Here is a 288,358-nt window from a genome sequence, read left to right as displayed (position 1 = left end):
CAGCTAATCTGGGCCCAGTTAACCCTCCTGTTATGTTCATTTGTCAGGAACAGCCATGGTGTTCCCGGGTCAATTTGACCCGGTACATGTTTAATTACCCAAAAGATGTCTGAAACCAAAAAAATCCTAACAAGCAGTGTGAATATTTAATTACTAACTCCATTACTAATTATTCTACCAATATTTAGTGCAATGGTGTTCTTTACCTGTAACAGGTAATGGTTCAATTAGGATAATTCACTCGTTTTTCATTTTAAAAAATGCATGTTCAAACTTTTTTTAATGTTTCACTACTTTATTACTTTTGAAATGCCAACATAAAAAACACAATAGTTTTACATGCATGCACTATGAACCAGAAATGTACTACTATCTACACAGCACACGAGTGACATGTCATCACACTGTGCTTTGTGCAAATGAATTTTGCACATTTCACACAGGTCATGTTTGTCTTGACATCGTCAGATGGCCTGCAGACCTGGCACCAGCCTTTCATCCACTGTGATATTAGGGCTTGGGTTGTAGAGTAGTGGACGTTGCTCTACCCACTTGTCCCACACTGTCCTAATAGCTGCCAGCTTGTCTCTCTGGTCTATCAGCCCTTGTCTCTCGATTATCAAATCGAATTACTCTGGAGAAAATATGAAAAGTCTCCATAGACATTGTGGCTCAAAATATAGCCCTGCCTGTCTCTGCATCCCACAGACCGGCTGTCAATTCATCCTTCGACTTATAGACCCCCTCCTTCCACTTCTCCCCCAAAACACGCCTCCCTTCTAGATTTGCCATTTCCAGAATGATTTTTTTTGTATTGAATCTGGCATGACCAGCTCAAAGGCTGGCTTGATGTCAGTCACACAACTCAGTGCCATCCTAGTGGGCCCTGGCACTGTCTTTATTATGTTTTCTGCAGACAGTTTTGCCTGACGCACATTTGTGGATGAAGACCACTGTATTTCACCATTTTTTTGACACGTATGTCTTGCTTGGAGGAATAGGAATAACAATTCCCTCATCTGGTTCAAAATCAGAATCACCAGAATCAGAATTTAGCTCAAGATAGTCATCGTCTTCAGACACATCCTCCTCTGTTTCACTGTCATGATCAATGATGACTTCCAGAGCCTCCTGGACTGTCATCCTTTTGCTTCAGCTGCTCATTTTGTAAAGGTCTGGTCTGCTTGACAGAGTGTAATGTTGGGTGTACTCCCATGCAGAGGATTTTATATTTTGCCCCTCCCCTGTTTAGTGTCCACTGAATGTGGGTATAGTTTACCCACGAGAACATAAATGGTTTCTATAAGGTAAAAGTCATAACATCTGCACCTCTGTGTGTGTGTGTGTGTGTGTGTGTGTGTGTGTGTGTGTGTGTGTGTGTGTGTGTGATTGGGGTGAAATATGTCTCACAGTTGCAAAGAAAGAAATACTCTGACATTTTTGACACCCTATTACCTCCAGTTTGACTGCTGGGTCATATTGACCCGAACAGTATCTATGTGATATAAACATGCAGGGGGTGGTTACAAATATGTGAGATGAACCATTTTCATATTATATGTTGATTACACAATTTAAGGCAAGCAGAAGAAGTTTGATGCTGAAAAAATACTTTTAACTATTTTTCCTAGATCTTCAAACCTTGAAACGGGTCAATTTGACCCGTAACATAATAGGAGGGTTAAGCTAACAGCATCTGGTAGAAAGAGCTCTCAGTGTGGTGCTCGCTCTACAATTTAGGAAGGGTCGTTGGGCTATAAGATGTCTTTGGGAGACCCAGCACAGAGAAGCATTTTAAAGCAATGGCTCCTAAAGTCACTCCACGCACATTTCTTTATGTTTTCTTTACTCTAGCACAATTGATTCAGCACAAGAGGAGCTTTTTTTTAACTAGTTAACAAGCCAAAGGCCGTGTGCTAGATGAGGAAAAGCATAGTGCTTAGTTTGGGGCTGTGATAGTGAAGGCCTCATTTTACAAGATGGCCCAAGTGATAAATAATTTTCATTTCTTACATATTCACTCAAGTTGAAATCAGATATGGGTAGAAAAGCTTAAAACCACACTTGAGTCAAAAGTATTGGTACTGCAGTATGAAATAATGACTCAAGTAGGAGAAAATGTAGCTACCATATGCATTATATTGCCAAAGTATTCACTCACCCATTTAAATCATTGAATGCAGGTGTTCCAATCACTTCTGTGGCCACATGTGTATAAAACCAAGCACCTAGGCCTGCAGACTGCTTCTACAAACATTAGTGAAAGAATGGGTCGCTCTCAGTAGCTCACTGAATTCCAGCATGGTACTGTGATAGGATGCCATGTGTGCAACAACTCCAGTCATGAAATTTCCTCACTACTAAATATTCCACAGTCAACTGACAGTGGTATTCTAACAAAGTGGAAGCAATTGGGAACGACAGCAACTCAGCCACGAAGTGGTAGGCCACAAAAAATGACAGAGCGGGGTCAGCGGATGCTGAGGTTGCCAACTTTCTGCAGAGTCAATTGCTATAGACCTCCAAACTTCATGTGGCCTTAGATTAGCTCAAGAACAGCATAGAGAGCTTCATGGAGTGGGTTTTCATGGCTGAGCAGCTGCATCCAAGCCTTACATCACCAAGCGCAACGCAAAACGTCGAATGCAGTGTTGTAAAGCGCCGCCACTGGACTCTAGAGCAGTGGAGATGTGTTCTCTGGAGTGATGAATCTGATGGACTAGTCTGGGTTTGGCAGTTGCCAGGAGAACTGTACTTGTCTGACTGCATTGTGCCAAGTGTAAAGTTTGGTGGAGAGCGTATTATGGTGTGGTTGTTTTTCAGGAGTTGGTTCCTTAGTTCCAGTGAAAGAAACTCTTAATGCTTCAGCAGACCAAGAGAGTTTAGACAATTTCATGCTCCCAACTTTGTGGGAACAGTTTGGGAATGGCTCCTTCCTGTTCCAACATGACTACGCACCAGTGCACAAAGCAAGGTCTATAAAGACATGGATGAGTGAGTTTGGTGTGGAAGAACTTGACTGGACTGCATAGAGTCCTGACTTCAACCCGACAGAACACCTTTGGAATGAAATAGAGTGGAGACTGCGAGCCAGGCCTTCTCATCCAACATTAGTGTCTGACCTCACAACCTAAACCTTGTGGAAAGCTTTACCAGAAGAGTTGAAGCTGTTATAGCTCTGCATATGAAAGGGTGGGCCGACATCATATTAAACCCTATGAATTAAGAATGCAATGTCACTCAAGTTTATATGCGTGTGAAGGCATATGATGAGCGAATACTTATGGCAGTCTAGTGTATATGTCCGGTCCAAAGACTCCTCAAGTATTGGAAACTCTAGTGGAAACTCTTACTACATTCAGAATCAGCATTTAAACTGTTTTTTATGGTGACCCTCCTCTTTTTTAAGGATCATTTTGAACATAAAAAAGCTACAAGTTAGAAGTTAGGTGAGAACAACAGCAAAGCAGAACCAACAAATAGAATGAAATCAAACACAAAAAAGAATTATGTAAAGGACAAAATTACAGGAAAACGTAAATTCCTAAGAAATGTAAATAAGTATAAGTAAAATAATGTACATAAATGGAAGTAAAATAATTTTGATAAAATTATTTGAGAAGTACCAAAGCAACTAGTACCAACATTGTGACTTGTGTACATGATTAATAAAAATGTAACTAGTTGTAATCGACTTCCGACTGTAACTAAATGGAATTTGTTTGTGTATTTTATTTGGTAATTTTCAAAGAAAAATGAAAATCTACATTTTAATGTCCCACATACATACATTCATATTAAGCCCGCTGTGCACCTCGTCTTAGTGCAATGTTAAATCTACTTTTTCTTAATTCATGTGTATAAATACTTAAAAGCTTTAAAGATCATTCAAAGTAATGACAATCATTGCATGCATAATATATATATTACTGAGCACATATGCAAATCCAGGCTACAAACATAGATATAGTTCAGGTGTTTTAGCCACAGCCACAGCTAATACATGGACCAATTTCAGCAAATAGCCTTGCGGTCTCAATAGACCAACACTGGCGGTAGAATGGGTTGTACTGAAGAGTTCAGTGACTTTTAACATGGCACTGTTATAGGATGCCACTTCTGCCACAAGTCAGTTTGTGAAACTTCAGAATTTCTGTCCTGCTAGATTTGCCACCGTCAACTGCAAGTACTATTATTGTGACATGGAAGCACCTAGGAGTAACAACAGCTTAGCCATGAAGCAGTAGACCATAAAATCTCAGGGCCTGCTAATTGCTGAAGTGCACAGTGCTTATGCTATGTTGAACTACTCACAAAAGAGTTCCAAATTGCCTCTTGAAGCAACATCAGCAAAAGAACTTGCACTAGGGGCTTTATAAAATGGGTTCCCATGATAGAATGAGCAGCTACATACCAAGATAAAGACCAAGATAAAAATTCACAATGCCAAGCATTGGGGGCATACTCTAAAGTCCGCCACCACTGGACACTGGAACAGTGGAACCGTATTCTGTGGAGTAACAAATAACACTTCTCTATCTGGCCATCTGATGGACAAGTCTGAGTTTGCCAGGAGAACTTTACCTGCCTGACTGCATTGTGCCAACTGTAATGTTTGGTGGAGGAAGGATAATGCTATGGAGTTGTTTTTCAAGGGTTGGCCTAGCCCCCTCAGTTCCAATGAAGGGAAATCTTAATGCTTCACCCTATCAAGACATTTTGGACAATTGTATGCTTCTAACTTTTTGGGAACAGTTTGGGGAAGGCCCTTTTCTGGTCCAACATGACTGTTACCCCACTGCACAAAGCAATGTCCATAAAGGAATGGTTGGGTGAGTTTGGTGTGTAAGAACCTGATTCCATATTAATGCTTATAGATTTAGAATGGGGTGTCATAAAAGTTACTGTAAGGGTCATGTGTGGGTGTTCCAATACTTTTGTCCATATAGTGTATAGATGAAGTATATAAATAAATTGGCCTAGCTGGGAAAATTTCCTTTTGCAAATCCAGGCGAGGCCAACACTTCTACAGATTATTTATATTTGTATAGGCCTGGAACTGGATTTGTAAAAGCAAATTGTTCCAGCTGGGTACACACCCTCCCGCTTGAGGAGGAAGCAGAGGAGGCGGTTCAATGACTGTGTTGTTGGAGCGCTGTGTGCTGCCCAGCATGACAGGACAGCCAATTAACAGGCATTAACATACTCAGTGGGGCATCCACTACTCACACAATGCAAAGGCCCTTAAAGCACAACAACAGGCCGGCAGTGTGTTTTCATTAGCTGGTCTTCCATTCCCTCTTAAAGACATGCAAAAAGGGATCTAATTAGGATGAGGTCTGAGTCACACAGACCCATACGTTACACTGCAGCCAATGTGAGCTCAGAGAGTGTGGTGCGAAGGAAGAGAGGAAACAGTCCACCTCATTTGTTTAATTTAGTTTCTCCAAACATTAGGGATATATATTATATGCCCAAAAGTTTGTAGATACCTGCTCATCCAACAGATCTTCTGAAATCAAAGGTATTATAAGGGAGTTTGTCCCTCTTTGCTGCAGTTACCTCCTCTATTCTTTCTGGGAAGCCTTTACACTAGATGTTGGAGCATTGCTCTTAATTGCATTCAGCCACAAGAGCATTAGTGATGTCATGTGCTGATGATGGATGAACAATTCTGGATCACAATCTACACTCTAACTCATCCTGAATGCAGTTCAACTGTTCTAAAGTTCAATAGTGGGCAGTTTACAACCCACTAGCCAACACTTAGTATTGGTCATGGTGACCTGTAGGCTCATGTGTGACATGCTTCAGTGTCCCATTCTATTGTCAATGCCTTTCTTTCAAGCTGTGAATACATAAGTGAAAGCCTGTAATCAGTTTACACAACTTTTCAAATTTCTGCATAAACCAATAAAAAAAATCTTTCAGGGTGGTTTGGTGTGAAATGGTTAACTTTAGAGAAACTTAACAACAGGGGTGGTGATAGGAACCATGTGTAGCAATGTCCATGTCTACACCACAAATATATATTATGTACTATCCAAAGTGACCGGTGAACCTACACATGCTTTCGGAGTTTTTAAATGTAAAGTTGACCATGGGACAAGTGGCAAGTTGAATAAAAAAAAGTTTAGCTTATAATATAAATAATTTATGTGAGGTAGCTTTTAGTCAGCATTAAAAGCTCCAGCCGTCTGGTTCCTATTACCACCACTGTTAACAGGTTTTATTTGGCAAGTTTCTATTTCATATCAAACAACTCTGAAAGATTTTGTTTACATTTTAACCATTTAATTATACAGACAGTACAATCGGTGGAATGTAGACTAATTCCCTAATGAGAAGGGTGTCTGGATACTTTTGAACATATAGTGTATCTCCATCACCATTCAACTCAATGAACACCTCATGCTGTTTAGTTAAAACCTCACGAGCTACAGGAATGTCAAATGAGGAAATTGTTCCAAAGCCTCATTAGCTGGAAAAGATTAAGTATTCCAAAGCTTTATTTTAATCAGATTCACAAAAAAAAGAAAGAAAGAAAAAGAAAAAAGAGACACACACTGTCACAGTGAATGCAGACCTCCTGCTATGTTCTCCAAAGCTGGATGTGTGAATGGGTCTTTCTTTAAAAATGTTATACCAATCTTGTGTCCTCATCTGTGGGCAGCCTAAATAATAGTTTAATTAACAAATAAACAAATGAGTGAATAAATGAATAAATGTAAACCGCATTTTATATTTTACTCTAATAAGTGGAGCAATTCATTATTTTTATTTTTTATTTTTATTTAATTATTTAATTAAATCAAACTTAGCTATAATACAGTAAAAATTCACTAACACTGTTATTCAAGTTTCAGGGCATGAGCATGGCATGACATATTAAATGTACTCATTGTGGAGCACTGTCCTGAATAAATAGCTGTTGCAGGAATAATTTCTCTCTTGTCCTGTTCAGTGCTCAGTTGTGTGCGCGTGCCAGGGCTGTTTATTGCTTCTCTGTGGCTGAACTGTGTGGGCAGTCAGTGCTTTGTTACCTGCCGTGAGCTGCCCACAGTCAGAAAGTAAGTCCAGCTTTATCCTATTAGTCATAGAAAGCCCTTTCACTTTCACATGGCAATGATCACAGGGACTTAATCTGCTGCTAAAGGAGGTTTCCTCCCACTCTACAAACTCCTTACAGCTCACTTACATGTACATACATACACGCTCACCTCACAGACAGTCCTCACACGCCTACTTACACAAATCGCCGACTCTATTGTATATCTCTGAATGGTCCAGGCAGGGAGCGAGTGAAACGAAGAGAAGAAAGAACCTGTATTGAGGGACTGTAGTGATACAGAGAGGAATTAAATCTTTTACAGGTACTGTAACTTTACTGCCCATTAGGTAAGTCCAACTACTAGATAATTACGTAACGTAAAATGATCATACAGTTTAAAACAATCAACAATTACACTGAAATTGAACAAACAAGTTCTAGAGTACCTCTGTGAAAGTATGTGTTACAAACTCCAAAATGTTGTGTAATAACACTATATGGCTAAAAGTATGTGGACACATGACAATTAAACATGAGCTTGTTGAACATACCAAAGCAATAGGAATTAATATAGAGTTGCCCCACTCTTTGAGGCTATAACAGCCTTTTGGAGTGTGTCTGTGTGAATTTCTTCCAACCATTTGTGAGGTCAGGCACTGTTGTTGGAAGGCCTGGCTCACAATTCACATTCCATGTATCTGAAAAGTGGACCATTATTCCTCCTCCACCAACTTTTCTATTACGACAATGCATCAGTGTTGGACAAAGTACACAAACCATGTACTTGAGTTAAAGTAGAGATACCCAAGGTAAAATATTACTCCAGTAAATGTAGAAACCTCCCTTTAGACCTCCACAAAGTACAAAACTTTTTGCCTTCAAATGTTCTTAAGCATCAAAAGTAAAAGTGCTAAAAGATTAATTATGACTCTAATGCCCGATTACTATTTTTGTAACAAGACTCGTGCTTCATTAACTTGTTTTAGGTGAAAATACTCTAGTCACGCTTGGTGAACCAGTTGTTTAATAAAACGACTGCATATGTGTACATATTTCTTTATTGTGGTCTATTTACACAAAGTTGGGTTAGCTCCATCATTTATGTGGAATAGACACTCCCAATATTTTACACTTCTGTACTGATGTTGAACTATATGCTTGCACTGGGTCGGTGTGTCCAACAGGCCAAAACAAACTCAAACTAAAGTGCTTGATGTGCCCTGATGGGTGTTCTTTCTTCACGCTTCTTTGTTTTGACATGTTACATTTTTTTTACACACACAAGCCAAAAGGAACACCAGATTTCACAAATGTAGTGGAATAAAAAGTAAGATATTAGACCCTGAAATGTAGTGACGTGAAAGTAAAAAGAAAGTCACCAAAAATGGAAATACATCAGTACAGATACACATAAAAAACTACTTAAGTACAGAAATGAATTACATTTACTTAAATTACCGTTCACCACTGCAATGCATAGCAGTAGGTAGTGTTCTCTTGGCATCCTCAACACGCTGATTCATTCATCAGACTGCCAGATAGTGAACTGCGATTTGGGTGAAAAACATTTAAAAAGTAGTGATGGCTGAATACTGAATATATCTTGTATTCAGCAACGTATTCTATAACAGTACCGTAGCCTATTCAGAATATGTTTTGGACTGCATATTGATAAGGCACAGGGAGATTACTTTACTGCTGTCATTTTTGTTGTTACTGGAAGTTTTCTTTAAGTAATTCTTCATTTAATATGTTTAATATGTTTTAATAGGAGTCCAGTACAACACCAATGCTAAGCTTATCACTTATCACTCCCCTACAGAGGAGATTTTAGTTTTATTATACCTCACAAGGGCTCAGTAAAGCTGAGATTAATAACTGGCTCTTTGGTTATTTATTAGTCTACAAAGGCTTTGTCAGGAACGTCAGTGTTTGTAAAAAAGCAGTTAGTTCCTCTTTAGAGACTATCTAATGAGCATCTTTGTCACATGCTGTGTACTGATTTTAAAATAGTTGATAAACAAGCATTGATAGTGTATTCTTGTAAAGATGGTATACATTTTTAAAATTTAGTCTGTAAGTATTCTCCTAAACGTGTGTTCTGCATACTGACTTCACAAAATGCAACATGGACTGACTACGGTTATTAGATGCTTCCATTTCACAAAAATAGCACTTACAGTTCACTGGAGCAGATACAGCAGTTCACAAACTGACTTATAGCAAAGGTAACATGACAGTGCCACGCTTAAAGTCAATGAACTCTTCAGTATGATCCATTCTACCTCCTGAGTTTGTCGATGTAGACTGCGTGACTATGTGCTTGATTTTATACTCCTATTAGCAATGGGTGTAGTACATTGTACTCATACACTTGCACAACGAAATTGAAGTACAAACCCCTGCTCTCTGTGCAAAGAAAAAGCAGAAAGAGAAAAATAAAATCATTTAAATACTATACCAATTTACACTCAACAAAACATAAACAAAAGAAAAACAATTGCACATGACCCATCAAACTTTGAATTCACACTCAGTAGTTAGATGAAGTGGCCACATACTAATTATATCAATAATGTGGGACAGTCAGCCACAATCAGTCAACCATCATCAATAAAGAGGGGAGGCAAGGGAAAAAACACACCATCACACTGCTCCAGGTATAAAGCTGCAGCCTATTTATAGTACTGAATTAGTAGGTTGACCTTTAAGTTACAGGCAGCCAGTTAGTAAAGGGCCCCACACATACTGATCAAGCCCATTCAGTAGAGAGAATCCCAGCAAACACACAACACTGTCACAACGTCGCCTACGTTTTTACAACAGAAGGCCTTATGATTAGTGCTTTATGATAAGGCAGTGCTGTTTGTATAGTCTGAACAAACATGCAGTATTATTGGCAACTTACCCACATTCCATAAGGAAAAGTGTGAGGAGGCTAGAAGGTTGTGACAACTTAATAACAACGTTATAGCAATAGAACGCCAGAGATAGCGTGTTATCCCGAATTATACAACAGATAGTTCTGGCCCCGCAAGCTCATTGGTTGAGAAACGTTCTAACTCCGCTCTTATTTCGCCATTACGTCATGAGTTTTTCACAAAAACTGTATCACTCCGCTGAGACACCGTTGCTAAGCAACGACTTTGATAGGCGCTCTCTATATTTGAACGTTTTTACTTCTTAATTTGCCACAAACAGAAAACTGACACTTTGAACATCACATTTGACCAACAGCCGATTTGGTCCGACTCTGAAGATGAGACTACGCTGAATCCCCAAACTGTCAGCCGGTCTGTGTGAGGAGCTGGAGAGCTAACTGCGGCTGCGCAACGAGTGAGCGGAGCTCAACAAGCTGCTTGTTAAGGAACAGTAATTTGGCGGAAGGAACTGCGAACATTAAAACATATCGAATGACACTTTCACGGCCCGATTCATTTGTTTGTTATTTTAATTATGTAACTGTTATCAGTATAAAAGCTGTAGAAGGTGAGTGCCGTAAATAATCACAGTCGTGATGTTATTTCGCGATAACACTCTCCCTCTCCTGTTCTGTTGCTTAAATGACATGGTCGCAGACACGAGGCCAAGGCGAGGCATTATTCGCGATAAAACACGACCTCAGGTGTTCTATCGCTTTTATACAACAGTTAAATAAAGAAAGAAATACATAAAAAATACAGTGAATTAATATGTTTTAATGTTCACAGCTCCCTCCGCCAAATTATAGTTCTTTAAAGAGCAGCTTGTTGCTACGAGTAACGAGCCCCGCCCACTCGCTGCGCAGCCGGCAGTTCGATCTCCAGCTCCTCCCACTAAACTCCCAAACTGTCATCACCACTGAGCAGCTTTTCAGTCGGCAGCTGTGACAGAAGATCCTAAATAACCTGAAATTAGCCAGAAATGAACCGAATACTATTCGCCAAACGTGTAGTCTCGTGACTCTGACCTAATCGGACTGAGCCATAAAACTGCCGCAGTATCAGGTTTAGCTCAATTTTTGCTAGATCGCTATTAATGTTGTTTCGTTCCAGCCAGTCTGTAAAGCGTCTTACAGCCCATTTTGTTTGGCGAGTGGTATTCGGTTAATTTCGGGCTAATCCAGGTTGTTTAGGCTGATTTCACTCTGTAACCTGGAGCTAGGGCAGTCAAATTGAGTAACTTCTATGATCTGTCTATATGAACTTTTTTTAAACGTTAACGTTATGCACTGGACAAACTGAAGCACTGAAGAAATTCACTTGATTCAAATACATAATGTCCTCATGAATGACTAAATATGTTAAAGCAACACTATTTTGTATTTCCATTTACTTTCACACCAGTTATACTGGTGTAACGACAGACAGCTTTATGTAACCTACAGAGAGAAAAAGCAACAGATCACTTTTTATGTAATTCTAATACAGTAAGGATATTTTATGTAGTGGTTTTTCTAGCAGTGCTCTGGTTACACCCCTGTTAATACCTTGAACCAGTGTCATTTACCTTGAAATGGGTTTCCATGGCCAAGCAGCTGCACACAGGCCTAAGATCACTATGCACAAGTCTCATAACATAAAATATTACCCAAAATAATTACCTAGCACTTGGGGGTTTGTAATCTCACAAGTACCTCGTCAATCTCAAGAATTTAAGGGGCTGTAAATGAAAATGTTACCATAATTTTAAAATTCTTTATTTCTTTATGATCCAGACACTCTTTCTGTTAGTGAATTTGTCTACTTTAAGATGCAGCATTGCTAATACATGTGTTAATTGTGCTCTAAAGCGCTTTAGAAAAGCTCTGGAAAATAGAATGAAATGTACATAAGCCTAAATTCCCAAGCATTGGGGCAGTGGAACTGCTTTCTCTGGAATGATGGCACTCCATCCAATACGTTTGGGATGAGCTGGAGTGGAGTTTGTGATTCACAACTAATCATCCTGACCTGACCTAATGTTCAAGGCTGAAAACAATCAAATTCTCATAGCAGTGTTTCAACATCTAGTATAAAGCCTTCCCAGAGAAGTAGGGGTTTTAACCGTAGCAAAAGGTGACTAATTCTTCATCAATACCGTCGATTTCAGAAGGAATGATGAGCAGGTGTCTACTGGACATACAGTGTATGATGATATAATAAAAGCACTTGGTGCTTCATTATACACTGTACATGACATAGTTCTGAATTATATTGCATGTTGAGCTTGTAGAAGTCCCTCAGGTCAGCAGACTGGAAAAGTTGCGAGTGTTACGGAGTTCTCAGTTTGAAGGTTATTCACAAAGGACTTCCAGGCCCATCACAATGAAGAGTATCCAACGGAGAGATGTAAATTAGCCAGGTGACAGTGGGGCTGTTATTAACCTCTACCTGCTAGCCCTCTATGTCACTTTTCACAATGAAGACACATGGATACCCTGGCAGGTTTCCAACAATGTTCACAGAATGTCATTTATGGTGTTGAAGTTAGAGCAGAATAAAATAAGCAAGCTGTTACTGGAGTATATGAGAAAGGAATGTCGCTTAGATTTTGCGCAAGAAAAAGGTGCACATGCTGCGTCTGGGCTGTAAAGGTCAGGTGTGCACAACCAGCAGAAAGTGTAAGAGAACTTACACAGCAGGATAACAACAAGTATCAGGAGGTGTAAATACTGATTTCATTTCTTAACAGGTTTCTATACAGAAGAGACACAAACCTCTTGGGACCGCATAAGTACATCTCTAGTCTGAAGAATGCTGCTTTGCTTCATTTTCCTTTCAAATAAGAGGTTCAGTGATGTTGCAGTGTGGATTCTGAAAAAGGTCCTGTTTTTTTGAAAAAATGCAAAGTTAATCTTCTTTTTAAATACTATGACTGACAACGATTTGAGATCCTTGCAATCATCATTAAGCACATTCTTCATACTGCAGCAATAAACAAGCTGGCAGCATTCCTTAAAAGGGAATTTCCACTTTTTTGCAAAAACAGTCTGATGTATAACATTATCTTCTAAATAATCAGAACTGTTTACAGCAGTGATAGGAACCAGACATTTGAAGAGTTTAAAACCTCTAAAAGTGGCATCACAGAAAATTAGTACACACTGCATAATATGAAAGATATACTTTTACAATAGTTTTGGTATAAAAACATCCTTTGTTTAGATCAATTCATGGTGGAGAAGTACATGCAGGGCATCAAAACAGTCTCAAAAGAAAAGATACTTTAACAGATTTAGCACTACTTTATCATGATTAACATTACAAATGGAAACTCAGCAGGCACGTGCAGGTTTATTGATCATTTTGTGTAGACATTTAAGATTTAGACATCATGATCCCAGGTTCTTATCACCAGAAAAGAAATCTGAGTCAGTAAATGTCTCTGCAATGCAGCAGTTCACATCAGACCACTCTGGATAAAGTCTGTAAAAATGTTGAAAAAACTGTGGATTTCCCCTTTAATACGTCAGCTGGTTAGAATGAGTATCTAAATGATACATTTAAGTAGGCAGAGTACAAAACATGAACATTTCTAAGCATTAGTGAAGGCTTTTAGCACTGTGAGCCACATTTTGGATTTTATTACACAATCCATTTTACACTGAAACAGCATTTAAGCCGACACACGGCAAAACTCAAGATGACCAGAGTTAACAAACTGCAACCAATTAAGGTTGTAAGACTCACATGTTTCAGAAACAAAATAAACAATGTAATCTATAATTAAAACACAGGGAAGTGAGCAATCTTTTCCATTTATTTTTTTACAAACAACATTCACAACAGAAGTCACATCTATATAAATTACTACAGCAAACACAATACACTTTAAATATAGCTCTGCATTTTTTCCCATGTAACCTTAAAAAATAAAAACTGTCCTAACTCAGATTTCCTCTTAACATGTGTTGCAGTCAGGTGCATTAAAATACAGTGAAACCATTCCAGACCTCTAGTTCCACTCCCTTTGGCATGCTGTCCCCTGCTGGTCATCAGTATACATTGCAGAAACAAATGGGCAAATTCAGATGAAAGTGGCCGCATTCCTGACCAGGAACAAGCTACAGTTATTGACCCCTCTTTTTTTCCAGTATGCAACTAATCATTAATAAATTAGTATCAGTGCCTTTTCAGATTTCTCCCCTAAAATTAAGACTAAAATGAACACAACATAGTTGCTGCCATCTTGGGCTCTCTTCCCACTATGATGAAATGATTAGATTTCTATATATCACAGCTTTTCTCATCCCTTTTTTCACATTCAGAGAAGCAGACAAGACTCCTTCACAAACTCAAAACAGGACTGAACACAAGACGCACTCCATCGCTCTGCTGTATAAGGTCACTCAACCCACACAACTTAATATACAGTACAGGCCCTCATCATACTTTGTCACCTTTAACTCACATGATACACAGGATTCTAAACAATGCCACAAACAGCTTGCTTAAAGAAAGAGACTGGAAACAAAACAGAGGTATTAGTTACAGAGAGTGGAGGGAAAGGACATGGCTAAGGCCAATGTACTGCAGGTCACATCACAGAGATGAGCTATAGAATACAATATCCTCTCAGCTAGACTGGCAACACAGCTTATCCAAGCACTTTTCTATCAAACTTTACAACATTGCTAAATGATTAGAGCCCCCAGTGATGGAAGAAACTTCCTCTTGGGGCCTTGGTGCTAATCTAGGGATAAATATAATGTTCAACAGAAATATTATAACACACACTGTGAGGGTAGCTTCAGATAATAATAGAGGTGGTTTCCATATGCAGAGTGGAGCGTACAATAACATCATGACGTAGCCAACATTTTGGTATGTTACCAAAGGACATTTTGGCCCCACAGACCAAGCCTCAAGATGGGCAAAGCCTCAGCTCAAGTGAACAGTAGGCAACTAGCGTGCTACCAAAGTTAGCTGGCTAGCTAAAATGTTGAGGTAGCTCGAATAAATGAACTGTTTCAGAGAAAGTATTCTTCACAAAAAAAAAATGCTTAAAATTGCTCTTTCAGTGTGTGTCAAATGTGGCTGGGGTGTAGCTAACCTTAACCCTTTTATGTTGAAGGAGAAATCTACTCTAGCTATCAAGGTTGGTGAAAACCTTAGCGAGCTACCTTACAAACATTTTCATTAGGTAGCCTTAGCCAGCTCACTAGCTAGTTGGCCACTCAATTAAGGAGTTGGTGTAGTGTAGTGGGTAACACCTCTGCCTTCTATGCTGTAGACTACCTGTGTAAAATGATCAAATTGTAAGTCGCTCTATATAAGAGCATCAGCCAAAATGCCATAAATGTTCTAAAGCTAAGGCTTTTCTCATCCTAGTGCTTGATCTATGGCTGCAGCTGAATACTACCTATGTAAACTCCTACCAGTACTGCCTACAGTCAATCAATCAGCCAGATTGATACAAGCACCCCTTGGGTCATCCAAGAGGAAAAATTATCTGCTTGACTGCTACCCTGCACAACAAGACTAAAGCCTCTAGATTAAACTCAGTTTTACTCAGCAGTTCTCACTGTGCAGAACTTGCTCAACATTCCAGAACCCCTACCATGTTTGCTATTGAGCTGATATTGACACAGTCTGAGCTTTGATATTGACATTAAGGTTGAATCTATCTGGCTGTGCAGTATGGATTTAACAGAACTCTGTGAGTGAGACTCTGCATGTGCACGGTGTAGCCTGGTGCTGGGGGGCTGTGTAGCTGGTTGAGTACATGTGAGGACACACTAATCACATGCAGTCACTCACAGTGCTAGAAGGCTGAGCTGGGGATATATGAGAGTCTTTCAGGGCATTACTGCAGCAGAAGCAAAAGACGGAACACACACACAAAAAGGTGACAACAACCACCTTTTGGAGGACAGCAAGAAAAAAAAAAAAAAACACAAAGGGGTGACTCACTGAATCTTTCCTTTACCTTTATCTCACTGAACTAAACTCTGACCAAACATCCCCTGACATTGCTGAAACCAAGCATCATACACGCAATTAAAACAATAAAACCAAACTGAACACAAAGAGAAATGAAACAAAAAAGGTGAAGTCTTTTGGTAAGGAAAGGATTCATTAGCAGGACGCTGCTCCAGCGTTTATGTTCTTAGTGGTTTTTCCTCAGTTATGTCCTGGGTTGCTCTGGGTTACTTGCTGCTCCCCTGGCTGCCTGGCTCCTGCCTTTTCCAAAATAACAAAAAAAAAAACTCCTGCTCCACTTTCGTCCTCAGAGTTAGTAGGTACCACACTGTAGATCATATTCAGATGTTTTCTCTTCTTGCCCAGTAGTCTGGAACTTGCCCCCTCTACACAGAGATCTTCTTTCCAGCTCTATAGGCAAAGAATTGCTGCCTGAATCCCAAAGTGCAGAGTGTCAACTAAATTTTACAGAGGGAAAGGCAGGGAATGGGACTTAAAGGGTTTTTCCCATTAAAATAAAGGCTGTTTGGCAGCACATTCACACGCGCACACACACACACACACACACCCCACAGAGGCAGGATTTGAGGATACACAGCTGATAAGCTTGTAAGGTGTAGAGGGTTGAAGAGGCCTTCTTGTGAAAACAAATCCAGGAGTGCAGAGATTGGCAGAAGGCTTTGTGATGCAGGGCACTGCTAATTTTGACAAAATGCATAGATCAGAATGTCACTGACACAAGCATGCATACAACTTCTGTGTCTAGCTCTGGACTGGATGAGTCAAGCCAAAGACAAGACACAGCTGAGTGGAGAGTGATATTGCAGATTCAGTATTGTTTCAATATTTTTTGTGAAGTCCAACACCACTTAGTTTTATATCCTCCAAGTTGTACCCTAGGTATATAAATCGGCCCAGAAATGCCCAGCTAAATAAATCGATAAGTAAGCTTATGCTAGAACAACAGAAAACACTTCACAGCTTCAATCCAGAGCAGAGTGCGGAAAAAAAAAACAAAAAAAAAACACACAAACAAACAAACAAACAAAAAAACACTGAGATCCTGACCAAAGTGAGCAGCTCTCTCCAGCAGAGTGGACCGTGGAGAGGAACTCCCAAAGTTTTCCTTTAGTACCATGCCACAGGGCTGGTGTAGTTAAATGACTTCAGAATGACCATCCACTGCCCGCGGCTCTGAAATGCGCAAGTCTGAAATCCAGATCTGATCAAAGAAAGATCTACTGAGGAGGGTGTAAGCATGTGTAGGGGTGTTCTCAAGGGGTGGGCAGAGGAAAGAGGTTAATGACCACAGAACACAGTCTAAGGCAGCCACTGAGAGGAGGAGCTTTAGATGGACAAGATTGTGTGTATGTCTGAGTCTGTCTAAGGCTCTCAGCACTCCAGGGGCAGCAAGAAGCAGCGTCTACAGTCCACAGCTTTGGGGCTGGGCGGCTGAGCCCTCTTCCTCCTCAATTCCTCTCGACCCAGAGCCCCACTCAGCCTGGCATAGGCAGTCTTATACTTCTTATCAAAAGCAGCTGGTATGCACAACAACAGAGAAACACACACACTATAGTAATGACCCAAACATATTATATACTAAAATCATTCTGTGTGCAGAACTTGGGTTGTGTTGGACATCAGTCTACTTACCAACATGGTCTTTGCCCATAGCAGCCAGAGTGAGAAACAAGAATTCCCTGTACAAACTCCTATGAACAGGAAAGGTAAATCAACCATAGGGGTGAGCAACACAGCAAAAATTTAACATTTTAATAGACACAATATGCATTATGACAGTCTTCTGAGGTTTTATATGTTGGAACAGAAGAAAAAGAACCAGCACGTAACAAGTGCTACATTTAAAAACTGTTGTCAAAAATTATGAATATATAAATTTTTAATCAGTACTATGTTGCACTACTTTAGGTTAAATGTGACCTATTATGATCTCTTTGTAATAAAACATGCAGCTGTTCAGGGTTCTTTAAGCACTGACAATATCCACAATATGCTTAGAAAAGCAAATTGTGAAGGAAAGTGACATAATTTATCATGATGATAAACATCTTCATGTTATCATCATAAAACCTCTAGTCAAAGAGTGCTTTCTGTGCAACAGGTCCTTGTAAAGGTCTTATCTGAACTTTCTGACCATCTCCTTCCCATGGCTAAAAACTAAAATTAATATTTTGATACATCAGCCTATGGATAGCCAATTACGATGACTGTATAAGCAAACTTATTTCAATTGTTACTTAAAATTCTTAAACTTCATTAGAGTACATATTTTGTGTTATTGACTTAGAGGAGTTATGACAGAGCATTCTATAGCAGCTGTACTGTATACTAGGCCCTTATATGTACCAATCTGAAGCCCTGTTCCTCACCTCTGTATCCGGGGAGTACCAGGTTGCTTGGCAACAGTGTCCAGGAAGAGCGTGATGGCCTTGTGTACCTCGTTCATACCAACCCAGCGCAGGACTTCCTCCAAAAAGCTCAGAGTGAAGGGGTGGTTGTGCCTGCGCCAGCTGTAATTACGCATCTGTACGCCACCTAGATGGGAGAGGGTGGCAAAGCAAGGAAAAGAAGCTGTCAAAAATTGTTGCACTGAAGAGTTAGTCTTATATTTTTGTATCTTTAATCAGTTTGTGAACTAACTTCTTAACAAGTGTCTATTCAAAGACTTAGTGCTTAAATGATACTTGGAGGCAACAAAAAAAATATACAAATGTTCTTACTGTGTATTCTCCAGAGCACATAGAGAGGGGGCCAGTGATCCGTATCAGGTGTCAACGTGTCCCACAATAACTTCACCCTTACTGAAGTGTTCTCTGAACTCTGAGACACATTCAAACAGACACATATATCTGTTACAGGATTCTCATAACTTACTTTCGGAGCATTTTTATGCGGATCATTACAGTTTTATGCAAATGCTAGAACACCACCAGTCAAAATACATGTTTTGTTGATTTTCTTAGTGAAATTAACACATTATCTACAGGGAACGAACTCAAATACAGCATTTTCCTGCAAATTTTAGAGGATAATCTCTATTTACTGATTACATTCTGGAGTATAACATATTAAGGGGGGGGGGCATAAAATGTAAAATGTATTATAACTTTTTCACAGGGCATATTTTATGTTTCCCTAATATGTTGAATTCAACAAGTAAACTGTAATTGTGCATTAACATTTTCAGAAGTGTGTTCTCTGTAAAAAAAATGTGTTAACTTATTTACACATACAAAATCAACACATAAATTGACTAGGGGTGTCCAAACTTATGACTGCACCAATATAACAGTCTATGTAAGTGTGCACATAAGTATGAATGTTACCTGTGAAAACTGTGAGGCTAATGGTGACACCCGCACCAGCTGCACCAGGTTGCTGGGAAGGCCGAGGCGAGTGAAGTACCACACTAGGTTCCAGAAGAGGATGGAGTGGCTGTCCAGCAACTGGACCTGAGAGAGAACGCTTTCTCCCTCATTCTCCAACAGACTCTCTAGCTCCTTACGCAACACCAGAGGGCTCAGGTATGCAACCGTCACCTGAGGGGTCCCACCCAGGGATGAGCTCTACCCATACAAAAACCATACACAAGCATTTACAAAGGCACATCAGTGACAGTGACACCTGCACACTCTCAGTCAAAGGTAAACTAATAGTTAAAGAAGACAGCAGATGAAGTCTTACCAGAGTATTACTGCTGCTCTCAGAGTATGTGCTGGTCTCTGAACTGGAGTCATGCTCATTCACTCCATTATGCAGGTGCTGCAGGAAGACATCAGGACCACCAGGGGGCCGCATTGCACTCTCCACCTCATCCTCCAAGTTCAAGTTACTACGTTCCAGACTGCTCACAGAAATACATGGCAGCACACAGACATAAGGGCCAATATATTCAGAAGCACTAGGCTTCACCACCATCATTCTAGGACCAGTTCTGAAACGTCCAACCTCGACCAGTTTCAGTAATGACCCTCCTCTAGTTTAAAAATAGTTTGGTCATTGCCCGTGAATGAGTATTAACTTAAAAGGTGCCCAAATTATACACCTATTATTGGATTATTCTGTCATCATCAAGCTGTCTTACAGTTTGAGCATGCTATCTCAGATGCTAACTTAGAGAATGCTTTCTTGGTTGTATAAAGAAATGCACAGGAGAAGCTGCTTAACTTGTGTTGTAGATCCCAAACTGAAACTGGGCACTTCAAACTGAATGTTCATTTGACAAAGCAGAGACAAACAAATTTCTAAGTAACTCTACAGTCAAGGTAAGGAACAACTATGTTTTCCTGCTGGCTCATCTTTGACATTTTAGTCTCTACAAATAGCTCAGTAAATGTAATGATCGTATTTTGAATTCTGAAGCAACACCAGTTCCAAATTGGAGCTTGTGTGCACAAGAGTTACCTGCTGATGGGCACCAGGTCACAGATCTCTGCATTAAGCAGAGGCACAAAGGAAGCTGAGCAGAAGGGGCAGCTGGTATTAAGGTTGGAGTCATCTGAAGTCCAGCCAGCCATTATCTCCTCATCATACACTAGTGAGTTACAGCTCCGACATAGACTACAGCTCGACATCACCACCTATGCAGGGAGAACATTCATACAAAACCTTCATAAACAAACACGAAACCACTGTAATACTATTACTGAGTATACTATGACAAAAATAGTTGTAAAATTGTATTTGAACAAACTTTTAGCATTCAATTTGATTAGACTATTCAATTTAGTTTGAATGTTGCAACCCTGAGTGGCCAAAAATGAACCTTGCCAATATGTCAAAACTGGTGACAGTCGAGGGTATCTGAGTTCAGTGGTATGATTCAGAACTCTCACTGTCAAAACAAGGGAAGAAGACACAGAGAGAGAGAGAGGGGGGGGGGGGGTTTCATAAGAGCTAGGATTTCCTTCTGCGTAAAACAGATTACCTCAAGCCCCGCCCCTTCCTGGGCAGAATCCCATGACTTCCTGAGCGAAAAAGTTGAATTTGGGGGCTCTGTTAGGTCAATGTCACTCCCCACAGATAATGAGCTCTGGAGAAAGGGAGACAGATAAACACAGGTTTGCCTCTTAATGTTGAAGTTCCTGAAAACTGCTTGAAAGCTCCACACTGCAAAAACCATTACACACTGCTGGCTGGCATTTTTACAAGCCAATTTTTCTACTTCAACATGTTTTTAACCAAATTGACACAGCTTGCTCCTCACCTCAGAGGTGGCATTGTAGAGTCGCTCTTTGGCCTTCAACAGACTTTCAGCCACCTGTGCTTTGCGGGACTGCCTCTGTTCTGCTTTGCGCGAATGGCCATTAGCGCCATGTCGTCGGTCGTCCATGCTGGCTGCACGGCGTCCTGAGGCCCGGTGGCGTGTGGGAGTGAGCAGCTGCTGCAATTTACCGGCCAGCCCACGGCTTGGAGATGACACGTTATTGTAGTTCTCATCCACCGTCTTCCGGTTCAGTGTTTCCCGCTGCTCTGCAGGCCTGGTGGATGATTGGACCAAGGAAGGCCAAGAGAAGAGAAAACGGAAGAAAAATACATGACAACTGATGTAATGTAATATATGGAATATATTGCAACATACATTACCTCAGACTACAACGCAACAAAATGCCTAGAGTATTTATAAAGACAAAACTATTAGAAACAGACCTACCCATGCTCTGCCCACACATGTATTCTTGTAGAATTGGATAAGCTTTACAGAACACTGACAAAATAGTTATAGTTAGTTATTCACATTGGAATGCTACAATGTTAGTCAATACATAATACTGACTTTTCATTTACAAAAATGCTAAGAGCTGGTTTGTGTCATTGTAATAAATCAGAATCATGAATTTCCCAACAACTTTAACATAATCTATCGTAACAGTATAACCTTTCCCACACACACACACACACACACACCTAAATTTACACATCTTGACAAATATTGAATATTCCAACTTCAATGTACAATCACTAATTATGTTAAATGTTATTTCTGCCAACATTCTGAAAAGCTTGTCCAACCCATACCAGCTGCAACACATTTGTATGGGGACCATGGAAGGTCAATTTATTGTTTGTGTATAATTCTGTAATGTGTATAATTACAGAATAATACGTTCTCAGAACTTCTGTAAACATTCTATACACCAGATTCTGAACACTACTTAAATTCCCACTGTCTCCTAATCTGTGCGTACCTGCTATCTCTCTCAGTTGGCTGGCATCGGCAGTCTGTCTCTGGCTCAGCACACTCCTTGTAGAAGTTGGATAGGCAGACATCACTGCGGCGCACCAGGGTACGTTCAGTGGGGGGCAGTGGAGAGGGTGTGGCGGTATCTCGGCGGTAAACAGGAGGCTTTCGAGAAGCAGGGTCATCAATACCTGCACTCTGCAGCATTGCTTGTCTAGAGAACTTAGACTCTATGGTAGGGGAAAAAGGAAAACAACAGCAGAGAGAAAGAGCATGCTGAGCAACTTTTAGGCTCTGCTTCATTCCTAATGACCACTGAATTAATTACAGTGCACAGTAAACAGATAGAAACCTTATATCAATAAAACATATGACATCCAGCACTTGATTACTATTTTTTTCCTTAGATCTGTTTGTGCTGGTTGCTGGTTTCTCTCACTACAGAGCCATACAATGTAACTTTGGCAGCATGAGTTTCTTCCGTATCATGATCCTAAGGCTTTGTCTACTGTGGCATCAGATTCACCTTAATGTCTTAATGTCTTAATGACTTAAAGTGATACTTTTTTGATCCCACAACCAGGGAAAATCAACCTCCGCATTTAACCCATCCTTGAAGTGAAACACCACATACACACTAGTGAACACACACACTAGGGGGCAGTGAGCACACTTGCCTAGAGCGGTGGGCAGCCCTAACCACGGCGCCCGGGGAGCAGTTGGGGGTTAGGTGTCTTGCTCAAGGACACCTCAGTCATGGAATGTCGGCCCTGGGGATCGAACCGGCAACCTTCCGGTCACAGGGCCAGATCCCTAACCTCCAGCCCACGACTGCCCCCTTTTTGAATATAATTCTGCTTTTTTGAGCATCACATACATCTACACACTAAAGAGAAACTATTCTTTTCAACTCTTACTCTGTCTTGTGGAGAGGCTACCTGGCTGAGCATTATGAAACCTTCAACAGCTCAATTAGATCTAGAACACCAGAGACCACAGCGGACAAGGCAGTTATAACCTGAAAAGCATGGCTTCCTTTGTGGTTTGCTCTAAAGAGGTTAGGGCATATGTTATACCCTGTACTGCTGTACTAAGTATGAAATGCACATGACACAGATGACACCTTGATTAGCATGTATGATAACATCAAAGTGCGCTTGGGACACACAGAGAACTCCCTCTTCTCTCAGTTATTGATTGCACTGCGCTCTTTACTGCAGTCTGAAAACCTGGCAGGGAGAACACCATGATATCTTGCTTCAGAGAACTCTGAGAACTCCAGGATAGCTTGCTTCACACAGTAGGCTGCTTCACCCACTGTTGTGGAAGGCGTTAGTCTTCTCTGGTTCAGGGCTGCTGCCAAATGTTAAGTTTGGATACATCTACATGTTCTTGTTACACTAACCATGAAGATGCTCTGCATTCAAGTTCAATGACTATGTTAACTATCCACACTGGCACAGCTGTTTAAGACTAAGAAATTTGAATCCTGGCAATAGCACAATCAAGGAAAGCTATTTATTGGCAAACATTTTTGCAAGTACTTATATTTTTTGTAAACCATGAGTCATTCGTCAATAACTCATTCATATAGTTTCTAAATATCTCAACCTGTACAGGAACTCAAGGAGCATCCATGTGCTTTACACTGCCTCTGGCAGCTATATGGAATTCATAGACACCACAATTACAAATCCAATTTCATTTACTATATTATATGAAAACTTCTAAGAAGCATTATTTATAAAATCTAAAAGCAATTATTATTTGCCTTTTACTTACTGTCAGCTCGCATACTGCTCAGACTGTTGCTCTTAGTGAGTGGACCAGTCAATGATTCATGGCTTGAGCTTTCACTCAAACCACTCCAGCTGGTCTGGCGAATAAGAGCGGAGTGGGGACGGAGATTACAGTTGGAGTCACCTGTAGTACAAAGAGTTACTGGATGCACAGCAATAACAGCTATACTACATATTTTGACATAAGCCGTGTCTCAAAGCCTAGCATGCAGTCGAGAAAGACCGTATTTCTTGGCCATCACTGAAGCCTGTGCCATTTTCTAATATCCTTCAAATACAATCATGAAAAACCATAGGACTCAACTGGTATAACCATTGAGACCTTCACTTGTGCAATGCAACACCATTTGGAAATGAAATTTAAATTAATTTGAATTTAATATTGCTGCATTACTTATATCAGTAAGCTGTGATGTGTCAGTACAGACTTCAAATGTGTGTAAGCAAGCACAAGAAGAGGAGTCTTCATGTACCAGAGCTAGCAATTTCTTTCCTCTCTTGGCTGCACTCTTCAGTTTGAGACACAACTATAATTTACATATATATTTACAACTATAATATACATAATTTAGCATGCAAACCTTGTCTGGAGCTAACAGAGTCACTCTTTTGTCTGTGTTTTATCGGCTGCCTGAAGTGTGCCACAGCCAACAGAACATTGCGAAGCTTGGCCCAGCGAAGACGGCCTCCTTGATTGGTGGACGGCCACTTGCTCTCCAGCACAGCCTGCAAATACAAGGTAGCGAATAGGTAAATGAGAGAAATGAGACACACACAAGCACAGGTCACAAATTTTATTATGTATTTTGCACTTTCATCTCAAACATATTTAATCAATTTCATCACTTGTAGAGTTTAAGCATAACTGGAATTTCAGTGGTATTCTTCTCTTTTGGCCACATACCTTATTATAGTATCCATATGTGATGGTGTTAGGAGTGATTCCAGCTTTCTTCATCTCCAGCAGAACCCTGACAGCAAGCACAGGCTGTCCGTACTGCCCACACAGCTGCATCAGGATCCGATAACACACCTACAACACACAACCAGCACTGCATGAGCGCAAGCAAAACTAACATGATATTTCACTCTACAGGTGTAGCATTCCGAGTTAGATTACTGTTTGGCTTTGCAGATTTGTTTGCAGAAGAACTACCATAATGGAGTCCCGTGGAAACTGGGAAGAAAGCTGGGAAAGAAAAATCAGCATAATGCAGAACCATATTCTAAGTTAACATATTCTTTCTTTGTGAAAAATGTTTAACAAAAAAAAAAAAAAAAACTTATAGAGACAGTCAATGTTGTTAATGTTAAACTGTAAAAGGATACGTCTTGATGCTGTAAAACACAACGGTGGAATGTAGAAAATTAAACAGGCACGTTTGTGTACTTTACCGTGACTTTCCCTGAGACATAACAGACAGATCAGGTGGACTATGTGGTTTGTCTTTTAGGAGAATAAGGTCTCACCTCGTCCGGGAGCACCACTTTGCGCGTCTCCATATGCTTGAGCACCTCATAGGCTGTGTGCAGGGCGCGTACCTTGTTGCTCTCGGCCCGCACAAATGTGGGCAAGTAAATGAACCACAGTCCATAACAGTGGCCCAGTAGGCACTTGGACCACATGTCTGGTACTGAGGAGTACTTCTGAGCCCGCTTTTGCGCCAGCTTGATTTCCTGTACAGCAACAAAAGACATGGAAATTATACTCAGTTATTGTAGTAGAAAGCAGGTTAAAGTGCACACGCATGCAGAACCCTACTGAGAAAAAGGGAAGTGCAAGTTAATACATTGTTAAAATAGCCACATGTGAAGTGTAAGTAGGCAGCAATTGCAAATCTGTTTTTTGTCATTCGCCTTAAGTAGCATGTTTCTAGAAGCTTGTATAAAACATACTATTTTTCTGTTGCAACTGACGCAAAAACAAACATATCATGGAAACTTTCTGCTTTGCTGGATGTGTCGCACCACTTTTGGGATAAAATGGCTATTAGCTTTAAAAGCACGTTCAAAATCTTCAGAAAAGAGAGGCCAACTTAGCTTATTATAGCAGCTTGAAATTGTATTATAAAATGGTTATTCTACAAATTACATAAAATTAAGTAAAAATTAAGTAGTCCAAATTAGCAACACAGTTTATGGTCATTTCGATACAAACAGGCCAAAAAAAAGCAAAAACATATCAGTTTTGAATGTCCTTATTCATGTACTAATAATGAAAGGATTTTTCTGTAGCAGTAACTGACAGCCTAGAATATTTTCTCTATATTTTTTATTAGCTTTCAAGCTTACATCTTTCATGTTAATGTTGGGGATCTGGAAACCTTTCTGAAATGACTTTTCTGGAATTCAATAATTGCATGCAATGTATGGAAGATTATTTAATGTCAGTTTTGCTTCAAGCTCCTTCCCTGAGCGGATGAATCTGATGATTGCAAGCATGTTGAAAAAACATTCAAAAAGTTAAAACTTGAAAAAGGATGTAAGTGAACTATCTACAACTGTCATCATAGCTTCATGAGTATAATGCTGTCTTTGCCAGTGAGACATTAAGTGTGCCCTTCTTTCTGAACCGGTACGAGTGGCGTTAATACATAAGTGCAGTACACAGTGCAGGTTTAACATCCTTTCAGTGTGCACATAAACCAGGACATTCTAAGTTCAGTGCTTATTAAACACCCTTATACAGAGCAAATTGGTGGCAGGATGCAGATTTAGCTAATTATTGAAACAGCAGTGATGTTTCTGCCTGGATTAAAAAAAAAAAAATTGGCAGAGCGTCAGATCTGATCTTACAGGTGACATGTACCTGTTTAGTGCGACGAGGGGCGGGGCTGTTGGGGGCACTTCCCTTAGCTGGGGTGCGGAGCTGGTCTTGCGGCCGGTCAAACAACTCCAGCTGCAGGATAGGAAACGTCTCATAGCTACACACAGAGACAAGAGCGCGCACACAGAGGTAAGCTTGATATGACATTACACACAGTTTAAAACAACTCAAGACAAACTCCATGTGGCATCAGTAACAGTTGGAGCTTGTGTGTAGCAGGGATCACCTATAGAGAGCAGGGCACTCTGAGCCATCGGGTTCCTGAGGTTCCTCTGGTGGCATTATAAAGACTGTGTGCTCTCCACTGTGAGCTTCATCAAGATCGATCAGCCTTACCTCCTCTGGCTTCTCCACATCCACCTACAGAGAGAAAGAGAAAGAGAAAGAGAAAGAGAAAGAGAAAGAGAGAGAGAGAGAGAGAGAATAAAAAAAAAAAGACAGAAAGTGCACTATTAGCTCTGCTTTACAAAAATGTCTACAGAAAAAAGTAGAAAAAATACAAATCAGAAAAATTAACATCCCTCTTACCTTCTGAACACACTCGTCAAAGAACTCCAGGCATGCGTGCCTGTCACTGACAAAGGAGCACTCCTCTATGAACTGTGTGAACATCTGTGTCTTGGTGAGGTGCGAGTAAAACTTCTGCTGTGTCCGCTCTCGTGACTTCAGGAAACCTGATCACAATAGAAGCATCAGAAATTTACTTAGGAATATTATTGTGACTCATTCCTCTAGATAGCTTCTTATCCTAAACAGGAGAGACAACATATTACAATAACACTGCTGAGTGGCTATTAAACATGATGAATCTTTAAGGCATTTTAGAGTTTTCCACAAGAAAGGCAGCACAAAGAAAAAACTTACTAAATATGCCACTGACAAAACAATTCACAACAATGAACACCATACTGCAATAGCCTTTAGGAATGAGGTGTCAGACTCCAGCCCTTAATGCTACAATGCTGTAATTTAACAAATCACATTAAACTTATCAGCTAATTACTAAGTCCTTCATGGTTGTAATTGGGTGTAACAGAGCAAAGTAAACACTAAATTAGCTTTGTGCAAACTGCATGTATAAATTCAAACACTTGCCTCAGGCTTGGTTATAAAGTTTATGACATTGTATGACATGCTGTTATCCATAAAAATAAACAAGATTATGGAAAACAATTTGGTTTGCAAAAGGACGTTTTTAGTTGTGTCACTCAAGAACGGACTTGTATTTCTTGTTTTACTGTATGAACAGAAATCTAGATAACCTCTTGTTTAAGCCTAAATAAATAAATAAATAAATAAAAACAAAAGCACAATTTGTTTGCGCAAAATAAAATTATGAAATACAAATAGCTAACATCATAGGCATATTAGGAAAAAAGTCAGCGTTCCCTAAACAGTTTTCTTCTATTCCAGGGTTAGCAACCCAAACATTAAGAAGAGCCATTTTATCCATTCAACATAAATCTAACCACCTTGAGAGCCACAACATTTTATGCATTTCATGTTCCTCTTACCATCTTGGCTGTAAATATGTCTTAGTATGTACTAATGCCCTAGTTTAGGTTCAAAATATAATATTGTTAGACTTTTTACAAGGCTGAAGTCAGCGTCTTATTCGCCCAATTCCTGTTTGAATTTTGCCAGAATGCAACAGCTGCACCGTTTCAGGTAGAACAAAACTATTTGAATGAGAAGCTGACATCAGCTTTGGAGTTTTGTTTTTTACTCTTCTCAAGTTTGACAGTTTTCAGTGTAGATCAAATGTATCAGGAAACCAGTTGGAGTGCTTATAAATGCAAATAAGTCAATTTGTCTCCAAGTAATACACGTTCGTCTTAGTTCTTTCTCTTTGCCTTTCTGTTAGCTACTAGCTAGGCTAGACTCTTGCTTGCGTTGATGTGACTAGCAGTCTGTGCGTCAAGCTTCAGGATTAAAAGTTTGTAAATGAGCAGTTTTAGGGTACGTCAACTGCAGTGTGTAGGACCATTTATTCTTAAAACTATGTTAGAATGACCAGCAGAGCTTTAAAGGAGCCCATATCCATTACTGCTTCACACATTTTACACACAAACGATTGAGAATAATCACCCAGGTTAAAGCAGGCTAGCAGTTAACAACAGAATAATGCAAGTGTTTGCATATTGTAACTGGCTAATGATTGATACATCACTTGCTCTACTCATTCCAGAAACTCAATCAAAATAATAAAAAAATATTTTTAATCATGAAAAACTAAAATAGGGTTTTATTTTAATTTGATTTTCTTGCCAAACTTAACGTTTTAACAGGCTGACACTGATACACAATTGGGAAGGGAAAACCAGCTCTGGAGGGTACCTTGCAGGTTAAAGAGGGAGCTGCAGTCGGTGGTTCTGTCAGAGGGAGCCTGAGTAATAGGCAGGAGGAAGGAGCGGTAGCCTTTCAGCAGGCAGCTCATGAAGCGCAGGAAGGCCTCCTGGATCTCCAGCTCCAGCTGCTTCTGACGCCCATAGATCAAATCATAATCTGTCAGCAAGAACTCCAGAGTTGCCTCCTCTTGACCAGGGGTACAGACTGTGAAGTAAAAGTTTAAAGCCACCTGACATGTGAGTGGTCCACCCTGTTCTCTTCTCTCAGATTTGCAATCTGGTGTAATTCATACCGATTTGCGCTACAGCTTTCCTTTCTTACTCACTTTTTTCCAGAGTTTTGTGCAGGTTGCTGAGGGAGTTGAGCAGAATTTTCCCATGTTTCCTGGGTAGAGATCTCCATGACAAGGGCTTCTTATCTTCCGATCTAAAGATGGCCATGTTTGTGTTATTTGATTATGATTGGAAGTTCTTTCACAAGTTGTCCACATTTGCTAAACTGAACTGTTGCTGTGATAATTGCATTTTGCTTGCAACTGCAGTGGCCCTGCTTCTGTGTCATTGTGCCACAGTCAGCAAACACCTGCAGCACTGAGCACATTGGGCTGTTTGTGTCATCAGTTGCCAGGGCAACAACAGGCAGTAAAACTCACTGGAAAATGGTGTTGGTGTCAAGGTCCACACACACCACATCTGAGGGGGGGTCATACAGGTCAAAGTAGCTGGAGTGAACACCCACAATGAAGGGCATGGGGGCACACAGCACATCCGCCAACCGCAGAGGACACAGCGGGATGTACGGACAGTGCCAACGCAGCGGAAACGTCATCTGAAAGAGGGGGTGAAAGAGGAAGGGGGTGAGAGAGGTAAAGAAACAGACACTGAAGGAAGAGCTGTTGGCATTGGCAGGTATCAAATCAGCCAAAACTAAACTACTGGCAGCACATATTAAGTAGCACTAGTTATGTTTTAACTGTGGTACTCAGACTGAACAGAGAGAAAGAATGAGGAATAGGGTAGGGAAGGAAAGTTTCTGACCGACACCAGGGCCTCGCTGACTGATGTGAGCACATCCGGCCTCAGGGAGTGCAGCAGCAGCTTGTGCTCGGTGAGTACAGCCAGCAGAAGAGCGCATGCATTCTCTGCGCCCAGATTCTGCAGCAGCTTCACAAAGCTGGCACCACTGCAGCCAAACAACAAACACAGGGCATTTTACTTAACACTATAACAGCTTAAGGTATTTATTGCTTTATCATGAGATTGCTACTATCTTTAAAGCTTAGATAATAATGTAAGCCTAGTCAAATGATTATCATCTGCTGAACTATCATGAAAAAGAATATCATTGTCAAATCAGTTACGAAAGTATTACATGCGAGCATTTTAGAGCTTTACTCCATACCGTACATTTTCACTAAAGGTAATGTAATAGCCAGTCGATAAAGCTTTCGATATAATAATTTACAATGATAACTGCATTTTTAACATTTGGATGGAAGCCAATATGTTGCCAACTTGGCATGCTGGCACCCTTCTTTTGGACTAATTCTTTGCCAGTCGGAAAATCTATTTTATAATATTTCCATGTTGCACAAAGTATGCATGTTAACAATTAATTAGTCAGTGATGTGTTTGTATAGCCTACAGAGAACAGGAGTATGATAACTTGCACAATATCAGAACAAATTCATATCAATTACCAGCAAAAGACTCCTATTTATCATCAATTTAGTGTCTACTGTTTACTTTTCGTGGCATAATTTTGCATTTTCCATTTTGCCAATAAATACAAGGAAGGCTTTTTAAAGACTGAATGCATTTTCCAGTTTTAGCTTTTCATACATTTTAACAGGTTTATATATCTAGTTTCAACATACTTTGACACTCACTGCAAATTCCTAACCAGTTTGCATACCTTATCATTTCATCTCATCACCTTAGGATATCAGGTCAACAAATACAATTAAAGAACCTTTACCTACTATGTAATTAAAAGATTTTAAAGGATAATTTATGAGCCACTCATGAAAGAAAGCATCATGGGCAGTCCAGGCCTACAATCAGACTACACAAATCCAGTCAACATCACTTGGGGTCAATTCTTTGTCCAATTCTAAGTCCAGTCCAGTTGCCTACCAGTCCTGGGACTTGTCATGTTCAGTGAACTCAACTTCTCAACTCAAGTTCCAGAATTCTCATCCAGATGGTCACTGTTCACACAGCTCTAGCAAAGCAGTACGCAGAGACAGAGCTCTGATAAACATCTATGGACCAGCGCCCAAAACTTTTCAGTCTGAACATGAAGCACAGACACGCAAGGCTGAAACAGAGCCAGGTTTACCTCAGGGGTAGGGGTGAGGACACTGGCTGGCACAGCAGAAGGTTGTCGTATGGAGACAGCTGTCAAAAGAAGAAAACATTTAAAAAGCTCAGCCTGACCCACCACCAGCTCAGCTGCCCCACCTAATCAAAAAGACGCCCACCTTCACCAGGCTTTAACTAATTACTTACTCATGAATTAGAGAAGCGAATAATTAATTTCGACTAAACTGAATGGAACAGACAGGTGATTTTGTGATTGGAGCCAAATGTATTAGGATCAGTTATAGTGATTATGGCAATTGTGGCAGTTTTCTGATGATTATCTCACACTAGAGCCCTTGTAGAACCCTCTTTTACACTGTTACTTGACTTTGTGGCCTTTAAGCAGTGACTCCTGTGGAGGAAGTGGAGTAGTTAGTGATGTCCACACACATTTATAACTCCAGAAACACAATAAAATAAAAGAGTGCACCATAGATAACATACTGGTTTACATGTTGATTAATTATATAGTGTACGTATATATTATATATATAGAGTTCCAGTTTAAATCCTAATGAAGGAAGAAGCGCACTGGTCTCACCTGCACCAGTATGCGTGGGCGCTGAGGGGAAGGGAAGGGCACGTTGTGCATGAAGCTGGATATATGCCTGCAAAGAGAGCAATATAAACTTTTGTTAGGCCTCTTTTGTAAGACTTTTGTAAAACCAGCTGATGATGTATCTCCCAGTGTGTAGACTGCCACGTGTGATAACTACTTACATTACTCTGAAAAAGTTAGAGGCCACAATTTATTTATTGCATTTCATGTTATTTATTGTCAGGTACAAGTTAATTTTTTTTAAATCATTTGGAAAAAAAAAAAACGAGAAAACATATACACAGAAAAAAATGACACAGAAGCCTCAACAGCTAAACATTATAGCCAGTTTTGGGAATCAATGTGAGAATCATCTAGTGATGTATTATCCCAGCTGAGGTCTCAAAAAGGCAGCTTTAAATGTGACCAGCTACGCACACATACCCAAGTCAACACACTCTGAATAAGTACCACTTACTTTTCAATAGGCAGCACATGAGGTCCAGAGATGGAGTACCGATAAACGAATGTGAGGAACTTCTGGAAGACCGTGAAGAAAGGCCAGTGTGAAAGCACACACACGCTCTTCTTCACCTGTACTGTACGGTTAGTGATGGGCCGACGGTCAACTACGCTGACCAATCCCAGTCGTACCTGCTGCCTCTCAGACAGAGCCTCCCGTGGGTATGCCTCATAAAACTGTATAGCAGCTCCATACACCTGAAAGAGAGTAAAAACACACAGCAGATCAGATGTGATCAAATCACATCAGCTCAAAGCACAGAAGACCAGATGAGGGCAAATAAGGTAGTGCAACATTTCTGTAGAATAAGAATAAGAACAAGATTTCAGAAGTATGTCTATGTCATGTTCTACGTCATGCTATCCTGATATACGGTGCCATGAAAAAGTATTTGCCCCCTTCTTATGGCTCCATTTTTGCATATCTGCCACACTTAATTATACAGATCTTCAAACAAAACCTGAAAACAGAGTGAACACAAAAGTTACTGCTATTTCATGTATTGAAAGGACAAAAGAGATCTATACATAACTGGATTGTAATTAAACTGCCCCCACATAATAAACCAATTAATTAATAGTTGATAATTATATACAAATTAAGCTAGACACACCCAGGCTTTATTATTGCCTGCTCTGTTGAATGAAAACATGACTTAAAAACAAAAGTGCTACATAACGTTCATATGACTCGTGTAGACAGACTGCAAGACAGGAAGCATTGGGCCAGATTGCTTCTATTGATTCATTGGACCAGAAATGAAGAAACTGTTCCATTGTTTGTTTGCTCTCTAATACGGTGCTGACAAGTGCAAAATGAGAAGAGATGGCAGGTAGCACAATGGTTCAGCTGATAAATCAAATAACAGTTAAGAGAGAACCACATAAGAGAAGAGTGTGGGGAAAGGTGAAACAGAGAGAAACTTTTCTTTTCAGTTCTAGGTAGAGAAGGTGTAACAGTGTGTGAGAGATTAATTGTCAATGCAGGCTGACCTTGTCTCCAGAAGCACTTGTGAGAACAAAAGTGGAAAAGACAGGCAGCTGGTACTTGGTGTTAAGTGGCCAACTCTCCACCGTGACGCCCATAGGTAGGCAGAAGACCGGGACAGAGTCTGGCAAAGGAAACGACTCCAGATCCTCCTCAGGATAGCGGCTGATCAAACCTGAGAATCCAACGCACAACCACACAGCTCAACAAAGCATCCACGTGATAATATACTGTCAATACCTGCCAAAGAGAGTTCAACTGGCCTCAGAAGACTTCCATGGAAAATACAGGTCAAATGAAATGCAAACAGTTCCAGGGCTGTTATCTAGTCTTATTTCCGTATTTTTCACCTCTGTCCACCTGAGCTCACGAGTATTTTGGTTAAAACCATGACCACAGCAGGCAAGGAGGAAGAGGAAGTTTCACTCACCTGCTTCATACACCAGGGCGTTGGCTTTGGCTACAGCACGCTTATAGCAGAGGTACAGCGCCGGGCCCCACTAAAAAACACAGACACACCTTTCACTGTCAACTGTTTTCCAAATGAAAACAAACAAATACAAGAAAGACTAAACCACAGAAAAACAAAAGCAGGAAGAGGTTCAGAGAGGTAACTAGAAAAGAAGAGCAGAAGAAAACATGAGAAAGAAAAAGAGACAGACATAAAGAAAGAAAGAAAGAAAGAAAGAAAGAAAGAAAGAAAGAAAGAAAGAAAGAAGAACAATTTAAAAACAAGACAGGGAGAGCAGAAGAAAAAGTGAAAGTATGTAATTAAAGCAAAGAGAAAATGAGAAATGGGAAAACAAAGCAAAGAAAGATAAAATGCAAGCAATCAAACATAACAGCAAGTAAGAATGAAAAAAAAGACCCGTTTGGGAAAACGGGTAACAAAGTAAGTGAGTGAGTGAGCAAAAGTGAATGAGTGAATGAGCAGTACCATGCTGGTGTTGAGGTTCTTATCCACTCTGCAGAAGGTGTGTGGGGCCACCTCGCCCTTGCTGGGCATCAGCAGAGAGATGTCGGTGACGCCCAGTGTATTGAGGGCCTGCGAGTCGGGGGCTCGACGGTACATGAGGAAGGTCCGGTGGGTGGTGGGTCCTCCTGAGCTCAGGCTGGCCGAGCGGCTGTACGGTGTCGTCTCCATCACCAGCCAACCCTGCTTCACCAGCTCTTTACCCTCATACAGAACACTGCAGCACAGGACAGGGGAGCACTTTTATTACAGAACTCTATACACTTCTCATAATCAATCTCATAATGTAAGATTTAAATGAAGATTATTAAACCATGTGTTTAAGAGGGCTTTTAAATAGGAATGCACTGGTTTGAGAATGCCAATACATCAACATGTTTGAAGTGTAGAAGTTGGGACTAGATGCACTTGGATTAAATATCAGTTATCAGTTTCAGTCAAATCTAATAATCTGTTTGATGCTCTTAATTTTTTAAGCAATTATCTGCTGGTACCAATACGATATACCAATATGAATGCAGATATCATAGTGCATTCCCTTCTTTCAAATGAAGCAAATTTAGGGGCATTGCTATTCAACCAATTGCAACATTGCAATTACAATGTCTATACGCAACAATTGCAAAGTTTTTGGATGTCATTTGAGTATGTTGGTATCTGAACTCATCTTTGTATCCCATTTTCTTAATAGGGCATACAAAATAAGGCATGGGCAGTTTGGGGTGGTTTGTTTTTGTTTTTAGATTTTCAAATCCCTTTTTTTTACTGAATGTCCAACTGAGAACTACAGAGAATGTCTAGACAAACAGCTGATAGCTCATTTCACATGGAAACATCCAAACAAAGCCATATATTGTTGTTGTCGATGAAATCAAATGAACTCAATGTTAAAGCTCCTTCATGCTTTGCGGTGTCATCATAAGACAAACTTTTTTTCTCATTAGGATAACAATAGTATTTGTTTGAAAATGCAGATATGCTAATAGGAAAAAACTGTTCAAAAGCTTTTCCCTATATTGATATTGTGAGATGCCTGTGTGTGGGAGCATCTGAGTGAAGGGCCTTCTGTCTCCTACCCTAGCTCTAGAATGGGTGGTTTATCGTAGCCTCTGCGGTAGCACAAGTACATGTGTGGGTTGTTGATGAGGCCAGCACTGAGTTCGGCCGAGTGGCCACCCTGTGTCTTCTCGATGCATGTGAAGCCTTCGGGCACCTCCTCGCCGAGGCCACGGGCGATGACGGCCAGGTCAGTGACGGGCTCCACTGCACGCCCACCTCTCTGCTGACACTCTTCATCTGGAGCAGAGTCACCCGCCAGCCCCGCCACCACGAAATAATCCACCAACTGAGGACATCTCTCCTCAGTCATACCGCCTATCTACCCACCACTGACAGAGATAGAGACACAGAGAGACAGAGAGAAGCAAAGTGAATTAAATTGTGATGAACCACTATAAGGGCAGACTGGGTTAAGGGTGTAACAATTTCAATAAAGTAACAAAAAAATCTAATTAATAAACATTAGAAAGTTAAAATTGCCTCTGTTTTAAAGGAAAAAAAATCTAATTTATGCAACTGTCCACTTACCCCAGATGTAGTCAAATCAGCCAAAGCATGCTTCATGTCCAAATTATGCTTCTTTAGTTTAGTGCTGGAGCTACAATTTAAATGTTGCTAACATACACTAGAGATCACCTATCTTTTCTGCAAGTACATCCCCAAAATGTCTCTCAACCCACTTTGCGCAGATCAGCTGTGTGGCTTACGACACAGTATGACACTGTAAAATATAACATTTTACAAAACTTCATATAACGAAATGCTGTGAGCGACCACTTCAGAGAACATGGTTTATAAACAATGTTAGCCTCACAGCTACAGCACTAGACTAAAGAAGCAAAATTTGGACACCAGGCACGGCTGATCGACTACATCTGGCGTAAATCAAAAAAATTGCTTGATTTGTCATGAAACCAGTCCTTTAATAAATACTGTATGAGCTTCAGTATTTCCACTTACCGACAAAATCAATGTGTGATTAAAGCAAAGTGGCGAGTAAAAATAGTGCTGCTGGTGTGTCAGTATACCAGTAAAAAGCTTGTTACATAATCTTCTATCAGCATGTGTATGGGCATGTGTATAGGGGCTGGAATAAAAACAGTCAGCTTTTTCTCAGTCTTGTTCCTCTCTCTCTGACTGATGGCTGCCGGCTGGCCTGAAGTTCATCCTGCACGCTTCCTACAACCCATCCACATATCCTGTTATGCAGCCGATGAGCCTGTAATTGCCAACCATTTTCTGCCATTTACTCAAATGAATCCCGTCACGTTCCAGGGCAAAGACACAGAACTAAGGTTATTAATGTAGTGTTCACTAGACTTCACTAGACCATCAAAATTACTCAAAGAAGTACGGCCAGTTATTATAAACCCTATCTCAACTATTGTAAACTCATCCCTTAGTCTGGGCCATGTACCCAAAGCTTTTAAACTTGCTGTTATCAAACCTCTGATCAAGAAACCAAATCTTGATGTCACCGTTTTGTCCAATTACAGGCCTGTTTCTAACTTACCGTTTATATCTAAGATCTTAGAAAAAGCTGTGGCCCAACAACTTAGTTCATATCTACACAAGAACCATATATATGAAAAATTTCAGTCTGGATTCAGGCCACACCATAGCACTGAGACGGCTCTAGTTAAGATAACTAATGATCTTCTTCTTGCCTCTGATCAAGGTTACATATCTCTCTTAGTGCTACTTGACCTTAGCGCGGCTTTTGATACAATAGACCACAATATTCTCCTAGAAAGGTTAGAAAACATGGTTGGAGTCACAGGGACGGCCCTATCATGGTTCGGATCTTACCTATCAGAACGTTATCAGTTCGTTAGGGTAAACAATTTATCTTCCACTTATTCAAAAGTGAGATTTGGAATTCCGCAGGGGTCTATATTAGGACCATTACTATTTACACTATACATGTTACCGTTAGGCACAGTTATAAGTAATCATGGCGTAAACTTTCATTGTTATGCAGACGATACTCAACTGTACATATCAGCCAAGCCTGATGACCAACACAGGTTAAAGAAAATGGAGGACTGTGTAAAAGACGTGAAAGGCTGGATGTCACGCAACTTCCTCCTATTAAACAGTAACAAAACAGAGGTTCTCCTTCTGGGTCCAAAATTAGCAAGAAGTAAATCACCAGATTTAATCTTAAATATCGCCGACTTTCCAGCCGCACCTGGACTAGCAGCAAAAAATCTCGGCGTTATAATAGATTCAGATTTATCATTCGATCAACACATAGGCAGCATCACTAGGACAGCTTTTCTACATCTTCGCAACATTGCCAAGATCAGAAATGCCCTGTCCCTGCGTGATGCAGAAACACTAGTACATGCCTTTATTACTTCTAGGCTAGACTACTGTAATGCGCTACTGTCAGGATGTACGAGCAGGAATTTAAACAAACTCCAACTAGTCCAAAACGCCGCAGCTAGGGTCCTCACTAAAACTAGAAAATTTGAACATATCAGTCCAGTGCTATCATCACTTCATTGGCTACCTATTAAATTCCGTATTGATTATAAAATCATTTTACTGACTTATAAAGCCCTACATGGTCTTGCCCCTGAATACCTGCAAGACCTTATTTCTCATTATGAGCCATCACGACCACTCAGATCCCAGAGCGCTGGCTTATTAATAGTTCCTAGAATTCAGAAGGTTTCATCTGGGGGAAGAGCTTTTTCTTATAAAGCCCCCAAACTCTGGAATGATCTTCCAGAAACTGTTCGGGACTCAGACACAGTCTCAATCTTTAAGACTAGGCTGAAAACACACTTGTTCAGTTTAGCTTTTGGTAGGTAATGTTCCCCCCTAGATAAAGGCAGCAGATCCAGGGGTCCATGGACACAGGGAATTATAGTAAACTGAGACGCTGGTGCTGTCGTCCCGCTGCTCGCACGCGGTCACTCAAGTTTGTGGACGGTGGAGTGGAGGGATGCCGAACTGTTTCAGAGTGCTGCCGTGTCTGTGTGTCCTTCCGGTTCTCTCCTTTTAGTTAAGCTGTCATAGTCAGATCTGCCGGGGTCATTAGCCACACTCTGTAAATGTTTACATTCCCTGTTCATGTACAAACGGATAGAACAAAACTAATCCCATGTACCTGCTTTTTTTCTGAGTATACAACCGCCCACATGTCCGGCTGGACACTGAAGGACGACTGACTGCCGAGCCCCCCTGCTACCCGCTTCAGACCAGCTGCCCATGCCTCAGCTACCACCAACCACCTTGGATGAGCTGCCCACCCTACCCTGATGTTCTCATAGACTCCTAGATATTCCTAATATCAATATTACTGCTGATAATATTAGTAGTATAATCACTTGTAGGTAGTTTGACCAGAGGAGGATGGGTCCCCCCTGGTGAGCCTGGTTCCTCCCAAGGTTTCTTCCTCAGTTCTGAGGGAGTTTTTCCTTGCCACTGTTGCCCCTGGCTTGCCCACTGGGGGGTTTCTGTACAGTCTGTACATTCTTTCAGTCCTGTGGAAACTTTGTCTTTTCTGAAATCCTGTAAAGATGCTTTGTGACAACATCCGTTGTAAAAAGCGCTATACAAATAAATTTGATTTGATTTGATTAGACTAAACCAAAGGTATTAACAGATACAGAAACACTATAGCACAATCTTCTCTGCCTAACAAAGTTCTGATCAGTCTGACTAGAAATCTTAATTTTGAATAAAAGCAAAAAAGGAAGAACTACAAAAAAAAAAAAACAGATGACAGACCACCCCCCCCCCAGGCAAAAAAAAAAAAAAAATCCAAACCAAAAAAGGAGAAATGACAATTCATAAATATCCATCCCTCTTGTTAAGCAGTTCATTGAACCTCTTCTTGCTGCCTTTTTTAACAACTACTTTGAAATGAATTACTTTTTTGTTCATTGCTCAAATTAATCCAGGTTAGTTAGAGTGTGGCTACTTTGCTTGATGCAAATTTTTACAGTCAGTAATTTGTTTTCCTGATTTAAGACACTCCAATGTTTCTCATCTAGTGTGTTTTGCGTTGTTGTTCTGCTGAAAGACCATCAGTCCTGAACAGACTGCTTTTGAGCAGCAAGAACATGCATTCACATAACATGATACTACCACCAACAAATTTTACAGTGGGGAGAGTGTTAACTGGTGTTGCTGATTATGTGCTACACATACTGCTTAGTATTCAAGTAAAAAAGTTAGTCTGATCAGTCCACAAGACTTTCTGCCACACCTCTGCAAATTCATTCTCCAAGTTGTTTGAGGGTAAAGACATTTTTTGAATGGACTGAAATCAGCTCTGAGGTATATTCAGTCCATTTGAGGTTTTATAGGCTTCCCCACATTTGTGCTTCCCCTTTTCACTTTTTTTTTCCACAATTTTTGTTTGTTTTAAAGGTGAGCTCTACCACACTACTGTACCTCACAAAAAGACCTTTAAGAATTATTTGGAAACAGCTGATCTACCAGTTTCCTGCAGAGATGCTGACCATCAACAAATTAAGTAAGTGGTAAGTTAAATACACTGAGAAGTGTATTATAATTGCAAAGGATTTGAAAACATTAATCCTTTCTAAAATTTCACAAATATGTGGTCAAATGTTTTGGTCTTTTTCTTTTGATTTGATATGATGTAAATTGTTTTGTAAAAAGATAATATTTACCACCTCTAAAAGAAAAATATGAAAATAGTTTCTGTGACTGAGGAATGCAAGTTGTTAGCGACATTAGACTCAGAGTTCCAGTGAATGACACTGGCAATAAACTGTCAATTTGATTTTTCCCCTCAAACCACTGCTTTACATCAGAGAGGAAGCAAACATGCTAACCTGCTTTCTACTGACGAACTCCAAAACACTCACTTACTGACTTACACACTCATGCACACTGTAACCAGCATCATTCTAACGGACACATGAATGAGGGAATCTGTGTCAGAGAAGAGATTTGCAAGCAACACAGCACGATAGCCACATCACCAAAGAGAAATATTTGCAACACTTGATTAATATCGGGTAAACCAGAGGTCCACGTGAGAAAAGCGGTAAAACACAATGTGACAAATGAGGCAAAAGAGAAAAATAGAATGAGCCTCGGTCACAGAGCTACATCACACACACAGCCTCTGTTCAGCTGCTTCTTTCAAGAAAGAAAACAACATGCATAGGTTTTTTCACTGTAATAAAGTCATATTTTATTACATGGTAGATTTAACTGTAAAGAATAAAGTTTGGGACGTTTGTCCAAGTCAATACTGAATCACTGAGCATTACAAGTTCAGCAGAGTGAGCAGACTGAAACAAACTTCTTGCTGTAAGTATGAATAAAAGGTTTCACATACAGGCTTCTTCCTGTCAAGACCACACAACGAACACAACTGAACACCAGAACTACATATGATCGGAAACAGTGTAACTTAATGGGTATGGGTATGACACACAGCAGCTTAGGTGAGTGAACTGAATAATCACGTATTCCTTCATATCAACCAATCATTACTGGATGGTGAAAAAAGACAATTTTGAATGGACTTCAAAATGTCAACTTAATCTTGATCTTAATCTGGAGAAATCCCAGCTTTCTCCTACCTAAAGCAGACACAGACCATGTTGCTGCTCCTATTTCTCTATTATTTAGGTGAGAGATGTAAGATAATTCATGAGAAGAAGGAAGGCAGAACAGCTCTCTGGAGACTTCTCATAGAATCACACATGATCCATGGTATGGCAGTGATTTAATGCCTGATTTTACGCTTATCTTAACCCCAAATATATCCATAACCACAGCCCTCACCCTCATCCCTGTCACATTCAGTTGAGGGCAATAAGGCAAAAACAATGATGCAATAACACATTACGCGAAGATATTTTTACATGACCTCATATGTATTGAGCTAGTTATATGTAAATAAACAAATAAATAAATACATAAAAACTGTACTTCTATAATAAAAGTGCAATAATTAAAAAAAAAATCTATATACAAAGTGATAAAGAACAGAAGACAAACAACTGGTAATTAACAATGACACAACCCAACTTTTTCTTTTCTAAGACAGAAACCTTAAGTATCAGCTGAAGCCAAACCTACTCCAATCTTTTTTCTAAATTAAATGAGACATTTTTAATTGGAATAATTCAGTTAAGATGAGCATCTACAAGTAGGCTGTAATCCTCATACTACCCAAACACTCTACTACCACAGGAGGAAAGTTACTATTTATTTCTGTAAGGTTACAGCTGCAGAAAAACAATTAAAATGCAGAGATGTCTGAATAGAAATCCAGCCTCCTAAATATTCTGCTCCTCCAAAGTACATTAAATACATCATCAAATATCAGTCAAATGTAAACATTTGTCCACTTGTGATTTTTAAAGCAGTTATCTGCCAATATGTACATGATTCTAATATCACCGTACATCACTAATAGATATCTGTACCAGATCAGTACCATCTACCCTGGCAATAAATAATTAGGAAAAAATCAATTTGTCTATATGATGATCGCAGGTGTTCAGTGTTCTAAGTTGACTGACTATATCCACAATGAACTGAGAAAAGTACATCATGTAATTTATCATGATAATCTTAACATATCCCGCAACATAGTACCCACCAATACTCCCAATCTAAATTACTTTAACCCCTTAAATTCCCAGGCTTACTGCATGTTAAAGCTTGTTATTCAGTAACTACATGCAAAGTGACGGATATTTTCTTTTCAGGACTGAGGAATGGAAGCCTCAGCCTGCTGGCAGACTTGGCCGTTTAAGGGATTAAAGAATTGTAAAATACAATTCCTTAAAATAAGAACAGTGAAGGTGGTTATCAATGGAAGTGATGGCTGCATGATTAGCTACAGTGTAAACTTCAGCACTGCTGGAATATTCATGTTCCACTCTGCTCTCAACTCAACATTTACACTACGCTGCCCAACTTCCTTTCTCATTAGAACAGAAAGGTTGCATGGCAACAAGCTGAGAACCAGAGCATGTGAGTGTATGAGAGTGTGTGTGCAGCTCAGAGCCGCTGCAGGCAGGGACAGAGATGACATAATTAGAGTACCCGCGATAACAAAAGCAAGAGAGGATCCTACAATGAGGCCACAGACAGATAAACTTTCATACAGCATGTGCAGACAGAAGAACACTCTAAACCACCACAAGCCAAAGTTAAGGACCGTACAACTCCAGGCCAGCAGAGTATAAATTTAAAGAACTCTAGAAGTTCTGATTTCTCCACAATGAGAGGAGAAACTACATATGTATTTGCAAAAATTGGCAATAACATTCAGTTTCTCTCATTTGCTTACAAATCATCTCTCAATCTCATCTTCAGAATAGCTGAATCAAATCTCAAAGCACAAATAAATACATTTTTACCTCCAACAGCACCCAAAATTCTTTGCCTAGGTTTCAAAGAACAAATAAGCTACTACAGCAATGCTCTAAATACACCTAAAACCTCTAGCAGAATGATCAATTATAAACAACAAAACAAGGTCTAGAATCGTTCCTAAAATAACACATGTAACATGCATGCATGCCTCACCTAAAAAGCTTTATTGGCACTTACTCCGATTATGCCAGTATAACACGAATGATCATTTATTAAGTCAGGAAATCAAATGCGAAATAACCATGATTAGTATTCTCCTCAAAAAAACTGGGAACCTATCTATAAAAAGGATATGACTCATCCATGTAGATGCAAATGAAAGCTGGTATTTTGCACTTTCACCTCCAAGTCACAGTTTCAAATCCAATGTGCTTAAGCAAAACAAGTAAATCATGTTGCCACCATCCAGTTCCTGCACTACGTATTGAACTGTTACATGGGCTCAGAATTTCAGGCGAACTTAACTCTGCATTGCACAAATGCGGTTTAAGAATATGAAACAGGTCTGAAACACGTTCTGAGTAGAGATAGGACCAATCTGATACTGGATTTCTGTTCAGGCATCAGTCATGCCTGCAGCACACATCTGTTTAACCAGCACAGCTGCATTTCCAGAACAATCTCATTTATGTTCGGTACAACAAATGTGGTATTAATGGAGGATAACACATCAGACATTTAAAAGATTAATGTTGCTCCATCAAAACTGCAAAAATGACAATATCACTATTTTCCAGCACCAATACAGATATCAGTACTAGAAAATAAAAAGTGATAGTGTGACATTTTTGCAGTTTTGATAGAGCAACATTCATCTTACCTGCAAATGGCTAATGGACCAAAAATGACCCAATAATATGTAAACCTTCATATGTCTGCACAGGGTTAACAGAAATGCTGAGAGAGCATGCAATGGCGGGGAAAGTAACACACAGGAAACCAGGAGTAGCACAGCACACACCCACAGCTGCTAAAAGGCTGCATCTGTAAACCCACAAGCTACACAGTTCATCATGTGAAGATGAGACAACTTCTGATATGAGGTTTTCTCTTTGTAAACTAGCCTTTATATGGAGTTATCTCTAAGTAAAAGGTCACATTCCTCCCCTTCCCTCTTGTACATTCTTTGTCTCCGGTGTGTTTTTTAACAACTGACTATGTCTGAGAGACAAGTTCTTCCACTTGGAGCTCCCGGTGTGAGAAGCTGATAAGAACTAATCATAAGGCAGTCCCAACAGAGCTCTCACTGTTCAGGTCCTTCAGATATTACTGTGTCCAAATACCACACCTGTGGTAGAGGGGCTTCTGCTTTTATGCTACACATGCCTGTGTGCATCCCTGAACACCCCCAATACATTTTGCTCTCAGTTATGACCAATGCTAACCAGCACTAGGCAATCTAAAATCAACACTACACAGCTTCTGAATCACACCTATGTTACACAACACACAGGGAGTGTAACAATGTGTCATGACTATGATACAGCAACACAAAACTGTAACATCTAATGCAACTGCACTGCTTGAAGACCAAAGTGTGCCATAATCAACAGCTCACTGCAGGTAGCCTTCCAGCTCTAGTGATGTAAGTTCTGCAACATAGTCTTATTTCTTCTTCATTCAAATTTTGTTCAAATATCAAGAGAATATCAAATCTTGAACTTAATATTGTGAAATAAATTATTAAATGTGAGTGAGAACCTTTTTACAGCCTCTCAGAGGCCACTGAGCTGGCAGAAAAAAATCAACTTGTCTGATAATTTTATTAATATAATAAAATACAATAGCTGTATGCAGCAGAATTAATCAATCAAATACTGACATTTTAGCCCAGAGCCAACCATTTTAAAATAAATATGTAATCATCATTAAATTTTGCTTTGAAACACTGGCCAAATTTAAACTTCTGTTCGATGCTGATATTTTTGTTAAAGCAAATATCTGCCAGTAACGATATGATTTCAATATACATTATACAATACATATGTATTGTATAATATACACTCACTGGCCACTTCAGTGTTCAGTGTTCAATTGCTTGTTAACACAAATAGCTAATCAGCCAATCACATGGCCGCAACTCAATGCATTTATGCATGTAGAGGTGGTCAAGACAACTTGCTGAAGTGCAAACCGAGCATCAGAATGGGGAAGAAAGGTGATTTAAGTGACTTTGAACGTGGTATGGTTGTTGGTGCCAGACGGGCTGGTCTGAGTATTTCAGAAACTGCTGATCTACTGGGATTTTCATGCACAACCATCTGTAGGGTTTAAAGAGAATGGTCAGAAAAAGAGAAAATATCCAGTGAGCGGTCAGTTGTGTGGACGAAATTGCCTTGTTGATGTGAGAGGTCAGAGAATGGGCAGACTGGTTTGAGATGACAGAAAGCCAACAGTAACTCAAATAACCAAGCAGAATATCTGAGGAATGGTTCCTTGAAAGTATGCCACGAAGAATTAAGGCAGTTCTGAAGGCAAAAGGGGGTCCAACCTTTTACTAGTACCTAATAAAGTGGCTGGTGAGTGTATATACATCATGCATTGTACATCCCTAGTTTTCACCAGACTGCATCAACACTGAATATACTCAGCATTTGTATCCATATACAAAATACATGTGTGACATATGCATAACCCCATGCCCGGTCAGTGAGCAAGTGAGAGAGAGAGCAAGAGTAAGAGAGTGAGAGAACGAGAGAGAAACAGTGGAAAGGAGGGAAAGACAGAGAGAGCGAGAGAGAGCAAGAGAGGAACAGCGAAAAAGAGTGTATAAGATGAGTAACTCTCAGTTGAGGACAATTTGAGGTGGCTGTGGCTATTCATTCATTCTCATTGCTGCTTGTTTATCTAAGGGTGATGAGAAGCCAACAGCAGCTACAGAGGAACTATTCACACTCTCACACACACACACACACACACACACACACACAGTGAGTGAGTGAGTGAGTGAGTGAGTGAGTGAGTGAGTGAGTGAGTGAGTGAGTGAGTGAGTGAGTGAGTGAGTGAGTGAGAGAGTGAGTGAGTGAGTGAGTGAGTGAGTGAGTGAGTGAGTGAGTGAGAGAGTGAGTGAGAGACAGAGACAGAGACAGAGACAGAGACAGAGAGAGAGAGAGAGAGAGAGAGAGAGAGAAAATGTGGAAACTGAGACTGGATCTACCGGAGTTAACATTACAAATGCAACAGTTGTTTGTTTATTTATTTATTTTTTTGTACAGTTACAAATGCAGTAGAATTAATCAAATACTGACATTTTAGCCCAATTTTAAAATATGTAAATAAGTAATCAAATTTGGCTTTGAAACACTGAATATACTCAGCATTTCTATACATATACAAACTACACATGTGACATATGCATAACCCCATGCCTGGTCAGAGAGCAAGTGAGAGTGAAGAGAACAAGAGAGCGAGAGAACAAGAGCAAGAGAACAAGAGCGAGAGAGAAACAGCAGAAAGGAGGGAAAGACAAAGAAAGCGAGAGAGGGAGAGAAAGAGAGCGAGAAAGAGAGAGTGAGAGAGCGAGAAAGAAACAGTGAAAAAGAGGGAAAGACAGAGAGAGAAACAGTGGGGGAGAGGGAGAGCGCGAGAGAGAGGGAGAAAGAGAGAGAGAGAGAGAGAGCGTGCGAGCGAGAGAGCGCGAGAGAGAGGGAGAAAGAGAGAGAGAGAGCGTGCGAGCGAGAGAGCAACAGTGGGAAGGAGGGAAAGACAGAGAGAGAAACAGCGGGGAGAGGGAGAGAGAGCAAGAGTGCAAGAGAGCGAGAGCGTGCGAGAGCAAGAGTGCAAGAGTGAGCGAGAGTGAGAGAGAAACAGAGGAAAGGAGGCAAAGACAGCGAGAGCAACAGTGGAAGAGAGAGAAAGATGGAGAGAGAGAAACAGCGGGGAGAGGGAGAGAGAGGGAGAGAGAGCGCGAGTGCGAGAGCGCGAGAGAGCGAGCGAAGGAGAGAGAGAGAGAGAGCAAGAGAGAGAGAGCGAGAGTGTGAGAGAGAGAGCGCGAGAGAGAGAGACGCCCTGGGCAGCACTGAGACACCCACGTCAATGCTGCTGTGTCATGACAATACCCCTCTTCTCCTCACAGGCACACAGCCTCCCAATGTCTCCCTGTGGTACAGAGTGATGATCAGTCACCAGTGGACGTAGCCTACATCTATACAGTAAGAAAACACTCTTCCATAAAGGACAAAGAACAGACCCAGGCTGATACAACAGGCTCTACTGACAGAGACAGCATAGAACATTACAGCATCAGCAGTCACTTTTCACCACCTTCATCTTTTAACAATACTACAGTCTGCCTCATCTGCTCATCACAAAGCTGCAGTAACAGCTGTGTTGGCTTCAAGGCAAAGGTTCATAATAACTAAAGCTGCTATCAATTATTTTCTATAGTTTATTATAGATCTATCAATTATTTTTGACTAAGAAACAAATATTTATGCCTTTTGCTGTTTCCACCCACAATCATTCAAATTTTCATCTATTTTATCTTGCAATAGAAACAGAAGCAACATCACCTCATGCACTTCCTGTCGTCTACTGCACATGAATGACCATGCTTATTATCACTTAAATATTACAGAGCAAGGTTTCCTCTGGCTATAGGGTTAAAGTATTACCAGGACAATAATTTACCAATAACAAATGAAACAGTCAAAAACAAGACAGAGAGTAATCTGTGAAATGGAGAGACAAACATTCAATAAAGCAAAAGCTGAAGGATCTACACATATAATCTAGTATATTTTATTGCTGTCAGAATAAAACCTTGTATCTCCATTTTTGTTGTTTTTCAGTTTTTGACAGGATTTAAAAATACCTGCTGCTCTTTACATTCTATGTAAATTTCATGACAAATGAACCAAAAGAAACAGCCCAAAATTACTTGGAGAAAAACTCATTCCATTGACTTACATTAGAAGTACCATTGGTTTTTTGCTTCTCCTGTAATGTTACCATTTTGGAGAGGTTTTGGTCCAACGACAGCGATATGTTACATTGTGTTAGTATGTAACCATGTGAGTAACCACATGGCAGATAAAGGATGGGTGTTATAAGAAAGCGTGTGTGTGTGTGTGTGTGTGTGTGTGTGTGTGTGTGAGAGAATGTTTTTGGTTGGCCACGTGCTGGGGCCTTTTGACTCTGTAAACACAGGGGTATAGCAGAGAGGGCCTGCTTCAAACAGGCATCTCTATTTAAAGCCTGTTCAGAAATACACCACTCAGTTACATAGGAAACAGCAGAGAGAACTAGTCACTCACAGCTCTCCTGCTTAGGCTTAAGATTTCCATAAATATATTCCATATTAATGAATCAGTAGTGACTAGTTGGGATTTTGCATGTTGGTAATACAAATTTTACTTGTATTTTACATTTTACAGTAATAAACAGAACCTGATATACACTTTTGGAAACTTTTAAAACTAAGTCCTCTTAAAGGCTTCGGTTAACCTAAAATAACTAACAGATTACTCATTATTGCTCCTAAAATGATTAGAATACCAATAGTGACAGCCCTTGTTATGCAAGATAGAATGCATTATTGAGGAAGAGAGCATAAAGCCTCTTTCAGGAATGGCAGTAGCCTACTAAGCCAGTTTCTGGTCAGACTTCAACATTATCACAGCACCGTCACTCCACGAGTTCACGGGCTCATGCAAAAAAAAAAAAGCATAGTACAAGAAAAGCTGTATAATTAAATGCAATAATGCAATAGAAAAGTTTGATGTGTCAACAAGTGTTAGAATATATCTGAGCAATAAAAGACACTAAACCAGCAGATGTTTCCTGAGCTAGAAGGTGAAATGATTTAGAAGTGCTTTCCCAGGCTCTTCAGCACTCTCAGGCCAAGAAACGAAAGCATGACCTACAGAGTACTGCACAAGGCGCTTGCTCTCAGTCAGAAACCAATCTGGACATTTGTGTAACGTTCAGAAATACACAGCATGAGACAGAATACAAACAGGGCAAACCAAATTGAGAAACAGTTCTGCAGGAGAGTCAGCAGGCCCTAAGCCTATAATAGTTATTATATAACTACCTGTTGGAATTATTTTTGCTGATTGTACAACCCCAATTCCAATGAATTTGGGATGTTGTGTAAAACATAAATAAAAACAGAATACAATGATTTGCATATTCAATTGAATACACTACAAAGACAAGATATTTAATATTCAAACAGACAAACTTTAATGTTTTTTGCAAATATTCACTCATTTTGAATTTGATGCCTGCAACACGTTCCAAAGAAGTTGGGACAGGGGCAACAAAAGACTGGGAAAGTTGAGGAATTCTCAAAAAAATGCCTGGTTGGAACATTCCACAGGTGAACAGGTTAATTGGAAACAGGTGAGTGTCATGATTGGGTATAAAGGGAGCATCCCTGAAAGGCTCAGTCATTCACAAGCAAGGATGGGGCGAGGTTCACCACTTTGTGAACAACTGCGTGAGCAAATAGTCCAACAGTTTAAGAACAACGTTTCTCAACATGCAATTGCAAGGAATTTAGGGATTTCATCATCTACAGTCCATAATATCATCAAAAGATTCAGAGAATCTTGAGAAATCTCTGCAAGTAAGCGGCAAGGAAGAAAACCAACATTGAATGCCTGTGACCTTCGATCCCTCAGGCGGCACTGCATTAAAAACCGACATCATTCTGTAATGGATATTACCACATGGGCCCAGGGACCTAAATCGAGCTCATCTGAAATGGACTGACGCAAAGTGGAAAAGTGTCCTGTGGTCTGACGAGTCCACATTTCAAATTGTTTTTGGAAATCATGGACGTCGTGTCCTCCAGGCCAAAAAGGAAAAGGACTGTCCGGATTGTTATCAGCACAAAGTTCAAAAGCCAGCATCTCTGATGGTATGGGGGTGTGTTTGTGCCCATGGCATGGGTAACTTGCACATCTGTGATGGCACCATTACTGCTGAAAGGTACATACAGGTTTTGGAGCAACATATGCTGCCATCCAAGCAACGTCTTTTTCAGGGACGTCCTGCTTATTTCAGCAAGACAATGCCAAGCCACATTATGCACGTGTTACAACAGCGTGGCTTCATAGTAAAAGAGTGCGGGTACTAGACTGGTCTGCCTGCAGTCCAGACCTGTCACCCATTGAAAATGTGTGGTGCATTATGAAGCGCAAAATACAACGGAGACCCCGGACTGTTGAGCAATGGAAGTTGTACATCAAGCAAGAACGGCAAAAAATTCCACCTACAAAGCTTCAACAATTAGTGTCCTCAGTTCCCAAACGCTTATTGAGTGTTGTTAAAAGGAAAGGTGATGTAACACAGTGGTAAACATGCCCCTGTCCCAACTTCTTTGGAACGTGTTGCAGGCATCAAATTCAAAATGAGTGAATATTTGGTCTTTTAGTTTATCTGTTTGAAATCTGGTTGAAAAGGATTTGCAAATCATTGTATTCTGTTTTACACAATGTCCCAACTTTATTGGAATTGGGGTTGTAATTAGTTTGGTCAGTTTTCACAATTACATGCTTGCGTTACAACAACAGAACCTGAATTGTGTTTTTATGAGATACAAAAATATAAAGGAAAAGAAAGTAGAAAACACATGAGAAATATCACTGAGCTCACGAAAACAAAATTTTAACTTTTGACGGATGCTATAACTTTTAGAAGGCAGTAGTAAGTGGTGAATTTGCTCATTTGAGCTTAAGCTGAGTCTGTTGTCAGTTACAAATGATTCAGTATTGACAACTGGGAAGCAAGATCATTTAACTTGAGCTCTTCAGGCTTATACTTTAATAGTTGCATACAATGAACAAAAGAATACAAATTGTTAATTGAAGTTATTTACATGCCAATTAATCGTCAGCTAATATTTCACAATCATGACCGGCTTAACAGGCCACAGTTTTCCACCTCTGACAAATGAATACTGAATAGGAGCCTAAATGCATCTGCTTCACTGGGTAACGTATACAGCATGGTTCTCAGATCAGGAAGTTACCACATATTTAGCCTTACATCAGTGCTGTGTGGTGTTACGTACTAAATGGCTTTATTTCCCCCTCCAAACGTCTCACTATTCATATTCAATACCTACAAATGTACATATACTCTCAAAAAAAAAAAAAAAAAGGTACTAAACTACCATGTTCCACAGTAATTACATATTTTTAAAATGCACTGACTGTAACTTTTCTTGATCCTTGTCTTTTCACATTTTTGTTCCATTTTAAAATACTTTATAAAAAGGTACACAGTTGGTACAGGGTCAGACTTTAAAAGAGACCAAGTAAACAAACCTATATTTTGCCATTTCACATATTCATTACCTGTCACCGAATATTCGTAAAACATGAAGTCTCTGGTATTGTGACGCAGTTTCCTTTCAAAAAACAAAAAAAGTGTGTGACTCAACAGGCTGTTGGGATTTTCTTCCTATTTCTATGTCACAGCAAAGTTGAACGATAACTTCACAGCCATAGCCAAGCAGCCCCGCCTTCGTCGCCATAGCCAAGCAGCCCCGCCTTCGCCGCCATAGCCAAGCAGCCCCGCCTTCGTCGCCATAGCCAAGCAGCCCCGCCTTCGTCGCCATAGCCAAGCAGCCCCGCCTTCGTCGCCATAGCCAACCTGCCCCACCTTCACCGCCATAGCCAACCAGCCCCACCTTCACCGCCATAGCCAACCAACCCCACCTTCACTGCCATAATCAACCAACCCTGCCTTCACTGACATACCTGCCCCACCCAGCCTTCGTCATCACAGGCAATAAACTGATTCCCAGCATGATAATTTACCTCACATGCCTTCTGTCCAGTCACACCCACCACAGAGTTGACCAATGAGTCTTCTCCTTTAAATACAGAAATCACCAGAAGTACATTAAACTGAGAAAAAAACACTCAGAAAAAAAAGGAATGAAGCTGTCACTGGGACAGTACCCCTCCTGTCACCAGGGTGGTACCCTCAAGCGTGCATCTCAATACCTTTAATCAAGGAACATAACTGCACCAGAATCCATTGAAATTATTTTTTTTGACTCCACACACCCTGTCTCGTCACCAGGCTTTTAAGTTTATTGTTTTTAAAAATTAGATTTATAAATATGTACTTTTCACCTGGAAAAAACTTTAAGGTGCACAGATAGACCTTAAAACTGCTGTTGAACCTTGTAAGAGAACATTTTCATTGTTTGTACCTTGATGAATGAAATGTGTACAGCACAGAATCTTTATTTCCAACAACGAAAAAGAGTAAAAATGTCCTCTTTAAGATCGGTGTTGTACTTTTGAGGGTACAATTACATCGTTTGTACATCTGTTAACAAAATGAACCTTCATTCCTGACACAGCAGAAAGGTCAAAATTCATTTAATTTTGTCTCACTGAATGAATAAATCATGAAATGCTTCTGCTTAAACCAGCATGACCTGATTCTATACATTCTAATCAAACTAGCCTTTATTTTCAGATGACACCATGTATTTTTACAATTCGAGAAACTGCACCACCCCCCACCGCCACCCCCAGGTATTTTCCCAAGCTGTTAGCCAAAACACTTGTGTCCTTCAACCACAACTGAATCAATATTTAAAGTCACCACAGTCTCCGATCGAAAAAGGGAATAAAGTGCATCAACTAGAGGAGCAGAGAATGGTGCTGACAAAGAGCTGACAAAAAGTGAGAGCAAAAAAAAGACAAAAAGAGGAAGCGAAGAGAGGAGGAAAGAGCGAATAGGAGAGAGCAAAAAGAGTGAGGGAAAGAGAGTAAGTTTATTTTAAGCCGTCTCCAGGATTGATTTACCACTGAACTAGTCAGCATTCCTAAGATTGATTCAGTGCAGGCCCAGGGACGACACATTTTAGAGCACATCTTCCAAACTACAGAATAAACACAGAAAATATTCTCAAGAGTGATTATTAGTCAGGGTTAGTGCTGCTAAAGACCAGATAACATTTTTACTTGGTTGAGTTGACTATAATGTCTACTAATTGCAGAAAGGAGCAATCTGTTAAGCCTGGCATGCGCTGACAGAATTATTACGGCCGATCTTAAGACCAATTCACTCCTGCTGACAATCACAAAAGGTGTTACAGTTTCAGGCCGGTCACAGACGATTATCTTCCCAGATTTCCCTGCGGTGTGAAGTGTGTTTAATCCAATCCTGCCAGCCACTCATATTCCAGTATTGGCTGGCCCTGATTTTGAATCATAAATGTTAAATGTTCAATATTTACCCCTCAACATTGATGAGTGTAGAGCAAATGCCGACTGTCTCATATGAAACCCAATGTTCACCTCATACATGAAAGGCTGAGAACAATTGAGAGCAGAGCTCAGCGGACAGCTGAGCATAAGAAGAAGATCAAACTTAATTTATATTTTTTTAACAAAGTTATACGAACAAAGTAGCATTTTCATTTGCACAACGCACACAAGAACTGCAGGTTTGTTCATGTCAAATCCTGTGAGCTCCCATGTGGGTTGGGACTGGATCATGAGCATAATCTGAGTGTGATATTTTATTCTGAGTTTTGATAAAGATTTCTGAGGAAAAATTGGTGAAATCTGTCATTAAGTCTAGTGCAGAGCAGTATGACAATCATTACTGTGATAAATTATGTCACAGTATGTTATGATATTGTGGATGTCATTAGTACTTCAAGTTCTCAACTGCATGTTTGATAACAAAATGAGCATCTTTAGTCCTGTTCAATCAGATTTACTGCAATGCAGTGTGTGAAAAAAAAAATCACTGTATTCATAGTTTCAGATTATTTAGTATTTTTTTTAATGTGGAATTACTTTATCTGTTCCAACTCATCAGATGTCAGAAAAAATTATTGTAACATACTGAACCATGAAAACTTCCTGAAGTGTTGTGATATTACATTTTTGCAGTATCCCTCAGACAGATTTCTGCAGTAATGTCTGTTGAGCAATATACCTGCAAATTTAGATGTTCATTGAAGCACATTTTGTTACATTACAATTAAAAAATTAAACCAAAACTGAGCAGTTTATAGCCAAAACCAAATAAAACATATACTAAGCTTGATGTAAGTTTTGCAGTCTCATATACAGACAGAGGGAAAACAGGCTCAGCTAATCCACAGAGCTCTACCCACACATAGTAAACATAAACAATCTATTTGCCTCTGAAAAACATTTAAAATTAAGTATATCTTGCTCCTTAGCAACCAATGCTGTCTTACAGTTTTACTGTGCATTGCAAAATGTTATTAATTATCTTTTGACTTTGGTTTTATCTGCATAACACAGGACATACGTGACACGAGCAAGCAACAATTTAATTTGTTAATTTTATTTAGAATCAGTGAACTTTGGAGAAGTACTGGGGCCCTGCTGGAGCCCGATAACCCAATTGCTGTGTAGATATCTTTACATGTGGCCAACACAGGACTAACAACCAGCACATATTCATCTATGATCCTGAGTATGCACCTGGACATCATGGGCTTACACGCTGTGACCGCTCACACCGCTGCTAGGTTTTCGAGTTCTTTTGTGACGAAGCTTGACTTCCTCTAAAGGGTTTATGGCTGAATATGTCTTGATGTTTTATTTCCTCTCTTTCTCTTTTTTAGGTCTATCTAAGCGGTTTCAACAGTAAAGCTGAAGAGTCAGTTCCTCAAACTGACATAAGCTGTGTAAAAGTAGAATTTCCTTCAGAAGGAAGCACTCGACTGTGTCTCCACAACATGACAGACAACATGACCAGCTTAAGACCTAGACCTGTGGGGTCACGCTTGAATCTAGAAGAGTATAACTTTGATTGGTCTGGCTGTGGTGCTTGTGTTGTGCCATGAACTAGGTACCGCTAGATAAATAAGCCAGACGCCCTAATATATGAGGGGGTCACAATAAAGGCTTAGGAGTTTACACTGATTGTGAAACTTCTCTTCTGTTAGCTGGTAACACAGGCTATTGCACAAACCAAGGAATGACGGTATTAGATGACATACTTTTTCCTTAAACAATGCATTCAGAAATGGCATCTAAGCTGGGTGTTCTGAAAACATTACTGAACCCTCTCAGTTAGAAATGCTGATTGCCCCTGTAATACAAGTGGGTTTTCATTCCTCTGAGAAATACACAAACATGAGATGACATGTCCTGATGCAACTATGAGAAAATCTCAGATAGTGGAATGATATCATGATAACTTATACAGATGTGTCTACCTATAAATGTCTGAAACATCAAAAGTATGCAGGACTACTAAAGCCATTCATGCATTGAGGAAAAAAAATTAAATGAGGCATAATGACAATGTCTTCATTTGGCTTTTTGTTTTCTGTTTGGCACCTAATTTTGCTCCGGTACTGTCACAGCTATACAAAACTAGGCATACAATGACTATTATTTCATACTGTACTGCACTACATTCAAGCAAACAGAAGCCGTTAGACCTTTTCTTTAACAAAACAGTTAATCTGAGTTCTTTAACCTTACTAACATGGCCTAAAATGTAACATTTTGGTTGTTAAATAGATTATAGTATTCAATGTCCTCTAGTAGCATCTTCTGCAAATTTTCACAGCAATCTGAGATTCACATTTTTGTACCATGAAATGAGCTTTTTGCAGCATAAGTGTTTTTCAATTTCTTTGTGCAAAAGTCACAGAATTCACTTCACAGACAGGCGGCTGCAGTACAGCTCCTTTTAAAGCATGTAAACAGCTCACAGCAATAGCCAAACACAGCCGCCAACAAAGCAGGGTTAGTTTTAACAGTGTCGAAGCCTCTCAGCGGAAACAGTGAGGGAAGTTTTTATCCCTTCCTAAATAAATCCAGCTTCTTTTTTGTAAGTTTGTATAAATAAAGAGTAATCATAAACATACTCCAGAGGACATAAATAAAATAGTATTATAAAATATTATTATTGTGCTGATGCTCTTCTACTTCATGGTCATAAATACATCTGCCATGTTTGTCACACTGTCTTTTCACTATATATATATATATATATATATATATTTTAATAAAAACATTACGTATGTAGTTTGGAAAGCTTGCCTGGTTCAAACAATATATAACACAGGATCGCATTAAATGCGTTTTGCTACAATTCACTAATTTAGCAACTGTTACTCTACAGGAAAAGCAGCTCTTCTTTTGGATGAACTGTTTATAAACTGTAGGTGCTGGCTTATATCTTTATTTACAGCACAGATGTATAGATATCTTTATATAAGTAATCAATGTTGCTCAAAAAACAAAATGTACCAGGTTCTACTGCTCTTCCCAACTGACAATATCCACAATATGCTTGGAAAACATACTGTGGCATGATTTATCACAGTAACAGCTTAATATTGCCGCATCACCCACCTTCAGCCTGTAGCATGAAGCACTATCAGCACAGATCCAGTCAAAGGATCACTTACTGGTATGATGGTTTATGGCAATGCGAAGTGCAAACAAGACTGGAAGAAAATCCTGGACTGATGCTGAGGGAAGGAAGGTCATGTGTTTTGGAAGCCACACTAGGGGTGGGCGACACGGCAAAAACATAATACAACGATACTTCCAGACATTTTCACAATACACATCAGGATATTTTGTTTTTATGAGATTTACTAAGTTGGAATAGACAAAATAGAACATGTAGTGTGACATAATTATAATAAAAATAATAACAACAACAATAACACAGGCTCAACGCTAATTATGTTCACGTTGTAATGAAACATTTAGCCGTTCGGTGACGAGATCACCACACACTCAGAAAAACGTACTGAGACATAATTCATCACGATAACGAGAAAACATCGTCATATCGCCCAGACCAGATCCCCACACATCAGCGATACACAGTGAACTCACGGCTCAGTGAAAGTACCGTTTAGCTGCAGTTATGTTAGCACATTTTAGAAGAGTGAGCACAGCTGTCCAGAGCAGCTGTGCTAGCTAACTAGCCGACTAAGCTCGCAGACCAACTCCGACGGCTGAGCTTCACACAGCGCGTCCGTTAACATTAACGTTAGCTAACCGACTAGCAAACACCAGTTAGCCCGTTAGCCGGTCATCCGCACAAGCAGCGGTTTAGCGCCGACACACGGCGTTCAAGAAATGACGAACTGTGTTTTTTATCTAATCCAAACAACTGTAGCCTTTCACTATAAATCACACCGAACACCAGAGCACTGGCAAACGTTTTTAATACCAAGTTAGCCGGCAGTGCTAGCCCATTCTGTCTCAGCTAACGTTCATAACGCAGACACGAGAGGAGGAGGTGACTTCTCTCACTGCTAGGCAGGCAAAACACAAACATATTACTGCTATTTGGCTCGGGAAGCAAACACGTACCACTCGACTTGTGCAGGCAACTCAGACAACGCAGTGTAAGTGACATCTCTGGGCAGATTTAGGTCGTGTTGAAGGCATGCACGTCCATTCCGGGGCTCCTGAACAGACCACAACACAACACGGCGGAGAGGAGAGGTCGACTTCTGCTGCTGCGGGATGAGTGACAGAGGGTAAGCGAAAAAACGTGCTGGTTTCACTTTTCTTTAGAAGGCTCAAGCCAAGGAACACGGCCTTGTTTCTCTTAATGATCTGTTAGAGGATCTTCCAGCTATAGCCATCGCGGAGTAGAGGAATAATAATAATAAAACCCAAACACACGCACAGCAGGTCGTAGTTGGTAAAGAGCCGCTGCTTTCTGGCCAGCCGGGGGAGGAGCAGCTGGAAATGCGACACTGACTACTGCCGGCGGGGCGTGAGAATCAGCTTCAACCCCACTCCCCTTAGATACAACACATACAATGCACGCACAGACAGAAGGCTTGGGGGTGGTGGCTTCTAAAATTTGGTAAAGACGTCCGAAGATGTCCTATATGTCCAAAAATCTATAGACATTTGCTCTTCCAAAGTCCAGGGGTCTTTATAGGGTGCGCCTTTACTGCAGTTTACTAGCAGCTTCTACTCTACAGAAAAAGCTTTACCCTACATGTTGGAACACTGCTGTGAGGTTTTGTTTGCATTCAGCCACAAGAGCGTTAGTGAGGTCAGCAACTGATGTTAGATGACTAGTTCTGGACAAGAATGGATTACCAACTAGGCCTCTGATGGCCAGAGGCCACAGGAGGCTTTAGACAAAGACAAATCAAGGTGGCCCAAATACCCCAATACTCAGGATACTCCATCCATTGTACATTAGCTAAACAACAAATGATAAATATTTTAAATGTTCTCTGTTGTCAGGTCCCTCAGATTTTATGGAATTTATGGGATACTGGCATTACCCTTTAATGAAAATGTTTGAATGAGTCCATTTGTCTTGAAAGAATATAAATCATTATTGAAGACTTACACAGAAAACACAAACTAATGCAGTAGACATAACAGGTTATCACACATTAATTAGGCAAAATATATTTAAAAACATATGTTAGTGTTGGAGTGCAGAGGGCTTTCAAACACTCTTATGTCTATGGGCCTCACCAGACCATGATCCATCCCTGGTTCTAGATCACAAAAGCCACTCCAATTCATGGCAAAGGTATTCAGTGGTGTTCCACCACTCCACAGCCAAATGCTAAGGGACTTCATATCCTTACAGCTGATGCCTGGCACTGAGCACAGTGACCTTAGTCTCATGTGCTCCAGAGAGTCCCATTCTATTAGAAGTGTTTTCCTATGAGTATAATACAAGCTGTGAGCATGCAACTGAACATCTGTGTACACAAAGGGTGCACCTTGAAGTAGCTGGATTCACTATTTAGAAAAGGTGTCTGGATACTTTTGGGCATACAGTGGACGAGATGTAGACTGTTATCTGCAGATTATTGTTGGAAGAATGGCTCTTTTCCAACGTCAATACAGAGCTAGCGTTTAGTACAGTTAACATGAAAACAAGAATGCAATTAACAAAAGGCCTTTTTATTCCCCACCACAGAAGGAGTCTATGGAAATAGACATTATGCAAAAGAATGATTTCAATGACTCTCTTGCACACATTCAATTAAATTCTTTATTTTTCTTTTTTTGTAAAATATCGTGAGGATACAGTCTTAAAAATATTCTGTTAGAAGCACCTATGGTTTAGGTGTATTATTTACAACATTATGGATTCCCTGGTTATCAAAATAAAGAAAATTAAGAGTAAAGATTGTAAATGACTTAAAAAGCAGACATTTTCTTTCTTTTTCTTTCCATATTGACCCTAGAAATAAAGGTAAGACTACAAAACAATTGCAAGATCAAGCACATAATGACACAGAAAACGGAATAGAGAACATTTTTAATCTCGTCCATAAACATGGCAAAATGTCTTCAGACCTCTGGTTTAGCTCTTATTAGCTGTTCAACAGCTACCCCTTTCTGGCAGAGAACAGAACTGCACTTTAATGACCCTTGCAGTGGGTTTTCATTTAATACATTGATGGCAAGTCCAAGTCTCATTCTGCAGTGCAGTTAGAGGTCAAAAGCGTGCATATAACCGTTACACATGCATTTGCAACATAAGAAAATAATTTCTTTTTTTGTTTTTTAAAAAAGTTTTTTTTCCTTTCTATGTTTCATGAAAATAGCTCCCACAGTTGTGATCTAAAATCTTTCCAAACTTTGTGTAGTCTCAAGTAGAAACTAATCCATAATTTTCAAACTCTGAAAATACTCAGTCAGTATCACTCAGTAACAAACAAAGCCTTTGCTGCTTCAACTGAGGCCACTGCATAACATCCTTTTTCCAACTCACTTTCTAATCACAGCTTTCCTTGATATCTCCCAACCCAGTCCTCTGGGACTAAAAAACTATGCATGCAAAATCTGGAGGTGAGACTGCAGGTGGAATAAGGCAGGGACTGAAACAGAACAGACATATGGAGCTTGAGTGTTGGGTTAGGAGTCATAGCTCTGATTACACCACATGCAGTAACCTTGAAACCGTGCGATTATGTAGTAAACAGATCTCATGAGAGGCTCTTGATGGCTAGGGAACCTCTCAGAATCATACAAAATGCAAATTCATAACAAAGTGGGTAAAATTAAAATGGCATCACCTGTAGCAGCGACCTGCGCCGGTTTTAACAAGCATACTTCATGAATTCTGGAGCGGTCTCCACATATCCCTGACTTTTGGTCTCTTATAAGAGAGCACATTAAGATTGTCTGATCTACATATTTAAGATGAACTAGGACACTGTGTTACAGGGGCAATCTAGCCCGAGTCCAAAAACACACACCTCCATGCTGAATAGCAATTCAAGCAGAGTATACCACCATAAATACCAGCATCAACATCATACTTTCAATAAATATATAGATGGGCAATGTTGCTTTATATTAATCTCACAATAAACACTTGAGAACATTGTTGCAGTATCATAATATTTAGCTTTCCTGAAATTTGAATTCTACCAAACAATTGGTAAAATAAATTAACAAAACAAGAGTCTGGCATGATGGGCTGACACTCAATCAGGCACTTTATCCAGTTAATATATATATACTGATGGTGATTGTTTACAGGCTCTTTTTAAAGATTTAAGCAATTTTTTTGAGTTCTCTAAAAGGTAGTGATTATATCCAAAATGGAGGGGAAAAAAAACAAAAAAAAACAAACAAACAAACAAACAAAAAAACAGGAAAGCCTACTGTGATCACAATATCACATTGCTCATCCCTCGGTATAGTATAGGGTTTCAGACGCAGTACTAGTCTCAGTCTAGTAAGCAATAAAAAGGTATAGTGAAGCAAGCAAGAAACATAGTCTGGGGAGCACTTAGGCAACTACTCACTCCAGCAGCCATCAGTTACACTCCTGGGTCTAGAACACACAAGACTCAACTCATCAGCTAAATGCAAATTTTAGTCAGTTTAAGCAAGGAAACTCTCTTGTGCTGGACTCCAAACCCTCCAGGAACTGTTGGCCCTGTCCTATACTAATATCCACAATCAGCTTTCCAAACCCTGACAAGCACCACAGCATTCCCTATACCATCAATGCAGCAAATCTTGATTAAAATTGCATTATCTGATTACCTGAATTTAATCAAATGATTTTGAAGAAAAAAAAAAAAAAAAACCCCACAAGCTTAAAACAAGTAAGATTGCAGTCCCAGAGGAATGGAAAGGAAACCTATCTTGAGTACCTGCAGTATTTTTAAGCAAAGTTATAGAAATGTAAATTAGTGCAAGCATAAGGCTACTTTACGTAAAGACACTGCATACATAACAAGATGGCAGATGACCCGTATAGGACTTTTGCGCACATCACTATGCTTTCAGCCCAACACAGCTGGTGTTAAAGATGACCTAGAATGTAAAAGTATTATGCAAATTACAGGATCTGGCCCTACAGCACGTGCCTGAAGTGTAGCTGCTATTCTTAACTCTGATTTGCCCCCACATAATGCCACTAAAAAGGTAAATGCTAAAAACTTCCTTTAAGCACAGGAACACTGCACAAATTAGATTAGATTAAGTGGCCCTTATTATTCCCACAACGGGGGAATTTCACCTCTGCATTTAACCCAGCCATGAAGTGAAACACCACATACACTCTAGTGAGCACACTTGCCCAGAGTGGTGTGCAGCCCTATCCGCAGCGCCCAGAGAGCAGTTGGGGGTTAGGTGCTTTGCTCAGAGCTCAGTCATGTACTGTCGGCTCTGGGAATCAAACCTGCGACCTTCCTGCCAACTAAAAGCAGACAGTGACTCAACATGCTAAGAGTTTTCAATCATGCAAAAAAAAAAAGACACTGATACACACTGTAGCTTGTTCAAAATGCAGCTGCTAGGACAAAAACTAAGAAATACCTTTATATCTGTGCTAGTATCATTACAGTGACTAAATGTTTCAGTCTGGGTTGATCTTAAATTTCTTCTATTGCATTTTCAAAGCAACACTCAATTTTTGCACAAAACATTTTTCGTCTTCCTTTCACTGTTTTTATATGACTGGTTTTGTCAACTGGAGTTGAATGAACTAATGAAGGTACTATTTCTATACTATAAACCTATGCAAAGTGAATTTCTGCTCCTTAGTCACTCTAGAATTTCACAGTGCATTTAAAATCTAATTATGATTTGTAAACCATGTGAAAGGCTCAGAAAAAGATGTGTGCAAAAGACATGAAGTATCACTTGACGGTTCTGTGGTCTAGCACCTTTACACATTTCCGAATGTACCGACAGGATATGTTACCAGTTGGTCCCAAGCAAGTGCAGCCTTACTGAATGTTATAAAAGCCAACCAGCAGTATTTTGTTTCTATGTAATCCAAATGTATTTTAGATGTCAGGCACTTATATAGCCTTGGATGATTTTATTGCAGAAATTCATCTGATTTATATGGCATCTGCACACTGTTCAAGTCTGTTTTAACAATTGCATGCATTGTAATCTTTTTGTCTGTGTTGTTTTTCTTGATCTGCTTGTCTTTTTGGTCATGCTGGTACACAATTTAGTTTGAAATGTATAAAAGTGCTAGATAAACAGTTATTACTGCCAAAACAATACTGGGAACTACATCACTACAAATGCACGGGCCTTTAAAAAGGTACCACGGTGATGCGCACAGTACTTTTATCCTTTCCCCATCTACCTGTTTTTTTTTCATAATTACAGTAAAACAAAAGGCTTCCTGCAGCGGACATTCCGGCATTTCTTCGACATGTTTATGCTTCTATTTCACATGGAAAATTTATAGCCAATGTAAGTGCAGTTAGTAACAAGCAAATAGCAGTGAAGGGATGCTGAACACTGCAACTATACAAATTTTTCTAAAAATATCAACGATGGTTTAAAAAACAAAACAAACAAAAAAAAAACAACACCTAATAAAAATGTGAAGCAAACAACACTGACACAGAAGGCAAATAGACAAAGCAGACTCAAATATCCTGTGGCTTCAACAAATAAAACTCAACCTGCTGAATGACAACGCTTTGGTGCATTCCATCAGAAATAGGCTTCTCTTCCTTAATTTATAGACTTATTATACGAATACATTTATATACACGTACATCTAGATTTAATCTGTTAAAAAATAAACTTCATAGTACACACTATTTGTTACATAAAATATGTAGTCCTTTGAATATGGCCTTGTTCAGGAGTGGGCATGTGCAAAGGCAGGCAGGGGGAGCAGTAAGAGATGCATATCACAGTGACGGAAAAAATCTGACTGCATTCTCTGGCTCCAAACACACACATTCCACCAGACATAAGCAAACCACACGAGGGACAGTCATTAGAACACTAACACATCAACATGTGTCCATTTGGATGCAGATCACCCTTCTGAGAAATCAGTTCATGCAACTGCAATGCAACAGCATATGCTGTGTTATACTAGCAGGGCTGCAGCTTTCAGTTCAGTTAGGGAAGGAGGGGGGCACACGGGAGATAAATTCAGCTCAGCCGGACACAAAAGACAGCAGCACTGACACAAACTGCTATTATAAACTGCCACCGTCACATCACGTCCACAAAACACAGGCTTTATGCTTCATATGAAGCATAAACAACAAAAAAAATCTGGGGGTATTCTCAGACAAATCTCATCTTGAGTAAATATATGTTTGTCTCTGAGCAAAAATGCAATCTTTTTCTAGACACTTGGGTGCAATGAGAGTCTGTTACTAAATCAAAGCCACTTTTGGGGCTTTGCAGCTTTACAGCATAATCAAAGCCTTGTTATGTAACAAGGCAAATTTAAATTGATGGTGAGGCCATGAAAAATAGACAACCATCTCACTGAACAACCATGTTTCAGTTTGGAATTAATAAATACTCTTTTAGTACAAAGCATAAGCTTCACGATCAGTGGTGTACAGTGACATGGTCAAGTTGGTCATATTCATTTTTGGCGATTCCTCTTCAGTGAGTGCACTGAGAAACTTGGCCTGTTTTCCAGGATCCTCACTTGGGAGAGCGTAACAAATACAAAAAAGGAGCATCTCCTATCACAGATTTTCAAGTTGAATATCCTTCCCAGCGAGCCGGTATCACATGCTTGACGCCAGTGTGAGAGTCATGTAATCTGAAGTGCATCTGTTAACATGCAGAAAGGATTTAGACAAGCTAATGCCTACATTTACTTGCATCACAAGAGAAATCTCAGTAAGTGCCTGGCGCATAGAGAATAAACAGCTGGACCAACAGTTTTTCAAGAAACATTTGGTCCCATTCAGGAATCGGTTCAACAGTTTCAAGCCTACAGATGGTGGAGACTGAAAAAATTCCACTGGAATGCCTTAAAGACGGTACTCCTTTCTCAGACATGCTACGGGGTTTCGTGCTATGTTTCTTTCTGTTTCCTCCTGAATACCACAGCTTCCACTCATCCTATTCCCCCCGCTTCTTCTCCATTTTTCCTTCCCCTCGTTCACTTGAGTCTGTCAGAACGAAAGGAGTCTTCCACAGCAGGATCAGCCAGCAGGTCTCCATCGGTAAGCATGCCAAGCCCATCCAGAGCCAGCGGGTCCATCCTGAGAGGGTCATCTGAACAGAATGGGTCCATCTCAAAACCTGGCACCCCAGATAAAGCGCTGGTGATCTCCTTGGACAGACCAGGAGGAGAGTCACCTGCAGAATAGACAGAGTAACCAAAACTCTGAATTAAAACATTATATCCATAGTCATTTTTAAACCATTAGTATACCAAAGTGAGTTAAATATTCACAAAAGGCTGATTTTAATGATCTGTTTATATGAGTATTAAAATGAGTTTGAACATTTTATGAAATCATTACATGTTTTATTTACTGATCAGAATAATCTAAAATGAATACATTTAACCAGATTCATCAGAGTGAATACAGAACATGAACTGGGGCAGGGGGTAGATGGGGAAGAAAATAGTCAAACTACAATAGCTCCTTACATATAATTGCGTACAAATTTCGTATGTATAATTAAGGAATGCTGTAAAACAATTTCAAGTATTTTAATCAGTCTACAAGAATCAAACTGGGTGTCTCAATCACAATACAAATGACACAAACTAGTCCTATCAATACTGACAGGATGAATTCCTTAACTTGCGTAAATGCATAAATCAGTCTCAAACAGTATACTCCTGCTGTTATATACTCGGGCCTTGTGCTCAGTGAAGCCTGATTTTTACCTCTTGCATGACTACAGATGACTGCATACTTTCTAGGGAATGCAGCTTAAGAGACTGCACACTTTTGTTAGCCGAGGGTGATAAATGGCCTCATTTAAACAGAGCTGACTGGATTATACAGAAGAAAGCCTAGAGTGTGCAGTCCTACAGTTTCTATTCTCATCCAATTTAGATTTTAGAAGCTTGAGCTTCGTATATGTGTGCACTAATATGCATACAGGGGTGCTCATGTGCATCTCATTTCATATAAAGGATTATTTCTTGTAGCTTATAGATCATATGCAAAAAGATCCAGCAACAATACAGCCAGTGTGCAGGCACGATTTATTCTAAGAGTCTAGGCACTATATAACAATAGTCTTCTCTTCTTAGGTCCTACATCTGTTTAGTCACAGTGACAACTTGTTAGGACTGAGTTGAGGACAGAAGCTATTTCAGAACTCCAGATAAGAAAACAGTATTACAGAAGCATCCTAACTGGACCAAATTTTCTAAACACTGTTTTAACTGTCTGTTTCTATAATTTTATACAAGCACGACAGTTCGTTACTAGCATAATAATGTTAGTGCAGTCAGGTAAGGTGTTTGGGATACTAAAACTGAAACTAGAAAGCAGACAGACTCAAACAGCATGAAGCGCTGTCACAATATTCTTAACTTAAAGTTTATCAAGTTTAGTTTTGTTTGACTTTTTTTTATAACTTCAGCTGGCTGTCTGGTCTACTAACTTGATTATTTTGATTGTGTTCAAGTTTCAGGTGTGTGCATACGATCGGTTTCAAGGTAAAAGACAAGACAGTTGACTGCGGAATTCGACTGAGTGGGATAAAATTTCTCAACGTCAAATAAGATGCTGTAACATTCTTAAAGTAAGATTTGCTTCTGTAAAATAAAGAAAAAAAAATAATTATCTAGATCCATCAGATCTTAAAACAAAAGATAGGAGGTTTCTGTAATACAGCCCCTGAATTATGAAAAATAGTCTAAAGGTGCCAAGATGGCTGCATATTCTTCAACAACACACAAATTTAATTGCTATTGTCCACAAATACCTTATATAATTACTGAACTTATGTAAACTGGTTCACACAAAATGACCAATCATACTAACTTCAGACAAAACATTCCTGAACCAGCATGCGCACACACATCACACTTACCAGTCAATATGATGTTCGGGACAGGGTGTCGTCCACTGCCATAGTTCTGGTTTTGATTGGGGTTGAGGAACTGTTGCTCTGCAGACTCCAGCAAGTCTAGCACCCCTTGATGGCTAGAGAATGAGCTGTCCTGGCCCTTACCAACGGTGCCAGAGCCCAGATTGTGGTTAAAAGACAAACCCTCTACCTGAGAGTCAATACTGAACTATAATATGAAAAAAATACACAAAGGTGAATGTAAATGAATGAATGTAACAAGGAGGAAGAAAACATAAGTACATGTATAAAAGACAAATTAATAAATAAGTTATATAAAAATGTCACACAACTTCTAGTACAGTACAAGTTGTCTTACCTGCTGAGAAAAGTTCTGATTTTGTCTGCCAGTGAGCTGTAGGCCCAGGTATGGATCATCCAGCAGAGAGTTCAATAACAAAGACTCCTGCAACAGCATAGAGAGACTTATTTTGGATTTAAAGCACAAAATTTTCTTTTTCCCCCCAGAAGTAACTATCACTAAATCTTCCTACTAGCTTGGCTTCCCCCATCACATGATGACACCAGGCAGCTGCTACTGAAACTTCACTGGACAGTTGAACACTAACTGCCAATTCTGTTACATCAACAAACAGTCACCAGCATTGGCTATCATAATGCTGAGTGATGGGGAAGGGGGGCCATCCTACCCACCCAGCAAGAGTGAAGCCAAATACACTCACTTGGCCTCCCAGACACAGTTGGGCTGTGGCATTGCCAGGGATCAAAATCACTACCACTACATGATCTAGGGCCAACACTTAGATGCATCTACGCCACAAAGATTTTCAAACCTACAAAAAGAGCACATTGCTATAACCTCAACCAAAGTTCATAACGTTTAATGAGTCTTTATCCAGAATTTTACAATTCTCAGAACATGAAAACTCTAGCAATTCTAGAAATACAGATTTTATATAATTTAGGCACTGATCCAATCAAGTCCTTTTTATTTTAGCTTGTGAATGTTTTTGATCTAAATCAGTCTACACATGCTGTACGCCAGAGAGCTGAAGTTGTAAAATAATAATCAAATCATGACAGTGTTGACAGGGACTATTCAAATGCCTTTCTTTAGTTTAGCTATAAACAGATTTTACTACACACAAAAGTAATGTAGTATACTTAAGGATTACCTCAGTGCTCCTCTCAAATGCATTCCACACAGGGGAGGACTCAAAAGAGGCTATGATCTCATCCACTGATTTAAAAGATAATTTGGACAACAGGTCAGAAGAGCTATCTGTAGCCCCAAGTGAGAGGTGGGGTGATGGACTTAAACCCTGAAGTTCAAACACATTCTAACTAAAGTATCTCATTGAGACGTAACACCACATAACAGTGCAAAGACACAATCTTATTTTAGGCCCAAGTGAACTTAAATCTGACTACATCCTTCTTTTAGATTGTGGATGGAAAATTAAGCCCTCTCTTTCTTAACTGTAATTATGACAGTCTTCCGTCTCATGCACAATCAGAACTCAAGCAGGAACCAGAATACTTTGCATGGTAGTGGAACATTTGCCTTCCCTGCAAAGATACAGAGTGCAGTGATATGAAAGTCACTAAGTGAGACACGTTTCTAACTCAAGCGTAAGCTCCAAAGCTGAAACAAAGCAACTGAAAATTACACACCATTTTAGAATTTGCATTGCACTATGAATACAATGCTGTATACCTGTGTTATTATAATGCAGAAGTGTTTTACTATTCATATAGATACTATTCTTGTACTATACAACTGGCCTCCATTATATTATATTATATTATATTATATTATATAGCTATAATTAGCTAGATCAGGCATTTTACATTTGGGCTGGAACTTAATTTTGCAGGAAGAGGGTCTTCAAATTTGGACCTAGAAGGTCATTTCCAGTTATGTATTTTGTATGTGCTGGTAGTTAATTCAAACTGCTGATGTAACTGATTGGCCATCTAGTTTCAGACCAACCAATTAATGCAAAATCCAGGAATGGAAACTGAAGACCTCTGAAGGAACTTGGAAATTGAATGTCCAGATTTCAGACCTCTGCGTTAGATAATACCCTCTAGATCAGGGATGCAAATCGAGAACACTTTGGTAATTTTTCTGCTAAGTCACATCTGATTCAATTGATCCTGTTGCTTCCCAGGTTTCACTAAAGACTTTGAAAAGGAAAACTAACAAACTAGGATGGACATTAGCCCTCTAGGAGAAGAGCTGGGCACTCTTACCCTAGATCTTTTCTATCTAGTTGCACAACACAGGCTTCTAAGTGTATGAGAGAAGTCACTCACATTGTAAAGCCCAAGATCACTGGCAAGAGACTGGCTGATCTGTTGGAGCTGAGGGAGACTCTGGTTCTGCTGCTCTTGCTGTGCAGACTGCTCATCCACCTGGCTGGGGGCTGGTGTCTGCGTGTCTGGCTCCTGGATACTCTGCGAGTTCACTGGCCCCTGCGTATCTACGGCACTGCTGTGATTCTGGTTCTGTTGCGGCTGTGGCTGAAGGTGGGAGCCCTGCCTCTGAAGCTGCTGCTGCAACTGAAAGTTCTGAGATTTGCGCAGGTTCTGCATGTTTTGCATGTGCAGTTGCATGGCCTGCGATGACACCTGGGTCTGCGGGCAATGCGCGTGGCGCTGTGGTGGCTGGCCTGGTTGTTGCTGCTGTGGCTGTAATTGTTGGTGCTGGCCTGTTGGCAGTGCTGACTGTGGCGAGGAGCAGCCTTTTTGGACATCAGTGCCCTGGGCCTGCTGTGACTGACTGTAGGAGTACTGTGGTAATCTTTGGTCCATCAACAGCTTACTGGTATCCAAAGGAACACCCTGGTCAACAGCAAAAGAAGAATTTTCAGCCTTGTGAGAGATTACAGCCTTGGCTCAGGAGATGCACTGCATCTATAAATCTGAATCCTAAATAAGGAAAAATTACCAAATCTCTCTTTACAAACGTCTAAGATTACAATACATAGCAGGACTCTCCGCCAGTACAGGAGGCTTGGTTACCTGTGTGATGGCAGACAGCGTGGTGGAGATGGTGGGGGAGAACTGTTTGGAGAGGTGCCTGCGGGACTCTGGGCCAATGGGCAGATTTAGTGGTGAAAGCTGGGTTCGTCTCCGGGGGGAGGTGCTCAGTTGTGGCTGTAACTGGCCATGTAAGAGGGAAGGGTACGAACTCAAACAGGAGCCTGACCCACCCACAGCACTAGGTGCTGACTGAAGGGACTGTCCACTTAGGGAAGAGTTACTCAAAGAGGACTGCAAGGACTGGTTGCTGAGGGATGACTGCAAAGAAGGGGAGGAGCTAAGGGAGGACTGCAGGGAGGGATTGCTAAGTGATGACTGTAGGGAGGTGGAGCTAAGGGAGTTGGGGAAAGAGTGGCTGCTCAGAGATGACTGGATATTTGGGTTGCTAAGTGACGACTGAAGGGAAGGATTACTGAGTGTGCCCTGTAAAGAGGCCAGGAGACCTGGAGATAGAAAGGAAAAAAAGAGAGAAGAAAATGTGTGTAATTTTTTTAAAAAACAAAAAATAACCACTATGAGATGCAAGCTGATTACAAAAACCCATAATAAAGAGAGAATCATTCCAAATGTTGAATGGTGAAGGGAACCTATGAAGTGTGCGACTGGTGTTTAAACCATAATGCTTTGAAATGGCAAGTGAGGATGCTGCATCCTGTGTGGTAAGCAAAAATTGCTGTATGGAGATAAGACTAGCTGCTACTTCCGATTACATGTACACCCACTCCCTCCCTCTCTGACAAAATGCTCTGATGTGGCCTGCACCTCACTACAGTTTATTTCTGTGTACTCCTATGTATGAAACTAGCTACAAGTGTAATTATCTAACTTTTCTTCTTGTCACTTCAAATGTTTTATAGTGTTCATCAGACCTTTGATTCTGAAACTATTTTTGCTTTTCAACTCCCACACACCTGGAGAGTGGAAGGCGTTGGTGGTATTGATTCCGAGTTGAGTGAGAGTGGAGGCCAGGTTGCCAGTGCTGTTGCCTCCGCTGAGGGAGGGATAGCCAGGCTCATCTGGGTCGAGTGGTGTTGGTAGTGGGGAGGGAAAGTGCAGACTAGACAAATCAGGTAGGGAACCCCCAGTATTCATAGCAGACGGGACATGAGGGGCACTGGACTGCTGGTCTGGTGAGGGGAAAATGCTAATATATGTATATACATATATTTATATATGTATACACACACATGAGAGAGAGAGAGAGAGAGAGAGAGAGAGAGAGAGAGAGAGAGATGCATTAGCATTAAGATAAAGAGAGCTAGAGGTTGAAAGACATGTCAATCAAAACTGACTTCAAACATTTAACTTCTTCTGTAGGCAGACTATTTGAACTTACGTGATTCCAGGGACTTCACAAGATTTTGGTCGTGAGGACAGCATGGGTAACTAAAGTAAAAAAATACAATTGACAAATGTCATATAATCACCTTTTACACACACACACACAAAAAAAATCATCAAGAACTTTGTGTATATAAATGTGTGATAAAACAGTGTGTGATAGTTAAATTATACAGAACAAGAATTTGCTCAGAGTAGTCAAAATACATTAGGACACTGAGGGAGCAATAATAGTAGTAAGTAAATAAAAAGAAAAATGAGAGCAATAATATTAGAAAATAAATTAAAAACAAAAACCACAAAACAAGAAGATATCCAAGAATACCTTTTTAGCGTCCCACGGTTTCAGGAGTTTTCCTTCATCTAACACATTCTCCTCTATGGGAGGAACTGGGTATGGGAACACTATAAGAAAGAATGAAAGAAAGAAAGAAAGAAAGAAAGAAAAAGAAAGAGAAAGAAAGAAAGAAAGAAAGAAAGAAAAAGAAAGAGAAAGAAAGAAAGAAAGAAAGAAAGAAAGAAAGAAAAAGAAAGAGAAAGAAAGAAAGAAAGAAAGAAAGAAAAAGAAAGAGAAAGAAAGAGAATAAAAGAGAAAGAAAGAAAGAGAGAAAGAGAAAGAAAGAGAAAGAAAGAAAGAAAGAAAGAAAGAAAGAAAGAAAGAAAAAGAAAGAAAGAAGTCAGCTTCACTCCGCATGTGAGCCTTTACTGTTCTGTTTACATTACAAACAAATACAATGTATTTATGACTGTTGAGCTGCAAAGGGATGAGTGACTTACTCCTTCGTCCCTCACTCTCTGTCAAACCTACAAATTGGAAAGAATAAAAAAGGTGTCCAAAATCAGAAAAATCTACACACTGCAGTATCTGAAAATCGCTCCTATTATTTACCATCCTGGAATAAAATAACAAGGATTGTGTTTGTCCCTGGAGAGAAAGATACCCACCACTGCGCCGCCCCTGAGGGTTTAGGTTGTGTCCTGCACTGAAGGGATCTCCAGTGGGGGGATTCATCACACTGGTGTGCAGTGCAGAGTCTGAGTTCGTTCTAAAGAGTTGAGAGAGACAGAGAGACATAGAGCAAAGGGTCATTGTTTGAGGTACATTGGTCCAAGATTGCACTGGCTGTCAATCCAGTCCTCAGGGATCCCAAAACAGTCCACTTTTTTTGTTTTTTTGTTTAAGTGATACTGACAGGTACAAACTTCATTTCAACTTACTTTCAATTTGTCATTTGCTTCAAAAAATAAAAAAATACTTAAAATACATGAGAACTAAATTATCATTTTTGTTGTAATGTAGTGTTTTCTGTTCGGTTACGTTTCACAACTAGTCAAAACAATCCATGTAAAGTTTGTAAGCTGGGATGCTTCGACATTGTAAATGTCAGTTTACGTTGGACTTTAAGTCCACGTTCATAGTGTTGCCTAGCAGTCTATTACGTAATCGTTATCCGACTTGTTTTAATTGTTTGAATTACAGTTACCAATGCATTAAATCACACAATCCTTAGCAGCAGTGCTATGTGTAAGACATTGTTTTAACACAGAGAACCAGTATCAAGGAAGCATGGCGTCATTAACTTCATTAAGGAAAACATCATCTAGATCTTACAGTACAGTGATTTTGGAAAATACTGCAATATTGAATTTTATTAGTGAAACAGAAGTCTACAATCAGAAAATGAAGACTACAAAAGGTCCAAAAAAAAAAAAAAAAAAAAAAAAAAAAAGTCTGTTGATACTTCTTCCTGTGGGCAAGAAAGTAGTGTTGTCCTCAGTTCAGGTATGACGACTTAAAATGACAAAATTAATTAAATATCACTTAAAACACCGCTTCTCTCTTAAGCTATGCTCATACAGCAGGTTAAAGTAGCTCAAATATGATTTTCTCCACCTATATCACATTTTTTGTTAGTTCACAGTATATTTTAAACGTGACAAATATATAAAAGTAGTCTGAACAGATCACGCTCCTGAACTGGCCTGCAAGCACAAAAGAACAGTGCTTCACTTGGCATGATTATCCAAAGGATACAAACAATGGAGTCATCGGTAACGGCCACGCACGGAGGTTTCGATTTCATCTTCACCAGTATCACTGGAGTTAGTAAGAAGTTCCTACAGCTGACAGCTGGGCTCATCACCCAGAACATGTTAGAGCTCACTTTAAAAGGCCTTTTATTCGCCCACAGCCTTTTCTTTGGTTCGCAACCTTGGCTTCTTTAAACTTTACCTGTAGACTTTTAAGTTTTCTTTAATGCCACAGCCTCGTTCTCCATTCACCACATTAGGCCATTTCTTTTACAAACTCTTTAAACACTGAGCAGCTGTGATGTGTCTTCTAATTTTGTTTGTACAGAAACATTAGCCCAAACATTTGAGGTTGTTTGGATTTCAGTACCACGTATGAAAGTGTCCCAAATCGCAATTGAAATTGTCAGATTCAATGTGTTTTTTGCTGTTCATGCTGGCACTAAGATATCAGATCTGTCGCATATAAAGAAAAAGATCGGATTTGAGCTACTTTTAGCTGCTGCGTGAACAAATCCTTAGAAAAAGGGATGTGACTTAACCAACATATTTACATATCTGTCCTAGGGTGCAATACGAAAACAACTCAGTGTTCACAGTCATCAGTGAGGGCAAGCATAAAAGCATAAACAGCTGACAGGTGTTCTTGAACAATAGCTTACCTTGCACACCACACTACTCAGCCTACTCACCACACTACTTTTGCCTCAGACAATTTTAGAAGAAAGAAAAAAAAAAAAAAAGACCAGATCATCAGAAGATGATCCAGAAGAGACAGAGAGGAGAAAGTAAAAGAGAAAAAGAAAGACAAAACAAGAAAGAAAAGCAAAGCAAGCAGGAAAGAAATACAGAAAGTGAGTGAAAGAGAAAGAAAAACAAAACCAAAACAACAACAACAACAACAACAACAACAACAACAACAACAACAAAAAAAAAATAGTATTACATAGACACGAGTGATAGGGAACGACCGAGAGAGGTGAATTCACCTGTTGAGTGCTGTGGTGGGAAGACGGAACAACGGGTTCTTGTCCATGGAGAAATTACTGGACCAGTTCCTTTGTGATTGACAGAAAAATGCCCATTATTTCCAGAACCATGAGGAAAAAAATGGAGGCTTGCGAAAGAACCGAAAGCAGCCCAAGAGACAATCAGAAAGAGGGACACTGACGATATTCAGCACATGGGGCTTTTCTCTATATGGGGCTAGGGATCAGCCTTGTGACCCCAGTCCAGGAGAAAGGGGGCTAACTGATGAAAAATGTAAAAATAATTTAGAGAAGAACATTGTACCATTACCCCAAAGGGCCACTGAAATATATTTCCAACATGCAGCATACCATGTGCCTCTGTGATTACATCACCACTTTATATTGTGTATGCGCATGCCTAGGTAGGATTTATAGAGCTGTTGATCAGAGTGTGAGGACTCTGCTGACACAACGGAACATGTCTGCTGCTTACTGCTGATTCCTCCATTCTCAAGCTGATCAATCGATGGCCAAGACTGCCAAAAAAGCAGCCTCCCCATGAACTGCTGAAGCGTTGCAGCTGCTACTCCAAGAAAACAACAATTAGTCAAATAGAAACTGATTAAGTTTTACCTGAAGAAGTGATTCTTTTAGCATTTTAAAAGTCCTTTTAAAAGTCAGTATCCCACTCACTGAAGGCGAGTTTGTTCCGTTTAGTAGAGCCAGAAGAGGGAGATTTTGGAACAGAACAAAAGTGGAAATGAAGATCCCCCAAGTTTGATAAATGAGAAAAGCAGAGAAGTTGCCACAGTCAAAGGATAAGATAAAAAAAGAAGGTAAATCTGCCCAAAAGGCCTGTAAAGCAACAGAAGACAAAGCTCTGGAAGAGAGCTCACTGAAGCAGCGCCTTCGGGTTAGTCCTGTCAGTGCCAGTGTTAGTTTGCCATGAACCAAACATCAGCCGTCACACACATCTATAAGTTAACAAGTTAACATTCAACAAGACAGACAGACAGCGGAGTTAAGACGTATAGCACAGAGGGTCCCAGACTGAGACCTGTTACGGCTCTTTAGTATTCATTACCTTCTCCAGCTGGGGTCAGGAGGTGGCGAGAGGTACGCAGAGCTGCAATGAGAGCTGTCCATCTGAGGTCGGTGATTAAGGACAACTGCAGTACCAACCCCCTTTTCTCCCCAACAAAACCAGCACCTCTTATATTTTACACTTCTATACTGTTTTAGGCCAGGACTGTGCAGACATTTTGCAGGGAAACTTCCTTTAATTTGCAGTTTGGCAGACACTATTATCCAGAGGGAGAATCTAATCATGTTTTAGAGGAAAGCAAACAATGTCAGTGATTCTTTACTAAGACAGATGAAACTGTCTTTTTCTGTTAGCACAGTACTGCTGAAATTTGGTCTTTTTATCTCAGTGATACAGAGAAACTTGTTCTTGCATTTGCTACAAGCAGCTGCTTACATCACAGAATGTCCATCTTTTCATGTACCAACACATGATTTTAGATTTGCAGATCGAAGCCTTCTGCAAATACCTTCTGGAATATGTAGAAAGCCATGGTGCTCAATTCCACAGTCCAGTTCAGAGCACACTTTTAGGAAACCTCTGAAATTGTTTATTTTTAACTTGGTTTTAATTTAAAATTCTACATCTCTTGTGGTATTTATCTTTTTAATCTGAATAATCATTGTCTTATTTGATTTTAATACTCATGGTTCCTTTATTACCATTACTTCAATTAATACTTAGAGTTCTTCTATTACTGTTTAGCTTTATTACCTGTCTGTAAAGCATTGAGCTGCCACCAGCATAAACAAGTGGTCTATAAATAAAATACTACTGGTATTATTATTATTATTAGACTAATTACTATAGACAAGAGAGTTAGAATTCTCTCTGAGAGAACATAATCTTTCATTAAAAGTGAAATCTCCACAGGCAGTTATTACTGATTCAGAAAATGGAGGCCCTAAGACTGATGGAGGTCTTGTTGATCTTAACCTAAATAGTCTGCTCAGACATAAATGAAGCATCTGATTTATACTGCAAGATAAGCTGGTGAAAACTATTAGGATTTTGACGGTTTCATTCTGACTGGCTATATGCACATCAGTATGACGAACTACCATGGGTAGAAACCCAAGTAGTTGCCCGCTCTGCACACTGCAACTGAGCTTTTCAGAAAGATATAGTTGTGTGAATTTCATGATATAACATCTTTAAAATGTTTTTCCAACATATTTCCTGTTCAATAGCACTAAATAGCCTTTAACTATGATATCCTAGTGAGTTTCCTGTGGATTTCCTTTTTAGAGGCACCATGTTTCCTGTGGATTTGCTTTTTTAGAGGCACCATTTTAAAATTCGCCTGCCTTTTCACCACACCAAAACAGTGGTCTTCAGTGGGATGTTTTGCATACCAGGCCAGTAAGCATAGACAGTTCTTGGCCACATTAAAAGACAAAATGCACCAAAATCTGACAAAAGGTAGAAGTCGCTTATGAGACTTATAGAACAAACTGACCCACTACCTCTAATCCTGGGGCAAGGCTGAGCTGAACAATGGTGCAGGTATATAAAACAATTATGATATATGTGCTGACCAAGAGGGCCCTCATACAGTCCCAGGCCATAAAAGGCAGGGGCTTGAGCTCCCTGGCATCTATCTTTGTACCTGTTGTTGGTTGCACATGGGGTTACACAACCAAAACTACATCAAATAGCAGAGGACAAAGACTTAACTGCAACATAATTTTTTAAAGTCTTGCTAAGGAGCTTATTATTAGGAAACTGCAGCTCCTACCTGTGCAAAAATAATTCAACTGAGTAAAAGAACACAATGTAATTAAATATGAGTAAATGTAATTATAATTAATGTAAGGATACTTGTCTCCTGTATGGTCGGCTAGGGGAGATGAAGCGTCTTTCTCTGTGGACTCTCTCCACCAGGCCATGGTGCCGTGTAGATCGACTCGAGTCAAGGTTAGAGTGGAATGGGCCCTAAAAGGACATACACATAGTATATAAAGGTTAGGGTCTCTGGAAACAAATGAACTTGCACACAAACATATGTATACATGCTCATGCATGAGCACATATAATGGGCTATTGCATGACTGATGCAATTCTGTAAAGTAGACCTTTAATACAGTTTCATTTGCCCACCAAGTTTTCAAAATATAAAAAACTAAATCAGGACTATAGCATCAACTGCAAAACAAACAAATGCAGAACAGAATTACAGAGAACAAAAATGTAGTTTCTGTACTTTAAATGCATGAAGGATGCTTGGAAGTGGAAGCCTGTCTATTTAGCTTTGTCTTAAATGATAATTTGCAACCAAATTTAGCAGTGGTAAAACACCAAGCCCAGGAAAAATACTGGGTGAAAATACACCACAGTTCTGATGGTTAAAGGAATGGGGCAATGCTAAAAGTAATGCTAAAAGAGAATAATGGAAAAAAAAAAAAAAAAAAAAAAATAAATAAATAAATAAATAAATAAATAAATAAATAAATAAATCACACTAACTCTCTCCTTACATATAGCATATAGCAAATGGAGCAAACTGTCTTGGAGCTTTCAAGGACTTGATAGCCAGTGGTAAATCAATAGCAGAAGTGCAAAGACATACTGTGCATACCCTATATTGCCAAAAGTATTCACTCCCCCATCCAAATCACTGAATTCAGGTGTTCCAATCACTTCCATGACCACAGGTGTATAAAACCAATCACCTAGGCATGCAGCCTGCTTCTACAAACATTTGTGAAAGAATGGGTCTCTCTCAGGAGCTCAGGGAATTCCAGCATGATACTGTGATAGGATGCCACCTGTGCAACACATCCAGTCGTGAAATTTCCTTGCTACTAAAAATTCCAACTGTTAGTGATATTATAACAAACTGGAAGTGGTTGGGAACAAAGTGGTTGTCAGCCACAAAGTGGGAGGCCACATAAAATGACAGAGCGGGGTCAGCGGATGCTGAGGTACATGCGCAGAGATCGCCAACAGAGTCAATCGCTACAGACCTCCAAACTTTATGTGGCCTTCAGATTAGCTCAAGAACAGTATACCAAGAGATTTTGGACAATTTCATGCTCCCAACTTTGTGGGAACAGTTTGGGGATGGCCCCCTCCTGTTCCAACATGACTGTGCACCAGTGCACAAAGCAAGGTCCATAAAGACATGGATGAGTGAGTTTGGTGTGGAAGAAATTGACTGGTCTGCACAGAGTCGTCCTGACCTCAACCCACACCTTTGGGATAAATTAGAGTGGAGACTGCAAGCCAGGCCTTCTCGTCCAACGTCAGTGTCTGACCTCACAAATGCGCTTATGGAAGAATGGTTAAAAATTCTCATAAACATACTCCTAAACCCTGTGAAAAGGCTTCCCAGAAGAGTTGAAGCTGTTATAGCTGCAAAGGGTGGGCCAACATCAAATTAAACCCTATGGATTAAGAATGGGATGTCACTCAATTTCATGCAGATGAGCAAATACTTTTGGCAATAGAGTGTATGTTCATAGAGACAGGTTGTTTTTGACATCCATCACTTAGAAGCATTAAGTTCCTGTATATTGTTCAATTGGATGCAATTTGAACGGATTATTCGACCCTTGCCACTCTAATGCTAAAACTACTAGTGAAACTAAATTAAAACAAAGCTGTTAAACTAATTACCCTGTTTTTAATGTCAAGCCACGAGGTTCCTAACTGTGCTCCTGGAGAGTTTAGTTCCTCCAAAAACATGCAGAAGCTACTGAATACCTTGATTAGCTGGCCCAGGTTTGCTACAATAGAGCTGGGTGTCGGAGAACTAGGCTACAAAACTAAGGTCCAAAATAAACAAACAATCTAGTTAAAAAAAAAAATAAATAATAATAATAATAATAATAATAATAATAATAATAATAATAATATTATTATTATTATAATGGAGAGTCTAGTAGAACAAAACATGCCACAAATGTGTCTAACATTGATAAATATGTTGAAAATAAAGAGAGGAAAAAATGTTATTGTAAGGCATGTAAACAGACAGGTTCATGATGCATATGCTAAAAGTAGCATACATTTATCATATACATGCATGATACATGCTAAACTGAATTCTCCACCAATAATAAGGTATTGTGATGCTGCTGAACCACGTAATTAAATAATTCCACAAGTAAAACAGCAGAACTATCATGGTTCATGTTACAAATTAAGCTGCATTTCATACAGCTTGCCATCTTCCTCTGCTTTGCCGCACTTTCCACAGGAAAACGATTATACACAAATCTCTTACAGCTGACGTCTTTCTAAACTGGTGTCCCTTGCATGTGTGGAACTGTATAACCACCTATTCAGGTTTAATAAACATTTACCATGCCTTGTTTGCTTAAACACAAACAGTTAAAGTTCACATCCAAATTTTTTGGTTTCAATATTTGATCTATCTACAGTGGCTGGTTCAATAGAAAACTAGCAGGTCCAGCTTAAAATGTTTGATGACGTACGCAATGACATACCTGAAGGTCGTGGGCGTTCCTGCCGATCTGATTGACGTTTGGTAGAGAGCCACCATAGTAAGGCCCCTGCGTTCTAGCCAGCCGCACCTTTTGAGCTTGAATCTGCAGAAGAAGAAATATTAAAGAAGAATAGTATTATCTTCACTAGTATACCATAATACCGACACATTGTGATACTACAGTTTTTTTGCAATGTTTTTAATGAGGAGCACTATATCTACAATATAAATGTCCATAAACTTGCATACCTCATTACTTTATAAAATGCATCATACTAAATATCATCTGATAGCATTAAATGTAAAAGATAGTGATATTTCACCAGTACTGGACAATACTAATATGCAAATGCTCTACAGTTTAAGTGCCTTATTTCATCCTTTGTCCCTTTTCACTGCTAGGCAGCATTGCACACACAATATTTTGCTTCTTCCTCCTACCCTAGGTGTTTTTCTGTGATGTAATGATTATAGCATGATGAGGTTTCAGTGAATGTGCCCTTAACGTACCAGGGCAATACACCTGGCTCTAAGATTCAGTTGGTAAAGACAATGACTAGCTGTGTTACGATTAGGCAAAGATGTCTACAGAAATGGTGTAGAATCTTAGTGACAACAGGGGTTTATGGCTATGATGCTTACAGAATAATTCACTCTTAACCGAATGACATATTTTAAGCTAGATTTCTTCCTTTGTACTGCCTAGTCTTTAAAACCTTACTGCTTTACAAAAACCTAAAGAACACGATAAACACACATATGCACACAAAAAGTAGTGTCCAACGGCTATACAATGTTTTTAGTGCTCCAAATATTTGTTCGTCAGATTAGAGGCAAATCCCAGAATTACAGCATGCAGAAAGACAACATGGCATACCGCCACCTTATTTCTTTTTAAATGTTCCAGAAAGAGTGTACATTTATTTGTACTGCAATCGCTATCCGTCATCTCCAGCAGGCTGCAATGAGCACTATTGTACTAGTGCTGTTCCTCCGCCTCACTGTTCTAACCCACTCCAAATATTACAAACAAGCTTTTGTTTTCATAGCCCAGACCAACTGCAATTCACATTCCACAGCTTTCAAAGGCTTAAATTATGAGCATAAATGACAGTGACAATATTGTTTTGTGGTGGAGCCAACAGGACACTGCACCAATGTTTACTAATCAAATGAAATGAGAATAAAAAAAAAGTGCTACCCAAATGCAAGGCCACATGAGATACACCACACTCAAGGACAGCTCAGACAGATTGTGGCGCCTAATCAATGTGTTCTCATGTCAAATTAGCAACTATAACATGGAGCATCGTTACAGTCATGTCTTAAGTTGACGAAATCCCAGTCCCAGGCAGGTTTTTCTTTGTTGCTAACCTGCTATAGACAAATTTGATAAAATAAATCAGACATGATTTACAGATTATTTCTGAAAGTACAGAATACACAGACTGACATTAATTACATCCCTTAGAGCTCAAACGCAAGCCCCCGGGGCCACATCAGGCCCGCTACACAATCCTATCCAGTCTGCAAAAATATTTTAATTTTGTAGTTGTTGTTAGTATTAGCTTGTGCAGACCGTGCAGGGCTTTCCCTGCTTGCAGCTTGTAAGCTGATCGACTCTTATTTGAAGGAGAGGACTTTCACCTGTAAATATATGCCGTTGCTCAATTTTATTTTATTGAAAAGCAGGACTTTCCCTGTAAATAGATGTCATGTTCAATGTTACAAGCTTTCCCATTTATATTTCAACCAGTCAGGCCAGAGGACTAAGAGGGCCACTTTAAAAGCTTCAGTTTACATTTCTTAAAGCAGTTCATGGTGGACTTAACTTCATTTACTTTGTGGACTTTCTCATATTTGCTGCCAGAATATGATGATGTATTGAAATCAATTCTTTCACATACAATATTTGTGCAATGTTTTAAATGCCACTTACTGCCACACCCAAAGCATAACAGATCCACTATGTGCTATGCCTAAAAGTTGTCAAGTTGTTTTTTTTCACCAAACGCTCCTCCTTCTTTTCTCCAAACATACTTTTGGTGGTTGTAGCCAAAAAGTTTCATTTTTACTTTTCAAAAATGCCTCTGGCTTCTTTAGATCTTGTTCTGCAGACTGCGGACAACACTTTTGTATGGAGGTCAAAAGCAAGGTCTTCTAATGGCTGAATGCAGCTCATATTTGTGCAAGTAAAACTACAAAGTAGAATGGTGCTCCACCACTCCTGTGTCTGTCTGACAAGCTGTCAAACGGGACAGACAATATAGCAACATTAACAGTACTTTAATAAATTTTATCAAAATATTCTTTTCTGAATATAGATAGCTACATCAGATTTAAAGCAGCATTTTTCAAAAAAGTATAATATATAATTAATGCACAGTGTCTGTTTGGTCTCATAAAAAAAAAAAAAACAAGAAAAATGCATGATGTTCTATTTTTGCCATATCGCTGAGCCCTGCGGTCAACACACAGGTCCAAATGGTCAACACACTACTTTACACACAACATTATCAATCAGGACAGAGTCAGACCAGAGCTGCATTGAACTGTTTGCGGTAGCACAGATGGTAAGTGAAATTATCATGCTCATACCTGAGCAGTGGATTTCTGTATGACACACACTAATTGCGAACAAAAGCTTTAGTATTTCTCTCCTTCAAAAAGGTATTAAGTTTGTTTTAAGAGATTACTCATTAAATAAAAACCATACACTCCTTTTTAACTATGTATAATCCAGTTGTGCCAGTCAGTACAGACATTGTACACAGCATAGACATTGAAATAATACCATAGATAAAAAAAAAAAATTACAAAATGCATTTAAAAACAAACGAGAGAGAGGAAACAAAAAGATTTAGGTATATTTTAGCTGACGTCTTGCAGGACGGTGGAACCTGGATCAAACCATTATATTCACACCCTCAGGCCAACAGCACTAACCACATCCTCTACCTCAAAAAAAAAAAAATCTCACTCTCCCTTCACATTCAAATTCATCAAGAGTTTAAGTTAATAATCTTACACAGCAAGAATTCTCAATTTCAATGTCAGGGCACATGTTTACAATTACCATGTTTATTCTTTTACACAGAAAAGTGTCAAACAATCATAAAACTGTTCCATTGCAATACTTACTAGTTTTTATTACAAGTTTTTTTTTAAGTGTAATGTTAATCTGTGTTGTAAATATGTCGTGATATGCTGTCAGGCTTTACAACACTGTGTAGCAGCGCAAGATAGATCTATTTTCCCCACTCGTTGTCATACTTGCTAAACTGATAAAGCAGTGCAGCAGCTCTTCAGGCACAGAATGACTCATGAAACATGAATGAAAGCTTAAAGGATTGTGCTGTGACTACTATCAGTTTCTCACCAAATTAGATTATTATTTTATTGGCTGTTCACACTATCTTTTAAATGTGATCTGTATGCGACATAAGTCTGAACAGATCGCACTCCTGAACCGATAATGAGACCGCAAACGCAAAAGAACAATGCTTCACATGTTGTGCTCAGCCAGAGGTAAACAATCATGACGACTAGCGAACACTTGTCGAACCCAGAGCTTTCAGTTGTGTCTTCGCCAGCATCACAGGAGCGATTATGAAGTTCTAATGGTTGACAGCTGGACTCATCAGCCAGAATGTGTTCAAAATTTCCATAAAAAGGGCCCGGTATTCGGTTATGGCCACTTCTTTGGTTCATGTCCTCAGATTCTTTAAACTGTTCTCTGACGCTGCAGCCTCGGTCTCCTCTGGCTGTACTCGACCGTTTCATTTGAAACCCAGAGCGGCTGCAATCAGTCTCTTCTAATTTTTGTACAGAAACATCAGTATATGTAAATTATGACGAATATTGAGTTGGACTGATGTAAAAGTCACGTGAAATCCAATCCGGCTGTTCAGACTCTGCTCGCACTGCTGCAGATCGGATACGTACCAGATTTCAGTACCACATATGAAAGCGTCTCAAATCAGAAAATGTAAGATTCAGTGCATTTTTTTTGCTGTTCACACTGAAACACAAATGACACATTTGTGTCACATATGAAGAAAAAGATTGGATCTGGGACACTTTTACCTGCTGTGTAAACGCAGCCTAACAGTCGCCTTTAGACTACTTCACATCTTTAGCTGTTTCATTATCAAAACAAATAAGCCATTCTCTGACAAAAAGCAAAACTTCTGATCAGAAAACACATTTATTCCCTATTTTACACCATAAAAAGAATCAAATTAATTATAACCAGATCTATGTATGCCAGTTACACCATCAAGAAGACAAGTTGAGCAAAAATAACAGTAGCCTATGCCTACACAGTTCAAAATGTGTAACTTATCAGATGATACCAAGTTCATGACCTAACACTGGCAGCTGCAAACAGGAGTGCTGCATAATACTGCTAAAACTATGACAAAAACAATAGTCATGAAGGCCTGCTCAGCTAAGATTCATGATGAGCGTGACATCTCAGTTACATTCAGTGCTGAGATGCAACCACAACATTTTTTTCTAATACTGATATTAAAACTTTATACCAGCTCGTACCGACACTGATGCATTTTCTTTAAAAATACTTAAGATGACTATCTAAAAGCACTATGCTCAAGCTGTTTAAAACACTAATGAACATGACTCACAAAAAACTTTTAGCTAAATCAATTACGCTCTTTCACACAAATGAAAAATCACTTACAGCACACAAGCAAAATTATAATTCTAAAACTGACTAGTTCAATACTTAGCTGGGCACTAATTCGTATGATAAGTTATGTGTGGCTACTGTTATGTGATCTACTTTTCTTTGTTTTATGTCATGTGAACAACAAGCAATTCTTTGATATTTTAAGGGCGGACTTATTACAGAATCATTTTTATGAATTATTTTATGTTTTACACCGATATCCAAACCAGTGGTTGTGGTTCCTTTTTTTTTTGCTGTATTTGTCTAATACTGGGAATCGGACTTCAACCATCTTCAACATCTAATAACGCAGTAGTTGAGTTCTTTTCGTAACTCAAGTCTTTTGTACCCTTCAAGTAATGCACTATAAAATGTGTGTGTTAAGTCTAGACAATCTAATGCCTAGCAACAAAATACATCAAAAAAAATATACATATACTCACACACCACATATATACATACACACAGTTATATTTAAGGGGTGGGAATCTCTAGGCACCTCACAATATGATTCGATTACAATTCAGAGGGCTACGATGCAATTATCCACGCATCTTTTTTTCTATACAGGATTTTTTTTCCACTGTGCAACAACTTTGTACTTTTAAAGCAAAGTATTTGTTATAGTCCATAATGAATTTACTTTCAATATCTTGTTTTAATAAAACAAATGGAAGTGGTTTGGCAAGTTAATTGGAAAGCTCTCATTCACTGCTCTTGTTTAGAGCACGAGACTCTGCTGCCACTCATCTGCGATGAAATGCGCATGTATAGTGAAATAAGATCCAGTGGTAATGGATGTCCACACATCACATTACAGCCCTACCCATTTAATTCAGTGATTTTTCAGTTTTGGTCTCGTTGTAGAGAGTGGGGGGACTGTTGTGTCTGTAAATCATGTTGGACACAGGATGCTGTATCTGGGCTCCAAAGTGGGCAGCATAGCACGAAAGCCCTGGTTCTCAACGACATAGAACAGACCAAAATCCTTGGCAATAAAAGTTGCTACAGAGTTTGTAATTCACTTTCAATTTGGGTGGAAGCTTTAACGTCGCTTGCTTGAACATTTGGAGATGAACAGACTTGCGTGCATTTATAAGCAGCACAGTTGGTTTCCTGATATGTTAAATCTGCAACAAGAAACTGTGAAACACTGAAAAGTGAAGGCTTCTCTTTCAAATTTTCCTGTTCCACCTTAAATGGTGCCACAAATTAAATTATGTGTGGGTGTATATATATATATATATATATATATATATATATATATATATATCTCATCTTCTGCTTGTCCGGGGTTCAGGTCGCGGAGGCAGCATCCTAAGCAATGAGGCCCAGACCTCCCTTTCCCCAGCCACTTCCACTAGCTCTCTGGGGAGTGCCTCGGAATCCCCCCCAGGCCAGCTGGGCGATATAGTCACACTAGCCTGTCCTGGGTGTTCCCCGGGGTCTCCCGAGAAAGGCGTCCACGTTAGGCGTCCTAATCAGATGCCCGAACCACCTCAGCTGGCTCCTCTCGACGTGAAGAAGCAGCGGCTCTACTCCAAGTCCCTCCCGGATGACCGAACTTCTCACCCTATCTCTAAGGGAGAGTCCAAACACCCTGCGGAGGAAACTCATTTCGGCCGCTTGTATTCGCAATCTCGTTCTTTTGGTCATTACCCAAAGCTCATGACCATAGGTGAGGATGGGAACGTACATCGACCGGTAAATCGAGAGCCTTGCCTTATGGCTCAGCTCTTTCTTTACCACAACAGACCGGTAAAAAGTCTGCATCACTGCTGACCCAGCACCAATCCGCCTGTCAATCTCTCGCTCCCTTTTACAATCACTCGTGAACAAGACCCCGAGATACTTTAACTCCTCCACTTGAGGCAAGAGCTCATCCCTGACCCAGAGAGGGCTCTCCACCCTTTTCCGCCTGAGAACCATGGCCTTGGATTTGGAGGTACTTACTCTGTAGCCTCTTCACACTTGGCTACAAACCGATCCAGCGAAAGCTGAAGTTCACAGCCTGATGTCCCCAATAGGACCACATCATGTGCAAACAGCAGCGATGTGACCTTGAGGTCACCAAACCGGACACCCTCCATCACCTAACTGCGCCTAGAAATTCTATCCATAAAATATTATATATGTGTGTGTGTGTGTGTGTGTGTGTGTCATTCCATACAGATGATTAGATTTGACTGATATTTCAAACCAATATTTGATGATGTATTAAATTTACTCTGACAGAACACAAAAATCAGATGATGCTGGGCAACTGTGTTAACATATCTGCTCCTACTGAATAATGCAGAATCTGTTATAATATAAATTATAAGTTATATTCCCCTGTAATCCTAATCCAGAAAGATGTAGTGCCAGTTTCTACATTTTATAAATTTTATGTACACAAAAAGAAGAAGAAGCAGCACATAGCACATTCAACACATGTAGCTGTTTTACATTTAACAAGGCTTTACAATATAACTAAGGCTTTACTAAAAATAAAAATAAAAAAAAGTAAAATTACAGGCAAAAACGAATATATAATAATATAATAAATAACAAAAGTGAAATAAAAATTTTGTGCATTCTAAGTTTTAATAAAAGCTAAATTAAAAAGATCTATGTACTTTTTAAAGGTAACAAGTTCCACTGTTTTAAAAAATAATAGCAGAAAGAGGCCTCTCCACTTTGGCTGGAATTTATGCAGGGTATTTGTGGAAGACCATAGGGAGCACTACAGCACTTCATAGGAAACTTTAAAATATTATTGCCTTCTGGCAAAAGAAAAATTGCCTGTCCAAATTAATTGATCTATTTTAAGATATTAAGAAAGATATCAAGATTTAAGATATCAAGAAAGTCTGTTATTCAGTGCTTAATTTACTTTCTCTCACAGGCATAAAATGCTGCATTTCAAGACATGTTTATTATTTAATAGTTACTGGAACTGTAACATGTGAACCCAGTCCACAATACTCAAGACCAAGAGCCATGAAAGAACTGCTCAACTGAACTACTGCAGACAGCCTACTTTCAACTTTCAAATATGGAAACTGTCCCCAACAACAACAGCAGCAGCAGCACTAATAATAATAATAATAATAATAATTTTGTAAATCTGTTTATCAATTACTATTTTTTTTGACACCCCCCACACCGTGTGGAAAGTCAAACCATTTACTGATGCACTATTAAGTCAAAACGTGTTTAAATGGCTGCCCCATATATATGCACCAAATAAATAGGTGATTTAATAGCCAACTTCATCTTCCTACAATATACAATGCCTGACTAACTGAGAGAAAGGCAGGGACATGAACTACTTTTCAGAAGCTTTACTGACACATCTACAGACACTGTTCACAGCAGTTAACTGTCAAGTGAGGATGAAGGTTCCTAGTTCAGTGCACAGCTACTGACACCTTTCACGAGTCAAAATTTGGTGATTTAGTGATTACAACACTAACAGGCAAGTTTCAGTAACCAGCCAGACTCCACTATTAACCCACCATCTGTCACAGTCTCATCGAGGTGTATTGCTGCTTTTAACCTGACTGGATGCAGTGACAGAAAATCGCTACACTTCTGCAGTGAAACTGTGTTTGGAGCAGGGGAGACACAGATAAGGGAAAGGAGATCCTCAAATGATCAGTTACAGTAACCGGACATCTGCAAGGGGGACGATTACATAATTAGAGATGTGGCCAGCACTGGGCATCTGCTTATCACTGCACTACACCTCCTACCTGGAGGGTCTTGAGCTCATTAAATGATAACTACCACAGGAGGAAGGGCTTGCCTGAAACTCCAGCACAGAATAAGACCCAAGATCACTACGGTTTACAACCCAGGAAAACCTAAACACTGCATTGTACCAGTCCTTAAAACTGGATGGAAAGATCCTTTTTACTGAATCTAAAGTAAGTTAAGGGAAGTCAATCAAATCATAGTGTTTACATAAAACACCTGTAAATGAACATTTTGACCATGTCAGAATACCAACAATCCCACAGAGCTTACTTTAAAACTCACATAGGCAGGGAAGTAGAGAGAGTTCACAGCTCTTTATACGAATGCCCACACGAAACTGGGAGACTTTGTCCACGTTTTAACCACCAAACGTATGAAAGGAAAACATAATCTTAACTCGGGTCCCGGAGGAGGTTGGGTGCCGTAGTTCCGACAGCTTGCTAGCAACCAAGGCAAAAGACGAAGATAAACACACAATCTTAAACTGCTGCTACAGCTCTAAGCAGCGCTTGTACGCATCTAACTGGGCTGATAGGTCAGATTTGCTTATCTTTTCCGGTAAGCGGTTAGTCAAGCATTGAGTGGTCGGCTGAAGAGGCAGCTAGTTAGCTAGCAAGCTCGCCTGCAACTTCACGTCTAATGTTTGTTAACTAGCGTAATTATCCAGTTAGCACGGTTGTGTAAATATTGTAGTTAGCCTAACGTTTCAAATCAAACGAGCCACCAGCAAAAACAGTTCAGTCCAGCTAGGTCCTTTATGTATGTGCTAAAAACGCGGGCACTCAAAACTGAAGTATGAGCTTAGACTTCACTGAGTGACAACAGCAGCAAGACAGCTAGCAGATGCTGTTAGCTAGACAGCCAACCTGCTAATGTTAGCTTCCTGTTCTTCTGTAGGCATTAACGCTAGCTAGATACTTGTGTGGCATTTTTTTAAATGAGTTTGTTAATTATTACTATGAGAACTTTAGATTGTAACTGTTCGTCTGTAAAAAAACAAACAAAAAAAAAACAGTCGTGATATGTAGCCATCTAGCGTTAGCTTAGCTAACTTGACTAGCAACCGTATCACCCAATACTCTTATTAGCCACTGGCTAGCTAACCCACCTACTTAGCGAACATGCTAGCGTTAGTATCTCTCTGAAAGTGCGAGTTTCTCGGGGCTACCACAAAACAACTTTTCTTTCTACTAGCACAGAGAGCGAATGTTGAATTGCCCAAATCATTAGAATATAACAAAATAACTACTAAAATAGCATTTTTCTTCAGTTCATTCTCACAGCTCTCTCTGCGAATGACAGGCCTTTACTACGAGGCACTCATCCCCGTTTCCCTCCGCACTTACCCGTGTCGAGGTAATGTCCATCATAACCTCCTGAAATGCAGCTGTCTCCTCGGCCTGACGCTGAGTATGCAGAGCTATTTTCTCGCTGAACTTACGTGGGTTGGAGGCCCCGGATCCAGGACCGGCGCTGGGTCCTGGTCCGGGTCCGCAACCTCCAGCACCCGCGGCGGACATCTTCTACAACCCGACGACTTCAACATACAAGCCGTGCCGAAATTATCTGCCTAGCAGAGGGAGGGCTGAGAGGGAGTGGAAAAACTAGTGAGAGCCATCTAGGGGCGTGTTCAAACCTGTTTCACTAAAGGATGCTCACAATACCCACTTCTCGGTTCATGTTGCTGGAAGCTGGTCATGGTGGGAAAAAAATCGTACAAACTATTAAAAGTTTATATTGGTTACTGAAAACGTCTGATAAGTCACTAATGTTATGGTGTGTTTTCTTGGGGCAGTCCTGGGCTGGAGGTTAGGGTGCTGGCCCTGTGACTGGAAGGTTGCCGGTTCGATCCCCAGTACTGACAGTTCTTTGAGCAAGACACCTACCCCCCAATTGCTCCCCGGGCGCCGTGGATAGTGGATCCGGGCAAGTGTGCTCACTGCCCCCTAGTGTGTGTGTATTCACTCATGGATGGGTTAAATGTGGAGGTGGAATTTACCCGGTTGTGGGAATTAAAAAAAGTATCACTTAATGGGTTGATATCACAGCGTAAATGATTCTAATGGTTTACCAGGTGTTCTGGGTCTGATCCCAGACGCAATTGATGGCTTCCTTCCCTCAAATGTAACCATTAAGCCAATTCCCATTAGATAGCAAAATCACCAGGTTGTAATCCCAATGGTTTTAATGGTTGCTTATCAGCAAGAGGGAAATTAGGAAGCACCTAATTTTTAGCATTAGCATTAGTTTAGCTCCACCCCTACACATCAGAACAGAGGTCAATTATTTGGATCAGTCTTAAAATCACAGTGCGTATATCAGTCTTAAAAGCACTGACCAGTCTAATTAAATCTAATTAAGTCTAATTAGGGATAAGAGAAGTTGGAAGATGGTCAAAAATTTATTTAAACTGTTTCTGGTGCATAAACCAAAGAAACATTGTAAAAGAACCTCATATAAATTACAAGAAGAATGTAGCATTTGGCCCCTAATAACTAATACAACTCATGGCAAAAACATCAGTGCTGAATTTCAGATCACTGTAACTCCTTTGAGCCACACACATTGCAGAAGCACAAAGCCTGGATAAAGACTTCTGGAGTTGTCGAAACCTGTTATCTTGACAATGGTAAAGAAAAATGTATTTGTTTTATGAGCATATGAATATATTTGGAGTAATGAAACTTGTGAATGAGTTATATTGGTGATAATCACATTTTTGTGCTTGTTTTCATTTTGGGATTTTTCTTCAAAGACAGGTATGCACAGCTGTAGACAGCATAAGGGCAGGGGTGCCCAAACTTATTCACAAAGGGCCAGTGTGGCTGCAGGTTTTCATTCCAACAAAGCAGAAGCACATCTGATCAACTGTTAAAGGCTGAGACCAGTTGATCAGACAAGTGGAATCGAGTGTGCTTCAGCCAGTTTGGAATGAAAACCTGGAGCCACAGTGGGCCTTTGTGGATAAGAGTGGACATCCCAGGCATAGGAGTATACCACTGAGATATTCCAGACTCTTGAGGTCGGACAAATCATTGGGCAGAATTCTGTGCATATGTTTGTCTGCAGTAACATTGTTTCGCTTGATACCCTTGTGCCAGTGTGACATACAGTAACATGCCACTAGCATGCTGGTGTGGACGTTCTCAGTTGTGCTGAATGGTGGTCCCTTTCTGATGTTGGACATTATAGAGAGTGGCTGACAAATTGTACCGCAACAGATGGGTTACAGTCAGCAAGAGCAAGCTTCAAAGTTATGATCAAAAAACCTCCAATGGCAGATTTCTTGTACATAGACCCACCTGTTGCTGAGGAGATGCTTCACCTGATCAGTGATACATTGAAAGTTTTTCAGGTGATATCTGAGGTTCGTACAGTCATTAAGGCCCAAGGCAAGTCCCTATATAACAGTTACACTTTGTATTAGACAAATATAACCTCCAGTGTTTTCTTTAACTGTGAAACTGATGCCTTCAAGGTAGTTTAATTCCAAGTAGTTTTGGACCATTTCAGTTAGTTCATTCATCATTAAGTATTTGAAAATATAAAGGACAAAAAAATGGATGTGCATGGTTTTGATTAAACATAGCTAGATTGCTAACACCTGCTCATTTAACAAACCTAAGTGGACTAGAATCGCAGCTTAGCTGCATGAAGGAAAGCAGTCCACAGATGGAGGAAATGAAACATGCTGTTGCACAGGAACACATTTAGTTGTTAGAGAGGGAATAACACATGGAAAGTTTATTTTTGGCCACAGCTATTTTTAATACAATATTTATTTTCCTGATAAACAATTAAAGCAATGTCAGGTTTGTTTTTGCAGGACTGTTTTGAGCACGGTCACGAATAACTACTATTATTCTGTCTGGCACAATAAATTGTAAACACTGGCAAATATTTATTCCAGTCCAAAAGGTCTATTATTTATTCAGCATAGTGGGACAAACCTCTGCCACAGCTGCTTCACCTTTGAACTTTCTCACACTCAGATGGTGCTGCTTCACTTTCTAGGATAAGGATTTACATCTGATGACAATTTCAGAGTCTGAAACTGAGCGCTTTGCAGTGGCAAGGTTCAAAGTGTAGGTTTGTTTGCAAATTTATAAAATGTTGTTTTTCTCCTGTAAGAAATAGAGGGACGTAAAGGACAAAAATACCCTTAACAAGAATTATTTCGCTGTCAATAGTGATGGGAATTCCGGCGCTTTTGAGAGAGCCGGTTCTTTTGGCTCGGATTACTAAAAAGAGCCGACTCTTTCGGCTCCCAAGTGGCTCCTCAGATGTTTTGTTGCTTAAATTAATTTATTACCAAATTATGTGTAAAATAATTTTCTAATGTAAAAACATACATTAAATCAAATGTTAATTATTTATATGGCTTTATTTAAATATTGCATTGATGGATGAACAGTTCGCAAATGCCTGTGCAGGTTGTCTCCCGAGAGAACTTTGCGGGAGACTCTCCTTCCCTCCTGTCCGTGTGCTCACTGAGCTGTGTGTGTGTTTGTAACCCTTCCCCTCCCCGCTCAGTGAAGACTCACAGACGCCACCACACACCATTCACTCTTTAATAGAAGAAAAAAAACAGGAGCCGGATCCCGTCGTTCGGTTCAAAGAGCCGGTTCTTAGGGCCGGATCGTTCGCGACCGACACATCGCTAACTGTCAGTCATGAACACTGGCTCCTTTATGTAAATGCTGCACTGAAAAAAGAGCTAACATTTCCAAATCAACACAGATCGGAATCATTAGCTAAACTCGCCATTCATCAGCAGCTCACTAGTGAACGGCTTTTAGGGTACTCTGGTAACTTTGCTAATGTGAGCTGAATCCTAACCACGTGTAATGTCAGAACATTGCTGTGAGGATTTGATTGCGTTCAGCCACAGAAGGATTAGTGAAGTGAGGTACTGATGTTGGATCATTAGGTTTAGATCACAACCGCCACTCCAGCTCATATTGAATGGTGTTCTGTCACTACAGACAATGCAGTTCCACTGCTCTACAGCGCAGTGCTGGGGACTTCATACCTCTCAAGCTGGCGTTTGGCATGGTGATCTCGGGATAACGTACGGCTGCGTCAGAGCTCCCCATTCCAGTGACGCTGCTTTTCTGTGGAGATAGTACAAGCTGACGCCTGTGCCAGCAATGGGTGAGACTTAAAGTAGCTCAGTTGACTAATTAGAGGGGACATCTTCACACTTTTGGACATATTTGTGTATCATTCTTATTGTCGATGTGCATTTTTTGGATTAAGCTCAAATATTACGTTGACCAATAATAACAAATTAATCTAGTCCGAATTTCGAATAGTCAGAACTGAATTTAACGAGCACGAAGGGGTTAACTGACCAAGGCCTGGTAGCAAGACATTGCTAAAGTTTTCCAGTACTTATTACATTATATGCCAACTACGACGGAAGAGGTAAACTTCTGAAAAAATCCTTTCTTTATAGCCTAAAATGAGGCATTCTCCAGCCTCAGTAACCGTGTGCTTGTATGACTTCTGTTTGTTTTACATGCCGCCATTACGCTAATACTGGGACCATGTTGTTTTTTTAAAGAGACGAGGCTTTATGGAGCAATCTTGGGAGTCCGAGCTTGACAAATGTGCGCAAGAAGCTCAAGGTTTGTCAGACAAAAATGGAGTCTCCTGGTGTTTAGAAATGCTCTCATCAACAGCAGAGTTTTTTCTCATTCTAGTGATTCAGTGGAGCTGGTCGTTGTCACCCATGTTGTGGATGCCATCACTTTTTTGGGCTCAGGTAATGCTTATATCAAGCTTTTTCTTCGAATTTCTCCGTTCCACCTTAAATGGTGCTGCAGTTACATTCAGACAAACAAAGGTGGAAATTTGAGATTAAGAAGCTGATGAAAATGAAGATAACAAGTGAAGAAATTATCTTTTTTGAATGTATAGCACGGTATAATGCCATTTATTTCATTTATATCGCTCTTCAGAATGTGAGTGAGGATAAAAACAACTGAAAACATGGATACAGTCGTCTTAGAAATATGCCTTACTGCAGCTAGGTTGACATGACGGCCAAACACACAGAAGGTAGTTTAAAAGATAAGTCGGACAAATGGGACAGAAAACTCCACGCCGCACTTGGCTGGTCTCTGTCTTTTCACTGTGGTGCAGTTTTATGGGGCATGCTACTCAGAGGACAGATGCTGGTACAGGTGCAAAGTGCAACAGCAGGTAGACACAAGGTGAGCAGATGCGCAAATGATGAAATTTGGGCTCTCCAGTCTGGTGTTTCTCAATAGTGGTTTCTTTTTTACTTGTTACATGTTCTGGGCATAATATTTTTAGTACAGTAGAGATAACTGTGTTACTGATAAATTCTAGTTTTAAACTGCAGAAAGTGCATGTTTGCTACAAGAAAGTGTTCTTTTGTTTGTGTGCTGTTCTTATTTCTCTTATTTAGTTTCATGTTTCATATATTGATTATGGGAATGCAGAGGTTGTAGGCAGATCTGACTTAGTTGAACTTCACAAAAGCTTACAGTGTTCTGCGCTTGCCAAAAAAATACAAGTTCTGGGGTTCATCTGCCAAGTGAGCAGGATTCTCCACATTATTTACAGGTAACTATAAAACACTGCAGGCATCCAAGAAAATCAGTATAGTGACTTTTCCTATACTGATCTCCTGCAGAGGCCAGCTGCAAAAAGTGAGCATACATCTGGAGTCACATGAGCACAATGACCATTTTTGTGTTTTTGGTCTTATTCTTCAGCACATTGAATTTGAAATGAAAATGACTGGTTAAAGTACAAAATGTCACTTGTAGACTATTGGGAGGACTCCATATGAATCACAGTCCTGTTTATGTACTAATTGGTAATCAGGCAGTAATTAGTTATTAAATGTAACTTTTATTTATTACTTGATTTCAAATACTTTGAAATCAATGGCTGCCTGAAATCTTTGCCCCATTGAAATCTCTGGACATACAGCCATTTTCAGTTCCTGTTCTGCTTTGGGCTTTTTGCACTCAGTCTTCAGTAAGTGAAATGCATGCTCAGAGGGATTCAGCTCAGGTGACTGACTTGACCAGTCAACAACCATTCACTTTTTGTCTGTAAAGAAATTTATTGTTGCTTTTGCAGAGTTTTTGAATGTCAGTAACTGTGTTAACATTGTCATAGTGTGACTGTAGTTAAGCACAACTGAAATTTGGCTGATACTGACTGTTGGTATCTGTTATTGATAAACAAAAAGGTGAAAAGGTTCAGATTTTTTTCTACCCATGTCCATTATATTAAGCATTTTGTCAGAGGTAGACATCTTCAGATATTTAATTATGGGTGGAAAAGGAATACTGTTATATTTAAATAGCTGGAAACTCATACCTGTATAAAGTTGTGTGTCATGAAAGGGATGCGTGCTGTTGAAAAGTCTGACTATGCTGGAGAGAATAGAAATGGGACTGTAAATGGACTAGACTTTTAAAAAAAATCATGCAAGTGTCTTGGTTTGGTCAAATTTTCTTAAGCTAAATTAGAGCTTAGTTGTGTTATTGTGAACATTATTAGGCACAATAAGGAATTGTGTGTCCAATGATTTTTGAGGCTTATGTTTCAGTTGCTTTAAAGATTCATTCTGCTATGACCCTCAACTCTCACTTCATCAGTAAGACAATTGTGCCAGTTCCAGTTCTGTGATATTGTGGTATACTTTTGATCATGAGCAGTTCCTTTCTTTCTCTACATTTTCCTCTTAACAGCACTCTGGTGCAGGTTAATCTGCACTTCATTTGTCATATGACTTTGTCCCAGAGCCCTGCACACTTAGTTTTAATTTACTTTGTAGCCAATTGTAAATGACCTTTTTGTTCCTAAAGACTTACCAGTTGCATTTTGTAGTGAACTGTCTGAGATAGTGCTGTTGTATTTTGTTCTTGAAATGTTCAGTGGCTTCCATCATCCACCACTGGTGTATCCTGCTGTTTTTGCTTTCTAACAAAATACCAAACAACTGATGAAGTTCATGTTTTTTACTGTGCCTCAAATCAATTAATTCTGATCTTTTAGCCTCATAATGGTCTGCTTCAATGCCACTAACCCTTCTTTGATCCTCATATTCTGAGATCAAGAATGAAATGCCATATTTAGAATGAATTGTTTCCTATAGTTAAATGTCTTGTGTATGAAATACTCATGAAATGACATACAGCTGACCAAAGGTCAATTAATCAGGCCAGTTGTCTAATTATGTTTGGTCTCCTAAAATGGGATGATTGTATAAAACCAATTCACCACATATGGAAATGCATACACTTGAATTGAAGCAGACAGTCTGACCTTTAACTTAATGTCTCATTTCAAATTTAGTGCAGTAGACACCGTTGTCATTGTCGAAATACCCCACATTGTTGATATTATGTATTCAAATGTTATACTCCACGAGAAGTCCTTCCTTCAGAATCTGATGTATGGAAAGAAGTTACGGATAAACAAGAAGTCTGTGTGCTTCGATGGAACTATCCTGGTCCAGGCTTTTCAGGGCAGTCATGATAGTGGTGAAGAGGTGTTGAAGTTTAAGTTTGCTAAAGTGAATTTACCAGGCAACATAGAGAGCCCCTTTCCAGGTAAGGCCCTCACAAAGCAGACTGGACAGTGGTCCTCCAGGGGACCTCAGGTAGACGGTGACAACCCTGGCTCTTTAGGATGTATGCCCGAAGTTGCGACCAGCTTTCACCAACCAAAAGCCTCAGGGCCTGATGTAAGAGAGATCATCTTATTTCACAACAAAATATATACATAATTCATAGTAATCCTGAGATGTATGATAGTGTTGTTTTTTTGCTCTGTATGTTGTGTAAAGGTACAGAAAGTGATGCTGATTTCTGTCTGGGAGGGTCCTGATCATGATTTAAGCATTCAGGCTTGATGTATTGTCTTAGGGAGCAGAGCACCAGCGCAACCTCAGTGGCTTCAAACGGAGAGAGAGGTGGTAAATGAGAACTGGCCAAGCAATGCAGAGATGGTGGTCCAGCAGCTGTGTAATCAGGTCACAGAGCAGATGCTGAATGAAGCTAAATCAGAGCTACAGGTGATCAGTCATTCTCATCTCTCCTGTCAGTAGTTTCACCTCATCCCTAATGAATTATACTCGCTCAGCATGCCATGAAATACCATTTCACCCACCATGCAATGTATGTCAATTGTGGTTTGAGCTGTTGGTGTTTTTCTGTCACATTGGTTTGTTTGCTGACCTTTGCTTACCTCTACAGATTTGTTCCAAATACTTAAATTAGCATCATTACTATTATTAGCTTTCTCCTGGTCCACTATGTGTGGTTTTGAGCTACTTTTTTCTGCTGTGCTATTTTTTTACTTTGTAGATACTGAAAGAGGAAGTGACGAAGAAAGCAAAAGAAACAGAGAAATTTGAAGAGAAGAATGCCTTCCAGAAACTTGCAGATCCCCTAGAATATGAACTATTGAAAGGAGGCCAGACTGGAACTCCAGGTTAGAATGTGCTAGTTTGGTTAGAAGAAAGCCAGCACTATAACATCAGTCCTCTACTAATCATTAATCTTTTTTTTTTTTTTTTTTTTTAATCAGGCCAGTGGTTTTCAGCTTCCCTATACTTATTAAGAACTGAAAATCTTTTAAACAACTGAAAATAGAAAACAATTTATCAGTAAACATGTAGGTAAAGCACATTTCTGTGGAATATATTTATAAATCAGTCACACACAAACATATGCCTATACTGTTAGTTCAGCATACCGTAGAGAGTACTGTAGCATTTGTGTTATATAGGCCTGAAAGTTTGAAATATGTTACTCTTCGCAGAATTCAACACTTGCGCTATGGCTTCCATTACAGGTTATTTTCTTAGTACAGGGTATTTGTTGTCCATGGTAACTGACAATATGATATAGATGCAGCAGCTTGATTTTGTTTTAAAAGTGTTATTTTTTTATCTTCTGAAAGTTTTGTATTATGTTCAGATATTTAACATGTATGCATACAATGTACGATGTTTGATGTTTTCTCTTATTTTAGAAAGTGGGTGAGCTGTATCAGCAGAAAGAAAAGAGTGTGGAGGTTCACTTTGAGTCAGTAGTAGGTGATTGGTTCTCTCAACTGGCTCAGAAAGTAGAAGCAGTGAGAAAAAATAGGTAAGCCTTGAATGTTGTAACTGTAACGTAATAGTATTTTGTTCTGAAATGGAAATTACTCCTACGTAAGTTGTTATACACAGGCTTTTTAGTGCAGTGTAGTCAGAAAATTACAATAAAATGTCCAACAGAAGCAACTTTTAGTCCAAGACCCATGGGATGTTGTATCATATACCTGATTCTAAAGTTCTGACCCCTACGTGATGGCTTTTATGCTAGACAGTACTGCTGTGGATCGCTTTTGGGAGTCCACCACAGTGGTGATGAACAACTGAATTATTACACCGTTTACATCAGACAAACTTGATGTGGCATGGGAGGACTACAAACAAGCTTTAGAGAAGCTTGGAGCCTGTCAAACACTGAGTAATGGTTATTATGGCCACAGATGTTTTTTGCCTTAGCTAATCTAATCTTTCACTTCCTAAAGTGGACAGCATGTACTAGAGGATCTAAAGAGATACCTAGTCATTTTAAAAGCAACATGTGCTATTGCAGGATGTCCTAAAACGTCTTCCTTTGTCTGAAATTTTATTATTTTTTATGATTAAATAATAAAAAATGATTAAATATTGTCGTGGTAGAAATTTATAGATACAGTTATGTACAGTTTATTTTTATTCTCCACATTATGTCACACATGTTGATATGAGTGTGAATGAATAGTGTTTTTATAATATGATATATTGTCTCTGCAAATGTGGTCAAATGAAAGTCTTAAAGTATGGAAGGTATCCTGTGGGTGACTAATGACACTCTGTTTTAAACTATTTAACTGTGAGGGAATCAGAAAATATATTTTATGTAATGTGGAGAACATAATAATAACAATAAACGTGGTAGATTTATGGGTTAATAGTATGTATGTATGAATGCGTGTTTGTTTTGTCAGAAGGGGGAGCTGGAGGACCTGGTGAAGAGCAGGAATCAGTCTCCTGGTTTTCTCATATCTATCATAAATGACTTCCTTCTGGAGGTGGACAGTCTTTCAATTAGTCAGTGCCTGGAGAGTCTGAAGGTGTGCAGGTGGAAGTATAGTCATTGGTTTTTGGTTACTAATTAGGTACAAGCATTATAATATGGCTTAAAGAAGTACAGTTAAATAAATGTTTGTACACGTGCATGCAAACAAATGTATATGTGAATAAATGACTGGATATCTTCAGAGTATTGTATGTCAAATTTGTGTGAATGTGATATCTCCTGTACAGTATGATATTGTTTCTGGTAGAGCACTGTCATTACTCTACCTGTCTGTCTTGTTTTAATAGGAAGCTCATCATTGACGGCATTGTTCACTGATGACAGCAATGAGTCAGTGTCAGTGGAGGATGTTGAGGTTCAGGCTTTTGAGAAATTTTGTGAGTGGAAGAATCAAAAACATCAGAACTCTAAAAGTGTCCAACAGGCAACAGATAAGGCCCTCTGTGCTCTGAGTGACTGGGCAGCCAATGCCTGCAAGGTATACATTAGTACTTTATTTAAAGAAATATTGACTATCTAATTCAGTTGATTTACATCAATTATCATCTGTTTTTTGAGTTTCTGTATTTGCCACATCGAAGTATTATTTGTTGTTTTTTTTCTGGCCTTCATATTCATTATCTCATACAATCCCTTTTCCAAAATACCTGGCACAGTGTGCAAAATGTAAATAAACACAGAATGCAGTGATGTGCAAATTAATAAAACCCTATATTTAGGATAATTGGCAACAGGTCAGCATGCTAGATTGGGCCTAAAACAAGTAGTGATGGGCAGATCCACATTTTTCAATTCTGATCAGATTCCACTGACAGTGATTCAGATTTTTTTTTCTTTTTTGTGGTGCTCATGATTCTGAGTTCAGTCAGTGTACAATGAGACTTATGAGAGACACTGGACTCGCATCTGAGGTCCGTATATCAGTTGTGAAGCTCATGGCTTTAACATCTAGCTAGCTGTGTTACTAACTGTGATTACACTTGGTTGTACAGTTTGGGTATAGCAGTCTCTGAATCTCTGAAATGTATTTTCTGAATAGGAGATTATGCCTGGGCTCTTAAGTGCTCCATCAGGCTGTGAAATCTGGAATTTTCCACTATAGATAGTGGTTGCTTATCAAGTATAATGAAGTTCAGCAACTTCTTTGTGATCCATTTATGCTTTGGGTTATGTGCTGGAAGTTTATCGTGTTTCTGGAAAGTATGAGTGAGAGTCGCTGCCGGCATGTCTGTCTGTTGGCATGAACTCCTGGTACTTTTTCATGCAAAACCTGACCTTTAAATTGGTTATACTGTGCAATTCAGCCATGCTTCCACCCCTTGCCACGCTGACTTTACAAACACTACAAGCAGCGGTCTTCCTTTTCAGCGTTACCAGACTAAAATATCTCACAACAAATGACATTTTAGTCTAACCAACAGCTAATGTTATTTGCTCACTCAGTTACAGAATGAAGTTGCTGTGGGTTCATGGTAAGATGTGGACTGGACAGTGACATGTATATTATATTATGTTATAATATAATACAGTGGGTTCCTGGTCCAGCGCAAGCTGCGGACTGGAAAATGGACTGGTAAGTAGATTGGTCCTCTCCATCCGATATCCGTTGAGTGAAGTGATGTCAATGTTGGACTGATACCAATATAGGATGGGATCAGTCCCATCTCTGAAAGCAAACTTCCCAGTGAGGTTGAGTCTTTTGGGAGTAAAGATGGGCAAGGGTTCACCAACACTTCAAGAATAACATTTCTCAACATAAAATAGCAAAGAGAACATATGCCATCCAGTCAGCGTTTTTTTTTCAGGGAAGGCCTTGCTTCCCTTTCCCTTGCTTCCAGCATAAATATAGGTTTAAATGACTTGCATATCACTGCATTCTGTTTTTATTTACATCATGCACAGCGTATCAACATTTTGTAAACGGAGTTTTATATGAATAACTATTTGTCTGTAGTTTTCTGTTTGATAGAGAAGAGTGGCGTGGCGTGAACCTGCAGGCTGTTGCCAAGGGTTTGGACGACATTCTGAAGCAGGCTGAGTCCAATGTGTGTGAGGAGTTGAATATTCATCTCTTTGAGTGTCAGTCTTTTTAATATCCTCACTTCACACTTTTCAGACTTCTCAATAAGGATTGTGTACTGGATGTTCTGTCCTAAATGTGGATCTGCCCATCACTACTTGTTTTAGGCCCAATCTAGCATTCCTTTGTAATTGACGCCTGCCTGAATTGGAACTCACAGATGTCACGTTTAAGCTTATTGCAAGATCTTATATTCTTTAGTAAGTGAAGTCTGCTCAGAAGTTGGCATGGCTAGTAAAGAGCTTTTTTCATTTGTGCCCTGAAAAACTTAATAGTTGCTTTAGTGCTAAGCTTCTACTGTGAGTATCTGTGTTTTTGAGAATTTTTATAGGATCTTAGCAAATGCTTAAGTACACTTTATAATTCATGGTGCTGCTCTCATCACTAAGAAGTGTAGCTTAGATCATGAGCAGTTTCTGTTGTTCACACTTTTCTCCATGCATGTACCTAAACTTTTAATGTTCTGTTTTGATATTTATTTTTTAATCCTTCAGTCTAATGATGATGACCTGACCTGTGGGTATTGACACTTTTTTGGTAAGTAATTAAAATATATATATATAATTTTTTTTTTTTTTCTTTATTTTTTTTCCTTTTTCTTTTCTTCTACAAGACCTAGTCAGCTTAGGTTGCCTGTTCACCTATCCAAGCAACAAGTAAATGTGCAAGCCAATCACAGTTTAGTTTGAGTTTGGAATGTAAAATGGTCTTGACCAGTGTTTGCCTTTTAAACTGTAAAATTTCATACTTTTTGTTCCACCCTAACAATATTGTACATTTCATGATGTGGATTGTTACTACTTTTTTCCTACCTTTACTGCCTTTGTTGTTTTCACCGAATTAACCAAATACAGATTCTGATGTAAGTTTAGAAGTTTTGATCATGTTGGATATGCTTATCAATTAAAATATATGCTCATGTGTTGACAGAGTTCTGAGGGGCTCTTAATGTAGAGCTTGGACAGAGACATATTTGATGCTGACCCGATGAGGGAGCTGAGTGGTTGGAGGCCTTTGGTCTGCACTGAACTCCAGGGCCAGAAGGTGGTGCTCAAGGTAATAAGTTGGTGCACAGGTTGAAGCTTGTTGGCTGCAATCAGGAGAATAAAAAAGCAGGAATGCCTTATTATAGTGATGATGGTAACAGAATGTTTCAAGAAGTACTGAAATAACATTGAGTATGAATACACATTTTACAAAATTACTTTCCTTTTTGCACACTTTTGCCAAGCCATTATTTACTTTAACCAATTGTTAAAATATAACTGTATTGCAGATGGCTGTCATTTTAAGGAATCAGATTGTCTTGGACCCATGTTCACTTCATTTGTTTGTTGTAAGGCTACTCTGTGGATGAGGGGTCAAAGGTGAGGATACAACTCAGTATCGCAGAGCTCAGAGTCAGAATTGTTTACTGTCGTGCCTCTGCTGGGCCTGTTTTTTGCCAAGGTGCTCTCTGTTCATAGTATCCACTCTTTCTGTATTGACTTGTTTGCTACTGAGAGATAAGTGCTTCATGTATAGAATAGAATAGATTTCAACTTTATTGTCATTGCGTATGTCGCAAGTACAAAGCAACGAAATGCAGTTTGCATCCATCCAGAAGTGCTTAGCAGAAATATAAATGTATGTTACAAATGTACAGTAAGCATAGTATATACAGGTTAAAAATATGAGGGGGTATAGACATGAAGGGGGTTATACAGGTTATAAACAAGAATGTACAGGTTATAAATATGAAGGGGTATAAAGTACTATGAACTATGAATAAATATGAAGGGGTATAAAGTATTATGAACAGGTTATAAATATGAAGAGGGATAAGTATGTACTTATGAACAGGTAGAGTATTTACACAGTATATACAATAATGGGCAGTATATACAACAGATGTAAGTGCCGGTAAGTGGTGTTGAGTGGTGTTTAAGTCTGTGTGTTATTGGTGTGTGTTAGGGTACAGTCCATTGTTATTTGTTTAGATATCAGGAGGCAGAGTTCAGGAGTGTGACAGCTGTTGGAAAGAAGCTGTTCCGGTACCTGGTGGTCTTAGTCCGGAGGCTCCTGTAGCGCCTCCCAGAGGGCAGGAGGGTGAAGAGTCTGTGTGCTGGGTGACTGGGTTCTTTGATGATTTTCCCAGCCCTCTTCAGACACCGCTTCCTGTAGATGTCCTCTATGGCAGGAAGTGGTGCACCGATGATGCGCTGGGCAGTTTTCACCACCCTTTGCAGCGCCTTCCGGTCTGAGGCAGAGCAGCACTTGTACCATACTGTGATGCAGTTGGTCAGGATGCTCTCAATGGTGCAGCAATAAAAGTTCACCAGGATGTCTGAGGACAGGTGGTTCATCCTCAGACTCCTCAGAAAGAAGAGGCGATGGTGAGCCTTCTTTACCAGCTTGGAGCAGCTGGTCGTCCAGGTGAGATCCTTGGAGATGTGGACACCAAGGAACTTGAAGCTGTTCACACGCTCCACTGCCGTCCCCTTGATGTGGATGTGGGTCAGCATTCCTTCTGAAGTCCACAATGAGCTCCTTAGTTTTCTCAGCATTGAGCAGAAGGTTGTTTGTGTCGCACCACTCAGCCAGACGATCCACCTCCTCCCTATAGGCTGTCTCATCGTTGTTTTTGATGAGGCCAATCACTGTGATGTCATCTGCAAACTTAATGATGGTATTGGAACCATTGACAGGCTTGCAGTCATGGGTGAAGAGGGAGTAGAGGAAGGGACTCCTCACACAGCCTTGTGGTACACCGGTGTTTATGGTGATGGTGGATGAGCAGTGGTTGTCCAACTGGACATGTTGGGGTCGGTTGGTCAGGAAGTCCAGTAACCAGTTGCACATGAGGGAACTAATGCCCAAGTCTGCGAGTTTTGTGATGAGTTTTGAGGGGATGACTGTGTTGAATGCTGAACTGAAGTCTACGAACCGCATCCTGACGGAGGTATTTTTATTGTCCAGGTGTGAGAGGACAGAGTGCAGTGCTATGGAGACCGCATCCTCTGTGCTCCTATTCTGGCGGTATGCAAATTGGTGGGCGTCCAGGGTGTGGGGGAGGCAGGATTTGAGCTGTGCTAGGACCAGTCGCTTAAAGCACTTTGTGATGCTGGGGGTGAGGGCTACCGGGCGGTAGTCATTCAATCGTGATCGTTTGGAATTTTTGGGTATCGGGACGATGGAGGTGGTTTTGAAGCAGCTTGGTACCACAGCACGGGCCAAGGACAGGTTGAATATGTCCGTCAGCACTCCTGCCAGCTCTCCAGAACATGCTCTGAGAACACGTCCAGGGATGCCATCAGGACCCGCAGCCTTGTGGACTTTAATCCTGTGTATGCAGCACAGTACAAAATGACAGTTATAAAAAAAAAAAAACCTCACCCACACCACTATGATGGTAACGATTTACCACAAATTCCTTCCTTTGAAAAAAAAATAGTTCCAAATACTTTTTCAATAAAAGTTCACTTAAGCATTTGCTGGCAGAATTCACTGTCCAATGGCTTCTGTTGTCAGGGTATTTTGAGTCAACAGCAGGGACGTGGGAAGTGGGTGGTGGTGGGATTGTTTAATTGCATTTGCTTAAAAATGGCACTTTAAAATAGTTTAAGCAGAGCAAAGACGCTTATGTGCTTTTTGTAGGTGTTTTTGTGTGTGTGTGTGTGTGTGTGTGTATATGTGTGTGTATGTATACACACACACACACACACACACACACACATATATATATATATATATATATATATATATATATATATATATATATATATATATATATATATATATATATATATATATATATATATACGTATAAGTTTATGCTTAGTGTGTGCAGAGCTGTCATTAATTAATCCGAATATGTGTTTGTCGGAATCCTCTAGCATACATTGTGGTGCCTTACTTCTCTATTGGGAGCCGTAGGGCTATGCAGAAAATCAACCCATTGTTGCCCTGTAATTGTTCTGTTCATTTATGTGAATGTTGATTATTAAAAAAAGAGCTCAAAATAACTTGTGTTTTTTTCTTTGTGATGCCTGTTTAGGAAATTGGGAAGGTGATGAGAGGCGTACTTGTGGGACTAAAGAGTCTGCATCACTCATGCCTCCCTGAACCCCAATAATGTGTTTGTCCTTACCCGAGAGCGTGGCACTGTAGGGGATTATAACTTTACAAAGACACCAGTAAGTAACATTCATGTCTGTTTCCCTATTTGAACCTCAAACACTTGCAGCGAATAAACTGAGCAAATGAATTTTAAAATGACTTAATCTGGGGTGCTCTAGTCCAGTGATGTACTACCCAGAAGAGTTTAGTTCCAACACACCTGGCTCTGATGATGACACTTCTGAAAGCTTTGATCGGGATTAGGTGTAGTAGATTAGGGATGGAACTAAACTTTCCAGGGTGGTGTATCTCCAGAACTGGACTTTAGCATCCAAGTTTTAAGTGTACAATCAGAAATCATAATGCATTTTCAGCATGCTTTCCATGATGTGTTTTGAGTGAAAGATGGTATTAGTAAGTATGTATATATGTATGTATATCTATTGATTTTTCATTTACATTTTCAAAGTGATATCTGTGAATTACATCTTAAACTGTGGAGTTCAGCAATTCACAGATAGTGTGAACAGATAGCTAAAGAAAAAGAGCAATTATCGCTAAGGTTATTTTTAAAAAAAAGGCAAATAATCTGGGAACGTTTTCAATCACACTTGTGTATCGCTGATGTCGGAAGAAAATCTCCATGCATATTGCCCTTTACATTTGTTTGTAAAAATAGCTAAACCTTATCCAATTATGTTACTAAGCTCTAAGCTGTATCAGTTTCTGTTAATCAGAAGCATTTCTGTTAAATCAGTAGCAGACTACTTAAAAAAACAAAACAAAAAAAAAACACAACAGTTGAACGTTTGGCAGCTGGTATTATCACAGTGTTTATATATGTTAGCTATCTAACTATGTACAATTGCACATCTTAAAAATATAAATCATTTTGTAAACATAGTTTTCAAAATAAATAAATAATAAAAAATAAAAATAAAAAAAAATCCATCCATTCGTCCTGGAAAGCTATTCACACATACCGCTTGTCTAGTGAACCAGCACATTAAAATGTTTAAACTCGTTAAATAATGATACAGTCTGAAGAGCTATTACATTCATCTACATATTTATTATTTCACTTTTTTACTATCATGAATTACTTAAGCTCAAAATCAGTGACAGATTTAAACAAAGGGGTCAGGATGCGGCAATATACACTATATCTCCAGAAGTATTCACTTGTCTGCCTTCAAAAGCATATGAAATTGAGTGACATCCCATTCTTAATCCTTAGGGTTTAATATGTCAGCCCACCCTTTGCTGCTATAACAGCTTCAACTCTGCTGGGAAGGCTTTCCACAGGGTTTAGGAGTGCGTTTATGGGAATTTTTGACCATGCTTCCAGAAGCGCATTTGTGAGGTCAGACACTGATGTTGGACGAAAAGGCCTGGCTTGCAGTCTGTGCTCTAATTCATCCCATAGTTGTTCTATCGGGTTGAGGTCCAAGTTCTTCCACACCAAACTAGCTCATCCATGTCTTTATGGATCTTGCTTTGTACATTGGTGTGCAGTCATGTTGGAACAGGAAGGGGCCATCCCCAAACTGTTCCCACAAATTTGGGAGCATGAAATTGTCCAAAATCTGTTGGTCTGCTGAAGCATTAGGAGTTCCTTTCACTGGAACTAAGGGGCTGAGCCCAACTCCTGACAAACAACCCCACACCATAATCCCCCCTCCACCAAACTTTACACTTGGCACAATGCAGTCAGACAAGTACCGTTCTCTTGGCAACCGCCAAACCCAGACTCGTCCATCAGATTGCCAGGCGGAGAAACGTGATTCGTCACTCCAGAGAACACGTCTCCGCTGCTCTAGAGTCCAGTGGTGGTGCTTTACACCACTGCATTCAACGCTTTGCATTGTGCTTGGTGATGTAAGGCTTGGATGCAGCTACTCGGCCATGGAAACCCATTCCATGAAGCTCTCTATGCTGTTCTTGAGCTAATCTTAAGGCCACGTGAAGTTTGGAGGTCTGTAGCGATTGACTCTGCAGAAAGTTGGTGACCTCTGCGCACTATGCGCCTCAGCATCCGCTGACCCCGCTCTGTCATTTTACTGTGGCCATGGAAGTGATTGGAACACCTGAATTCGGTTATTTGGTTGGGTGACTTCCAACAACGTAGTGTATAACACAAGCTTGTAACATATGTGGAATTGGGCACCGCATCATCAGAAAAACTTTCTTAATGTGAAATACATGATATAAATAACTTGCCCAAAAATTGAGGTCTCATTTTCCACATAAACTTTGACTGCTCTTTAATTATTGATGACCAGAGACAGCTCATCTATGTAAGCACAGCTTAATTAAAAAAAAGTCAAAATTTTTGTTTCATAATTATAACCTATGCATAACGTTTTGTTCTGTCCTTTTCTATGTTAAATATGCTTTAATATTTTCCCACTTTGTGTCTGTTATAGTGTGTAGTACCCATACTTAACCACCAGTCTATACTTAACTGCCTGGTTTCTCTGCAGTGGAACTCCAAGAAAGCTATCTAAACCCTTTAACTCTAATTGTTTTCATCCAGCAAATCAAAATCTTTTAACAAATGAAATCCAATATGAATACAAGTTATCCAGTTGCACCACAAAGTGCTGGGTTTATCACAACTAACATTACAGCTCAGTTTTGCATATTTACATTTACATTTACAGCATTTAGCAGACGCTCTTATCCAGAGCGACTTACAAGAAGTGCTTTGTCAATCTAGAGAAAGTATCTTTGCTAGTTACCAATAGCTTAGAGAAAAAGACAGTCCTGAGCTCAGATACTGCTAGAAACAAAATGTCACTGCAGACACCAAGAGAAAAAGAAACTGAGTTGAACGCAGAACTCTGTGCCATTCAATACAATAACAATAAGATACAATACAATAAGTAAAATAAGTGCAGCTTATAGTTCAATGCTCATTTAAGTGCTGTGTAAAGAGATGAGTCTTCAGTCTACGTTTGAAGACAGCAAGACTCTGCTGTTCGGACAGCCAGTGGGAGTTCATTCCACCACCTGGGTGCCAGTACAGAGAACATTCTCGACGCTCGTCTTCCGTGCACCTTGAAGGATGGCGGGTCAAGCCAAGCTGTACTCGAAGCTCGAAGGGCTCGTGGTACAGTTCGAGATTTTACCATTGCCATCAAGTAGGTAGGGGCTAGTCCATTTTTGGCTTTGTAGGCCAGCGTTAGGGTTTTAAATCTGATGCGTGCAGCTACAGGAAGCCAGTGAAGGGAGCGCAGCAATGGGGTGACGTGGCTGAACTTGGGCAGATTGAAGACGAGTCGTGCTGCCGCATTCTGGATGAGTTGCAGAGGCTTGATGGTATGCATGAGAAGACCAGCCAAGAGTGAGTTGTAGTAGTCAAGCCTTGAGATGACCAGAGACTGCACTGGCACCTGGGTGGCCTCTCGGGTGAGGAAGGGTTGGATCCTCCGGATGTTGTACAGTAGATACCTGCATGACCGAGTCAAGTTCGTGATGTGAGTCGAGAACGATAACTGGCCATCCAGGGTCACACCAAGACTTCTTGCCTCTGCAGATGGAACAATCCGAGAGTTCTCAAATGAGATAGCAAGATCATGAGGACCTGTAGTCGCAGGGATGAATATCAGCTCAGTCTTGCTGGGATTGAGCTTCAGGTGGTGGGCTGCCATCCATGTAGAGATGTCAGACAGGCATGCCGAGATGCGACTGGAAACCTGTGTGTCAGAGGGAGAGAAAGAAAACATTAGTTGAGTGTCATCAGCATAACAGTGGTAAGAGAAGCCATGAGAAGATATTACATCACCAAGAGAGCTAGTGTAAAGAGAAAAGAGAAGAGGACCCAGGACCGAGCCTTGGGGGACGCCAGTGGAGAGCCTGCACGGAGAGGATGTGAACCCTCTCCATGTTACCTGATAAGAGCGATCCTCCATATTAAATGTGATTTTTCTCAACCATCACTAGGAGGTTGTGGCATAAAAACGTAGGCTTAATATAATTACATAATCTCCATTGTTAAGACTGTTCAGCTATGGATTCCAGCATATGTTTCTCCATGCGTGTTTTTTTTTTTTTTTTTTAAGGAGCAGAGAGCTGCGGACAGTGACATCATGGCTGGCTCCATCAGTTTGGTGGCCCGAGAGTTAAGGTGGGGTCAGCTGCCCTCCCCAGCCAGTGACATGTACGCTTTTGGAGGCCTCATTCTCTGGGTAGGATGGTGCAAACTATCTGCTGCTTTTTATTCTTCACCTTCTTGGTTAACTTACCTGTTTTTTTGTTTATTATTGCAAGTTTACTTACATGTGTGAATGAAAAATCCTGTTTTTGTTTGCAGCTTTATCCTCCAGACTTCATTGGAGCTGAGGAGAATGAGCAACAAGCCCCAGAGTTTACAGGATTGCAGCTGGTAGGTGAATATGTTCTCAAGACAATTTTTCCCCCCCCATAGAGAGCTTTCATTTGCTCATAAGTCATGAAATGTGCCTCTGATAGGATGACAAACTCCAGTGCCTACTCTCAAAGCTGCTGGTATGTTCTGGAATATTGTCTGCTCTTGAAGCCCTGGATGGTGAATACTTCCTCTCACTTGAATGCTAAAAATGATAGTACCCCAGAAAGAAAGGTTTTCATTTTGGTAACATTTTGTGTTCGTTTTAATTGTTTATGGTGCTGTTCAAGAACAAAAAGCAAATTGAAGAAAAAAAGCAAGCAGTTGTTCATAACTTGTTCTATGTATTTATGGTTCCTATAGATAAAATAAGATCTTCAGGTGAGATAATTTGGTTGTGTTATAGTGTGTTAATAGGTCTTTCACATGAGCAGAAAATTTGTTTACTTTGGAGTTAATGTGAGATTTCACCTTGTTCTTTTATGTGTCGGCTTAACATAGCAGGCTGTTATTTTCACTCTCTTGAAAATCTGCTGTTTAGAAATTGTTCCAGTTAGAAAATTGTCACCATTACATTGGATTGTTTCACATTTCACCTCATTTAAAGGCCATTTCGGTTTACATCAGATGAATCAGGTTCATTTCTGTTGATTCAAAAAATTACACATTTTACATTTTTTATTTCCAAATGCAGATGTTCTGCCAAATGGACACAATAGCCTTGATTCACTTGGTTAAAGGTAAATAAGACATGCGTATAGTTCTTTATTTCACTACCAACTGTCGCATTCAGAAGCGCATAATTTCAGGACATGGATTCAGTGGCTTCTGTCAGACCTTTAAAAACCGTGAAAGAGTTCTAAAAAGATTACAAATGGTCATGAAAATAACCGAGGCTGTTAAACATAAATTAGTCAGGACTTGTCAGTGTATAGCCCCAGCAGTAGGTTTGTGTCACATTTCACAAAGCATGGGAGATCAGTGCTTAAAGTATTAACAGTTCCTTGTTCCTTTTAATCCTATTTTTTTTCTAAATCACAGTAAATGGAGACAACCAGTGCTCTGATTATTAAACAGGCTGCAAGCACAGGCCTGAAGAGTCTTCATATGGGTTGAAGGGCTCTATAGCTGTTTACTGATTTTGTTTTTTTTTTTTTCCCTCTTAGTCTGCTTCTTTTTTGCCCTGAGTCTTTTTTGGTACCCTTTTTGCCATCAAGACAGCAACAGCAGCCTCAGAAAGCAAAATAAAAACCTTCAATTAAGACCAGCTGCCTTGTGACTGCAAATGCATGTAGCAGAACAGACTAGTCTAATAAACCGTTGAGCAGTAGTTTTTTCGTATTCTGAATGTGCTCCTTTTTTATAAGCAGTTCACTTGATACAGATGAGCATACTTTCAGATGAAAGCTGACATCCTGTGCTTTATTGCAGATGAAGAAGCCAATAAGTGTTAATAACTAAATACATTTGGAGCTCACTGATGTACGCTTTTAAGTCATGGATTGAGAGTGTACTTTTGTGACATGTACGCTGAAAGAGAGAGTGCACTTGCCAGGTTTTTGTGAAAATATGGGAAAAGATGATTTATCTCTTGCACTTCTTGCACTTCTACTAAGCTCTGGTCTTACATAGACACATTCCCTGACTTACTGTAATTGGAGCCTTCTTCTAAATTCTAAAACAGTTTGTAGCATAAAAAGCTAGCCCTTGCTGTGTGGACTGGCTGTGGTCTCTTTATGCGCCTGTGTGTGCACGTGTGGGTGCCACCATCTACTTTCAGCAGAAAATGCAGCAGTTCAGTCTTTTGAGAGGGTTGTTTGAAAATCCAGCAACACTTCTGTAGCCAACATGAGTTTTGTTGGGAAACAAATCAACACATCCACATCTGCGAAGATGCAGACCAAGTATTGCTGCCTGTTTCTGACCCGATTCTTGACCAGAGATTAAATTGTTTTTCAGCTGTTCGGTCCCCCCAGAAACCATCATCAAAATTTCTAATACATATTCTATCAGTTCTGTTGTTCAGATTTTGAATACTTATTGTGTCCCAGGGACATGGAGGAACTCTCTTTAATAAACAACGGGTCAGTGTGAAACGTAATATCTCACAAATGGAAATGTCAGACGGTGGATGTGTCTACATAGAAAATGCTTGAAGGGAATGCAGATTAAAGGATCTGTGTATGCTTTTCATTTTCCTTTGACACGAAAATCAGTATCTAAACCTTCATTAAAATGACAAAACATGACAAATGTTCCACCTCTTCTCTACAAGACATATTTCATTCTGGTTGTGATTGAAAGCATGCAATTTTGTAAAGAGGAAGGGAACTATCTGTCTTTTGATTACAGTACATGATAAAATCATGTTTATTTACCAGTAATGGGCCTCATGCGCTATGGGTTGGTTTTCCAAATAGGGATTAAGCCTTTTCCTTTCAATAGAGCTCTTAGTGCCTGTCTAGGAAACTGACCCTTAATATTCCAGGCTTATCTGTTTCTTCTGATATTGAGGATATTAAAATGGAGTTTGCCCCCTTTTCTGCAGTAACAACCTCAACTCTTCTGGAAAGGTTTTGCACTAGTTGTTGGAATATTACAGTGAAGATTTGATTGTATTAATCCACAAGAGCATTAGTGAGGTCAGATACTGATGTTGGATGATTGATTCTGGATCACAAACTCCATTCCAGCTCCTCCCAACACCTCAATCTGGGCTCAATCACTCCAGAAAATGCAGTTCCACAGCCCAGTGTTGAGAGTTTTATACTCCTTTATCTGACACTTAGCGTTTAGGCAGTTTTTTTATACAAATTGTTTGAATTGATTGCCAACAGAAGTGTTCAATTGCACAATATGTGCACCTTAAAGTAGCTGAAATCTTTAATTAAAGGGGCTGTCTGGGTAGTTTGGACATTGTTTATCTTACCCGAGAGTGGACAAATTAAGGAAAGTGCTGCACGGATAAGAGGATTTCAACTGGCAAATTGAGCACAATGAAGGCAGCTAAATCAATGACTGACCTTAAACCTATACATGAGTTTTCAAAGTAGCAACTCAGAGGTTCAAGGAGGAAAAAGAGATCACCAATAGACTGAGTTGCCAGTTTATTAGGTATTAGGTAGGTGCATTTTGCATAGTTTTGGTCTTCCCCGTTCCTCAGTGGATAGATCGCATTATAGGACCACTATTGAACAGATATTATTTGGGCCATTAGTGAGCCATTATCTGCACAGCAGTGATATCAATAGTAGTGGGCATGATAACTTGGGTACCTAGACACACCTCGCTTGTTGGGTTGGGTCTAGGCTTAAGCATTAAATCAGCTGGGCCTAAAATATTGCACAATAACAAGAACATAACGCATCTCAAACTTGTTTGTTATTTTCTGTTGCAAGTTCATTCTTGCAAGGGGATACATCAGGATGTTTCTTTCCCATAACACCAACAAAAGCTGGACGTCATAAGTTTCACAAAGCTGGAATTTATGGCTGGGTTGTGTCTCGAAACTGGTTAGATGGAAGAGCAGTGGACAAAGACAACCTGATGCAATTGTAAAAGATAATATGGTTGGATGAATCATCTATGCTGTTTTGTTTTCTACATGGAGATGTGTTAGTCTTGAGAAATCCAAAAGATACCTACACCACACCATTGTCATCGCTTGTGGATCCATGATGGTGTGGGTGTTGAGCGCTATGGTTGTTCTGTTTGGTAGGTAAAACATTTGAGCCCCCCCCCCCCCCCCCTTTTTTTTTTTTTTTTTTTTTTTTTTTAGAGGACCATTTCCACCCTACCTACTGTTTAAGCCAGGGATGACAGATGGTGATGATCACATACAGACTGCTGTACAAATGCAAGAATGGTTGTTTGAACACTATGCTCCAGTCAAAAGGAAAAAATTTCATCTTTGCTCTGTAGCTCCAGCAATATGAATTGTGAATAGAGCAGGATACAGACATCTCAGCCCCTAAGCTCACTCTCAAAAGAAAAAAAAGTAAAATGCTTGATTGACACGGTTCCTCTGTAATGGTGTTAAAGTGCTCTGTGTGTGCAGTATAAAAACTCTCGGAATGAGCTCCATCTGCCAGAACTGCTGAGGCTGCGCTGCGAAACTCTGCATCAATCTCAGTCATCACTGAAAGATGTGAGTATATTAACTGAGTGGTGTATATATTTTTAATTCCTGCCAAAGTACAACCTTCATTAAGGATAAACTTGGTCATTTTTTTATTATTATTATTATTATTATTATTATTATTGTGTGTGTGTGTGTGTGTGTGTGTGTGTGTGTGTGTGTGTGTGTGTGTGTGTGTGTGTGTGTATGTACACACACACACACACACACACACACACACACACACACACACATATATATATATATATATATATATATATATATATATATATATATATATATATATATATATATATATATATATATATATATAATTTTATTTTACTTTTGTTGCAAATATCTTTTGTAATCATTATGGCTCTGTATACCATTTTTCCATCAGTGAGTCATCAGATGATCTGTTTAGATGTTCTAATTAACCTGTTTCGTTTGAGCCCTGATTGTGTTTGGCTCTGTCCTCCAGATGCAGACTCATGTGGTGATGTCTCTTGGGATTGCACTGCTGATGTTAACTGCTGGCAGTGCATATCCAATGAAACCAGTCAGTCCTGGGGAGAATGTACCTGCTGAAGAGCTGGCTAAATATTATTCTGCCCTGCGACACTACATCAACCTCATCACACGGCAAAGGTAAAATGTTTTATTTGATCAAACGCATGATTAAAAAGTAATACAAATAACTTTGTTCTTCAAAGCAACTAGGTGTACAAAAGTGATTGTAAAAGTGAAAACTGATGTGTAATTTGTTGTGAATGCAGTTGTACTTAAAAAAAAAAAAAAAAAGATGGTTCTTGGAGTGTTTATGGTTCTGCACAGAGCCACTGTCTTTACTAAAAACCCTTAAAGGACCATGTGCATGCTTAAGGAGTTCATTGCATAGTGAAGTCATAAAATATGTGGTATATAATTCTATGTAGATCCTTTTTAAAAAAGGCTCTATATAGCACTAAAATGGATCTTTTATTGTTATGACGTCAAGCTTTTTTCAGACGGCTGTTGTAACACATACTTTAGGCTACTGGATATTTGACTCTCCACGGCTTGAGATTGCTCAGCACAATCTCTGACTGGTCTAACCTCTCAGGTATGGGAAAAGATCTGCCCCCCCTGCTCTGTTCTCTGATCTTCTACTGACTGAGAGCACTGAGAGTATCCCACGGCTGTGGTATGGAGAACCTACTGATGAAAGCAGAATCAGGTTTGGTTAAGTTCACTCATACTAATACTCTGCTTTCTATGCTGTAAACTGCGCAGTATATAGTTGTATCTTTTCTAGGTGCCTCTGCATGCAATTTCTGTTTCAAATCTTCTTCAGACTTCTCCAGAGGTTGTGAGCCTCAGTCACCTCTTTATTCATTTATTCATTCTCTCTCTCTCCATCTAGACATGATGATTTTAAGATGTGGTGATCTAAGTGCTTGTCATTCATCAAACAAGAAATCCACCACTACAAAGACTGAAGAACCAACAAGAAGACTGCACAAAACAGCCTTGTGTCCTTGAGCCTAGAATGGACACTATATGTTCAACATTAATTTTAGTGATTAATCAATTGTATAGCCAATTAAGAGTTGTATACACAATTAATTAAATGCTGAATAATATTTTGGTCACGCATTTGACTCCTCTTAGAAATCAGTTAAATGGCCTCAACATTCTACATTAAACTTTGTCCTTTATCTGAAAGGATGTCTAAAGGGGTATTCATCATAGTGCTGTATAATGTGTGTAAGAAATGTTCGATAAGCAGATGTCTGCAAACGTTTAGACATAACATATAGAGTCAGTTTCCTGGACCTGAGATAAGCCTAGTCCTACATTATATTTTCAGGGCTTTAAATTTCCTTACAATGGGGAATCTTTATTTACAATGCTGGACCAAGCTTAATCCCTTTCGGGGAAACAGGCCCATAGACTATATCAAGCTAACTCGTCATTTCAGCAAGACCATGAATTAGGGCTGAGAGTTGGTCTCAAAAAGAATCGATTCATCGATTCCATCATTCAGATAGTAAAGATTCAGATTTCAGATATGTAATATTGCAATGTTACTCTTTATTTTACTAAATGACTTTCATTACGTCTCGTCTTTTGTAACCACGATTATTGTGTGGATTTGACTCTTGGAGTTGACTCATCGATACCCGTCACTTGGAATCGGAGTCGACTCCAATATTTCTGGAATCTAACAGCCCTGCCGCAAATGTGTGTCTGTGTCGCTGCTGTTTGAAGGACTCGGAAAAAGTATGTTTGTCGCCCTCTTCTGGCGTCTGGCTATCGTCCATGCTGACTGTTTTCCTGGCCACAGACATCACAGAAAGACTTTCAATGATCACAAAAGCACACAAAACCATATTTATCCCGAATCGTTAGAACTAAAATGTTTACAACCAGACAAAGTCAGGGTAGCGCGTTATAGATATGTGCCGTATGAAAACAGGATGTAGCTAATGCCGTTATGTGACCCAGATACACAAACACACCATGTGACAAGATTGTGTTAATGACTTCGAAGATACCGCTCTCATAAAATAAATAAGTCCAATAATGTTACTGAAATCACTAGAGTGGGACACCTAACAGCCTAAATTAAGACCATAATCTAATTTTGTTCTCAGTTTGACTGCTGAGAGCCGCTTTTTATTGCCTTATTGTGGAGACTACACACACTCCTCGGCTCCTCCTCACACATGGATGGGTGTAGTGTGAGTGGATTAGGCGGAGAAAAGTCGCCTGTGTGAGGGAACCGAGCCTCCTCCTCCGTGGGTGAAGGGGAGTGTCCTTGCTCGGTCATTGAGCCGAGTCGTCACTGATCGGGGCCAGGCTAAAGCTTTGACTGACAGCAGAGGATGAGCGCTTTCTCCAGGCTACTGTGAGACCTGTGGGGCAGGGGTGGGGGGGTTTGAGCCCATTTTACCGGGACAGGACCACACGGGGATACTGGGTAAGTCGTTTTGTTCATTTTTGTGTATGCTTGTGCTTCGCTCACGTTTTATATTCCTCAGAATGACCCTCCGCCGTGGGCCTACACGTGGCCGTGTTTCTCTCGGGCTAGGCATTTACAGGCTACTTTGGATTACAAGCGCTAACCAGCTGAATCCAGTTACGTTAGCAGGCTGGCTAATAATAACCAGCTGATACTGGCTGGCTGAATTGGCTCGTTCTGGCTAGCTGTGACAAGCAGTCTCTTTCAATCACTGACAAGTTAGAAACCCAACGAGGAACGCACGGTGGCACGAAAGAGCAGCCGATGATAAAGTAGTTCAGACGAACTTTCCTTTTTTAATAAGGACAGCGCGCCGCGAAGCTAACCCTGTTCACGCTTCCCATGCCTTTCACACGGGGGACACGCGAGCTAACCAGCGTTAGCTGCACGGCGTCTCTGAAGTTGAATGGAAAGCGAAACATGGCGCGCATGTGCCGCTGCTCGTGTTTTAACGATGTAGAGGGAGTGTCCGTTTTAACCACCATCCGCCAAGTTATATTAGCGTCTGTAAGTTACGGTGAAGCCCCGGATTTAGAGGACAGCGCGTGGTCCCGGGGGACGACGACAGCGTGTGTCCGCGAAACGGCCACAGGTTGTGACTCGCTGTAGACTCAATGAACTTACGTAACGTAAAGTAGTAGCTACGGTATGAAGCTCAAGTTAGTCTCACAGTTGCCCACTTTCTATTTGAAGCCTTTAATTTCCAGTTCCACCTTAAATGGGGCAGCAGTGCCACTCCGGCGACTGTACAGCTGCCACAATGAAATTGCTGCGCCATTTAATGTGGAACAGTAGAGTAGCAATTAGATTTTAGCATTTTTCAGGAGAGGAGTGCAAGTTACATTTGGCTGAAATCCTCCAAACGTTAAACACAAACAAACAAACAAAACACCACTCCAGAGTTACGCGAAGTGTGTCTGGTTCCAGCTTGTCGCAGCTTGTACACCGCACCCCTACACTCTGGGCCTTTTGTGCCGGAGGCATCATACACCCTTGAAAGAAGTTCTACTGCTTATTAAAGGGAATGGTTCTATTTAAACCATGAGTTCTGTCCAGAACCATTTCGTGTTTAAATGATGCACGATGAAAAGACTGATGGAGAATGTATAGAACCTTTTTTTTTTTTATCTGGTTCTATAAACAACCTTTGTCACCATAAAGGGTTCCTCTATTGTCATGTCAGGCTTATAACAATAGAACAGGAGGGCACATCTCTGGTCCTGGAGGGCTGGTGTCCAGCGCAGCTTGGAGGTTTACCTACTCACACATCTGCTAAACCTGGTAATGATGAGATGAGTGAAATCATGTGTTTGAGCAGGTAGATCACCAAACTGTGCTGGACACCAGCCCTCCAGTACCGGAGTTGTCATAGATCTATTTTCAAAAAAGAATCGTATACAACACATTCATCAATCTGAAGAACCTTTTCACTGTTCAAGCCATTTAAGCACCGTTTAAGATGATTATATAGAACACATGGTTCTAAATAGACCCATTGCCTTTACTAAAGAATGTTTGAAGTACCATCATTTTTATGAGTATAGAGGAGTTTAGGTCTCATTTAATCACACCATGCTCTTTATAATAAGATATGGGTTGTAACTAGTAATATTTGCAGTCCAATCCAGTGCTGAGCAGAATTATGAGGTTATAGTATACTGCACATTGTGACTTGGAGGATTTATCGGCTGTTTGACACCTAGCTAGACTGCAGCGTTGCTTCATCACTTGCACTCTTGACCTTGCAATGACTTGTAATAGGATTTAACTTCCTTCGTCATGCTCAGTTTGTTCTTTACCTGCTTGTCTAGTTCACGCTGCACACCTGACCTCCTTAAGCCCTTCGCTGCAGGAGCCGTAGTAAGAGAGGGAGTACAGTGACGGCAATTAGAACAACACCTTATGCTGAGGTAGCATGACTATGTTCTGTAGAAGTCAAAAGGGAGTCATTTTTTGAACGACTGTTTAGCATGGAATGCAGCAATACAGCTCCTTCACATGTGAAACATGGTCTGATTCAGCTGATGTGTAGTGTGTAATAATGTGAGATGAAGAATGCATTGTACTTTTTGTGAATCATGTTTTTCAGACTTTGAATCATACAGTGAATCAAGTGTTTCACTGCTTGAAGAATAGTGTGTGTGTGTGTGTGTGTGTGTGTATATATAATTATATAAAATCAGGCATAACATTATGACTACCTTTTTGTTTTTACGCTCACTATCCATTTATATATTCACTATATAGGTGCACTTTGTAGTTCTACAATTACAGATTGTAGTCCATGTGTTTCTCTACATACTTTATTAGCCCCCCTTCACCCTGTTCTTTAGTGGTCAGCACCCCATGGACCATTACAGAGCAGGTACAATTTGGGTCGTGTATCATTCTCAGTCCTGCAGTAACGCTCATGTGGTGTTAGTGTGTGTTGTGCTGGTACAAGTGTATCAGACACAGCAGTGCTGCAGGAGTTTTTAAACACTATGTCCACTTACTGTCCTCTCTATTAGACACGCATGCCTTGTCAGTCTGCCTTGTAGATGTAAAGTCAGAGATGGTAGCTCATCTGTTGCTGCACAGTTTGTATTGGTCATCTTCTAGTCGTTCATCTGTGGTCACAGGGTGCTATATTTTGGTTGGTGGATGATTCTCAGTCCAGCAGTGACACTGAGGTGCTTGGAACTCCAGCACTGCTCACTCCACATCCACTCAGACCAGCACAAAACATACTAACACACCACCATCTCATCACGTGTGTGTGTGTACACGCGCACACACACACACACACACACACACACACACACACACACACACACACAAGGTGTTGTAAGGTTCTATGGTTCCATGGACTCCAGGTGAGATGAGAGAATTCTAAAAAAAAAAAAAAAGAAGTGAAACCTCAGTAGGGTTAAGAATCAAAATGGGTCGTGATGCCAAGAGTTGAACAAAGAATGCATCTCTCCCTTCCTCTCATTCATAAAGTCTTTAAGCATGCTTTGTCAGTTCTGCACAATAAATGAATGTCACACATTTTGAAGCCTCTGCCTTGAGCACGAGTTCAAATTTAATCAAAATGTTCAAAATTGTCTTTCATGTTTCTACCATCACTTTGGTCTTATGACCGAGGTTTTTCTTTCCTTAAGCCTCAGCACTAACTGAGCTGTTTGTGAAGGCACAGAGTCTGGTTTAAATGTTGTTCTTATTTGCCTGGGGTGAGGCTTTGATTTGTTTGCTTAAATGAATGCAGCATTCAGAACAATGGAGAGTTCGCTAGCCAGTTCACATCATGGGGTGCTAGAAGATGAGATCTGACACATTTTATTTAAAAACGCAGTTATCTTAGTTGTTAAGACATTGTCTGTGACGCTTACTGCTATGCAGTAGCACTGTACAACTAGGTTGCAGAATTCTGCCAAATGTTCTTATCATACAGAACATATGCAGTCAAAGAAAAGGTGACAGAAATGTGTGGGAAGTGAGAATTAGTTTCAGGTATTTAAGGAAAGAGTTTGTCTAAGAATGTGGCACAATAAAGCCAGGAGTTACAAATCCTTCTTTTAATTTTTGCGCAAAATTTAGGGGGTACACTTAAAGCCCTGAGATGCTCTGTGATGGTTTATATAATATGCCTGAAGGACTTGTCTCCAGGGCATCTCATCTTGATACAGAGGAATGATTAGTTATGTGTAAACATATGAAATTCATTCCGTAGGACACCATAATTGTAGTATTGTAACTCCAAACTTGTTGCCTGTAAAACGTGGGATTGTTGAATAATTCAAATTCTTCTTCTGTTTGATCCATGCAAGTGAAAAAATCTTTCTTGTATTAATAGTAGTAGTAATGATAATATGCCTATTTGTGGATCTGTGAAAGTGCACTTTCTGATCTAGAGGTTTTGTTTCTGTCCAGTTCAGGTGCACTGGTCTCTTTCTGATTGAAGACCTGCAAAGGTTTTGTCTAAACTGTGAGCTTGACCTGTGCTGTAGGAATAATGACTGTTGCCAATGCCAAGAGTGGTACAGGTAAGCAATTGAAGAAGAGGTATAATGCCAGGAGTGCACCAATATGGGAATTATGGTCCGATGCCAAAATCCAATATTTCTTATGTGTGTACCTTCTGGTATCTGTGCCAATGCATGAAATTCACATTAAAATGAATGAAATTCAGACATTTTAGCACAGGAAACCAGCATTACCCAAACTTCTAAAAAATGTATATCATCAGATACCAGTAAAAAATTTTAATCCAAGCAAAACATCTGTTGATGCTGATACCAATATGATTCCAATATCATTGTGCATCCCTGTAAAATGATTCATGAATCTATTATAGGCCTGTATGACCCAGGCAAGATCTTAAAGAATTCAATTCAGTGACATTATTGTACATGGGTGAGTTTTCATATTGATGTTTTATCCCAGAATTACACCTGAAATATAGAGCACATGAGATGGACTAAGCCATCCTTCCAACCCAGAGTGATAACAGCCAGTCAAGGGCATCTAATAAAGGATGAAGTGTGACAAAAATTAGAATTAACATGCTGTTCCCTATTTACCCCAAATTTAGTCAGTCTGCCAAGACTTGATGTCTGAAGTTTTATTTTCTTGGTTTTGCATTGGATCTGTACCAAACAGGACAGCAGATGTCTTGGCTGATCAGTTATGTCTGGGGTAAGGGGAATTGTGCGAATTAAAATTTTTTGCCAAACTATGACTCAGACAGAATTGAGCAAAGCACATGAGTCAACAGAGGGAGGAGACAAGTAATCAAACCCTTCTGTTCTTGTTATCTAACAAACTACCTGTGTATTGACTTTGAACTTAAATATGAACAAAATATGTATTCATCAACAAAAATGTTAAACTGAGGGGGGGGTATTAGTGCTGTGTTGCAAAGCTGTGGTAGCAATTACACCTTTGAGACGTCAATTTTAAGTAATTCACTTTTTGCAGTACTATGTTTCAGTTTTGGCCCATTCCTCTCTATCCTTATTTCTCCAAGGTTATCAGGGACGCAATGATGGACTCGCAATTTCAAAACTAAACACAATTTGTCAGTTTCTGGTATTCAAGGAAGGGCCAAGCAAGCACCTTTGCTTCTTAGAAACCAGCCTTGACTTGGCTGCATGTCCATCAAATGTCCATTGTCTCTTCAGCTTGAGTTTCTTGGCCAGTGAGATTAAGTTCTCTAATATGTTCTGTTACATCACTTCACTTCTGTGACATGTGGTACCGTTTGCAGAAAAGTGGTCCTGTCGTGATGCCCCCATCTTCATACTTCACTGTGGGCACTGTTTTTCCTTAAACTTGTTCTTGAGAAAGGTCCAAAGATGATGTCCACATCAGATTCATGACTTGTTTTTATACCTCCGAATTGTTTGTCTTTGTGTTCTGTTGAGTGTGTTTAGATTCGGTTCTTACGTAAGAACAAATCCCGAATATGAAAATACTGGTGAATGTCAGAATCTTCGTGAAAATTGCGTCTGTGGGTTTTAAGAAGAAATTTCGTCTCAAGAACATTTGGTGAATGAAGCCCGTTGTTCTCAAAGAGTTTTGTTTTGATTTGCTTGTGTGCAAATTTTATATGTTCATGTCTGCCTTCCTTTTTAGCAGTAGTTTTGCTAGGGGTTTAAGAAGATAAAAACAGTGCAGTTGCTTATTGTTTGTGTAATTGTTGTTTCTCCTGCTTTCAGTTTGATCAACTCTTTTTCAAGAACTGCTGGCTTCACTCTTACCTTTCTTATTATTAGTCTGAGAGTAGGTTGTGAAATCTTGGCCGAAGCACCTGTCTGGAGGCAATTAGTTGTGATTCCATGAACATTTCAATTGCACATTATTAAACCAGTTGTATTGGCAGGAATGTTTAAGGTCTTTAAGTTCGGTAGCCTTTTCCCTTCAAGTGTTCTTTAATAATGTTGCCCCTGAAAACTTCAGGAAGCTCCTTAGCCTTCAGCATGATTGCTACTTGTTGCGTAAAATCTTCCCAGCGGCTTTGTACACCAGGTGCAGTATAAATGTCCTGAACCAAAAATGTCTGAATGCAGTGCTCTTCTTCAAGCTCAGACAGCTGTCTTAGAGTGTAGCTTGAAAGACATGTTGACTGACTGCATGTTACGGTGGAAGCACAAGTTAACCCTCACCCTCCTGGGTTGGTTCCTATCTCATGATGTTGGAGACTGGGGTAGTGGGTGGGAACAGGCATTGGGACTAACACAGAACAAAAAACTGGAGAAAAATCATGAATATGAATGGTGAATATTGATTAGTGAGTATTTTTAGAACTACTACAGGATTCAAATGCTCAAGGATATGTGCTGATGAAAAGGAGGCTGGAAGAGAGTTTACAGGTTGCGAGTGTGAACCCTTGTCATTCTGAGTTTCTGCTTTCCGAACTGAAATAGTGTGTTGTGTTATTGTAGGATTTCTTGCCTTGCTGTGTGACAGGTCTCTGTGTGGGCGTTCTTCATCATGGAAATGGTTACTGTTAGCTGTATGGTAATGAAGTCACTTCGTGATGAATCGGCCCATTTTGAGCCACTCGGGTTGTTTGTCATGGCTTGAGTGTTTTTTGGCGCGTTAGTATTGATTCACTGTTTTCCTCTCAATTAGTGGGAAACGTAGATTGAGTGGTGTGGTATGAAATGTTGCTGTCTTTTAATGTGGTTATGGGATTTGGACAAGTTTTTTCTTCTGTGGTGAAGAAAAGCGCACACGTCTTGATCTACAGGTGTTGTGCTCTACAGGGTGTGAAATGTTCAAGGAGATAATTTGAAGATCACTGAGTAAGGGTTGCATAATGCAACTAGAATGTTTCATTTAATTCTTAAAGCTGATGGCATTCTTGAAATGACTTATTTTTTTCCTCAGGCTTTGCATAAGGACGATTGGTTTCCAGTTATTTATCATTGACTTCATCAAGCATTTTTTTTCTGTAGTATTTTTAGGGTGATACAACTAATATTTCAGTGGTGGATAATGTCTGTTGTGAACTTTTTGGTCTGCAATGGGAGATCCAGCTCTTTGAAACCTATCTGTAGATTGTTAGATTTGTATTGTATTTTGTCATGGTAATGCTGAACGTATACATATGTGAGTTTACCCACATTTAATAACAAGAAAACTAAAAGGATTGTCTGTATTTCTTATTCTTAATATGTCTTTAGATGGATATATTTCTTAACTCAGTTACACAGTGGTCATGGCAGCACAGATTCATCTTGCTGTCCTCTAGTCTCACTGTGACCATTATCTATGCTAATGTAGGGGGGATGATGTAGCATTTTTGTAAACTAAACAAAAGTAATAAAAACATTATTTGATACTAAATAACTAGAATGCCTTGACTACGGTGGCACTTCATATCAGCATCCAAAGACAAAACATTATGGTGGAATACATCGTTTCACTCTCATTGAAAACTGTGTTGTCTCTTCCAGCTATGCAGCAAGTGTTGGATAACCTGAAAGAGCTGCCCCCCTCCACTGGAGCCAAAGACATTGACCTCATCTTCCTTCGAGGAATCATGGAGAGCCCCATTGTTCGTTCACTTGCCAAGGTATCCAAAGCATTGTCTGTGTATACAGTGGGGCAAAAAAGTATTTAGTCAGCCACTGATTGTGCAAGTTCTCCTGCTTAGAAAGATGAGAGAGGTCTGTAATTTTCATCATAGAAATTACCAAGTCTTTTGGTCTGATGTCACCCCTTCCTTCAGGCTCATGAGCGGCTGGAGGATGTGAAGCTGGAGGCAGTGCGGAAAAACAATGTAGAGCTGGTCACTGAGATTCTGTCGGACATCAGTGTTTTGGCTGACCGTAATGACAGCGCAGCAGAGCTGTCGAAGATTCTCAAAGAGCCTCACTTCCAGGTAAACACCTCCTGCTATGATAAAAATATACAGTGTGTGGAGTGATATTGGGAATCACTATCAAGGGAAGGCATCTCTACAGCTCATTAGCAAAGTGCTATTTGTAGTCTTAAAGGACACATATTGTGCATTCTATGTGGATTTTGTAATTGTTGCTGTCCTACAGTAATTCATTTTTTCTTGACCACATGCCGACCTTTATCCCTCAGAATTAAACAGGATTTTTTTTAACTGCCTTTACATCTGATATCGTAGATCCTGTATTTTGTCTCATTCAAAAGGCAGTGCAGACTGAAATGTTTAGACTTTAACAGTGTTTACATTGAACATATAACTCATTTTGTTTCAAAAAAAGAGAGAAAATGAGGTCTTCCCTAATTACCATAGAGCCAATCAGTGACTTTCTCCTCGTCCAACCCACTAGGCCTCCTGTGTATGTATGTAGAGCGGTATATGACTGGCAGCTACTGTAGTTTACTCCTATAGCCCTCTGAGCCTCTTGCTAATGGGTCTCTGATGCAAGCAGAGTGGCTGCCATGGTGAGATTGTTTGTTGTGAATTTAACAACTGATTAATTATTTTATTCTGTTTATATGATGTTATCTTACTTTCTCTGTTTTCAGTCCTTAATGGAGGCTCATGATAAAGTTGCTGCTAAATCTTATGAAACACCTCCGTCTGCGGCAAACAACACTAATGCGAGCAGTGCTTCCCTCATGCCTGCAGACACTGTGCGCATGATTAGCATCCAGAAGAAAGCGGGAGAGCCATTGGTGAGGGAGCTCATTTAATCGTTTAAGCTCTGACAGGACTTGATAGGACGTTTTGTATTGCCTTGGGACTAAAATCTGATCTACTCTCTGTCTGCTTTAGTTTAAATGCATTTACTCCTAAATGAAATAAACCAAGTAAAAATTATACAGCATTTTCTACAGTCACCCTATCTTAGGACACCAAAAGTGCATAGACGGACATAGTGTTCATTTAAGGAAGTCATGTTTTAATACTTCATGCATGTATTGAACAAGAGGCACAGATGCTGGTAGATACTGCATGTTTTTCCTGCTGATGCACTACTTGGTGTGCACTGTGGCAGTTTGTCTTAACCTAAAATTGTGGCATGTTGGCATGTTGTATCTCTTCAGACTCACTGTTCCTCTGTAGTAGTGTTCTGTCAGATTTGTCTTTGCTCTATTTTGTATGTATGATTATACACGATTCATACTTTGCTTCCAGTGATTGTTCTTTTATTCTTATTGTCATAGTCCAACATCAAACACAGACTGCAACATCAAAACCCTGTTCCCTTGTAAAAAAAAAAAAAAAAAAAATCTTCGAAGTGAGCTGTCTAAATATGTTTAGAGTCCTAAAATTGCACTGGAGCAGTTGGATGTCCTTTAGTACCTAGTGAAAGAAGTGCCTTCCAGGCAGTGTTGAATTTATGAGGTGTGGATGTGACTCCAGTTAGGACATTATTGCTATGTGCACATGTCTGTGTGTGTGCATGAATGCAAGCAAGGAATCTAAGCTTCAGAATGTTTGGTCTGTTTTAGGGCGTGACATTCCGAGTGGAAAATGGTGACCTGGTCATTGCTCGTATTCTCCATGGCAGCATGATTGACAGGCAGGGTATGCTGCACACGGGCGACATCATCCGAGAAATGAATGGTCGAGAGGTGGGCGGAGACCCCAAAGTGCTGCAGCAAATGCTCAAAGATGCCAGTGGCAGCATCACCCTCAAGATCTTACCCAGCTACAGAGACACACCCCCTCCAGCAAAGGTGAGTAAAGGAGGAAGACCAGCCAGATGCACTGCTGTTATTTAAAGTGATTGTGAGGCAAAAATCAAATTGGCAAGTTTTTCCAATTTCCAAGTTAAATGTAGTAATTTCATACAAATACATGAAAGGGCTGGCAAAATTCAGGCCTAACAAAGGCTGCTACTAATACTTTTATCTATACAGTGTGCAAGAGATGCAAATTTTGGCAAATTCTTTATCAGTAACTGAGCATTATTAACTGGCAATGAATCATTAACTTATAAAGCTAAAATCAATGATGTGGCACATCAGAACATCAGTCGTAATCCTGATGGTTCTAGCTCTGAAATCAGACTTACCAAACCACATTCAAAGCCATTGTGAAATGCTTGATAAATGCAGAGTGCACACATAAATGGAAGACATTTTTAAAATAATTTTTTATTTATATTTTCACTCTTATGACAAACATGTTACTTTGCTTGACTGTATGCATAATTCTGTGTAACTGTAGAAATTTGTGTGAATGTGCATGCACAGTATTGATTTGACAGTACAACAAATGCCAAGTAAACACAGCTAGCAAGTAAGATGGCTAATCAGTCAATTTAACCACGTTAGGCTTGTATTTTATTAGTTTCCAACAATGAACAAAAAAGCAGTTGCTAATTGTAGTTATTTATTTCACAATTAATTGTCAGCTAAAATTTCATGACCCTTAATGGGCTGGCTATTTATGCTTTCATTACTTATTAGATTAATTTGCTTTGTAACTTCAGTGCAAAACTAATCAAGCGAACATCAAACATACGTGAACAACTTCATTTGTGGCCAAAAGACATTTATTTTTATATTTTTCCTTGCCAAATAATACCTTTTCATTTCCGCTTTATATACTTGCCTGAACAAGAAACGTCCCACATAAAAGTATGATTTTTGCTAGTTCCATCTCTGCAAAGGTTGCTCCAGCTGGAGAAGGGACTCAGACTGAGAGTTAGCACTGAAATTCTGAAGCAATTATACACAGCTCAAAAAAATAAAGGGAACACTTAAACAACACAATATAACTCCAAGTAAATCAAACTTCTGTGAAATCAAACTGTCCACTTAGGAAGCAACACTGATTGACAATCAATTTCACAGCTGTTGTGCAAATGGAATAGACAACAGGTGGACATTATTGGCAATTAACAAGACACACTCAATAAAGGAGTGGTTCTGCAGGTGGGGACCACAGACCACTTCTCAGTACCTTTCTGCTTTCTGGCTGATGTTTTGGTCACTTTTGAATGTTGGTGGTGCTTTCACACTCGTGATAGCATGAGACGGACTCTACAACCCACACAAGTGGCTCAGGTAGTGTAGCTCATCCAGGATGGCACATCAATGCAAGCTGTGGCAAGGTTTGCTGTGTCTGTCAGCGTAGTGTCCAGAGGCTGGAGGCGCTAACAGGAGACAGGCCAGTACACCAGGAGATGTGGAGGAGGCCGTAGGAGGGCAACAACCCAGCAGCAGGACCGCTACCTCCGTCTTTGTGCAAGGAGGAACAGGAGGAGCACTGCCAGAGCCCTGCAACATCCTTCAGCATGACCGGTTTGGCAGTGGGTCAGTAATGGTGTGGGGTGGCATTTCTTTGGAGGGCCGCACAGCCCTCCATGTGCTCGCCAGAGGTAGCCTGACTGCCATTAGGTACCGAGATGAGATCCTCAGACCCCTTGTGAGACCATATGCTGGTGCGGTTGGCCCTGGGTTCCTCCTAATGCAGGACAATGCTAGACCTCATGTGGCTGGAGTGTGTCAGCAGTTCCTGCAAGATGAAGGCATCGAAGCTATGGACTGGCCCGCCCGTTCCCCAGACCTGAATCCGATTGAGCACATCTGGGACATCATGTCTCGCTCCAACCACCAACGCCACGTTGCACCACAGACTGTCCAGGAGTTGGCGGATGCTGTAGTCCAGGTCTGGGAGGAGATCCCTCAGGAGACCATCCGCCACCTCATCAGGAGCATGCCCAGGCGTTGTAGGGAGGTCATACAGGCACGTGGAGGCCACACACAATACTGAGCCTCGTTTTGACTTGTTTTAAGGACATCACATCAAAGTTGGATCAGCGTGTCGTGTGTTTTTCCACTTTAATTTTGTGTGTGACTCCAAATCCAGGCCTCCATTGGTTAATAAATTTGATTTCCATTGATTTTTGTGTGATTTTGTTGTCAGCACATTCAACTTTGTACAGAACAAAGTATTCAATGAGAATATTTCATTCATTCAGATCTAGGATGTGTTATTTGAGTGTTCCCTTTATTTTTTTGAGCAGTGTAGTTTCTGCCCAAAGTACAAAATGTGTCCCATCTGCAGTTTAGAGTAATTCCTTCTCTGCAGTGTGTTGGCATTAGAGAGGGAGAGGACCTAAAGATTGAAAGCTTATCTTAACTGTTACACATGAGTGTACATCTGTGATTTTTGACCACAGTCCAGTCTTCTGCCAGATTTGGCTGTGTTCTCCTTAGTTGGCTGTGAAGTGGATGCAGTAGTGAAGTAGTGGGCTGCTCCTTCCTGTCACTAAGGAGGAAGAGAGGCTTGCCCTCAGGGTGACTCAGAATGCCACCGGACTGAAACTGAGCCTGCCGAGCCCTATTAATAACACGTTCTGTGCTATCTAGGGCAGGTTGGAGGAGAGAGCTAGAGAGAGGGACATGGACGGACACATGCACGCACACACACACATATACACACACACTTATATATACATGCACACACTCTCTCTAAGGAGTCTGGTGAGAGACTGAAATAGGCTAACTGAGGCCTGTAATTTTCTTGTAGAAAAATGCTCTTTAAGTGTTTGGTCTAAATCTGTATAAAACATGCAAATGCATTCTTTCTGAATGTTTCTGCATGTGATAGTCAAACCTGTATGACACACACACACACACATACACACACATACAGTTCAGTGATGGGAAGCACCACCAGAATAGTCACAAACAGGAGAACTGTACTTTAACATAAGAGAGTTAGTAGAGTGATTTTCTCATACTTAAGTGCACTTTGCTCTATTTCACTGTGTTTGCAGAACAGGCAAGGTCTGTATGTTGACAGTACACACAGCATCAGGGGCCGAGATTAGAAAGCCTATAAATATTTCTTGTGAAAACATGCTATGCATTTTGTGTTAACATGGACATCTGCAGCTTAGCACAAGGCTATGTGATGTACAAAGTAGTTTCTGTGGAGACTGGGTTAAAATTCCTGTGATATTTCCCTTAATGTTTTCTAGAATTAATTTGTGATTCTTTTTGTAGGCTATTCCTGTCTCAGTCAAATGCATTAGATATTTTATTTTATGCTGTCTGATAAAGAAGGTCAGTAATGAGTTAAATTGAATTAAATTAACAAAAACTAGTGCTTGAATTGTCTTAAAATCAGCATAAAATTTTCTTTAGCCTTAACACACATGACAGATTTGATAAAATGAAATCTTTGATGGGAATTATACAACCCCTCACCATAAACACGCCCACTCACACAGACCATCTGCTCCATAAACAAAGACAGCTTGTGCAGATGTTAGCCAATAGTCTTTTCAGCCTCGGTCATCTTTCAGACTTCATTCTGTGATTGTGTCTTTGTATTTCATGTTTCGTTATTTTTAAGATTTTATCTACTTCAGGTATTTCATACTTGCTCTAAAATAAAAAAAAAGTTGTTTCTAATGCCTTTTCTTCTTCAGGTGTATTTGAGACCTCATTTCAACTATAACCCTGACACAGACAATCTAATCCCATGTAAAGAGGCTGGACTGGCCTTCTCTAAAGGAGAGATTCTGCACATAGTGAACAGGGAGGACCCCAACTGGTGGCAGGTTGGTAGTACAACTCAATTTCTGAACCTTTTTGTTTATATTTACATCTTTTGAAGCTTCTTGTGAACTACCTTATGTCACTTAAAGATTTGTGATTACATAATCATATAAAAATGGTGCAACTGATTTGTTTAGTAGTAAATAACCAAAATATAGTATATATATTTTATAGTATTTTTTTATAGTAAATTTACAAACCATAAACACTTCCAGAATTGCTTTCTTTTTTTTTTAAATAAAATATTAGCATAGTTAAGTTGAAACTCATTGCCTTGGTGTTCAGGCTAATGTAGTGCTGTTTGTCCCTTAGGCATGTAGTGTTGTTGGTGGCAAGACTGGACTCATCCCAAGCCAGTATTTGGAAGAAAAGAGGAAAGCATTTGTACGAAGAGACCAGGATGGATCTGGTACAGTATGAATGCAGCTTCTATGTGCACCTTTAAAACTAAAATAATCTCTTAAAAATAATATCTAAAGTGCTGTGATAAACGCACAAGGCAGTGTGAATTTGACCAGGTGATCTTTATGTCTGTGAAGACATGGACTTACTATCAAATGATGTATGTGTTTTTCAGGAATTCTCTGTGGGACAATAACTGGAAAAAGAAAAAAAAAGAAAATGATGTACCTGACAGCAAAGAATGCAGGTTAGGGCAACCTGGACATTTCTTCATATATCTTATGAAAACACTGGGAAAAGTGTGCTTTAGAATACCAAAGCCCACACATTCACTTCTACATGCTCATATTTTCTTTCTGTCTTTTATTTACTCCTCTCTTGCCCCTTCCTTTCTGCTCTCATTTACTCCCTCTCCCTCCTTCAGAATTTGACCGGCATGAACTACAGATCTATGAGGAGGTAGCCCGGATGCCTCCATTCCAGAGGAAGACGTTGGTTCTGATAGGTGCTCAGGGGGTGGGACGCAGAAGTCTGAAGAACAGGCTGATTGTGCTGAACCCTTTACGCTTTGGCACCACTGTACCCTGTGAGTTCATTACCTCTGGGTGGATTAAACACTCCTCCAAGTGCTTGCTGGTCAAACTGGTCAAAATGAAACAGTTATTGTCCTAAAAATCTGGTTGGCTGAGCCGTGATCCAAGTCTGTATAATATATAATGCTATATTAGTACAATATATAATATTAATTTATAAATATAATAGTAAAATACTCATTTTACAGACAGTTATGACTGCACACATCATCTACAAATTTTGTTCCAAAATTAAAGTTCAATGAATGTGGTGAAAGTACTGTAATGTGCAACTTCTTACTGGCTTTTTACTTCATGCATAGCCACAAAGTACTACCTTTTAGACTTTGCAGTGCTGTAGTCTTCAAGTGAAATTGTGGTGAAATATTAAACCCTCATTTGTCTCTATTGCTCTCTTCGTCAACTCAGTCACGTCTCGACGCCCACGTGAAGAGGAGAAGGATGGTCAGTCGTATTGCTTTGTGTCCAGAGCTGAGATGGAGGCGGACATTAAGGCCGGCCGCTACCTTGAGCATGGAGAGTATGATGGAAACTTGTACGGTACCAAAATCGACTCCATCCATGAGGTCGTACGCACAGGACGCACCTGCATTCTGGATGTCAACCCACAGGTGAGGAGAGCATGCATGTTTTTGTGCATTGAGTGGTTATTATATGCAGTCAAAATGAACTTTTAATTTATTTATTTATTTGCTACATCTCATTAAAACTATATTTCTTTGTCTCCATTTGAGATGAGAGTTTATGATGGATGGGTCAGTATGCTGTGATAAAGATCTATACTCAGTGCTTACTGGAAAGGGTTTGTAATGAAGATGATTTGTGAATTCCTGGCACTGCATAGGTAATTAAAATCTGGCTTCTACATCCAAATAGTGTATTAAATGTTAGAAAGGGAGACTGGCAGCTTTGACTGAATATAAATGGCTTCCTATTTGACATATAATGCAATATTTGGGTGTACAAGCTATTAATTCATGATCCGTTTGAGATTCAGCAACTGTCTTCCATGTGGTTCTAAAAGCCAACGTCATATAAAGTGCCAGACCGGATTAATCAGCTAGGTCAAGCAGGTCTTTCCTGCTGACAGATAATATTGCCGTAATAAATAGTCGTGACATTTCCCTCCTGAATGTGTGCCTCAGGCACTGAAGGTGCTGAGAACGGCGGAATTCATGCCATTTGTGGTCTTCATCGCTGCTCCTGAGCTGGACACACTAAGGGCCATGCACAAAGCTGTGGTGGATGCAGGGATCACCACTAAACTACTCACGGTCAGTCTCATCTCTTCCTCCTCTGAATATTGTTCTCCAGCCAAGACACAAGAAACCACTTACAGTCAAAACAATTAATTATTAAAGGTCACCCATTCTTTTATTCTAAAAGAAACAGACTAATATTTGCCTCTCTGTCTTTTAGGAAACAGACTTAAAGAAAACAGTGGACGAAAGTGCCAGGATCAAACGGGCATATAGCCATTACTTTGACTTTACAATAGTGAATGATAATCTAGATAAGGCTTTTGAGAAACTGCAGGCTGCTGTGGAGCAGTTGTGCTCAGAGCCTCAATGGGTACCTGTTAACTGGGTTTACTGAACAGTGCAGCGGACCATGGGTTCCAACATCACTGTCATCATCCTCATTCTCATCATCGCTGGTGTCATGGACCACGGCAGGACTGACAGTGGCCAGGGTGGCTCACCATGGCCCTGAGGTCCAAACCTGCTATGCAAAGCTGCACCAACCATGAGAAACAGAAGGGAAGTGTACTTATTTATTGATTTTTAGAAAAAAAAAAAACTTTCTACCAGCAGAACACATCTTAAGACAAACTATTTCTTATGTTACTATCCAAACTATATATTTCCAGGGTGTTCCAAGTAGTTTTGTATATATAAGGAGAAGCTGAAGCAAAATTCATTGTTGCGATTTCTTGAGAAAACTCTTGGTACTGGATTGCTTTAGTGCTGCTCTCATCTCATTGATCTCTGTTGTATCACAACCTCGTTTTTTTAAAAAAAACAAAACTTTTTTTTTTGGTGTTCATTTAAAAATACTAGCTATTCTTTACTTACATTGTGTGAACATTTTATGATGATTGGACCAACAGAAATGGTCCAAAATGAGTGGGAATAAAATTTTGTTACATTAAAGTCAAGTGAACTTTTTTCCCTTTTTCCTTTAAAGTTACCAGAGGTCTTGTTACCACAGTGACAGTAAACATGCTGCTCACAGACACAACTACAACATAAGGAAGAATGTAATTTGTTCTGCTTTTGGCTTTTTGTGGTGAGATAAGTAGAAAATGATTTGACCCACTGTTTCATTGTTCTAAGGTATAACAAGCCCCATAGATTTTACTCATGTTGTATCATTAGCACTAATCAGCTTGGCACTGTACAGTGTCTGTTCATTTAGTGCAGTTTTGGGTGGGTGGGGTCACCATACTGAGAGGAACACAGTATTCATCTCTGCCACTTCAGAGGCATGCAAAATGTAAGCTGTTAACACTTTCAACTTCCACTGCTGTCACAATGATCATCTTTAGTAAATACTGCTTTTGGGAGAAGTGACATAAGGTTCATCATTGAATTAGAGCTGTTTTTTTTAAATTTATTATTATTTTTAACAAGAACTGACTTACCTTGTACTCTTTGCTGTGTTTGGATGTCCATATGGCACATTCACACCATCCCTGTACTCCTTGTGGCAGTAAGGAGTGATTCTGCCCTGATAGTCTGAAACTGTTCATCTTCCACCCTTTATTTGACCCACCCAAGAGGTGCAGTTATTCACATAATTGCTCACATTTAAAGATCTCATATTGAATGTTTTTGATACCGGTTTTGACATGAAGCCCAAAGAATTATTTTTTCTTGTACTGATAACAAAATATAATGAGAAGCTCCCTTAACTGTGGTCTGTTGAGCTACCCAAAATCTCATATGTAAAAGTAAATAACTGGGAGTAACACCCATTTTAGGAAGATGAACCTAACAATTAAGATGAAACCGTGTCAGACTATTATGGTAGGAACAGTGTGCTGTAGTGATTCAGCTATTGAATATGATAATTGGTAATTTATTACTGTTCAGTGTTGAATCTTTGACTGAGGTTCTCAAACTAAATTCCTGTTGGGCCACAGCACTGCAGTATTTAATAACCTCTCAACTGCAGTGCACCCTTTTAAGCTCCTGTTCATTATCTTTGGAGTTGAACAGAGTTGTGTTAAAAGGAAAATACTAAACTACAATGTAGCAGAGATTGAGAATCCTGTGTTTGTTGCTTTTCTGTCTCTGTTATGTACACTTACGCATATTTTACAATAACAAACCTGTGTTTTTGACATTAACTGTTCATTAAATTAATTTGATTTTTTTTTTTTGTAACTCTCATCACATGTAGGCTAAATGGCCAATGTTACAAACCATACTTTTTGTGTAACCCCAAAAATTGGGGCTAGCACTACAGAGGTGTGTGTGTCTAAATCTGTCTACATCTGTCCACACACATACAGCCAGGGAAAACAGTGATTCACTAAAAGGACATGCTGGACTGACATCTGACATCTATATATATTTTTTTTTAATTCATTTTGAGTTTTTTTTTTTTCCCAGTCAAATTTTGTTTAGCCATTTTTCTCTTTTGATCAAAGGCATAGATTTTTATTTATTTATTTATTTAAACAAACAAACCATTTTTGGCCCAGGCATTTTGGTGTAGCCCTAAGGCAAGGATAAATTTTCTGCCTGCAAACTTTAAACTGACACACTTCTTATAAAAATATTGCAGTAGAGCACATCTCTTGAGCAGGAAGTTCTCTTAATAATAATAATAATTATAATAAAAATTTACAATTCAGTGTTAAGGAAAGTGTGGACTTGTAATGTTTACTGTAGAAATGCATAATAACACAATAATAAACAAAGCATTATTTAACTAGTAAAAGTTTCTTACAGTATAAAATTCAGTATATAAATTCCATTACAAAACCTTCAGATTACAAATTAGCAACTGGATTTTAGTTATTGGCTGTCTTACATTTTATCAATCCTTGTGAAATGACTTGTTAAATCTATTTTTTGGGGAAAAGGTAAGCTTATGGGTCTATTTTAAAGCATTCACATTTACAGAGATTTGTTGTTGGTAATGTGATGTGCATTTTCCAACAGTCACCCAGTCAGACGGGGGTCACTAAAGAGGCCAGACCACAGATAGCAATGCACAGGATGAGAAGAACATGTCCCTGATGGCTGCCGATCTCCGCACAGACTGTGTCTTCCTCTTTACACAGTGTGATGTTGGAGGAGCCAAAGAGCTCTTTGACTTTGCTGTATGTATCCTCTTCAGCTAACACTGCCAGGCTGCTGTCCTTTAGGGAACACTTCCGGTTTTCTACTACATTCTGCACCTGTGTTATAATATAAAGTAACACAGCCATTAAATAGTAAATCTAAATAAAATGAAGAGATCTTCACAAAAAATTATACTGGTTCTAGAAGAGAGACAGTGCTCACCAGGGAGTGCAGTGCCTGTATGGAGGAGGGTGAGGAGCAGGACTCGAGCGCTGACAGAGTGGAATCGGTCATCTCTAGAAGAAACCAATTCTTTATATAACTTGTATTTTATTATGACGACTGCAACTTTACAGGATATGACAAAAAAAGAGCAAACCATACTTTCATAGCATCCGTGTGTGTGTGGGTTTTATATATATATATATATATATATATATATATATATATATATATATATATATATATATATATATATATATATATATATATATATATAAATATATAAATAAATAAACAAACACACACACAGTACTGTGTGAAAGTTTTAGGCATCTAAGCAAATTTTTAAACTACCATGGCAGTGAGTTTATCACAATATACACTGCTCAAAAAAATAAAGGGAACACTCAAATAACACATCCTAGATCTGAATGAATGAAATATTCTCATTGAATACTTTGTTCTGTACAAAGTTGAATGTGCTGACAACAAAATCACACAAAAATCAATGGAAATCAAATTTATTAACCAATGGAGGCCTGGATTTGGAGTCACACACAAAATTAAAGTGGAAAAACACACTACATGCTGATCCAACTTTGATGTAATGTCCTTAAAACAAGTCAAAATGAGGCTCAGTATTGTGTGTGGCCTCCACGTGCCTGTATGACCTCCCTACAACACCTGGGCATGCTCCTGATGAGGTGGCGGATGGTCTCCTGAGGGATCTCCTCCCAGACCTGGACTAAAGCATCCGCCAACTCCTGGACAGTCTGTGGTGCAATGTAGTGTTGGTGGATGGAACGAAACATGATGTCCCAGATGTGCTCAATCGGATTCAGGTCTGGGGAACGAGCGGGCCAGTCCATAGCTTCAATGCCTTCATCTTGCAGGAACTGCTGACACACTCCAGCCACATGAGGTCTAGCATTGTCCTGCATTAGGAGGAACCCAGGGCCAACCGCACCAGCATATGGTCTCACAAGGGGTCTGAGGATCTCATCTCGGTACCTAATGACAGTCAGGCTACCTCTGGTGAGCACATGGAGGGCTGTGCGGCCCTCCAAAGAAATGCCACCCCACACCATTACTGACCCACTGCCAAACCGGTCATGCTGAAGGATGTTGCAGGCAGCAGATCGCTCTCCACGGCGTCTCCAGACTCTATCACGTCTATCACGTGCTCAGTGTGAACCTGCTTTCATCTGTGAAGAGCACAGGGCGCCAGTGGTGAATTTGCCAATCCTGGTGTTCTCTGGCAAATGCCAAGTATCGGGTTGTTGGGCTGTGAGCACAACCCCCATCTGTGGACGTCGGGCCCTCATACCATCCTCATGGAGTCGGTTTCTAACCGTTTGTGGCCTGCTGGAGGTCATTTTGCAGGGCTCTGGCAGTGCTCCTCCTGTTCCTCCTTGCACAAAGGCGGAGGTAGCGGTCCTGCTGCTGGGTTGTTGCCCTCCTACGGCCTCCTCCACGTCTCCTGGTGTACTGGCCTGTCTCCTGGTAGCACCTCCAGCCTCTGGACACTACGCTGACAGACACAGCAAACCTTGCCACAGCTCGCATTGATGTGCCATCCTGGATGAGGTGCACTACCTGAGCCACTTGTGTGGGTTGTAGAGTCCGTCTCATGCTACCACGAGTGTGAAAGCACCACCAACATTCAAATGTGACCAAAACATCAGCCAGAAAGCAAAGGTACTGAGAAGTAGTCTGTGGTCCCCACCTGCAGAGCCACTCCTTTATTGAGTGTGTCTTGCTAATTGCCAATAATTTCCACCTCTTGTCTATTCCATTTGCACAACAGCTGTGAAATTGATTGTCAATCAGTGTTGCTTCCTAAGTGGACAGTTTGATTTCACAGAAGTTTGATTTACTTGGAGTTATATTGTGTTGTTTACGTGTTCCCTTTATTTTTTTGAGCAGTGTACATTAGAATGAAGTCATATTCACAATTCACATAAACATAAAAACAATAAAAAGTAAAAAGAATTTCTTGGGTCCATATTTTTCCTTGACACCTTCACAGCCACCACAGAGACTTGTTAATATCAATTACATAATGAGCATAATTTAATGAAGCACTGGATTGGGATATAACGCAAATATATAATACAAGCATTGGGACTGTATTCAGAATACAGAAATTGTGTATTCAGCTCATATTATATTTAGAAAATACAGTAGTCAGAGTACTTTCTAAAGTTTTGACTATTTTTGTGGAATATTTTATATTAAACACTACATCCTTTTAAAGGTTGTTCATTGACTAGTTTAAAATCTGTGCACGGCCTGCAGCAAATATGCTTGTTAGATGGAATCTAAAGAGGAGCTCAACAAATGGCTTCTTTACAAACTATGAAATGTTAAAGCATAAGTTGACTTGATAAAGACTGATCTGATCCTCAGTAGTGATGAGCTAAGCTTTGGTGTTGGTGAGGTTACATGCATCAGTAACTGAAAATCACATAGCCACCCACTTTATAATTAAACTTGCTCATTTTCTGAATTGTTACTAAATAATATTTATGAATATACACTCACCATTCATCAAACATTTAAATCATTCCATGAAGAAAAAACTACTAAGCAGTAACAGCGAGGAATAGTGTGAATAATGGGTAAAATTGAAAACAGCAAACTTTTTGCCCATGAGCTTTGTTGATATTGTAAATGTAGTCTAAATATATGCTAAATGCATTATTTTTTGTGTTGTAATAGAATACATTAATGTCCTAAATGTATTCACTAATCAGCCATCACAACTTTTTCAAAGTACAGGGTGTTCCCAAAAGATTCATCCGATATCAAAATGATTTATTTCACTTGCAAATCATTACAGAACAATGCCGTAAATTGTAAATTATTTAAATGAGCATAAAGTTTATTATGTAATTTTACAAGTGCGCAATATGAAGCTCCTCCAGCTGTAGGGACAGCATCAACGCCATAGTCAAATTCACCCCATACTCGATTGAGCATGTCGAATGTCACTACTCACAGCTCTTTCAATGCAATTTCGGACATCATCCAGTGCTGTGGAACCATTGGCGAATGCTCTGAGCTGCTGGAGGCTCACTGTTGTTGAAAATCACGTTGCACAGTTATGACGGATTCACTCCTATTGAAGTAGAGAACGCAAAACGCTTTCTGCTCAGGGGCTCATCTCCTTGCTGACTGAAGGGAGCCATCTTCCGGTGACAGTCAGAAACTCCATGACCCCCTCTTTCAGTTGGTATGTGATTGGTTTCTAGGTGCCTCACTGTTGTAAAAATATGGTGCTTTGAAATCGAATGAATCTTTTTGAATCACCCTGTATTCTGCACAACTCTGAATATTACATATATGAAAGACCACTGTTGATGCACTGCTTCACTTCCTGTCCCCACCATAGTTTTCTTAGGTATTTTGTAGTCCTGATTTAGCAGCGCAGCAGATGGGAAAAGAAACAGAAACTGTTCACACGAGTCTGTGATGACCATGGTAAATATTCTGCTCTACAGTGGAAAAAAAAAGGCTTATAGTTTACTGGCACAATTTCTTTTTACTTGCTCCATACTCACCCTCTAAGGCACTTGTGATGACATGGGTGGCAGTGAGGGCAGAGGGCTCGAGCTGTTCTTCAGAAGAAGTGCTTTTCAGGGGAGCCTGATCTGCACCTTTACTGCCCTGCAGCAGCTCTATCGTGGTCTGCACGGCTGCCTTCAGAGAGGCAGCATTGTCCAAGGTGTTGAGGTCAGGCTTCTTACCACTATACAAATCCTCTAACTGTGGGAACATGACATAAACCCATCACATACATAAGGAATTCATAGGCTGTTCATATGTTAATGTCATGATAACAGCTGTTTCATCGTAGCTACACTTTAAGGGAAATTAAGGGACTTCAACTGCAGTGTGCACCCTTAATTTAACTAAGGTTTATTACATACTTTTTAATCAAGAACCACATGGACTACAGCACAAACTGGCTTATTCTTAGGTTATACAAGTGTGGAATAAAACTTTGGACCCACTGGTCAGTCCAGGTCATTTAAGGAGTTAACATAGTTCTGTAAAAAACTCAAGCCAATAAAGCAACAGTTTGTGAGGTTTGGGGATTTGAAGATCTTGATCTTGGTTGTTGGGGTTCAGTAAATTTCCTACTATTGTCATCATATCTTCATCAGTATAATGTTGATTTTGCATTTGAGACCTAAACATTGAGCCAAACCTTCTTTCTGAGGCTCTGTGTGTGATGTTAATACATAAAGACGTATGACACGGTCCAAAAAAATGTCCATAAAATGGAACGACACCTCTGATTTTTACAACCCAATGAAGTTGGGACGTTGTGTAAAACAAATAAAAACAAATCCTTTTCAACCTACAATCCTTTGCAAATCCTTTTCAACCTATATTCAATTGAATACTCTACAAAGACAAGATATTTAATGTTCAAACGGATAAACTTTATTGTTTTTTGCAAATATTATCTCATTTTGAATTTGATGCCTGCAACATGCTCCAAAGAAGTTGGGTCAGGGGCAAGAAAAGACTAGGAAGTTTGAGGAATGCTCAAAAAACACCTGTTTGGAACATTCCACAGGTGAACATGTCAATTGGAAACAGGTGAGTGTCATGATTGGCTATAAAGGGAGCATCCCTGAAAGGCTCAGTCATTCACAAGCAAGGAGGGGGCGAGGTTCACCACTTTGTGAACAACATTGTTGAGAACAATGTTTCTCAATGTGCAATTGCAAGGAATTTAGGGATTTCATCATCTACAGTCCATAATATCATCAAAAGATTCAGAGAATCTGGAGAAAACTCTGCAAACAAGGCAGAAAACCAACGGTGAATGCCCGTGACCTTCGATCCATCAGGTAGCACTGCACTAAAAACCGACATCATTCTGTAACGGATATTACCACATGGGCTCAGGAACACTTCAGAAAACCATTGTCAGTGAACACAGTTCGTCTCTCCATCTACAAGTGCAAGTTAAAACTCTGCCATGCAAAGCAAAAGCCATATATCAACAACACCCAGAAACGCCGCCGGCTTCTCTGGGCCCGAGCTCATCTGAGATGGACTGACACAAAGTGGAAAAGTGTCCTGTGGTCTGACGAGTCCTCATTTCAAACTGTTTTTGGAAATCGTGGATGTCGTGTCCTCCAGGCCAAAGAGGAAAAGGACTGTCCGGATTGTTATCAGCGCAAAGTTCAAAAGCCAGCATCTCTGATGGTGTGGGGGTGTGTTAGTGCCCATGGCAGGGATAACTTGCACATCTGTGAAGCCATCATTAATGCTGAAAGGTACATACAGGTTTTGGAGCAACATATGCTGCCATCCAAGCAACGCCTTTTTCAGGGATGTCCCTGCTTATTTCAGCAAGACAATGCCAAGCCACATTATGCACGTGTTACAACAGAGTGGCTTCGTAGTGAAAGAATGCGGGTACTAGACTGGCCTGCCTGCAGTCCAGATCTGTCTCCCATTGAAAATGTGTGGCGCATTATGAAGCACAAAATACGACAATGGAGACCCGGACTGTTGAGCAATGGAAGTTGTACATCAAGCAAGAACGGCAAAAAATTCCACCTACAAAGCTTCAACAATTAGTGTCCTCAGTTCCCAAACATTATTGAGTGTTGTTAAAAGGAAAGGTGATGTAACACAGTGGTAAACATGCCCCTGTCCCAACTTCTTTGGAACATGTTCCAGGCGTCAAATTCAAAATGAGAGAATATTTGAAAAAAACAATAAAATTTATCCATTTGAACATTAAATATCTTGTCTTTGTAGTGTATTCAATTGAATACAGGTTGAAAAGGATTCGCAAATCATCGTATTCTGTTTTTATTTGTTTTACACAACGTCCCAACTTCACTGGAATTGGGGTTGTACTATTTCAGACTCACAGCAGCACATGCACACTGTATGCTAGGGTTTTTTTTTGTTTGTTTGTTTTTGGCTTTTTTTTGTGACTCAGTAATGGTACTTATTTCAAAACATGCATAATTAAATATTCCTCTTTGATTAGCATAAAAATGCCCTATTTTTACTTACTGCAAGGTCCAGTGCACTGATGGCTGTTTTGTCCTTCAGGAGGAGAGTTAGCTGTTGGAAGAGGCTCGAGCGCATGCTGGCAGGAAGCCCTGACAGTAAGGTAAACTGGGACTGCAGTTTATCCAACTCTGAGAGAGGAAGAGAGAGAGAGAAAGAGAGAAAGCCACTGCTAGTGTTTCTTGTATCAGCTGAATGTAGGATTTAAATGGTTTGAATAGAGAAGGCTGCCCTAACAGTTTCATTTGGCTTTTTACTGTAGGAAGGCTCTTAAAAAGCTTTGTAGTGGGAGGCTATAAAATAGTGATTTAATATGCACCAGTACATTTTGCCCATTAGGCATGGTAGAATAAAACTAGCCAGAACTAAATCACAAGACTGCATTATTCTGGTTAAAGTGATAATCGCAGTCACCTTAATTATTGTGGTAATAAACTGTAACAGTTTTTAGGACAGTCTGGCACACACTGTATAATAGGAACAAATCTGTACAACACGTGGCATCCATGTGCGGAGGCAGTACTTCTGGGCCTTTGTACGGTGTGCTCTGAGCAAATGTAGTGAAAATACCTCTGATTTGTTAAACTACTCACTGAGCAAAAAGTGCTATTCGTAACTGCTGTGACTGTGATAAAACTGGAATGCTGCTAAATTAAATGTGCTCTTCACAGAACTGCAGAGCTCAACATTGTGATGCTCATATGGGATTAATTATACAGCCTTGTTTACGAGTAACTCTCCATACCATAGCTCTCCATAACTCTCATCTCCCCAATCCAGCTCTTACCTCTCTGCAGCTGCTTGTTTGGTGGTTCAGGTGGTGTTGCATAGACCTTGTTCTCACATGTCTTCTCTGACCCGTCAACCACAAAGCCACCATATGTGTCTGGCAGCAGGCACAGCTCTGTGGACACAAGGCTGCAGTGGTCAGACCAAAACTGTGCACTTTACTGCATTTAGGTTTTTCTAAAGGTCTGAATACAGAGTAAATGGTGTACCACCATACATGGAATTGACTGAAGTGCAAACTAATTTGTCATTCTAACATGTATCTTTGTCGTAATTGTAATCAAACTGCCATGGTATGACATTAGCATGAAATTTATCTTTTTATGTCTGTTCCAAAATTTCTATTCAGTACTCTGCAGTTTGACTTTAAATGTAACCGAGCAAAAACACATTACCAAAATGACCTGTGGACTTCACGTTGAGATCAATCACACAATAAGCGAGGGCCGTCTTGGCAGGGATTTCTACTGAAACATTACTGTCAGACTGGTGGCTGCCATTCTTCACAGACACCTGTAGACAAATCAAAAAAAGGAGACTAAAAGTCTACAGGTAAGACCATGCATTATAAATGAGTCTAGAATAAAAAAGTAGTTTAGAATTATAACTAAAATGTTATATACGACAGAGCAGAATATAAATTGTTGATGCAAATACAGTTCTTTGAACATAAAACAAATGTGTCAAAGTATTTGCCCATTCTCCCATAAAAAGGATAAACTATTTTCTTCAAGGAATCATTTCTTCAGGAGGATTGCATTAATAACAATGCAGTGATCCTACACCACTCCTCCAGGCTGACCTCTTCACGTCTTAGGTTCTCTGTAACCTCTGGCTTTGTTTCTGGGCTCCTATACATCTTCCTTAATGTATATAGTGAACAAATATATAGAGATGTAATGTATATAGAGAACAAAAAGCCAGACATAAACTCAGCAAATATTTCAGTCTTTTACTATAATCATGAAGCAGCTCTATTAGCCCCTTTTTTAAAGACCCAAACAAGTTATCCTCACCTGTATAAATTCTTCTGGGGCCTTCTTAAAGTGACAGAACAACAACTAGGGGATACACTCAGTTGTATAGATAGAAAACAAATATATCCAAAATCATTTTAAAGTACAACACAATGATCAAAGCATTTTCTTAGTCAAAACATTTTCTTAGTCAAAACATTTTCTTAGTCAATGTAATGATGACAATGGTCTCCCTACTGAATTTATTACAGATATTAATTACAGCAATGCTATGGGGTCCACTATGGACCCTGATTATGCTAATCTTTACTTGGGTTATTATGAGGAAAAATATGTTTTCTAAAACAGTCCTTTTTTATTATAAAATATTACTCTGTTCAAAAGATATACTGATTATCACTGTGTCCTTTACAGAGGTACACAGAAGGACTCTTCGCACTGTACATGAACTGTGTGTGTGTGTCTGTGTATGTGTATGTGATGTGATTTTGTTGTCGGCACATTCAACTTTATACAGAACAAAGTATTCAATGAGAATATTTCATTCATTTCATTGAGTGTTCCCTTTATTTTTGAGCAGTGTGTATAATATATATATATATATATACACACACACACGCACATTGTGTGCACACAACTCAGTGGCCACTTTATTAGGTATACTAATATGCTAGTAAAAGGTTGGACCCCCTTTTGCCTTCAGAACTGCCTTAATTCCTCGTGGCATACTTTCAACAACTTGTTGGAAACATTCCTCAGATATTCTGCTTGGTTATTTGGTTACTGTTGCCTTTATATCACCATGAAACAGTCTGCCCATTCTCCTCTGACCTCTCACATTAACAGGGCATTTCCATCCACACAACTGCCGCTCACGGGATATTTTCTCTTTTTCTGACCATTCTCTGTAAACCCTAGAGATGGCTGTGCGTGAAAATCCCAGTAGATCAGCAGTTTCTGAAATACTCAGACCAGCCCGTCTGGCACCAACAACCATGCAACATTCAAAGTCACTTAAATCTTCTTTCTTTCCCGTTCTGTTGCTTGGTTTGCACTTCAGCAAGTTGACTCGACCACCTCTACATGCCTAAATGCATTGAGCTGCAGCCATGTGATTGGCTGATTAGCTATCTGTGTTAACAAGCAATTGAACAGGTGTACATAAAAAAGTGGCCGGTGAATGTATATATACACACATATATGCACACACACACAGACGCATCATATACATATACAGAGGCACATATATAAGCAAAAAAACTGGAATAAAGACAGTGATGACCTAAGGAAATTAACCTGTTGTCCTATCTTAGTGCACATTACAGTGGAAGTACTCTATATACTTATATACATATATTTGTTTTCTATCTATGCAACTGAGTATTTCCTCTAGTTGTTGTACTTTAAGAAGGCCCCAGCAGAATCCACACAGGTGAGGATAATTTGTTTGGGTCCTTTAAAAAAACAGGAGTAGGTAGACAGAGTTGCGTCATAAGCACTGATTATAGCAAGAGGCTGAAATGTTTGCTCAGTTTGTGTCTGGCTTTATTTAATGGAATAAATGGAATAAATATACAATATAGACTTGTCTTGTTTTTTTTAGTGTGCAGGCAATAAATTTTCCATTCCAGTTTTGGTTCCCAGAGTAGTGGCTATAGTAGAAACAGAACAGTGGCCCATTTTATGGGTAATCAGGCTGACACAGTTAAGTCTTTTTTTAATTACATTGAACTGTATTTCGTGATGGGCTCCAGCACCCCCCCCCCCCCCCCCCTCAGTATCTCTGACCTGAATCTTCTTGGGTAAAGGGAGCCCCAGAAAGGCTCCGCAGGTGCCCCCCTCCTGCAGCTCTTCAGTAATGGTGCAGACCTGTGTGGTCACGATGCGCTCCTTCACCAACGTGAACACCTCCCGCCGCTTCTCACGCGTCTGTTGGACCAGAGAGTGCTGCATGTCCAGAACTCTACATAAGAGACTCGAAAAGATCAGGAACCTGGTCATATTTGTTTTCTAACTGAAAAAGAGAAGCTACCTATTGGATCATTTTGACAAATGCCTTGTACACATAACAACAGTTATATATTTAACATGTCCAGTCATAAACCCAGTGAGTCGGCCTTGAACTCTTTGAACTACTTGAACTCTTTATATTAAGATGACTACTCCTACTGCTCCTACTACTACTACTCCTACTGCTCCTACTACTTCTACTACTACTACTCCCACTGCTCCTACTACTACTCCTACTGCTCCTACTACTACTACTACTACTACTACTACTACTACTACTGCTCCTACTACTACTCCTACTGCTCCTACTACTACTACTACTACTACTACTACTACTACTCCTACTGCTCCTGCTACTACTACTATTCCTACTACTACTATTAATAATAATAATTGTTTATTGTGATTGTTATTAATAATAAATTATTCATTGAGTTCTGGTGCTATTTCCTTAAAATATCCCTTTTGTGGATGATAAATGTTAGTAAGGTATGGACAGTTAGGTGGAGCCTTGTCTGAAGCATTTCATTGTTCGAAAGTCTGAAGTGTCAAAGTCTGAAGTCTGAAGCATACTTTGTTGCTTTATAACTTGAGGGCATGTGTTTCTCTTAGCGTCATTTAGCTTATTGCTTGAATAAAAAACTGGTCCTATTAGTAAAGTCAGTTGCTGCTGACAGACATAGTAGGGGATATATATCTGTGACTTTTCTTCAGAGCTGAACCACTTATCACCTTTGGTTAATTTGGTCACATTTAGTTCATTTAATTTGGGTACGTAAACAGACTGATATAAAACAGTTTGCATATTGTGTGTCCAGCTGTGAAACCAAAGTCAGATATGTAGTGCATATATATTTTTATTTTTGTCCTCTTTTTGTATGTTATCTGGTACGCTGAGGTCTGATCTTACCAGCACTGGAGATCACAGCCCTGTAGAACACACCATGACATTTAGGTTTTGCCAGCTGAGTTATGAATGTGGAAGAAGTACAGCGGTGGCCCTTTATAGTTAATCGGAATAGTAAGAGTGTTGGGCTCTCATTTAGTTTTTTGAGGTCATTTTAGTTTTTGATGATCATGATAAGCTGCTATGTACCTCATAAGCTGAAGAACTAGTAAGGGGAGAGATTTAGTGGTGATGACTGTGCACAGAAATCAGGGGTTTGTCCGAGTAACAGCCCCAGCACTGTACGCCATTCCAAAGAAGCATTTGATCAAGATAAATTACTATGCTGAAAAAAGTGATGCACTGAATTTACCTGATTCATATTTCCACATTTTCCACATTAATTAAATCAACAGCAACACAATTTGTCTTTGTTTCATTGTTGTAAATAGCAATGTTCTATAACAATCTTATAAAGAACAGGTTTCAGCCAATCCTGACTATCTGAAGAATGTACAGGCAGAGGTCTGATAAAACGGTCACCAAAGCAACCTATACAGCATTCTGGTTTGAGAGGGTCACCTAGTACAGAGCTGTGGGTTTGAGAAAAGCAGAACAGGAGGGCCTTTTTAGGGGTAATCAGGAAGTCATGCTTAAGTGGTTAGTGTTAGATTCAAAACACTCACCATACCTGTGATTCAGACACTACATTACATTAACTTATTTCAGTTAAAACACTAACAGTGCATTTACAAAATATTTAGAAAACTGCAAAAAATCAGATTTTGACAATATTGCATTCAGGACCTTTACATGCACTTCTAAAATAAGCTGGAAAATTCCAGGTCTACATGAGCCAGTCAAGAATCAGATCTTTTTTTCTAAATATATAACACATGCATCTCAACCAATGCAAAAGCTAGAAATATTTACTGGCAACTATGTATTTGAGAGTTTTTATGGTTGAAAGTTGCACATAATACTGCCACTCTTCAAGCTTGTCTTGAGTATGTGATTGTTTCTGCACATGTACAGATGTAGAAAAATTAAGAGTATTCATGCACTGAATAACCCAAATTTTGGGATAAAATCCAGCTGTCTTTATCGGATTTAAAGAAAGATGTTGTACGATTTTATAATATGTTGCTTACAGAACCATAAGTGCTAAAATCAAGAAAATGATCATATGATTATTGTGCATGTAAATACATTCACAGTGCATAAGTGCAACACTACCTCAGTACTTTTTTTTAAAGCACCCATAACAATATTATAATGTTATAACAAGCCATTTTAGCTTTTAATCCACAGTTTCTTTAAGTTGAGCAAGTCAAAATGGTAATAAGTAAAAGTTTCAATTTGGCCTATTATGTTGTTATTAAAATAGATTTTAGAATATTTAATATGTGCTAAGTCAAATTTCAGAAGTACAAATGGCATTTTGTCATGTTAAATTCTAAGTATTACTTGCTCGAATTGGCTTCAGACTGATGACAATTTAATTAAATTTCTTACATGTAAGAGCAGAAACTTTATATTTGAATAATTAATTTTAACTTGCAAAAAAAAAAAACATTTTCACTAGTTGGAAATGGATATGAACATAGAGTCCAGCAACGTATTTTAGGGTGAGGACTCTAAACTCTTCACTATCCTGTTTATTGCAGAAACAGCGATGTGGAAAAAAACAAGAATGCCTAAATTTTTAGTGCTGGGGGACAAAGTGCAATGGTGGCAAAACAATATCCAAAGAAGGTGAGTAGATTTTAAATTGAGTTTAAAAATGTAAATTTAAAAATCTATTTTAAAAAATTAAAATTTAACAATATACAGTTGTAAAAGAAAAGAAAAAATTTATATATATATATATATATATATATATATATATATATATATATATATATATATATATATATATATATATACACGTGGACAAAATTGTTGGTACCCCTCGATTAATGAAAGAAAAACCCACAATAGTAACAAGAATAACTTTAATTTGACAAAAGTAATAATACATAAAAATTCTATGAATATGAACAAATGAAAGTCAGATATTGCTTTTCAAACATGCTTCAACAGTGAATGCTCCAGTTGTCTCAGGTTTGAAGGGTGCCTTTTCCAGACGGCATGTTTCAGCTCCTTCCAAAGATGCTCAATAGGATTTAGGTCAGGGCTCATAGAAGGCCACTTCAGAATAGTCCAGTGTTTTCCTCTTAGCCATTCTTGGGTGTTTTTAGATGTGTGTTTTGGGTCATTATCCTGTTGCAAGGCCCATGACCTGCGACTGAGACCAAGCTTTCTGACACTAGGCAGCACATTTCTCTCTAGAATTCCTTGATAGTCTTGAGATTTCATTGTACCCTGCACAGATTCAAGACACCCTGTGCCAGATGCAGCAAAGCAGCCCCAGAACATAACAGAGCCTTCTCCATGTTTCACAGTAGGGACAGTGTTCTTTTCTTGATATGCTTCATTTTCCCGTCTATGAACATAGAGCTGATGTGCCTTGCCAAAAAGTTCCATTTTTGTCTCATCTGTCCATAGGACATTCTCCCAGAAGCTTTGTGGCTTGTCAACATGTAGTTTGGCAAATTCCAGTCTGGCTTTTTTATGTTTTGTTTTCAACAATGGTGTCCTCCTTGGCTCAAACATCGACGGATGGTACGATCTGACACTGATGTTCCTTGAGCTTGAAGTTCACTTTTAATCTCTTTAGAAGTTGTTCTTGGCTCTTTTGTTACCATTCGTATTATCTGTCTTTTTGATTTGTCATCAATTTTCCTCCTGCGTCCACGTCCAGGGAGGTTGGCTACAGTCCCATGGATCTTAAATTTCTGAATAATATATGCAGCTGTAGTCACAGGAACATCAAGCTGCTTGCAGATGTTCTTATAACCTTTACCTTTAACATGCTTGTCTATAATTTTCTTTCTAATGTCCTGAAACAACTCTTTCCTTTGCTTCCTCTGGTCCATATTGAGTGTGGTACACACCTTGTCACCAAACAGTACAGTGACTACCTGTAGCCCTATATATAGGCCCACTGACTGATTACAAGATTGTAGACACCTGTGATGCTAATTAGTGAACACACCTTGATTTAACGTGTCCGTTTGGTCACATTTTTCAGGGGTACCATCATTTCTGTCCAGGCCTGTTTCATGAGTTTATTTTTTTAATAATTCTGTTGAAGCATGTTTGAAAAGCAATATCTGACTTTCATTTGTTCATTTTCATAGAATTTTTATTTATTATTACTTTTGTCAAATTAAAGTTATTTTTGTTACTATTGTGGGTTTTTCTTTCATTAATCGAGGGGTACCAACAATTTTGTCCACGTGTGTATATATATGTACATTTCTTTGTCTTTCATTGGGTGAGGGGGTTCACTGGGTGAGGGGATCGCTTTTTCAGCACATTCAGGACTTTTGCACACTCTCAAACATTTTCAGGCCTTCACATTTCTGATTTAGCTCACAACAAAAATAGCTGGAATATTCTGCCAGCAAATGCAGTCTCACTTCCACTTCCACTTCCACATTGCCCCTCTTTATGTGGCCCAATGGCAGTTTAAGGATATACAAGGATAAACCTAGACAAAGATCTCCACAATGCCCCTTGTCTAACAGGAGTTTTCACCCGTCAACAATAGCCCTCATTTACTTACCTGTCTTTAGATTCATCTAGCAGTTTTCGCACATCCACTTCCTGCTTCTTGAGGTTTCCAAATGAGGAGGCTAGTTTGGATGAACCTTTTCCTGCCACGTTTATGTTACTCGAACCGAAGCCTGCTTCTGCGCCTCCAGTGGTGGTATTTTCTAATGTGCTGTTGTACTTCAGAAAATCAGTCTCGATTATACCTGTTGTGAAAAAAAAAGACACGCTACACTTTAAGCACTGACACTGTTGCACTGTAGCATTCACATGAATTAATTTATGACTTAATTATTAATGACGATACGCTACTTTGTGAGAACAAATCCAACTGTGCAGTGACCTGTGATTTTAGCTCAAATCTGCTCTGTACCTGGATCTATGTCCTTTTCTCCCAGCAGAAGATCACTGAGGGTGAAGTCTGTTGGCAGGTACTTGGGTCGCTGCCAGAACCAGAATCTCTTATGCTTGATGACCAAAGACAGAACAGTGAGGTTGTCCAACTCATTCAGACGGGACACGGGGATCAGACAGCCGTCAGGGTCAATCTCAGACACAAATTTACTGGTTGCTTTGGCAAACATTTTCCTTATGTAGAACGCTGATTGTAGATGCAACCAAAATATAGGACCTGAATTAATAACAACAATAATAATAATTTTAGTAGTTATAGCGTATATATAAACATAAGCATTCAAAGTTTTGAAATCATTTTTTTAAGTTCATAACAGCATCATGTTTGTAGTCCATTTTAACTAATACAATAGTTTGACACTAAAATGTATTTCATACATTTCATACATTTTACTCAATATCCAAGACTATAATGAGAAATAGCATACTGTAATGATCTATTTATAGATATTTCTTGATAAGTTATCTGCTTGAGATTTGATTACCACATTTCAAACACAAAGAATTCTGGATATTAATTGTTATTATTATATTATTGCATTGAGGAATGAACTACTGCTCATCACTGTGAACATCCAAAATGTCTTCATTTTCAGTTTCCCATTAATCTGTTTTTGTTTTAATTTAGCATCATACTAGAATCATTTCATACTTTTGATTTGTAATTCTGAACACTACTGCAAACACCCACTCAATACACTCAGTACACTCACACAAAAATGCCAAACATTAAGACTTATGAATATTCAAAAACTATCATAATACTTCTACTGTTTTCAGATATGCAACATACTTTTGTCCACTTTTATACAGAACAGTTTATAACAATGCAGTACTTAACAATGCAGTATTGTTTGTGGTAAGTACGTAATGATTAAGCATGCAGAATGCCTGATTCTAATTAGTGTGGAACATGTTTCGATTTCTTGTCAACTACTTGATATTTGTAACCTCAGTATAAAACTAAACAATCAAATTTCAGACACTAGATGTGACAAGGTTGATTGTTTACCTTTGGAGTAAGGTTCAAATGACCAGTTACTGAGATAAAGCAGTCAACCAAGAGTCCAAGACCAAGCAGATCAACATGAGTACTGTCTGGATAAACTACAAGCAGGTATATGCCTCAAAGCCACACCAATGGATACCCAAATGACTTAAATGCCTAGCACTGTAAAAGATCAATGCAACAGTAAGAGCCTTTATTAAAAATACTGTGGGCCACTAGAAGCCAGTTTATAGACAGTAACACATTAAGTGTGGTCTATACCAAGATGATGCTGATCTGCAATGGCCTGATAATCACTAAGAGTGGATGTGGATGCATGTTTAGAGTGGCCATCAGCTACTATTATCTCCAAGTACCTCCAGCTGGAAAGAGTCAAGACCGCCATTCTGAATGATTCCTGAAACACCAGAGTGTGTCCAAGAAATGCCCCACACACCACAGAGAGTGGTGGAAACAGAAATGTTAAGGTCCTGTTGCAGATAGCAAACTAACTCACTGAAGTGATTAGAGATTAGAAAACAGCAGTGGTGATAGACACTGATGAAGTACCAGGGACTGAAAGAGGAACCACAAAAAATATGGAAGATTAACCAGGGCAGTTCCATTGAGTACTGGAGTACTCCTGACTATAACTCCTAAACTGAAAGAGTGGCTGAAACAGGTATCAAGAATGACAACATTGATCTCAGTCCAGAAGAAGAAAGAGCTGTGAACAGCAGATGTGCTGCACTGTACTCTCAAACTCACAGTAATAATAATAATTCCCTATAAAACATCCACACACTCATGGGCTAAAGTCAGTGACTACGTTCCTACAAAAAGTACAAATGCACAATGTTATCAGAATCAAATCGGCTTCAGCAGAGTAAAAATATCAACAGATATTTTGTATTATTTGACCAATATTTCAAACTGATATTTGATGACTCAAAACCAGAATGTTTAGATGATGCAGAGCTACTGTTAGGTCTGGGCAATATGACAATATTTTATTTTTATTGTGATGTTATGTCACAAATTATGTTTATGTTAAAGCAGTTTTTCTGTCGGGCACGGCGGAGAATATGATGTGAAGCGACATGGTGCATGTGAGTCTCACAGAAAAAGAGCACAACAACAAGAAACCAAATCCATGCAATCGTTTTTCATTAAACCAAATGACCCCCAGCTTGATAAAAAAATATTTCTTGATAAAAAATTTTGTTTATCAAAAGCTGAAGGAAGATAATGCTGGCATTATTAAGGCTAACTGTATGGCACATATTGTGCATAATTGTGCAAAATATGCTGGAGACAGACTGGACATAGACATTGAATGTACAAATAACAAGATTTACAGTCACTTCTCATCATCTGCAAAGTGCACTGAAGAACTGAAATCATCGTTTGAATTTGTGGATCAAGACTCTCATGCTGTACTGAGGTATGTACCTACAAGATGGCTAAGTATATGGCCTGCTGTCTCAAGGCTTCATGTCAGCTGGCCTGCAGTTTCTGTCACTAGGAGAGGAACATTGTCCAAAGGTGCTATGGAAAAGAATCAACACAGTGATGGTCACCGTCTTGAGTTACAGACCTATCTGTCCTTCTTCCATAATGCACTCAAGATATTCCATGATGTTATTTTGCTGTTGGAGGGGGGCAGTATGACTGTCTGTGAGTTATATGACATTCTCTCCACTCTTCGGACAAAACTCCGGCAGCGACAGGCAGATTCCTTTTTTGGAGTTGAGACCAGCGCACTTCTCCAACAGTTTCCAGACTGTGAAGCAACAACAGTCAAGCAGGACTTCTCTAATTTCTACAGGACTTCACTAAGCTACCTTGAAAAATGGTATGACTTCTCAGACAGCAACTTTCACAAGCATGTGGCAGTGTTAGGACTTAAGAGTGAATTCACATTCTCCCACCTCTGTGATGTGGGGGAGATCCTCCAGATGAGGGATAAACTAAACATGGATGAACTCTATGAAGAGTACTGTGTGACTTTGTCACGCCAGCAGGAGGTTAAGAGAGAACAGTTCCTGTTGTGGAGAAGTGGTCAACATTGCTCCAAGCCACAAACACACCAAATTTGACTGTACTTGGATCCTTTGTCTTTAGCATCCCTGTGACAAATGCACATGTGGAAAGAGTTTTTCCTCTGATGACTGCAGCATGGACTGACCTACGAAACCGGTGCTCTGTGGATCTTATCAAGAGTGAGATTCAAGTCAAGAACAACTTTGGATATAGCTGCATGGAGTTCTACAGCTATGCATTGAAAGAGAAAACCCTACTGGAAGCAGAACGGTCAGACAAAAAGTATAAATTCAAGAAGAAGAACAATTAAGGTAAGATGAACATTCTTTGTGTAAAAAAATTTAATATATATTTGTGGTCATCTTGCTACACTAGATTTTAATATTTGCTTGGCTTGCTGCTACCCATGTGTTTCAGAAAGGTGATATCCATGGTGCTGGGGATGGAATGGATGCACTTGGCCTGCTACCATCTAGATTGTGTTGACACATAGGCAAAATATGTGTGTGTTTGGTTTTTCTTTTTTTTTATCCCAGATGGCCATTCTTATCAAAAAATTTGTTTAATCTTCTTATCAAAAAGATTTTGGTTTACCTTATTTGCACTGAAATAGTTCAACTTTTTATAGGTTAGGCCTAATATTTTGCACTGAAATTGTTAAAACATTGTATAAGTTAGGCCTAATATTTTGCATATTTTGCGGGGGGTTGAAAGGCAAGAATAAATGTTTCTTGGTAAATTAGATAGACATTATATCTTAAGCTTAAAGTTATTACGTCTGTCCCACATTTTGTCTGCCTGGAGGTGGTCACCCTAGTTCTATAGGAAACGCTACTGAGAACAATTAAGCCAGTTCCCATTAGGAAGAAATGACAGCAGGTTTTATTCTGACTGGATCTAATGGTCTCTTTCTCAGCGGTGGTCGTGTGGTGTACCTGATGGTGTGACAGTGTGTTATAAATATATGTATAACGCATATAAAACCTTGGTAAACGCAATGATCAGTCCAGTCACAGCATCACTACTGTGTTTGCTGCTGACGATGACTGTAAACACAACCTACAACAACAGACCCAGACGAAGGCTGCTGATTTGATATGCGGTACAAAGAAGTTGAGATTGTGGCAGATGGAGTTCACACTCCAGAAACCCTTTCTGTTATGAATTAAGTTGGACAGATAAACCGGTTTTTCTCCGTTCTGCGGGCCTGTTTGTTCCTATGAGCGCAGCGGAAACAACAAAAGCCGCACAGCGTGAGCAGCGCACACTCGCACGCACACCGCCTGTGGAAGACGAGCTTTCTCTTTTTTGGCGGCTCTCTAAAGCGAAAGAAGCAGAAGAGTCTCGGAGACTTTCCTGCTGAACCACAGCGGAGAAGAACAGTGGCTTACCGTCTCTTTGTCTATTTCAAAGGTCAGATTACACTGAGTCCGTCTGTCCGCCCTGCCTGCAGTCTGACGCCTCACTCGCTCCTTTACCGCTCTTATCTCTCTCCCTCTCTCTCTCTCTCTCTCTCTCTCTCGGGGAAGACCCTGCAGACCACACCTCCAGCAGGGGCAGGTCCAACTCCTGTATCACTGGGCTGGTGTTAGTGTGTCACCAGCCCACATTATCTGAGCAAGGACCCTCTGCAGTAGACCCCCGACTGCCCGTCTGACCACGTTGTACCTTTATAATTCTTCTCCAAAATGGACGGAGCTGTTTTGAGCTTTTATCGTGTAGAACCTCTGTTACTGTACTCATCACTCAGGGTGGATGGTGGAGCTGGAGAAATAGAGAATTTCTAGTAAAAGGCTTGTACCTTGGAAAAGTGGGAAATTTCCTCCCCCCTTTTTAAGCTAAAAAAGACGTACTCTATACACTCGCCTGCCATTTTATTAGGTATACTTGCTAGTAAAACGTTGGACCACCTTTTGCCTTCAGAACCGCCTTAATTCTTCATGGCATAATTTCAACAAGGGGTTGGAACCATTCCTCAGAGATTTTGGTTGGTTATTTGAGTTACTGCTGCCTTTGTACCATCTCGAACCAGTCTGCCCATTCTCTGATCTCTCACATCAACAAGGCATTTTCATCCACACAACTGACCGCTCACTGGATAGTTTCTTTATATATATATATATATATATATATATATATATATATATATATATACACACGCACACACACACACACACACACACATTTTCTAAGATGCTTCTCTCTCAGGGTGCTGGAGCCTAACCCAGCGGTCATTGGGCAGAAGGCAGGATACACCCTGGACAGGTCGCCAGTCCATCGCAGGGCATATATATAAAGGTTCGTGTAAAATAAATTATTTCTTTTTTAGGGGGGTGGGGGTGGTGGAATACAGTAATCTGCACAAACATCATAAGTAGACCTCAGGTAATAGGTAAGTAATCAAGTAAGTAAGTAAACAAGAAAAATCTGAGATTCATATGACAGTTCTTTATATTCATTTCTATAAACTATTCTTCAGCAGTGTGAAAGTGGATTGAGAAATTCTGTAAATTTATACAGTACATGGGGAATTGTGATGGTGCTGACTGGCTATGGCATGAATCATAACAGGAAACTCAAACAGACTTCCTTATGTGACATACCGTTACAGTTGTATACAAATGTTTGGTCACCCCTGGCCAAACGACATACTTTGTTGATTTTTTAAATTAAAAGTAAACACAAACTGTGGAGCAAATAAAAAAAATTACTGAAAAAGTCAATTCATAGTTTCGTTATATTAACTTAAAAATAGAAAATATATATTAATGGCATGTGCAAAACGTTGGACACCCTATTAAGTTAGTACTTGGTCACACCTCCTTTGGCAAATATCACAGCTTGCCCATACTTTTTGTAGCCATCTGAGTCTTTATATTCTTCTTTTATGTATTTTCACTCACTCTCCCTTGCAGAACACTTGAAAGTCTGTGCTACTCTCAGAATGTCTTGCTCACACAGCATGTTTAAGATCTACTTAAATTTTAAGTGATGTTCAACTTTAGTGATGTTACAAAAGCTTTAGCTTTCATTTGAGGTAGCACAGAGTGTATTTTTAGGTATGTTTTGGATCATTGTCCTGTTGTAGATGCCATCTTCTTTTCAGTGTCAGTTTCTTGACTGTGTCACATTTGCTTCCAAAATGTTCTGATATTTGGGGGAATCCATTCTTCCATCTAACGGTGCAATGTTTCTTATGTCACTGGCTGTCACATAAGCCCAAAGTATAATAAATACACTGCCATGTTTAAAAATTATCAAGGTGTACCAAAGAGTCCATAGCACTTGTTTCCCACAGCAAGATTTCAATGATTATTCAATTTACAGTATTTAACAGTGACATGTAAATGAAAGTACTTCATTAATGTATTGATTTTTTGTCTCAGAAACAGTCTTGAAACTATTAATCATAAGAATTTAGATCAAAGTATGAAATACTAGCCAGCACATAAACTCCTAGTCTTACCATTCATAATGCATTTCATGTTGTTGCTGACCCATGTGTTGTCTTTACATTCACTTTAGACTAAAGCAGTGAGCATCACTTTAATGGGTGAAATGAGCATCACATCACAAAGAGTGAAAGAACGCAAGGGTAGTCATGGAGATGATCATTTATTGAAGGAGAGAGGAATCTCATCAGCGGTCAACACACAATGACCCCCACCCCTCCAACCCCTTTCATCCACAGCAAGTGCGGACACTTTTTCGGGGCGAACCGGACACAGATTACAGGTCAAACTGTGTGTGAAAAGCTGAGCACACTCAGCTAGACTCACAAGTGCAGTGTGGTGAGTAGGCAGTCCATCTGTGAGTTTGAAACAAGGCTCTCAGAGACTCATAAAATACACCCCTAAATGCTGCCAAGACTGTGATACAACATGTTGGTGATACATTATTAAAGGTTAATAACAAAAACAGACTAAAATTGAATATGTGTGACCATAAGGCATTAGACAGGTGTGGAATTCAGACTCTAACATGTACCTCTTAAATTACATGAGAGTTTTCCATACCATCTCTTTCAAGAGGTAGACAATGTAACTTTGATCAGACAACAGCACAACACATAATTTATGTGCATGCACAAGTTCTTTTCTTTTTTGGGCTGAACTCATTAACATTTACAGTCTGCAGTACAATTCTGCACCACAAGAGGACACTATGCAACAATATTTCGGTCAATATTTTTGTGCTACTAGTTGCACACAGCAATGATAAGAGATGATTAACTGGGTCGTGTTTGCATAATTTCTAGACATTCAATGGATATGTCTGCATAAAGACACTACAAAAAATATTATAAGCATATTAAGGCATATGGAATATTAAATAAGGAAGGATGCTTAAATGTAGCGAAGTGTCTTCTACTTCCAGTGAAGTTTCTCCTCTGTGCGATTGCCTTGGGCAAAGTTGTCTCTCTGCCAGTGTAAGTCCTCACCTCTCACTGCGAGATGTGTTTTTCTTCATTCAGAAAGTAGGTCAGAGAACAGAAGAGCAGGCAGTGGTCAGAAGAAGCCTGCTGATGAGTGCTGATCTAGCTCACCACAACACTGGACAGTCCAGATTAGCAAATCCTGGATCTTTCCGCAAGTCCCAGTAAGTGCTGTTGCTGACCCACGTGTCATCTTTAGATTTCCTGTAAACAACACAGTGAGAAATAATTGACTTAGCAGTTAAAGTACGTTGATGCACTAATTACCATTACATGTTTGCTTTGTTCCTTTTTACTTGTGTTTTCAGATATACTTTTAAACGTACGCAGTTACATACATTTTCAACTTCTCTAGTTCCTCTAGCCTTGATGACCCATCTCCACCACTCGTCACACATTCGTATTTTTAAATATCTAAAACAGGAGTGCCCAGACCTTTTGTCTTGGGGCCAAAGTGTTATGTTTTTTGTATGAAGAGGACTGAAAAGCCTAAAAAATTAGGAAGGTTTTTAATTGAGTTTGAAACCTTCCTCACATAAGAACTTAGTAAGCTGCATGTAGTATAAAACAAGTCTTATGTAAAAGTTTTAGCCTCCCAGTTACTGTTTATTTGCTGAATTTAACATAGGATTGCATTCTTTTGTTGGAGTATTCAGTCTTTTTTTAAGGGATGGATCTCCTTCAAACATATTCAAAACAGTCATCAAGTGTCAGTGTATGACACATACATCTGAGCACTTCTGTTTGACTGCCAGTGTTTATACATATAAAATAACACAAATGAAACTATTTAAGCAGATATCAGATGCAAATAAACTGTCAAACATGTCAAAAAGTTTATCCAGCTTTTGTTGTAAAATCATTGGTACTTATAGGAAGTTTGTTCCTCCTTTGCTGCAGTAACAGTATCTACTCTTCTGGGATAGCATTACATTAGATGTTTAAACATTGCTATAAGATTTGACAGCATTCAGCCACAAGAGTATTAGCAAGGTCAGGTCAGGCTGACTATTTCTGGATCACAAACATCACTAACCCATCCCAGGAGCTCCAGCACTCTGTAGAGCCTTTTCTTAAGAGAAACATTGTTTATCCAAGGGTATACAGACAGCCATTCTAACTAAGGAATTCTGTTACTTTAAGGTGCACCCATTGTTGACATAGGCTTTCAACTGCAGACACAAAGCTTGCATAATCACCATAGAAAACTATTGCTAACAGAATCAGACACTCTGGTGCAGTTGCATGTGAACTGAATGTCATCATTCCCAATGTCAAGTGTCAACTAGTAGGATTTAATGCCCCTAGCATTGGACTATGGGGAAGTGGAACTGCATACTCCAGAGTTTCCTGGAGTGATGGTAAATTGCTGTGAGGATTTGATTACATTCAGCCACCAGAGCATTAGTAAGATCAGGTACTGGTGATGGATGATTAGTTCTGGATCACAAACTCCAATCCATCCTAAACGTTTTGGATTGAGCACCTCTCTGGAGAAGACACGCCTATGGTAGACATGTGGTGTATCTCATGAGAAAACAAAATTATCTGAGCATCTAAATGTAACAGATGCATCAATCTCTGGGCCTTTTATGCAGACTTTTATCCCATCAGTTATTTGCCAAGGCCATTAGAGTATTAGAGTAAGGAAAACATTACATCACTAAATTCTGCAGAGGTGTGGCCTTCAGCACTGGGCCTGACATTCCTGTTTTATGCTAATATAAAGACAGTCAGTGTGTAGCAGTATTTCAGAAGAAGATAATATGACTGATATGTAGTGGTACACACTGGAAGAACCGCGGCTGATGTGCTATGTTGTTCTCTTCAAGGACTCTGCGTCTGTCTCTCTGTAGCTGTTCAATCCTCTGCTTCTGTGCTTCTGCAGCCTCGACATTCCCCTCCTCCAGTAACCTACACACACACACACACACACACACAGACAAAATTATGGGTATATGACATCATCCTTTCATCCTTGCATGAAGTTTATGTAGTGATGTCATCTTTTGGCTGCCTGCAGGTCATGTAAGAAGCCATTGGCTGTGACAACTTGATGTCAGGAAAGAAGCAGCACCACAGGCTTCAGGCAGGGTCTGATTTCTTAAGGAGATGACGGCCCTTAGTGAGCCAAAATAATCTAAACGCTTAATCAATCTTCAGCACTACTATATACATATACATATACATACATACATACACACACACTATTTTCATATATATATATATATATATATATATATATATATATATATATATATATACACACAACTCCAATGAAGTTGGGACGTTGTGTAAAATATAAATAAAAACAGAATACGATGATTTGCAAATCCTTTTCAACCTATATTCAATTGAATACTATACAAACATAAGATATTTAATGTTCAAACAGATAAACTTTATTGTTTTTTGCAAATATTCACTCATTTTGAATTTGATGCCTGCAACACGTTCCAAAGAATTTGGGACAGGGGCAACAAAAGACTGGGAAAGTTGAGGAATGCTCAGAAAACCCCTGTTTGGAACATTCCACAGGTGAACAGGTTAATTGGAAACAAGTGAGTGTCATAATGAGGTATAAAGGGAGCATCCCTGAAAGGCTCAGTCGTTTACAAGCAAGGATGGGTCGAGGTTCAAGAACGAGGTTTAAGAACAATATTTCTCAATGTGCAATTGCAAGGAATTTAGGGATTTCATCCCTAATCTCTGCAAGTAAGCAGCAAGGCAGAAAACCAACACTGAATGCCTGTGACCTTCGATCCCTCAGGCGGCACTGCATTAAAAACCGACATCTTTCTGTAACGGATATTACGACATGGGCTCAGGAACACTTCAGAAAACCACTGTCAGTAAACACAGTTCGTCGCTCCATCTAAGTGCAAGTTAAAACTCTGCCATGCAAAGCAAAAGCCATATATCAACAACACCCAGAAACGCCGCCGGCTTCTCTGAGCCTGAGCTCATCTGAGATGGACTGACACAAAGTGGAAAAGTGTCCTGTGGTCTGACGAGTCCACATTTCATATTGTTTTTGGAAATTATGGACGTCATGTCCTCCGGGCCAAAGAGGAAAAGAACTGTCCGGATTGTTTCAGCGCAAAGTTCAAAAGCCAGCATCTCTGATGGTATGGTGGTGTGTTAGTGCCCATGGCATGGGTAACTTACACATCTGTGAAGGCGCCATTAATGCTGAAAGGTACACATATGCTGCAGAGCAACATATGCTGCCATCCAAGCAACATCTTTTTCAGGGATGTCCCTGCTTATTTCAGCAAGACAATGTCAAGCCACATTATGCACGTGTTACAACAGCGTGGGTTCATAGTAAAAGAGTGCAGGTATTAGACTGGCCTGCCTGCAGTCCAGATCTGTCTCCCATTGAAAATGTGTGGTGCATTATAAAGCGCAAAATATGACAATGTGACCCTGGACTGTTGAGCAACAAGAATGGGAAAGAATTCCACCTACAAAGCTTCAACAATTAGTGTCCTCAGTTCCAAGGAAAGGTTATGTAACAAAGTGGTAAACATGCCCCTGTCCCAACTTCTTTGGAACATGTTACAGGCATCAAATTCAAAATGAGAGAATATTTGCAAAAAACAATGAAGTTTATCCATTTGATCATTAAAAATCTTGTCTTTGTAGTGTATTCAATTGAATATAGGTTGAAACGGATTTGCAAATCATCGTATTCTGTTTTTATTTATGTTTTACACAACGTCCCAACTTCATTGGAATTGGGGTTGTATATATATATATATATATGTACACATATACATATATACACACACACACACACACACTCACCGGCCACTTTATTAGGTACAATTGTTCAATTGCTTGTTAACACAAATAGCTAATCAGCCAATCACATGTCCGCAACTCAATGCATTTAGGCATGTAGAGGTGGTTATGTCAACTTGCTGAAGTGCAAACCGAGCATCAGAATGGTGAAGAAAGGTGATTTAAGTGACTTTGAATGTTGCATGGTTGTTGGTGCCAGACGGGCTGGTCTGAGTATTTCAGAAACTGCTGATCTACTGGGATTTTCACACACAGCCATCTCTAGAGTTTAGAGAGAATGGTCAGAAAAAGAGAAAATATCCCGTGAGCGGTCAGTTGTGTGGATGAAAATGCCTTGTTGATATGAGAGGTCAGAGAATGGGCAGACTGGTTCAAGATGATAGAAAGGCAACAGTAACTCAAATAACCAAGCAGAATCTCTGAGGAATGGTTCCAACACCTTGTTAAAATTATGCCACGAAGAATTAAGGCAGAAGGCAAAAGGGGGTTCAACCTTTTACTAGCAGTGTGTATCTAGTAAAGTGGCCGGTGAGTGTGTGTGTGTGTATATATATTTCAATTTCAAAAATAAAATAAAAATAAAAACATGACTAAAACACAAATAAAGAATATATTTAAAAGAAAAGAAATTAAACATCACATTAGAAATCTAATTAAAAACTGAGTTAAAAGTAAGTCAGGTCTTTTTTGGGGGTCCAGTTAAGAGACCATTACAGCAATCAATCCTGCTAGAAATAAAAGCATGTAAGAGTTTCTCCAGGTCCAGTTTAGTCAGAAAATCTCTAATCTTGTTGATCTTCTTGGCAAATGAATACATACTATATCTACACTATACAGCACTGTGGGAAAGCATTTGACCCCTCCTGATTTCCATTACTATTGCACAGTTGTCACACTAAACGGTTACAGATCCTTATACAAAATGTCATATAATACAAGGAGAACATGAGAAAACACACAACCACTGTTCATTCACCAATGTTCCAAGATTTCTCCATTTTGAGATAATGGAGTGGCAGAGCCTTTGAAATGTAACCCTTTTCCAGACTGACATATTTTTTTTTTTCCTGTATGAATTTATTTTGACTGCGGTGTATTGTGCTGCTTGTGGTGACCTTTTAGCCTACTGTACATTGCTGTAAAGGTTCTGTTTAGGTCTGGCAGTAATCAAGCCGGAGTGTGTCTAGTTTATTTTGTTAATTGTTTGATTGAGTTACTAAGGATGCAATTACTTTTTCACACCCAGCCAGTTGGGCTTAGATCATTTTTTTCTTTTAAATATCTTAATACTGTATTTTGTGTTTATCTCTGTCTTATCTTAACTGACTGAAACAATTAAGTGTGAAAAACACAAAAACAGACAAAATCAACTACTTTCTGTATATGTATTATTTCTCATTTTAAATTGATCTGTTATAGAATGAGAATACTGTATGTATATTGATTTGACAAAACTGACATAAGATTAGTCAACTCATGTCTAGACCTTTTTTACTTGTTTTAAGCCATTTTATCTAGAGCAATTGTCTTATTCTATTAGTTGATAGATTGTATCTTCTTGTGATAAGATATAATACTTAAAATAAGTAGCATTACCTGATATTACAATAAGACGAATTAATAAAAGACAGTAAAAATGTCTAGAATATGTCTTCAAATATTTTTACAACAATGACAAAATGATAAATATTAGATTTCATTTTTATAGTGTAATGTGCTAGTGCACATATGACATCATTGTATACACAACTAAAAACAGAAAAAAACATACAGAGAGAACATACAACTTATAATGTGGGACTGTAGCCCCAGCACCAGCTTGCAAGCCATTTACGCTCTGCTGAGATCTGAGTTATACACTGAACGAGATTCCACCAGCACTGAAATTCCCAAATAGCTCTTGATTACTAATGAGCTGTGTTCTGCATTCTCACAAGCACATAAGTGCATGTGGTATTCATGCGCTGCTACTCTGACATTTAGATATCCTCCTAATTTAAAAGTTTAGTGTGTTTATTATGCACTTCACTGCAAAAACTGATATCCTCTCAGATGAACTCATCTTCAGTCTATTGAAAAACTCATATTTGTCTCTATGAGAGTGTTAGAGGAATACTGCAAGACTATTCAACCTATTTCTAGGGCTGTTCAATCTCATTTGCAAAGTGTGGCTGCTGGCTTATGTTCCAATCAAGCAGGAGGGCACCTGATTCCACTCGTTTAATCAGGTGGTCTCTGTCTCCAATCACATGATCACACGTGCTCCTGCTACTGAAGCCACTCCAGCCCTTTGTGGACAAGACAAGACATTTTTACCTATTTTATGTCAAGTAATATTCTCTCATTCCACTGGATGACCAGTTTGCATGTTTCAAGCATTGTTGCTTCAAAACAAGTAAAAATGTCTACAAATAGGTAGAATAATCTGTAATATTTTTACAACTTCAACATGAGAAATATATTTTCTACATGTCTATATTTTCTACCTTATTTTTCAACCACAAGATCAAAAAGTCCTGTAATTCTAGAATTAAATTTTTGTTTTTTTGCTATTTAGTAGTATGTAAGTAGTATGATTTTTAACAAATTGGTAATCACAATATAGCCAAAAGCATGCAGGTGCATTGTTATTCTAGGCTTTATAATCTTTGTCCAACTAACTGCATTAAAACATTAATTCTACCCTAACTCCACACTTTAATAACACTCACGTGAGCTCCGGTTATATAGTTTCCATTATTTCCATATTGAAATAAGATTGTGATTTTTAATTTTAATAAATTAAAATAAACTGTACTTGTGTATTAAAATGTGCAGAGGTGAGTTCTCAGAGGATGTGTGCTTATTTTCACCAACAAAATCAACAAAACGTAATTGGGTTGCCCGAATTTAAGTATGTAACTACAATAACCACACAGGCAGGTACAGATGTAGTGCTTTACCTCTGATCGAGACGAAATCTGGTGTCTGTGGGGGGCAGTAGTGGTTTGGTCTGCGGGTCCAGTTCATTCAGCTCAAGAGCAAACTTAGTGAAGCCATAGTACTGCTCAAAGTCTGGAGGCATTAGATCTACACAAACACACCACAGCTCATTACACACTCCACAAACACATGCTTCTCTTAAAGAGCCCGTATTTTACACTTTCTTTTATTTTGTTTTTCATCTACCAAAAAAAGCTACAAACGGTCTGCAGTAATGATACTCCTTAACTTCAATCAAGGTGAATGGACAGCACTAAAGTGCTGTATCCTGAATGAGCCACACGTAAATGTGTTACGTGACATCACAACCATGCATTTAGAAATTTTACAGCATCTTACACCAAAGCTGTGGGCATAGATGAGTGAGATAGGTGGAATGAGTGAGAGAGCAAGGGAGCTAAAGAGAGACAGACAGAGAAAGGAAGGGGGAACGAGACAGAGAGAGAGTGAGGCTGAAATCTTACTGGTTCTCCAGATGCATGTAGTGGAGGGTGGGTTGCCACAGTATATTCCCTCGTGCCACTTCCCAAAAAGCTTGTGAATGACTTTCCCCTTGTGGTCAGTTACTGCTCCCTCCACTTCGTTCACACTGGAGTTCCAGTATTTGGCCTGCAGTGCACACAGACAGACATCAGTGCTGTACTGACATCAGCTAAATGTAGCCCTGCAAGATGAATGGACACGTCTGCATATTTGTAAAGCAAGTGTCCATTCTGCACTGGACAAGTGTCATGTAAGCAACCAAAGACAGACCCCTAAAGAGAAAGGTTAGAGGATGTAATAAAGCATCTTTTTATAAGGAAGACAGCCAAACTGCAGTATGCATTATAGAGAGTAAATGATTTGATTCAATTTGATACTTTAGTGGACAATTCAATACACCATGACATCTCAAATTTCACCAGGATTCGGTAATTTATTTTGGTAAAGAGTGCATACTTTATTCAATGCTGCTCTACTAAAATAAAAAATTCCAAAATCAACTATTTTAGGGGCCCTATTATACATTTTTCTTGTATTTATTTTTCTTCCAAAGTTCACTTATGATGGTTACAAGGATTTATGTATCATAACTGTTATCATTTGTGTAACTGTAAATAATTTCTACGTGACCATTTTCAAATCTTCTTTTATTCATTTTTTATCTGAATTAAACAAGCTGTTTTTTGTTACTGTGCCTTCAAGACTGATTAAATGTAAATGTTCTGATTGGGTGGAAACACCTTATAACTTCAGTGTGAATGGGTGGGCATTTAGGTGCATATATGAAAATATACAGATTTTTGTGTCATGACAAAACCATGAATTGATAAGAGTCTGTTTTTGCAGCTTAGTTTCCACATATGGACTGCATAGACCACGGAGTTAGTGGTACATGTTGAAACTACGCTAGAGTTCTTTTAAAAAAATGCTCCCTGTAAATCGCCACTTTCAGATCGACGCATCACGATGTCCAGTGTGCATTCCTGCTCTCCAGCAGATGGCGCAGTTGAGATAAGAATGAGTCATCGGACGGAATTGGGGCGGCAGCTAACGGGCCCTACGCAGAGGAACTGTAATCAATCACCTCTTTTCTCTCCTTTTCTCCCTCTATATATCTCTCTCTCCCTTCCTCTCAGTCTATTTGTCTCCTCTCTCTAGCAGAGTGACCCATAAGTCTTTAAAGGCTGTGGGAATTCTTTGGAGCCCTTTCAGCATCAAAGTTAATTCTCCATTCTCCTACAAGTTCTACCACACAGCTCCATCACTGTCAAAAAGAATGTGGTGTCTCCGTGGGGTAGGTGAGTGAGTGTGAAACACACACACACACACACACACACACACACACACACACACACACACACACACACACACACACACACAGCTTTAATGAATCAGAGACTCACAGCACAACTGCTGCACAACATACATGGTAACAAGCCTGAGAAGATAATATTTTCAGACACATCTGTTTGGCCAGATGTTCAGATCATGATGCTGATGACAGGTTCCTGAACTCCACCTTCATAATGATAGTGTTACATTGACAGTCATCATAAAATCATCAATAAAAATATCAAAAAATTAATAGTTTGACTACCAGTGATTCAGATTACATTTAAATGTCACCTAATTTAAGTTTTTAGTCTGGATCTCTGTGTAATGCATTGTTCTCATGCTGGCCTCCTGATACAACACAAGCACCTCTATTTTGCCAGATTAAAATCATTTAAGGTAATAGAAGATGTAATATAAGTAATATAAGTGATTATTATGCCAGTTTGTTGTGGGTGCTTATTGGTGTGAAGAGCAGATGTGGCTCACCTTAATGAAAGTGACTTTACACTGACAGATATCACTGCTGGAGTTCTTAATGGAGATTTCACCGTAGTGCTCAATCCAGCGCTGCCCACTCAGGATGTTGTGAATGCACGATGTCACTTTGTTCCACTCATAGTGGTCTCCCAGGCTGTGGGAGAAGGACAGAAACTAAGGCTGTGCGGGTGTACATATTCACCTTTAGATCTATCGATCTGAGGTTGTGCATTATTTTGTAGTCAGAGACATCCAAATAAGGAACTCCTGAGTGTTTCTGGGAAGGATTAATGACGTTTTTGTAAATCGCAGTCATGTCATAAAAAATATTTCAAAGCTGATACTTATTGTCTTATAATGCAGAGGAATCTGTGACATTCATTGAAAAATGTACACAGGATTTTTTTTTTTTTGAGTTTCAGGATGCAACAGTAGTGATTTTCAAAAATGATATTCAGTTTTCCCATAGAGAAAAACAGGTTACACCCACAGCTCTTACTTAGGCATCATAATCAACTTCAAAATGACAGCACACTGTCAGAGGACTATGGGTCAGACCCATATGGATACAACCAAGAGGTGTAAATCTTTAAATCTCTGACCTCACAATGATTCAATTCAATTATGATTCTTTACCCAATGATTCAGTGCATCGAGAAATCACCATAATTTGATTCATGATACAGAATTATTTTTGAAAACTGCATAAATGACATGAATATTGTCACTATCAGAACAAAATCTTCTAAGTTTTTGTGTTCATTTTTTACATCATTTGAAAATACAAGCTGTCCTTTACGTTGCGTCAAAATATGACTATGAATGGAGCAATGAAAATATCCAATTATATGAAGAAAAAAAATTAGTATTAACACAAAGTGAAGTTTTTTTTTTCTTCTGACAAGTTACCACTTAGGAGATATGACATTTTGTCTAACAGCAACAATGTACAAATCACGAATGCAAAAGTATTAAATTATTGTTTTGAATTAATTATTCTTTTGCATAGTTAGTCATGATGAATTTTTTGCACATTTTATTCTAGTTACAGTCATATGCAAAATTTTGGGCATTCCTGGTCAATTTGCATTTTTTATTGATTTTATTGAGATATATATACTTTAACAGTACATCTAGATCAGCGACTAGTGGAACTAGTGGAAAACAGTTCTACAAAGCAGAGTTGAGAAAGCAGGATATGTGCAAGCAAAAGACAGACAGTGTCAGATGACTCACCCCGGGAGAACCACATGAGTGGTGCCAACAGGAACAATCTCCATGGACTTCCCCCAGAACTTGTTTTTCCACCTGACATCTAAAGCCATCACACAAACACTCTGGTCACTCTGAGGAAAAACGACCACCCACAGCAAGAATGACAACTCCTAAACAAATCTACTCATAACTGACATGTTACCTTGCCAGAAGACGAAGTTTTTAGACTCAGCATGACATGCAGAGATAGGGGGATGATGGCTGACCTAGAGAGCGAGAGCGAGAGCGAGAGAGAGAGAGAGAGAGAGAGAGAGAGAGAGAGAAAATGATGACTATGATGACAGCTGAGAGTTACATAAGTACATATGTATACAAGCAAACCCATTCAGAGCATACAAACAGAAAGAGTATCCACACCTCTTCACAGCCTCCTACCTGCTCTGCAACGAAGCGGAATCCTTTGTCAGGCCGATCGCACTCGTATGTCTCCCCCAGCACAGGGTTAAAGGGTTTCCCTCCTGCTCTGTAGTAACTGGAGGCATAGCCTGACACCGCAAATGTCGCAATGTACACCTACACATTTAGAAAACAATAAACTCTGGGATCCTGGGCAAATTAAAGTGGTCCAGCTCTAATGCCAGAAAATCACTATACATTTTCTTGATCAAGTGTGATAATTGTGGAGTGTTAATTAAGACCTGAAACTACACCTGAACAGAGTACTCAAAAGTAAAGTCACTGTAGAATGAACTCAATATGCCATTAATAAGATGCAACTGTCCTTTTGCTGCCCAAAGTGAAATCATATTGACCCTTCTTTATCTAATGTTTTGTTTGCAATCCATTCTGACACTGTAACCCATTAAAATCTGTCTTGGCCATGTAATTGGAACACATGCATGTCCATATTGGCCATACTATGCTGTATCAGCTACTGTGTTTTCTACCACTGCTTAAAAGAAGCATGACCCTGCCTTTAGTGTTTGATGCACTGCAATAGTTTCTGAGTGAGCGTGCGCACATAGAACAGAATTATTATCACTAATGGCTTATTTTTTCCCTAAGACACCCCATAAAATATGAATGAAATTCAAAGTATATTTCCTTTTCATTTTTTTAAAATGCCCAAATCTTATACCAGGTACTGGTATTGGACCACTGTCAGCAGAAAACGCTGGGCTGGATATTGAAAGGAAGGAAAGGACTGTGTCTTGTAACAAATCTATCCTGAAAGAGTACTCACTCACATTGTGTGATGTGATGTTGTTAGCTGTTCCTTTGAGGTAATAGAGTTTTTGCCTAGTTTGAACATGATAATCCACTTTTAGATGCTCATCTGAAGAGCTATCAAAATAGCTCATTTTGAAGCTTAATAGTTTTTAGGAGAAAAATACCAGGTTGTAATCAGTTAATGCTCAAGGTTCCAATTTTTTGTTGGGTTACATTCTTTACATGTCAATATACACTACAGTGCAAATGTCTTAGGCAGACAAAAAAGCTGTTTAAAGGGCCTGTATCCTGAAAAAAACAAAACAAAAACATTTTCCCCAGTTTTTTAATGAAAAGATGTTAAAATACTAAACACTGCCGAAGTTTCAAAATGTACCAGTCATTCCCCAGATCATAAAGTCCATATATGAAAACTAAGCACAAAAAACAGCACATTTTGAATTTTGTGATGTCATGGAAAACAACTCATTAACACATATCTGTCTATTCAGCTTGTAGCAGTTTAGCCTTGCCCATTCTCGCTGGAATTATACGTGTTTCAACCCAGAAAGGCTATTTACACATATCATGCAAAATAATAATAGTAAAAATAATCTGCTTCATTCTAGGGCATAAAAAGAGTTTGAAATATCATCATGTAAAAGGGATTTTCTAATGATTTTGACAGATAACACAAGACAAACATTATCTGGATATCAAGAAAAAACATAAAAGAATACAGCTGGAAGTGTACACATTTGGTTCCTGACTTCATGATGCATTCCAGTCCTTGCATGGAATTGGTCAATTCCATCATCAGCAGCTGATTTAATTTAATTAAGGATTGATTAGATAAACTAGGTAGTCGATGGTAACTGCACACACTGGACATCCTCCTTCGCTTTAAAAATGGTTATGCCAACACACAGAGAACAACCACAATGGATTATTTATTTGTATATTTGTATTTATCTTAATGTTCGTTTTTATATTCTCAGTGGCCAAAATACTATATGTGTGCCAACAACATTGAGAAATCACATTACTAAAGGCAAAGAGCAGATTAAAACTTGAATAACTATAATCAGACATTAAAATGTTTATACTTTCAACCCTTTAAAATTCCAGGCTTTTTACATACGAAGGCTTATTATTCAGTAACTACAGAGAACTTCGGTGCAAACTGGCTGAGCCATTGTAAGATTATAGAAGTGTGCAGTAAAACTTTGGGCCCACTGATGAGCCCTGGCCATCTAAGGGGGTTAACAAGTCCTTGGCCAATCTTCCAATTTAGCTCACGAGCAATGATGCAATGTACATCTGTACATCAGTCATGCAAAAGTAAAACCACATCAGTATCAGGTATCATGCAGCACCACTACTACACTTTATGGGTGGTTGGAGTGAATGCTGACCTTACAGGCTTTAGTGGTGAGATGAGATCAGCTTGCGAAGATGAATTTCCGAAGATGATGGTAAATAATGCAGTTAGACTTAGCTCTCACCCTTCCTGAAAATGTTGAAACTTGAGGAGGGTGAAGCCAAATTGCTCTTGCCATAAAGATCATTATAAAGCCATCAGCACTTGTTAAGGATGAGGGACAATTCCATCTGCTCTTCGCCAAGCCATTATATATCACAGCAAGTTCTCTACTGTCTCTCTCTCTCTCTCTCTCTCTCTCTCTCTCTCTCTCTCTCTCACTCTAATGATTCTTGGGAGCACCCTAATGCAGGTCTATAACAAAGAGTCTGACTGGGGTCAGTCTGAACACTCATCTAATGGAGCACTGCTATGGCGGGAGAGAGGTAAATCACTCGGGTCCATTCACTGAGCAGTGAGTGGAGCACTCCACACCTTTCCTAATGTTGACTTAGACAATCAGCTTTCCATTACAGCTCTGCTGAGGTCTGTCATAGTTTTTATAAGACTCTTTCTCAAGTTTGCTACATCTGAGGTCCAAAGAAACAAAACTACTGGTTACACATCACTGAACATGAATGACTTAAGTAAAGCCAATTTTTATATAAATTTGTCTGCTCATCCTTGGCATGTAATACTAGGGAGAGAATCCATCCACCCATCCATCCATTTTCTAAGCCGCTTCTCCTTCAGGGTTGTGGAGGGGTGCTGGAGCCTATCCCAGCGGTCATTGGGTGGAAGGCAGGATACACCCTGGACAGGTTGCCAGTCCATCGCAGGGTAGGGAGAGAATGTGTCCATTTATTTATTTAATAAGCATCTAAAATTATCATTCACTCCCCAGTTCATATGGTCCAGCCACAGAAACATATCTACAAAAAAGCCTGTTTTGAATTGACTTTTTTTGTGATGCCATAATATTCAATCCATTTATATATATCCACCTATTCAGTCGAAAACATTTATACTGAAGTTATAAGGAGTGTTTCAAACAAGACACAATCAGACAGCCAATCAGAACAGAAATCTTTCATGTATATCAGTCTTAAAGATAACCACAATGCTCTTGTATTTGGCTGCTGTCTTTAAGGCATGATAAAAGATAAGCTATAAACCAACATTAAGCCTAAGCCTAGACAAAAGACAACATCCAGTTCCAAGACTAGGCTTAATCCACTCCCAGGAAGGTATTATTAAAATAAATATTAACTGAAACATCTTGTAAATCAACTCTATCATCTCTCTAAATGTCACTGGACTTGCTAAAGCAGAGGTGGCCAGAGCTCATTTCCCTGCAATGTAGATAATTCCACAGTGGTAGCTACACAGTCACGTCTAATGGCAGAGGCCATCAGATGAGCTTGGATTAGGCAGGCTTTTAAAGGCATGCTTAGAGTAATGGGAAATCTGATCAGCTAATAGAAAGTGACATCATAAATCACACGTCTCTGACTCAACAGAGGCAGCCTGTTTACATTATTGAAAACTATATGTCTGTGTGTGCATGAGAGAGAGAGAGAGAGAGAGAGAGAGAGTGTATGAGGCCAGAAAAATAAGGGGACTACTTGGAGGCATATCTGCAATAAAAAGTGCTGCTGGCTGCTGCATATTGATCTTAGAAAACCTTAATACCTTTAATCACTTCTTGCAAATGCTATGAAGATTTTTTGAGAAACACGTTTGAATAGAAGGAAATTAAATCACAAATTGATGGTAATGTTTAAAATGTGAGTGAAAGGATCTTATATAAGGCAAACTAAGCAGAAATAAATAAAAGAAACAAGAAAAAATCTAACTATGGTGTGCTTCCACTAATGTATGTATTGTGCTGGTTACACTGAGCTTCATGCAAATAATCTCTAATCAAGTGAGTAGCAAAAAAACAATCCTGTTTAAGCACCAGATGACAGATGCACAATATTTTTTTTGTTGCTCATTATTGTGATAATTGGCATTTGCCGTATTGATATCTGAGAAGGCTGTAATTTGGAAATGAGCTCTCAACACTACAACTGGCTATTTCTGCCATTTAATCTTCTCATTGTCTTTAATGCCAGGATTTCTCAATACAGTGTTGTATTTATTTGATATGTGAAGAAATCGATCAATAACAAACTGAAAATTTGCTGATCTTTACTGTTTGTTTAACAAACTTCCATTGTGAGCAAGCAAATGAATGAATATGAATATACTTCACACTTAATCAGCCTTTTATTGTTACTTTGATTAAACAAATCAATAATAAGCTCTTACTAATCTTACTTTCATTGTGAATGTGCGCTCTTGCTCAGAAACTATCACAGTGTATCTAACAATAATGCTCTTTTTATGCACTGATAGAAAACACAATAGCTCCTATTCCTTTACCCCCCTGTGTATCAGCCATGTATTACCACTTCGTTTGTGTGTGTTTGAGACATGTACCATGCGTTCAAACATGTCCTGTGTCTGTGCGGCTCGGTCCAGCAGCTCGCTGTATTCCAGCTCCTCACACAGCCTCTGTAGGGTGTTGAGTGGCTCATTCAGCTGTACAGGCATGGCCACCTTGGACAGGTCCTTCCCTATATTGTTCCTCAGGATGTTCCACAGGCTGATGTTACTGGTGTTGGGGCTGGGGGAGGGCAGGAAGGTGCGCCGCTGTCCCTGGGGGGTGCCATTCTCAACACAGTCTAAAAACACAGTAGCTGCTCTGTAAGATCCAGTAGTTTAAAATATATATTAGTACTTAAAATATTTATCTCAAGCCAGCAGAAGCTGACTATTCATAATGAGTTCAGGCCAGGTTGGACAGTTTTGGTCAGGTTAGGCTATCATTCCTCAGACTTCTGTCAGACTTTAGTCAGGGTTCCTAATAGCCTGTCTCCATGTTTAATGCATTTTGTCTCTTGCTTTTATTTTTCTCCCCCAAACTTGAGGTGTCACTCATGCTACTGTTGCACTGAGGTCAGCATGAGAACAATGCAAAGTTTATTCAAACTCTAAATGGTGGAGAACTACCTGTAGGAACTAGATAGCTGATCATTAGGCTATTAATTTTTTTTCTACAACCACAACTGATATTTATGCCTTGTTATTTGGTATACCTGATCATATTAAGCACAAATCATCATATTATTTAAAAATCAAAAATCACTTCCATCTTTAATATGTGTTCTGTGTTTTGTTTAGCTCACATGTATCAGTGGACAGGGAAAAAATATCAACCACTTATATCAGTGACACCCCCACACCCACCACCTCCACCAATCTTCAACCATAAATGCTTAGCTTTGTCACACACCCTCCCTCAGAAATATGTCATGGTATGCAAGCAAAATGCATTATGATTTCCCATTTACATTGACTTTACTTGTCTCATGATGGCCATGACTGTTGCTACAAACTTAAAAGGCATTAGTGACATGGATTTTTTTGGTCTCCTGTTAATTGTGTTGGGTTCTGAATAAGTTCAGAAAGAACTCTGTCAGGCTATAGTTGATTTCGGACAAAATTTTGTTGGGTTATATATGGGTTTGGTTGGATCAGACTTAAGCAAAATGTTCTTTATTTGGGCTCAGATTAAATTTTAGGCATAATTACAGCTCCATATCATATGCTTCAGAGCTGTCTTTGAGTTGTGAAAGAACTACACATTAACTATGCCTAGTTGTTGCCCATGTTGGCTGTGTAATATTCATCTTCTGTTTGGCTTGTCAGGTTTTTATTCTGAATGAGCAACCTTTATATTTTAGCTACCATCAGACCGAAGGGCAACAGATCCAGAGAGACAGAACATCTGCTCATGAAAAGCTCACCTGAGTTGAGCCTCTCATTTTGGGCTTCGTTGCTGAAGTTGTCCATGGAGACGTTGTCACTGATATCGCTGATGTACGAGTCGTCTTCTGAAGGCTGGCAGGACAAAGAACACATCCTCATTATAGCCTGTCAACTTAAATATGTCAGCCCACCTTCTCCTCACTGCAGGTTACTGACACCCCAGGAGGATGACTGATCTTTCTGCTCCTCTAATTCCACCTCCATTACGGCACTAAGAGCCTGGCTGAAGAGTGTGAGATTTGTGTGGTGTGTGTGTTTGAATGAGAGTAAGCATGGAGGACAGAGAGACATAGAGAAAGAAAGAGAAAGAGAAAGAAAGAGAGAGGGGGGAGGTGGGATTTCTCAAGGGATGACAACAAATTTTCACTTTGGTCTGTGGAGGGATATTTTTAGACGTAAGCAATTAAGTCCATTTTCACATTACTTCTGCTACTGGAGCTGCAAGGGCAGGCCTGGATAGAGCAAAAACAAATAAACAAATAAGTAAATTAATATGGGAGAGCAAGAACAAAGAGTAAAAGATGAGGGACAGAGAAATAGAGAGATAGAGGGAGTTAGTGAGAGGAAAGGGAGAGACAAGAGATGGAGAGATACAATAAGAGATATAGAAAAAGTGAGAGAGAGAGACAATGAGAGAAAGATAAAATGTGAGCAAGAGAGAAAAGATGAGGGGGAGAAAGAGTGAATAAATGAGAAAGTGAAAGAGAGAGGCATTTAACACCTTTTCTCCACATTTGAAACCACTGTTAAGTCTGATTTATAGTCCATCATTCATGTTGTAACTGTAGTACTGTAGACTGTAGTAACAAATCACTGCTGTCCCCCTTTTAAAGTTTTTCAGTTTTTTACATAATTTGAAAATGCCTGTTGCTCTTTACAGTGTACATACATTTCTTGATGAATGGACTAAAAGAAATGGCCCAAAATAACTGGTTCCATGGACTTTCGTCTGGTTCCATGGACTTACATTAAAAGTAAAGTAGTTTTTTTTTCCTTCTCCTGTAAAGTTACCATTTTGGAAATAACCTTTGGAGAGGTTTTCTTCCAATAACAGTGAAATGCTAGTAAAGTTTAGATCAACACAACCCCAGCACTGCTGCACACCAACCACACTGAACTACAGAGCAGAATCCAGCCCACACACTACTTCAAACACTGCATGTTTAATTTTTTGAGTCACACAGCAGGGCAGGCAAAGTGAAGGTGGTGACTGACGGTGGTAAAGTGAAACTGCAGAAACAACATCACTCTATAAAGGTAATATGAGTGATAAACACATATAATCAGTTACAGTGGTGCAGAATATGGACAGAATAAGGGGTGTGATATTAATGGACAAAAGACTGACATCACTAGATAAAAACACATAAGGCATAGACAGCGTGACGAAACACTGAATGTTCTCACCTCGTTCTCAGAAGAGCTTGCTGACAACAAGACTTCCTGGGCGTCAAAGAACTCTGACAGCGACTCTGTGATGGAAGTTCGGCTCTCATTGGACGCTTGGTGGACAAGGGGGCGGGCACAGTCTGTAGAGTCCTGCTTCTGGTGGGACAAATCAAAATGAATAATAATAATAATAATTCACTGGACTGGTGCTCTCTGACATTTGCACAATATGGTATATATAGATTTATATGCTGTGGTGTACATATAGTTGTATACATATAAAAGTTTTGGCCCCCCTGGTTTTGTGGATTTTCTAACAGAAGACAGGTTAACAAACCCTGTTAATGCACAATTGCTCGTTTTTTAATTTAACATATTGAAACATACGTAAAAATAAAACAAAAAAAGTTTTTCCATTTTCAATTTTCCAATATATTACTTGTAGATAATAAGTAAATAAATAAATAATGATATGAATATATAAAAAAGTAAAGTAAAATTTATTTATACAGCACTTTTCACCACTTTTCATATAAATTGTGATATAAACTGTGCCATATACTTTACAGAATGTGCCCTTTTTATGTTTGTTCCCTGCAGAGGATATGTTAACTTATTTTCATTTAGAAAATCAGAAAATATGTAGTATGACTGTATATTCAAGTTTTGCCTATAGTTATACAGTGCCTTGCAAAAGTATTCAACTCCTGTAAAAGTCATTAGATTTGTCTAGATTACAAATGATAATGTCATTTTATTTTAAATTACCAACCCCGAATTTTTATTCATTTAAGGTGAACATTTAAAGTGATATTAGTTTTATGCAATAATATACTGTACATACTAATGGAAAATGTTGCTTGCATAAGTTTGTGCTGTGAAAGCTTTAAGTTTACACAGATGAAAGATATTTCCTTAATGAAGATAAACTGACTTACAATTGGCCTCTACTTGTAAATTATTTAAAAAGCCTACTTCCCCTGGATAAAAGACCCTCTTAATTACATTACTATCAATCAGACTGTGAATCTAAATAAAAGTTGTGCCCAAAGAGCATGAAAAAAACTAAAGAAATAAAAGTTATGAAGTTATAGATACAGACAAAATATGAAAAGATCACAGAATATTATCCAAGTGTTTGAACATCCCAGTGAGCACTGTTGGATCAATGGAAATGGCAACTAAATCACACCACCAAGACACTGCCTAGACCAGCCATCTTTAGAACACAGCGATCACTTTGATGATGCTCAGTGGGCAAGACTGGAGTCAAGGTACTCCAGTCAACAATATCAACAGATCTGCATATAACTGGCCAATACAGGGGGGTGGCTAGAAAGAAGTCATTACTGAAAGAAAAACATCAAAGCACGTCTGGACCCAGCTAAAATGTGGGACAAGGTTCCGTGGTCAAATTAAAAATTTTGTGTTTCACACAAACCTAACACTGCCCATTCCTTAACAAACACCATCCCAACAGCGAAGAATGTAGGTGGCAGCATCAGGTTGTGCAGATGCTTTTCCTCAATGGGGTCTGGACATCTTGATATAATTGAAGGACACATGGATGGTACAAAATCCCAAGAGATACTGCAAGACAATCTTGCATTAAAGCTTGGGACAAACTTCACCTCTCAGAAGGACAGTTTTCCCAAAAACAAGGAGCGGTAAAACAACAAAAAGAAGAATATTCTAAAGTCTCCAAGTCAAAGATCTCAGTCCGATTGAGAATCTGTGGTTCTATTTAAAATTGCAGCCAAAAAGGGTCATCCAACCAATCTGTCAGGAATGGGTGAAAATCATTCCCGAACAGTTTGCAAAGCTGATAGAAACTTACTCCAACAGAGTTGCTCCAAAAGGTTGTTCTACATGTACTAAATACTTATGTAAATAGCATTTTTCAGGTTTAATTTTTTTAAAAGATCCAGTGACAAATAATGTATTTTGACTATCAAAACCATCTTTAAGAGCATAATCTGTTTGTAATCTGTGTGTCATTTCTAATCCATATGCATGTAATGACATGAAGGGGGTTGAACACTTTTTCAAGGCTCTGTGTATATTATATATATATATATATATATATATATATATATATATATATATGCCTGTGCATTAAATATGGTATAGGCAATGCATATTTACTGCACATTCATTTAGCTACTCACCAGGCAGAATATTGCAAATAATGAGCAAATGTAGCTTTGATCTAAATAAATTTATAATTAAAAAATTTTTTAAAAAATCAAACACCCACAAAAAAACAAAAAAAAAAACAAATGATTACTCTTTTTTTCCTCGAAGATGAATAGATAAAATACAGCCAAATCCAATTAGCAAAGATTTCACTCACATCATAGCTCCTGCTTCTAAACAGGAAAGAAAGGCATAAGTTGGTAGAGCAAGCCAAGCTAATTAGTGGAGAAAGAAAGCGTTGACTCAACTGTTGATTCAGAAAGTCAGCTGTTGACAGAGCTACCCCACAGGATACACTACTGATAGCATATTTGGATGTAGGTTTGCATGTGTGGGAGTTTGCTTGGCTGCTCAGGCGTGGGTGTCAAGAGACTTCATTAACTTGCACCGACTTCACTAACTCTGCATTGCATCCGTATTTATGACATACAAGAATTCCACAGAGGGGCTAAGAGTACTTCTAAAAGGCTAAGAGAGTCGACTACACTTGAGTAAGAGTAGAGTAGAGTAACTCTCATTAACTGTATGTGAGAGTAGAAAGCTCCTACTTCAAAACACTCTGTAAAATGAAAAGTGTCTAAATTAAATTTGAATTAAACAGTAGATGTTTTCAGGTTCGTACTTTCATCAGCACTTTTAAACAATGCAAGGAAATATAAAAATGTTCCTGCACTGCTAAAAATCTTATCTTGGATCTAGACAACGTTTATAACATTTCTTATTATACAACTATTAGAATTAGAATATTATATGCTTATTCAGCTTATTCTGAATAAGTACTCATTGTTCACTTCATTATGTGCACCTCCCTTGTTTCTAAACTCTTTGTCCATTTTATCAGCTCCACTTACCATATAGGTACACTTTGTAGACCATCTGCTTTTCTGCCGACTTTGTTAGCCCCCTTTACCCTGTTTTTCAATGGTCAGAACCCCCACAGTACCATCACGGAGCAGGTAGTATTTGGGTGGTGGATTATTCTCACCAATGCAGTGACACTGACGTTGTGGTGGTGTGTTAGTGTGTGTTGTGCTGCTACAAGTGGATCAGACACAGCAGTACTGATGGAGTTTTTTTAAACACTGTGTCCACTCACTGTTCACCCTATTAGACATTCCTACCTACAGGGTCCACCTTGTAGAAGTAATGTCAGAGACAATAGCTCATCTGTTGCTGCACAATTTGTGTTGGTCATCCTCTAGTCCTTCTTCAGCGGTTAGAGGACACTGTTAGCTGGACATTTTTGGTTGGTGGATTATTCTCAGTGCAGCAGTGACACTGGAGTTTAAAAACTCCAGCAGCACTGCTGTGTCTGATCCACTCGCACCAGCACAACACACACTAACATGGGAGGACGGTGGGTTACAAACTGTAGAGAAACAGATAGACTACAGTCTGTAATTGTAAAACTACAAAATACTAATACCTATACGGTACATGGAGCTGATAAAATGGACAAAGAGTGGAATAGATATCTAGAGATAAAAATATCTAAGAACAATACAAAAAACCATCAAGAAATAACATGAATGGGTTAAAAGAATACTCCTATGTGTTTCCACCTAACCTACGCCTCAGGTGCAGCATATGTTCAGTTCCCATAATTTTTGTTATTGCTAAAGTTACTGAACTCAGTAAAAGAACAGAAAAAATATTGACTATAAACACTTAACAGAAGCCAATGGGCAGGTGCTGAAGCATTGATGGTGCAGTTACCACACCCACCTGCAGGGGCACAGTGCTGCAGTTTTTAAGGACAGTGGGCTCTGAGATATGCGACTCAATGTGTATCTTGCAAAGGCGCTCTCTCAGATCAGAGTTCTGTGCTAAAGCCTGCAAAGGCAAACAGCAACCGGCACACACACAAACACACGCAAACACACAGAACAAGCAGAGTTCTCTGAAGATTCTGTACTCCAACCAAAGAGAACAAACCTAAAACTACCTTGATGTGTTTTCAGAATTTTACATTTTTTAAATGTGCCAAGAACTCAAACTGAGTCAAACTAAGTCTGTTTCATGAGCAGAGGCCTTAAAGATCCCTCTGAGCTTCTGAGCTATTGTTTTAGGGTTTTGCTCTCACTCACAATATGTTAATGCATACAGTGAGGGAAATTTTCCACCAAAATGACTCAGTGAGGAAGGTGAGTCATTGCAATATGAAATTACTGGAATTAGTCAACTGTGCCTCAAGCATGTGAGATGTGCTCCTGTGAAGACTTTATTGTTCTAAAGGATTATGAAAACACTGTGTAATGTGAATTCTCTAATGAACTAAAGTATAATACAGTTATGTAGTTTTTCATAAACCCTTCTAAACAAAAACTAAATATAAGGAGTCTAAGGATAAACGTCATCCAAGGAAAAAAATGTAAACAACTAAAATGAACTTTAAGTCAGCCTGACAAAGCTGTTGCTATGAAATACCAGGTTTGCTAAGGAGCTGCTGTTATTCCAAGCAGTTGCTAAAGTGTTGCTAGGCCATTGGATGGAATCCAAAGGTGGTTGCTAAAGCACTCCAAGGCTGTTACTATGGTATCCAAGGTGGTTGCTAAGGAGTTGATAGACTGTTGCTGTGTTATCCTAGGTGGTTGCTAAGGTGTTTCTACTGCTACTGCTACGGATTCCCCGGCAGTTGCTAAGGCATGCAAGGTCATTGCTATGGTATGGTATTTAAGGTGTTGCTTTGTTGTACCCCAGGCAGTTGGTAAGTTGTTGCTATAGTATCCTGGGTGGTTGCTAAGGTGTTGCTAGACCTATGCTATGGTATCCCACGTGGTTGCTAATATGTGTGTATGCTAGTATATATGTGAATTTGTATGTAATGTCTTTGAGGGGCAGTGTGAGAAATGTCTTTGGGAATTTTCCTGTGGAAAAAATGAATGGTGTTTCAATGAATGCTGTATGAAAACTGTATATGCGATCAATCCCAAAAGCATAAGTACATTATTCCTGTATCCAGGCTTTAAGATTCTGCACAGTGTTGTGATTCTAGTTTAAAACCCACATTAAGTAATGTTTTACAGAACAACAAACCTCACACATTTGTCAGTTACACCATACAAAGCTGTGGTTAGTGCAGTGCATTGAAGAAATGTGCAGGTTACAAAGAGTCAGGTTCTTTGAATGAAGTTACAAAGCAGCTGCAGAAAGAAGCATGCAGAAAGAGCAAGTACATTTGTCTGTGTGTGTGTGGTGGGCTTACAGCAGCCAGGGCACTCTTCAGGCCCAGCAGCTGTGTGGATGGAGCTGCACAGGCCTCTTGCTCCAGCATCTGTCTCAGTCTCTCCTTCTCTGCTGTCAGTGAGCTTAAGGCGGTCTTCATGCTAGCGTGCACTGAAATCACAAACACATCCAATCTGCTTTGCTGTGAATGCACTACTAAAATAAAAGTTTGTATTTTCTATCCAGGTTTTCCTGTCCATCATCTACACAATCACAGTGGCATGTAATCCAGAGTAAGTTTTATTTTAAAACATTTTTTTGCCCTCTGTTGCTGAATGCACAGCAGCACACAGATTGGTTTTCATATCAGCTGTGGAAGAGTAGTCTTTATCAGTACCTGGATTAATGTACTGTGCTTATAATGGAGAAAGCATGCTTCCTTGATGCCTTTTATTAATTATTTGCATGAAGGGCCCAGCAGTATGACGTAAAAGTAAGAGAAAGTGCCCCACTGAGCATGATGTACACAAAGTACTACTAATGGAAACTCCTTTCATAGCTTACATTTTAAATGGCAATTAACCTTTTATCAGCTAAAAACATGAGACCTGTCTTTTTTCTCTGTCTATTAGCATTATACACAGAGTTACCAATTTATTAGGTTGACCTTGTACCTACATTCTGAATAATTTTTTATATTCCTTTTAGCCTAGCCACCACTGCTGAATGGCTTGATTAGGGCTGCCCAAAGTGGGGTCTGTACTGTTGGAGGGCCACAAGGACATTTGACTTGGCCCACCAGAAATTTGCTAGCAGTAGTTGTAACCTGCAAAGCCTACCTACATGGTAGGGTTTTATGATAAAAGGCCAATGAGTTTAGGTAAAATCTAGGTGTATCTAATAAAGTGGCAACTAAGTGCTTCCTAACCTTAGAAGCAAACAAAACAAAACCCATGCAAATGTATTTCTCTGACTGATAGCTGTTTCCCTCGGAGAGCTATGGAGACAGGCTGGAAGAACAAGCCCTCTGAGGGTGAGCTCAGCAGGTGTGTGCTACTCTGCTGCACGTGATGGAATGTCTCACACTCGGAGGGGCTGCCTGTCACATGAAGGTGGAGGAAACCATGTTTAAAAATCTAATGGAGAAAAACTGTGACAAAGAATTTGTAATCAACAGCTGTTGCTCATTAACCAGCACTGGCACAATCTCCGGAATTAAGAACCATTGTGTGTCTTCTGGCTGCTTCATTTCCCTTGCAGATAAGGTGTCATTATTTTGCTAAAAACTACATGGGGAGAGACAGAGCTGAACAGAAGTACAGAAAAATACTCATTTAGTGGGATTCTGCACAACTCACAATTGTTGGCGATGCGGCAGAAGTCTTCCTGCAGTTTGGACACGTCTGTAGGCAGGTCAAGGGGTTCTGAATAGCTTTGCTCACTGGCCAGATCAGCAGAGGACAGGTTGGGATTGGATGCATGAAGGCGAATGGACCCTGATGAGATACAGCTGGGAACCTGAAGCCGAAAGAGACAAGAACAACAGCATGCTAGATTTGCAAGAAAGGAAATTAAAAAAAAAAAAAACTTGTATTTTATCTCCATGTGCCAAGGCAACAAACTCTCTATTGCATTCAATGCTTCCATTATGTAGTTAAAGAAAACACAGTAGCACACAGAAAGAACCAATGATGTGTGTGATATAATTTCCTATGCTCAACATGTTTGGTGTGATAGGATTACATCACACAGAGTTGTATGATTAATGAGAATGTTCACAGAATGCTTAAAATAAAATTCAATGAACCACAGCAGTGGGAACCCCCAGAGCATTCCAGGAGGATCAGAGAAGGCCTAATACTTTCGGTGAAATAAAAAATACAAGCATGTAATTTTTTGTTCATTTTTATGTAGTATAATTATCATGTCTTTTGCATTTAAATTCTGGGAGTATGATGGAAATACTCTCAATTATTAAAGTTTTGGTTGGAAACCAAAGGGTTAAATGAGTGAAACAGGATATTATCAAATTAGGACTTTATTTTTTGTATCTACGTAGATACAGCCAGGTGAGTTCTCTTATTGGTTAGGACTTCAGGAGTTGAACTGAAGGTTTTGTGTGACACTAAGCAAAACATAATTAAGAACTGACAGTGGGAGCAATCAATAACGTGAAAAGGTTGGGACCAGTTTTGACAGGAAAAAGTCAATGTAGGCCTTCTGGAAGACTTAGATATGTCACTAACTATAAATATCCCTTTAATATCTTCACCAAGAAAAAAGCAATGGATTTTTTAATTTTGTTGGGGGGGGGGGGGGGGTTGCAATAATAAAAATGCATTTTCTTTTTTTTTTTTAATATTCACGTCTATCAAACTGTTGAGATGGCACTTTGTGGCAAAATCAGAACTCAAAATGTTCGATCCCTGGTGATGCTACAGCCGTATGTAGCCGGGAGTCCAAGAGAGCACAGTTAGCCTTGCTCTCTCTGGGTGGGTAGGATGGCCCCCCTTCTCACCCCCATCACTGCGACGCTACTCAACACAGGCATCTGTTAGCTGATGTAACAGATCTGGTGGTTGGCGATTTCCATATACTCCGAGCGCGTACAGCTGTTCAATGACTTTACGTGAGCGGCAGTTCGAAATGATGCTGCAGCACTTCACAGGTCTCGGACGACGCCTGTGCTAGCCTTCACCTCCTAGCGTGGGCAGTATCACATGATAGAGGGAGTCCAAACTAGCGGGTGCAATTGGAAGCAAACAAATTGGGGTGAAAATTGGGTAAAAATCCCAAGAATTGCTCTACGAAACAGTTGAGCACAACATTAAAGGGATATGAGCATTAGCACAACCAATGCATTTGAGTCAGATGCTAGCAATGGAAAACAGTGGCAGCTCGATGAAAGGCCTCTTCACTGAAGGAGCCACTGCAAAGGTGTTACTATGTAAAATATAAGTCACCATTAGCTTAGTGCTAGCGTATTACTAGAATGCTGTATGGGAGCTAGCAGGCATGAGCCTAACTGTAAAATATACATGTTTTTGATCAGGAACTGAAAGTTTAAGTCTACTAATCACCAATGAATTGTGGGTAGCACTAATTTGTTGTAACTGAATGACTGATTCTGATGTAGACTATATCAGAACAGATAATGTGATGGATTTATGGCTGCATATCAAGCTGTCATCCAATATGATTTACTCCACTCAGTTCCACAGCTACTTGTCTGAGGTTTGTTAAGGCATTGTAAAATTTGAGGTACTATTTAAGATTATTCTGGTCTTGTTATAATCATAATCATCTTTTATAGTGATCAGTATTCATGAAGGTAAAGGCATTCACTGAACAATAAGTGCTTAATCACTTACATAAAAATCCCCCAAATACATGCATAAATTATACACAAATCGCTCCCAGCATGGCTTTCAAAACATTTCATAATGCACAACAAAATCAAGGTCAACATTACTTCATTTAATATTATTTTAAAAAGCCATTACTGTTAGTCCACATTGAAATCTCAGAAAAGTAAGACACAACATGAATAATGGTGTAGGAACAGAAATAAGTACCTGCAGAGTCGTTTTGTTATCTTTGCTGTAGTTTTTGGAACGCCATTTTCGGGGATGTCTTTTCTCTTTTTTAGGGCTGTCATATGATGAAGCCTGAAAAAAGAGGCATGTCTGTTCTAAGAATATTCAGTAACCTGTCACATTATTTTCAGCACTAGACTATAAAAATTAGTCTATAAATAGTGATATTTAGAGAACTAAACACAGCAGCTCAACCCCCCCCCCAACCAAAAATTTGTTCCACTAATGTCAGTCACAGATAAGGGAAGTGCATTCTTCAGAGTTACACATCTACAGTTAAGAGCAATTATGTGAAAATAATTGGATTTGCTGAGCTGAACTCATTTTGTTGTCATTTCTAAATGTGGGTTGTAAAAGATGAAGCTGCCTTTAGTGATATTAGGAACTGTAGCACTACTGACTGAAAGTGTACAGAACACAGTCCCTTTACCAATGTACACTCAGCATAAAGTGAACGCTTTGAAGTTACATAATTAAGTTTGTTGCAAATGAATAGAATCAAAACAATTCTTGTCAGAAACAGTAAACTGACAGCAGCAACTGTACTGATGTAACATTTTATTTGTGATTCACTCGGCACACCTGAACCATGAAAATGTGTATTTTTTATCAGAGTATAGTGTACATTTTTTCCATGCTTCAGATTGCGAAATTTGTCTGATGGGGCAAATCAGGGTTAAAATTGGGCTAAAAATCACGTTGTGTGGGCGCTGCTTTAAATGTAAAGCATACTGTGCTGTGTGTAGTGGAAGGGGGGTGCGACCTGCAACAGGGCGTTGATGGCTGGAGCAGAGTAGGTGCGGTGCAGAACCTCCATACTCCTCAACAAGTGATTCAGCTCCAACAACTGAGCCTCACACTCAGACAACTCTGAAGAGAGAAAGAGAGAGATAGAGAGAGAGAGAGAGAGAGAGAGAGAGAAAGTAGGAGAGAGTGAGAGAGTCAGAGAAAAAAATAAAGAGAGAGTAAGTGAGTCAGAAAGGGTTTGTCAGATACAGAGAGAAATAAATAAATAAACAAACAGATAAATAAGTAAATAAATAAAGAAAAAATAAAAGAGAGAGAGAGAGAGAGAGAGAGAGAGAGAGACAGAGCAGGAGGAACATGGATGCAGGTGACAAGCAAAAAGAGACAAAGTAAGACAGTGCTATGCTCAGGTGGTAAAAGCTGCACACACAGCATCTTCAAAGTCACTCACAGAAAGGTCAGAGTGTGTGTGTGTGTGTGTGTGTGTGTGTGTGTGTGTGTGAAAACACACCTTTGGAACACCTGTCTATGTCGTCAGAGGACTGGAGCCAGGCGGCCACCTTGGCCTGACTGGTGAAGGGGACAGGAGAGTGGAGAGAGGACTGCTTCGCAAGAGAGGCACGCTGTACACAAAACACACAAACACACACACACAAACACACAAACACATACACACATTTGTTTCTGTGAATTGTTGGGACATTACATTTACTTCCATTCATTTCCTGGAGACGTACCCAAACCTTAACCATAAATACTGCTAGCCTAAACTGAACCCTTACCCTTATCCTAACCTTAAAACATGTCTTCACCTTAAAACTGAATGCTTTATGTTGTGGGGACCAGCTTGTGAGTGTACACACACAAAGATTCACATCACTGTTTAAAAGTCTGGAATCAGTTTTAATAATATAAAATTAACCAGGTTGCAGATAGATAGAAATATAAAGATTCTACTATGGTAATCTATTTTATTTTAAACAATGAATAGAAAGTTAGGAAGCTGTAAAAAATTAAGAAATGTTAGATGTATCTATACTGATTCTAAAATGTCTGAAGAAGCTTTATGAAACTGAGAATAAAGTCATAACAAAGGTAGTATTTAGAATGCCTCATACTTGAGAAGTGCTGATCAAATCTCATACTATTTAGCATTAATTGAGGTCAAACAAAATTGACTAATCCCTGCTTTTGAAACTCTTCAGATAACAGTATTTTACTGATCACGTTGTTCTGTAAGTTGACATTTGGTGTTCAGTTTATATTATTTAAATCTACCCTGTATAAGCTATAAATATAATAATAAATTAAATGACAATTATTAATCCCAGTGATAAACCAGGGTATAAATCCACTGCACTACTACAATCATTATCTCCATATTCCTTGTAAGCTCCTCCTCCACCTTTATGTGTGAGTTATGCTACCTTTCTGGCCGCCTGGGTCTCGGTGAAGCTGGCAGGGGATGTAGGGGGGAAGTGGGGGCTGAAGAGCGGCTTCTCCGGTGGGTACATGGCAATCTCATTCTGTCTGTACAGCCGGTGGTGACGCAGCTTTGAGACCCATTCGTCAAACAGCTCCTGAGACTTTATCTTCAGACATCAAACACGAATTAGCTTAATATCAATTTTTGTAAGAAAAAACGTGTACATTTTTAAATCTTAAAGATTTATCCTCTTTCTGTAGGCCTCTAGTTTTTCTTAATGTAATCAATGAAATATTTTTGTATGTATCTCTTTTATTAGATTAACTAGAACACTGTTCGATCTCTGTGTGTAAATGTTGTGACTCTGTGTGGATAACTGTGTTTTATATGAAAAAAAAAGCTGTTTAGAAAATATGATTCACAGTAAAGATCTTTTTATTCTATGGCAAACACTGTCTACTGTGATTTTCTGAATGTGGTATTTTCATATTTTGTATTATAAATTATATTTGGCATCTCTAGAAGCCATATATCGACTCATCATATTACGTAATCTCCATGCAGGTTTTCGCTGTGTCGTCAGTTTACTACATGCCTGACTGGCATTTACCTTCAGGTGATAGATATTCTCCTCAGCATCCAGATCAATGCATTTGGCTTTCTTCTTAATGGCCATGACAGACAGGCCCACGTCAATGCAGCCATGCAGCTTGCCCTTCTCAATCTGTTAAACACAGCAGGTCCATCTTGTTACCTATCCAGCCACAAAATAGCATAAAATAACAAAACACACTGCAGCATGTCAGCGCTACTCGCTAAAGAAATAAATGAGTATTGCAAGTGTCAAATATAGCTAAACCCTTCCTCGGCTGCTTACTCTAGATGTGTATAGAGTTTCAGAGTCAGAGTGGATTTGTGGGATTTGAGCCAATTTCTACTCAGACTGACTGGCCTTACCATTATTCCATTAAGCTTAAAGACCATGAAGGTCTCACATGACGTACAGTGCTGCTTAAAAATTTGTGAACACTTCAGCCTTTTGTGAACTTTTACATAAATATAATTAAATATATAATATCTCAATTTACATCATAACAATAGACAGAGAGAACCCAATACAACACATAACACAAACAATTACATAATTTTCCATCAATTTATTGAAGAAAGTGATCCTAAGAAATATTGCATTTTGGAATGGCCTAGTCAAAGTCCAGACCTCAATATAACAGAAATGTTGAAGTACAATCTAAAGTGTGTTGCTCATACAAGAAAGCCCACCAAAAGAAAGCTGCTCTGTAATGAGGAATGGGCCAAGATTCCTCTAAGTCAATGTTCAGGGCTGATCAATGTTTACAAGAATCGTTGGCTGACGTCTTTGCTGCTCAACAGGGTTACGCTAGTTACTGAAAGCAGAGGTTCACAAACTCTTGCCAAGAAAGACATTAAAAGTTAGATTACTTAGTTCAATAAATTAATGAAACACTATACACTTTCATGTTAATTCTTTAACCAATCCTGGGCTGTTTACATACCAAGGCTTATTCAGTAGCTACAGTGACTTTAATGCAAACTGATTTGACTATTCTTAGGTTACAGAAGTGTGTAATGAAACTTTGGGCCCACTGGCAGGCCCAGGTGTTTTAAGGGCTTAACTGGGTTCACATTGTCTGCTGTTATGAGTTAAACAAAGATCTGATCATATTTTACATCACACTTATGTAACAATTTACACAATAATAATGGATTCACAAACTTTCAAGTAGCACTGTATATGCATCAAAAGGCCTCTTCTTACAACAACAATTACAATAACAAATATTCTGCCAAAAGCACCAATTCTTAACATTCAATCCACACTTAAGTTATGTTCATAAGCAGAGGAGAAAATATTTTATGATTAGTATTTAATGAAAAAGTTACTGTTGTGTCTACATTCTTTTCGCTTTTGCTTATATTTCTGCTATGTTTGTCATTTTTAACATCAAAACAAATGGTCAGAAGTGCAGAATCAGTCAATTCAGAATGTTAATCAAATAAAAGCCAGAGTGCACCACAGGGACAAATAGGAACAAATACAAACAAGTCCAAATGTTTGGCTGGTGTGTCATACCTTTGTTTAATTGCTGTAAGAGTTCAGAATGTTCTTTTCCCTCATTCACTCTAGTTCATTTGACTTATGAGGACAACTGCCAATATTAGAATGTTTATGTTTGTCTTGCCAGTGTTTTCTGGCTTTTTATCTAATTCATTACTTACCCATGTGATTAATTATGTGATGATATAATTATATAAAAGTAATTATATAACAAAGTGAAAACACATTTGAGATTTCTTAGGGTTAATTATCACTGAAAGAAAAGGACTTATTATGCTGTAGGCAAGCCCATCAACCACTGTCCAGTTAGCAATATTTTTGAAGACTATTTTAATACCTAAGAATGAAATGAGAAGCTGTCACAAATCAGCGGTACATCACTTTGCACTAAAACAAAGACGTGAGCTTACTGCAGATGCCTCCAACTCACTAGTCCAATTCCTATGAGCAGGCTGCGGTCAGATGTGACAGCAATCAAAAGCTGCACACAACACATTCTCTCTCTGTCTTTTAGTAATTATTTAAACCTTTTAATTGACTCTCCACCAATAATAATAATAACGTATTTCAATATGTAAAGAATGCAATCTAACAGCACAGAAAATCTGTAGATTTGTATTTTGCTTGGGTCACAAACTTCCATTTTGAGCAAGGAGGCTAATGAATAGGGAAATACTTTTCAGCCAGTGCATCCAACTTTAAAGGCAGCATCGTGCTTCTTTTACATAGTGACAAAAAACACAGTAGAACACAGAAAACTCAAGTTCCACATGCTGATATACATTACTATGACCGATGTGTAGGGCATGATTTGTAAATGATGAGGTGCAGAAACACTGAATAGTGACGAATCCAACACAGTCAAGTGGGTGGGGAAAGGTCCCGGAAACAAAAAAGAAACCAGCTCAATGTGACTTTTCCCCTTTACGTTTGATTTTACAACTAAAATGTTAAAAAGGCTCTTAAACATTAATTGTTCTCTTGTAAGTGAGAAAAAGCTGCTAATGTTTCAAGGCAGCGGTGGTAGAATGACTGACTAGTGGATCTAGGTAAAAATTTTGAACTCACAAAATATGTGATTTGGATATGTGGTACAACAATCACTTGGGGCACTACTGCTCACAAGCTAGTGGTTTAGCTTTGCAGTATGAAGGTCTTTCAAGGGCTGAACAATCACAGCAGAGTGTTGAATGAACATATTCAGTATGGAAGATAGTTGCCACATAAACTAAAATATGTGCTGAATTAAGTCTGGGAGGTGCCGGTTTGTTCCAGCACAAATTAAGCCCTGTCAGTATGGACATGCACATGTCCTGTCTACTCTCAGGGAAGATTTTCATCAGTTTATATGGACAAAGTTTCTGAATGTGATGCCAACAGGATGTTAGGTGAGTGATCACATGAAGTCTAAGAAGGAGAAGCAGAACCACAGGCTCATAATGGGGAACAAGAGAGTGACTGAGTTTATGTATGAGTGCAGGGGCTGCTGAGGATGATGGACAGGGAGCCTGACTCATGAGTAACGAATGCCCTTTATACTCACATCAGCTGAACACTTGGCATACTTCAGAATCCCCCTGTCCAAGAAGAAGTATCTCTGCAGACAAAACCAGAGAGAGAGAGTAAGTAAGCGAGTGTGGCAAAGAAAGAAAGAGGGGGAGAAGGAGAGATGAATGAAGTCGGGGTCAGATAGGGAGTCTTAAAAGATGGGCTCTCTTGGGTTTGTAAGATGCTGTTGATGCATGAGAAGCTGTTTCTATCTCCCACATCAGTGCATTCTTTTCTCTCTCCTTCACCATCTGACTTTCCATCTCTCTATCTCTTCTTTTGTGTGTCTGCATCTCCCTCACAAGCTCTATCTTTATTTTACTCTGAAGGCTTGGATTACAGCCCGAGACTTATCTTACAGTTTCTCTCTCTCGCCCCCTCTCTCTCTATCTCTCTTTTTCTGCTTGGTTAAAGGTGAGAAAATGGAAATAAATGTGTTAGCACTTGATTTCCTAGCAACAGGGAACCAAATTCTCTAGTCAGGTTTGACACAGGCTACAAACACGAGTTAATCATAATTACCCATAAATCCATGAAAATGTATTCATTTGATCCAAGCAGATGTTTTTAATTCTGATCATATTCCAAGATTGCTATAGCATCAAACAGTCTCCTGCTCTATATACAGACTATTCAAGTGAAGAGAAATACAGTGGGGCAAAAAAGTATTTAGTCACCTACTGATTGTGCAAGTTCTCCTACTTAGAAAAATGAGAGAGGTCTGTAATTTTCATCATAGGTACACTTCAACTATGAGAGACAATATCCAGGAAATCACATTGTCTGATTTTTAAAGAATTTATTTGTAAATTATGGTGGAAAATAATTATTTGGTCACCCACAAACAAGCAAGATTTCTGGCTCTCACAGACCTGTAACTTCTTCTTTAAGAAGCTCTTCTGTCCTCCACTCATTACTTGTATTAATGGCACCTGTTTGACCTCGTTATCTGTATAAAAGACACCTGTCCACAGCCTCAAACAGTCAGACTCCAAACTCAACCACGGCCAAGACCATAGAGCTGTCGAAGGACACCAGGAAGAAAATTGTAGACCTGCACCAGGCTCGGAAGAGTGAATCTACAACAGGCAAGCAGGTTGGTGTAAATAAATCAACTGTGGGAGCAATTGTAAGAAAATGGAAGACATACAAGACCATTGATAATCTCCCTCGATCTGGAGCCCCATGCAAGATTTCATCCCATGGGGTCAAAATGATCATGAGAACGGTGAACAAAAATCCAAGAACTACATGGAGGGACCTGATGAATGACCTGCAGAGAGCTGGGACTAAAGTAACAAAGGCTACCATCAGTAACACACTACGCCGAGAGGGACTCAAATCCTGCAGTGCCAGGCGTGTCCCCCTGCTTAAGCCAGTACATGTCCAGGCCCATCTGAAGTTTGCCAGAGAGCATATGAATGATCCAGAAGAGGATTGGGAGAATATCATGCGGTCAGATGAAATCAAAATGGAACTTTTTGGTAAAAACTCAACTCGTCGTGTTTGAATGGGGATGGAAACATCATGCTTTGGAGCTGTTTTTCTGCAAAGGGGACAAGACGACTGATCCATGTTAAGGGAAGAATGAACGGGGCCATGTATCGTGAGATTTTAAGCCAAAACCTCCTTCCATCAGTGAGAGCATTGAAGATGGAACGTGGCTGGGTCTTCCAGCATGACAATGATCCCAAACACACCACTCGGGCAACGAAAGGAGTGGCTCCGTAAAGGACATTTCAAGGTCCTGGAGTGGCCTAATCAGTCTCCAGACCTCAAACCCATAGAAAATTTGTGGAGGGAGTTCATGTTGCCTAGCAACAGCCCCAAAACATCACTGCTCTAGAGGAGATCTGCAGGAGGAATGGGCAAAACTACCAGCTACAGTGTGTGCAAACCTGGTGAAGACTTGCAGGAAATGTTTGATATTTTCCACCATAATTTACAAATAAATTCTTTAAAAATCCTATAATGTGATTTCCTGGATTTTATGATAAATTACAGACCTCTCTCATTTTTCTAAGTAGGAGAACCTGCACAATCAGTGGCTGACTAAATACTTTTTTGCCCCACTGTAAACATAATTTGGTCTGGGTTTTAAATGCAGTTTGATGCAAAATGTACAACATGTAATGCTATATACTGTGCAAAACTCAGAGACCACCTTTTATTACTCAATTTCCAGTCAGAACGGCTGTTCAGTACAAGTAATTTTTCTGCATCAGGAGAAAAGCACAGGACAAATACTGAAATTTTACACAAGTCTCAACAAATAAATATAATATTACATTTTTCAGTATTTTGTGTGTGCACTCTAGCTTTATTATGGATTATGTTCTTTTTGGGAGTCTTGCTTTTAAGCTTTTCAAATAAATCTGATATTTTTTCCATACCTCCAGAGCTCAGTCTCCAAAGTTGGCTGCGTCTTAAGTAATCTCAAATACAAATTTAGACTCTGTCCATAAAAACTTATTGCACATCTCTGATGTCTAGTTTTAGAATTCTAGTTCATTTTTTTCTATTTCCTTTTCTCAGTAAGGGCTTCTTGACGGATTTCAGACTCATAGTGCTGCATTTTCTTCTCACAGTGGAAGGATGGACAGAAACACTGTTTCTTTTTTCAGATCTGAATTAAGAGCTTGATTTTCTCCTCTTTCTCAAACAAACTGTTTATCTGATGGTTTTGGTGGTGTACCAAGTCTTGCACAGTTGTTAGGAGTCCCACTTTCTCAAAATCTTTTAATCATTTTTTCAATTACGGTTTTGGAAACCTCTTTATGTTCTCTTTGAAGGGGAACATAATGTGAGTGGCAGCTTTGTGAACAGCGTTTGTAGGAAGGACACAGCTGTAACTCTCGTTTTAAGACTTAAAGGACGGCAGAATTAAAATGATAGTAGGATGCCCAAAGGTAAACAGTGGACAAATGACATACTTAGATTTAATATTACACTTAGTGTTGAAAGCTGTTAATAATTTTCTTTAAATATGTGTTTCCTGCTTTTTTGTCACGGTGACAGTAAAACTTGAATACGTACAGGCTGTTTAAGTATTCTGTTTTGACTTGAACTTGAATAAATGAAAGAATGACCTCTGGCCTTTGCATTACTGTAGGTCTGTGTGAGGTTGTGTGTGATCAGCTAATGCATCAGATGCTGAGCAGTCTGTGATAACATATATGAAAGTGCTTTTACAGACATGGAGAAAGGCGGTGATGACATGGGAGTGTGTGTGTGTGTGAGTAAACTGAGCCGGCAGGGCTCAGGACAATCTTTCATCAGGTAGTTCAATAAGCTAAAATCCCCTGTGTGGGGGCTGTTGTTTCAGTAAGGCTGTAGGACTGTTAGAAGCAGTGCAGGAGTTCAGTGGGGGATTTCACACCTTATTTTTCAAAGGGCCTCAGGGGCTTTCTCACTCGATTTGTCATGATACCCAGATTTACAGCTTTACTCATTAAGCTTAAACATACACAATTTTTAAATATAATCTTTTTTTTAATAAAAATGTTAAATAAAGCAAAAAGGGGCAAATAATTTAAACATGACCTCCCTCATTATGTTCTGAAGGGAAGATGAATAGTAACATGAGATCATAGAATATAGCCTAATATTCATCATCTTGGTCCTGGAGACCCCCTCTCCTGCATAGTTTTCTGTTCCGATACACCTGCTTCAACTTGTCTTGTTAATTAGCTGATTGATTATATCATGTCTGTTGAAGCAGGAAAAGCACCATCTGTGGCTTATGTTGACTGTTTCTAAAAATATTGTCAAGTCATATGTTACTGCAAATGTGTCTCTGCCCACCTGAGTCAAATGCGCAATATGATTTGTTTATTGGCAGAGAATATACCATACAGCAACATAGGGCTGGCCTATTTAAATACAGAACTGAAATGTATTGGAAGTTGAATTGAAAGTACTAAAAGTATAACAAAGTCCTGACAGTACTGATCTTTTAATATACCATCTATCACTATCTTAGACACCCACTCACCTTGTGCCAGCCCTTCATTGGCCATTTTCTCCTCTTCAGCATGAAGCCCTCCTGCTTATCAGGCTCCTGAACGTTTCCTAGGCCCCCACGCAGCCCCTCCACAATCTCCCAGCTGTCCTGTACACACACAGAGCACACAATTACACACTGTCCATTCACATTCACAAAAGGTAAAACCATTCGCAAAAGGCAATTAAATGAGAATTTAAAAATGCAAAAGACAAAAGATAAAATTGTCACAAATTTTCACAAAATGTAGTAAAAAAAAAAACATTCACTTGCCACTTGCTGCATATTTGCACCTTTCTGGTAAAGAGTACACAGTTAACAATCTGAATGGTATTCTGCCCTCAGAAGTAATACAATACAGCCAACATAAAGAGAACTGATCTAGCTGAATCACTTCTGATGCACTTAGAAGTCATGATTTTTGCCAGCCATGGCAAAAACATAATTTGATATGTAATTTGATATGAATTATTATTATATTGAGTAGGGGTGGGAATCTTTAGGTACCTCACGATTCAATTCGATTACGATTCAGAGAGCTGCGATGCAATTATACAACGATTATCAATGCATCTTGATGCATCTTTTTTTTCTATACAGGATTTCTATTTTCTTACTGTCTGAGGACTTGGTAGGTTTAAAGCAAAATATTTGTAATGATCCATAATGAATTTAATTCCAATATCTTTAATTAATAAATCAAATGGAAGTGATCTAGAAGGCTCTCATTTACTAAGACATTGCTGCCACTAATCCGCGACAAAATGCGCTGTTATGGTGAAATAAGATCCTTTGGTAAAGGATGTCCACGCAACACGTTACAGCCGCCTTACACGTTTAACATAGTGATTTTACAACTTCAGTTTTGGTCTCGTTGTAGGGTGCCCTGTGATTTATGTTTGTGTGGGTGCCCTGTGATGGACTGGTGATCTGTCCAGGGTGTTTCCTGCCTTCTGCCCAGTGAGCACTGGGATAGGCTCCAGCACTCCCACGACCCAGGAGAATAGATCAAATGTTTGTGATTACATTAAAACAATACACTCACTGGCCACTTTATTAGGTACAGTTCAGTTCAGTTCAGTTGCTTGTTAACACAAATAGCTAATCAGCCAATCATATGGCCGCAACTCAATGCATTTAGGCATGTAGAGGTGGTCAAGGCAACTTGCTGAAGTGCAAACCAAGCATCAGAATGGGGAAGAAAGGTGATTTAAGTGACTTTGAACGTGGCATGGTTAGTAAGTCTGTAACTCAAAAGGGGGTCCAACCTTTTACTAGCAAGGTGTAGTATATGGCAAAAAATAGTAATAAAGTGGCCGGTGAGTATATGGCAAAACACAAATAATAATAATTCTAAAGGTAAATCACCATGATTTTGTAGTATGTCTTACATATAGCAGTTCAGGAGACCTGTGATTAATTAGATAGGTATAGTACATGCTTTACAGTTGTAGTCTATAAAACAAATCTTTATAACAACAGAGTGAGCAGACTTTTTACAGACTCAAGTTAGCAATGCGTAGTGGCTGTTGACGTCACCATCCGCTGCATGCGGAGCAGGGGAAAGTGGGGCAAGGACAAATATGAGAGGATAGTGTCCTTTTTGTCTTTTCTCTGATCCATCCATCCATCCATGTATACTCATATTAAACCTACATTTCCATTTACTTTAATCACTTAAGAGTGTTTTAGAGAGGCTGTTGAACCTCCAAAATTTGGACACCACCACCATTCCACCACTCCTTCAGTCAAGGTGGTCTACTCTTATTATTAGAGTATTAGATTCCTAATGACATCCACCACTGAGAATCATTTTCACTACTACTAGTCCACTACTAGCTCTTTTATTGTTTGGAAAAAGTGTCGAAAGCATTTTAGAAGGTATCAAAAATTATTTTGAGTAACATGATGGTAAGTTCAGAGACAGTTTAACTAAATTACACTGAAATGCCAAATACATCCAGATATTAAAGTATGAGATACAATCTCCACAGTGCTGTGGTATTATTTGGGGTAAAATAATGATACATACCAATACAGTCAAATTAAATTACAATGACTTAAAGCTATAAGCTTGCTAAACTCACACTAAATTTCTATGTAATGTCACATATTAGCAGGAAAGTACAAACATTTGGGTTTGCTTTTTGGCATAAAATAACAGCAGAAAATACAATAGATCATTTTCTAAAGTAAATGGTAAAGGTCCAATAAAAAGAAAACAATAGTATGAATCACTGCTTTACAGCCCACATGGAGTTTTGTTTATGCTTAACCCTTTAAATGGCCAAGACCTGCTAAGAGGCCCAAAGATTCATTACACACTTCTATAACCTAAGAACAGCTCAGCATGTTTGCATTGATGTCCCTGTAGTTACTGAATAATAAGCCTTACTCAAGGTGCAAAATGCAGGTCCAAGACCTCCTAATTAATATCTTATACCCCCTCAATGTTTCAAAATCAAAACATTTTGATTGGGGGGGTCCTTAAAAAACCTATTATTATGTTATACCGAAAATAGATGGTCAAATACAAATCCAAAAGGTCACTGTTTACCTGCTTCACCCACAAAATTATAAGCTTTTTTTCTTTGGTGTTCTTAACTAACAAGAGATGCAGCACTGGCCTTCCTCAGGGTGGCGCTGTAGCATATTGGTTCACCCAATTGACCAATTGGAGTACATTTTTACAAATTTAACACACTGAAACCTTCACATCAAGCCATGTGCTCTGTTTTTTAACACTAGCATGCAAGACACAGAAAGAGAAGAATTGGATTCTTGGAGCAGAAATGATGATAAAGTTCTTGTTTTTCCTTTAGCCAATAAGACTCAAACTTGCAGGCGTTTGTTAACTGCCCATTCTGCTAAAAAAATGTTCAGCAGCTCATACAGGAGCTGAAGCTCTGAAGCAGGGCTATGTGTGTGTAGTGGAGGATGAGGCACTGCTTCACCAACAACTAGAGCAACAATGAGCACTGATGTGAAAGACAACATTAGTGCTAACGTGTGCACTTTCAAGACTTGATGTGTTTTTGTTGTTGTTGTTGTTGTTTTGGTTGTTTTTTAAACTTGGTGTGAAAAGGTTTTTTTACAGCTTTTTTGTCCCCCTGGCACAAAAAGAAACAGTACTAGATGTACTCAATATGTAACTGTGAAATACTATAAGTTTTAAAGCATGAAAAATCTATATTATAGATTATTTTGACCTGATTTATCGATTTTTCAAAATTGCTTATCACCTTAGACCTACTTTGTCTGATTTTGTCTTTTTTATTAAAAAAAACCTAAAAACAAGGTTATGTTGTTATTTATAAGTAGCTTGTTTATATATTTACTATTTATATTATTTGAGGTTGACATGCATATTTGGCAAATTGACACTACGACTGTTAACTAAAAGTCTTAGAGGTTGTTTAATTTTTAACTTTTTATTTAAAACTATATTGACTGATTTTATTATTTGTTAGAGTTTATAGTTTCTGGCTTAAAATTGGTATCGTTGTAGGTGAAATGTTCATATCGGTTGGACCCTAATTTCAGTGTTGCTTTGACTGTGGAGGATCAGATTTGACTAAAGTAATTTCACTTCCTCCATATTAAGCTGTGATGGTCAGTGGCTGACTGGGTGAAATTACTATCATGTTTGAGGTGAAGATTTGATCATGACTGGCATAATTCCATGACGCTGGCGTAGAGTCCGATGTCAATCATGTGACAGGTGAAACGTGCGTGTGCTCAGGAGTAATGAGCTTTATAATGTGACCAGGCCATGAGCTTAGAGATTACCATTGCATATTCAGGACAGCCTGTCCAGCTGAGAAGGACACACCCGCTCCTGAGCACACAGAGCAATTATGTACACATATGCACACATATTGATAATCAGTCAAAAAGAAAAAATTTAAAATGCAGATACAAAATGTCAAACATTTTGTTGGGTTTTCTGTATTTTTGGGGCAGATGTAAATAGATTATAATAGATTAACTTCCCTGAATACAGTATCTCACATTTTGTTAAAACCACAAGTTTACTGAGAAACATGAAAATATGAATATTGCATTTTGTCTATGATATTCAGTCAGTAGTGGATGATAATATTTCTCACCATATTTCCCACACTGCCCTCTGAATGCCGGTGATTAATCCAGTGGTTCAGAAGCGTAAGTGTAATTGGGCAGATTTTAGATAAGCTTTCTGGCCTGAAAAAAATGAGCTAGTTTGAGAAATCTGTTTTTGCTATCTGAAGCCAGGAGTTTGTCCACCGTCACAAAATGCACCCAATCCACCATTGCTGGCCCAAAGAGTTCTTCATGAACATGTTTTGGTTTTTGGCATCTGTGATCTGATTTGATAGAGCGACTTAGTGACTTAGCTCTTTAGCGACTTAGCTCTTTAAAGTAAAACTTTCTCTGGAGAAACACCCCAAAGTCTCATTACTGAAGGCTTTGAAAACTGATGTTAACACAGCGCAGTCAGCACAGCACAGCTGGAGAATTAGGTCGGATAAAAAGTGCTTATCTGCTGTCTACACACACAAAACATTTACCATGCATTCATACTGGAGAATAAACACGGTATCTATGGACTAAGTTGTTCTCAGTGCTCTCACCTTAACTCCTGAAACTGCAGGCTTATCCAGTAAGACGTCTTACTCAATGCTACATATTAGTTGGTAACTACAATAATATCTGTGTTTAATTTATCTACAAAGTAAAGATGCACCATTACTTTTTAGTATTATTTAACTGACCAATAGATGAGTTTCTGTCTGATTTTTATTATCCTTTTTATTCTGAAGCTCACACTGTGTGGGCTAAGTGAACACATGAAATACACTAATGCCAGTATTATTTATTAATTGCAACATAATTAAAATGACTTTCTCTTTAATGGGCCAAACTTTAATACTGTAAAAGAAAAATGCATTGCCTATTTATCAGCAAGTTCAATTTAAATACATGATGAGTGTACCTTCCTGGCTTACATTATTTACATCCTAACTGCAACATACATCTGCCAAAATAAAGATAACAAACTGACCTGTCAAGTTTACTTGATTGGAGCAAAAATCTGTAGGTTGCGATCTTGGCTGATTCCAAACATGCTTGTTATGATAGTGATGAACTAAACTGTGGTCCACGTTCACAATACAGTCCATAGATAAATCCCTTGAGATTTAAGGGGTTAAAGCTAGGTTACTTCTAAGAAACTGTTCTTTTCACTTTCATTAAAAAGATCAGCTCAGAACTGACCTTGGGCCTGTTGCAGTTCTAGAAAGGGAAAGGTGGTCAAACACCAAAACAAGGACCTTGACCCTCAGAAACACGCATAAACACACTGACACTTACCTGCCGGCTGTCATGTTTGGAGGAGGAGCTGCTGTTGCTGCGGGATGGAGAGGAAATCTTCTGGGACATGGTGGAGCTCTTCTCCTCTGAGCTCATCCCTCACATCAACAAACAGAGGGTGAGAGGTGGGGGGGAGAGGGAAAAGGGGAAGGAGGACAGAGGGGGGGGAGGAAAAAGAGAGAGGGTCAGGAGTCTCAGCTGCGGATCTCCATGCGGCTCTGCTCACTGCAGAAGCACTGGCATCGTACAGGTGCAACACTATGGACAGACAGAGAGGGGAGGAGAAAAGAGATGGATTTTACTCAGCAGACAATGAATCACTGCTCTGGATTCTGTACATTTCCTATACAGCAAGGTCAAAGCACTGATTGTTTTCTCTGTGGACTCACACTCTTTCACATGACCTTTTGAACCATGACCTTTACTATTTTCACTCTCTCCCCCTCCCTCTCAACATTTACTTACAGGAATGGTTTGGTGAAAATTAAATTACTTAAGTTTTCACTTACATCAGATGTAGTAAATTTGCCAAGACATGTTCTGCATCAAAATTTCACTTCTTTAGTTTAGCACTGGAAGCTAACATTCCGCCCGATGACAGGTGGGATAGGCTCCAGCAACCCCTGCAACCCTGAGGGAGAAGCGTCTTAGAAAACGTGTGTGTGTGTGTGTGTGTGGAGGCTAACAACGCTAACAAACACTAGAAATCAATAGTCACACAATTTTTTTTCCATATGTCCCCAAACCTTTCCTCAATCTGCTCAAACCACACCCAGGGCTTCATTAAGGTCACATAGACTTGTGAATGTGAATTAGGTCACAACATGGATTACCACACAGGGATTCGGATGCTAGCTCAGATTTGTGATTTCTATTGTTTCTATTGTAAACAAATATCTTCAGTTAGAAAAAAATCAACAGTAAGAGATATTTATAAAAAGGAAACAGAAAATACTGTCACCTGTGTGTTACCCTCTTGCTCTCCCTCTTAGTTAGGCTGTAGTAGCTTGACCTGCCAGAGTCTCTGCTGCACTCTTTTAACACTGCATACTATAATCAGTCTCTCTTAACAGAACTAACTGTGTGTTTCTTTGCTGAGCAGACCAAGTTCTCGTCAAGTGCAGTCTGATGCTGTTGCTTTTTCTGCCTTGATTGGGTACCAGCCTTCTGGACCAGTTAGACCACCATGGAGCTTCCTGTTGAAACATGCCATGCAAACCTCACCTGCATGCCACCAACCCTCCTGATGACTATTTAATCATAGCCATTGCTTCAGCTGCTTTTTCTCTTTTTGATGGTCAGACCTTACTCTCTGTACATAGTGTGATGGTTTGCTATCTGTTGACCAGAGGAGGATGGGTTCCCCTTTTGAGTCTTTGTCCCTTTCAAGGTTTCTTCTCCTGCTCAGTGCCTGTTGTTAAAAGCTCTACATAAATAACCTTTGACTTGATTTGACAAACATACTGTAGCATCCATATGTCTGCATGACATGCATGGACATGATGTGAACTTGAATTTTGGTGCAAACACCTGTTGTGTTTGGCTAAATTGAAGTTTTATTTATTTTCTGAATTTAAAAGAAATTATACAGTGTCTTAACCAACATTCAACAAGTTTGGTGACCTTAATGAAGACCTGGGTCTGGTTTGAGCTGGTTGACAGAGGTTTTGGGGATGTATTTATGAAAAAAGATTTGGGTGACTATTCACTTCTACTGTTTGTTCGTAACATTAGCCTCGTAGCTCCAGCGCTAAACCAAAGAAGCAAAGTCTGTTAACATATCTTAGCTGATCGTCTATGACTGGAGTAACAGGAAAATTGTGAATATTTATTGCATTCCTTTAACACAACGCAGCACGTATTAGCATTGTGTTGTGCAATCACTGATGCTTAAAATGAATTATCTTTTTATCTGAAGCAAACAGCGGTAAGTTCTAGCGGTTATGATATTTGGGGTTTATTCTGTCAGAGGACTGGAGCAGCAGGAACTGAAAAACTCTGTTTGAGAACTTTAATTTATCTGAGTCAAACCAATCTGTGCGGGACACAGAGCTCTGTAGAATCAATTTACACATAAATGATCAAACCTAAATATATATGTGCTGGTATCTTTCTCATAAAACATGCTGAATTAGATATGCTCAATTAATTTTGTTATTTATCTGAATTATTTACCATTTGAAGGCACAGGCACATCTTCAAATCTTTGCCTCAGTATCATTTTGGTCTCTGCACCGGATATCGGCACCAAAATAAAAATTCTGGAATTGAAATGAACCTGGCAAGTGCACTCCAAGCTTCTCTAAGTGTTTGTCTGAGGACTTGTTACGACAGCCCCCAACACATTCCCTCATTTATTGCAACACAGACCCATCCCCTAGACACACTCACCCTCACTCACGTTTCCTCTGTTCTCTCTCTGCTGCAAGGTTAATTAGATTAGGAGTTCTGCAACCCACTGGGCACCACCACTTAATTTCTGTGTGGAAGCAATGGATGAGTCACCTCACACTAACACGGCTGTATGTTTTCTCATTAGTCTTCACCCTCCAATCACTACACTCACACCAGGCCAGCACACCTGAGACACCACAAGCAACACAAGTGTCCATACAAATCGGAACACAATGCAAAACTGCCTTCATCATCATCACCTCTGCAGACCGCACTGTCCAGGCTCTGATCAAAATTAAAACTGAAATAGTTTGGGTTCAGAGGATTTGACATAGCAAAGCTTTTGTAATTTTAATAGTTATGACTGCAGCTGAGAAACAGCTGCAAACAGGTTCCAGTAATCTGATGTTTCCTATAATGAAGTACTGCAGTGATTTACAATATAAATTCTTGTGATCACATTATGGTTACTGACATTTTTTGTTGATTGAATTACTCTTAGCAAAGTTAATTACGCATAATGCAATTAGAACATATATTTCCTTAATTTAGATTATTTATGCCTGTCCTTGTACGTATTTTGCATGTGTATGTTCTATCTGAATAACTGAATAACAATTCCCATGCTCAGTCCCAAAATCACCTAAACAAGCCAGACTTGATTTTTATTCAGGAATAGTTCTGTAAACTTACAATTTTTCAATTCTTTGAGATTCTAGACTGTTTCTAGGTCGCATCAGCTGTTCATGAAACAAGCATGACTATGCCTTGTTGAAAAGCTGGGAAAGTGATATGCCATTCAAATGAAATTTACTGTGATTGATTGACTATTTCTCTATAAATAGATTACTGAAAAGAACTACTGGGTTTTCTCTTATACTTTCCATTTGGTACAGTGCATAGGGTTTAGAGAGTAACACTAAAGAGTGTAACACTAAAGCAATGATTAATGAGTTGGCATAATCAGGAATTGGAATATCACATTTTATTTTGTTTGAATTTATTCCCTACAGATTCAGTGTCTACAGAGTAGAGTCTGGACAATATATTAGATGACTGGTAATACTGGTGATATTGACAGTCCTCAGTTTTATCAGTATAAAATATATACAAATATATTGCCACCTAATTTTTTGTAATAGCACCGATTGGAATGACAAAATACATAAAATGTAGACATATCTAACCTTTAGCATGAGAACAACATAACACACACCCTTTTAAAAAGAAAGGTAAAATATAATAAACAGAAACCACCCACAAAGAATTCCAGGTAGCTATAGTATTTATATTATTTAAGACTGTGAGTTTCTGTTCTTTATTTGAGAACTGACAATCACATCAGTCAGAAAAGCATGGTTTAACAAAACCACTGCAGCGTGAAATTACAATCTAAATGTATAAATATAAAATGACACCATCTGATATTATCAGTTATCTAAGTTTTTGGCTCTTTAAAATTGGTATCAGCCACAAACTTTTCACATTGATCAGCCCCAACTACTATGCTATGCTATACTACTATGATGCCTGCTACATCTAGTTTTAATGCAAGCAGAGAACAGAGAAAAACTGCTTATAAAATGCAATTAAAATCTACACATCAAATTCAGATTACATACTAGAAATCATAATTCTAAAACATTACATTAGTTCTAATCATACAAGAACCAAATTCATTCATTCTCACAGCCCTCCTGCCCTTTCACTGCTGCAGCCCTGACCACTCTGTTTGTTCAGTCACACGGCCGCTCTATGCTGCACACAAAAGCTGACGGACAGGGATAAAGGAAGTACTGTGAATGATGTGTAGCCAAACACTGAACATAATTAACCCAGCATGACCTCACAGTCTCACCGTATGGCTACCTGTAATAACCTTCATTCCACTCTATTCAGTCTTATTTCTACAACAGTTATCAACCGTTCCATACACACAGACACACAGGAGAAGGCAACGGATGATGGTATGGCACAGTATTATGATGGTGTTAAAAAACACATGAAAACACAAGAGGTAGTGCACTGTTTGATATCAAGATATTAACATTATTTATGTACATTTTCTGTGTTACATCTCAAGGTCATGAATTTTAATAAATGAAATTGAATATGTCTCACAACTCTCCAGGCAATAATTCAATTACTGGTTCTCCTCAAGTAAATTTAATCCAGAACAATAAAGGCTTGCAGTTTAGGGGAATTCCACTGATTTTTCAATTATCTTGTATAAATCAGTCATTGAGATGTAAACAAAATGATTCAGAGTGATCTGTAATTGTACCAATTAATAAGAGGTGTACCAACTCAGATTTCTTGATAGGTCATGATGTCTAGAACACAAATGTGACCATTTTATTTGCTCTCCAAAACGACCAGTGAGCGAGTTTCTATATATAATGTCAAAATAATGGTAAATGTGAAAAGTTTTTGGGACTATTTTGCTCTACAGTGCCTTGTGGGCACCTCTCAAAGCTGCATTTATTGTAAAATATGTTTTGATGCCTAAATCTTATTTCAAAACTGTGTGATTCAAAAACAGTGTATTAGACATCAGTCAGCATGTTCATAACCATTTAACAGCCTTCTGTTATGTAGCTTCCAGAGAGAAGTATTAAATACTTTGGACATCTTGTTCCTCTCAGCAACACTGTGAATAGCTTTCTCTAGAAGAGAGCATTTCATCATCAGATCACTCTGACTTTACTACATATTAACCACTTGGTTATGCACATATTTTAAAAAAATTGCCAGAATTCTCCTTCATGTGAGACTAGCTAATATGTTAGATATATTCCAGCATTTTCAACCTCATCTGCCAGCTAGCATATGGTTGATTACAGTGGACAGTAATGTTGATGTGCTTCCTTGTACTTATTAAAAGAGCAGAACATTTTTAAAACATCTTCCCATTGACTTACCCATTGACTCTACTATAAGTGAGTTAACAGAATTTTTGTTCTTTTACAGGGAAATGACTGATCATGGTAACTGATCATACACTGCAGATGTGGCAGACTGATATTAAGTTGAAAAAATGCTAGAGTTTTCCTTTAAACAGCAAATGAGGCAATGCTGGGATTAGAGCATGGTGTTTAGTTATGCAGTCAGCCAACGGACATTTTCTTCTGAGGTTCATTTGCTTTTCCAGAGTGTAGTGGCAGGTTGCCTTTCATCTATGGCAGTCAGCATGGCAGCGATTGTTTCAATTCCTCTCAAAGCAATGGCAGATCCACGGCTTCCCACCACACACAGAGCAATCTGCGATCAGGCTAATTACAGCAGCAGCGTGAGGCCTCTTTTAGACTGAGCTTCTCCAGTAAACAGACACTCCAGGTTGTGTGTAAACGACACTCAGTAGCTCTAGACTCCCCACCTCAGCAAGCGCCTCTTTAGAAGCCAGCGGAAAGCAGCTGCCTCTTTGTGCTCGGCCAATCATTTATTCATTCACTTTCCACTGATCAAACTGCTTCTTCACACACACACACACACACACACACACACACACACACACACACACACACACATACACAAGTTTGGATGTCAGAATGTGGGGTCATACATATGTCTTATGTATATTATATATAAGTATCTATATGATAGTAATAATAAGTAAGCAATAATAATATGTCCTATATGTATTGTATATATCATATTTATCGTCACTGTCCCCCAAAAAACTTATACCTTCAAAACTTTACAGAAGAAGGAAAAAACATTCTTGACTTAAATGTGTCAAGAGTTTTCCAGGTAATTTTGAAGCATTGCTATCGTTCTATTCACCGTGAAACTGTTAGCTGTTGGTTCCTGACCATTGATAAAGTGGGGGGTAACAAACTACCCTGACTGGGATTAACAAACAGATAGACTACTGTATTTGTAGAACTACAAACTTTGCTTATATGGTAAGTGAATCTGATCACAACAGAAAGAAAAATAACAATAAGCTCTATTTGTACAGTACTTTATATATATAATGCAACTCAAATTACTTCACACAGGGTTAAAAGACAAAAGTCAGAGAAATATTTAAAAATAAATAAATATGTAAATATGTACTTATACTTTATCATAAATGTCTTGCATAAATGTTTTTACACTTTTTGTGTTAACAAGCAACTGAACGGTGTACCTAATAAAGTGGCCGGTGAGTGTGTGTGTGTGTGTGTGTGTGTGTATTGGAATGATTTATAAGAAGTTTCTTAATTTAATTTAAATAAAACAGAAAAATAATAAATATGTAGGTTTTTTGAAGATTTCTCTCTGGTTTTCCTACACAAACCATCAAATGTCCTGAAAATGTACAAAAACAAACACACATGTACACACAATTACGCACAGTCTACAGATGGTACACACCCATGTAACACCGATGAGGTATTTATGGTATTTATTTGAAGCCTGAAGCCTTCCTGGCCCTGAGTCATGTTTTGAGAGATTAAAATGAAGACAGTTAAAGGCTGCTGTTTCTGATTTTTGAACATTTGTAGAAGAGCACTGAAAAGACTTTAAATTGAAGCAGCACAGAAAACTCATAAGTACTAAACACTGGGTGAATCAGATGACCTTAGTCTCGAGCTGTGCTAATACTATTATTCAGAACCGTCTGAAATGGATTTCTAACTCTGAATGTGAGGAATGACTCCTACAGGAAACTGTTGTAAGAATGCTGAACCACTCCAGGGATTAAGTGTAACGCCAGACGAAGTTAGATCTCACTAACAGCCGGCGATGATGAAAGATTTATAGAGGCTCAAGGCAATTCAAGGCAAGACTCATCTTTGGGTCCCCAACACAAGCTATAAATTATACATTCACACAAATAAGTATAGAGCGTTACTCTCACTAGTGTGTGCTCACAAAGCAATTTCTACTTTCCAGTACAAGAAAATGGGTTCCCATAAAATCCATACAGTAGCAGAGATTAGTGCGCATTAGTGCACCAAAATGGAGAAAACGGTCTGCCCCCAGATCCTTGATGCAAAAGCAATGCTGAAGTGACCCTGCAACCTCACTCACATAATTCATATAATCATCAAAATGCCGAAAACGGCCTGCATTTATAGGAACATTCTGAAGCTCATTTACATCCATCAAATCCAACTGGAATAGTTGCATTTTCTTGCAGTTCCAACTAAATGAAAGCACTGAGGTGGTGAACATCAATTAAAGGTTAAACAGAGATTCAACAGAGTGGGGGTCAAGCTCCATAGGCGCCGCACCCCTCACAACGCCTTCACACGCAGACACTGATGTAATTACAGGCTCAGGTTGGGTGCGTGGCAGCTTTCTTTGCGTCTGCCACTCTGTAATTCAATCTCTCCGTCCGTCACAGCCGGCAGGTAGGGCTTGTTTCTTTTGAAAGCAAAGCACCATGCAAACTAGGCTAAAAATATCCAGTACAAAGCCGTGACCAAACAGCGGCGGTGGCTGGATGAGCCGTAGAGGAGCTGTTAGAATGTTCCGGAAGATAAGAGGGAGGTCAAAGAGCCTGTGTCAAAGCAAGGGGTCCAACCCAGCAACACATACTCATCTACTGATGAAAGATCATATTACACACTTTACTCAGTACTTCATTACACTGAATAAAGACCAATATATGTTTTTTGTGACAAATACAGCTCTAAAGTGGAGAAAATCATACATCATTTAAAGTCTACAGAGTATATTTCAACTAGGCTAAAGCTGGAGTGAGAAATGAATAAACATTATGTTAATTATATTAATAGATATTTTTCATTTTGCAATGTGTGACCACTGCACTTAGCCTATATCAACCTAAATCTTACAAAATATTAGCAATGCAGACTTCCTGAACAATCAGAGAAATAAAACCACATGATACAAGAACAACAAAGCAAAGTATACTTATAGACATACACGACAGTATAAAAACAATATTAACTTCTATAACTAAGGCATAATAATATCAAACGATCAAACTGTACAAAAAGAGGATTGTCAATTTAAAAAAAAATCATATTGACAAAAAATGTATTACACTACTTTGTATAAGGAATCATGATTAATCACATTATTTTCTGTAGACAATCAAGATTAACTGCGTTATTTTCTGTTGTTAACCCTCCTGTTGTCCTCATTTTCTGTATGCACCCTGTGTCCTCCGGGTCAAAATGACCCGTCTTCACTAAACCCCACATATAAGCAGCTTAATTGAATTTTAAACACCAAATTTCATCTTGCATATTGTCATTCACCACAAAATGTGTGAATACCTGAGTTTTCCCTCTTCACTTGAATTTCTATAGCTTAGGAAAAGAAAAAAATATACAAAAAGGAGTATTTTTTTTTCCTCCAGTGAACAATTTAAGACAATATGCAATACAAAAATATGAAAAATAACATAACCCATTCAACTAATTAGCACATGTAGGGCAGTATGCAAGTGCACAGCCTTTGCAGATATATTTCTTACACATGCAACACACAGTATGTATTTTACAGTCCTTCTTTTGAGGGCAGAACTGACATCGCTTCCCAACTTGCCCCAGCTGAAGGAGTTTAAGTATCTTGGGGACTTGTTCACGAGTGATGGGAAGAGGGATCGTGAGATCAGCCACAGGCTGGGACAGGCAGCAGCAGTAATGCGGTCACTGTACCGGACTGTAGTGGTGAAGAGGGATCTGAGCCATAAGGCAACGCTCTCTGTTAACCAGTCGGTCTACATCCGACCCTCACCTATGGTCATGAGCTGTGGGTAATGACGGAAAAAATGAGATCGCAAATACAAGTGGCGGAATACTTCGCAGGGTGGCGGGCTACACTCTATTTGATAGGGTGAGGAGCTCGGCCATCCGGGAGGAGCTCGGAGTAGAGCCGCTACTCCTCTGCATTGAGAGCAGCCAGCTGAGGTGGTTCGGGCATCTGATTCCACGACCCTATCTGGATTAGGTGGTTAATGACAATGATATAGCATACTTTGCTACAGGTATATAAGTGGACAAAAAACCTTCTTTGGGATGGATTTATTAGTTTTAATTTAATTTAATTAATTCAATGCCATTATTTTCAACATGTAAACTCAGGATTCACATGATACAGAACATGAAGATCACTTGATTTTCAGAGGATGAATTCGGTTTTCATTACTGTCATCCAATGAAAGTAAGAGTATATCCCATCCTGTATATCCTACACAAAGATTAAAGAACTGATTAGGACAATATAGCAAAGGAACAGAGCAATTATCTAGAGCTAAATGCAAAAGCAGAAGAGAAAGTGCAGCTGCTCATCAGCTCTTACTGCTACAGGTTCTACAAAAAACAGACTGGATAGTCAAAGGGATGTAGGGGCAGGCTGCAGTAATTGCCAATATCACAAAGGAAAACACACTGTGCTAAGGGGAGTGTGCACAAACAGGGCATGGGGGGTGTCCTTGACGATCAGCAGTTTTGTTAGTTAAGTTACTCTAACTGCTGTAAAAGCTGATCTCACGGTCTGCACGGCCTGCAAGCATAAGGTGTTAACAGTGAACAGTGAAGTAGATACAATCAGACAGTCAACAGCTGCCGTCTGTTAACATAACTATGCTATTATTGCTTGGTGGAAATTAGATTACAGGTGTGAGGTGTTTAAAGCAAACATACATTTACATGTTACTTTTTCTTTCACTGGTTGTATTGTTTGGGTCCAGAATATCAGCACTTTTATCACACAATTCATTCATTAAATTCCTCACACACTGATCCCAAAACTGATTCTAAAGTCAACAGAAATCAATGACAGGTGGAGATGGAGAGATTGGGAGTTGAAACATGGCATTATTGGTTATTATTATTTTTACTGCCCAATGGTGAGGGGTCATGTCATCAAAACTCACAGGATGTTTTAGATGCAGGCAAAAGTAGGTGCACTTCTGTCAAAGATTACAGGAAAACATGCATTTTGTTCTTTAAATGGTAAGGCATGATGAGTTATACTTAATCATACTGTAGCCAGGAACATGAAATAACAAGGTAAAAAAAGTCACTTTTGATTTCTTATTGACTTTAAGAAGGTAAACTTTAAAATCAGTGTCAGAATCTGTAAATATGATTTACTATATAAACACACCGTCTTAAATAATACAAATATAAAACTCTTCTACAGGACAATAAAACTTAACATTGCTGTGGCACGCCCCTGCCCCCTGGGCCCTGATGATGATGGCTAAGAGAGCCGGCAGGAAGGTGGGGCCCGAACACTCAGCAGTGATGAACCTCAGCGAAGACGCCGGGGAGAGCCACAGGTGTGGAGCTCGGGCGTAAAGGCCGAGCTCCCTGGATGGACACGAGTCATGGAAGCGATGGCGGGAGGAGGAGGACAACGCTGGTGATGGATATGAGAGGCACCAAAGGAAAGAGCAAGTCCCGAGCTCCGCCCCCGGGCCTGACCCCTGTTAAGCAGCGAGGCTGCTACGTTCGACCCAGGCGGCCAAGTTGCCAGCTGGGGGCGATAACGAGGAGGCGGAGCGGCGAGCTCTCGTTCCCTCTTGGCTCAGGTGGCTGGCAGCGTGAGTGCCTTTAAAAAGAGCTGAGAGGGAACAGAGAGAGTGAGGGAAGAGCAGCAGCAAAAACAGACTGAGGAGGTGAAAATCTGAAGTCAGAGACTGCAAAAGCCAGCTTGAGCCACTGAAAAGTGGCCAGCATAGTTTTGGTTGTTTGGTTGTGCTTACTTTGTTTATTTTGTGGGATAATAAAGATATGGTTGCTCCAGCATTGAATCCTGCTCCAGTGTCCTCCTTGAGCCCGGGGTAGCACATGCGGTGCTACAATTGCCTTAAACATGAATTCTTTTAGCACTGTACAGTATTTTTCAGTGATATTTTTCAGTACTGTGTGATTTTGGGAAGGCTTTGCACTCTTCTGAGTTTACATAAGATGTTGGAGTGTGCCCATGGGAATTTGTGCCCATTCATTCAAAAGAGCATTTGCAAGGTCAGATATTGATGTTTGACAAGAAGGACTGGCTCGCACTTTATTCTAATTCATCCCAAAGGTGTTCGGTGACGTTGAGGTCAGGGCTCTGTTCAGGCCACTGAAGTTCCTCTGCACCAAACTCATGAAACTATGTCTTTATGGAGCACATTCTGTGCACTGGGAATTAAAATATCTATCAATTCTAAACATCTGTCCAATGACAAAGTTTTTAAAGAAATTATCTGTCAAAACTGATCTAATTTCATTGTGCAACCTACATACAGACCCTGGGCCCCTTGTCACTGCATGATGGTCTTGAAGAATGAGCTGCTACACACGTGGAGCAAACAGCCACCAATGCTGAACTGCTGGCTGAACAGTAATTGCTGTGTTGGCTTTTTTGCACCTGCTTGCCACACCTTTATAAAAAAACAGAGACACAGTGTGTCCTTTGCTCCACCGAATCTGAGCTCTGTGCTCCCCAATTCACTTCTCCGACAGGAAGGAATTGTCAGTGTTATTGAGAGTTCACCCAGTTTGCCTCTACACCTTAAGAAAACATGGCCTGTGGAGTGAAGGTGTTTGCAGAAGGTCACTTTGCTGAGTCTTACTTTTTCTTTAATGATAATACAGTAGGGACAGCTGACGCTGGATCAGTGTTCCAGGAAAAAAACAACTGAAGTGCCTACAGCATCTGCTGGCCACCAGAGCCTTCTCATCATGCCCCGGGTGTGAGTCACATCGCTGCCCTCTGTCAATTACAGCATCCGAAGTGAGACCCACTGAGCCGCAGCCGTGTTTACTGAGAAGACAGTGTTTGAGGGGTGAATGCTGCAGTTCTCCTGCCAACACTTCTCCAGAGGAGGAGGACATGGAGGATGGTCAGGGCTTAAAATACCTTTTCTGACCAGTGCACAGTGATCAGAGTGATTTAAAGCAATGGTTCGGTCAAAAATCTGATTTACACAATTTTGCCCTTACCCCAAACACAGTTGATCAGCCGAGACATGATTAGTATCTGAAGCTTGTTTCTTAGTTTGGTACTGAATCTATGGGGCTAATGTAGCTAACGAGCAACAGAAGTTTGTAGCCAACGGTTTATCTCAAATTTGCCTCAAACCAGGTCTAGTAATTTCAAATAAACTTGCTTATGTGATTTCTGTCATACTATTAGAAGTGGGTAATATGACGATATTGTATCACTACTGTGATAAACTACATCATAATATGCTTTTCTGAGAAGATCATGGATGTTGTCAATACATCAGTATTTAAAGACCACTGACCAACTGCACGTTTTATTCTAAAGAGAACATAATTAGTCTTTATTAATTGGATTTAATGCAGTGCAGTATGTGAAACACTGGTTTAAAATCATCATAGTTTTGGACAGTGTTAAACTGTGGCACATAACCATTCACTTTTCCAGACAGCCACAGAAGAGTTCACTGCATTGAGAAAACTGTCTGGCAACTTGACAAGGCTTCTCTTGTGTGAAAAGAAATCTGTATCTGAGAACAATAACAACAACTATAGACTCAAGTCCTACAATTCTCAGACAACAATGTTTAGAATCCATAAACTAGGGCCTAACCGATATATCATTTATTAAGCTTCCATGGATTGTTCTGCTTCAGTTGAAATCCTAATGATGCATCTTTAAAAGTTATACTGGAAAATTGCATTCAGGAATGTGATAATATTTCAAAGAACAACCGAACATCATACTTGACAACAGATAATCATATCAGTCAGTAAAGCACTGTTTGACTGAAACTACAGTCTATACTATCAGTTACTGGAATTTTTAGCTCCTTTAAATCAGTATCAATGATAAAACTGTCATCTCAGCCAGGCTCTGGTGTAAACAGCAGTGTCAGCATAGGAATTCAGCTGAAGATAAAAGAGAGTTTATTTTAATGGTAGCAGGCACATTTCTATCCTGACAGACCTGGAGCTGAGGCTGCAAGTTGGTTAATGGGTATCGCAATATTTGACTCTGCATTATAATAAGGCCACAGTGTTACACATATGTCATTCAGCAAATGAGCACAATACCAAGCACAATACCAGAGATTTGTAGTCCTGACCAGGAGCACACTTATACTGTAGATGAGTGTTCTGACAAATTGTAGCCTTGTTGTTTAACCAAAGTACAACAAGTTTGGCCAAAATTATGCCATATCACATGGAAATAAAGCGTACATTAGTGTGCACAATAGTGAACTTTGTTTTTTGCATTCTGCACTTGTATTGTAAATCAGTATAAATAGTCTTTGTCTTGTGTGCTGTCTGGCCCTGTAAACACAGGTCATGTGTTTATTCCACTACTTCTAATGGCAAAGTTCTTTTTGTTCTTGACAAGACTGTACCTACAGCTTATATGGTTCTAAAAAGCAATGCATCCACTTGTGCATACATGCCCCCTTCATAACCTGTTAGGAAGAGCCGCTTGACCTGAAACAGCCTTTGTCAGTGGAACTGTATAAACTCAACATATGCCTATGCCTGCTGTTATTTAGAGAGATAGCACAAGAGATGAAATATTCATGATTGCCCTGTGTTTCTCTGTAATGAAGAGAACATCTACATCTCAATGATGAGATAGACGAGAGAGAGAGAGAGTGAGAGAGAGAGAGAGAAAGAGAGAGAGAGATTGGCACTCATCAGTACAGCTCCCCATGGCCATGCAGACAAAGCTGTGTAGCTTGCTGCCTCTTAATGAGCTTTTAAACGACTGCGTGAGGAAATCCCTTCATAATTCTCCATTGAGAAAGCCCAGTTTAAAGAGGCTTACACAAACATGCTAGCGTAGTGTGGGAAACTCCACTGTCATGCAGCAGTAGACTGAGCCTAAGGGCAAAACCACATCGTATCTGTTCTATGCAGCAGAAACATCACTAGCAACACAACCAAATCCACCACACTGCCTCAGGACTTCTTTCTTGATCTGTTATGAGTCACTGGAACCAGCCCACAGAGAGTGATTTTACAGGTATTGAAGCCAGAAAAGGCTTGCAAACGGCTTGTGATTCGTTATACAGTACTGGTCTAATGGAAGTGAGGAGGAAAATTTTCAATGGGTCATCAGACACAGAACTGCAGAGGATTCTTATACTAGGAACCTCCTGCACAGTTCCCTGCTGTTCCTCTGAGCAGGGCTGAGTGCTGGGGGGGTCGAGTGCTGCCAAGAGGTGGGTGATATGGCAAAAATCTAATATCATGATATTTTAAGAAATAAGATTTTTTTTTTCTTTGATAAGTTAGACAACACAATGTAGTGCCACATTTATTTTAAAATACCACCGAAACTATCAATACAGTGATTTGTTTTCAACATTTTACAAAATGTGATGCATTAAATCCAATTAAACTGGACTCACAGGGCTCACTTGGTCATCAATCGGGCAGTTAGGAGGTACAGACAATATCCATGACATGTTCAGTGAAGCGCACAGTGACATATTGTAACATAGTTTATCACAATAACAAATTGTCATACTGCCCAGCCCTAATGCTGCTGGAGAGGTTACAAAGACAAATGTACATATTTATTCTAATGTAGGATATTCTTATTTGATATTATTAACCATGTATCAAGTTTAATTGTCTGAGATACTCTGTTTATAGAAAATAAAAGAAAGTTTTTTTTCAAAATGAAAATATAAAGTTAGATACTTGGGGAAGAAGTCCCCCACAGACAGGGGGCAAAAGGCACCCTTTTATATTACCACAAAATATTATTTACTTATTTAATACAAAGTTGTTCACAGGTGTTTCAATGACTGGAAAGCATTAGTATTATATGCTACATGTTCTGATCACGCTGGAATTAGGCAATATTTCTAAACATAGTGCTGGAAGTGAGTTAGAAGTTAGTCTTGCAGGCAGATTTACAGCCACACCTGATCTGTTTTGTCATATCTTACAATTGTCTGCAATTACCAATTAAATGTTGAATTTAATAATAATAACAATTACAAAAAATAATAGTAACAACAACAACAACAGCAATAGTATTAATAACAATAATAATACCACAAAAGTAATTAATATTGTGTTATTAACATAATCACAATTACTATTTAATTTATTTACAAAACTGACATTTGAAGAGTGTCTGCTTGCATTTGTCATTGTTTATTAAAATGAAGTGTAATCATTAGGACATAAATTCATAGAAGCATACATTTTCTTTTTAAAGTATTATATTTTTAGTGCAATACTTTGAAAAATAACACAATTTCTGAAAAATGCAAAGACTAGAGATGATGTGATGTCTGAATTATATCTTCTGTCAAATCTAAACAACAACTTGACACAAGTTTCACAAGAGGAGGTTCTTCCCACAGGTAGGTGGCATTGTGCACCACCTTTTTGTGGTAAAAAAATGACTGCTGTTACAGTTTATTTTTATACAGGTCTATCTGTACATAGGTTTTGCCCAGATGATCATGTACATGTCAAACTCATGCAAAGATACGGTTTTCAATAAATGGAACTCGACATTCTCCACTTTCCCCCATTTCCTCTCATCCTTATAATGCTCATTTCTTCCACACAAAGCTCATTTTAGATGGGTAAGAGGCTATGATTATGTGTGTAGCCTTCAAATGCATAATGGAGAATACAATAATTACAAAGAACAGGTTAACCAAGAGGACAGGGCGTAGCAAATGGAAAACGACCACCACAGGATGACTACTGACCAGATATTATTTGGGTAGTTCATACATTCTATATCTAAAGCAGTGGCTCTTAACCTTGGTTCTGGAGTAACCTTGCTCTGCACAATTGAGTGCTATACTTGGTCCAACACACCTTAACCCACATGACCTCATTAACAAGTCCTTCATGACTTGACGTGTCAAAGCAGTGAAAACCAAAATATGTAAGACAGAGTGGACTCCAGGACTGAGAAACACTACTTAAGAGAAGTTAAATGAGGAAGCTCTTCTGCAAGTGATACATGTGGAAACCACAGATCTGTATCACCACCCATAAATCATGGGTTTTGTGAATGTCTTTCAGAGAAATCTTCTTGTCAGTTGTTGTCTATGTTTGGCACAAGAGACTGATGTTAGCAGCTGTTAGAAAAGAACTTGTATGTTACCAGTTTCCTAACAGTAATCACTTTAAGGTCTGCCAGCCGAGCTCTATGATGTGGTTTGTAGATAATGTTATTACTACCCAGTACAGACTGTTTTTGGACACAGGGTGAGCCAAGTGCTCTTCAAGGATGGAAGATCACAGCTAGAAAGCTGACACCATTAACTCTCGCCCTGGTCGAATCAGTGGCACTGCGGTTTCCTGTCCTATATACTGTACTCATTACTGTGATGCTGGTGTGCTTTTCACCAGCTCCTCTGTGGGCTATTTCACTTTTTATGGGAAGTGTGCAGAAGAGCTCTTAGATGCACAATATGAAAGGCATTGTGCTCTATTATCAAATCATAAACTGAAAGGTCAAACTGCAATTCATAGACTAGATGAGCTTAAAACACCTCAACTCATCAGCAGAGTTGACAGTTCAGAGAGATGTCACAACTTTCAATCACTACACTTGAAAAGATGGAGATGATACTAACCTTTTTTGCCAGGCATCTTAATTTAAAAGGGTTGAGGTAGGCTCAGATAGTATATGACCTTAACCTGACATGAAAAAAGTGGAGGCTACAGCTGTACTGGCCAAAGGCTGACGGCCTGTTTCCACAGCTGCAGAGTTCTCAGAGCAGGTACAATGTCAGATCACACACAGGAGGGCCAGAGAACTGGCTTTGTAGGGAATAGTAATTCATCACACTTGTCCGCCTGGTCTCACCAATTCAGGTCAGTACATTGTCAGCAACACTCCCAAACTACAGCAAACCTTCTGCAGCCCAAAAGCTGCAACAATACAGCATCATCCCATTCACAAAAGAACAGAAATCTGTTGCAGTCTTCTTCTTTGTGAATACTCATATTACCAGCCAACGTTTTGGTAAAACATAAAATTTGGATATGGGAGAGAAATAAATTAGACAAAAGATCAAACAAGGAACACAAGAAATCGAATTAAATGTTAGAATAAAAAGACAATATATTTAACTTGTTTCAGTTGTGTATACCACGTCCACTGAATAAAATGTAGCACATCAACATATTTATCACTAGGAATAGCTAGGAATAGTTATTATCATTTTTATTGGCATCAGGATACAAGTTTCCCCGACAGACACATTGTTACAGGCTGCAAAACCAGTATGGATAGAAGTAGACTAGTAGGAACGTAGCATTAGAAGTACTGCATAACATTAGAGCAGTGGTGTGAACCTCAGTCTACTACATGCAGAGGAACTTACTTAACTACTTTGCTACAGATCCATGTGATTACTTAATTACACACACTTTTTTAACTATCAACCCATTAAAATTCTTGATGAGGATGATAATTATTCTCACTCTCAGGGTTTTGTGTACAATGTGTGAAGCAGTAATGCTACTGTCACAACAAACCTGCATCATCATCATCATAAAGACCGTTTTAAGGAGCAACAAGACAGCATGGAGTCCCTCTGCAAACAGAATTGGACACTATGGAGCAGTTGCACATGAGCCTAAAGTCACCATGCCTAAGGCAAAGCATCAGCTAGAGGGGTATCTCTAGATGTAGCTCCATATAATACCTTTAGTGTGAGTTGAAGTGGTGTTTGTGATCCTTATATAAACATCTAAATCAGTGGCTGACCTTACTAATGCTGTTGTGGCTAAATGCAATTAAATCCTCGCAGCAATGTTCTAACTTCTAGTGTAAAGCATTCCTGGAAGAGTAGAGGCTGTTACTGCAGCAAAGGGGGAAACTTACTAGTAATACCCCATTAATACTTTTGGACACACATCATATCATTTTAGAAATGGTCACACTCATGCATGCTTTGATAAGCCATATGGCATATGGACCTTCTTAGGCGCTACCTCAATCCACAGCACAGAACAGTAACCACAGTAGTCTGACCTTATTAAGGACACTGATTTGACAAGGATGACCAGAGTTCTAACAGAAATCGTGAGCAGTGCTGTACTCAGACCACAAACATAAACAGCTCTGACATTTCAACTGGATCAAAGAATTAATGCTGAATGCAGAATTTACTGGCATGTGCTCATCAGCATGCACTGCTTCAGGCTAAATGGGCTCAGTGAGAGACCAGGCAGATGGACTAATCTCCTCGAAAGATAATGAAAGATAGCCAAAGCCTGTGCCATAGTGCGTGCCAGTGCATGGCCTCGCAGCCCAGTTTTACACATACTTTCAGGTTATATTTGGCTCTCATGTTTGATGAAGGGGGGTAGACACACACCTCTGCTATGTGTGACTTAGGTCAGCAAAACATTTGGTAATACATTGCTATGGGGGATATTATAATTCCCTTATAATGCACTTTATTATAAACACATCAGTCAGTTTTAATGATCTGGCTGCTTATTACTACATTATAAAGCAGTAACTAGGCTGAATTATGCATATCTCAGAGCACTGGTAATGCTCTTATTAAGCTTTATCAAGCCATCATTAGCCATTATTAACCAATGTGATTAGCCATCATTTGCTTCCAAAAGGCAAAATGCACAGTTAAACTATATTAGGTTGACAGGCTCATATTTTCTACTAATGTATTATTATAATAACAATATAATATAATATATAATAAAATAACAATATAATAATGTCTTAGTTTGACTTAACAAGACTTAATAAGTACATTATTACTACTGGCTTGAAAAAGCTTAAAAAGCATAATAATGGACGTTTAAAATGTTATGCAAAAGACTATGAAGTATAACAGACACATGAAAATCTCCTGGAAAATGTTTAATTCAATGCAGTAATGCGCAGCCTGTTGAATTACCAACTACTGGCATGCTAAGGCTTAATAAGTGCATTTCAAGGTCATTATAATGGAGTCATCTGTTTGAAAGTTTTGGGTAATCACAAGATCAGTGCTCTTAAATGCGGTGTAAAATATGGTTAAATGAAGACTAAATAAAGATGCAGTAACAGTTGCACAGATAAAGTGTTTAGGAACTAAATGTTAATGACAAAAATGTAGATGAGAAAATAAGAAAAAAAGATTAGTCTTCTCACAAATATACATGAGCAGAAATCAATGCACTGTCATTTGAAAATACTCAGAAAAGTACAAATACATAAAAAGTTGTTATACAACTAATAACAACAAATAAATGTTGCTCATTAATCTCTTCATCATGCTCATTTATAGTGTGATAGCACTATGATGCAGTTATCACTCTGTTTTCACTCTGTTGGTGCTAAATTGTGCCCACAAATACTGCACAATCACAATAGAGAACAGCTCCATTCTCCTTCCAGGAAACGTCTACAATGTTAACACTTCAAGTGATATCTGAATCTGCCAGCAATAACTTCCCTAAAATGTGTACATGTTTACAATTTAATACATTTAAAAGATTGAACGAACACAGGAATTACTTACTTCAGTCCCAGGCTTATTATTCAGGTATTAATCCTAAAATATATTATTCAGTAACTACTAATTATTGAGTAACTACTCCAAAACTAAGTTACATAGGCCACGTTTACACAACAGGTAAAAGTGGCCTAAATCCGATCTTTTTCCTTATATGTGACTTAGTTACAAGAGCAAGGAACTGAAGTGTAGGTCCACACACAGCTTTATTTAAGGAGTTCACTTCTGAATAAAGTGCATGTGCCAGTGTTTGAGTATCATGTAAACTTGCACTCTGACCATGAGCATGTAAGAAGCCTACAAACTGAAATTTGAACTTAAAATGACTGAAAAACAAATAAGTACATAAAATAACAGCAGAAGTTCCAGGTTATCGGTTTAACCTAATACCACAGAAGAACACCATGTTCTGAAATGTCTACACCAGATCTGCAAAAAACCTGTGTGCCTGCAGGTTAGGGTTAGTCCTAATCAAGCATATGTACACCTGAATCTGTTTGTTTAATGAACTGGTATCAGTCTTTAAACACTTGCTCCTGCTTGGACAACATAGTAAAAGCTGGGAGCCAGGTTAATATGCTCTAATCTTTCTTGACTATCATAGTGGTTATATAGAGGCAGAGGGGATTTTGACCAAAGCTGTGTAAGGGGACAGTCCATAATAGCAGAGTTTTATTTTTGCAACAAACTGTTTACTCCTGTACCATGCAGTGCATCCTGTGCATTAACCACATCCTCCTCCCCCTGCAGCCCCTCCCTGCCTTTCAATCTGTCTGTGGAATCCACAGTGTTTCACAACCGCAGACCTTGCCTTTCTTCTGCTGTCCTCCCTCTGCCTAAAAACCATATTTCTCACAGACACACACACACACACACACACACACACACACACACACACACACACACACACACACACACACACACACACACACACACATAAACGCACTGACTCACTGCAATACTAAACACACCCCACCATTTCAGAACAGCAGGGCTGTAAATCTGTGACCTCACGATTCCATTTCATTATGATTCGTTAGGAAATTACTAAAATTTGCAATCCAAATTTTCATTCCATTTCATGAACTCAGTTCTATTTGACAATTCGATTAAATTATTTGGTACAATTCACTGTAGCTTTAAATTTTCATGCACATTTTTTTCAAGAAGTATCATAGCCCAGTAAGACTTTAAAATTGGATTTTGTCTATTTTATCTTTGTACAAAAGCAAGAGAGCTTTATTTGGGTCAAAGGATCAGTGTACACTGGCTAAATATCAGGGCTGGGGCTAGGGGTGAGCAATATGGCAAAGATACAATATCATTTGCAGACCTTTTTTTAAGATACACAATATGTATCACGATATTGAGTCCCAATGATATCAGCTGAACAGACACACTGTCACAGTAGTGTCACAGGTCCATAATACCTCCAAAAAATATGAATACAATGATTTTTATTTAATGTTTCTCATACTGCACTAAATCTAAGTAAACAGATCTAAAGATGCTCTCTTTGTAATGCAACATGCCAGCTTATATTTCATCTCTGATCTCTATAAATAATAATGATTATCAGAGTCGCTCTAGTGATGGGATCAACGGTCTGGTACCTAGAGTTTTTTTGTTTACAAATACTGACAACATCCGCAATGTTCTCAAAAAACGTATTGCGCCATATTATGACATCATTTACACACATGTAGACAGAACTAGGGCTGTGACAATCATGACATTTTAGCCGATTAATAACTGTCATATAAATAATTGCAATTGATGATTTAATGCCTTTTCTTTATCATTGTTTGCAACTAATAAAATACAAGCCTAAAGGAACCACATTGGCTGATTAGCCACCTTACTTGCCAGCTGTGTTTACTCAGTAGTTAATACTGGTTGTACTGTCAAATCTATACTGCACTCACACAAATATCTACAGTATTCTTCACAAGAGGGAAAGTATAATTTAAAAAACATTTGTTTGTTGTCTCAATGAATGTCTCAATCGATTTCTCAATGAATGCATTTACTTCTTGCTTTTTGCCTTGATCTAATGCACTTAATTCACATTTTGTTTGTTGCAGCATAATACAACTGTGAGATATAAGAACTGCATAAAATGAGTGCAGTCAGCTGAAGTAACTGCAATCATCTCAAACAATTGCAATCGTCTTAAATAACTGTAGTTGAGTGATTATGTAATAGTTGTGATAAGCCTACATAAAATACTGTCATATTGCCCATCCTCAGCAGGGTCTGTGTCTGTCCGTTTGTGTAATGACGTGATGTGCCTTTTCAAAGTTAAGCTTTCGTTAATTTGTGCGCCAACCACGGACATTGCAACATTAGCCATTTGAAGAAGTAAGGTCATCACTACTATCACTAGAACCATTTCAAGACGACCACAATGGATATACAGAGAGGAAGAAGACTGGTGTATGTGAATGTGACTGCATTACAGCAGCAGCAGAGCGCTGGAGGCGAGGATACAAGCGGGCTCAGTCTCAAAGCCCTCTCAGAGGTCAAGCCACTGTCAGGCAGCTCAAACACTACAATAGTGCAGAGACCTGACACACAACCATGCAGATAAGCGAATCTAAATCTTCTCTTATTCTTTGTTTTCATTAGTCTATATCAGTATAACAGCTGTGGCACACAACAATAATTTAATTTGTAGCTTTAGCAGCATTGCTAGATAACAAGCAATATAGCAAATATAACATAGCATAGCATAGCATAACAGGATAATCAGTATGCAGATGTTCCATTAATGTAATTTAAAGAGAAGAAGACCGAATAAAGCAGTTCAATTACAAGTTATGGCAGGTGTTGCTTCATAAACTGCATAATTCAATCGCTAAGATGTAAACAATGGCATTTAGAGTGGTTCAATGTGAAATGGTGCACTCTGGAGAAACCTGCCATTTCAGATGTCTTTACAGGGGTGCTAGGAACCAGGGGTTATAGGCATTTTACTTAATAATATTTATACACTATTAAAAACTGAACTGACATGTGTCATCTGAGTTTTTTATGTACCAAAATGTTTTCTTTGGGCACTACTTTTCCTTAAAACACCCTGCATGAATGGCTTTTAAAAACATGTATAAAAACGTATCTCAAAACTATTGTAAAACAATGTCATAATCACATCAGGCAGTGTACTGGTAACCCCTTTATCTAACAGCTTTACATGAATGTAAAGTACAAACTGGTGTAGTTTTTAGAGGCATTGAATCCTTCCAACGTCTGGTTCCAAACACCACCGCTGTGAACAATTCTGTGTTTCATATCAAAATCAATCAAAGTCTTTGTTGAAAGACCATTTAGCTATGCAAAAATGTTGAAAAATTGGTGGAATTTACCTTTACTCTTACTATTTACCTTAACCCGGTAACAAGACAGCAGGCACAAAGTTTTAATATAACATTCTATAACTTAAGAATTGCTCCATTAGTTTGCATTGAAGTCCCTGTAGTTACTGAATGATAATATATATATAATATATCTTTGTATGTAATAAGCTTGGGATTTTAAAGGGTTAAATAGCATTAAATGCTATAAAAATACAGTGATATTTAATTTTATCTGTACTGCCCAGAATTATTTTAAATGACAGTTATCTATTTACAGTTCTTTATAGCCATCCTTTGATGGAAATTTGAGAATTATTATTGCTCTGAATTAATGTAAATATAAACTAAAGGCACTCCCAACATAAGTAATACGAGATGAGAAAGCCAAGTAGTGTGTTTTGCATTAGGAGAGTGCTTGCTGACCATAATTTGCTTTCCATGCAAATTGAATCTTTGGGAGTGGTGCTATAGTATCATTTTAGAATTCATCTTTCAGAGAGACCTGTAAAGTCTCTCTGCTGCCTGGCACGGAAACAGACAGTCTCTACAGCCAAGGGCAAGATTTATATTTGCATTCTCAACAACCTCCTCTCGCCTTCTGATAGAGTGATAGTAGTGTGAGAACCAGTGTTTCATAACTGTGACTAGCAGTTGGGGCTCACTGTAGTCACTAGAACAGTCAGTGCTGCACATTAAGCCCATGATAACTCAAATCTTTTCAGGCCCACTTTTACAGTCAGACCTTTTTTCTCAGTCTAATACCTTTCAATACTGAGACCTGTTCTAAAGCAGAGAGGGACTTTCCTTTTATAAACTCATAAATGCACTGCTTTGAAGCGCACAAGGAAGACAAAGGTAAATACAAGCTTTCCATTAATATCCACTTAAGGGCAACCTACATTGTCAAGTTGTGCTTTTATGTTCTTCCTTTGGCAGAAAATTACATTTTTGGAGAATGGCCATTAAAGGCCTTTAGCACTGGCCTCTAGGGTGCTCAAGCCAGATAACTCATATCTGTTTTAGGAAACAAGATGGGTCCTACACATTGAATTGTGACCTTCAAAGCAGTAGGTCTATTCCAGCTTTTTCTTAAAGTCAATCTAATGAAGTGCCCAGGGATGATTATGGTATATTAAAAATAAATTTGCACTGTTTTCTCTATAATTGCTGAATAAACCTTATCTTATGTCATAAGGCTGAGACTTTAGGGTGTTCAAATCTTGGGCACAGGTGCATGTACAAATTAGGTCCTGGGGATAATTGGTAAAAGTCTACATACTGTATTCTTCACCAGTATTATTTTAATTTAAAGGGGAACAAATTCTTTAAATAAATTTGGACACTGTGATGCTTGATACTGTCAATGTACACCACCTGGGGCTGCTAACATAACATTGCATATCCTATAGAAGTTCCAGCAGAAATTAGCAATTGTGTCTAGGCCAACATTTTCCTTTTTGTCCCTGTTGAAAATACTGAAACCTACTATTCTGTCACTATGAGGCATTTCTGTTGGTGGAACCTCTGTCTGATTCTCAAAATCAGCAATGGTAGGTTTAAAGATGTAGGTATAAACAATCCTGGTGCCCTGCTGGGCCACTTTGTTCAGCTGATCACTGGTGTTATAGACTTGGAGTTTTGGACAGAGGATTGTCAGCAAAGAATTGAGTATTGTATCTTTTTTTTCTTCAGGCATTGCTGAATGTTTAACATAATTTTAGTATCATAGAAATTGTGTTTTATATTTTACCTAATGTTTCCTGAGACTAATAACAAATATAACTTTACAGTAGTACCTTTATAGCACACTGCTGAAGGACAGCTTTGTTCTTCAGAATAATGAGGCCTTGTATTTATTGAGCTAAGAGTTTTTAAGAACTGTAATTTGCTAATAACCCTAAGATATAGTATCTTCAGGTAGACAGTGTGTAATTCAGACAGAAATGGCATGCTACTGCAATTTCTTTTCTGATACCAATATCAACACTAAAATCTTGAGAACATACTACCACCCCACAGGAGGATGAACACAGCTAACAATATCTCATCACACAATGTGGGTCTGTGCTATTTCAGGATAGACTTTTAAATGATCAGAATGCATCATTTTTTTTATTTCCTCCAATACCTGATCCTGCATTTTCATATTGGTCTGATACTCTGTACTGAATAGTTGCTAGATCTTACTACAGAGCACACAAGACAAATAACCAAGACCTAGTTGGGCACCACATGTTCCAACAGTATTAGCCTAAATTAGGTTTCCAGATTTAATGACAAAAAGCGGTATGCAGGCCTTAAACCCATCAGATTAGAAAGGCGGCAATGTCAAGAAATGGATGACTAGATTTAAAGGGAGAAGTGAGAAGAGTGTGGCAGAAGAACAGTGCCCAGAGCTGTCATTTGGCAGCTGATCTGTGCTTTTCTTCCCTTTTGAATTATGCTGCCTAAATCTGAGAAAATCATCACATGTCATGTTTCTCACCTGCATTGAATGTGACCCTGCATGACAAGATGAAAAGCACTAACAATAGAGACGGTGCTATTTTAAGCAACACACCTACATGTGATGTTTTGTTCTCTGATGGCTATTCATGGCTCTGTCTGAACGATGCCATCTTAACTCTCTCAAATAAGGATATCTTGCATTGAAGTTGTGAGAATCTTGTGATGCGTTTATGCTATATGAATAGTGACACCCTGTCAGTAAAAGCACTGATGCATGTGAAGACAACCTCAAAGTTACACCTCAGCAGTCGCAGAAGTATTTTAGGAACAAGAAAATGAAACAAATAAAAAAATAAAGCCTATACACCCTGAGCAACTGTGCACTTCCTTTTCAGATGACTAAATCCTTGCCCACTTGTTTACATTTAGAAATCATATCTTTTATAGATGAGGCTGGCAGACGGAGGCAGCACCTGTCACCAAGTGGGAGTGAAAGCAACATCTGCTCATTGAATCTGGTTTGTTTCCTTCTGCATAACCCTCCACACAGAATACCACATGTTCTCACCATCAGAGAGCCACACACAGGAAGGATGAAGTACTGTAGAAAAGCTAAAACACACCAGAAAACAACTGCAGGACAATACAGTTGAGCCACCTTGCCAAAGTTAGCTATTTAAGAAGACTCTAACAGGGACATCTCTCTATGGCAGCATTTTATGAGGGGCTCACACTACAGCTGTGCTCATAACCGTCATCCTGGCATGAAAGTGAAGGGGTGCAGAAAGACATCTGAGATGCAATCATGTGTAGTTTTATGTCAGAGTGGGTGGCCTGAAGCGCTATAGCCTCTACATGGTCTCCCATGAGCTCTCTGAGGAGAGAGAAACAGTATGAGTGGCTCCCTAAAGCTATTCACAAATAGAAAAGAACTGGCTTCAAAGTTGTATAAACTATGAAGTTAATTTTTTAAAATGGCTTAAGAAAAAAGAGTATAGAGTTAGAGCACTGAGCAGCAAACAGGTCTATGTAAGCATCAAAAATACCACTATGCTTTTACCCTTTTCGAGATCTTAGGCCTGGATCACAGATGCCATCTCTGCATGGCATCAGTAATGTTAACAGTTTAAAGCATTCACACAATCTGTGCATCCCAAATGCCTCCTAGAAGTGGGAAATAGGCAGTAATCTTATTTTTTCAGTACAATTAAAATAAAATATAATAAAATAAATAAAAAAACAACTAAATGAAAATATCACAGTACAAATTATACAAATGAAGTCTGTTATCTAGTTACATGTTGCATACATTTTTTTCAGTAGACCTACAGCCTTAAAAATGATTTCCTAATCACCAGTCAGAAAACTGCCATGGGTAAACTGCTGAAGGTAAACAAATTCAACATGCTCTTTTCTGAATTATCCTTTTGAAATTGTTTTTTAAGTAGCTGATTTCACTATTTAACCATTTGGAAAATAGATCTCTGCAGAACCCTACAGATCCATATAAATCACTGTATGTGTGTAAACACATGGCCAAACCTTGCAGACTATAGCAGTCATGCTGCCATATCACTGTGTGAAAAATCAAACTTCCTAAAATTAAATCCAGACAAAATAGAAGTTTTGCTCATCAGTATAATGTCCATGGTTTCAAATTTTGCTCTCAATCTATAAAGTGTAACTATTAAACCTCTTTCAGTAGTTCATGGCTTGGTAAAACTATTTGATGTATCACTTTTGAAACATTAGGCAAGGTGTCCAGTTCATACTTTCTCCCTCCTTCCTTCTCTAGTTGATATAAGGCTGGTTTACAGCTGTCAAATTCAAGCCAAAAACTAAAATATAACAACAAAATTATGCAAATTTGATCAGTACAAGGAAATAAAACTCTGTTTACATCATGCCTGTGAAACAAGGCATTTTTCAAAAATACAGACCAAATGTACAGACAAATGTTAAGTTTTCATTGCAGTTTGGCTAAATTTTACATAATAAGAACGAGGAGACCGAACACACCAGTAGACTAAAGGCACAGGTAAAGTTGATTATTCAATGCTGAGCATACAGACTTTCACACAAATAAGGCTTTATAAGATATTTGCTGTTCCTATCAAACAGTTTTTTTATTTGATATACCAAAAGCCACATAAAAAGTGGAAGGAAACCTCGGTTTGTTGACATTATCTTATTTGGCTTCATTTATTATTATTTTCTGCTTAATATCTTTTATTTTTCCTTGATTTGATCCTTCTGAAAGCACCCTTGAGAAAGAAAAAGATGCTGCATAAATGAAACTTTTTTATGCACCTGGTGCCTTTGACTATACTGCAAAGATTTTCACCTAACAACATGCTTAGTCCTCGGCAACTGCATGAGAGAGGGATGCTGGCTTTATAAGAGTTCTGACTGGAGCTTTAAAAGACTGCTGCCGAAAGCAGCCTAGTCAAGTGCACATAAAGCACGTCAGAAATGGAAAGTGTTCCATAAAGGCCTCTTAATAAAAAATGGATGACAACGGTACCTTCTAATGCAAAAGCAGGATGGGCCCCATAGGCAGATCAACACTGGGATATTCTAAAGAAGGAAACAGAGAAAAAAGATAAAAGAGCAGTTCATTATTTGGGAAGATCTGAGAAGCACATTCAGAGGATGGTTCAGTGTAATGTTGAGGATGAAATGTAGCTATAAGATGTATCACAAGGACAAAAGATACAAATGAGTAAGTGACAATGTAGGGATCATATCTAGGCTTAGTAAAGGCTAAGCCAGAGCCAGTTTAAGGGGAGACTGGCTACTTCTTATTTCTGAGTTTACATCAAAAACAAGACGCAGGAACAGTAGAGGGCACCCACGAGCGAGACCTTAAAGAAAGGAGGTGAATGGGGCTAAGTGGCTAAAAAATTTAACTGGTTTCTAACCATTTGTGCAGGACATTTATTTAATTTTGTGATGTAGAAAGATGTATTCCATTATTATTCAGTAGGATGGAAGCATTACTGCTAGTGAATGCTGATTGGTCATAGAGCCAATCAGTTCATTGGCTGAGTGAAGCCATTTTCTCTCAGTGAGGTCATGAATGTACATGAGGCAGTGTTATGACATTCAGTAACTTGAGTTCTAAAAACTTCAAAAATATAATAGCTGTATTGAAACGTTTTATGTTGACCTGTGTTCAGAAAATGTGTGCATTTGTCAAAACATTTACAAACTATGATTTTCCTTAAGAACCCTTTCCTTTTGGACTCACTCAGCGTACCCAGAACAAACCTGGAAGACACCTAGAAGCAGGGATGTGCATTTTGATTCATTTTGTTATCCAGGTGATATTATCCATAAAATGTTGTGAATGTAAAAAATAGATAAAAAAGACTTCAGCCAAAAGTAATGAGGGTCTACAGGCTTACCTCATCAACACAACCAATTTGATGACTTTAGGCTTGTATTTTAATAGTTACAAACAATGAAGAAAAAGACAATAAATTGCAATTATTTATAAGCCATTTAATCATCCAATAAACTTTCATGATCTTGACAAGCCTAATGAGTAGTACATTTACAGCTTTTCTTTATAATAGCATTACAGAAAACTCACAACATGATTATTATCGAAGAAAAAAAAATTCAAATTGTGCTTCTATCTGCATGTCTTGGCTTTCCCTGGAAACACAAACAGACCACATATGCGCACACACTGACAAAATGAAACCTCCTCAGAACTTCTACACTGAGCGGGTGCAAAATGAGATAACGGCCAGTCCGCCCAAATAAAAACACAAAGAAAAGCCATGTTTGCCCTTGCAGCACTTCATTGTTCTCTTGATTGATGTGAAAGTCTCCATAATAATGGAGACAGTATTTCACTGAGCGGCAAACAGCTCTTTATTGGCACATGGCTCTTCTGCACACACAACATTTTCCAATTCGTTACCATGGTGACTGAGCAACGTTAAGGAATATTTTTCTGACACATAGTATAGTGTGTTGTAATGTATTCTAAGATGAGCAAACAGGAACACAAACACATATCGTGACCTTTATCGGACCACACACACTATTAGGATGCTCACTTAAGTCAGTTATGCTCCATCTGAAGTCCTTTCACTAAGATGACTCACAGTACAGTAAACTACACCTCGTCCTTCTCCGAACTTGTCATTTAATACACACTAAAGAGCAATCGCTCCATTTCCAACTGAAATATTAATGCTGCTGTGTGCTTGTGAAGGCGGTTAAAGTGGAGTGGAGATATCTTGGCTGTCTGGCTTCTCCTTAGTGAAGTGACACTAATGACAAGAACAATGACAACAGAAGTTATGGTTTCACAGGACTGGTAACCTAAACAGGGATCAACTGGAGCAATTTGATCACTCATTAAAGACTAAAAAAACATAAAATGTAGAAAACAATGAAAAAAATTGTTTTTAACTGATGCAATTCTAGCTCTGGCTGTGTGAGTAATGTGTGTTTATTTGAGCTGCAGCTGTGTGTATCTTCAATTGGCTGCTTAATACCAGCCAGCTCACAATTTTAGTTAAAGAGCATCTTTTAGAGTAGAATAAAGTCACTGAGTTATATTATATGATAAGTAAAGTGTTGTTGTCATCTAAGACTGAGTCAAGACCGATTATGGGACACTTCAAGCCCAAGTCAAGACCAAGACTGAATGAGAGACTGAATAACAAGACTGAATGAGAATACAGTAATAATAACTTTCGATCTGTTCTCAGGGCGTGTTTGAATTTTGGAACCAATGTACAATGAACACCAACAAACAAATACTCAGATACTCACACCAAAAAACAAACAGATACTCAGTTAAGCCATCATGGAAATCAATTAGACCTTTAACTGTCAGACTTTATTCAAACACATACAACAGTGGTTTTTAAACTGTGGGCTGCGGCAGTATTGCTTTTTTTAGGCATAAATTTGTTACAACACACATTTAACCAAATATAATTGTAAATATGACAAATGTTGATTATTTGCAAAAAATAAAACATTTATAATATGGGTACATGTGGACTGAAAATGAGTAACTACAACTCTGTGCTCTGTGTGTTGGGCGCCCAGTGGTCTGAAGCTTTGCATTCCAACAGTTTACATCTTCATTTGGAGACTAAACAGAGTAAAGAGGTATCTAAACCTGTGGAACTGAGCCAAAACTCCTCAGCTTTTCTCTCATCTGCCTGACATCCAGCACTCTGAAGCTGAAAAATCATCCTTCTCATTAGCTGAGATAGAAAATCAGTTAAATCTGTGGAAGCTTTTGTTGTCCTTTGTGTGGGCCATGTATTTTGTATTCTATTTCTTCTGTTTTGTTAATATTTAATAACAATTCAGCTTCCAGTTATTACAGACAGAGACATCACACTTGGCAGCTCTTGAGAACAGTATCCAGTCCGCCTTACCTCTAGACTGTGACAAGGCAGAGTCCAAATGAGGTCAAAACTAAGACGAGACTGAGAAGGTTAGTTTAGGGCCTCGAGAACAACACTAAAAAATTGCAAAGTTTGTACACCTAGCTAATTAGCTCACTGAGGCAAGCCTAGCCGAGAGCATCTCTATTAAACAATTCTGCTTTTGTCCCCTGTAGGACTCCTAGTGACCCAGGACACTAACCATGACCTTAGGAAAATTTTCAGATATTTCTTTAATGTATCATAATGAGGTTTGATGTTTTAATTAATGGGGATGTGCATCTCTTGGAGCACAGGTTGACCCCCCACACAAGCTAGTCAACGAATGCAGCAATACTGGTCTGGCATATAACACTTTTCTGTTTTTATATTATAAGACCTAATGATAGTTATTGTTTATTGTTATTATGCCTACTATTACAGCAGGGAGGCATCTTAAAGTGCAGGAGTTACTGTTATTACATTATTTAAAATATCAGCACTTGTAAAGCAAATTGTTCTTCTTGAATGACTAGTTAATGCGTGCATGTGAACTTTAGATCAATTTCATCTTTCCCAAAAGGTAAGACAAGGCTTAGGACTCAGGAATAAGGCTCTGGAGAGTGAGAAACAGGGCCACAACATACTTGACAGTCATTTTCTGATTCTTAGAATGTAAGATAAAATATCTGCTGCCTAGTTACAGTAAACTGAACATTTTGCTGTGTGAAAGTGCCCACTGTGTTAATGGTAAAGTGTGTAGAGTAGCATGAAGTGCACTGAAAGTACATTATCCTTCCAGAGTCTTGGAATAACTATCCTGAAGACACAATAGCACTGTATCTTGACTCTGAACCTTAGTGTCATTTCTGATGCTTTTGGGTATCACATCACAAAGCATGGTTCTAAATGGAAAAACAGTGAGTTCAGCTTAGGTGTTAAATGTTTTAGATCTATGTGGCACCATTATTGTAGGTGTGGCAGTATTTATCATCCTTTTCTTTGGTTTTAACAGGAGTATGTGTTTGTGTTTTGTTAAATATGTATTTAAAAGATTACAAAATCTTTTATCAGCTTTTGATAAGGGGCTAACGTAGTTCAAGTGTAAACAGGGTCCAGCCTTTTCTCTTGAAGTGCTCTACTCAAGCTAAAAGCCACCTTTTAAAAATGGGGCACTTAAAATATCAACATATCTCAGCATAGAAATAAAGTTTAAATGATTACATTTAAAATTAAAGGAGTCACACTCATGCTGCATGCGAACGCTTTTAATGGGCTACTTGAGTGTTTGCCAAAAAGTGTCCCTTATGTTTTGGATTAGTTACTTTTTCCCTTTGAAGTTGACTGCTTTCATACACTGCACTGCTCACAGCAGAGTTCCGCTGGTTTGATTAGTCATGCAAGAACAAGTTTTAAGACTGCATGGCATGCAGGATAGTGAACATAGGCCAAGGAAAACAATATAAATGTGGAGAGGGTGGAGCACCAGTTAGCTTTACACAGGTTTTTATTTCCAGACAAACATCATCTATGTGGAGTGCTTTCTTTCACTTTGTGACCTACTGTACCAGGCTGTTAGGGATAGATGACTCTCACTGGTGCTCATTATACACAACCACTAGGCTCAGACTCTCATCATTCCTTATTTATGACAGACCTGTCAAAGCCTCGCAATGTTTTCAATGCTCTTCAGCAAATAAGGCTGTTCTGAGAATTGTACAGGACTACTGGGAGTACTCAGGTCTGATATTGTTTTCCACTTTCTGATATACTACTGGCTTAATATATTACAATGAATTACTGAAAACAGTGAAAAAAACTGCTACCTTTTGTGAGTTGTTTGCACAAAAAATACAGCAACTGAAATTCAACACTCCTCCCACCACATGTATTTCAAAAGGTATGACAGTACCTTAAGTTAGGGCATATAATTGTACTATATTATGTCTAAATTATATTATCTATGTTGCACTGACTCTATATACTATAAACAAGTTTACAAAAATACATAGATACACACATTTTCCCTGGGAAACTGAATGTTGTGCTGTTCAAACTAATTCAAGGTATACAATTGGACATTAAAGGGGACCTCCACCAATTGTGCAAAATTAAATGATTATGATATTAATATAAAAAAAATTAAGATAAGCATAAGATGTGCATAAGATAAGTGGTTTGATGTCAAATGCACTGTTCCAAAGAAACCAATTCAAAATGGTTCATATTGGTGGTAGGAATCAGATGTCTGATGTGTCTCATCTCACAAACACTATGGCTGATGACTAAGGAATTGATATTTCAATGATAGTTCTGAGATAAAGTTTGGCCTTAAACTTTTTTTATTATCCATTCATGGTGGAGAGATATATGCAGTGTATTTTACGGCAAAATACCTCGTTTTTTTAAATTACCACAATTTTGACATGATCAGCATTTATGTAGAAAAGCTTAGAAGACATAATTGCACTGCATATTTTCATTGTAGACATTGCGACCCCTGGTTCCTATCACCACCGCTGTAAAGAAAACTGAGCTTGTCTTTTTTCTTTTTACAACGAACCATCACATCAAAAAAACTCTGCATGACTTTACTTACATCTCATACATGACATATAACACATTTTGTTAAATTGGTGGTATTCCCCTTTAAGGACCATGCTGAACATATAAGAGTTCCCTTACATTGTCTGTATATCGAAGGCCAAAACTGTAAATACAGAGTTCCTCGTTTTTCTAACACTGTGTGTTAAACGTGCCACAGTCTAGTAGTAAAACAGTGCTGACTTACCCAGGCGGGCTGGAGCTGAACGGTGTGTCGAATCGGATTTCCGGATGAAAAAGTAAAGAGATCGAAAGTGGGTGTCGAGTGCGAGGCAGAAGACTGAAAACTACACACGTTCAAAGAACTTAGGCTGCTTCGGCTGAGTTTACTGAGTGTCGAGGCGACCACCTCGCCATTTCCAGTAAAGACGGAGGAGTAGAGCAGTTATGCAATACAGTCAGCACATGCGAACAAGTAGAGAGCCATTATCTACATCAAGCTGGAAGGAGACAAAACATGCAGCAGGAAAAAAGATGTTCTCTTCTGATTAACCAAAGCTCCGAGTTTGGTCCACCTACGAAGCGACAGAGGATGTCCAGGTCGTTGAGGGCATACTTCCACAGCACCACGCTGCCTGAGCAGTTCAGCGCTGACTTGAAGCGGGTCGTTTCCAGTGAGGAGGAGAGTGAGTGTGGGTGTCCTTGTCTCAGGGGCGGGACTCATCACTATCCATGACGCGCTAGCAGCATCTCTCCAAAGTTGCCGCCCATAGAGTGAGCTGTACACAGCCTGGCCACTTCATTAAGTACAACACATCTGTCTCCACTCTTAGCTCATTTTATTAGCGCCACTTAAGCACTACTTACCAAACAGGTGCATTTTGTAGCTCTGCAATTACAATATGTGGTCCATCTGTTTCTCTAACCCCCTTTCACCTTGCTCTTCAATGGTCAGGTCTACCAGAGAGCAGGTATTATTTGGCTGGTGGATCATTCTCAGCACTGCAGTGACCCCGACGTGCTGGTGGTGTGTTAGTGTGTGTTGTCACTGTCCACTCTGACACACTGACACATGCATTTTGTTGGTCCACCTTGTAGATGCAGTCAGCAACAGTAGCTCATCTTTTGCTGCACAGTTTGTGTTGGTCATCCTCTAGTCCTTCATCAATGGTCAGAGGACACTGCCCACAGGACACTGTTGGCTGGATATTTTTGGTTGGTCGACTATTCTCAGTCCAGCAGTGACACTGACGTGTTTAAAAACTCCAGCAGCACTGCTGTGTCTGATCCACTCAGACCAGTGCAGCAAACACTAACACACCACCACCACATCAGTGTTACTGCAGTGGTGAGAATGATCCACTGCCCAAATATTACCTGGTCTGTGGGGGTCCAGACCATTGACTAACAGTGTAAAAGGAGGCTAACAAAGTATGTTAGACACAGATGGACTACAATCTGTAATTGTAGATCTGTAATGTGCACCTATATGGAAAGGGCACTTGATAAGTTAAGTGATACTTATTGGTCCCTCAACGGGGAAATTTCACCTTCGCATTTAACCCATTCGTGAAGTGAAACACCACATACACACTAATGAGCACACACACACTAGGGGGCAGTGAGCACACTTGCCCGGAGTGGTGGGCAGCCCTATCCACGGCACCCGGGGAGCAGTTGGGGGTTAGGTGCCTTGCTCAAGGGCACCTCAGTCATGTACTGTTGGCACTGGGGATCGAACCTGCAACCTTCCAGTCACAGGGCCAGTTCCCTAACCTCCAGCCCAGGACTGCCCCCAAAATTAGTCATTGAGTCTAGATACAAGGTAGGTGAAAAGTGGTTGGTCAGTGTACGTCCAAAAGTATCCGACACCCCTTCTAATTAGTGAATTCTGCTTCTCATCCAATGTGTCCAATTGTGCATGCACAGATTGCATAATCTCCATAGAAAAGCACTGTCGGAAGAATGAAATGCTCTGGAGCAACACATGAGTCTAAGGTCACTCATGTCCAATGCCAAGTGTCAGCTAGAGGAGTTTAAAGCCCCCCAGCAGTAGGCTTGGAGCAGTGGAACTGTGTTGTCTGGAGTGATGGAACTTTGGGATCCTGCCAACTAATCATTCAACATTAGTGCCTGACGTCACTAATGCCCTTGTGGCTGAATGAAATCAAATCTTCACAGCAATCTTCCAACAAAGTATTCCCAGAAGAGTAGAGGCTATTACTGCAACCATGCGGGGACCAATTCCCAGACTTTCAGCACCAGCGTGCAATGCACAGAGAGATCTTTAATGTTGTGACCTACTGTGTCAGGTCAGCAAGGACCCTGGAATTCATTATACACTGTCAAAATAGGCCCAGAGTCATTTAATTCATGATTTATTCTGATAGACCTGTCAAGTCAAAGTTTGCAGTGCCTTTCAATAAATGATATTGCATACGAGTGCTGCAAAATCCTATTAGGATACCTGATAGGTGATGTTTTGGTGTTTTTGCATTCTATCTTATTATTGTAAGTAAACAGATAATGTAAGTGAGAAGATAACCCTTTGAAATTATCAAATAAGAGGCATTTGGACAAAAACTATCAAAACAGTGAAACTCTGTTTTGATGCAAGAAAGTCATTTTGCCATGTTGGTAAGAGTTTGCCATATGCTTGTGTTGAATGTAGCCTACATCTGCTCATTTATACCCAGTACAGACTCGTCATCACCATGACAACACCAATAGGATGAAACAAGTCTGCAAAGGAATGACAGTCTGCCTTAATGTTTCATGCATGGATACAAAAACTTGCTTATATCTCTCATGGAGTTGACCTTTCTAAAAAAAAAAGAAGCCCAACTTTGTATGAAAGATTTTCCCTGTTTTTTTTGTTGATAGCATGATGCAAGGCCAGTGAATATTTTGTCTTCCAAAGGGTGTTCATATAATGGAAATAGATGTAAGAAAGATTCAGAACATGCAAATGAAGAACCCTCTTCCTTATCAGTAAAGGGATTATGGTGTTGGATGGATTGTCAGCTGAAGTATTTGCATCTTCATCTACTAATCAGCTAACATGTTCAAAATAGTGCAAGGCTTTAGTAACCTATGGTTTCTAAAATGAAAACAGATGTCAGGTCAGGTTTCTGTTTCTTGTTTTTATGCTGTTTTGGAATGGATGTTCTAGTAACTGCACTGGAGGGATATTGTTAGTCATAGTCCAGAGTGCTGTGCGTTGTGGAGGCGTGTTCACCATGAAATGTGTATTTTTAGAGCATTCCTGGGGTATTACACACCCCCTCATCACAGAGGGCTGGGGTGTGTCGGAGGACCAAGCACTCATTCATTAGCAGTGGGTGTGTGCGTGACTGTGCAAGGCTCATGGGCTTTCACATAATAGACTGGGTATAAGTAAACACTCCAGCCTTGCAGTCTTCCATGAACAGTTATAAAGCATTTATGCCAGGCTTTCCTCAGAATTAAAATTCAATTAGACTCAAGGAGGGATACAGATGTGCCTCTGTGCAAAGTAAATGGCATAAGCAATGCAAAAGCATTTCTTGAGAATTCTCCTAATGCGGCAGAAATAATCTGGTCTGTTCCCTGTATATCAGGCAGGAGTTGTTTATCCAATGGTAAAATAGGGCATAGATAGCATTTCATGATTTTATAAAAGGTCATTTGCTTTGTTATATTCATATCGTTTAGTTGGGTCTATTTCAAAGCCTCGAACCTTCACATATGCAAACACGAAGGAGAAAAACGGGTTCTCAGAACTTATGCTGGTAAATTGTAAAAAGATGCTCTCCTGCCATCTAGTGGATATTTAGTGGCATTGCAAAAGGGAGACATGTACTCCAAATACCCACTTCTGAATAAAAAAGACATCAGGACTAAAATGAGTCCTATATTACAGCTGACTCTTAATTTATTTCATTTTAAGTCAAAATGCCAATTGAGAACATAAGTTAATTTTTTGTGTCAAGAAATAAGAAGAACACAATGTGTATATGAAAATTACAACAACTAAATATAATGTCACTAGTCTGTGTTTGACAGCCACACATCATGTCAGACTCTTAGTTTTGAGTTGTCTTCTCACAGTGGAAGGAGGGACAAAAGCACCTGAGGAATTTTTCATGCAAAGATGAAAGCTTTTGGTACTATTTATAAGAAGGTGACAGTTGTGGTGGTCTACCAGGTCTTGCACGGTTTAACAACATAATAAGTATCCACCTTTGTTAAAAAATCCATTTGTGTATTGAATAATTATGAAGCCCTGCTGGTGACATCCTGTATAAATAAAAATAATGCATGGTCATGACTTAGTAAGGCGTGGGAATGGGATCCCAATGCATGGTCACGATTTAGTAAGGCATGGGAATGAGATAATTAACTTGTGGCCATGACTTAGTAAGGTGTGGGAATGAGATCATGCCTTACTAAGTTGTGCATTATGATCTCATTCCCATGCCTTAACAACATTATCAGAACATTATTTTTATTTATACAGGTTGTCACCAGAGGGACTGAGTGTGTAGCATTGATGCAGAATTTTCTGTGGATCTTTAAAAAAAAAACAGTTTTGGAAACTCCCAGTTTTTCACTTATTTTCCATTCACTTTTCCCTTCCTTATTCTTATCCTTATCCATATAGCAATCTATCTTTCAAATGTCACTTTACTTTCAGTTATTTTTAAGAGTGAACAAATAGTTTTCATTTGTGTTTTCTTAAAATGACCTGTCAAAAAACTGGATTATTCTCACAATAATGTGATATTATTTTCTTTTCATTTTGTGTCAGCAGTGGGTTTCAGAGGGTTGGTTAGCGTGTTTAGCTTTGGAAGGCCTCAGCTGTTCGCAGCCTTTGTTTAAGTACGTCGCCATCTGCTGGCCTCTTATGGTTTGACAACATAATAGGTATCTACCTTCGTTGGACATCCACTTTAGTGACAGAAGAACTGCAATCTGACATTTTCTTTTCAGCAAATCTTTCCTTTTTGAAACAACAGGCCAGAAGCTTTGTGACCAAATGCAGGTGAAGGCCAATAGGAAAACACAACTCGATGGGTGTAGAAACCTCCAACACCTGGTTAACCACAAACAAGACATGATGAAGCACAACCACGTTGTTACACCTATTACAACCAAAGGACGACAACATTTAGCACATTAAACACAAATAAATACCGGCTGCAGAGAGGCGCACAGCATTCTAGTTGGCCCAAGCTGTTTAGGAATTTATATAGGAATATTGCTCACTGTTTGATGATGTTTAGTAGTTTTCCTTGACTAGAGCAACCTTGGATGAGGCCTTTGGCTAAATCCTCTGATTAAGCATTGCTGTGGAGAAAATCCAACCATACTCCTGGAGTAGTATACACTCTTAGCAAAAAGGATTCTATAAAACACCAAAAATGGTTCTTTGGTTTGCAACAATAGTGAAATTGTCAAAAAGGTTCTATATAGAACACATATAGTACATTCTCTATCAATCTGTAGAACGCTTTCCTGATGCAAAGCCCCCTTAATCATGCAAAAGGTTCTATGTAGAACCGTTTCTTGACTAGAGAACCCTTGAAGAACCATCTTTTATAAGAGTTGTGCTGTTTGGGTGGGGGATCATTCTCAGCACTGCAGTAACACTGAAGTGGTGGTGTTAATGTGTGTTGAGCTGGTACAAGTGGATCAGACACAGCAGTGCTGCTGGAGTTTTTAAACACCTCAGTGTCACTGCTGGACTGAGAATAATCCACCAACCAAAAATGTCCAGCCAACAGCGTCCTGTGGGCAGCATCCTGTGACCACTAATGAAGGACTAGAGGATGACCAACATAAACTGTGTAGCAGCAGATGATCTGTCATCTCTAATTTTACATCTACAAGGTGGACTGACAAGGTAGGAGTGTCTAATAGAGTGGACAGTGAGTGGAAACAATGTTTAAAAACTCCAGCAGCACTGCTGTGTCTGATCCACTTGTACCAGCACAACACACATTAACACACCACCACCACATCAGTGTTACTGCAGTGCTGAGAATGACCCACCACCCAATGGGTGTCCTTATTACTGAAGAACAGGGTAAAAGGGGGCTAACAAAGTATGCAGAGAAACAGATGGACTAGAGTCTGTAATTGGAGATCTACAAAGTGCACCTGTACAGTAAGTGGAGTTGATAAAATGGACAATGGGCATAGAAAAAAGGACATAGCATAATGTTATGCTTGATTGGTGCAAAATCTACATGTAACATGCTCTATAATTATGTATGTTGTAGACTGAATCATATATAGACTGAAAGACAAGTACATTAGCATGGACATTATTGACTGCACCAGTGCATACAGCTTGATTATTCAACTTAAAAAGGTCAGAATTCAGACAGCATGAATGTAATGAATTTGTCTGTAAATGGGTTTAATTTGACGTCAGAGAAAAGCAGATCGCTAGTGATTTTACAATGTTAACTGAAGACTCAAAAACTGTTTTTCAAGTGCAAACATCAGCCAATGAGAGGTGCTGCTAAAGCATTAAGGCTGATAAAGAGAAAAGAGTAAAATATGACAGTGACGTCACTGTAAGCACCAAACACATATACCAGCATTTATAGAAAGCTTTTTATGTGGATGAAAAAAGGAATTGTGAAGTGACACAATGCTTCAAGAAGGTCTTTCAGAAGAATAGATACCAAAATAAATTGCATTCTTGTTCTAGAGATTCATATCACTGCATACAGTGACGGTGTGAATACAAACACAACACAGCACAGCAGACAACTCAGCCTGTTGGATTGCCTCTGCAGATGGGGCTTGGTTGAAGTGAGAGAGAGAATAAAAGGATGTGCTATGTCCTCAAGGACACGTATGGGGCAGATGTACACATCTTCCTGAGAGTCTTGCATTTCACCAGTCTGAAAGAGCTTTAATGAGAGTAGGACGAAAAGAACATTGTTCTCATCAAGAATGTCAACGTAGCACCTACACCTACAGAAACGAGCTGAAAATTCTCAGAATTCTACTAAGAACTCTCCCTGACTCCCTGAGGAATAATGTTGGCCTTGTTGCTATTCATACACTAAATGCCTTATGATTACTATGTGTGGTCCCTGTAAAAGGTAAAAAGGTTAAATTGACACAAACGCAAAAGAACACGGAAAGTGGATGAAAAATGTTTATTAGCACAGGAAAACAACACTGTCTGAACCTTCTCCATGTTACACAACATGTTGGCAGAGTGATCAGACAGTGTAGTCTTCATTCTAAATTCCTAAAGAATTAGAATCTGGTTTAGCAGCTGTATCAATGAATGAGGTACAGAGAATGAGATTCCCTCTTTTACGCACCAAAAAAATAAACAGGTGTAGTACATGAAGCCAAAGATATAGCTCAGCACCATGAATATTTATTCTGGCTCTTGGTTTAGTTATGGAAATAGTATGAGTTGAAGCCATAGAAGGAGTGTTTTCTCCCAGAATGATGGTTGTCCCTTAGGTCCATGCTGGTGCTTTGCAGGGTCTCATGGAAGTGACGGTGGGCCTCCGACTGGCTGAAAGAATCCTGAAGTTCCAGCAGAGCAGACCGGGAGCCAAATAGTCCATTCTCAACATCCCTACTGCTTGTCCTCCCTCCATGCCTGAAGGGGGCGCTGGATGAGCGGGGCTGGATGCAGGAGGAAGCATGAGAAACCCCACTGACCCTCTGTTTTTCTTCCACTGACTGTTTCAGTGGTTGCTCCAAAGCTACAAGCCCATCTCTCTTATCCACAATGGATGGTGCAAACTTGCTGAGCTCAAATGGGTTTCTCCCTGCCATGTGCTTAAGGACTTTGCTGTTGGACAGATTTCCTGGGCCTGCTTGGTGTTCCTTGTCTTGTAATGCAGGCTGAAAGATGTTTTGTCTAAAAAATGGTTCTAGTTTGGTCTTTTCTGTCTTGATGGTTGGTTGTGGTTCAGTGGAGCCCGGCTCAGATAGCTTAACCCTACATTCACAGTTTCTCTCCCAACACAGCTCACATGCATAAACTGCACTATTAAATCGTTCAGTGTGTCTTGGTTGACCAGATTCATTGTCCTCATTGGGTTTAAACACCTCTGATTTACCACTTGCATAATGTCTAGACTGATTGGGAATCTTCTCAGCAAAAGCCTCTGGAGCTCCAAGAGTTTGTGTAGAGACCAGGCCCCAGCCAGGAGATTCAGTGGGTGAGGAAAGTGAGGGGGAAGTATATCTGCTCTCCAGAGGACGACTGTTTTGCAGGATCCTGGCCTTGCGACCCTCCAGTGGTCGAGAGGGCAGGAAGGTGGGGTAAGATCTCTCCCTCTGTGACATGTATTAACAGACAGCATCCAGTGTTTGTTCAGACAGCACAATGATGAAGACATGCATGTCAGAGAACAAAAAGAGAAAAAGAAGGAGTGATGGAAATGAGAGATGAACAAGCGTATAGAACAAATCCAAAAAATTGTCAGATAACAAGGATGAGTGGTATTATTTCCTCCTGAACTTTATGGGTAGATTGCACTGTATATGTGTTTCATACCAGTTGTGCTATGTAAGGATTAATTTCTCCTGTAATGAAGCCAATTGTCTTCTCATTGAAGTCATCCAGTTTTATTGGGTTGCTTGGCCCAGTGCCTGGGAACAAGACCAAGAATATTCAGTATTTGTACAAACATTTATAGTAATCATTCAATCCAGATAATAAGTTACCAGAATCATTATTCATTCACTCTTATCATTTATTCCTTCCAGGCACATTCAGTTAAATATAAATCATTTTGGTATGTCTGGACATTTTCTTTTGTGGTAGCAAATTCTACTGGCCAACATACAGTCTGTCTACTTACATTTTTACACAGGTTTTATTTATTTTTGTCTGATCTCAAATACAGTTGCAGTGAAAGGGCCTTCCACCAGATCAGTCTCTATGCTTGAGAAATGTGAACTACATAGAGTACTAACTGGATGGTTTTCTAAGTTGACAAACAGGCATCCCGATGTGCTGTTATGATTCTTAGAGTGTCCCCGAAAAGTATTTGGACATTTTTGCCATACTTAACCCCTTATCCAGGATTACAAATGTATTACATTCAAAGGCTTATTAATTAGAATTGAACTGGTGTATTTAGCTCATTATTTGATCTTGACAGATACACGTCTGTCATTTGAGCCATGTCTTTGTGGAATTCTGCAGGATTGTGGATTTCTGAGCTCAAGATCAAGATCAATGAACACAAGCTCACAGTCACCACTGCATGAAAAACAGCACCAGACTTTGACATTCCCAGCCATTTGGAAATAAAGAGTCTACCATCAGTTAAAGCTGTCTCTCTGAAAAAAATCATTTTGTTAAACATTTTATGACATGACCTAAAGAACTTTACATTTTACCAGTGGTTACAGTGTCTAAATACATTTTGAGGCCACTGTATATTAACAATGAATAAAGAAACCCCAATATCAACGAGTGAGTCAGCCAAATGCACTCTTTAAGACTAAGAGACAGAGCACTGGTTGCCAACCCTGGTCCTGAGTGCTCCTCTCCCTGCACATTTTAGAATCTTTCTCTTGCTCCAACACTCCTAATCCACCTAAGCAGTTAATTAATATGCCTTTCCTGAGTTGAAGTGGATGGTGTTACAACACAAAAATGTGCAGGGCAGGGGGTACCTGTGAGATACAGCACAGATGAACACAACTTACATGCCCCTTCATTTCAAGATCAAGCCAATTGTCTTGCTATAGGTAGAAGAGACACCTTAGGGATTAACAGATTTTTGAGGTCTAAATGTGATCTGTATGTCACAATTTCCTTGCCCCTTTCACTTTTTCATGCCAGTCTCTTCTGCCTAACCCTAACCATGCACCCTAGTAATGGTGTCTACCTGTGAGTTGTTTGTAACCTTGCATTCATTGCCCCCAGGCCTCCTCATCTGCCTGCTCATGTGTTGCACCCTTGTTACACTGTATTCAGATATGCTTTGAAGAAGCCCTTGTGCAATGTGACAGGTTTACAGTAATCCTTTTACGAGCTATGCTTTACCTGTGTAGTGTAACTGATATGAAGTGAGCCACTGGACCTTCTCCAGGTTGCTCAGCATGTTGGCAGTGCGATCAGACAGTGTGGTCTTCCAGTCTCGCAGAGTCATGTTTGGGCATAGAGTTTTTGGAGCCTTGGGGTAAAACACCTGCATCTCTCCTTTTACTGGCTTGGTGTGCTGAAAGACAGAGGACAAGGATGGCTGTCACAAACTGCAGAACATTTCAGTGTTTGATGTTTGATGTTGATGTTCCTTGAAGTTGGTATTGAGACTCTAGTAAAACGTAAGAGTTATGCAACTCACATTCTGAAAGCCATTTTGTCCAGGCCAGGTTGTAACATTCCTTTGAGTTGCCATGGAAACATCAAGTAGTTCATGACGGTAAGGTGCGCCTGCAAACCAAGCAGCATGTTGAGCAGGTGTTAACTCTCTCACTCTTTCTCTCTCTCTCTCTTTCTCACACGCACACACTCTCACTCTCTCCCTCAGCATCTCTTTCTCTCTTCTATGTCTTGACCTCACTCTCTTTCTGGTTGCATTCCATTGACTTGTGCTCTATTTTTAGCTAAATACTCCTTAATAATACTGAACTTAGTCCTAACCTTAACCTCAGTAAACATTTTCAGAATTTTCTTGAAATAATAAAAAATGAATGCACACACACACACACACACACACACACACACACACACACACACACACACACACACACACACACACAAACATTTAATTTTGACTTTTTAACAGTCATGTATATGTAAGTATCTATATGTGATAAGAAGTTTTTAAATCTAACTTTAATCCTATCTTCAGCAACCAAAAAGAAATGTTTTTTGTCTTGTAGTTTTAAAAAGGAAATGTATAGCTTATATAAAAAGCAATCTAGAATATTTTGGTTAGGCCTGTTTTTTCTCTAGTTGTCCTACAAAATCTTTTTTCTTCTACAAAAACATTTTACTGTACATGTAAAAAAAACAAATACACAACACACATTTACATGCGCCTCTTTCTGTATATGACAAAAAGCTTAGATGCACTCTTACCTTTTGTTTTATTGAGGAGAGTGACCTGTGGAGCACTGGCTGGCAGGAGGGGATTGAGAGGGAGTTTAGTAGCAGCCCGTACACCTGTGTGTGGATCATCAGGGCAGCGGTAGGTGGGGAATATGGCACAGCGGGAGATGTGGGATTGGTATGGGTGCTCTCTCTGAATGGAAACCTTAATTAGTTTCTCACTGTGGGAATACACACATAGGACAGGCACAGTTCACAGTTAAAACAAGCGAACTTTCATCTTACCCCACTTGCCAATTGGGTCACTCATAGGCAGGAAAAGAAGGCAGAGTATGAGACAATCTTAGCAACCCGGCTAACTTACAGACTTGGATGCTGTGAATACATTTGAAAAAACAATAACTTCAATAAAGAGCTTGTATTTAAAAAAAATGAAAAGTGAAAGCATTTTTATATTCTTACCTAATGTCAATGTCTGTTGGTTTGGGAATTCTGGAGGGAAGCAAGAGAGATATACATTGCCAGGTTATTAGCTGCAGCTATACTCATTGACCATTTTATCAGGTTCACCTGCTATATAAGTGCACCTTATAGGTTTACAATTACTGACTGTAGTTACAATTAGTTGAGTGCATTGTAGCTTAGCTGTTCATCACAATTTATCAGCCCTCCTCTTCCTCATCCATCAGTAAAAAAGGGACCACCACAAGACCACCACTCATCAGATATTATTTGGGTAGCAGACTGTTCTCACCGCAGCAGTAATATTGACAGGGTGGTGGCTTTGTAGTAATTTTTTTCAAACACTCAACCACTGCTGGATTGAGTGGTCCTGTGGTCCAAAATAGACCTCTGATGAAGAGCTAGAGGATGAATAAGACAAATTGTGTAAAAGTGATATTAAGATGTACTGAAGTAAGTGTGTCTAGTAAAAGTATTTTCACTACATTGCCAGACAGATGAGAACATACAGTGTTCAGAAAGTACATGGAAAAAGAAAAAAATGAACCCACAGCTCATCATTGATGCGAAGATTACTTCTCTTGTTTGGGGTCAGGTCATAGTATTGCGCAATAGTAACAGACCTGGGAACACATAAAGGGAATGCAATGTGGGAAATCTGAAACTTAATGGATTGGTGATGATGTGAGTTTACTGTTAAGGTAGAGAGCCTTCGCGATATCCAAATTAAAATACATTCGTGTATTCATGAACATTGTCTGAGTAATCTTGTTCTTTTTTGTTGTTGAGAATATGAGGCTGCTCACTCAGGTAACATAGCTCCTCCATAGCTGAAGTGTCGGTGCCCCTTAATAACTGCAGGTATCCCTCCTCTGTGAACATTTGATGCCATCTTCCTACTAGTGCTTAGACTGTGTTTCTCAGAGGACCCTTTAAGCTGGCCCCACAGTGCCTGCCTGGTAAACGAGAAGTTGTTTCACTTATACTGTGCAGGTTAATAAAAGGTACATGCATTATATACATATATCTATCGCTGTTGTCGGAAGAAAACCTTGTATCTCCAAAATGGTAACTTTACAGGAGAAGGAAAAAACATACTTTACTTTTAATGTAAGCCAATGGAGCCAGATATTTTTTCAAATCATTTTGTGTCATTTCTTTTTATCCATTCTTCATGAAATTTAACAACAATGTAAAGGGCAACTGGCATTTTTTAATTAGGTAAAGAAAACTGACACGACAGCAGCAATGATATATATAATGATTATATATATATATATATATATATATATATATATATATATATATAATGATATAGATAGATATGGTGTGCAATTGCAAAATTATTGCACACCATATCTATCTATCTATCTATCTATCTATCTATCTATCTATCTATCTATCTATCTATCTATCTATCTATGCATATATGCATATACACTCACCGGCTACTTTATTAGGTACAATTAGGTTCAATTACTTATTAACACAAATAGCTAATCAGCCAATCACATGGCCGCAACTCAATGCATTTAGGCATGTAGAGGTGGTCAAGACAACTTGCTGAAGTGCAAACCGAGCATCAGATTGGGGAAGAAAGGTGATTTAAGTGACTTTGAACGTGGTATGGTTGTTGGTGCCAGACGGGCTGGTCTGAGTATTTCAGAAACTGCTGATCTACTGGAATTTTCATGCACAACCATCTCTAAACTAGGGTTTAGAGAGAATGGTCCAAAAAAGAGAAAATATCCAGTGAGCGGCAGTTGTGTGGACAAAAATGCCTTGTTGATATGAGAGGTCAGAGGAGAATGGGCAGACTTTTGAGATGATAGAAAGACAACAGTAACTCAAATAACCAAGCAGAATATCTGAGGAATGGTTCCAACACCTTGTTGAAAATATGTCATGAGGAATTAAGGCAGTTCTGAAGGCAAAAGAGGGTCTACCCTTTTACTAGTACCTAATTAAAGTGTACCTAATAAAGTGGCCGGTGAGTGTGTGTTTGTGTATATATATATATATATATATATATATATATATATATATATATATATATACTGTAGGTACATAGATAGATAGATAGATAGATAGATAGATAGATAGATAGATAGATAGATAGATAGATATCAAATTTACACATTAATCCCCTTTTCTCTGAATGTAGACAACTACCCAAGATGTTTGGAGTCTTAGTTAGCTTCTTTAGTTTCATAGCACTTTTAGATATAAATTTAGCAAACAAATAATGGAAACATATCGCCACCAGTTCAGCATCAAAGAAATGCATGCCTCAGTCATCACATACGTGCCTCAAACTGTGTTGATGTGTTGAGCTGTTGTTGATATGTAGTATCTGACACTGTATAACAAAAAATGGTGTTGTCTAAAAACAAAGAGAACACTTTGTTGTAATATTCTACTATAGATGCTCTGCAGATGCTACTATAGAAGTTCTGTAGATTAAGTATTTATTTGTAGATCACATTTAGGGGATGAGCATAATAAAGTGAGATCGAACAAAGTATGATCTGTAGTTTGTACTAAGTAAGTTTGAAGTTTGATCTTTGTTCATTGTCAGTTTTTAAAAAAATGCCGTTTAAAGATTACAGTAAGTGGTATCACTTTACTTGACCCATGCTACATAATACTGGCATAATCATGCTATAACCATGACATGGCAGATGTCATGTGCTGTCATGAGTTGTCATGCTAGATTTTGTTCAGTAACGCAAGAGCAACGTTAACATTACGATTGGTTGTCACAAGAGATGCAATAATGTTTGATGTCATGACAGTTTATGACACATGGTAATTTTTGCTATGACAGTCCATAAAATATTCTGTGTCATGGTTATGTCAATGTTGTGTAGCAGGTTTCAAGTAAATTGTTACTCAGTATGTTATACAGTATCAGAAATCACACAAGCATGTCTGATATTATTTGACTTTACACACTTAGACATTACACAGTGTGATTCTTTAGGCATTCCATTTGCATAATGCTAACCTAGTGGCTAAAATGATCCATTAAATAGCCTCATTGCTCCAAAGCAACTAAAGAAGCAAATTTAAGACCCCAAACATGCCTTGAGTGACTGACTACATTTGGGTAAAGTTGACTTTTTGAGTTAACCATTACTTTAAGTTAGAAAAGTAATGAACAGACACAACCTCAGACCATCAAAAGTGTATGAGAACTAAATACAATATGCATGACTATTGCAACATTCACAGATATCACCTAGCACTGTGTTTCTGTCAAGTTCTCACCTTGGTAGACTCTTGCTCTCAAGGTGCTCCAGCTGTGAGTGCAAAGTCTCTGGTTTCAGCTCAAGTAGGAGTCCAGTGGGTTGAGGTCCTTCTGGGCCAAGTCTCTTTGCTCTTATCCTGGGGCAGGTATCAGAGCAGGAGCAGGCTCAGGCGGATTAAAAACGTATGAGAGCTCTTATGTACGTCAGGCTGGAACAAACTGCCTTTCTGTCTCTGGCCCCACAGGCTGGTCATGACGACAATCCTACAAACAGCAACAGGAAACCACAGTGTGACATCTAATCCAGGCCTATACAGTGTCACTATGGGAGCACAGCTGCACAATCTTTGTATTGTCTTTAAAAGGATTTAGTGGTGATGATATTGCAGGCTAATTAGCTCTGTACCATTGACAGCCCAGTCCTAATCCTACCCAAGAAACTACAGAGACTCTCTTTAATTGGTAACTCAATACAAAGTTTGTCTCTGAACAAATTGCGGCACTGTTAGTTCCCCTTTCGTAGCTTTTAACTATAAGCTAATGAGGGCTGTGAAATCCTAAACTAAATGTATTTATGATGAGTAATGTAATAAATCAATAGCCCCCCAGAGGCAATCACAGCTCAGTATGCAACGCGTACTCTCAGTAAGGACTCGACTGCATAATGGCTGCACAGCTCAGTGCGTGCTATGAATGGAGGAGCTGAAACCAGAGATGGCTCTCAATAATCAGGCAGACACCGGAGACAGAGACATGGGCCACTGAGAGCACCTCTCTGGTTACAAGTACACACGAAATGCAGCAACCTACTAGCCTGTGGCACATGAGATACTTATGCATAATTTCAATAACATTTGATGCCCAAGTCCCAATAGATTTAACAAAACAAGATTTTGAGATAGAAACTTAGATCTAAAATCTGACTGCTGATCTTCTAAATATGTTCAAACATATCACAACACTTCTAATTAGTGAATTCAGCTACTTTTAGGTCCTGCCAATGTTGACACAGCCATTCCATTATGCACGCATAGCTTGTGTAATCTATATAGAAAAGCAATACCAATGTATTTTGGAAGAACGTCAGGGGTCTACAAACATTTGCACAAGATACAAAACTGCCTTGAACATTCTGACAAGTTCTTTGCAATGCTTACATTTACCTTTGAGCGTCATTCCATAATTATACCATCGGTTTGTACATGATCAGACAGCTTTGGCTAGAAGTAATGCCTCACTCTTGAATCTCTATATATCTGGATAATTATGTTCCAAATGATGAATAGTCAAAGAATGGGCCTATATTGCATCAACACATAATGACAGCACAATGACTGTGTCATTGCATCACGTATTCCATGCATTCCTAATGGAAGCAAGATCTTCATATCACTGTGTGGAGCTCGTCTGGAGCTGATGGCTAAATGATGTGTAAATGGATTTTAGAACTGTGCTTCAACTTCACAACTCATCTCAGAAAGATCACTATCTATGGTCCTGAACATTCAGTTTTACTTTATATTCAGTACATTTAAAGTGGAATTCTTTTCCCAACATTTCTGAATAACATTCTTTATTAGAAGTTGAATCTGAAATGCTCTGTTCTAGAAAGATTTACAGTCAAAATTGTTCACAGTGATGGTGATAAGAACCAGACCTCTCAATTTACCTCATACAAAGATATTGCTCTGAATGATTTTATATATGTTGCGTGTTCCTCAAGACACATTTTTACTATACTTATAAGAGTTTTTGCCTAAAACATGCTTTTTAAAATCTAATTTTAACACCAACATCCAGAATATGTGAAGGCATGGGAAAGTGGTTATGGGAAATAAAATGGCAAAATTTATGTTGTAGACATTGTGATCCCTGGTACCTATCACTACCACTATAAAGAAAGGTCAAACCACTTAGAAGATGTGTGTGTTTGTGTGTGTGTGTGTGTGTGTGTGTGCATTTCTGTTAAAAACAAGAGGTCAGCTCAACTCAAAATGATATAGCAACTGATTTGATGGCTTTTCTTGAGTTGACTCAACTTGAATACACAAATTCACACAACTCAAACTTCTTAGTTGAGTCAAAAGTTCTATTCTGCCTCTCAGATGAAAAAAATGAACTTATTCTCAGTTTCTCTACTGAGAATAAGTCCACACAATCCTGCTTGATGTTTTTCCTCTTGGGTACGGACTTATGGATGATTTTGGCATTGCTGGGGCTCAAACTCACAACCTCCTATTGGGGTGATGGCTTAGTCCACAGCACCACTCAGGAACATATGAAGTTAGGGTTAGGGTTAGGCTAACCCTAACCCTAACCCTAACCCTACAAATGTTTAATACACTGGAGAAAATATTTATTGTTTTAACTTCAAAGCATGGCATAATCTCATGTGGTGCAACTGACCAATAATTCATCCCACCATCAGGAGATTGTGAGTTTGAATCCCAGCAATACCCATAGCTGTTCATATCCGTAAGCTCATGAGGAAAACATGTCAGATGGGACTGTGTGATAGAAGAAGTGCCAGCTAGTGGTGAAATTAAGTAAAAATAAAACACAGGTTTTGTTTATCTAACTGAGATGCAGACCTAGAAACAGTAACTAGAAGAACTAAGAAGTTTTAGCTGGGTGAACTCTGGCACCCACAAGTTGAGTCACCTCAAGAAAAGCAATTTAATCAGTCACTGTAACATTTTAAGTTGAGCAGACATCGTTTTTTTTTTTTTTACAATGTAATGTAATTTCAATTGAAGCATGTAGAAAATTAGAAAAATCAGTGGAATTTCCCTCATATTTCTTTTTCAATTGCCACTTACATGAAAAATACATGAAAAATAATTATTGGAAAAATAGAACATTGTCAGTGTTATCAAATTCTAGCCATCTGCTCTGATTCTAAAATGCAGTAAACCTATAAGGAATGACTACTAGATATGAATTCTTGGCTTTTGTTACTGTAGCTTCTATAAAAGTTTCTACAAACAGTTTCTCTTGTGTCTCTCCTATGTTTGTACATTACTGAACTCCTTTGTTCATCGTTCCATCACAGCTGAACATATCAGTCGATACCACTAGATTGTCTTTGGTGTGGCACAACCAACTGCTTGGCTGGCAGTGACATCGTCCTTATTCGTAATGCTGTGCTAGGCAATCTATTCAGCATTACACCTTTAATTGGGATCCTCATGGGGCTTTGTCAAAAGACTACAAAAGCTGAGATTCATCACAGACCCCCAAACTTTAGTTCAGAAGCCAATTACCCTGCTTTCCCTCAATGGAGGAGTGGAGCTCAGCAATACATTTGCCACTGTTGTAATATGAAGGTAACGCAGCCTGGAGAGATCCTTTTTCCCTGGCTGCTGGTTAATACCCCACCACAGAGCATGTTTCATTAGCTCAGCGCAGCCCATCTAAGCTGATGCAGGCCCCCACACGTAACAACACTCTTTTGCATTACTGACACAGCTTCTGGACTGTGGCATGGAGCCTTATTAAGCTAATGAGGGGCATTTTAGTCATCTTGCAGCACAAAGTTTCTTGCTTTAAATGTTAGCCTAAGCACTAAGCATCTTGTCCGTTTGGCATTCATACCACACCTGAGTACAAGGGTCACTATTCTGTTACAAATAAAAGTTCCTAAATGGTTTGTGGCTTTAGTGTGAAGTTCTAGGTAAAACCTTGCTTAATATACAGCCATTCTCTTATGGGGAGGCTCTTCAAACGTTAAACTCTTTAAAGTTATGATGTTTGTATGAATGTTATAGGTGTAAGTACCAAAACAGTCATAATTCATATTTATATGAGCATTTCCAACCTCTCTTCATCTCTTAGAATTAGCCAGGATGTTTTTGTTACTGCACCTTTAAGACTGTTATACAGTATCTCACAAAAGTGAGTACACCCCTCACATTTCTGCCAATGTTTTACTATACTTTTCATGGGACAACACTATAGAAATTAAACTTAAAGTAGCTTAAGGTACTCAGTGTACAGCTTGTATAGCAGTATAGATTTAATGTCCTCTGAAAATAACACACAGCCATTAATGTCTAAATAGCTGGCAACACAAGTGAATACAACTCAGAGTGAACATGTCCAAATTGTGCTCACAGTGTCAATATTTTGTGTGACCACAGGTGCTCAATTGAGTTTATGTCTGGAGACATACTGGGCCAGTCCATCACCTTTACCTTCAGCAAGGCAGTTGGAGTCATCTTGGAGGTGTGTTTGAGGTCATTATTGTGTTGGAAGACTGCCATGCGGTGCAGTTTACAAAGGGATGGGATCATGCTCTGTCTCAGAATGTTACAGTACATGTTGGAATTCATGTTTCCCTCAATGAACCGCAGCTCCCCAGTGCCGGCAGCAGTCACGCAGCCCCAGACCATGATGCTACCACCATGCTTGTCTATAGGCAAGAGACAATTGTCTTAGTACTCCTCACCAGGGCATTGCCACACATGCTGGACACCATCTGAGCCAAACAGGTTTATCTTGGTCTCATCAGACCACAGGACATGGTTCCAGTAATCCATGTTCCAGTAATCCATGGTCTTGTCTTCAGCAAACTATTTGTGGGCTTTCTTGTGGGTCAGCTTCAGAAGAGGCTTCCTTCTGGGACGCCATGCATACTGAGTTGATGCATTATGTGGCATATAGTCTGAGCACTGGCAGGCTGACCTCCCACTTCTTCAACCTCTGCAGCAATGCTGGCAGCACTCATGCATCTATTTTTTGAAGACAACCTCTGGATATGACACTGAACACGTGGACTCAACTTCTTTAGTAGACCCTGGCGAGGCGTGTTCAGAGTTGAACCTGCCTTGGAAAACCAATGTATGACCATGGGCACCATACTATAGCTCAGTTTCAGGGTGTTAACAATCTTCTTATGGCCTAGGCCATCTTTGTGGAGAGCAACAATTCTATTTCTCACATCTTCAGTGAGTTATTTGCCATGAGGTGCCATGTTGAATATCCAGTGGCCAGTATGAGCGAATTGTTCCCAAAACACCAAATTTAACAGTCTGCTCCACATTCACACCTGGAACCTTGTAACCCTAGCAAGTCACACGACATCAGGGAGGGACAAAGACACAATTGGACACAATTTGGACATGTTCACTGTGAGGTGTACTCACTTGTGTTGCCAGCAATTTAGACATTAATGGCTATGTGTTCTTTTCAGAGGACTGTAAATCTGTACTGCTATACAAGCTCTACACTGACTACTTTAAGTTATATCCAAGTTTACTTTCTATAGTGTTGTCCCATGAAAAGATATAATACAATATTTGCATAAGTGCGAGGGGTGTACTCAGTTTTGTGAGCTATTATATTTTTAATTGCCTTGTATTGTGTCTCATTGAAAAATCAGTCCAAGCTGAAACATTCCTTATAACTTCAAAGTGAAAAAGCAGAGCAAATCTGTTGTAGGCAGATTAGGCAGATATATGTAAAGGTAATGGTCTTGTGACATTGCAAAAATAATTAATTCAAACCAGGCAAAAAAAAGAAGTGTTTATTGAAATGTGCTTCAGGGAACCAGAAGGAGTTCTTCTATGGCCTTGCTACAAGAAGGCATACAGCAGACCTTTCCCACTGATTTAAGTCAAAGGAATAATCATTAGTAGATAATGCATTATCATCAGTAGATAGGTGTAGTTATTATTAGTACAAATCCCCTCAAAAATAGTGGTCTTGATTCCAGCAGATTGTTGCTATAAAAACTGTCTGCTTCACTCTACACTGATGAAAAATGGTGATTAAAACATTAAAAATGCTGTCTGGGTGAAACTAATTCCCAGACTATGTTCTCAGATAAGCAGCAGATTACAGAGGAAACGTTTGCTGTTGAAACTGGTGCTGGAGAAAGGAGATGCAAGCCAACCGACCCACAGCAGAAGTGCTTCGCCAACCAGAATAAAGTGAATATTTTAAATCAGATTTCGAGCTAGCATAGCAGCAAATCCACAGAGAGCACAGAGGGAATGAAAGAAATGTAAGAAATACACAATGCTTTATTCAGGAGAAGTGTGAAGTTGTGCAGGTTCTGTGAAAGGTAGCAACTAAAGAGAGATGATGCTATTGAAGCCAAGGCTAGTTAGGTACACTGAAAAGCAGTGCTGATTGAAAGATATGGAAATGGCATTCATATATGATTTCAAAGACGGTAACTTTTTGGAAGCAAATGTAGTCTTGGTGGGACTAATAATTTCTCTGTAACATACACTGCCACGGCTTAAACACACAGTCAGGTTTAAAATGGTTGTTGCTGTATTGTATGAAATGCACTGCTTTGTGTTCTAAATGTATGCCATCTAATGGATGCTGCTTTAGATTGCTTTGAAAGAACAGTCTGCAATGCCAAAAGTATGTGGTCACCCCTTCAAATAAGTTTGTTTGGCTATGTCAAACAGACCCTTTGCTAATAGGCATATAGAATCATGCATACCCATGCAATCTCAATGAACAAACACCGGCAGTAGAACAAGTCATACTGAAGAGCTCAGTGGCTTTAAGCAGAGGATGCCACTTTTAAAACAAATCAATTTGTCAAATTTCTGCTCTAGTTAACCATGAGTGCTGCTATTGGGAAGTGGAAACATCTAGGAGCGCCAACAGCTTAACTGTGAAGCTGTAAGCCACAGGAGCTCACAAAACTGTTGAGTGCTGACACATGTAGTATGTAAAAATGATCCGTCCCCTGTTAAAACACTCATCAGTGAGCTCCAAACTGTGACTGGAAGCAACTTTAGCCTAAGAACTGATATTAATCACTCTGCCATTGGACTGCAGAACAGTGGAAAGGTGTCCCCCAGAGAACTGAATCACACTTTACCATCTGGTAGACTGAAAAATAAATCTAGCTTTGGTGGACATAGAAGAACACTGCCTGACAATGAGTTGAGGAGAATAATGGTCTGGGGGTATTTAGGTTTGGCCCTCTTAGTTTGCCTACGAGTTTGTATCAACAATTTGTTGTGTAAAAAATAGCACAGCACAGATCCCTGACCTCAAACCTATTGAACACCTTTGGGATGTTCCCCAGTCTCTATCGTTCTGGGAAGGATTCACATTACGTTGGAACATTGTGGTGAGAATTTGATTGCATTCAACCACAAGAACATCAGGTATTGATGTATGATGATTTAGTTCTGGATCACAAACACCACTCCAACTCATTCCAAAAAACTGGATGGAGCTCTATCACACCAGAGAACACAGTTCCACAGCTCTACATGCCAATGCCAGGGGGCTTTAATTTATAGGCTTTATAGGTCTGCTGAACACAAATGTAAGCACGAATTCTGCATTGGGGTATGTGCTGTGTAGTTTCCTTATAATGAAGGTTTATCAATTATTAAGATCTGAGTGATGATGGTGTCATTAAACAGGCGTGGACAAAATTATAAATGGTGTTTTTGATTAACATAAATGACCCGTAATAGTAATGGTTAGGCGGTAGATTTGTTACAATACATTACAGCACAAATGACTTTGCTCGAGGTGCTGAAGTCATTAAGGGGTAAACATATCGTCTCTTTGTTCTCACTTCACCGTATCTGCACAGGAGCGTGTGTCCTAATTTGGTAGCACACGCTCTCTAAGACCCGGAGAGCAAGGTCACCCTGCAGAAACGAGCTTATTAGAAAGGATTCGTTAGATTTCTCTGGCAGCGGAAATAATCTGAACTGGAATCATGCATATTCAATCACGCTCCGTTAAGAAGAAACTCGCGCATTAAAGGCAGTGAATTGGCCACTACTGGCGAGTCTGCGCTTCGCTTTCATGTTTATCCGGGTCAGCAGGCTTTGTGCAGGCCTCTCGCACGGATGCTGCTGCTGCTGCTGTTGCTATCGCTTCCCCAGAGAAGCCTCAGCAGCGCACACCTCACAGCGCACCTCTACAAAACACGCGCTCTCTGCACTTAAAGGGGAACGCCACCAAATTGTTCCTTTAAAAATTTCTGCATAATTAAATACTTAACATGCTGTGCAAAGCTCCGTTCTACACTCTCAAAAATAAAAGCTTGAACGGTCACTGGGGTGGTATCCTCAAGGGTACATCTCAGTACCTTTAGTCTGGGAACATAATTGTACCATAATCTGCTGAAATTAAGTTGTATTGACTCCACACACCTCGTCTCGTCTCCAGGCTTTTTCTATTTTTGTTCTGTTCAAAAAATGTTACAGAGAGTTATTAGACAAAACGGGTATGAATGTGCTGCATGATGGCTAAGACATTGCTTTACGATAGTTTTGTGATGAGGTTTTGGCCCAAAACGTCTTGTTAATCCGTTAATTTTAATTCATTTAACGGTGATGGATGGATACAGGATGTTGTGAGGCAAAATAGTCTCCAAAGCAAACTTATTTATTCAGATTTTCTACTATTTTACCATCATCGACATTCCGTACAAAAACCCAGAAGATGCGTGTAGGTTCAGTTCCTATCACCACCACTGCAAAGAAATCTGAATCTTTAACTTGCTCTACAACGGGCCACTACATCAAACCACTCCGAATGAATTTGTTTGAATCGTAACGAAAGGATTATGCAACTATTTTGGAAAAATCGGTGGAATTGCCCTTTAAACACCAGCGTTATTAATAGTTGAACTCTTTGGATCTTCTTGGGGAATGAGAGAAAAATGATGGAGAGGTGTGAATGGGAGGCATGAGAGGAGTGCGCGCGCGCGTGTGTGTGCGCGTGATTGCATGGGGGGTGTGGGTGACTGGGGGGTGTATCACAACCGCAGCAGTACAGTGAGGCGCAGATGAGGCTACTATCTGTCAGACTCGCGGAAGCCTCACTTTATTACATTGCACCACTTTGAGCGGACCCTGTTTTAGACCCCATAGCTGCCTGTTTTTCCTTTTCTTCTCCACAATGACAACTTTTGACTTCTCGGACGTCGAGGCGTTTCTGGACTGCCACCCTGATCTCTTCGAGCAGTATCTGATGCGCAAGGGCCGCTGGGACTCTCTGAGCGGGTGGCTGGAGCAGCACGCACCCTCCAAGTCCTCCTCCGCCGCGGAGGAGAAGGAGAAGCGCGAGCCTTTTTCGTCCTCCTCCTGCGCGGATATGCTGAAGCGCCGCTCGTCGCACGCGGAGCTCCGGCGCAGTTTCGCGCGCTCCAAGGCGACCACGACGCACCGCACGTACGACGAGCACGTGAGCCTGTCGGCGCACGAGTCGCAGTCGAGCGTGCGGCGGCGCGCGCTGCTGCGCAAGGCCAGCTCCCTGCCGCCTACCACGGCGCACATCCTGAGCGCGCTGCTGGAGTCGCGCGTGAGCGTGCCGCGCTACGAGTCCAGCGCGCTCGACTACAAGTGCCGTCTGAAGGAGTCCAACGAGCGCGAGTTCTTCCTCGAGCTCGTCAAAGACATCTCCAACGAGCTGGACATGACCAACCTGAGCTACAAGATCCTCATCAACGTGTGCATCATGGTGAACGCGGACCGCTGCTCGCTCTTCCTCGTGGAGGGACCCTCGCACAAGAAAACGCTCGTGTCCAAGTTCTTCGATGTGCACTCGGGCACCACGGTGCGACCCTCCTCCAGCATGGACTCCAACGAGGTGCAGGTGCCCTGGGGAAAGGGCATCATCGGCTACGTGGCCGAGCATGGCGAGACCGTCAACATCCCAAACGCTTACGAGGTACCTGAAGTGCACTGAAGCATCTTACCACCGCAGCTGCTCTTAATGGAAAAGTTCTGACCAGAATACAAACCAAACTTATGCCTCGTTTACACATTTTCTCGTCTTCCTCCAAATGTAGTGACTGGCCATGACATGTTTGGCAACCAAAGTTTGCTTCTTTAGTCCTTTTGGTCTTCTTAAACACCGTAGGTGTTCACTTAACAGGGGTCTTGTTGGAGAAACACTATCCTAGCCCAAATAATGAATGAACCAAAAAAGGCAGCCAGTTAACCCCCTAAACTGCTAAGGTCATATGTGGACCCACACTTTAGTTCCTCACTCTCATTACTAAACATCATAACTTACATACTCATTTCATAGTAGTTGCTGAATGATGTGTAGTAGTTATTGTATAGAAAGTGTTCAATGGGAATTCCACTGATTTTCTAGAGTTTTGGACAGTGAAATAGTTGCAGTGGTTTGATATGAGGTGCTCCATTGTAGAGAAACTTACAGAGAATTATTCAATGATGTTAGGAACAAGATGACCAAAACATTTAATGCCTGTCAAAGCTCTCACATAAAGTTGAGTTAACACAAAATGATGCCTGGTGATTCAGGTATTGCTTTACAATAGTTTTATGATAGTTAAAAACCCATTCACAGTGGACTGCTACATGTAGGGTGTTGTAAGGCAAAAGAGTATCCAAAGAATTTTTCACAGTTTCACTATCATAACCTTTGCATAGAAAACTCAGAAGATGTGGAGGTTAACTGTTCATTTTGGCTTCTTACTAAAATGTTGTATATTTCTGTTGTAAACACTGTGACCCCTGGTTCCTGTCACCACTACTCTAAAGAAGATCTGCGATGGTAAGTTTCTTTACGGTTAACAATTTCACATCAAACCTCTCTGCATGTCTTTGTTTACATCTTATTTAATTTAGCAGCAAATTTTTGCTGCATTGCAAAATTGGTGAAATTCCCCAATTATAGTTAAAAACTGATTAAAAACCCAGTGAGATTTATGAAGCCTGCTTTTTACTACACACTTTAAAAGGTGGTTCTTCAAGAGTTCTTTAGTAAAGAAAATTATTCTATATAGAACCATGAACACTTAAAGAAGCCTTGGCATGATTTGAGGTCAAAGGGTTCTTTAGATTGATGCAGAATGTGCTGTAGATCATTCTACGTAGAAACTTTTTAAAAGGGCTCTATATAGCACCAAAAATGGTTCTTCTACTGTGACAAGCTTGACATTGTAACAATAGCAGAACCCTTTTCAAAACAGTTCTGTAAAGAACCATGTACAACACACTCTCCATCAGTCTGAAGAACACTACTTGATCTTCACCACGCAGAGAACCTATTAATCAAGAATCAAAGTTCTTTGATTGCTTATGTTTCTATACAGAACCATATTCTTTATTTAAGAACGCTTAAAGAATCTTCTTTTTAAGAATGTATATAAACCCAGCCTGTATTTTTTGTATAAAGCAGTTAACTAATTTGTTACAGTGGTCTAAATAACACAATCCTTTCTCATAGTAAGAACTCACTGGAGCCAATAGGAAGTGAAACCTGATTACTTCAATAATGTCAAAGCGCCTGAGAAACCTATCGCTTAGAGGACTGTTTTCTTGTGCACATCGTGACGTTCATTTCACTAGTTGAACATTGGACATCATTATAACATTGCCAAGGGCGGCTATCCCTAGTCACCTGCTGAACTCCAGTCTCGGGAGGTCCATTAGTGCAATGAGTCCAGATACGACCCTCCTATAGTGAACAGGAATGGCTGGGAGCAGTTACTTACACTGGCATGTCTATATAAAGAGTTTCCTGTGCTAGATCAAATAGATTTTGTCTGTCTTTAACAACGATGTCTTCAGTCTATGTCACTATATCATTTAAAGAATTATCAACAGCATACATAGGAAATGTTGCAATATATACTCACCAAGCACTTTATTACAGGAACATCTCTTTCTATCAATTTTTGTCAGCTCCACTTACCATATAGCAGCACTTTGTAGTTCTGCAATGACAGACTGTAGTCCATCTGTTTCTCTGCATCCTTTAATAGCCACCTTTCATTCTGTTCTTTAATGTTCAGGACCCTGATAGGACCACCACAGAGGAAGTATTATTTGGGTGGTGGATCATTCATAGCACTGCAGTGACACAGACGTGGTGGTGGCTGCTGGATTCCACGCATTGTCTCTATTTGACACAACTACCTTATTGGTACACTTTGTAGATGCGAAGTCAGAGACAATAGCTTATCTGCTGCTGCACAGTATATGTTGGTCATCCTCTAGTCCTCCATCAGTTGTCACAGGATATTTTTGGATATTTTTGGTTGGTGGACTATTCTCAGTCCAGCAGTGACACAGGTGTGTAAAAACTACAGCAGCACTGCTGTGTCTGGTCCACTTGCACCAGCATAGCACACACTACCACAATGCCATCACATCAGTGTCACTGCAATGCTGAGAACAATCCACCATCTAAATAATACCTGCTCTGCGGTGGTCCTCTAGGGGTCCTGACCATTGAAGAAGATGGAAAAAGGGGGGTAACAAATTAAGCAGAGAAAAGATGGACAACAGTGTAATTGTAGAAGTATAAAGTGCTCCTATATGGTAATTGGAGCTGATAAAATGACAATGAGTGTAGATACAAGGTAGGTGTACTTAATTAAGTGGTTCAGGATACTGGTTTGTAAAAGGTGAACACATAGCATATGTAAAATCACTACATATTGTGTTAATTTAGTTTGTATTTACTATATTAGTGTTTTCCCTAAGCAAGTGAACTTATTGCCCAAATTGAACTTTCAAATGTCTAAATCTTTTGCACTGAACTGTATGTATACAATTTAGCAGTTTTTTAAGAGCTGTTCCAAAAGCTGTTGGGAAAGATATTTTACTGTAACTTGGGAATAACTTTGAAAAAATTCCTATATTTTGTATAGATGTCAGCTTCACATTTTATTAATCAAAAGACATTGTCATGGCACACTAGTATCTTGTGTTTTGTCAGCCTATAGACTGAATAAACTGTTCTTGTAGTGTTTTATAGTAAAAAAGCCAACCCTATCCAAACCTATTCTGGCTATCAGCATTTGCTTCAAATAAGTATCCTAGGAGTCCTCCTATCATTCCAGCATCTTGATGCACCCTCCAGTAATTTTTGTGAATATCTCACAGGACCATCGCTTTAGTGATGAGATTGACAAGCTGACAGGTTATAAGACCCAGTCGATCCTGTGCATGGCCATTTGTAACAGTGATGGGGAGGTGATTGGAGTGGTGCAGGCCATCAACAAAAACCCCAGTGGAACTCCTTTCACTGAGGATGATGAAAAGGTGAGTTGCATCACCTTCTTCCTTCCATTAATGTGTCACCGTTGTCCTCCATTTATAATCATTCAAGTGCTGCTACGTCAGGGTGATAGCTGCCTATATGGGATGATAAACAGAATCATTTAGTTGCTCAGAATTGCTGTGTGATATACCCGTTTGTTGAGGCAAAATGTGGCTATTTCTACTTTTTGATCTGCTCTTCCCATTTAATACTATTATTTAATACTATGATATTTGTTCTCTTGCATTTACTCTGAAATGTAACATGAACTAACAAAGCTACTTTTTGTGTCACAAACAAACATACTTCACCCTTCAGTCATATTGTATAAACCCTTATCAATTTTGCTCACATAGTGAATCCAACAATAAAGGCGGCATCTTTCTTCATTTATATTAAAAAAGGCTTCAGTTCCACATGATGATACATTTTACTGCCCAGTGTAGACATGCATGAGACCCAACTACTCTGGGAACAGTTTAAGATGAGTTAAAACAAAAAAGACAAAGACTCTAAATGCACAACACATGACATACTAGGCAAGATAGATATAATGCGTTTTATGATGCAGTTGCATAAATCACAGAGAAAGTTCTGTAGAAAACATTAATAGTTGTTAGTTGTTATGACAGAACTTTAAAAAATGTTTCAAAGAGTATGAAAATACTTGCTTACATAACCTAGGAAACAGGCTGACTCCAGCACAGGCCTGAAGGTCATTTTGCACATGGTACTACATGATTAAATAACAGACTGCGATTGACTGTTCTCTCAGCTTATCTTCCTCACGTCATTCTCATCCTGAGGAATAAAGCTCTATAAACTTCTGAGGGTGAGTCATTAGACAGCCTTGCTGCAAATAGTGGAATCATGCCACCCATTACAGTCCCAGTGTTATTGTTTCAGAGTGAAGGACGCAATGCTCTGAAAAATCTGCTTAATTCACATTGAATGCAGTAGAATCTGCATGCACCTATAGAGTGCGATGACAGTACTCTGTTACACTATTATTATATTGCAATTACAATCTACAGATTTCTTTAAGAAAAAATTGTTCTTTTATTTGAGTGTGAAATCATTCAGTTGATTTTGAGGGCACAGTTATGTTGTTTCATAGCTTTTTCAAGAAATTAATACAATACAATAACTTACAAAGTAACTAATACAGTGTAGTTTCATTGTCTGCATTGGAAGGGGTTTTGAGCACCAAGAAACTTTCATGACATCCATCCCATCAGACTTCAGACATCAGACAAGTTCATTATCCATGTAGTACAATGGTGCTGAATAATTCTTCTTTGTGTCCAGCAGATGTCAGAATTAGTCTGATGAAGTTATTTTTCTAGTAAAAAATCCCTGTAGTCACATGATAATAAGTAATTTAATGGGATTACCAAAATAAACTCAACAAAGTAATCATTATTTATTTGAAAAAATCTTATGCAAAAATCTTAGGCAACATTCTTGGAATTTCCTTACAAATGCTCGTGAAGAATGAAGTTTTGCATTTCATGTTCGACTCAGTTCTGAATAAAGCCTACATCTTTCACAGTTCTCATTTATTGGCTAAAGTTTGGAATTGACCTGCATCAATGTCAAGGCAAAGGCTGATAGCAGCAGTAAACTATATTGTGGTGATAAGCAGCAGCTGTAATCGACCTTGCTTTCATTTCCCACCTTCAATTCTCAATCCCTAATCAATACTTCACTAGGAGGGCAGCTGCTAGGAGTGTGACGGGGTGTCAATGTGACAGACAGAGTTCATTATTATTGTAATCCAGGTGATTAATGTTAATTACCCACATGCTTTGGATCCAACTCTATGTCTAATAGGAGAATTTGAGTCTAATTTTCTTCTTCTTATTGAGCAGCCAGTGGGCTAGAACACTTTCTTAATGCTGCAGGTAATCACGTAGCCTTAGAAACAAGCTACAATTTATGCTCAAGAAGTAGATTCTGATCTTGTTTTGGATCTGCTCAGGTATACTAACAAGTAAAAAAACAGTAACAAAACACTTCTGTTTGAATTGTAATGAGATTTCTTGCTAATATATCTCTGCGTTTGTCACGCAGACATCAAAGGTAATGCATGAATGTACTTGATGTAAAAATGTACAGCATTTTTACACTAATAAAATAGAATAGATCCACACAATCAAGGCCAAATTAAGTAAACTGAAACACAAAATTGCCTTGATGTAATATATGTTACTCATGTAGAGATTTTGTATACATTTGTATCAGGCAAATTCAAAGCATTTCTTTTTTCACTGTAAAACTGTGCCTCATGCCTTTTAAGAAGCATTCTGCCTCTGTCTGTGTTCAGGTACTGCAGATGTATCTGCCCTTCTGTGGAATATCGATCTCCAATGCCAAGCTCTTCTCAGAGTCCCGCCAAGAGTACGATAGGAGCAGGGTGAGAGCCTGAACCACACACAGACACTGCTCAAAGCCTGGAAAGCTTTGCTGAATAATGCAGTCAGAATTTCAGGTTCACTCTCAGAATTCCACGATTCCCAGTCCGGCTTCTATTGATCAGACAGAATTGATTTTTGAGACTGTATAAAATTATCTAGTTTGGGATCAGTCTTGCTTTCCTGTGAATCTGAAAAACATCTTGTGTGAAACTTAATATACTGCACACATAGTACTATGTGACGGGGAGTGAGGAGGCGGACGCACGTGTTGAGATAAGCAACTTTTATCATGGGCAAATCCAGGGTCACGGTCAAAACAGTCCAGGATCAATGAGCCAACACAGATAGATCGGGGACCAGACATGACATAAACCAGAATCAAACAAACAACACCAGTACAATCAACAACACAGACAGAGATTCAAACAAAGCAAACCAGCAAAGACAAGGGGCAAACACAGGGCTTAAATACACATGGAAAATGAGGGACAGGTGGAAAACAGGTGGAGACAATCAGGGTTAGAGTAATGAAACGAGGGGGCTAAACCAAAACAAACGCACATGGGCTAAACCAAAACATGAACACATGGACAGGACTGGGAGGGGCCAATCGTGACATACTACTTATGTATTTTAAATCAACCTTTCTCAGACTACATGTAGTGATGTAGTGAGTGAAGTGAAGTGGTTGGTATTTGTTCAGGCTCTGCTGGAGGTGGTGAATGATCTGTTTGAGGAGCAGACAGACCTGGAGAAGATTGTGAGGAAGATCATGCAGCGAGCACTAACGCTACTGCAGTGTGAGCGCTGCTCTGTGCTGCTGCTGGAAGACATTCACTCACCTGTGAGATGTTCACACTTAATAATACATTCTTTCTATTCTCTCTACTCTTTACATTATAGCACTCTATACACTCTATATACACTTTATCTATCTATCTATCTATCTATCTATCTATCTGTCTGTCTGTCTGTCTGTCTGTCTGTCAACATACTTACTTACCTAGACTATTCAACCAAAAGATATTTTTGGAATGATTCTGCTGAGGAACCACTTTTGGTCTCCTTAAAAACCTTTCACTAGATGGCTTTTAATAGACCCATTTAAAAACCGTATTTGGTGGGTGCACAATGAACCATTTTCCATTTTGGGTTCCAAAGATATATCTAAAATAAGATTACTCCAAGTGCTCAAATCATGAAGTTTTTCAGATTCTGATTGTGAACTTTTTTCAAGTTTTTCAACCACAAAACAACCTTCGACCTTCGACAGCCAATGTTATGATGTCCAGCATTACTGTGATGAAAAGTATAACATTATGCCCCAATGTGTTGCTTTTGCTCACTGTCATAACAAAGAGAGCACAGTTGTTTCTTGTTTAATTTAATTTAATACAGTGTAGTATATTGTTGTTTTCAGTAAAATAACATTTTGGAAATATTTGTTTTCTTTTGGACAGCAACAATATGAAACATTGAATAAAATCATTATATTCAGAATTTTAATAATTTTTTCATCACTACTGGTTCTTATCATAGTCATAGTTGGGTCCACAACTAAATCATAAAAAGCATGCTTAATGGTTCTCAACAGCATCACCCCCCCCCCCCCCCCCCCCCCCACACACACACACACACACACACCCGCCGCCCTTAAAGGCTTGCTTATGGATCTCTAACTGATTACTCCAAGTATACAAACCATAAAGTTATTCAGATTATGATGTATCCACTCACCCCTCCATCTAGTCACTCATCCATCCATCCTTTCATAATGTCACTTTCCTCTCTCCTCACACTGTTACTCTGTGACCTGCAGGTGGTGAAGTTCTCTAAGACGTTTGAACTCATGTCTCCACTCTGCAGTGTTGATCATGACATAAGGTGAGCTTTGCACCTCATGCTGTTACAAGCCCAGAAACTGCTGGTACAAACAAAGGAATACCAAGTTGTTCAGGGTCTAATAGATTCATTTTGGTCCTGACTGTAATCAAGACACACTGCTCTGTGCTTTGATGTGAGCCTATAAGAGTGTGTGTCTAAATCTAGTTAGAAAACCCACCAAAAGACCAGCTCACCTGCAGTCAGAGTCTTTGGATCTCCTAGGAAGGACCAGCTCAGGCCGTGAAACCCGGGATCAATCAGCTTGAGCTGTGTTCGTGATATCATTCTGGCTTTATAAGTTGATGGAGTGGGTGCTCCAACAGCAATCCAAATATGAGCACAAACAATGTCCACAAAAACAGTCCATCACTGTCCTGGGCCAGTGGTCTCTCTCTTGTGGCTGAGCTCATAATTTATAAAACCATAAATGAGGTTCCAACATGAAAGTCTGCCCTGGCCTATAACTTTTTCTAACAGTGTGCATTTGGCTTACAAGTGATTCACTCTGTAGAATTTCCTCTTACAGTCTGTTCATTTGCATATAGTTTTACTGTATTATCCCACTCTGAAGATTCTTGTGCATCATTCCATGTATAAAGAATTCTGCATGAAAATAATATGTTACTAAAGCAGAACAGTAGATACACTAGTTTACATGTTGTGGGGATGGCATAGACTAGCACATATTTTATGTAATCAATTTTTAGTTTTTCAGAGAAAACATACATAAAATGACAGTCAACAAGCATTATTATATGACCCCATATAACCTCCACCCACACTCATCCCATCACACCCCACCCAACCACAACATGTACATCCTCATGATAAATGCAAAGTCTTCTAATCTTCAATTCTATTCAACCACATCCTCATTGTAGCTTGTTACTCTTTTAGCTCTAGCAGACGATAATTCTAAATAAAGGATATATAAAAAGGATTTCAACCAGTGTATAATTGTAAGAGAATGAAGTGGAAGCCAGTGCTGAACAGTACATTTTTAGCAGGTGTCAGGCCTGCCAACCATAGTTTGTGTGTTGTCTTTGCAATAGGAAAAGTAGAGCTGTCTAGGAAAAGATGCAGAGACAGGCTTATTGTGTAGACTGGCACATTTTTAACACGCTCCTTGTTGTGTATTTCTGTGTGTGTGTGTGTGTGTGTGTACATGTGTGTGTATGTGTGTGCATATGTTTGATGAAGTCAGCATGGAGAAGGTGTCCTGTTCAGACTGGCTGATCAATAACAGCATTGCTGAGCTGGTGGCATCCACAGGCCTGCCTGTCAACATCAGTGATGTGTGTCAGGATCCCCGCTTTGACGCTGAGGTGGGCAGTCCACACACACACACACACACACACACACACACACACACACAATGTCTGGGTGCCCACTTCAAATAAAGAAGATTATATTGTTAGACTCAGTCAATCAGCTTATCCAGCTGTGTGGAGTAAAAGCCGAATTAAAAGAGAAGTAAGCGCAGTCTGCTAAATATAATTGCCAGATGAGGCAGCTAGTACTGCAGATTGGTGCATGACCTTTTACATAAGGCCTATATAAGGCCAAGCTGCCCTTAAAAAAATATTGCTTTGAATTTACACAATTTGAATGTGTCAGTTGGTTTCACAGAAATGAAATACAGTATGTTACATCAACACAGTAGCTTGCTTGCTGTTTCTTCTTTTGGCAAGATGTGGGTTTTTTGTTGATGAAAGATGTAACATTTTGTTATTGTGCAACTGATTTGAATAATTTTTTCAGTGTGTCTATACAATTTCACCATTATCACACAGAACCAGGAGTGTGTATTAAATACATTTACTCTGTTAAAAGTCTTCAAGTGAAAAATCTATGTTTTTACATTCTAAGTATTTCCAATTGATGATACATTTACAAACCGGATTCCAAAAAAGTTGGGACACTAAACAAATTGTGAATAAAAACTAAATGCAATGATGTGGAGATGGCAAATATCAATATTTTATTCAGAATAAAACACAAATCACAGATCAAAAGTTTAAACTGAGAGAATGTATCAATTTAAGGGAAAAATATGTTGTTTCAAAATTTCATGGCGTCAACAAATCCCAAAAAAGTTGGGACAAGGCCATTTTCACCACTGTGTGACATCCCCCCTTCTTCTTACAACAATCAACAGACGTCTGGGGACAGAGGAGACCAGTTTCTCAAGTTTAGAAATAGGAATGCTCTCCCATTCAAGTCTAATACAGGCCTCTAACTGTTCAATCGTCTTGGGCCTTCTTTGTCACACCTTCCTCTTTATGATGCGCCAAATGTTCTCTATAGGTGAAAGATCTGGACTGCAGGGTGGCCATTTCAGTACCCGGATCCTTCTCCTACGTAGCCATGATGTTGTGATTGCTGCAGAATGTGGTCTGGCATTATCTTGTTGAAAAATGCAGGGTCTTCCCTGAAAGAGATGACGTCTAGATGGGAGCACATGTTGTTCTAGAACCTGAACATAGTTCTCTGCATTAATGGTGCCTTTCCAGACATGCAAGCTGCCCATGCCACAAGCACTCATGCAACCCCATACCATCAGTGATGCAGGATTCTGAACGGAGCGTTGACAACAAATTGGGTTATCCTTGTCCTCTCTGGTCCGGATGACATGGTGTCCCAGTGTTCCATAAAGAACTTCAAATCATGACTCATCTGACCACAGAACAGTCTTCCATTTTGCCACACTCCATTTTAAATGACCCCTGGCCCAGTGCAAACGTCTGAGCTTGTGGAGCTTGCTTAGAAATGGCTTCCTCTTTGCACTGTAGAGTTTCAGCTGGCAATGGCGGATGGCACGGTGAATTGTGTTCACTGACAATGCTTTCTGAAAGTATTCCTGAGCCCATTCTGTTATTTCCTTGACAGTGGCATTCCTGTTTGAGGTGCAGTGACGTTTAAGGGCCCGGAGATCACGAGCATCCAGTAGAGTTTTACGGCCTTGACCCTTACGCACAGCGATTGTTCCAGATTCTCTGAATCTTTTGATGATGTTATGCACGGTTGATGATGATAACTTAAAAGTCTTTGCTATTTTACGCTGGGTAACACCATTCTGGTATTGCTGCACATATCTTTCTGCGCAACAATGGTGGAATTGGTGATCCTCTTACCATCTTGGCTTCTGAGACACACACACACACACACACACACTTTCACAACATACAATGTGTTTCTTTGTTCACAGGCTGATCATAATAGTCCATCTATATTTACTGATTACACACATATACAAACCGTTTAATAGTTATGCCTTTTTGAATGCTCAGATTGCCAGTAAAATCATAATAGTCCATAAAAGAATAATCCCATTTATATGAGTGACTTCTTTTCTTTGTGTAAGAATCCACTCAATGCTTGTTATTCAGGAACAAATGTCATGAATGATAATATTAGATATATGTCTGTGAATGGTTACAACATGTGCTGTGATCCTTCATATATTCATGCTGCTATTAATGCAGGTATTTCCTTTCCTGACTTCAGATGAAGATGACCAAGGATATCTAATGGGATTAGATTCAGTCATACACACACACACACACACACACACACACACATACACACACTTTCACAACATACGATGTGTTTCTTTGTTCACAGGCTGATCAGGCCTCAGGGTTTCATATCAGATCAGTGCTGTGTGTCCCCATTTGGAACAGAACTCACCAAATAATTGGTGAGTTTTCTGCATAGTGAATAAAACACACATATTCACACACTTGTCTTTATATTGCCAGGATGTAGTGTCATAGATAAGCCTTTATGTGAAATACAGTGGTCTCCAAAATCTGAATTGAAAATCTATGATTTTTTTCATTTAAACCTGGAAATTTTAGAATTTTGAAAAATGTCAACAAAAAAAGTAAAATGAAGAAGAAATATTAACAATTCCAGTCACTGTTTGTAGGTCACTGTTTGAAATTTAAGCTCATTTATGACATTGACCACTTAAGGCTTTTGTACAAAATGATCAGATCATTCCTTCCATTGAAGTTTGTATTCAGACTTTCTGTTGCATCTGATCTACTCAGAGCCATGTTTATGTTAAACTTAAGCTTACAGCCATTATTCATCTATTTAACATAGTTATAATGATCATCATCAAAGATAAAGAGGGACATACCATATACTAAGAAATTCTGAAATTCATATATTTCTAATATTATGATGTTTGCTGAAATTGATATGATAATGAACATTTGTAATGAAAAAACAACAATTATTCAATTAAAAAAGAATGCAAAATGTATTTTCATTACTGGTCTCAGGCTTTTGGGACCCAGATTTTCTGTTTTATGGGCATTTTTGTGCTAAAAATGTACAACAAGCATGCTTGCTTATGCAGACACATATACAAGATTTTACACTTCAGAAATACGTCCTTTTATCTCTTCAAGGTGTTGCCCAGATTCTTAATCGCTTGGACAGGAAGACATTTAACGATGCAGATCAAAGGCTATTTGAGGTATGAGTTCTGCTAATGCATTAACTTGAATGAAATGATCTCAATAAATCTTTAAAAATAAATGTTTTATTCGCTTCATCATTCTAATAACAATGAACATCAAACAAAAATCACATCTATTATTAATCCTCTCCTTCTGTGTGTGATGGTAATTGTGTGCTTTTGTGTTTGTCACAGGCTTTTGTTATATTCTGTGGCCTCGGCATCAACAATACAATGATGTACAACCAAGTGAAGAAGACATGGGCCAAGCAGTCTGTAGCTCTGGATGTAAGCTTGATTTGATCACTGACTTTTTGTCTGATCACTGATTCATATTGCTTTGATACAAATGCAAGATGCAACTTGCATTTTGTTTTTGTATTTGTGCCTTCAGATGCTGTCTTATCATGCTACATGCTCAAAGGTGGAGGTGGATCGACTCAAGGTATTTCCGATCGAACTACTGTCAGACAGAAGGTAGTGTCTGTAGCAACTATACTGTCATCTTCCATTGGGTGTTTTGGTACAGAATGTTCTATAACTCATGCCAAAATCATGTGGTTATCATAAAAATAAAGGTGCTGTAGCATACAGTCAGCTACTACAGACAATATTTTTAGTCACATTTCCCTGTTTTTAGAAGAACATAAAAAACATTTACAATAGAAGCCACTCATAGAATTCTTTAAAAGCTTTTTAGGGAACCAAAGATGGTTCCTCAATGGGATCATGCCAAAGAACTGTTATGACACCTGTACATTTATAAATGTAATAATAATGAAAATTTGTTGTTTGAGTTATTTTTTTTTGTTATTTTTGTTATTTAGTATTAAATAACAATATCAATAACATACATAATAATGTAGATAATATAGAGACAATTAAAATGATAAATACAAAAAAGGAGAGCTTTAATTAAAAGTTAAAGAGTAGCCTTACCCATAATTCTATTCTGCATAATATTTTAAAAACATTGTGAGCATAAACCCAGAATTCCTTTGCTATAAATCTGTGGGCTGAACGGAAAAGTTGTTGCTGCCATTGCTAAAACGCTGTAATATATGAGCTATAGGATTAAAACCTGCTAGAAAAGGGAGTGCAGGATTCGGATTCCTTTGGGAATAACATGCACAGTTCAAACACATTCTATAAATTCTTGGATCTTTTGGAATGTTATTACTGAAAGTTTAGCTCCTGTGTGCACAGAGGGAGTAGATGAAAACTTTAAATTAAACTCATATATCAGGGGAGGAAATTGGACATAAAGAAAACACACATGCCAAACTCTCTCCATTCTTCTGAATGGACAATTTACAGGCCTGTATTTTGGAGGCTGAAGCATTTATAATTGAAAGAGTGCAGTACAGTACACTACATATCAGGTCTCAATGGGTCCAGCTCTGCTGTTGGATTTAATTGCTTTAGGTCTGGTGTTAGTAGGATTGTTTGGCCATGTGATGAAGGCCCTTGCTCTCTTTCTTCTCCCAGGCTGCTAAGATCCCTCTGAGCAGCGAGCTGGGCATTGATGAGTTTCACTTTAATGACTTTTCACTGGACAACGACGCCATGATCACCGCCTCCCTGAGGATGTTTCTAGAGCTTGGGGTTGTGCAGAAATTCAAAATTGATTATGAGGTGAGACGGATGCTTGTAAAGGGATGAAGACTGTAGAGGTGTAGCAGTTCACCCTATTTATGGTTCGCTTCAATCTCTGGTGTTGGGGCCTCAGTTTGGTATGTATTACTGTTTAGCTTGGAAAATACTCAACGAATGTAGACAACTTCCTTTTTTATTTTTTTATTAGACGTCTACCAATTTAATACAAGAAGTACAAAATACAAACAAGAAAAAAACTTTCCAAAAAAAAATAAATCGAATGAACACTGTGTTCCTTTTTTTCTAAGGTTTTCCATTTACAAAACATAAATAACAAATAAAGAACAAATATTTTAAAGTGAATTCTTCTTCTACACAAGTCTTTGGTGCTATGAGTACTGAAATTTAAAGCAGATTTTTCTGAATCTGAATTCTGATTGGTTAAACCTTGTTTGATACTAATGCAAAACACACAAAATACTCATATATGATTGTGTACATCAGTTTCATATTGAAATAGGCTTGAGCACGTGTTCCAGTATCTGGAATTCTTCATTCTTCACAGTTTGGTACCAACACCATGAACTGAAAGTGAAGGCTATGCACCAATAATCAGCTCTGTACGCCTTTTATGATGAGCATAGTGTAGCCTCCTGTCTTGCAACAAGGTGTGAATAGGAAGAGGAGCATACAGATTATTCATTATAATAAATGCTACACACCAATAATAATATAAATTAGCAGCATGGCTTATCATGGGGAAACTTATATAAAAACGCGGTTCATGTCATCATGGACAATGAACTGTGGAGAAACCCAGACGTCTGTCAAAATCACTAGATCTTTAGATGAAACCTAATACAAGTTGAGGCTGAAAGCACTGTGTGATTGAAAAGATGGAGACACAGGCACTGTCAAACACTGTCCTCCTCCTGTGCAGGTGCTGTGCCGATGGCTGCTCACTGTGAGGAAGAACTACCGCACTGTGGCCTATCACAACTGGAGACATGCCTTCAACGTCTCCCAGTGCATGTTTGTCATGATCACTGTGAGTCCATGCAGTTTGATGTAGCTGACCACTAAAGAATGTTTTCTGTCCTGCAATAGTGTCCTAACTCCTTTCTGTAGGCCTCCTAGCGGCCATTCTGTCAATGGAATTTAAACTGACATATAATCAAATAATTTGATTGAAAATATAATTACATTTAATTAAAAAATGTAATCAAATGTAATTACAAATATTCAATTCTGAAACAGGCTGCAATTATAATGAAGTTAAAGCATTCCTCCAGTTGCATCTGCTGTACATGGTCATTTGCTACAGACGATTTCAGCACATTTTCCTGAAGCAGCTGCTCATTCATCTGTTAAACGTGTGTTTTGAGTTCTGTTCTTTTCAAGTACAAGGGAATGATTGACTTGACAATTGTAAATTGTGAAAAAAGAAAGATTTTAAGACCTTGAATAAAAATCATAGAGATCATTTTCCCCCATTTGGAATTTATTAGCTTATTGATCCTACTGATCAAAAGATTTAAATCACTTGCTGATATTGTTCATGATTTTATTCATAATAGCAATTTATATATTGTAAATCTTGCCTAACAGTTGCTTAATTTTTACAGCTTCTTTGCCACCTAAATATTTTAAGCCAGGGAAGTTGCACAGCTTATTAAAATAATTTAACATTTTTGTTTACCAATAAATTGGATTTATATTATTGAAGTCATTGAGTCTAAGTATTTGAATGTAAGAAAATTAAGCTAAAATTAAGTTTCTTTTGGTAGACTGCAGGTTTTCAGGAAGTTCTGACAGATACAGAGACTCTGGCACTGATGGTTGGGTGTCTCTGCCATGACCTGGACCATCGTGGCACTAACAATGCCTTTCAAGCCAAGTGAGCCAAGAGCAGCACTACATCTAAAGCAGTCAAATTGTCACCGTCCATTTGTTTTTACACAATTTGAAAAATACCAGCTGCTTTTTACATTGTTTAAACATTCCATGAATGGAATTGGCCCGAAATGACTTAGAAGAATATCTAGTTACATTAAATGACATTGAAAGTTAAGCACGTTTCTGTTTTTTCCTGTAAAGTTTTGTTTTTTACAAAGTTTTGTTCTGACACAGCTATGTGCCAGCAATGATTTTTATTAACGTAAACAGTCCATATAGTATTCTCACTACACTGTTAGCAAAAAAAATAATGAATAATGTGGTGACACAAAGTTATGGCTCTGTAACTATCTTATAAGTGATTTTACTGCCCCCTGCAGGTCAGGATCAGCACTGGCGTTGCTGTATGGAACATCAGCCACTCTTGAGCATCACCACTTCAACCATGCCGTCATGATCCTGCAGAGTGAGGTGACCATGGCAACTATGTTATTCTTTTGAAATACCAGCAAAACTCTTCTTAATGCATAGTCTCTCACCAATGGGCTGGGAAATTGTACCATACCTCTTTTACAAGCCCATGCTTTTGATGGATGTGTCATTTTTATTTTTCAAGTATGACCAATTTCTACATTTATAAAAATTCTCATTTGATATATTCGAGTATTAGTAGAAAATGTGAAAGACTGTCAGTGTTGATATATTGACTGTTTAAGCTGTTAGCTAATTAATTGTTACCCATCTCTGTATGGATTTCCTGTTTCTGCATACTGAGCACCTTTAACCAATAGTTCAGCTCTGTGCCACTGCAGTGGAGAAAGACAGAAGCATTTATAAAAGCAAGGCTTAATCTAAGAAGCATATGCCTCTAGAAGCATAGGGGAAGTCTCTGTTCAAATAATGACACATGAAGGAATAGTTTAATGACCACTTGGTAACTGAACAGGCTAGAAGTCGCATGCACATATTGCATCATTATTTGGTTAGCATCAAAGGCCAGGCTTTTCTTTGAAGTTCTGATGGAAGGAAAGTTCTCTGTTTACATATGCTACTCTCTCTTTGACTCAACATGAAAAGTTATGAGGCATTACTTTGTGCATCCTATGTTCTGTTTCCCAGGAAGCATCTTGTAATGTTACATAATTTCATTGCTGTGAGAGCAGCCTAAGAGGCTGTTATCAAGGAAGCATGTTATTCCTCCAACAGGGTCACAACATTTTCGCCAACCTCTGCTCTAAAGAGTACAGCCACATGATGCAGCTCCTAAAGCAGGCCATCCTGTCCACAGACCTCACCTTGTATTTCCAGTAGGTTCTTCATTCATGACAATGCACTAAACCTACATCCCCTCCAATGCACAGACCTTTCATCAGTCTTACATATAATACATCCAACATCCACTAAGAGGCGCTACTGGAACACAGGCATCTGAGTGGACGGCTTAGTACCCTGGGGCCAGGAAACAATATGTTACTGTTGTCATATCAAAACATCATAATTCATATCTTTCTCTTTCTTTGTCTTTTCCTTTTTTTGACTTTTCTATATAGTTAAATTAGGAGCAAACTACAATAAAATGATTGACTTTTTAGCTGCAGTAAACCCAGACAATAGCATTCTGTGTTAATTAGAAAAAAATCACTACCAGTCAGTAAACAAAGTGCAGAGTTTGGGATATAATTAAAATTCAGCACCTCATTAAAGTGGTATTGATAAAGTCCCAGCAGTCTGTAATAGGCTCACATTCCCAGATTATATGTAAAAGTGTGCCTGCTATGAATTGACAGTTGAAATTGAATGAAGTCTACTTTATAATGTCTGCAAGATTTGCTATAAAATCTGTGTATGATCTTATATTGAATTGATTGATGTACTGTGTTTTTTAGAGTTAAGGGTTAAATTACACCAGATACTCAGTTAACTCCAGATATTCCAGTTTTGGCTGAGAACATAAGGCTTTTTGATCCATACATAGAGAACAAAAGCAGATTTGAACAGATTTGTGACTTTTCACTCAAATGTATTAATTGAGAAAAGAATGAAATATAGAAATGATTTCACTGGCAGTTTCAGGCTTTGGACCCTGTTGTATTCAACAGCGAGATGATTTAAGCCTTAAGAATTACAATTTAGTCTAATTATGGGTTTGTGTATTTATTTAATCTAACTTTTGTTAATTTTTTTTCTGGCACTGCAGAAAAAGAACACAATTCTTTGAATATGTTCTGTCTGGAAAGTTCAGCTGGTCAAATCAAGAGCACAGAGATGTCCTCAGGTGAGTCATCCTCATTTTAAAGTATGGTATTTAAAGTTACTACAACTGCATGTACAACAGCTGCAACATGACATTGCCTTCATAACAGGTCCATGCTGATGACCGCATGTGACTTGGGTGCAGTGACTCGACCATGGAGGATCTCTAAACAGGTCAGATTAACTTTCTTGTTGGAGAACGTGCTGAAGATGGTTCTATGTAGAAATGTTTTGAAAAGGGTTCTATATAGCACCAAAGACGGTTCTACTATTGTTACAATGTCAAGAACTTGTACATGTACAAGAACCCTTTTTGGTGCTATATTGGACCTTTTTCAAAAAGGTTTTAAATAGAACCATCTACAGCACATTCTCCGTTATCCTAAAGAACTCTTTCACTTTGCAAAGAAGCCTTCAATCATGCAAAGGTTTCGCTGAGTGTTTATGATTCTATGTAGATCCATATTCTTTACAAAAGAACCCTTGAAAGACAATCTTTTTTTAGTGTGAAGATCTCTATCAGCCTCAGGAAGAGAATGTAGTTAATGATGCATTGTAGAGATGCATGTTTTTGTCTCATCCTGCAGGTGGCAGAGCTGGTGACTAGTGAGTTCTTTGAGCAGGGTGACAGGGAGAGGTTGGAACTGAAACTGACCCCCTCTGTAAGTGTTTTTATACCCTCTTTGGTCTTTACAATGAGTATTTCTGATACTGGGACTGCAGTCTTCCAGAACAATACATTAAAAACATCTGGAATGTGCAGATAAAAGCTATTTGTGAAGAAGATTATCCCAAATTGGACCCTCACAATCAAATTTACTAAATAACAAACTAAAAAACTGACTGAACTGGGAAAATGTTGCTCTCCCACCAGGCCATTTTTGATCGCAACCGTAAAGATGAACTCCCTGCGCTTCAGCTGGAGTGGATTGATGGGATTTGTAAGCCATTGTATGAGGTAAACAAAAATCAAATCAAATTATGTCACTGTTTCCTTTTGAAATTGCTGGTCTGAAACTTGATCTCAGTTAATGAAGCTGTCTTTGAAAAGGCTTTGGTGAAGCTGAATAGGAAGCTCCAGCCAATGGTAGATGGGATAGATGCTAATCGCAAGAAGTGGGAGGAGCTTTGTCTGTCCTATCAGCAAGTGTGCAGAGCCTCAGAATCCTCCAATCTTTGTCAAGAGGAGGGAGAAGCTGAAGAATCCAATCAAAGTGCAGAATCCACCCACAAACCACATGTACAGTCATGTGAATGTGCAGCAACCAATCAAAACACAGACTCCACCCACAGACCACAGTCAAATCAGACAAACAGCAACTAGTCAGAGGTTAGCTTCAGTAGCAAGTAGAAGGGATAGAGGAGAGAATGCTAAATAAAACAGACACCATGCATTTACATGTCACAATGCACATCTGTTTGGGTTGCTTTGTGATTTATATTGAGGAAAAATGGTAAAAAGCTCTACAGGTTGGAATGTAGAGCATTCCATGTTTCTTGTTTAAAATGTAGTAATAGGACTGCTTTGTTTACAGTTAGATAGACAGATAGATAAACAAGTGTACTTGTTTCACTTGTACAAGTGAAATTTCATATGGCAAAACCTCTTATTCTTTTGAACCTTGCCAGAACAACATATGCTAACATATGTGACAAAAAATATGTCACATACTAACATATGTGACCAAACTGTGATTATTAGGAGTTAGGAGTCTAGTCTGCCTGTTTTTGTATGTGTAGTGCTTTCTAGCTCAGCAGCTGTTTGCCTGCCGCTATGCTGTTCTGGCATGAATGGGTTGTTTCTAATGCATGTCAGAGAGAGAAAATGTGAAAATGAACTGTATCTAATGGCTGATAGCATTAAAGCTATTGACATGGCTAGAGATGGTCAGAATATGACATGTTCAGATCACAAAGTTTGAGAATCTGCTTAAATAGGGCAACAGTACTATTAGCGGTTGAACTGACTGTGAATTTTTATCACTGTGATTTTTAACACTTGTTGTTTATTATAACAAATGTCTCATGGTTTATTCAGTGATATGCCTTTTACCCAGTGGCTTTAAGTAAGGATTATTAACACTCCACACTCCATTTCTGACACATGGAATGGAATAAAAAAGCTACAGCCTTGTATTTGCAACTACACAAATTACTGTATTGCCTACCATCTTTAATAATGAAGATTATCACATTTTACAAAAAGTTTTTTTTTTTTTTTTTTTTTATCAGAACTTCGTATGTACCACTCCTTTATTTTCGAAAGTACACATATAATTGAGTTGCTTTGTTTGCTCATGTCATGAACAGTATGACATTAATTTGAATGATTGGTGCATCAATGCCCGAGGTTAACCAAAGTGAAATGTTACTTGCTCTCATAAGATACATTTTTCAAAAGAGTTTGCATGTAATTGCCCAATATTAGCATATAATCTGCTTTTTTAACTTTAGAAAAAGGAGACATTTGTAACATTGAATTTCAGTTGTATTTCACTTATATACTGGTTTGTTATGAAAGTTTTTTTTGTAGAAACACTGTGAATGCAATAGTAAAATAATAGTATTGCATGCTGCACTATACTGCTTTGAAATGGCTTTCTGCTTTGAGTGGAAGTTTGAACTTTCAGGACGTTTTGTAGTTTTGTGGTTACCAGCATGCATACAGTTGCATTATGTGCTCTGTCAATTTTCTGCCTTACTCAGAAATGAGTAATTATTTTTGCATTAATGACTCTTTGACATGATAATAGACTATATTCATATTTTGAGGGGAGATCATGTGAAAAAAGCCTTCTATATTTTATTAGCTACTGTGGAATTCATATATAATGTTCTTGTAACATATACTTTGTGCCTGTACATCTCTTAACCGGACACATTTTTATCTATGAACCATTTCTTCATGAATGGCAAATTAATGACAATGAATTACTGTGCAAATTGTAATAGATATACAGGGTATTTTAGTAGCCAGGCTCAGAGCTGGACATTTTCCTCAGGCAGTTTTGTAAATAAAGAACACTGTGATGGAGAAAGTCTTGGTGTGATGGTGTAAGAATGGTTGATTTATGCAGGGTAGGCACACAAAGTAACACTCTGGCTCTAAATGCAGTGCTATAGATACTACCCCAAACATACAGCATAATATAATCAATATATGAATGTTGATGATATAATAAAAGATGATTAAAGTGAGGAATTGTACTGTTTAACTGTTTTGTCTGGGGCCTAGGACTAGAACTAGTTTAATTCAGCCATGTAAAAGCTGCACATTCTTCATGGCTTGATTAATGTATGTTATTGTTAGATTAATTGACATTATAAGCACAAATTATCGTACTGAAGTCAAGAAGACTTGGTAAATGTTTTTAAATCAGTTGCATATATTTTACTGCTGTATAAACACAGAAACTGGTTAATAGTTTGCTGGCATGTGCTTATTGGGTAATTCATATAAAACATAATAGCTAGATTTATCAAATGTAAATCAAAGCCAAATGTGGAAGGCCTGCAAACCAGTTGTAGCTTATTTACCTGCTTCAGGTCAACAAAATTAGTTTCAGGTCAACAAAATTATTTTCCCACATCCATATTTTCCTTGGTTCTTTAAATCAAGAAGATTAACTTTTCAAGTTTCAAAATACATCATTCACTCCAAGACCATACAGTCCATATATGCAAACTAAGCTGCAAAATAAAGCTGCCTGTTTTTAAATAATTTTTTCTGTGATGTCAAAAGAACCAACTCATCTACGTGTATCTACATATTCAGCCTACAACAGTCTAGCTCTGCCTATTCACACTGAAGTCATAAGGAGTGTTTTATCTCTGCTTGCTTTTTAAATGAGACACAAGACAGGATAGCCAGTCAAAAAGCAGCTCATTCACATATATCAGTCTTAAAGGCACAGTAACACATTTTTTAATTCAAATGTTTAATTCTAAGAGATAAAAAGGATGGAAATAGTCATGTAAAAGTTATGCTCATTTATGGTACATAAAATCACACAAATGTGGACCTCAATGGAAAAAATCAAATGCAAGAAAAATGTTGAATATGGGCCCTCTAATACTTGAATACTTTCAATATTCATTCATTAATGGTGAACAATTTAATAATAATTTTACAGAGTCACTTTCATTTCTTTCTTGAGTATTATTACTGTTTTGTCATAATTACTTACACCACTATATAAAAGAGTGCATACCATCACTGCTATAACTATACCATATCACTGCTGTCGGAACAAAACCTTGTATCTCCAAAATGGTAACTTTACAGGAGAAGGAAAAAACATACATTACTTTCAATGTAAGTCAATGGAACCAGACTTTTTTCTAAGTCATTTTGGCAATTTATTTGGGTCCATCCTTTATGAAAAGGAAAAGGTAAAAAAAGAAAGATAAGGAAAAACAGGACATTGTTGTGTAAAAGTAACATAGAATTTGTGACTTTTTGACTTTGTAAGTCACTCTGGGTACTTGGTCTTTATAATAAAAGTGGGATGTTGATAACAGGCTTTGAAATAGCCTACAAATGAAGTTACTGGTGATTTAGTAAAGAGAAACATTGTGCTGGACAGACTAACTGACACTGAAGGCCTGGCTGGAGAAAACTGCTCTACACTGTGTAATGTATTATTCAGCAAAGCTACCCTTCCAAAGGCTTTCAAACCACAGAACAGGAGAGAAAGACAGAAAAACTGAAGTTCATGTTCTCTCTCACTCTCTCCTCCAAAACAATACAATACAGAACAGAAATACTCTAAATTATATCATCATTGGAAATGTTCTTAAAAAAAATAATGAACAATACTACTGACAAAACATATGAACGGTAAGGCACAGCAATGCATTATGCATGTGTACAGTGTGCACATTGTCTTGAATAATACTGTAACTGATGGTGTCTGATTGCGTATGAGCTGGGAGAAATGGCAATGAAGTCCCTCATAAACTATGCCTACTGGTAATAGAGGCCATAATGAGAGCTATTTGTATGGTAATGTCTATAGATATTGCAGTTCCTCCAGACATTGTTGTTAAATTTGAAGAATGTTCTCATCCATTTTATATTGTATCAATTTGAAAGGGAACCCTTGCAAATGAGAGTCAGGCCAAAGAAGGCCATTAACATTAATCCATGCATATTTGGCCCAGAAAAGTCAAAACCACTTATATCCTTTGAAAATTATGTGTTATAAAATAATTTCATTATTCTTTGCAAAACACAATCCAAAATAGTTTCATTGTCCTATCAAATATTTATAAAGCAGTCCCAGTGTAAAAAATAGGCCATTGTAATCTGGTAATGAGGGCAGGGACTTTACACAAAATAATGGAGATTACAGGTTCTACTCGATCATTTTTCCTGTAGTCCCCACAGTGTCATGTATAGTAATACATTTAAGCTGAGACATGTGCATGAACATAAACTCTATGTTCAAAAGTGTGTAGACCAGCTAACATTTATTTATTTTTTTACATCAAGGTTTTACAAGCTGTGCACTGAATTAACGTATTAGAAAAGATGTCTGAATACTTTTGCACCTTGAGCCACTTTCACTGTCCTTCAGAATTAAGGTAAGGCAGAAAAATAAGCAGATAGATGGTACAGATGGATTTTAGAAAAACTAATACTTTATTTGTGCAGCGAATGTTACTTTTGACCTAAGAGTTGATTTGATCTCTAATCTGGATAGTTTATGCCCATACATCAAACACAAGACCTGCAGGCCAAATCAGGCCTGTATCACAATCATATTTGGCCGACAAAATTATTTTAATTTTCTATTAATATTAGCCTGTTTCAACTGCACTACAATTCCCAGCATGCACTGCAACATGACATGTGCACTGACCAGCAGTTATACAAACATAAAAGATGCCTGGTGTCTGGTTCAAGCAATTAGGTCATTTAAAAAATACCTCCTGGGGACATTACAGAAGTTTAACTGTCACGATCGGCCCCTCCCAGTCCTCCATGTGCTTTCGTTTTGTTTTGGTTTTGTCCATGTGCTTTCTTTGTTTTGATTCTTCTCTGTCCTGCCCCCTTGTTTCTTGACTCTGCCCTTGATTGTTCTCACCTGTGGTGTCCACCTGTGTATTGTTTACCCTCATTGTTATAAGATAAGAGGTGCGCACAACAACAAAGTAGTAAATTTACTGAACTAACAGAACAACATGAAATTAAACACAAAAAAATAGTAATTCAGTGTGAATGGCTTAAGGGGACCACAATAAAAGTACAGTACTTTTACTTTTATATTTTATAGTCAAGATGAGGCCAGGCTGTCAGTTGTGCATTTGTATTGCACATACACACCTTAAAGACCATCTCGTTACTCTATATAGACTCGCATTAGGGCATGTAGACCCTCAAGGGCTCCAGTGCAGCAATCAATTTTATCTGTCTCTCTCTCTCTGTCTCTCTATATACACACACACACACATACACACACACATATATACATGTGTGTATATAAAGTGGTGATGAATCATGCTTCTCCATCTGGCAATCCAACGGATGAGTCTGGGTTTGGTGGTTGCCAGGAGAACGGTACTTGTCTGACTACATTGTGCCAAGTGTAAAATTTGGTGGAGGGAGGATTATGGCATGGGGTTGTTGTGTGCCGACGTCAGGTTGGCAGAGGGGGGTACGTAAACAGTCAAGATGATGGCATGCGAATACTCGTGTGGTAAATAATATGGCCTGAGTCCAACAGCCAACAGCTCAATGTCTGGGCAACAGGCACGCTCCTTTATAGTAATGTGACCAGGGTTGCACCAGCGGTTATTAACTAGCACAACGAGCCCTCCTTCTTTGCGCTTACCACTCTCAGTGCAGCCCCGGTCAGCCCGAACAGTCTGGAAGCCATTGATGGAAACGTCATTCGGGATGTCCTGGTGCAGCCATGTCTCCGAAAAGGACATTAGACTACACTCCCAATAGCAAGTGTCAGCTAGGGGTTATAAAGACCCTCAGCTTTGAGATCTGGAGATGTGAAACTGTGTTCTCTCATGTGATGTACCACCATCCAGTACAAGTGATATGAGTTGGAGTTGAGTTTGTGATTCAAAACTAGTCATCAGTACCTGATCTCATTAATGCTAAATGCAATCAAATCCTCAAAGCAATGTTCCAAAATCTAGTAGAAGGTCCTCCCAGAAGAGTACAGGTTGTTATGCACCAAAGTTATTAGCCTTGATTTCAGAAGAATCATTGGATGAATCTGCATCCATAAACCTTTGGAAATATCAGTCTTGAAGACACCATAACAAAAACAACCTATTAAATCCTAAGGGATAAGGAAAAGTTGGAAATGGCCATCCAGAAATAAAGTATGTCCTTGGTACATCAACTCATGTAAATGTCATAAGAGAATGTCCCTTTAACTGCATCGCAATCAGCCCTTAAATGAATCATTCATGCTACTGTGTCAGTTAATTCAGGGCCTATTGTATGGATATAGAGATACAGTATGTTTATGATACATAACATGCTGCCATACTTAAACAAAGAAGGACAACTCTGAGAGTTTAGAGTCCTCTGGTGCAAAGACCTGCAGTAGTCTTCATCACACAGACGTACATTTCAACTTGATATTAAAGAGTTTGATGAGGTATGCCAACATTGTTAATGTTTCACAACATACCATTCACTCATCAGTCCACACAATCAATGAATGAAAACTACGCTGTAAGAATTTTTCATTTTCAAATCCATTGCTTTTGCAATGTTATAACAAACCAAATTTTTTATACATTTGCCTGTTCAGCCTACAGCAGTTTAGCCCCACCCAATCACCTTAAAGTTATAAAGAGTGTTTCAGCTTGGATTACTTTGAGACACAGCACAGGAGAGCCAATCAGAATGGAGATCATTTACATCTGCTAGTCTTAAAGGTATAATAACAAAAACACCTGTTTTTATTCTAAAGAAATAAAGAGAGCTTGGAAAATCGTCATGCAAAAATGAATTATGACTGCATTTTTTGGCACATTCACACCCACTCAGACATCATGAGTGGACCTCAAGGGGAAAATAAAATACAAGAAAATTGTAGGACATTGGCTCTAAATACCAGATAACAGATTCAAATAATTAATAACATTATTTCACGGGTATGACAGTTATGTAACTACTGTACAAATATTTCACAATGATGTGATTTCACATTAAACCGTAGATGACACTGAATGATACTAAAATACCCATGCACTTCACAGAGGCAATGCAAACAAAAGGGAAAACATAAGGGAAAACTTTGAAGCGCTGTCTTTTCTGCGGGCTCCGTGTTCTCTTATTCTGTAAAATTTCAATGCAACCTCTGGAAATATCTTCCTTTCTTCTTGCTGATGATGTAAGAGTCCTTCTGGGTTCAGTCAGGAATAAAAAAGATTCATTGCCATACTGGGGATATATTTCATACCAAAATAAATTCTCCCTATACAGGGAGAAAAAGAATAGTTTACATTTAAACATGTATCAGCAGGGACACAGGTGTGTCAATGACTGTTTCCAAGACTCAAAACACACTAAACATTTTTTCAGACAAAATAAGATGATTTTGTAAAAGTAGTCTAAAAAGCACTTTAGAAAGGTTTATGCTTGATTTACTGTTTATTGGTGCCCTCCAGTGGTACTAACTGAGAAGTGTGCTCCAAAAACAAAAGTGGAATCTTATGTCCTGTTAAATAAGACATTATACCAAGTTCAGGAAGAGTAAACTTGGCTTAATGACAATGCTACATGTGCAAAATATTCTATGTATCGTTTACCAGTAAGCACAGACAGAATGAAAACAGCAGTATAAACAGAATAATTCACAAGAGCTATATTAAAGGGGATTTGCACTATTTTTCCAAAGGTTCTACATTATTTGGTTGTTGAGATGCAAGTAAAGTCATTCAGAACAGACTGAAATGGTTTATTGTGCAGAAATGTACAGACTCTTTATAGCAGTGGTGATTGGAACCAAAGGTCGCAATGTGTAAAACAAAAATATGCCCATTTTATTTACTATCCAAAATGATCAGTGAACTTACATGTGTCTTCTATGTTCTCATATGCAATACTGATAATGACAAAATGAGTGATTAATCTAAATAATCTTCTCTTTTTGTCTTGCATATCATATATTAAAATAATGTCTGAGGTATCAAGCAGTGTGTTCATAAATGTTTAATGTAATAACTTTGTGTGAGGGAACCTGTAGAGGCATCAAAAGCTTCTGACATCTGGTTCTTATCACCGCCACTGTGGCTCTGACTTGGTAAATTTGTCTAGAACAGAGCATTTCACATTATTAAAGCCCTGAAAATCCCAGGCTTATTACATATTAAGGCTTAGTGCTCTTATTATCAAGCTACTTATTACGCAAACTGGCTGAGCTATTCTTAAGTTATAGAAGTTATAAAACTTTGGATCCACTGGTGGGTTCTTGTCATTTAAAGGTTAAGTTGATTGAATTATGCATAAATCTGAAAACACGGTGGAATTCCACTTTAAGACTGCATGTCAGAATTTATATACTGATAAAATTAGTGCACTGAATTTACTCCACCAACTTCAGTTGATGTACTTTTGGCAATAAGTATTTTCTGTTTAAGACTGATGATGTTTGCAAGTAAATTTAGTGCATTACTTTCTCAGTGTTTGTTTTTTCCAATCATAGGTATTCATTTGCTGAGAAAGAATAGCATAACAATCTTTTTTATAATACAAAGGGATCCAGATTAGATGTTGCAATATGGTTGCAAAGATGCAGCCTGCAGGACAGTTGGAGCTGAATGAGATGAAGAGTGAGATTCTGTGGTGGGAGGATTCTGCTATGTCCTACAGGACTAGTTTACTGCTGCAGGGGCCTCATCATCCTGACAGCTGGCTCCACCCCTCCTCCCTGCCAGAGCAGGCCTGGATTCCTTCAGTCAAAAGCCTTTGATTGTGAGTTGGGGGGCTCCTCTCCCTCCTCTGAATGGCTGTCAGAGGCATCAGCATGACAGACGGGGGGGGGGTATTTCACCCCAGATAGTAACAAGTGAGGCGTTAACTCTACATGTGTGAGACCTCTGTCATTCAAGCCATAACCTCACTCAGGCAGAGCTATTCACTGAACGAAACAAGACGGCCAAACAAAGGTGGATTGAGATGTGCCTATCTAGTGCTGGACTCCCCAAAACAGCAAATTCTCTTTTTTACCATGCATCTTCAGAACATTATCTCATCAGTCTGGTGCGGCTGATTTATGGGGAGACAGAATGTGACTGGAAGATTATAGGAAAGATGTTTCTGAAAGCCCTTTTCATTACAAAATAAATGGTATTAGGGAATCAAACAAACACTTTGCTGTTAAGACACCGTGAGTGCTTTTCCACACAAATTTCTGCTAAATTGAAACCATTACAAAGAACCTATTGACATAATGCTATCAAATGTGAAATATTCCATTACAATACAGTCATACTAAATGTTCTAAATGCTCTCTGATTAAATTTGCTAGCTTAGCAAAAGACTAATGGAGACATTTAGTGTAACAGGAGCTGTGATGAGAAGTGAATGGAAGGGAAGCTGAGGAGTCATCTAGTCTCCATGCTCCTGGGGGAGCAGAGCAGCAGGGATAATGGCTGGCCGGTGATGGGTCAGGGCTCCACTGCTCGGACAAAGTTTTTTTTCCCTCAGCGGGGGGATATGCTTTCCAGTGTTCATGAATATTGTAACAATAGCAAAAATGTAAAATATGAATGAAAAAATAGCTCTCATTTACTGAATCTTGAGTGATAAAGACTTAAAAGCATGGTACACATTCTTATACTCCTCTAAAGAAACAACCCTGCTATGTTTCTGGTTTGAGTTTCAAGACACCTACAGAGGTCTACAGTGGTTCAAGTGGGATCACAACTCACTTTCTTCTTTTTAGAGTAGAGTCTGGGTAGAAATCATGCAGTAACACTTTGCTGAAATGCAGCACTGATATCACCTACATAGGCCTTGATTACCACTTTACAATTAGACTACCTTTATAAAGGGTTTATGAATGCTTGAAAAATGAAAATAGTTTTTAATGCTTATTAGGTTAAAAATACCACAAAAGTATTACTAAGTAGTTATAACACATCAATTGAACGGATAACAGTATCCTGTTATGTATGATAAATATGAATATCTGATAAGGTTGATTGATAGAGAAGACCATTAGCCAACAGATTTTTGGCAAGCAACCAGTCACTGTTGTTCTTTTTATTATATGTGTTACAACTGCTTATTGGTGATTTTAATGAGGTAATGATGTTAGTCATAATTATAATAACACTTGATCAGGAGAAATAGCATGATATTTGACAAAAGCAGCCTTTAAGACTGCTGACACTTGTTGAATTAGCCTTTATAAATGTAGGTCTGGTCTGTTGCCATGTAAGGCTTTTTATAGGGTCCTGTAGCCTTCCCAATGTTTTCTTTCAGTAAAGTGTTAATAATTAAACTATACAAATTAGAAGATCAACCAAGAAAGGTCAACCAAGTAAAATCCATCATTTCCTACAGAAGTTTAGAATTTAACAGTCAATACATTTTTGTAAACATGATCAACTGAATTATAATAAGTTATTCACCTTTTTTCACTGATTTATTGATGTTATTAATGATTTTAATAACTTTTTCTGAGGAGAAATAGCATAACATTTGACAAATGTAGCCTTTGACACTGCTGACACTTTTTGGAATTAACTTTTATAGATGTTTATGTAGGTTTGTGTCAGTTGTGATGTAAGGGTTTTTACTGGTGTCCTGTAGCCTTATGAATGTTTCCCTTCAGCAAAGTGTTAATAATTATACTAAACAACAGGAAGATCAACCAAGAAAAGTCAACCAAGTAAAATCCAACTGGCATTCCCTACAGTAATTTAGAATTTAACAGTCAATACTTTTTCGTAGTCTTTAGCAACTGAGTTGTGATACATTATACCCCCTTTCTGCAGCTGTGCAAAGAAAATTCACACATTGCAATAGCTTTAGCAACTTAATAGTATGAAAAATAAATTCTCTGCAGCATGTATTATGCACTGATGACTGCTCCACTCACTAGCTTTATTTTAGTTCTTACCACAGTAATCCTACCAGAATCAGTGGTGTGGAGGCCCTAGCCATAATCCCAGAGTTTGGTTTCTGAGTGTGGCTGCAGCTGGCATGCTGCGATCATCACTTGGCCTGTCCATTGCCGTGTTTACGGTAACGTGAAGTGGCCTTCAGCTCCCAGCAGACCTGTTAGCTGACTCTGAGTGCTTTGTGAGCCTGGACACTTACTACAGCAGATAAATCAGGGTCTATATTACAAAGCTGATGGAAGAAACACTGATACAGGCCAGTATAGAGAGCAAAAGTAGCCACAAAGAAGAACCCTTGTCCAGCTGCATGCAGCAAAGTCCAGTTATCAGAGACAGAACACAGTGCTGTATATCTGCCATATCTGCCATTACTGTAGAGCTCACTCAGCCATGTGGTATTACTGAAGTGCTTTACAACTATCATGGTTTGATGTATTTTTAATGAGTCTATGCTATGTTAGCATGCATAAATAACTCTTTGCCTTTCTTGACTGAGCTGCTTGGTGTAAATATGTTGTGTCTCTGACAGGTTTATATGAAATGAATTAATCAGCACAGCATGCTACAGGAGACATCTGGGC

At 39.1% G+C, this 288,358-nt stretch overlaps 9 protein-coding genes across 16 annotated transcripts; 4 read left to right on the top strand and 5 right to left on the bottom strand.

Moving 5' to 3' along the window:
* Positions 1-13,286: 13,286 nt before the first annotated feature.
* Positions 13,287-57,620, bottom strand: LOC108436549 (DENN domain-containing protein 4B). 2 transcript variants are annotated; one of them, XM_017713089.2, is made up of 29 exons: positions 57,246-57,620; positions 35,571-35,882; positions 34,459-34,711; positions 33,952-34,021; positions 33,527-33,696; positions 32,490-32,731; positions 32,015-32,081; positions 31,451-31,509; positions 30,148-30,292; positions 29,763-29,938; positions 29,436-29,536; positions 29,099-29,314; positions 27,290-27,435; positions 26,988-27,121; positions 26,744-26,858; positions 25,405-25,611; positions 24,839-24,967; positions 24,516-24,660; positions 23,918-24,058; positions 22,143-22,365; positions 21,161-21,434; positions 20,882-20,986; positions 20,359-20,534; positions 19,639-19,798; positions 19,281-19,520; positions 18,675-18,774; positions 18,324-18,489; positions 17,587-17,645; positions 13,287-17,471 (listed from the first exon to the last, which is right to left on the bottom strand). In XM_017713089.2, exons 2-29 carry the CDS (start codon positions 35,861-35,863, stop codon positions 17,326-17,328), a joined length of 4,458 nt encoding a protein of 1,485 aa, XP_017568578.1. In that variant the 5' UTR covers positions 35,864-35,882; positions 57,246-57,620; the 3' UTR covers positions 13,287-17,325. The 2 variants fall into 2 exon arrangements, with proteins under 2 accessions (XP_017568578.1, XP_017568579.1); XM_017713090.2 differs by lacking the exon at positions 57,246-57,620 and adding an exon at positions 47,848-47,938.
* Positions 57,621-58,893: 1,273 nt separating this feature from the next.
* Positions 58,894-89,065, bottom strand: LOC108436548 (CREB-regulated transcription coactivator 2). 2 transcript variants are annotated; one of them, XM_017713086.2, is made up of 15 exons: positions 88,873-89,065; positions 79,097-79,198; positions 76,467-76,580; positions 74,646-74,707; positions 73,580-73,648; positions 71,505-71,605; positions 71,337-71,363; positions 70,885-70,964; positions 70,555-70,604; positions 70,130-70,362; positions 69,198-69,661; positions 68,490-69,017; positions 66,529-66,615; positions 66,174-66,378; positions 58,894-64,472 (listed from the first exon to the last, which is right to left on the bottom strand). In XM_017713086.2, the coding sequence occupies exons 1-15, from the start codon at positions 89,044-89,046 to the stop codon at positions 64,273-64,275; spliced, it is 2,496 nt and encodes an 831-aa protein (XP_017568575.1). In that variant the 5' UTR covers positions 89,047-89,065; the 3' UTR covers positions 58,894-64,272. The 2 variants fall into 2 exon arrangements, with proteins under 2 accessions (XP_017568575.1, XP_017568576.1); XM_017713087.2 differs by lacking the exon at positions 73,580-73,648.
* Positions 89,066-91,947: 2,882 nt separating this feature from the next.
* stk31 (serine/threonine kinase 31) lies at positions 91,948-96,435 on the top strand. The gene is given in 6 exon segments (XM_037536918.1): positions 91,948-92,003; positions 93,607-93,748; positions 93,963-94,071; positions 94,074-94,120; positions 95,946-96,212; positions 96,214-96,435. Coding segments are annotated over 6 exon segments (672 nt in total). The 3' UTR covers positions 96,265-96,435.
* Positions 96,436-101,684: 5,249 nt separating this feature from the next.
* On the top strand, positions 101,685-115,333 carry LOC108436529 (pro-neuropeptide Y). Its single transcript, XM_037536813.1, has 9 exons — positions 101,685-101,788; positions 102,009-102,099; positions 104,769-104,907; positions 108,895-109,020; positions 109,146-109,217; positions 113,257-113,346; positions 113,801-113,967; positions 114,422-114,535; positions 114,722-115,333. The coding sequence occupies exons 4-9, from the start codon at positions 108,922-108,924 to the stop codon at positions 114,744-114,746; spliced, it is 567 nt and encodes a 188-aa protein (XP_037392710.1). The 5' UTR covers positions 101,685-101,788; positions 102,009-102,099; positions 104,769-104,907; positions 108,895-108,921; the 3' UTR covers positions 114,747-115,333.
* A 144-nt stretch (positions 115,334-115,477) lies between these two features.
* Positions 115,478-132,962, top strand: mpp6a (membrane protein, palmitoylated 6a (MAGUK p55 subfamily member 6)). 4 transcript variants are annotated; one of them, XM_037536808.1, is made up of 13 exons: positions 115,478-116,281; positions 120,236-120,348; positions 123,766-123,884; positions 124,041-124,193; positions 124,817-124,966; positions 125,747-125,974; positions 129,685-129,816; positions 130,127-130,223; positions 130,392-130,463; positions 130,641-130,802; positions 131,218-131,420; positions 131,955-132,083; positions 132,229-132,962. In XM_037536808.1, exons 2-13 carry the CDS (start codon positions 120,318-120,320, stop codon positions 132,403-132,405), a joined length of 1,653 nt encoding a protein of 550 aa, XP_037392705.1. In that variant the 5' UTR covers positions 115,478-116,281; positions 120,236-120,317; the 3' UTR covers positions 132,406-132,962. The 4 variants fall into 4 exon arrangements, with proteins under 4 accessions (XP_037392705.1, XP_037392706.1, XP_037392707.1 ...); XM_037536809.1 differs by lacking the exon at positions 120,236-120,348; XM_037536810.1 differs by lacking the exons at positions 115,478-116,281; positions 120,236-120,348 and adding an exon at positions 118,057-118,233.
* A 1,559-nt stretch (positions 132,963-134,521) lies between these two features.
* On the bottom strand, positions 134,522-154,638 carry gsdmeb (gasdermin Eb). 2 transcript variants are annotated; one of them, XM_037536811.1, is made up of 10 exons: positions 154,530-154,638; positions 150,067-150,324; positions 149,707-149,899; positions 144,929-145,103; positions 142,559-142,676; positions 142,162-142,278; positions 141,378-141,505; positions 138,890-139,094; positions 135,327-135,400; positions 134,522-135,220 (listed from the first exon to the last, which is right to left on the bottom strand). In XM_037536811.1, exons 2-10 carry the CDS (start codon positions 150,275-150,277, stop codon positions 134,990-134,992), a joined length of 1,452 nt encoding a protein of 483 aa, XP_037392708.1. In that variant the 5' UTR covers positions 150,278-150,324; positions 154,530-154,638; the 3' UTR covers positions 134,522-134,989. The 2 variants fall into 2 exon arrangements, with proteins under 2 accessions (XP_037392708.1, XP_037392709.1); XM_037536812.1 differs by having other exon boundaries at positions 142,568-142,676.
* A 2,096-nt stretch (positions 154,639-156,734) lies between these two features.
* osbpl3b (oxysterol binding protein-like 3b) lies at positions 156,735-234,084 on the bottom strand. 2 transcript variants are annotated; one of them, XM_017721090.2, is made up of 24 exons: positions 233,636-234,084; positions 227,967-228,019; positions 199,838-200,095; positions 194,477-194,593; positions 190,478-190,531; positions 187,447-187,560; positions 186,838-187,002; positions 185,922-186,033; positions 185,427-185,533; positions 184,643-184,735; positions 182,426-182,585; positions 181,108-181,238; positions 179,628-179,735; positions 175,725-175,862; positions 174,296-174,389; positions 172,926-173,170; positions 168,308-168,445; positions 168,075-168,138; positions 167,894-167,972; positions 166,667-166,811; positions 164,827-164,971; positions 164,323-164,449; positions 159,365-159,487; positions 156,735-157,777 (listed from the first exon to the last, which is right to left on the bottom strand). In XM_017721090.2, exons 3-24 carry the CDS (start codon positions 199,931-199,933, stop codon positions 157,681-157,683), a joined length of 2,652 nt encoding a protein of 883 aa, XP_017576579.1. In that variant the 5' UTR covers positions 199,934-200,095; positions 227,967-228,019; positions 233,636-234,084; the 3' UTR covers positions 156,735-157,680. The 2 variants fall into 2 exon arrangements, with proteins under 2 accessions (XP_017576579.1, XP_017576580.1); XM_017721091.2 differs by lacking the exon at positions 179,628-179,735 and having other exon boundaries at positions 233,636-234,083.
* A 6,708-nt stretch (positions 234,085-240,792) lies between these two features.
* Positions 240,793-248,392, bottom strand: LOC108441522 (uncharacterized protein C7orf31). Its single transcript, XM_017721092.2, has 9 exons — positions 248,382-248,392; positions 248,159-248,275; positions 245,440-245,511; positions 244,889-244,918; positions 244,457-244,647; positions 243,717-243,805; positions 243,416-243,590; positions 241,913-242,007; positions 240,793-241,692 (listed from the first exon to the last, which is right to left on the bottom strand). Exons 1-9 carry the CDS (start codon positions 248,390-248,392, stop codon positions 240,793-240,795), a joined length of 1,680 nt encoding a protein of 559 aa, XP_017576581.2.
* Positions 248,393-256,910: 8,518 nt separating this feature from the next.
* pde11al (phosphodiesterase 11a, like) lies at positions 256,911-278,710 on the top strand. The gene is made up of 20 exons (XM_037536785.1): positions 256,911-257,804; positions 260,999-261,157; positions 263,482-263,571; positions 264,276-264,416; positions 265,392-265,456; positions 266,661-266,781; positions 269,081-269,156; positions 269,878-269,945; positions 270,123-270,215; positions 270,322-270,372; positions 271,416-271,562; positions 272,464-272,571; positions 273,311-273,420; positions 273,800-273,890; positions 274,626-274,726; positions 275,617-275,694; positions 275,783-275,846; positions 276,260-276,334; positions 276,547-276,630; positions 276,724-278,710. The coding sequence occupies exons 1-20, from the start codon at positions 257,034-257,036 to the stop codon at positions 276,994-276,996; spliced, it is 2,766 nt and encodes a 921-aa protein (XP_037392682.1). The 5' UTR covers positions 256,911-257,033; the 3' UTR covers positions 276,997-278,710.
* Positions 278,711-288,358: the final 9,648 nt, after the last annotated feature.

The sequence above is a fragment of the Pygocentrus nattereri genome, chromosome 3, assembly GCF_015220715.1.
Source record: "Pygocentrus nattereri isolate fPygNat1 chromosome 3, fPygNat1.pri, whole genome shotgun sequence".
In the NCBI taxonomy this organism is placed as follows: domain Eukaryota; kingdom Metazoa; phylum Chordata; class Actinopteri; order Characiformes; family Serrasalmidae; genus Pygocentrus; species Pygocentrus nattereri.
The sequence above is the reverse complement of the archived record's forward strand: the minus strand, read 5'-3'. Positions and strand labels throughout refer to the sequence as shown.

What these genes read in the sequence shown, in the direction of transcription:
- gsdmeb (XM_037536811.1), bottom strand. Translation starts at nt 150,277, where the DNA reads ATGTTTGCCAAAGCAACCAGTAAATTTGTGTCTGAGATTGACCCTGAC. An exon ending in CTTTACCCAAGAAGATTCAG is followed by an intron (nt 142,677 to 144,928) that starts GTCAGAGATACT and finishes ATTTGTCTACAG; the next exon opens with GTGTCTGTGAAGAATGGCAG. An exon ending in AAACAAGCAGCTGCAGAGAG is followed by an intron (nt 141,506 to 142,161) that starts GTAAGAGCTGGA and finishes TTCCTCTCTCAG; the next exon opens with AGTTGGATAAACTGCAGTCC.
- LOC108441522 (XM_017721092.2), bottom strand. An exon ending in CTTCGCATCAATGATGAGCT is followed by an intron (nt 244,919 to 245,439) that starts GTGGGTTCATTT and finishes GCTTCCCTCCAG; the next exon opens with AATTCCCAAACCAACAGACA. An exon ending in TCTCCTCAATAAAACAAAAG is followed by an intron (nt 243,806 to 244,456) that starts GTAAGAGTGCAT and finishes CTTGGTTTGCAG; the next exon opens with GCGCACCTTACCGTCATGAA.
- pde11al (XM_037536785.1), top strand. Translation starts at nt 257,034, where the DNA reads ATGACAACTTTTGACTTCTCGGACGTCGAGGCGTTTCTGGACTGCCAC. An exon ending in TGGAAGACATTCACTCACCT is followed by an intron (nt 264,417 to 265,391) that starts GTGAGATGTTCA and finishes TGTGACCTGCAG; the next exon opens with GTGGTGAAGTTCTCTAAGAC. An exon ending in AGCAGTCTGTAGCTCTGGAT is followed by an intron (nt 270,216 to 270,321) that starts GTAAGCTTGATT and finishes TTGTGCCTTCAG; the next exon opens with ATGCTGTCTTATCATGCTAC.
- osbpl3b (XM_017721090.2), bottom strand. Translation starts at nt 199,933, where the DNA reads ATGAGCTCAGAGGAGAAGAGCTCCACCATGTCCCAGAAGATTTCCTCT. An exon ending in ACTCATGTGGTTCTCCCGGG is followed by an intron (nt 166,812 to 167,893) that starts GTGAGTCATCTG and finishes CTTCTCCCACAG; the next exon opens with CCTGGGAGACCACTATGAGT. An exon ending in AGATTTCGTCTCGATCAGAG is followed by an intron (nt 159,488 to 164,322) that starts GTAAAGCACTAC and finishes GTGTGTGTGTAG; the next exon opens with GTTACTGGAGGAGGGGAATG.
- LOC108436548 (XM_017713086.2), bottom strand. Translation starts at nt 89,046, where the DNA reads ATGTCCGCCGCGGGTGCTGGAGGTTGCGGACCCGGACCAGGACCCAGC. An exon ending in GGAACGCCCACGACCTTCAG is followed by an intron (nt 76,581 to 79,096) that starts GTATGTCATTGC and finishes ATGTCCTTTTAG; the next exon opens with GGCCCATTCCACTCTAACCT. An exon ending in ATCAGAACTTTTCTCAGCAG is followed by an intron (nt 66,379 to 66,528) that starts GTAAGACAACTT and finishes TTCATATTATAG; the next exon opens with TTCAGTATTGACTCTCAGGT.
- LOC108436549 (XM_017713089.2), bottom strand. Translation starts at nt 35,863, where the DNA reads ATGACTGAGGAGAGATGTCCTCAGTTGGTGGATTATTTCGTGGTGGCG. An exon ending in GACACCAACACCATTTTCCA is followed by an intron (nt 29,537 to 29,762) that starts GTGAGTTTTACT and finishes GGCCATCTTTAG; the next exon opens with ATCGGAAGATAAGAAGCCCT. An exon ending in CCAACTGAGAGAGATAGCAG is followed by an intron (nt 21,435 to 22,142) that starts GTACGCACAGAT and finishes ATCATCCACCAG; the next exon opens with GCCTGCAGAGCAGCGGGAAA.
- LOC108436529 (XM_037536813.1), top strand. Translation starts at nt 108,922, where the DNA reads ATGGCTGGCTCCATCAGTTTGGTGGCCCGAGAGTTAAGGTGGGGTCAG. An exon ending in TTGGAGGCCTCATTCTCTGG is followed by an intron (nt 109,021 to 109,145) that starts GTAGGATGGTGC and finishes TTTTGTTTGCAG; the next exon opens with CTTTATCCTCCAGACTTCAT. An exon ending in AACCTCATCACACGGCAAAG is followed by an intron (nt 113,968 to 114,421) that starts GTAAAATGTTTT and finishes CTAACCTCTCAG; the next exon opens with GTATGGGAAAAGATCTGCCC.
- mpp6a (XM_037536807.1), top strand. Translation starts at nt 122,844, where the DNA reads ATGAATCGGCCCATTTTGAGCCACTCGGGTTGTTTGTCATGGCTTGAG. An exon ending in TTGTTCGTTCACTTGCCAAG is followed by an intron (nt 123,885 to 124,040) that starts GTATCCAAAGCA and finishes CCCTTCCTTCAG; the next exon opens with GCTCATGAGCGGCTGGAGGA. An exon ending in TCACCACTAAACTACTCACG is followed by an intron (nt 132,084 to 132,228) that starts GTCAGTCTCATC and finishes TCTGTCTTTTAG; the next exon opens with GAAACAGACTTAAAGAAAAC.